The sequence below is a fragment of the Rhinolophus sinicus genome, unplaced genomic scaffold (assembly GCF_057876585.1).
Source record: "Rhinolophus sinicus isolate RSI-liver-muscle unplaced genomic scaffold, RSI-T2T HiC_scaffold_22, whole genome shotgun sequence".
Lineage (NCBI taxonomy): Eukaryota > Metazoa > Chordata > Mammalia > Chiroptera > Rhinolophidae > Rhinolophus > Rhinolophus sinicus.
In genome coordinates, this window is record NW_028290712.1 from 2,756,181 (window position 1) to 3,044,538 (window position 288,358).

Below are 288,358 nucleotides of genomic sequence, written 5' to 3' on the forward strand. Positions count from 1 at the left end.
GAAAATGAAAAAACGACAATCCAAAATCTACGGTATACAGCGAAAGCAGTCCTAAGAGGGAAATTTGTGGTACTGCAGGTCTGCAGGTGTACCTAAAGAAACAAGAAAAATCACTAATAATTTTTTTTTTTTTTTTTTTTTTTTTTATCTTCACACTAAAGGGATCTGGAAAAAGAACAGCAAAATAAGCCTAAAAGAAGTACAAGAAAGGAGATAATAAAGATCGGAGCGGAAAAAAAAAATAATGAAATAGAAACCACAAAAACAATACTACAGGTCAATGAATCCAAGAGTTGGTTTTTAGAGAACATAAACAAAATTGACAAACCTTTAGTCTGACTCCTAAAATAAATAAATAAACAAATAAATAAATAAATAAATAAATAAATAAATGGCAAGAAATTACTATGAGCAACTATATGCCAACGAACTAGACAATCTTGAAGAAATGGACAATTTTCTAGAAGCATACAAATTTCCAAGGCTAACTCAAAAAGAAACGAACACCTGAATGGACTGATTACCACCAGGGTAATTGAGTCAGTAATCAGCAATCTCCCAACAAACAAAAGCCCTGGATCAGATGGCTTTACAGGTGAATTTTACAAAACATTTAAAAAAGAATTATCACCTATTCTCGTCAAGCTATTCCAAAAAATCCAGAAGGAAGGAAGGCTCCAAACACTTTTTATGAGGGAGGCCAGTATCACCCTGACCCTAAATTTAGACAAAGACACTACAAAAACAAACAAACAAACAACAACAAAAAAAAAACTACAGGTCGATATCTCTAACGAACATAGACGTAAAAATTCTCAACAAAATAGTAGCGAACAGAATTTAGCAATTCCCTAAAAAGATCATACACCATGATCACGTGGGATTCATGCCTGGTATGCAAGGGTGGTTCAACACCCACAAATCAATTAATGTAATACACCACATTAACACAATGAAAAAAAAAATCATATGATCATTTCAATAGATGTAGAAAAAGCATTTGACAAACTCCAGCGATGATTTTTGATAAAAACCCTTAAGAAAGTGGGAACACAGGGACCATATCTCAACATAATAAAGGTCATATATGATAAACACACTGCTAACTCATACTCAATGGGGAAAAGCTAAAACCATTCCCCTCAAGATCACGAACAAGGCAAGGTTGCCCACTTTCTCCAGTTTGATTCAACATAGTGCTGGAAGTTCTAGCAACAGCAATCAGACAAGAAAAAGAAATAAAAGGCATCCAAATTCGCAAGGAGGAAGTAAAATCGCCATTATATGCACATGGCATGACACAATATATACAGCATCTTAAAGACTCCTCCATACAAAATTAATATATACAGATAACAAAATATCAGGAGAAAAAACAATCCCATTTATAATTGCTTCAAAGACTATAAAATACTTGGGAATAAATTTCACCAAAGAAGTAAAAGATCTGTACTAAGAAAATTATAAGACCCTGAAGAAAGAAATTAAATAAGATACAAATAGATGGAGACACATACCATACTCATGGATAGGCAGAATTAATATAGTGAAAATGTCCATACTACCTAAGGCAATAAATATACAGATTCAACGCAATTCCTATCAAACTACCAAGGACATTTTTCACAGAAATAGAGCATATAATCCTAAAATATATATGAAATTATAAAAGACATCGGATAGTCTCGGCAACTTTAAGAAATAAGTACAAAGTGGGAGGTATAACGATACCTGACATCAAATTATACTACAAGGCTGCAATAAGCAAAACAACATGGTACTGGCATAAAAACAGACACAGATCAATGGAACAGAATAGAGAGTCCATAAATAAATATCCATACCTATGTGGTCATTTAACCGATGACAATGCAAGAAAGAATTTACGGTATGATAAAAAGACAGTGTATTCAATAAATGGTGCTGGGAGACCCAGACAGACAGAGGCAAAAAAAAAAAAAAAAAAAAAAAAAAAAAAGGAGCTGGTCCACCTCCTTACACCATATACAAGAATAAATTCAAAATGGTTTAAAGCCTTACCTGTAAGATCTGAAACCACAACATTCCTAGCAGAAAAGATAGGATGAAACTACAGACATAACCTGGAGTGAGATTTTTATTGATATATCCCCTTGGGGAAGGGAAGTAAGAGAAAAAACAGATAGACTTCCGGAAAAATGGCAGAGTGAGGTGAGCCTCTGTAAAGCTCCCCTGGAATTTACAAAGAATCGAACAACAAAAACTCCAAAAAGGACTCCCTGCACAGCAGACAGGCAACACGGAGAGGCCCACTACCGACTGAAATCACCTACAGGTGGGAGATTCGCGCGAGTGGAGGGAGGAGGAAAGGGAGAAGTGCGCAGAGACGAAGCCACGGGGGCGCAAGACACAGACCTAGCTCAGTGCGCCGAGCTCGCTGCTTCCCGGAACTACCGCAGCTGCAGGAGATCGGACTGATAGGGCTCCGCCAGGGCTCCACAGGGCTGAGGGGACAGCATATAACACGGATGAACCCAACGCTCACGGCAGAGACCTCGGAGAAAAGACTGAGGGAAAAAGGCTGAAAACGGTGGTTTAAGCCCGCACTGCCGAGCAGAGAATGGAGCCTTAGGCACTGAGACTAGCCGCCCCCTCACTCCCCTCCCAGAGCTCGCCCCGTCCCCACCTGCCCGTTGCTAGAAGCGAAACAGTAGCAGTGTCAGATCAAAACAACACAAAATTTGCTGTTTTGAGATCTGTGGACCACAAACACAAATTCACAGCTCAACTAGTGCCAGCAAAGGGGAGAGAGCTGTGGAAGCAGGACCGGCTGTGGTGGTGGTCGCCGCCATTGCTCTGGGCCACCTCTCACAACTCACCCCGCTCCTGACCCCACCTATCTGGGCGGATCCCTGCAGGAGTAAACAGAACTGCTGAAATATATGGGCTCTGAATCAGCAGCTGGAAGAGCTTTCGAACATCAAAAGCTCTCCGCATACCCACCGGGACACTGCGCCCTGTGACATAGACGAACTATTAACAGAGGAGAAGCCCGTCTCCCAGGGAATCCCCCCATTGCGTGAGAAGTTGGAATAGTGCAGAGAAAACATAGCACTACTGTGTGGGAGAAGAATAAAAAGTTGCAGTTGGAGAAATAATAAAACATTCTACCAACAAGTACTGGCAAACAAAAGAAAGACTGCTTTCTATCAACCTGTTGCAGAAGTCACTCCTGTAGATGTCTAGGAAGAGAAATAGTAAACCAGTAATCGCCATGAATAACCAAGGCAACAGGTATGTGACTTAAATGACAGAGAATTCAAGATTGCAGTTCTGAAAAAACTCAACGAGATACAAGAAAACACAGATAGGCAGTTAAAGGAACTCAGAAACTCAATCAAAGAACAGCATGAGCATTTTACGAAAGAGACTGAAATCTTAAAAAAGAACCAAATAGAATTTCTGGAGATTAGGAACTCAATAGAAGAAATTAAGAATGAAATAACCAGCTTAGGTAGTAATGTTGACCAGATGGAGGAAAGAATCAGTGACATCGAAGATAGAAACCTGGAAATGACACAAATTGAAGAAGAAAGAGACTTGAGTCTTAAAAGAAATGAAAGAACTCTACAAGAACTTTCTGACTCCATCAGAAAGAACAATATAAGAATAATGGGCATACCAGAAGGAGAAGAAAGAGAGAAGGGAACAGAGAATATATTCAAACAAATTGTTGATGAGAACTTCCCAAATTTGTGGACAGAACTGAACCCTCGAATCCAAGAAGCAAATAGAACACCTAGTTACCTCAATCCCAACAGACCTTCTCCAAGGCACATTGTATTGAAGCTGTCTAAAATCAACGACAAAGAAAGAATCCTCATGGCAGTCAGGGAAAGAAGACGGTAACTTACAAAGGAAAGCCCATTAGATTATCATCAGATTTTTTGGCAGAAACTCTAAAAGCCAGGAGGGAGTGGAACCAAATATTCAAAGTATTGAAAGAGAGAAATCATGAGCCAAGAATAATATATCCAGCAAAGATATCCTTTAGATATGAAGGAGGAATAAAGACCTTTCCAGACATACAGAATCTGAGGGAATTTTCTAATACACGACCTGCACTACAAGAAATACTAAAGGGGGCCATCGACAGGGACAATTTGTGGCAACCAAAACTCAAAAAGGGGAGAGTAAAGGCCTGAACAGGAATATGGGAATGGAGAAAGTAAGCGTGCTGAAGATAATGGAATACTCTAAATATCAAACTTCCTTTTACATAAACTTAAGGGTAACCACTCAAAATAAATACAGAATTGAAATATATACTGAAATAAAAGAAGAAACAGAAGGAAACATCATAGAATACCACCACACAGAAATAATAGACAACAACAAAAAGGCAAAGAAATAATGGAGACACAACATTACCAGAAAACTAAAGATAGAATGACAGGAAATCCTCACATATCAATAATCACCCTAAATGTAAATGGACTGAACTCACCAATAAAAAGGCACAGAGTAGCAGATTGGATCAAAAAACTAAACCCAACCATATGCTGTCTCCAAGAGACACATCTCAGCTACAAGGACAAGCATAGACTCAAAGTGAAAAGGTGGAAATTGACACTCCAAGCAAATGGTACCCAGAGAAAATCAGGTGTAGCCATAATTATATCAGATGAAACAGACTTCAGGTGAAAAAGTTAACAAGAGACAAAGATGGACATTTCATAATGGTGAAGGGGACTGTACAACAAGAAGACACAACAGTCATCAATATTTATGCCCCCAATCAGGGATCACCGAAATACACCAAGCAACTACTAACAGAAAAAAAAGGAGAAATTGACCAAAACACAATTATCCTAGGGGACTTAAATACATCATTGACAACTATGGATAGATCATCCAAACAGAAAATAAATAACGAAATAGTAGCCCTAAATGACACATTAGATGAAATGGACATAATCAACATTTATAGAGCATTTCATCCTAAAACATCAGACGATACATTCTTTTCTAGTGTACATGGATCATTCTCAAGGATAGACCATATATTGGGACATAAAATCAGCCTCAGCAAATTTAAAAAGATTGAAACCATACCAAGCATATTCTCTGATCACAAGACTTTGAAATTGGATATCAACTGTAAAAAGAAAGCGGGTAAAAACACAAATACATGGAGACTAAATAACATGCTTTTAAACAAGGACTGGGTCAAAGAAGAAATTAGAAGAGAGATCGAAAGATACATAGAAACAAATGACAATGAAAATAAATCCTACCAAAATTTTTGGGATGCAGCGAAAGCAGTTTTAAGTGGGAAATTTATCTCATTACAGGCCTATCTCAAGAAACAAGAAAACTCCCAAATAAATAACCTCATGTTACACCTTAAAGAACTAGAAAAAGAAGAACAAGTAAAACCCAAGGTCAGCAGAAGAAAGGAAATAACAAAAATTAGAGCAGAACTAAATGAAATAGAGAACAAAAAGACAATAGAAAAAAATAATATGACAAAGAGCTGGTTCTTTGAAAAGATTAACAAAATTGACAGACCCTTGGCTAGACTTACTAAGATAAAAAGAGAGAAGTCACTGATTAACAAAATCAGAAACGTAAAAGGGGAAGTTATCACGGACACCGCAGAATACAAAGGATCATCCAAGAATACTATGAAGGACTATATGCCACCAAATTCAACAACCTAGAAGAAATGGACAAGTTCTTAGAAACATATAGCCTTCCAAGGCTGAACCATGAAGAACTGGAAAATCTAAACAGACCGATCACCAGTAACGAAATTGAATCAGTCATCCAAAACCTTCCAAAGAGCAAAAGTCCGGGACCAGATGGCTTCACTAGTGAATTCTACCAAACCTTCAAAGAGGATCTAATACCAATTCTGCACAAACTCTTCCAAAAAATTGAAGAAGAGACAGTACTCCCTAACTCTTTTTATGAGGCCAACATTAACCTGATACCAAAACCTGGTAAGGACAGCACAAACAAAGAAAACTACAGACCAATATCTCTGATGAATACCAATGCAAAAATCCTAAATAAAATTCGAGCAAATCTAATACAACAATGCATTAAAAAGATTATTCATTACGACCAAGTGAGGTTCATCCCCGGGGCACAAGGATGTTTCAACATACGCAAATCCATCAATGTGATACATCACATAAACAAAATAAAGGACAACAATCATATGATTATATCAATTGATGCAGAAAAAGCATTTGACAAGATACAACATCAATTTATGATTAAAACACTTAATAAAATGGGTATAGAAGGAAAATACCTTAACATAATAAAGGCCATATATGACAAACCCTCTGCTAATCTCATAATTAATGGAGAAAAACCAAAGCCCTTTGCTCTAAGTTCAGGAACACCACAGGGATGTCCCCTATCACCTCTGCTTTTCAACATAGTGTTGGAAGTCCTTGCCAGAACAATCAGGCAAGAGAAAGAAATAAAAGGCATCCAAATTGGGAATGAATTAGTTAAATTATCACTCTTTGCAGATGATATGATGCTATATATGGAAAACCCTAAAGACTCCACCAAAAAGCTATTAGAAACAATCAATGAATACAGTAAAGTTGCTGGCTACAAAATCAATGTACAAAAGTCCTTTGCTTTCCCATATACTAACAATGAAATCTCAAAAAAAGAAATACAAAAAACAATTCTTTTTACTATTGCAGCAAAAAGAATAAAATACCTAGGGATAAACTTAACCAAGATGTGAAAGACCTATATGCTGAAAACATTATAATATTTTTGAAAGAAATTGAAGAAGACACAAAGAAAGGGAAAGACATTCCATGCTCATGAACTGCAAAAATCAACATAGTTAAAATGGCCATATAACCCGAAGCAATATACAGATTCAATGCAATCCCCATCAAAATCCCAATGGTATTTTTTAAAGAAATAGAACAAAAATCATCAGATTTGTTTAGAACCACAAAAGACCACAAACAGCCAAAGGAAACTTAAAAAAAAAGATCAATAATGGAGGTATCACACTTCCTGAATTTGGCTTGTACTACAGGCCTACAATAATCAAACAGCATGGTATTGGCAGAAAAACAGACACATAGACCAATGGAATAGAATTGAAAACCCAGAAATAAAACCACATAAATATGGACAGATAGTTTTTGACAAAGAAGCTAAAAACATAAAATGGAGCAAAACAGCCTCTTCAATAAATGGTGCTGGGAGAATTGGATAGCCACGTGCAAAAGAATGAAACTGGACTGCTATTTGTCACCATGTACCAAAGTTAATTCAAAATGGTCAAAGACTTAAGCATAAGACCTGACACAATAAACTGCATAGAAGAAAACATAGGTACTAAACTTATGGACCTTGGGTTCAAAGAGCATTTTATGAATTCGACTCCTAAGGCAATGGAAATAAAAGGTAAAATAAACGATGGGAGTATATGAAACTTAAAAGCTTCTGCCCATCAAAAGAAACCATCGACAAAATAAAAAGGCAACCAACAGAATGGGTGAAGATTTTTACAAATAGTGCCTCCGATAAGGGCCCAATATCCAAAGTAATGAAACTTCCACTTCCCTTCCTTGCTTCCACACACCTTGCTCCCTGGCAAACTCTGACCTGCCATCTTTCCCTATGAATTTGACATTGTTTTTCTGTTACCTTAATTGACAGTCAGCATATATGGCCTTTGGATTGTAGCTTCTTTCTTGCCAATTTACCAAGATACTTTTTGCTGTGGCCAGTATCAGGACTTCTGTCTCTTTATCACTGTGCCTTCTTTAATTTTATGTGTATACCACCTTCATTAATTCATTCATCAGTTGACCTGATATTATGTTTCTACATTTTGCCGTTACCTATAGTGCAGTTCTGAATTCTGTTTAGGAGTTTCTGGGCATTTGTTTTATACACAATTGTGTACATATCAACAGTCACGTGATATATTCATTCTCAACATACTGGACAAATAGCGAACTGTTTTCCCTGCTAGCTATATTATTCTATGTATCAACCAGAGACATGTTAGTTTTCCAGTTCTTCCTCATCACATTGTCAATACATACATGATCTTTTCTTTTTGGTTGATCACAGCATTCTTGAAGGAGGAGTATATTGTTTCATTGTCCTTTCTATATTCCCTACCTGACTGATAAAATGTCCAATTTTGATAGCAAAATGTTATAAAGTGTGTGTCTTCAATAGCATAAGTGTATTTCTCACCATCCTGAAAGGCTAAGATGAAGGCTCCAGAACATTGTTTTCTCATGTGGGTCTGTCAATGCGAAACTGCTCAGCAGAATCTGAAGCTGAGGGCATCAGGAGGAAGGAACGGCCCGAAAAGAGCAACAGAAGACACTCTCCTTACAGACTCACACTCTGTAGTCTGTCCAGCACTGGAGCTTTAGTCCATTCATAACAACCGCCTGGCCAATAACATGTCAGTATCCTCATATGTCACAAAATGATAACTGCAACATCATCATTTCCTCTCCAGAGAAAGAGGTGCTTTGGACCATTTTCTGCCCAGAGATTTATCCAGCACAGTAGTTCAAATTTGATTCCAGAGTGTGACTTCATCACGCTCTGTCCTCCATTGAACCATCTTTTTCATACTGGAGAGAATCTTGGCCCCAGCAAAAATGATGTGCAAGGAATAATCTTTCCACTTCAAAGAGAAGCAAGAACTTATATGCATTTGTTGTTCACTGTCTCCAAAAGGTGTCCCATCAAAGAGTGATCCCAGATGAATGGGAACTCCAGAAGGAAGCAGAATTGGTTTTCTAGACTCTGATGGTGAATTTCAACCAGAACCACTTGTCACATTTCCCAAGTTTTGTCATCAGATTATTGATTGTCTTCATCATGTGCAGAATTGTGTCAAGGTAGTATTGGAACATACAGAGGAAGGATACATATTTGTATGTGGCTCTGTCAGTTCTGACAATCAGGATGGGCTCCATGGGTCTCCCATCTGAATTCCCTGATACTTGCCTATCAACCAGCTGATTTCAGATGGTTGGATGTAATTCAGTAGAGGTCAGGTTCACCAGCAATTATCTGAGGTAGAACGGAATGTCTACTTTCTTTGTGTGTGCGCTTAGAAGCAAGCTCAGTATATACTGTAGTTCTCCATATTCTACCTCTCAAAGACACAGAATTTCTCCATGGAGTCACTCTCTGCCATCCCTTAGCAGGTGATGTAACACAGAATTGACACAATAGAACCTCTGACCACACATGGAGACCCACATGCAAAATGTGCACACTCCTTGTATGTAAGTGTGAAAATTAGGAATGTTTACTCAATTACCAAGATCAGAGTATTAAAGAAAAGCACATAATACACCCAAAATGTAAAAGTTTAAACAGATAGTCATTCAGTAGGAGGCCCTTACTAACAAGGAAGAGAATAGGAGAGGCACAGAAGATGCACAGAAATCCATGTTTTAGCCTGATTTAAACTCCAGGTCCATCAGGATCACCAAGGCTTGAACCCTGCAAGAAACCACAGCCATTGCCCCAGTCTATGACCAATCCTGCCTTTCCACTCTAAGGAAATATCTACGCTCACAGGTGAGGAGGCCCATCACAATTTATTTCAGAGCCTTATTTAAATGTGTAATGATTCTTTGACTTTCAGTTCACAGTGAATGAAATTCCTGAAATCTCCTCTCCAAAATCAGTGTTCTCTGTAAAACGGAAAGATTCTCTGTAAAACAGCCTATATGCACCCAAACACTTATTTCTAGCAAGGGAACTAATCCCATTGGAACCTAAATTTCACTGGCAGTGTTTGCTTTTAGAACTGAGGAGCTTTCTCCTGTAACCCAAAGGGTGTCGTAGGCAGGGCCATTACAATATTAGAGAGTTGTGGTTTATGAGAGGTGCCCTACAGGGAATAACCATTACATTGTTTTGGTAAAATTCACACCAGCAGTTTGTCATTGGAACCTTTAAAAATCCAATTGAGTTTTGTAATCTGCCAACACATTGTGCTTTCCTCAATCCTTGCTGTCTTAAACCATTTACCCGATTACAACTAATCAATAGAAACTCAAGCTATGCAACTTTCACTTCCCATCCACGCTTCTCCACACCTTGCACCCTGGCAAACACTAACTGGCCTTCTTTCCCTATAAATTTGACATTGTCTGTCTGTTATCTGAATGGATAGACAGCATATTGGGTTTCGGGATGCTAGCTTCTTTCTCTTTTCAACTTCTCAACATACTTTCTTCTGGAATCGGGACTTCTCTCCCCTTTATGACTGAATCTAGTGTCACTTTATACATATGCCACCTTGGTACTGCATTCATCTGTTGACCTCATAGTGTTTTTCTACATTGGTGCTATTATCTACAGCGGAGTTCTGAATTCTGCATACCAGTTTTCAGGCATCCGTTTTAAACACTATTGTGTGTATTTCAATGGTCACATGATACTTTCATTCTCAACATACTGGAAAAGTCACAAACTCTTTTCCAATGTAGTTATTTCATTCAATGTATCCAGGAGAGACATGTGAGCATTCCAGTTCATCCATATCGCATTGTCAAGGCACATGTGATATTTTCACATTGGTTGATAACAACATTTATGAAGGAGTAGCATACTGTCTCATTTTGCTTTCAATTTTCCATTCCTGACTGATAAAGTGTCTTATTTTCATAACAAAATGTTATTGACTATCTGGCTTTTTTGTGAGAAGTATATTCTCAACATCCTGAAAGTCCAAGATGAACGTGCTAGAACGTTGCTTTCCCAACAGGGTCTGTCAACAGGAAACTGCTCTGCAAGATATGATGCTGAGGGCATCAAGAGGAAGGAACAACCTGAGTAGAGCCACAAAACTCGGTCTCCTCACAGACTCACACTCTGTTATGTGCCCAGCAATGGAGATGTAATCCATGCCCAGCACCCTCATGGTCAGTCATATATCAGTATACACATGTGTCACAAAAAGACCACTGTGACATCATTATCCCCTATCCAAGAGACCATAGCCACAGAGGTGCCTTGGACTATTTGTTGCCCAGAGACTTATCTCAGACAGTCCTTCCAATTTGAGCTGTGAGTGTGACTTCAGCATTCTGTCTGCTCCATAGATACATCTTTCTCATACTACATTGGCCTTTGGTCCCAGCCATAATAGCTTGCCAGGAATAACTTTGCCACGTCCATGAGGATCAAGAAGTTCTATGCAGTTGGTGTGAAGGGTGGTTCAAAAAGTGCTCCATCAAAGAGTGTTCCCAGATGAATATTATCTGCAGATCAAACATGATTGAGTCTTCTAGTCTATGATGGTGATTATCAACCAGAACAATTGATCATACCTAGCAAATTTAAGCATCACGTTCTTGATTGTCCACATCATGAGCTGAGTAGAGTCAAGGGAATGTTGTTACATGGAGAAGAAAGATACATATTTGTATGATGCTCTGTGAGTTGTGACAGGAAGGATGGGCCCATGGGTCTGCCATCTGAATTCCCTGATACATGTCTATCAACCAGCTGATGTCAGGGGGTTGAATGTAATTCATTAGAGGTCAGGTTCACCAGGAATTACCTGAGAAAGAAACAAATTTCCACTTTCTTTGTGTGTTGGCTTACAAGCAAGCTCAGTATACACTGTAGTTCTCCATATTCTACATTTCCAAGACATTGAATTTCTCCATGGAAGTCACTCTGTGCCACGCCTTAGCAGTTGGTATAACACAGAATTGGAAGTAACAATAGATTCTCTGACCTCACATGGAGGCCCACATGCAAAATGTACGCACTCTCTGAGTAAAATAATGAAATTTTGCAATATTTACTCATATAAAGATCAGAGTATTAAAGAAACACACATATAATGCGCAAAATATAAAAGTGAATCAGATAGCCATGGTGTAGGAGGCCCTCAGTACCATGGAAGAGAATGGCAGAGGCACAGCAGATCTGCAGCAATCCGAGTTTTAGCCTGATATAGAGTCCAGGTACTTCAGAATAGCCAAGGTTGGACCCCACAAGAGAACAGAGCCATTGCCCAGCCTTCTGACCAATCCTTTCCACTCAAAGGAAATATCTACAATCAGAGGTGAGGAGGCCCATCACGTGTTGTTTTACAGACTTCTTTCAATATGTAATGATTCTCAGCCTTTTACTTCACAGTGAATGAAATCTGTGAAAACTCTTTTCCAAAATCAGTGTTCTCACTGTAAAAGGGCAAGCTACTCCATCTGGCCTATATCCACCAACCCGCTTATTTCTAACAAGGTTACTTCTCCCATTGGGACCTAAATTTCACTGGCAGTGTTTGATATTAGAATTAAGGAGCTTTTTCATATACCCCAAAATGTCTAGGAAACAGGGCCATCACAACATTAGAGGACTTGTGCTTTATGAGATGTACCCTACTGGGAAAATCCCTTACACTGTTGTGGTAAAATTCACACCACCAGTTTGCCACTGGAAACTTTAAAAAATACAATTCAATTTTTTAAATATGTCAACACGTCGTGCTTTCCTCAATCCATGCTGTCTTATACCATTTTTGTGATTACATGCAACCAAGAAAAACCCAAGCCATCTAACTTTCACTTCCCATCCACCTTGACCCACACCTTGCGCCCTGTAAAACACTAACCTGTCTTCTTTCCCTACAAATTTGACATTGTTGGTCAGCTATCTGAATGGATATACAGCATTTTTGGATTTGGGAGGCTAGGTTCTGAATTCTGTTTAGGAGTTTCTGCCATCTGTTTTAAACACTATTGGGTATATGTCAATGGACAGGTGATATTTTCATTCTCAACATCCTGGACAAATAACAAACTGTTTTCCAAGGTACCTATATCATTCTATGTATCCAGCAGAGACAACTGGGTACTCCAGTTCTTCCACATCGCATTGTCAACACACATGTGATGTTTTCTCTCTGGTTGATGACGACATTCTTGAAGGAGCAGCATATTGTTTCATTGTGCTTTTGATTTTACCACCCTGACTGATAAGCTTTCTGATTTTCATAGAAAAATTTTATAGACTGTGTGGCTTCAATAAGACAAGTGTATTCCTTACTGTCCTGAAATTCCAAGATGGAAGTACCAGAACTTTGCTTTCTCAGGAGGGTCTGTAAACAGGAAACTGCTGAGCAGGGTCTGATGCTGAGGATGTAAGGAGGAAGCAACAGACTGAGCAGAGTCACAGAAATCGCTCGGAACACAGAATCACACTCTGAGGTCTGCACAGCAATAGAGCTGAAATCTGTGTCCAGAAGCCACCTTGCCAATCACATATCTGTATCCTCATGTGTCACAAAAAGACAAATGTGACATCATCATCCCCTTTCCAGGAGGCTGCAGTCACAGATTTGTCTTGAACCTTTTGTTGCCCAGGAATTTATCCAGGACCGTCCTTCCACTTTGAGACCTGAGTGTGACTTCATCATTCTCTGTGCTCCCTAGAGTCTTCTTTATCATAATACATAGGCCCTTTGGTGCAGCCATGATGACTTGACAGCTATCATCTTGCCACTTCTAAGAGGAGCAAGAACTGACATGCAGTTGGTGTAAGCGCTGAGTCCAAAAACTGATCCATCATAGAGTGCTACCGGATGAATTTGAGCTCCAGATAGAAGCAGATCGGGTTTTCTAGTCTCTGATAATGATTTTTAATGTGACTCATTTATCACACCTCTCAAGTCAGGGCATCAGGATCTTGATTGTCCTCATCATTTGCTGAGTACTTTCAAGGGAATATTGATACACGGAGAGAAAGGATGCACATTTTTATGGTGCTCTGTCAGTTCTGACAGGCAGGATAGGCTCCATGGATCTGCCATCTGAATTCCAAGATAAGTGCCTGTCAACCGGATGATTTCAGAACGTGAGATTTTATTCAGTAGAAGTCAGGTTCTCCTGGAATTACCTAAGAAAGAAAGGAAGGTCCACTTTCTTTGTGAGTAGGCTCAATAGCTGGCTCAGTATATACTGTAGTTCTCCATACTCTATGTGTCAAAGATACAGAAGTTCTCTGTAAATGCACTCTCTGCCACCAGTGAACATGTGACGTAATAAAGAATTGGAAGTCACGACAGATTCACTGACCATACATGGAGTCCAACAAGCAAAATATACAGACTCTATGAGTAAAAGTTTCGAAATCGGGAATATTTCCTCAATCACGAAATACAGAGTATTAAAGTAATGCACACAGATGCAGAAAATGTAAAAGATGAAACAGATAGGCTTGCCATAAGAGACCCTCAGTAACATAGAAGAGAATGGGAGAGTCACAGCCAATCCACAGCAATCCGAGCCTGATAAAACATCAGCTCCTTCATGATAGTCCAGGCTTGAACACCACAGGAAACCACAGCTGTTGGCCTGGCCCTCTGACCAATCCTTCCTTTTCACTGGAAGGAAATATATATGCTGACTGGTGGGGGGGCCCAACACATTTAATTTCAGGGACTTCTTTAAATGGGTAATGATTCTCTCCCTTTCAATTCACAGTGAATGAAATCTGTGAAAACTCCTTTCCAACAACAGTGTTCTCTCTGCAATATGGTAAACTACTCCATCAGGCGTATGTTCACAACACTTATTTCTAGATAGGGCACCTATTACATTGGGACCTAATGTTCACAGGCAGTCTTTGCTTTTAGAAGTGAGGAGCTTTCTTATGTAACCCAAAGGGTATAGGAGGCAGGGCCATCACAACATTAGAAGACTTGTGGCTTAGGAGAGGTGCCCTACTGAGAACATCCCTTACATTGTTCTGGTGAAATTCACAACGCCAGTTTGCCATTGGAACCTTTAAAAAATATAATTCAGTTTTGTAATATGTGAACAGCATTGTGCTTTCCTCAATCCTTGCTGTCTAATACCATTTTCTGACTACAAGCAATCAATAGAACCCAAGACATGTAACTTTCACTACCTAGCCACGCTACCAGACACCTTGTGCCATGGCAAACAGGACCTGGCTTTTTTTCCTGTGAATTAGACATTGTCCGACTGTTATCTTAATGGTGAGACGGCATATGTGGCCTTGGGATACCAGCTTCTTTGTCTTGCCAACTTATCAAGATACATTCCAGCTGTGGCCAGTATCAGGACTTCTGTCACTTATATGATTCTATTTTGTATAATTTTATACATATACCACCTTCGCTAATGAATTCATCATTTGACCTGATATTTTTGTCTCTACATTGTTGCCATCCTCTACAATGCAGTTCAGAACCTGCTTTTTTTCTTTTTTTAGTTTCTGGGCATCCGTTTTAAACATTATTATCTATATATCACAGATTACATGATTTTTTCATTCTCAACATTCTGGACAAATTACAAACTGTTTTTCACATTAGCTTTACCATTCTATGCATCCACCAGAGACATGTTAGCATTCCAGTTCTTCCACATCGCATTGTCAAAGCACATGTGATATTTTCTATTTGGTTGATCACAGCATTCTTGAAGCAGTAGCATATTGTCTAATTGTGTTTTTTATTTTCCTTCCCTGACTCATAGTGTTGATTTTCATATCAAAATGTTATAGACATTGACTTCAACAAGAGAAATGTATTTCTCACTGTCCAAAAGTCCAAGATGAAGGTGCCAGAACATTGCTTTCGCAGGAGGGTCTGTCAACAGGAAACTGCTCAGAAGGGACTGATGCTGAGGGCGTCCACAATAAGGAACAGCCTGAGCCTAACCACAGAAGTCACTCTCTCCACAAACTCACACCCTGTTGTCTGCCCAGCACAGGAGCTTTAACCTGTGCCCTGCAGTCACCTCGCCAATCACATATCAGTGTCCTCAGGTGTCACAGATAGACACCTCCCCTCAATAGAAACCCAAGACATGAAACTTTCACTTCCCATCTACGAAGCCTCACATCTTGTGCCCTGGGAAACACTGATCTGACTTCTTTCCCTATGAATTTGAAATTGTCGTTCTCTTAATGGAGAGACAGCGGATGGGGCCTTGGGTTGCTAGCTTCTTTCTCTTCCTGATTTCTCAAGACACTCTCTTGCTGTGTACAGTATCATGACTTCTGTCCTCTTTATGACTGTATCTTGTTTTATTTTATACATATACCACCTTTGCTACCGCATTCGTCAGTTGACCTGATATTATGTCTCTACATGTTTGCCATTATCTACAGTGCAGTTCTGAATTCTGTTTAGGAGTTTCTGGGCATCCATTTTAAACACTATTGTGTATATATCAATGATCACTTGATATTTTCATTCTCAGCATACTGGACAAATAGCGAACTGTTTTCCACTGTAGCTATATCATTCTATGTATCCAGCAGACATATGTCAGTGATCCATTTCTTCCACATCATATTGTCAATGCACTTGTGATCTTCGCTCCTTGGTTGATCAAATCATTCTTGAAAGAGTAGCATATTGTCTCATTGTGCTTTCAATTTTGCCTCCCTGACTGATAAAGTGTCTGATTTTCCTAGCAAAATGTTACAGGCTTTTTGGCTTCAATAACAGAAGTGTATTTCTCACTGTCCTGAAAGTCCAAGATGAAGGTGCCAGAATGTTGTTTCTTAGGTGGGTCTGTCAACAGGAAATGGCCTAGTAGTGTCTCACCATGCGGGCATCAGGAGAAGAAACAGTCGGAGTAGAGCCACAGAAGTCGCTCACTCACAGACTCATACTATATTGTCTGCCCAGCACTAGAGATGTAATCGGTGCCCATCAACAGCCTGGCCAATCACATGTCAGTATCCTCATGTGTCACAAAATAACTACTGAGACATCATCATCCACTCTCCAGGATGCAGCAGCCACAGACATTCCTTGGACCATTTGCTGCCCAGCGATTTATCCAAGACAGTCCTTCCACTTTGAAGCCTGAGTGTGACTTCACCATTCTCTGTACTCCGAAGAGACTTCTTTCTGATATTACCAGGACCCTTGGGCACAGCCATAATGACTTTCCAGGAATCACCTTTCCACTACAAAAAGGAGCAAGAATTGACATGCAGTTGGTGGGACTGCACACTCCAAAAATATCCCCATCAAAGTGTGTTACCAGATGAGAATGAGCTCCAGATAGAAGCAGATTGGGTGTTCAGGTCTCTGGTGGTGATTTTATACAAGAACCAATTATCATACCTAGCAAATTTGGGCATCAGGTTCTCGATTGTACTCATCATCTGTTAAGTAGTGTCAAGGGTGTATTGATACCGGGAGAAGAAGGATACACAATTGTATGGGGCCATGTCAGTTATGAAAGGCAAGATGGGCTCCATGGGTCTGCCACCTGAATTCCCCAATAAGTTCCTATAAACTGGCTGATTTAAGAGTGTTAGGTATATTTCAGTAGAGGCCATGTTCTCAAGGAATTACCTAAGAAATAATGGAAGGTCCACTTTCTTTGTGTGTATGCGTGTAGCTGACTCAGTATATACTGTAGTTTCCGATACTGTACTTTTCAGAGATTCTGAATTTCTCGAGAACACAATCTCTCCCACCCCTTAGCAGGTAACATAACAAAGAACTGGAAGGCATGATAGATTCTCTGATGACATGGAGTCCCACATGCAAAATGTACAGACTCTTTGAGTAAAAGGATGACAAATTTGGAATGTTTCCTCAATCACGAAGATCACAGTATTAATGTAACACACACAACTTGCGCAAAATGTAAATGATGAAACAGATAAGCATGCCATAGGAGGCCCTCAGTAAAAAGGAAGAGAATGGGAGAGGCATAGCAGATCCGCAGCAATCGGATTTTAGCCTGATTTAGACTCCATCTCCTTCAGGATAGCTCAGGATTAAATTCCCAAAGAGATCACTGCCACTACCCCGGTTCTCTGACCAATCCTTCCTTTCCATTCAAAGGAAATATCTGTGCTCATAGGTGCAGAAGCCCATCACATTTTGTTCCAGATACTTCTTTCAATGGGTAATGATTCTTTCCCTTTCAATTCACAGTGAATGAAATCTGTGAAACTGCTTTCCAAAATAAGTGCCCTGTCTGAAAAACACCCGCTACACCATCAGGCAAATACTGACCACCACACTTATTTCTATCAAGTGCCCTTCTCCCATTGGGAGTTAAATTTCATGAGCAGTGTTTCCTTTTAGAACTGAGGAGCTTTATTATTTAACTCAAAAGTTCTAGGAGCAAGGGCCATTACAACATTGGAAGACATGTGGTTCAGAAGAGGTGCCCTACTGGGAAAATGCCTTCCTTTTGTTGGTAAAATTCACACCAACAGTTTGCCATTGGAACCTTTAAAAAAATACAATTCAGTTTGGTAATATGCCAAGAGCATGGTTCTTTCCTCAATGTTTGCTGTATAATACAAATTTTCTGATTACAAACAATCAACAGAAACCCAAACCAGGCAACTTTCACTTCACATCCACACTGCACTATGTCTTCTGCCCTGGCAAACAGTGACGTGTCTTCTTTCCCTATTAGTTTGACATTGTTGTTCTGTTAACTTAAAGGATAAACAGCATATTTGGCCTAGAGACGCTAGCTTCTTTCTCTTGCCAATTTCTCAAGATTCTTTCTGCTGTGGCCAGCATCAGGAATTCTGTCACCTTTATGACTATATTGTGTTTCATTTTATGCATATACAACCTCACTAATGCAGTCATCAGTTGACATGATGTGTTTCAACATGTTTTCCCATTATCTACAGTGAAGTTCTGAATTATGTTTAGGAGTTTGAGGCATCCTCTTTAAACAGTGTTGTGTGTATATCGATGGTCACATGATATTTCATTCTCAATATTCTGGACACATAGTAAACTGTTTCTGCAGTAGCTATATCATTCTATGTATACAGCAGAGACATCTCAGCATTCCTGTTCTTCCACATCACATTGTCAATGCACAGGTGATCTTTTCTCTTTGGATGATCACAGCATTCTTGAAGGCGTAGCATTTTGTCTCATTGTGCTTTTGATTGTCCTTCCCTGTCCTCCCTATTAAAAAAGTGTCTGATTTTAATAGCAAAATGTTATAGACTGTATGGCTTTAATAATAAATTGTATTTCTCACCATCCTGAAAGTCCAAGATGAAGGTGACAAAATGTTGCTTTCTCAGGATGGTCTGTCAACAGGAAACTGCTCTGAAAGGTATGATGCTGAGAGTGCCAGGAGGAAGGTACAGTCTGAGTGGAGCCGCAGAAGTCATTCTCTTCAGAGACTCACACACTTTTCTATGCCCAGGACTGGACTGTAATCTGTGTACAGTAGCAACCTGGCCAATCACATATCAGTATTCTCATGTGTGACAAAAAGACAACTGGGATATCATCACACCTATCCAGGAGGCCTACAGACACAGAGTTATCTTTATCCATTTGCTGCACATTTACATACACAGGACAGTCCTTCCACTTTGTGCTCTGAGTGTGACTTCTTCATTCTCTGTGTTCCATAGAGCTTTCTTTCTTTGTCATACTACAGCGACCCTTCATCCCACACATAATTACTTGCTAGGAATCACCTTGCCACTTCAAAGAGGTAGAAGAAGTGACATGCAGTTGGTGTGAGCAATGGCTCTAAAAAGTGCACCATCAAAGAGTGTTAATGGATGGATGTGATGTCCAGATAGAAGCAGATCTGGTCTTCTAATCTCTGATGGTAATTTTCAACAAGAACCACTTATTATACCTAGCAAGTTGGGGGATCAGGTTCTTGATTGTCTCCATCATTTGCTGAGTAGTGTCAAGGGAGTGCTGGTACATGGAGAAAAAGGATACACATTCATATGGTGCTCTGTCATTTCTGACAGGCAGGATGGGCTCATGGGTCTGCCATCTGAATTCCCCAATGTGTGCCTATATATCGGCTGATATCAGAGAGTTGAATGTAACTCAGCGCAGGTCAGGTTTGCCCAGAATTACGTAAGAAAGGAAGGTCCACTTGCTTTGTGTGTGGGCTCAGTAACTGGCTCATTATATACTGTATTTCCCCATATTCTATTTGTCAAAGACACTGAATTTCTGCAGTGAAGACATTCTGTGTCACCCCTAGCAAGTGATGTAACAAAGAACTAGAAGCCATGATAGATTCTCTGACCACACCTGGAGTCAGACATGCAAAATGTACAGACTTGTGAATAAAAGTGTGAAATTGGGAATATGTCTGCAGTTATGAAGATCAGAGTATTAAAGTAACACATACAACATTTGCAAATGTAAAAGATGTATCCGATAGGCATTCCACAGGAGTCCCTCAGTAACATGGAAGAGAATGGGAGAGGTATAGCAGATCTACAGAAATCTGAGTTTTAGCCTAATTTAGATTCCAGATCCTTCAGGTTACCCCAGGCTTGAAACATGGAGACCACAGCTGTCGTCCCGCCTGGCTGACCAATCCTTACTTTCCACTCGAAGGAAATATACATGCTCACAAGTGAGGAAGCCCATTATCTTTTGTTTCACAGACTTCTTTCCATGTGTAATTATTCTCTTCCTTTCAATTCACAGTGAATGTAATCTGTGAAACTTTACAAAATCAATGCTCTCTGTAAACTGTATTCTGCTCCATCAGGCAAATATCCGCCACCAAACTTATGTTAGCAAGGGCACATCTCCCATTGGGACTTAAATTTCACTGGCAGTGTTTGTGTTTATAATTGAAGAGCTTTCTCATGTAGCCCAAAGGATCTAAGAGGCAGGACCATCATGACATTAGAGGACTTGTGGTTAGGAGAGGTGCCCTATTGGGACTATCTCTTACATTGTCTTGGTGAAATTCACACCACCATTTGCCATTAGAACCTTTAAACAATGTAATTCAGTTTTGTAATATGCCAACAGCATTGTGTTTTCCTCAATCCTTGCTGTCTAATACCATTTGTCTGATTACAAGCAATCAATAGAAAGCCAAGCCATGCAACTTTCATTTCCCATCTATGCTGTCCATACCTTGCGCCCTGTTAAACATGGACCTGCCATCTCTCCCTATGAATTTGACATTGCTGATCTGTTATATTAATGGAGAGACAGCATATGTGGCATTAGGTTGCTAGCTTCCTTCTCTTGCCGATTACTCAAGACATTTTCTTGCAGGTGCTACCATCAGGACTTCTGTCCTTTGTGACTATACCTTGTTTCATTGTATACATATAACAACCTCGCTAGTGCATTCATCAGTTGACCTGATATTGTGTCACCACATTTTTCCATTATCTGCTTTGCAGTTGTGAATTCTGTTTAGGAGTTTATGGGCATCCCTTTTTTAAAGACTATTATGTATATATCAATGTTCATGTGAATTTTTCATTCTCAAATTACATGACAAATAGAGAAAGGTATACCATGGTAGCTATTACATTCCATGGATCCACCAGAGTCCTGTGAGCTTTCCAGTTCTTTCATATCTCATTGTCAAGGCATATGTGATCTTTTCTCTTTGTTTGAGCATTCTTGAAAAAAGTAGCATATTGTCTCATTGTGCTTTCCATTTTCCCTCCTTGAACGATAAAGTGTCCAATTTTCATAGCAAAATGTTATGCACTGTGTGGCTTCAATAGCAGAAGTGTATTTCTCACCATCCTAAAATTCCAAGACAAGGGTGCCAGAACAATGTTTCTGAGGAGGTCTGTCAACAGGAAACTGCTCAGCAAGGTCTGATGCTGAGGGCTGCGGAAGTAAGGAACAGCCCAAGCAGAGCCACAGAAGTCCCTCGCTTCACAGACTCACACTTGGTGTTCTGCCAGGCACTGGATCTATAATCCGTGCCCAGCATCTGCCTGGCCAATCACATATCAGTATCCACATGTCTCACAAAAAGACAACTGTGACATCATCATCCACTCTCCAGGATAACGCAACCATAGAGTTGCCTTGGACCATTTGCGACCAGAGAATTATCCAGGACAGTCCTTTCACTTTGAGGCCTGAGTGTGACTTTACAATTCCCTGTGCTCTGTAGAAGCTTCAATATCATACTACATTAACCCTTGGTCCTAGCCTTAATGTTTTGCCCGGAATCACCTTGCTACTTCAAAGAGGAGCAAGAACTGAGATGTATTTGTTTTGAGCACTGTTTCCAAAAAGTGGCTCATCAAACAATATTCCTGGATGAATGAGAGCTCAAGATAGAAGCATATTGGTTGTCCTAGTCTCTGATGTTTATTTTCAACCAGAAACACTTATCATACATAGCAAGTTTTGGCATCAGGTTCTTGGTAGTAGTCATTATGTGTTGTGTATTGTCAAGGGAGTGTTGGTACACACAGAGGAAGGAAACACATTTGTAGGGAGCTCTGTCAGTTTTGAAATGCAGGATAGGCTCCATGGATCTGCCAAGTGTATTCCCCAAAACGTGTCTATCAAGCGGCTGATTTCAGAGGGTTCGATGTAATTCAGTTGAGGTCAGGTTCGCCAGGAATTACCTAAGAAAGAAAGGAAGGTCCACTTTCACATCGCCAGTTTGACATTGGAACCTTTAAAAAATACAGTTCAGTTTTGTAATATTCCAGAAGCATTGTGCTTTCCTCAACCCTTGATGTCTAATACCATTTTTCTGATTACAAGCAATCAGTAGAAACACAAGCTGTGCAACTTTTGCTTCCCATCCATACTACTCCACACCTTGTGCTCTGGCAAGACTGACCTGCAATCTTTACCTATGAATTTGACATTGTCAATCTGTTATCTTAACAGAGAGACAGCATATGTGTCCTTGGGATGCTAGTTCCTTCAATTGCCAATTTCTCAAGATACTTTTTGGGTGGTCAGCATCAGGACTTCAGTCACCTTTATGTTTGTATAAATGTCTTGTTTCATTTTATACATGTACTACCATGGCTAATGCATTCATAAGTTGTCCTGATATTGTGTCTCTCCAATTTTGACATACGCACAGTGCAGTTCTGAATTCTGTTTAGGAGTTTCTGGGCATCCGTTGTAAACACTACTGTGTATATATCAATGGTTACATGATATTTTCATTCTCAACATCCTGTAGAAATATCGAACTGTTTTCCACGGTATCTATATCATTCTATGTACCCAGGAGAGACATGTGAGCCTTCGATTTATTTCATATCAGATTATCTATACACATGTGATGTTTCCTCTTGGTTGATCACAGCATTCTTGAAGGAGTAGCATATGATCTCTTTGTGCTTTCAATTTTCCTCCCTGACTGATAAATTTTTTCAAACCAAAATGTTATAGATTGTGTGGTTTAAATAAGATAAGTTTATTTTTCAACATCCTGAAATTCCCCTCTGAAGGTGCCAGAATGTTGCTTTCGCAGGAGTGTCTGTCAACAGGAAACTGCTAAGTGGGCTCTCACCCTGAGGATGTAAGGAAGAAGATACTGCTCGAGCAGAAAAACAGAAGTTGCCCTCCTCAAAGACTCACACTCTGTTGTCTGCTCAGCACTGGAGATATTTATCCATGGCCAGCAGCTGCCTGGACAATCACAAATCAATATCCTCATGTGTCACAAAAAGACAACTGTGATATCATCATCCCGTCTGCAGGAATCCGCAGCCACAGAATTGCCTTCGACCATTTGCGCCCAGAGAGTTATCTAGGACAGTCCTTCCACTTTGAGGACTGAGCATGACTTTACCATTATCTGTGTTACATAGATTGATCTTTTACATACTAGAGAGGTCCTCGGGCCCAGCAAAAATGACACACCAGGAATCACCTTGACATTTCAAAGACAAGGAAGAACTGACATGCAGTTGTTGTGTGCACTCGCTCCAAAAAGTGCCCCATCAATGAGTATTCCTGGTGAGCTCCAGATAGAAGCAGATCAGTCTCCTAGTCTCTGATGGTGATTTTCCACCAGAACACCTTGTAAAACCCAACAACTTTGGGCATCAGGTTCTTGATTGTGCTTATCATGTGCCGAGAAGTATCGAGGGAGTGTTGGCACACGGAGAAGAAAGATAAACATTTGCATGTTGCTCTGTCAGTTCGGACAGTTAGGATGGGGTCCTTGGGTCTGCCATCTGAATTGCCTGATTTGTTCCTATCAACCAGCTGATTTCAAAGGGTTGGATGGAATTCAGTAGAGGTCAGGTTCACCAGGAATTACCTTACAAAGAAAGGAAGGTCCACTTTCTTGGTGTTTGGGCTCAGTAGATGGCTCAGTATATATTGCAGTTCTCCCTGTTATACTTGTCAAAGACAGTGAATTTCTCTGGGGAAGACACCCTAGCATCCCTAAGCAGGTGATGTAACAAAGAATTGAAGGTCACAATAGATTCACTGACCACACATGTAGTCCCACATGCAAATTATACACACTATTGGTGTAAAAAGGTGAAAATTGAGAATGTTTCCTCAATTATGAAGATCAGAGCATTAAAGTAATGCACACAACATGTGCAAAATGTAAAAGAAAAAACAGATAGTCATGTCTTAGTAGACCTTCAGTAAAATGGAATCGATTGGGAGAGGCAAAGCTGATCCACAGCAATCCGAGTTTTATAGTGATTTATACTTGGGTCAAGACCACAGCCATTACTCCAACTCTCTGACAAATCAATCTTTCCACTCAATGGAAATATCTACGCTCACAGGTCAGGATGCCCATCACGTATTGTTTCAGAGACTTCTTTCAATGTGTAATGATTCTCTCCCTATCATTTCACAGTGAATAAAATCTATGAAATCTCCTTTCCAAAATCAGAGCTCTCCCTGGAAAACGGTAATCTACTTCATCAGGCAAATATCCACCACCACACTTATTTCTAGCAAGGGCTCTTCTTCCATTGGGACCTAATTTCACTGGCAGTCTTTGTATTTAGAACTGAGGAGCTTTCACATGTAGCCCAAATACTCTGGGAGGCAGGGGCATCAACAATTAGAGGACTTGTGGTTTATGCAACATGCACTACTGGGAATATCCCTTACATTGCTTTGTTAAAATTCAAAATATCAGTTTGTCATTGGAACCTTAAAAATACAATTCAGTTGTGTTATATACCAACAGCATTGTGGTTTCCTCAATCCGTAGTTTCTAGTATGATTTTTCTTATTACAAGCAATCAATTGAAATCCAAGCCATGCAACATTCACTTCCCATCCACGTGGCCCCACACCTTGCATCCTGATTAACACTGACCTGCCTTCTTTCCCTATAATTTGACGTTGTCTGTCTGTTATCTTCATGGAGAGACAGCGTATGTTGCCTAGGTTTCCACCTTCCTTCTCTTACAAATTTCTCATGATAGATTCTTGCAGTAGCCAGCATAATTACTTCTGTCACCTTCAAAACTTTATCTTGTTTCATTTTAAATATATACCACCTTCATTAATGCATTAATCACTTGACCTGAGATTGGGTTTCTATATTTTTCCATTACTACACTGTAGTTCTGAATTCTGTTTTTGAATTTATGGGCATCTCTTTTAAATACTAATGTGTACAAATCAATAGTTATGTGACATTTTCATTCTCACCATACTGGACAAATAGTGAACTGCTTTCTATGGTAGTTATATCATTCTATGTATCCACAAGAGGCATGTGAGCATTCCAGTTCTTCCACATCACATTGATCATGCACATGTAATCTTGTCTCTTTAGTTGATCACACCACTCTTGTAGGTGTAGCATATAGTCTCATTGTACTTTCAATTATCCCTCCCTGACCAAAAAAGTGTCTGATTTGCATAGCAAAATATTATAGACTGTGTGGCTTCAATAACAGAAGTGTATTTCTCACCACCCAGAAAGTCTAATATGAAGGTGCCAGAACATTGCTTTCTTAGGAAGGTCTGTCAGCAGGAAACTGCTAAGCAGGGTATGATGCTGAGAGCTTCAGGAAGAAAGAACAGCCCAAGCAGAATCACAGAAGACACAATCCTCACAGAGTCAAACTCTGTTATCTGCCAAGCACTGGTTCTTTAATTAGTGCCCAGCAGTCGCCTGGCAAATCACATATGAGTATCATCATGGGTCACAAAAAGACAACTGTGACATCATCGTGCCCTCTCAAAGAGGCCACAGCCAGAGAGCTTCATTGGACCATTTGCTGCCAGTGACTTATCCAGGACTGCCCTTCCCTTTGAGTCTTGAGTGTGACTTCACCATTCTCGGTGCTCTGTAGAACCATCTTCTCATACTATGGAGGACCTTGGGCTCAGCCAAAATGAATTGCCAGGAATCACCTTGTCACTTCAAAGATTAGCAAGAAGTGACATGAAGTTAGTGTGAGCGATGGCTAAAAAAGTGCACAAAGAGTATTACCTGATGAACGTGAGCTCCAGATATCATCAGATCAGGTCTTCTAGTCTCTGATGGTGATTTTCAACAAGAACCACTTATCATACCTAGCAAGTTTGGACATCAGGTTCTTGATTGCCATCATCATGCGCTGAATAGTTTCAAGGGAGTATTGGTACATGGAGAGGAAGGATACACATCTGTATGATGCTCTGTCACTTCTGACCAGCTAGATGAACTCCATGGGTCTGATATCTAAATTCCTCGATACTGCCTATGAACTGACTGATTTCAGAGGGTTGGATGTAATTCAGTAGAATTCACGTTCATCAAGAATTACCTAAGAAAGAAAACAAGGTCCACTTTATTTGTGTGTGGCTCAGCATATACTGTAGTTCTCCATCTTCTACTTGTCAAAGGCACTGAATTTATCTGGGAAAATTGCTCTCTGCCAACACTTAGCGGGCAATGTAACATGGAATTGGAAGTCACAATAGATTCTCTGACCACACATGGAGTCCCACAGACAAAATGTACAGACTGTGTGAGTAAATGGGTGAAAATTGGGAATGTATCCTCAATTATGAAGATCAGGGTATGAAAAAACAAAACAAACACATAACATGAGCAAAACGTAAAACATGAATCTGAAAGACATTCCATAGGAGGCCCTCATTAACATGGAACAGAATGAGAAGGCACAGCAGACACGCAGCAATCCAAGTTTTTGCCTGATTTAGAGTCCAGGTTCTTCAGGATAGCCAAGGCTTAAACCATGCAAGAGACCTCAGCCATTGCCTTGGCTCTCTAACCAATCCTTCCTTTCCACTCTACGGAAATATCTACGCTCACAGGTTTGGAGGCCCATCACGCTTTGTTTCACAGTTTTTTTTCTTTTCTTTTTTTAATTTATTGGGGTGACAATTTTTAGCAAAATTACATAGATTTCAGTTGTACAATTCTGTATTACATCCTCTATAAATCCCATTGTGTGTTCACCACCCAGAGTCAGTTCTCCTTCCATCACCATAATTTGATCCCCCTTACCCTCATCTCCCACTCCCCACCCCCGTTACCCTCTGGTAACTAATAACCTATTGACTGTGTCTATGAGTTTCTTTTTCTCATTTGTTTGTCTTGTTCTTTTGTTGTTTTTGGTTTAAATTCCACATATCAGTGTAATCACATGGTTCTCTGCTTTGTCTGTCTGACTTATTTCTCTCAGCATTACACTCTCAAATCCATAGTCTTTTTCAATGTGTAATGATGATTTCCCTTTCAATTCACAATGAATGAAATCTTTGAAAACTCCTTTCCAAAATCAGTGCTCTCTCTTTTAAAAGGCCAGCTACTCTATCAGGAAAATATCTACCACCACACAAATTCTAGCAAGGGCACTTCTCCCATTGGGACCTAAATTTCACTGGCAGTGTTTGTGTTTAGAACTGAGGAGCTTTCTCATGAAGCCCAAAGGGTCTAGGAGGCATGGCCATCACAACAGTAGAGGACTTGTGGTTGATGATAGGTGACCTACTGGGACCATCCGCTATGTTGTTTTGGTAAAATTCACATGACCAGTTTGCCATTGGAACCTTTAAAAGATACAATTCAGTTTTGTAATATGCCAATAACATTGTGCTTTGCTAAATCCTTGATGTCTAATACCATTTTCAGATTACAAGGATAGAAATAGAAACCGAATCCATGCAACCCTCCCTTCCCATCCATGATGCCCCACACCTTGCACGCTGGCAAACACTGACCTGCCTTCTTCCCTATGAATTTGACACTGCCGGTCTGTTACCTTAATTGAGAGACAGTGTACGTGGCCTAGGTTGGCAGCTTGTGTCTCTTGCCAATTTCTTAAGATAATTTATTGCTGTGGCCAGTATCAGGACATCTGTCACATTTATGACTGTATCTTGTTTCATTTTATAAATACACCACCTTCGATAATGCATTCATCAGTTGACCTGATATTGTGTCTCTACATTTCTGCCATTATCTACAGTGCACTGCTGAATTCTGTTTAGGAGTTTCTCGGCATCCATTTTAAACACTACTGTGTATATATTCATGGTCATGTGATATGTTCATTCTTAACATACTGGAGAAATAGTGAACTGTTTCCCGCAGCAGCTATAACTTTCTATGTATCCAGCAGAGATGTGTGAGTGTTCCAAATCTTCCACATTGCATTGACAACACACAAGAGATCTTTTCTCTTTGGTAGATAATGGCCTTCTTGGAGTAGTAGCATATTTTCTCATGGTGCTTTTCATTTTCCCACATTGATAGATAAAATGTCTGATTTTCATAGCAAAAAGCTGTAAACTGTATGGCTTCAATAACAGAAGTATATTTCTCACCTCCTGAAAGCCCAAGAGGAAGGTGCCAGGACATTGCTTTCTCAGGAGCCTCTGTCAACAGGCACCTGCTCAGCAAGGTCTGACGCTGAGTGTGTCCAGAGGAAGGAAGAGTCCGAGCAGAGCCACAGTGGTCGCTCTCCTCCCAGACTCACACTCCGTTGTTTGCCCAGCACTGGAGCTAGAATCCGTGCCCAGGAGCTGCCCGGTCAATAACATACCATTATCCTCATTGTCACAAAAAGACAAGCGTGACATCCTTATCCCCTCTTCAGGAGGACGCAGTCTCAGAGGTGCCTTGAACCTTTTGTTACACAGAGACTTATCAGGACTGTCCATCCACTTTGAGCCTTGAGTGTGACTTCACCATTATCTGTGCTCCATAGAGCCATCTTTCTCATACTACAGAGGTACTCTGGACCAACCGAAATGACTTGCCAGGAATCACCGTACCACTTTAAAGAGGAGCAAGAACTGACATACAGTTGGTGTGAGTGCTTGCTCTAAAAAGTGACCCATCAATGAGTGTTACCAGATGAATGTCAGCTCCAGATAGAAGAAGATCTGGTCTTCTTGTCTCTGATAGTGATTGTCAACCAGAAACACTTCTCATAGCTAGCAAGCTTGGCCATCAAGTTCTTTATTGTCCTCAGTATATGCTGAGTAGTGTCAAGAAAGTGTTGTTACATGGAGTGGAAGGATATACATTTGTATGGTGCTCTGTCAATTCTGACAGGCAGGTTGGGCTCCTTGGGTCTGCCATCTGAATTCCCTGAGACGTGCCTATCAATTGGCTGATTTTAGAGGGTTGGATGTAATTAAGTAGAGGTCAAGTTCACCAGGAATTACCGAAGAAAGAAACAAAGATCCACTTTTATTGGGTGTGGGTTCAGTAGCTGGCTTAGTATATAAGGTAGGTCTCCATAATCTACTTGTCAACGACCCCAAATTTCTCCGGGAAAGAACTCTCTGCCACCTGTTAGCAGGTGATATAACAAAGAATTGCAAGTCACAATAGGTTATCTGACCAAACATGGAGTACCACATGCAAAATGTACAGACTCTCTGAGTTAAAGGGTGAAACTTATGAATGTTTCCTCAATTATGAAGAACACAGTATTAAAGAAACACACATAACATTCTCAAAATGTAAAAGATGGAACAGATGGGCAACCTGTAGGAGGCTCTCAGTAACATGGAAGAGAATGGGAGAGGCACAGCAGACATTATAATCACAGCATCTGAGTTTTCACCTCATTTAGAATCTAGGTCCTTCAGGAAAGTGCAGGCTTGAACTCCGCAAGAGACCACAGTCATTACCTGGTTCTCTGACCAATTCTTCCTTTCCACTCAAAGGAAATATCTACATTCACAGGTAAGGAGTCATCATGTTTTGTTTCTGATGTTTCTTTCAATGTAATGATTCTCTCCCTTTCAATTCACAGTGAATGAAATCTGTGGAATCTTCTTTCCAAAATCAGTGTTCTCTCTGTAAAATGGTAATGTAATCCATCAGGCAAATATCCACCAACACTCTTATTACTAGCAAAGGCACTTCTCCCATTGGGACCTAAATTTCACTGACACTTTGGGTTTAGAACTGAGGCACTTTCTCATGTAGCCCAAATGGTCTAGGAGGCAGGGCAATCACAACATTAAATGACTTGTGGTTTAGTAGAGGTGCCTACTTGGACTATCCTTTACAATGTTTTGGTAAAATGCACATCAACAGTTTCCCTTTTGATCCTTTAAAACTGCAATACAGTTTTGTAATATGACAACAGCATTGTGCTTTCCTCAAACCATGTTGTATAATACCATTTATCTGATTGGAAGCAATCAATAGAACCCAAAGCAATGCAACTTCTGCTTCCAATCCATCCTTCCCCACACCGTGCACCTTGGCAAACACTGAGCTGTCTTCTTTCCCTGTGAATTTGACATTTTTGGTCTGTCATCTCAATGGAAAGACACTATAGCCATAGGCCCACTTTTCTGACCTGTCCTTCCTTTCCACTCGAAGGAAATATCTATGCTCACAGGTGAGGAGGCCCATCACGTTTTATATTCAGAGATTTCTTTCAATGTGTAATGATTCTCTCCCTTTCAATTCACAGTGAATGAAATCAGTGAAAACTTCTTTACAAAATCAGAGCTCTCTGTAATCTACTCCATCAGGCAACTATACAGCACCACACTTAATTCTAGCAAGGACACTTCTCCCATTGGCACCTAAATTTCACTGGCAGAGTTTGTCTTTACACCTTAGGTGTTTTCTCATGTAGACCAAAAGATGTAGGAGGCAGGGTCATTTGAGCATTAGAGGACTTGCAGTGCATCAGAGGTTCACTATGGATTTTCCCTTACATTGTTTTGGTAAAATTCACACCACCAGTTCATCATTAGAATGTTTAAAAAATGAACTTCAGTTTTGTAATATGTCAGCAGCATTGCGCTTTCCTCAATCATTGCTGTCTAAATCCATATTTCTGATTACAAGCAATCAATAGAAACACAAGCCATTCAACTTTCACTTCCTATTAGTGATTCCTCAACCTTGCACCCTAGCAAACACTGACCTGCCTTCTTTCACTATGAATGTGACATTGTTGTTAAGTTTTCTTAATGGAGTGACAGCATATGTTGCCTTGGGTTTGTAGCTTCTTCTTGCCAACTTCACAAGATACTTTCTTTCAGTGGCCAGCATCAGGACTTCTGTCACCTTTATGACTGTGTCTTCTTTCATTTTATACATATACCACCTCCGCTAATGCATTCATCAGTTGACCTGATATTGGGTTTCTACATTTTTGCCATTATCTACAGTGCAGTTCTTGATTCTGTTTGGAGTTTACCAGCATCCATTTTAAATACTATTGTGTATATATCAATGGTCCCGTGATATTTCATTCTCAACATTCTGGACAAATAGAGAATGGCTATGCAGGGTAGCTGTACCATTCTGTTTCCAGCAGAGACATGTGAATATTCCAGTTCTTCCACATCGCATTTTCAATGCACATGTGCTCTCTCCTCTTTGGTTGATCACAGCATTCTTGTAGGAGTAGCATATTGTCTCATTGTGCTTTCAAATTTCCCTCTCTGACTGATAAAGTGTGCAGTTTTCATAACAAATGTTACAGACTGCGTGGCTTCCATAACAGAAGTGTATTTCTCACCGTCCTTAAAGTCCAAGATTAAAGTGCTTGAACATTTCTTTCTCTGAAGGATCTGTCAACAGGAAACTGCTCAGCAGTGTCTGAGCTCAGGGCTACAGGACGAAGGAATCAGCCAGAGCAGAGCCACAGAATTCGCTCTCCTCACAAAATCACACTCTGGTTTCTGCCCAGCACTGGAGCTGTAATCTGTGCCCAGCAGCAGCCTGGCCAATTACATGTCAGTATCTTCATATGTGACAAAAGACAACTGTTAACACTCCAGGAGGCCTCAGCCACAGAGGTGGCTTGGAGCCCCTGCTGCCCAGAGAATTGTGCAGGACAGTCCTTCCACCTTTGGCCCTGAGTGTGACTTCACCAGTCGCTGTGCTCCATGGAGACGTCTATCTCATAATACAGAGTTTGTTGGGCACAGCCATAATGACTTGACAGGAATCACCTTGCCACTTCAAAGAGGAGTAAGAACTGACATTAAGTTAGTGTGAGCGCTGGCTCTAAATAGTGCCCAATCAAAGAGTATTACCAGAAGATTGTGAGCTCCACGTAGAAGCATATCAGGTTTTCTAGGCTCTAATGGTGATTTTCAACAAGAACCACTTATCACACCTAGCATATCGGGGCATCAGGTTCTTGATTGTCCTCATCATTTGCTGAGTAGTGTGAAAAGAGTGTTGGTACATGGAGAGGAAGGATGCAGATTTGTATGTTGCTCTGTCAGTTCTGACAGGCAGGATGGGCTCCATGTTTCGGCGATCTGAATTTCAAGATGCATGCCTCTCTATCGGATGATTTCAGAGGGTTGGATGTAATTCTGTAGAGGTCAGTTTCACCAGGAATTACCTAAGAAAGAAAGGAAGGTCCACTTTCATTATGTGTTGGATCAGTAGCTGACTCAGTATATGTTGTAGTTCTCCATATTGTACTTGTCAAATAGAGTGAATTTATCTGTGGGAAAACACTGTATGCCACCCCTTAGCAGATGATGTAAGAAAGAATTGGAAGTCACGATAGATTCCATGAAAACACAGCAGTTTCCCATATGCAAAATGTATAGACTCTATTAGTAAAAGGGTGAATATTTGGAATGTCTCCTCCATTATGAAAATCAGAGTATTAAAATAACACACACAACATGCACAAAATGTAAAAGATGAAACAGATAGGCATATCGTAGGTGGCCGTCAGTAACATGGAAGAGAATGGGAGAGGAACAGCAGATCTGCAGCAATCTGAGTTTCAGCTTGACTTAGAGCCAGGTCCTTCAGAATAGCCCAGGAAAGAGAATCACAGCAATTCCACGGCTCTCTGAGCAATCCTTCCTTTCCTCTTTAAGGAAATATCTATGGTAACAGGTGAGGAGGCACATAACCTTTTTTTTCCTTCTTTCAATGTGTAATGATTCTCTCCCTTTCAATTCACAGAGAATGAAATCTGTGGCAACTCCTTTCCAAAATCAGTGCTCTCTCTCTGTAAAATGGTAATATACTCCATCAGGCAAATATCCACCAACACACTTATTCCTATCAAGGGAATTTCTCCAATTGAGATGAAATTTCATGGCCAGTATTTGTTTTTAGAACAGAGGAGCTTTCTTACGTAGGCCGAAGGGTTTAAGTCACAGGTCCATCACAACATTAGAGGACTTGTAGTGCATGATAGGTGCCCTGCTGGGATTATCCCTTACATTGTTTTGGTAAGATTCACAACACCAGGTTGCCATTGGAACCTTTAAGAAATAAAATTCAGTTTAGTAATATGCCAACAGCATTGGGCTTTCCTCGCTACTTGCTGTCTAACACCATTTTCTGATTACAATCAATCAATAGGAACCCAAGCCATGCAACTTTCACTTCCCATCCACGCTGCCCCACACCTTGCATACTGGCAAACACTGCCCTGCCTTCTATCACTATGAATTTGTCATTGTCTTACTGTTATATTAATGAAGAGACAGCTTACGTAGCCTTGGGATGCTAGCCTTTTTCTCTTGCCAAATTCTCAAGACACTTTCTTGCAGTGGCCAGCATCAGAACTTCTCTCACATTTATGACTGTATCTTGTTTTATTTTATACATATATTAGCCTTGCTAATGCATTCATTCATCAATTGACCTGACATTGTGTTTCTACATTTTTTCCGTTATCTGCCGTGCAGTTCTGAATTTCGTTTAGGAGTTTTTGGTCATTCATTTTAAACATTACTGTGTATATATCAATGGTGATGTGATAATTTCATTCTCAACATCCTGCATAAATTGCAAACTGTTTTCTATGGTATGCTTATCGTTATATGTATCCAAGAGAGTCAGGTCAACATCCAGTCATTCCACATTGCATTGTCAATGTATATGTGATCTTTTCTCTTCGGTTGATCAGAGCATTCTTGAATGAATAGCATATTGTCTCATTGTGCTTTCGTTGTTCCTTCTCTGACAGATAAAGTGTCTGATTTTCATAGCAAAATGTTATAGACAGTGTGGTTTCAATAAAAGAACTCTTTTCCTCACCATCTTGAAAGTTCAAAATGAAGGTGTCATAACGCTGCTTTTCCAGGAGGGTCTGTCAACAGTCAACAGCTCAGCAATGTCTGATGCTGAGGGTTTCAGGAAGAAGGAACAGCCAAGCAGAGCCATAGAAGTCTCTCTTCTCACAGATTCACACTCTGTTGTCTGCCCAGCACTGGAGCTCTAATCTATGCCTAGCAGCCACCTGGCCAATCACATATCAGTATACTCATGTGTCACAGAAAGACAACTGTGACATCGTCATCCCCTCTCCAGGAGACATACCCTCAGAGGTACCTTGTAACTTTTGCTACACAGAGATTATCCGGGACAATCCTTCAACTTTGAGTCCTGAGAGTGACTTCAACATTCTCTGTGCTCCATAGAGACTTCTTCTCATAGTACAGAGGCCCTTGTGCCGAGCAACACTGACTACCCAGGAATCACCTTGAAACATCTAAGAAGAGGAAGAACTGACATGAAGTTGGTGTGAGCTCTGGCTCCAAAAATTTCCCAATCAATATTGTTTCCAGAGACAGAGAGGAGGAAAAATGGCGGAGTGAGGTGAGCCTCTTTAAAGCTCCCCTAAAATTTACAACTAATCGAACAATAAAATCTCCACAAAGGACTCCCTGCACAGCAGACAGGCAAGATGAAAAGGCTGACTACCGAAGTCACCTACTGGTGGGCGAATCATGTGAGCAGGGTAGGAGGAAAGGGAGAAGTGTGGAGACGGAGCCGTGAAGGCACAGGACGTAGACCTAGCTCAGTGCACCAAGCTCGCTGCTTCCTGAAACTACTGCAGCTGTGGGAGAGGGAAGAACTCAGATTGCTAGGTCTCTGCTTATGGCCCACAGGGCTGAGGGAGCACATATAACACGGCTGAACCCAACGCTCACGGCAGACCTCAGAGCAAAGATTGAGGGAAGAAGGCTGAAAATGGTGGTTTAAGCCGTCACTGCTGAGCAGAGAACAGAAGCCTTAGGCACTGAGACTAGCCACCCTCAACCTACCCTCCCAGAGATCGCCCCACCCCCACCTGCCCAGTGTTAGAAACAGAACAGTAGCATTGTCAGATCAAAATAAAATAATATTTGCTGTTCTGAAAACTGTGGACTACAGACATAAATTCACAGCCTAACTAGTTCTGGCAAAGGGGAGGGAGCTGTGGAAGCAGGACCGGCTGTGGTGCTGGTCGCTGATATTCCTCTGTACCACCTCTCACAACTCAACCTGCCCATGACCACACCTAACTGGGCGGATCCCTGCAGCAGTAATAAGAACTGCTGAAACATATGGCTGGCAGAGCTTTGGAACATCAAAAGCTCTCCACATACCAACTGGGATACTGGGCCCTGTGACCTAGATGAACTATTAACAGAGGAGAAGCCCGTCTCACAGGGAACCCCGTATTGTGTGAGAAGCTGGAATACTGAAGACAAAGCATAGCACTACCGTATGGGAGAAGAAAAATAAGCTGAAGATGGAGAAAAAATAAAACATTCTACCAGCAAGTACTGCAAAACAAAAGAAAGACCACTTCCTATCATAGTATAGGAGAAGCCACTCCTGTAGATGTCTAAGAAGAGAAATAGGAAACCAGTAATTGCCATGAATAAGCAAGGCAACAAGATAGCTCAGAAGGAAAGTGAAAAATCTCCAGAAAAGGCACTTAAAGATACAGAAACATGTGAGTTAAATGACAGAGAATTCAAGATTGCAGTTCTAAAAAAACTCAACGAGATGCAAGAAAACACAGATAGGCAGTTAAATGAACTCAGAAACACAATCAAAGAACAGCATGTGCATTTTACGAAAGAGATTGAAATTTAAAAAAGAACCAAAAGAATGTCTGGAGATTAAGATCTCAATAGAGTAAATTAAGAAAGAAATAACCAGCTTAGGTAGTAGAGTTGACCAGATGGAGGAAAGAATCTGTGACATCGAAAATAGAAACCTGGAAATTACACAGATGGAGGAAGAAAGAGACTTGAGACTTAAAAGAAATGAAAGCACTCTACAAGAACTTTCTGACTCCATTCAGAAAGAGCAATATAAGAATAATGGGCATACCAGAAGGAGAAGAAAGAGAGAAGGGAACAGAGAATATATTCAAACAAATTGTTGATGAGAACTTCCCAAACTTGTGGACAGAACTGGTCCCTCGAATCCAAGAAGCAAATAGAACACATAATTACCTCAATCCCAAAAGGCCTTCTAAAAGGCACATTGTACTGAAGCTGTCTAAAATCAACGACAAAGAAAGAATCCTCAAGGCAGCCAGGGAAAAGAAGACGGTAACTTACAAAGGAAAGCCCAATAGATTATCATCAGATTTTTCAGCAGAAATTCTACAAGCCAGGAGAGAGAGGAACCGAATATTCAAACTATTGAAAGCGAGACATTATGAGCCAAGAATAATATATCCAGCAAACATATCCTTTAGATATGAAGAAGGAATAAAGACCTTTCCAGACATACAGAAGCTGAGGGAATTTTCTACTACATGACCTGCAGTACAAGAAATAATAAGGAGGCTTTTCAACTACCATCAACAGGGACAATTTGTGGCAACCAAAACATAAAAAAGGGGAGAGTAAAGGCCTGAACAGGAATATGGGAATGGAGAAAGTAAGCATACTGAAGAAAACGGAATACTCTAAACATCAAACTTTCTTTTACATAAATTTAAGGGTAACCACTCAAAAAAACAAAATCCAGAACTGAAATATATACTGTAATAAGAGAAGAAACTGAGGGAAACATCACAGAATACCACCGCACAGAAATAATAGACAACAACAAAAAGGCAAAGAAACAATGGAGACACAGCCTTACCAGTAAACTAAAGATAGAATGACAGGAAATCCACACATATCAATAATCACCCTGAATGTAAATTGACTGAACTCACCAATAAAAAGGCACAGTGTAGCAGACTGGATCAAAAAACAAAACCCAACCATATGCTGACTCCAAGAGATATATCTCAGGTACAAGGACAAGCATAGACTCAAAGAGACAGGGTAGAAATTGACACTCCAAGTAAATGATATCCAGAGAAAATCAGGTATAGCCATAATGATATCAGATGAAACAGACTTTAAGGTGAAAAAGATAACAAGAGACAAAGATGGACATTTCATAAGGTGAAGGGGGTTGTAAAACAAGAAGACATAACAGTCATCAATATTTATGCCCCCAATAAGGGAGCACCGAAATATACCAGGCAACTACCAACAGAACAAAAGGGAGAAATTGACCAAAACACGATTATACTAGGGGACATATATACATCATTGACAGCTATGGATAGATCATCCAAACAGAAAATAAATAATGAAATAGTAGCCCTAAATGACACATAAGATGAAATGGACATAATTGACATTTATAGAGCACTTCATCCTAAAACATCAGACTATACATTCTTTTCTTGTGTACATGGAATATTCTTTTTTTTTTTTTTTTAAGGATACACCATATATTGGGACATAAAATCAGCCTCAGCAAATTTAAGAAGATTGAAATCATACCAAGCATATTCTCTGATCACAAGGCTTTGAAATTGGATATCAACTGCAAAAAAAAGAGGGGATAAACACAAATACAGGGAGATTAAACAGCATACTTTTAAGAATGACTGGGTAAAAGAAAAAGTTAGGGGAGAGATCAAAAGATATATAGAAACAAATGACAATGAAAATACATCCTTCCAAAATTTTTGGGATGCAGGGAAAGCAGTTTTAAGAGGGAAATATATCTCACTACAGGCCTATCTCAAGAAACAAGAACAATCTCAAATATATAAAATCATTTTACACCATAAAGAACTAGAAAAAGAAAAACAAGTGAAAAACAAGGTCAGCAGAAGAAAGGAAATAACAAAAAATAGAACAGAACTAAATGAAATAGAGAACAAAAAGACAATAGAAAAATTAATGTGACAGAGATCTGGTTCTTTGAAATATTTACAAAATTGTCAAACCCTTTGGCTAGACTCACTGAGATAAAAAGAGAGAAGACACTAATTAACCAAATCATAAACGAAAAAGGGGAAGTTATCACGGAGACCACAGAAATACAAAGGATCATCCAAGAAAACTGTGAAGGACTATATTCCACCACATTCAATAATCAAGAAAAATGGACAAGTTCTTAGAAACATAGAGCCTTCCAAGACTGAACCATAAAGCACTGGAAAATCTAAACAGGACAATCACCAGTAACGAAATTGAATCAGTCATCCAAAACCTTCCCAAAAGTAAAAGTCCGGGACCAGATGGCTTCACTAGTGAATTCTACCAAACCTTCAAAGAGGATCTAATACCAATCCTGCTCAAACTCTTCCAAAAAATTGAAGAAGAGACAGTACTCCCTAGCTCATTTTATGAGGCCAACATTACCCTGATACCAAAAGCTGGTAAGGACAGCAGAAAAAAAGAAAACTACAGTCCAAAATCTCTGATGAATACTGATACAAAAATCCTAAATAAAATTCTAGCAAATCAAATATAACAATGCATTAAAAAGATTACTCATCACGACCAAGGGGTGTTCATCCCCGGGGCACAAGGATGCTACAACATCTGCAAATCCATCAATGTGAAACATCACACACAAAAAATAACGGACAAAAGTCATATGGTTATATTGATTGATGCAGAAAAAGCATTTGACAAGATAAAATATCCATTTATGATTAAACACTTGATAAAATAGGTATAGAAGCAAAATACCTTAACATAATAAATGTCATATATGACAAGCCTTCTGCTCATCTCATAATTATTGGTGAAAACTGAAGCCCTTTGCTCCACGTTCAGGAACACGACAGGGCTGTCCTCTATCACCTCTGCTTTTCAACATAGTGTTGGAAGTCTTTGCCAGAGTGATCAGGCAAGAGAAAGAAATAAAAGGCATCCAATTTGGGAATGAAGAAGTTAAATTATCACTCTTGCAGATGACATGATGCTATATATAGAAAACCCTAAAGACTCCACCAAAAAGCTATTAGAAATAATCAACAGATACAGTAATGTTGCTGGCCACAAAATCAATGTACAAAACTCTATTGCTTTTCTACATACTAACAACAAAATCTCAGAAAAAGAAATACAAAAAGAAAAAAAAAATTCCTTTTGCAATTGCAGCAAAAATAATAAAATACCTAGGAATAAACTTAACCAAGGATGTGAAAGACCTATATGCTGTAAACCATAAGACATTTTTGAAAGAAATTGAAGAAGACACCAAGAAATGGAAAGACATTCCGTGCTCATGGATTGGAAGAATCAACATCGTTAAAATAGCCATATTACCCAAAGCAATATACAGAATCAATGCAATCCCCATCAAAATCCCAATGGCATATTTTAAAGAAATAGAACAAAAAATCATCAGATTTGTTTGGAACCACAAAAGACCAAGAACAGCCAAAGCAATCTTAAGAAAAAAGAACAACGCTGGAGGTATCACACACCCTGAGTTTAGCTTGTACTACAGGGCCACAATAATCAAAACAGCATGGTATTGGCAGAAATACAGACACTTAGACCAATGGAATACAATTGAGAACCCAGAAATAAAACCACATAAATATGGACAGAAAATTTTTGATAGTCAAGCAAAAGCATGCAATGCAGCAAAGACAGCCTCTTCAATAAATGGTGCTGGGAGAATTGGATAACCACGTGCAAAAGATGAAACTGGATTGCTATTTGTTACCATGTACCAAAATTAACACAAAATGAATCAAAGACTTAAGCATAAGACCTGACACAATAAATTGCATAGAAGAAAACATAGGTACTAAACTTATGGACCTTGGATTCGAAGAGCATTTTGTGAATTTGATTCCAAAGGCAATGGAAGTAAAAGCTAAAATAAACGAATGGGACTATATGAAACTTAAAAGCTTCTGCACAGCAAAAGAAACCATCGACAAAATAAAGAGGCAATCAACTGAATGGGAGAAGATTTTTGCAAACAGTGCCTCCGATGAGGGACTAATATCCAAAATATACAAGGAACTCATGCAACTCAACATCAAAAAAAACAAACAACCCAATTGAAAAATGGGCAGAGGACCTGAAGAGACATTTCTCCAAAAAGGACATACAAATGGCAAAGAGACATAGGAAAAAATGCTCATCATCACTAATCATCAGAAATGCAAATCAAAACCACAATGAGATATCACCTCACCCCAGTCAGAATGGCTATCATCAACAAGACAAATAGTAATAAGTGTTGGAGAGGCTGTGGAGAAAAAGGAACCCTCATAAACTGTTGGTAGGAATGCAGACTGGTGCAGCCGTTAGGGAAGGCAGTGTGGAGGTTCCTCAAAAAATTATGAATAGAATTACCATATCACCCAGGAATCCCTCCCCTGGGTATCTATCAAAAAAATCTGGAAACATTTATACATAAAGACATGTGTGCTCCAATGTTCCCTGCAGCTTTGTTTACGATGGCCATGACATGGAAACAACCAAAATGTCCTTTGATAGATGAATGGATAAAGAAGTTGTGGTATATATACACAATGGGATACTATTCGGCAGTAAGAAAAGATGATATAGGAAGATTTGTGACAACATGGATGGATCTAGAGAGTGCAATGCGGAGCGAAATTAGTCAGACAGAAAAAGCAGAGAACCATGTGATTCCACTGATATGTGGCATATAAACCAAAAATAACAAAAGAACAAGACAAACAAAAACTCATAGACACAGAAAATAATTTAGTGATTACCAGAGGGTAAGGGGGGTGGGGGGTTGGAGACGAGGTTTAGGGGGATCAAATATATGGAGATGGAAGGAGAACTGATTCTGGGTGGTGAACACATAAGGGGATTTATAGATGATGTAATACAGAATTGTACACCTGAAATCTATGTAATTTTTCTAATAATTGTCACCCAACAAATTAAAAAAATAAAGTAAAATAAATAAATAAATAAATAAAATATATAAGTAAGTAAGTAAATACCTAAATACGTAAATATTCCTTAACATTGCACTGAGAGTTACTCCATTCCATCTTGTTTTGGCCTTTTTTTTTCAAACCTATCCCAATATGTCTAATGGTTACTTTATTCACTAAGCTATCCCCGGTATTTCATACTGTTATTTTAAGCCTTTTTTGGGGATTAAGATTGACTCTTTTGTGTGTCAAACTCATAAATGAACAAAAACAGTCTCCATTAAATGCTGAGGTTGCACATTTGCTCCATTAAAAAAAGTATCTTCTCCATATTATACTGCAGATAATATCATTTTATATCCAATATAACATACATTAAGTTGTTCCTTGTTAAATCACATTTAGCAATTTTTTAAGTTCTTGCGTAGTGTGGAATACATGTGTTAACTGTTTTTTTGTTTAGTTGGTTTTTAGTACATTTCAGGCACTCAGTACATATTGACCCTTTTACTTTATGTTGATATTTTATATATTATGTAGTACGTGAATGTTGGATTTGGTTTATGATTTTTTGTTAGTACAGTAGAGATAGATACATTTGGCTTGAGAAGAATAATTGATGGTTATTCTTAGTGTTCCTCATTTTTAAGCAGAATATGTAGTTTGAGTAGACATTCTCTCTACATTTGTTACCTCAACATTTTGTTTTCTATTTACTGTGTGCCAGTTGGAGATGTAGAAAGTGAATAATGCTTGTGAATCAGAAAAAAGGCCTGATTTTCCCAGGCCTTGTATTCTAGGTAAATGATGACATGTATACATATATATGTAAAAGTAAATAAATACAATTAATTTATCATTCACAGTCTATGTTAAAATGAGGCAGTAGGAGATTTAGTTAGACCTTGTAGAGAGAAGGGGTAGTGCTTTTATTCATAAAGATCAAGAGATGTTAGCTGAATCATCATGGGTGGTAGGGAATCAGCCATGCTTGAATATGGAAAATATTTGGACCCAGAAACAGCAAATGGGTCTCTAAGGTGAGACCTGGCTGTTATGACTGTTGCTATTGGTTGGAGCCCATATGCACCAGAAGTCTTGGTGGAAAGTAGGATTTAAGATTCCTTTACAAAAAGTATGACAAAACAATCAAAGTTGCTTTTTTTAAATTTTTAATTCAAATTTTTATTTGTTTACATTTAGGTACTTTGTTTTTTGTATTAAAAAGGAATTTCAGCATTATTTTTAACATATTATGGTAAAAAAAAGTTTATGTGACAAATAATTACAAAACACAAGAGCAGATACAAGGTACAAGAAATTTTATGTACCCGTAACAAATTTACAATATTTATGTATCATAAAAGGCCAAAGACTCTTCTTTGTTGCATGTTCATCATAAGTTCAACAAAACTGATTATTATATTCCAGGGTATTATTTTGCTTATGGATTGTTACTGATTTCTAGAGTTACACTTTTAACTCATACGCATAAATAAAGCATTAAAAACATTTATATAGTTATAGAATTAGTACTACCCATGGTACTGTGCATCCTTATTTTTTCCTCACAAATTTGGACAAAGAAATGCACATTATACGTGGCAAAATATGGTATGCCTACAGCCTCACTTACCACTTGGCTGAGATGCCATTCTGGGAATAGGCTAAGACTTTCATGCATCTCTTTCCTTTCAGTGCAGGAAGACCAGGTCAGGCCACAAAACTTAACCTTCTTTCACACCTTGTCCAGTATACATCAGTCATGCCGGGCCAACTGTTTGATTCCCAGCAAAGGACACAGGTGGGCTCAAGCTGGGGCCCCTGTAACACATTAAAAGAAATATGCACAAGTGCATCTTAAAATTTCCCCTAAGCTGCTATCTTATAAAATTTGCAATATAAATATGATAATTATCCCAGCAGTCTCACTTTCTAGAGTTTGTTCCTTTGACCAACTGTCGCAACCCAAATAAAGACATCCAATAAGGCTAGAACCAGTGTTTTACTTTCCCAGAATGTTTCCTCATTATATATTATTTTCAATTTTCTTTAGCCAAAGATTCCTGTAATGATATTTGTCTTTACAAGGATTCTCAAACAAATTTTCTTCAGGGGATTGATATTTGAGTTGAGTAGAATTCCTATTTCTACTAAAATGGTTTCATGTCTCCTTCTATTTGAAGAGCAAGTCAATTTTTTAAATTTATTTTTTAAATTTATTGGGGTGACAATTGTTAGTAAAATTACATAGATTTCAGGTGTACACTTCTGTATTACATCATCTATAAATCCCATTGTGTGTTCACCACCCAGAGTCAGTTGTCCTTCCATCCCCATATATTTGATCCCCCTTACCCTCATCTCCCACCCCCCACACCCCTTACCCTCTGGTAACCACTAAACTATTGTCTGTGTCTATGAGTTTCTGTTTCTCATTTGTTTGTCTTGTTCTATTGTGTTTTTGGTTTATATACCACATATCATGTAGAACAATTTTTATGATCCGCTGTGTCTACAAAAATTATTTTAACCTCTGTTAAAGACAAACTGAACGGCACATATAGACATTGGTATATTACAGAAATGTCCACTTGAATCAATTTACCAGCTAATGTCACCCAAAGAAATTTAATTTTAAAAAAGATAAAATGTTGTGAATTTATTGGGAGATTAAGAAATTTAAGCATTTATGAGAAATCAGAGCAGAAGTCCTATTTTTAAAAACAATTTTTAGTGAAGTAAATTTTTATTAAAGTAACACTTTTGAATAAAACAATTCGGTATGGTTAAAATGTGAAAGATTCTGGAATGTTCCCATTTAAAGAGAGAAAAATGAAGAAAATTATTAGATCTACCATAAATATAGGGCTGAGAAAGAGTGGGGCATTGTATTTTAATTTTTAATGACAAATACTAAAAATAATATGGAATGTTAACATAATAATTTTGTATGAATATCTAAACAATTTATTTTCTAAAATGATACACATTTTAGATACTCTTGGCACGCTGAACCATTTGAACAAAATGGTGGAAGTACAAAGATGATGTGAGATGAACATTAGAGAAAGTAAATGTATATATATGCTCCTAGTGTGTGAGAGGTATTGTCGTGCGAAGACCCTGCTCGCTCCCCATTTGTCAGGCGGGGTGGCCTGCGGGGTCTCTGGTCCCGCTACCCACATAAGACCGCAGGCTATAGTGAGGCCAAAAAGGAACACCAACGGAGCCATAGGTAGGGGATCCATACCACTATGGTCTCACTGGAGGTTGGGCCCACCAGACGCGTGACCTGCCATCTGCCTTTCCGCCAACCGTCTGACGAGTCTCCTCCACTCTCTCGACTCTGTTCCTCTCTCTCGGCTCTCCTCTTCCGCTCTCCTCGGGTCTCCTCTTCCGCTCTCTTCAGTTCTGCTCAGCTCTGCTCGGCTCCTCGGCAATCCTCCGCAATCCTTTGTAGCCACAGCAGTTATACCGGCAGCCAATCGGCTAACCGGCCACAGCCGACAGCCAATCAGCCACAGCCGACGGCCATCCACCACCCGAGCCAGCACCCTTCCACGTGAGGCTGAGAGCCTGTAAACTACTCTCTGGGGCTCTGTCCCCACAAGTATCAATCATGTTTAACTACTAGAGGACATGTAATATAATTTTTACAAACTTTCCATACACTTTTGTACTGGAAGGCAGTCACGAATTAATTGTCTCACCTGTTTAGCATGGTGAAAGACCCAAACTTTCAGAAGAAAATACTTGCTCTTTTGAAAAAAGCAGACAGAACATTGACCTCAATCTTGATTTTAGTTGGAAGCAATAAGTAGGTTTGTAAAAAATTGTTCGCTTAAGTTAAAATTGACATAACATTATTAATATCATACTCCATATTTTTAGTTTTTGTATGGTAAAGCGATTAAAGGGGAGGAAGATAACAAACCTTCTTTTGTAAGTGATGGTAGACGGAGGCCACCACTTCCTTCAAGAAACAGAGACAGTCCGCGAATTCTGAGATCTGGAAGAATAAGTGGAGAAGAGAGAGGGAGTCCTTCACGTGGAGGACACATGGGTAACATTTTAAAATATAAGGATGCAATTATAGGATTGAAAACAGTATCTTTGAACGTATGGAAGTGTCTCAAACTTTGTATGCATACAAAGGGTGTATGATGAGGAATTAAATTTGATAGTCTAAATTATTTCTAAGAGGAAATAATTCTTATACTTCTAAAAATGATTGAAACAGTTGATGTGGAAAACCATCTGAATCACATTACAGCGAAATGACATAAATTTCAAACTAATTTGACCATGTTTGACCATTGTTACTAGTTTCCCTGTTTTAATACAGAACTCATTTCTATTGATCCTATGTTCAAATTTTCTACTTGGGGCCAAGAACTTCAAATGCATTGAATGTGGTGACTCATACATAATAAAGTACAACACTACAGCTATTTTTTCTTATATTCTAAATATTACCTCATTGCATAATATAAATTTAGGGAATCTTGAAACTGAGCAATATAAATAAAGATCATACTCAGTATGCATAATTCAGGGTTAAAAACTTCCTATTTTAGGACTGATTTTAAAATATTTGTTTCCTGTTAATACATGGGCAAACAAATCTCTGTCACTGATAGGGTTTTTCTGTCTGGGTCTGTTGTAATGAACTTTGCTTTTCAGGAAATATCTACAACTTGATTTAGATTATTGAAGGTATCTCTGGATCAGGAAAAGACTAAAAACCTGTGCTTGACTACATGCATGCCCCTTTCTTGGTTGTGGTTGTTGGAAGAAAATGAGTTATTGAAAGAGATGTTTATGAACTATTGTCAGGGAAGTCTTTCTTTTAAACAGAATGGCATGAAGGAACTTTTCATTTCATAATATCTGTGTATCAGAACTAATTTTTTTATGTGTTAACCAGTGTTACTAAATAAAACATTGATCTTTTATTTTTGACAGATGTGTGATTTTTTTTTTTTTTTTTTGAAATTTTCCCAACACTGCAGTTACTGTCTTTGTCACACTTTACGATAGGTGTATTTTGTTTTCTTCACTATGATCTTGGACAAATTTACCAATACAGAATCTGTATTGTGCCATAAACACAGATATTCATTTTTTTTTCTTATTGAGGGATTGGCATACACATATACTTTGAGTATACCCAAAGATTTTTCTAGTTAGAAAGGTAAAAGTTCAGTTTTCATTAATCCAGTATGAAAATCTTAAATACCATTCAAGTTCGACAGAGAATAGTCTTTTCATTAACAATTAGGAGTATTTTGTAAGTGAAATGTAAGTACTGTACTTTAACATCATCTTTAGGTAATACATTTTTTCTGATGAACATTTTGGTTTTTAGTATTTTAATTTATGCCTGTGATGTTACATTTTCATCCTATATGGAAAAACACCATTTCTGTCTGTAGGGACAGCGCCACAGAAGTAGTTTACAGGCTCTCAGCCTCACGTGGGAGGGTGCTGGCTCAGGTGGTGGATGGCCGTCGGCTGTGGCTGGTTGGCCATTGGCTGTGGCCGGTTGGCTGATTGGCCACTAGTATAACTGCTGCGGCTATGGAGGAGAGCCGAGGAGAGCCGAGGATTGCTGAGGAGAGCGGAAGAGAGCAGAGGAACAGAGCTGAGGAGAGTGGAGGAGAGTCGTCGGTCGGTTGGCAGAAAGTCGGATGGCAGGTCACGCGTCCGGTGGGCCCAGCCTCCAGTGAGACCATAGTGGTATGACTCCCCTACCTATGGCTCTGTGGGTGTTCCTTTTTGGCCACACCATATCCTGCATTCTTATGTGGCGAGTGGGACCAGAGACCCCGCAGGCCGCCCCACACGACAAATGACGCAGCGAGCAGGGTACGGTGCCGGCCAAAACCTACCGAAGCATGGTGGAGCTCATTGTGCGTGTGAGAGCCCAGGTTTGGAAGTCCCATGAGGAGTGACACCGGGAACAGGAGGTGCGGTCTGCCTCGGAGACTCAAGCCTCCAGCTGGCACACCACCTTCTTGGCCATAGAAGGCGTTGTCCTCCTTTTGTTGATCTGCTGCGGCCTTAGGATCTGAGGGTGGTGGACATCTTACAAGGAGGCCTCCACCCACTCAGACACCTGGCACGGTGAGCAAGATTCCTACCAGGTAGGAATGGCGTCTGACTCTGGGCAGGAGGATGTGTGGCCCCACACAGTGTGTGGCACCTGGTGGCTACTGTTCTCAGGAGTTGGACCCCCAAGGAAAGGTGGGAGGACATGGACGGCTCTCCAGCCAGTGTGGAGAGGGCCCTGCAGGCTCTGGCTGAGCAGTTGCTGGAGGAGGAGAAGGATACAGCTGGCCGCGTGGTCTGGATGTTCCTCACGACCTTGAGTCTCAACGCGGAAAATGGGCTTAATGAAATGGCTCAGGTGCCGAACCAGGTGTCCCGGTTGGAAGCGCTGGAAGCCCGGGTCCGCCTGTTAGAACAGGGGCCCAAGGTGGAGACTCTGAGGAAGAGGTGGAGGAAGCAAGTGGAGACAATGTAGCTCCCAAACTCCAAGCCCGGCCAATTTTGAATCAAAGGGTAAAATGTGAGCAAATTTTGGGCCCTGGAGCTGCCGGCAACCCAGCTGTGACTGAGTTCACGACCTACACCCCATACACTCCCACTGAGTTGCAGGAGCTAGGGAGGTGGTACAGACAGCGCCCTGGAGAGCCAGTCTCGGCTTGGCTATTATGTTTATGGGATGAGGGAGCAGACAGCATTCTCTGCTCCCCAGGCGAGATGGAAAAGCTAACCTTCGTGAGAGCATATCCATCCCTGCAACAAAGGTTACAAAACTGCCATAGACTGGCCAACAACCAGGGCAACCATTCTCTAATGCAGTGGCTCACTGCTGCGGTACGCACAGTATGGGGACAGGCTGGCGAGCTGCCAGACACTGTGAGTCAATGGCAGTCATATACAGAACTTACACAAATAATCCGTGAAATGGGTATGAGACATGCTATTTTTAACCTCAACATGCAGGGCCCAGATGACGAGCTTTTTACTGCCAGCATGAGAGATCTGGTTTTGGATACTGCACCTGCGAGTACTTTCGGATCCTTGGTTGCTATTCTTACACCGTATGTAGGGAGACGGATCCATGAAGTTTCAACTGCCATGGCCACCCTAAGGGATGTTGAAAGCCAGAGGTGAAGGAAGTTAAGACAGGAGGTCCGCACAGTTGAGACCTGGAAGCCCAAACCAAAGGTAAAGGGGCAAGGTCGCGGGCCTCAGAGAATAACACGCGCACAGATGTGGCATGATCTCGTGGCAGCAGGGGTTGATCGGGAGAAAATAGACCGACAACCCAATGCACTCCTGCTGGAACTTTGGAAACAGTTGCATCTGGAACAACAATTCCGGAGAAGCATAAAGGAGGAGTCTGGGAAAGCGCGACCCATGTCCCTCCAGAACTTCATGCAGCTGCTTGAGGCCAACTCCTTTCAGCTTGATTAGTGGTGGGGCCAAGGTACCCGGTCAGATCGGACGAGCAAGGACCAGAGGCCTCACGTGGAACTGTCCATACATTGGTCCCCTTTTAATGTACAGAGGGTTTTGGTTCTAGTAGACACTGGCGCCAACTGCAGTCTCGTTTATGGGAATCCAGAACTGTTCCCTGGACCAGCAATCTGCATTGATGGCTATGGGGGAAAATCAGTGACTGTGAAAGCCGTTTCCTTACCACTGGGTATACAAAGGCTTCCTCCTCGTACCTACAAGGTTTATGTCTCCTCCGTTCCGGAGTATATTCTAGGGGTTGATGTGCTACATGGCCTCAGCTTACAGACGTCGGTAGGGAGAGTTCCATCTCTGGATCCTGTTGGTGAAAGGAGTGACACGCGGGCATGCTCACCACCTTCCTCAAGTGTTGCCACAGCCCTGGCGCATGGTTACAGTGTGACAGTACCGCCTGCCGGGAGGACAGGAGGAGATTGGTCATACAATATTGGAATTGGAAAAGGCACATATTGTGAGGCCAACGCACAGTCCCTTTAACTCCCCAGTATGGCCTGTCAAGAATCCAGATGGGACCTGGCGAATGACTGTGGACTATAGGGAGTTAAATAAGGTGACACCACCCTTGCATGCTGCAGTGACTTCAATTCATGATTTAATGGATCGTCTGATTGTCCGCCTGGGGACATATCACTATGTAGTGGACTTGGCCCTGGCAGGTCAAAAGCCCCCACTGTCAATGGTTGGGCCTGATAGCCCCTTGGGGGGCCGGTTTGACTCATGATTTGACGTGACGCCAGGGGTGGTGGCTGAGCAGCCACCGCAAGTGACTGTAGTATGCAGAGATTTCGATACTGGGATGATTTTGCGAGGAAACTATGTGCTCTCACTAAGGCCTATTATCGGGTCCCTTGTTCTGTTACATGTTGAAAGTATGCAAGGGACCCCAAGCACTGCCATAAAGGTCTGGTACCACAAACCGGGAAAGGTGTCAGTGGCAGCGACTCTCTTTCCCAGGACAAAAAGCTAGCATGTATCCACCCAGATGGAAGGGAATTGCCACTGTTGGTTCCTAAGACTACCATTTCTTTTCGTCCGTAGGTGTCAGTAGGCTAATATCGTACAGGGACCCTGGCAGAAGACGCTTGTCACGTAGATTGTGAGGCGAGACACTGTTGGGGTGGAGTGTGGGGAAAGAGCCCCAGAAAGTAGTTTACAGGCTTTCGGCCTCATGTGGAAGGGTGCTGGCTTGTGTGGTGGATGGCCATTGGCTGTGGCTGGTTGGCCATCGTCTGTGGCCGGTTGGCTGATTGGCCGCTAGTATAACTGCTGTGGCTACAGAGAAGAGCCGAGGAGAGCCGAGGATTGCCGAGGAGAGCGGAAGAGAGCAGAGGAACAGAGCTGAGGAGAGCAGAAGAGAGCAGAGGAACAGAGCCGAAGAGAGCAGAGGAACAGAGCCGAGGAGAGTGGAAGAGAGTTGTCGGTCGGTTGGTGGAAAGTCGGACGGCAGGTTGCGCGTCCGGTGGGCCCAGCCTCCAGTGAGACCATAGTGGTATGACTCCCCTACCTATGGCTCCGTGGGTGTTCCTTTTTGGCCTCACCATATCCTGCGTTCTTATGTGGGGAGCGGGACCAGAGACCCCGAAGGCTGCCCCGCACAACACTGTCCTATATGTAAAAAGTGTACTTTTACATTTAATTACACCAGATTTCTGTACCCCACCAGTTCTTCCCAAATCTGTTTCTTCCACTAATATAAAATGCTTCTTGGGAGGCTGTTTTATTAGTTTAGACTAATATGAGTGCCTGAGAGAACAATGCTGTTTAGTGAATGAAATATTACAAAGAATTACCAAAATCTGACCATTTAAAGAATGCTGACTCTACTTAACTAGAAAATATGATTTTTAAACCCAGATGATGGTGGATATTTTCTTAATCTCAACATGAGTTCTTCCAATGCACCCTATCCAGTGAAAAGGGTCCATCATCAAGAAGTGGAAGTGCTCCTCCGAAAATATCTGCCCATTCTGTTGCAGGGTGGAGCAATAGTGGGATGGGAAGATAAGGTAAGGCAAAAACAATCATATTTTTATTAATGAAAATGAGCTATCTTAAACTGAATGCTTAACTTTAAAATCAACAAGCAAAATGGAGAGTGGGAAGCGCATGGGAATATTCACTGATCACATGGTTATTAATTGAGTCACAGTAAGAAAATAACGTTCAGCTTGTAGTTATGGATGCAATAGATAATTAACACTACAGTGGGAAAAACAGCTCCTCTGAGTCCCTGTTTAATGTAGGATCCTTCCTAATTTTTAAAGTTTCTGCTAATAACCTTTGATTAGTAGACTTATTTTTCGCATGGTTCAAGATGAAACTTTTTGTGAACTCTGTAAAGGCCTCTGAGACAATATTCTGATCAATGATGTAATTAGGCTGTGTGTTTTGACCAACTGGACAAAAGGAAAAACAAAAAGTAAGACTTACCATTTTAATCTATTTTCCTTTCTTTGTTTGGATCATGATGGCACTTGACAGATTTTTTTTTAAAATATAATGTTGATGGATACATTCTTAATCTCAATGATCCTTGCTAACGGTTCCCCGACCTAAACATTATTTAAAAAGTTCAGTTAAAGGATCATTATAGTGTTTATGTGCAGGGTATCATTTTTGGTTGTGTGAAAACACTAAGATATATATACAAATACACATGGGATACATTTTCTGATTTTAAGACTCATTTCATTGAGAAGGAAATAACAAGAAAAAGTAATGATGCCTTAACAAATAGAATATAAGTATTTTGTCACGTAGCTTGAAGGGAGATCTTTGGGGTAGGTGGCATTTTAAAATAAAATTAAGACTTGAAAAGCAAGTCTAAGTATCCAGACATCTTAGGTTGGGAGGAAATAATAGAAGTGCATAAAATTGTGAAATATATGGAGGACATAAGTTAGTCTCTGTGAATGGTTGGTGCAGAGATGTTTTAAACTGTAACATAATGGACTAACATAATAATTTGAAATTGTTTGAGAAATTATTTAAAGCAGCAAAGCAGGGGATGAAGTGTAGAATGAAATATAAGAAGATATAATAAATTTGAAAGGGAGGTGTCCCATCTCAGATTGAAGAGAGAAGGAAGCAAGAGGCTTTAGAAACAACGCTTAGTAAGGCTTTAGAAATAACTATTAGTAATCCATATAACAACATGTCTTCTTTTTTACTGAAGTTTAAAAGACAACTTTAGCTCCATTACCATTTTATATTTTCTCTTTGACCCTTGATATTGTAGGAACTTGAAAAATCACTGAATTGGAAGATATATTATACTTCCTTACTAAGCATTCTTCTAAAACGTCTTGCTTCTCAGTTCAATCTGATTTCATTTATCATGTGGAATCCAAAGAAACAAATAAGTGAGCAAAACAGAAACAGACTCAGATACAGAGAAGAAACTGATGGTTGCCTGATGCAAATGGGATTGATAGGCTTGCTGAAACAGTGGTGGGATTACAAAGTACACAATGGAAGTTACAACATAATTGTGGAGATATAATTTCAGCATAGGGGATACAGTCAATAATACTATATTAATGTATGTACAGTGCCAGATGGGTATTATACTAATCTGGGGGATCAATTTGTAAGTTACAGAAATGACTATCCACTGTGCTGTACACCTGAAACCAATATAAAACAATATGGAATGTCAACTGAAATTGAAAGCAAATTTAAAAGAAAATTACATTTCATATGCAGAAGATTGCTAAATCTAAGTAAGTACAGTATGGCTATCAACTTCAAAATACACAAGATGCCTATACATCCCTATTAGTGTATGAGCTAGTGAACGAACACAAATAAGTGAAAGGATGACCTCTAGGAGCTGGGAGTAAAAATTAGCACATAAAGAGAATATTACTGATCAAAAACAGTCATATTTTAAATGAGATACAATGCTCTTAAAGTGATCCTTTAAATAGTACTGCAGATATGCAGTAGAACTCTATGTTGTCATCATTGCAGTGTCTAAGCTTATACATTGAAATTTAGGAGCATTAGGATAGAGTCAACCAGTTGGCGATAAATTGTAAAATATACATAAAGAATTAGACATGAAGTAGCTCAATAAAAATATTGATAAGCCCAAAGATAATTGACAGTGTAATAATACATAAAAGTAGCAGGTAAGAAGATGGAGTATCCTGAGACCTGAAAAGAATAGCATGAAAGACTAGTAAGTGAGTAATAAGATCTTGAAACTTATTTGTGATAATTTGTTGTCTGGGTGGGTCGAGTGTCAGAGTAAGGTACGTGTGACTCGGGGAGCTGGAAGAAGACGTGTAGAGCCGAAGGCAAAGTAGACATATTTTATTTAGGCTTCATAAGGAGACACAATCAGCCCCGTTGTGGATACAACCAGCAGCTCTTTTCATATCTCAGCCGCCCCCTTAGTGAAAAATCCGGACACTTTTATACCACACAGAGACAAAGGTGGCGTATAGTGAGGGTGCTTACATAAGAGTACATATGTAAGATGGATGGCGCCAGTATTGTGTATTATCAGGTCACCTGGTCAGGGTTAGTACTGTATAGCATCTCCCTGGACCAGCATGTCACCGGGTCAGGGCCAGCAGCTGGTCGGGGAGTGAGACTGACAAAGGTTATTTTTCCTACACCTTATCCCTTCAGGGTGTCTTACCTGCCAGCTAGTTGTGTCTGCCTTGGGCCTTCACTGTAGATCTTTTTGTCAGCAGGGCAGAGCCCTGTACACAGAGGGTGCAACAGCAATACGAAGAATAGCAGAAGGCCACTAGGACACAAGCCCCTCTTTTCAACAGAGCAAAAGCTCATCTCCAAGAGGAGAAGCTAGGCACACTGTTCTTGTCAGGGATCTTCTGTCCGGCACTGAGCGCCACTAATTTCTCCTGTCAGGGTAGACAGTGCTTGGCATACATTTGTCTTATTATCAGTAATGCATAAAAAGTAGTCAACATGTACAATGGCACAGGTACCTCCCTGGGCAATAGTTAAAATGACCAAAGCCATTTGATTTTGGAGGACTATCTTTTTCCTCGGTCAACTTTCTCCATCAGGGAGTGCAAGGACTGGTGGGTTTGGTTAAATGCTCGGGAAATGTGCTCAGCAAGTACAGTTATTTATGTTTCCAGCACAATAGAACTAGCTTGTGGACTGCAAATAACCAAGGGATAAAACCATGTGGGTGTCGTCTTGACAAAGTGATGTCTTGCTGTAAAGGGCTCCCAATTTTGGGGGTCGATTTTCTAGTGTGGGTCGCACACGGGCTGGATGGTATGGCCATCCCCATGTATAATTCCCCATCTGCTGGATAGGGATTTAGGGCCAGCCATAAAACCCACAGGCACCCATTGGGGTAAAAATTGGTGGGGTCCAACCCCTGTTGCCCTTTCACCATATATGACCCTCGCTGACTTGGGTTGTGTTCTGACATAGGGTCGCAGGTAACCAACCCATGTCTCTGATGTCAGTCTGTCAATCGCAAAAAAGAGCGATGACCTTGGTAAGTTCTACATCTTTATTCGTGAGATACCTGACCCGTCCTACACTGCATGAACCAGCCACTCCATGGTGTGGTTTCTTTGCACCCTCATGCGGGAGAGGACGTGTCGCCAGGTGAAGTTCCAGCCTACCTGTCGAGGGTTCCATCCTTGCAACCAAATTCAGTTCTCTGCACTGGCTGCATAGATACACCATGGAAACCCCACTGCGGTGCTGGCTGGAAACTCTGTGTAAATCCAACACTGCAGATGTTGGCCACTCTGGCGTAGGTTTGGGCCCAGCCTACCATCATATTGACCTACAGGCATCTATGAGCTGAAAGAAACAGTAGACATAGGAAAGAGCAATGGCCGATCTCTCCCATCTGGGAGGATACACGCTAGCTCTTTGTCCTGAGAGAGGAGAGTTTCTGTTCCAAGCACCTTTCCCATGTTTGGAGCATTGTTGGGAATACCTTGTGTGATTTCAACATGTAAACAATAAGGAACCCTATGACAGGTCACAGTGAGAGCACAGAAGGCCCCGCATGATGGTCCCAGTGCCTAGACCTCCATAGACCACAGTCACCTGTGGTGGCCACTTGGCCAGAACCCCCGGAGTCACTTGTCAATTGTGGGTCACACCAGCTCCTCATGGGGCTAGCATGCCCTACTAATGACAGTGGGGACTTTGACCTGCCAGTGCCAAGTCTGTTGTAGTCGTTTTTGTGCTTCCAAGCATGTGGGTGTTGGTAACAGGATGTTTTTATGTTTGCCATATCCTGGCTACAGTAGGGTCTTACTGGTAGTGACTTGTAGTTGTACGGGCGTGGCCATCCAATGTAGCAGAATCTCTACTGGTGAGGGCGCACCCTTTCTAGGCTTCTTGTGCAAATTCTCAGAACCTTCCACAGACAGGAGGCCCAGTCAGGCATCATGGAAGGGTGTTACGACACCTGAAGGCCTTGTTTCAATAGGCTGTTATAATGCTCAATTATGCCAGGTATCTGTGGATTGTATGGGGTGGGAAGAGCCATTGTATTCCATGCTGGCAGCCAATCATTGCACTTTGTATCCCGTAACGTGAGTACTCCTGTTGTTTTCAATGACATGTGGGTGCCCACAGAGGGCATACAGCAATGCTAAAGTATGTCACTAGTGTGCAAACAGACATGGCCAAGCAATCAATAACCCTGTAGCAGTGTCTACTGCTATGAACATGTAAGTGCCATTCTGGGCTTTAGACGGGGTCCTAGATAATCTGCTTGTCAGTAAGTGAGGGGCACCCTCCCTCGCATGATTTGTTGTGCCTCCCTCGGTAGTTTTTGCTGTTGGGGACTGTCCTGGACACAAAAGAAACAGTCATGGCAGGCACCCGCCATCTCCTTCGTTTCAAGGACATCCCCCAGAATCTGCAAAAACTTGCCACATGGTTTTGTTTTTCCGTGCTGCAACTTTCTATGCAGCCAGTGGGCCACATCAGTGGCAGGGGACCGTTCTAACCACTGGATCTATGCTAAGGCATCTGCGTCATAATTACCTGGGGCGTTAAAGGGGAAGATCCATAAAGTGCATCAGGGTTACCTCTTTTTCCTGCCCTCAATCACAGAAGTCTTGACACATGTCTTGAGTCCACAGTGGATGGTGTCATATCTACATTTTTGGTGCTTCCACATGGGGAGGCACAACATCAGGTGCCGAAACACCCCCGAGCTGTCTGTACAAATCACCAGGAGACCAGGTTTGTGGCTGATGATGATCTAAACAGACCTTAGTTCAGCCCACAGACTACTCTTACCCACCCCAGCATCACACCAAATGGTGTCTATTTTGGACTGCACACCAAAAGCCTTCCAAATGGCAGCGGCTCCCCGATGAGCAATTAGTATATGGGGCATCTTCAGGTACTGTGTGGCTGTCCTTGTCTGTAAGTTGAGGGTTATAAATCCCCTCACTAGCTAGATCACCAGGCATGGCCTAAGCTACAAGATGCATTAGGCCATAGGACCTGCTGTAATTGTGCTCAAAGGGCTTGATCTGAGGGTACTACATTGCTCTAAGTAGGCACACCACTTGGCATGGCTGGTGGGTGTGCCACCCGGTGTTGGGTCTCTGGGTCCACAATAACCATGTCGTGTCTCAGATGGCGTCTGTAGCCACCAAAGCTGTGTACACAGTGGTCATTTGTTTCCATCAGGGAGTAGCAGAATTCCGCTCCTTTACACAGTTTGGAGCAGAACCACACTGGCAACCGAGATGCTCCTGCTGTTGCCAGAGGCCCCAACCGTAGAGTTCATGGGTTACATGAACATGGAGTTCAAATGGGAAACCTTGGTTGACTCTTTGTAGTACCTGTGTCTGTTGACCTGCCCATTAGTGGCAACACATGTCTGTGGTATAGCTTCTGTCCAATCCCATGAGACATCCTTCTTCACCATGGCACATAAGGGCCTTACCATCTGTGCTAAATGGGTTATACACCCACTAATGCCCCAACAGACCCAACTACGTTTGTAGTTGGGAGACCTTGGTTGGTCGGGGAAATACCGGTATTTTACAATAACAATTTCTGGTATAACTTTTGCCTTACCTGACCACACAACACCCAAAAACTTGACAGATAAGTGAAGGCCCTGGAACTTTCCCTCGTTCACCACCCAGCCACATGACTTCAAGTGGCAGAGGAGAGAGGGAGCTGCTGCTCTAAATCTGAAAGAGAATCAGATGTTAGTAATATATCATCAACATATTGAAGCAGAGCCACAGAGGTTAGCTGTTTCCACCGTGCCAAATATTGGGCTCAAGCCTATGGCCAATAGTGGGACTATGTAAATATCACTGTTGGAGGGCTTCAGAGGTCCACTGATGTCCGTCCCAAGTGATGGCAAATTGTTCTTGACTCTCAGGTTCAATGTCAATAGAGAATATCTCAAGATCCACTACATAGCGATATGTTCCCAAGTTTATAGTGAAGCGGTCCATAAAATCAGGAACTGAAGGCACTGCAGCATGCAGAGGTGGTGTCACCTTATTAATTTCCTGTAGTCTATAGTCATTCAACAACTCCCACCCGGTTTCTTCACTGCCATACCAGAGAGTTAAAGGGATTATGCATTTATCTCAACAATGTGTGCTTTCTCCAGTTCTACAATTGTGCGGCCAATCCTCATACCACATCTGGCAGTGGATACTGTCACACTGTAACCATGTGATAGAGCCTCAGCAATACACAAGAGGGGGGGTAGTGAGCATGTCCGTATCACCATTTTCATTACATGGATTCAGAGGCAGAACTCTACGACCAAAGTCTATAACCTGAGGCCATGCAGGTTATCTACCCTTAAGTATATTCCCGTCTGGGGGAGACATACACCGTGTAGGTACAGGTGGGAAGACTTCCTATACCCAGTGGTAAGCAAATGACTTTCACCTTCAAAGTCTCCCCCCTCCCATAGCCATCAATGTAGATTGCTAGTCTGAGAAACAGTTCTGTGTTTCCACAGAGAAGGCTGCAGTTTGCGCCGGTGCCAACCTCATACCAAACCCTCTGTACATTAGAAGGGGATAAATGTATGGACAGTTCTAGGTGGGGCCTCTGATCCCCGCTCATTCTCTGTGACCGGGTACCTTGCCATGCCCCATACCAGTTCAACTTGAGGGAGATAGCCTCCTGTGGTAGCATGAACTCCCAGAGGGACGTGCATCACACTTTCTCAGACTTCTCCTTCGGGTTTTGCCAGAATTGCTGTTCTTGACGTAACTGTTTCCACAGTCTCAACAAGACCACATCGGGTTTTCAGTCTACTTTTTCCTTGATCAACCTCCGCTGCTAAGAGATCTTTTCACATGTGCATGTGCATCACCCTTTGGGGCCGTCTGGTTTGCCCTCCCATACTTCCATTTTGGATTTCTTGTCTTAACCTCTAAGACCTTGTGCCCTAATTTCTCCTGCCGCCATCCCTCCATATCTCCCAGGGTGGCCATGGCTGTTGTGAATTTAAGACTCCGCCATCCCGTATAGGGTTCAAGGAGAGCAACCCAGGACCCAAGGACATTTGCAGGAACAGTACCCAAATTCAATCTCTCATGTTCATCATAAAATGCTCATCACCTGGCCCATGTGTGTTAGAGACAAACAGCATGTGTCTCTACCCATTTCACCAATGCTTTGCACAAGTTTAGTGTATACTTGCCATTTGTTCACAGTTTGAGGCAGCTTGCCTACATTTCCCCCACTGTGTGCACCACAGCAGTGAGCCACCCCATTAAGGATTGGTTGCCCTGGCCTTGAACTAGCCTGCAGCAATTTGCAGCCATTGCCGTAGAGATGGGTGCACCATCATGGAGGCCAGGTTTCCCATTTTAGAGAGAATACTGTCTGCTCCTTTGTCCCACAAGTGCAGCTGCCAAGCCTCGAGTCGCTCACCGGGGCATTGTAACCACGGTTTTATCAACTCTCACAACTCCGTGGGAGTATAAGGTGTATAATTTGTGAGCTCAGTCACTGCTGTGTTGCCAGCATCAACGCCCCTGGGTCCCAAAGTTTGTTCATGTTTTACCTCTTGTTGTACAGTGGGCCAAATGCAGGGGTGTGGGACATCTTAAGCTTCCCCAGCGTCCTCTGTCGGGAACTCCAGGGTGGTATCTGCTTCACCACCCCCCACTGCAGAGTTCCTCCTCGAGCTGATGGAGTCAGGCCTCCAGCAGGTCCTCCAGAGACTGTAGGTCCCACACTCTGGCCACTTCAGCAAGCACTTCCTCTTCAATGCATGTCCGCACAGCACATTGAGGCACATCCAGCCCACACAGCTGGCAGCACCTCTGGCTTCTTCCAGCAACTGCTCAGTTAAAACCTGCAAGGCTTTATCTGTGCTGGCCTGAGAACCATCCACGTCTTCCTACCCCTCCAAGGATGCCCAGCTCCTCAGAGTATCGGCCACCGGGTACCACAAACCGTATGAAGGCACACGTTCTGCCCAGGGGCGTAGAGATCTCTTACCTGACCTAGATCCTGCTCGCTTCACTAGGTTTCCTGGTAGGTTGAATCTCAGGAGTAATGTGTGTGCACCTCAAGGAGCTGGAAGAAGATACGTGGAGCTGAAGGCAAAGTAGACATACTTTATTCAGGCTTAGGGGGAATACTCAACCCCTACACTGGATACAGGCAGCAGCCTTTTCATGTCTCAGCCACCAACCTCATGAAACAGTCGGACAACTTTATACCATACAGAGACAAAGCTGACGTAGAGCAAAGATGCTGACATAAGAGTATATCTTTCAAATGGACGGTACCTGCACTTTGTTCCTTTATGTCGGACCAGCAGGTCGCCGGGTCAGGGCTAGCATTGCTACTATGTCTCAGACCAGCACATCCTGGGGAAGAGCTAGCCACTGGTCGGGGAGAGAGCCTGACCAAGGCTCTTTTCCCTTCACTTGGGTTAATATTGTGGTCTCTCAGGAAAAACTGGGAGAGTGGTAATAGTACCAGACGGGGGTATTGAAAAGACTAACTAGTTGTAATGGGACCATTATAAGGAGTAGTACATTAAGTAGTAAGACTGAAGGCAAGACAGAGACTTGTAAATAATTGAGGCAAGAGATGGATGAAGTAAGACAATGACAAATAGAAAAGGAGAATTGCTTACAGATAAAAGATTTTAGAAGACATATGTAAGATTGAATATGTGAAAGTAGTTTTCAAAATTATATTTTGCTCAGATTTTTGAGGTTTTGCTTATTGAAGGTAATGTAAAGATTATGCAAAATGTATACAGGTAGGGGAGATGTCTCAGAGGATAAAACCATTATTCAAGTATAACACTTTAATGGGCAGAAAAAATGAGCATGAATGGAATCTTAGACTAATTATTGAACATCAATTTTGAAAGAGGAAATAACTCGAGGTTCTTAATGTTTCTTTTTCTTTGAAACACTACACTCAATTCTGAGATACTTAGGTATTTTTAAATTGCAGGACCAGTATTGTGTGGGAAAGAAAAATAGGGAGGGCCTCCACACCGAGAGCTAGTCTCTTCCAGGAGAAAATAGTGTATGACACTGAGGGATGGCGGTTATTCTACTAAACATAGGTAAAGGACAATAAAATATGTGAACTGTTATATCATAGTTGATATGTTTTGTTCAGGTGAAATTAATTCATCTACCATAAAATTAAATATTTTCAGAGTGAACGATTCGATAACATTCACAGTGTTTTGCAGTCACGACCTCTGTCTGGTTACAAAATATTTTCATTACCCGCAAGTAAAATGATGTAACATTTAAGCAATCACTCCCAATTTATTCCCCTGCCCCAGGCACTAGCAAGCACTTATATGTGTTCTGTCTATATCAACATTCCTATTCGAGATGAATCATTTTATTGGAATCAAAAAATAGGTGACCTTTTTTTATCTGGCTTTTTTTCATTAGCATGACAGTTTTTGAGGATCATCAGTCTTGTAGCATGAATCAGTACATCACACCCTCAAGACTGATTAAATAAATAGTCCATTGTAGGTGTCGTTAATTAACCGAGCTTGTTCATCCATTTGTCTGTTTGGGTTATTTCCACCATACTGCTGTTGTGAATATTCATGTACAAGTATTTGGGTATAGAATACCTAAGTATCCTATTATTTGGGTATGTACTGAGGGAATGGCACTCCTGGTCGTATCGTAACTCTGTTTAATTTTTAAGGAACCACCCATCTTTCCAACAGCACCTGCACCGTTTGACATCTCTATCATCAGTGTACGTAGGATTCCAATTTTTGTACATCTTCATCAACTCTAGATACTTTCCTTTTTCTGTTTTATTTTTTCCTTTATTAAACTTTATTGGCGTGAAAATGGTTAGTAAAATTTAATAGATGTCAAGTGTACAATTCTGCAATACATCACCTACATAGCACTCGGTGTTCACTACCCAGAGTGAGGAGAACTTTCATTTAAAAACAAATTATATAGGCAACTTATGAGTAAAGTAGTATCTAATATTGGTTTTGATTTGCATTTCTCTAATGACTAATTATATCGAACATGTTTTCACGTGCCCATTGGCTGTATATCTTTTTGGAGACAAGCGTGTTCAGGTCCTTTGTTCTTTTTAAATACTTTGTCTTTTCAATGTCAGAGCTTTTAATATATTTTCCTGCATATCAGAAGGTACATTTTAAAACATTTGCTACTTTACTTGTTTAAGTTATGTAAGTAAAGATAATCACAGGTCCAAAGACTACAAGGATTACATTGTAAAAACACAACCTAGAGGCTACCGTGATTATAGCCATTCACATCCTCAGGATGAAGATTTCTCTAGGAGACATAGGTAATATTAATTTTTCTCCTTCTTATCAAACTGCACTTCTCAATTTGGACATTGGTTCATACTCTGTGTTGATTTTTTTTAAATTTTGTGATCGTGATGACTGTGATGGGGTCATGATATAGATTAATCTGAACATACAGGAGAGGCTCTTACAGAGATTCACGTGGGAGTAATGGTAAGAGTCCAGATCTGACTTGTGAATCATACAGTTAGTCTTAACAGGACAGTGTTGTTTTGTTTTACTTCTAATTCCACGAAGGGAAAACACCGCTATGGACTTTTGATGAGGTTGAAGGTCTTGGAATGATTATCTTAATAACACTTTTAAACAAATAGAATGCTTTTTAGGGTAAACTGGTAGTCTCATCTTTTTTTTCTCATTAAATAAAACTCATTTTAACATTTTAAAGTAACAGGTGTTTAACAGTATGAAGCAAAGGAACAATGTTAAAGTCAGAATCTCAGCTCAATTTCAGAAACTGTGAATAGGACATTTGTTTTAAAAAATTGACTTAGGCTACAGATATTACTCTTACAATTTCTTTTAAAGGAACATGAGATCCTTTGACCACTGCAGCGTCATTATTACCTTATGAGCACAGGAAAATGGAGGCACATTTCCAGATATTTAGTTAGCATTTTATAGTGTCATGGTGTCATGATACCAGAATATTTTGTAATGTAGTTTACGTTTTGTCCTTTGATCATTGACTTTACAGGAAACTGTCAGGGAATACAACCAGCATGAGGCCCCCTCTGACTTATGATGGAAGTTGTCATTATGATGAGTATAACACACGAGAAGGATATGGTAGATGACATGAAAAATACTCAAGCAGCCAAAGTGGTACATCTCTAAGTGGTCATGATTGTGGTAACAGACAGGAATGATTGGTTTTCACCATCTATTGATAGGGGTGTACTCTATTCCTCATGAATCATATAGTAGCTCAAGTTACAGGATTTCCAGAGGAGTTTGTGGGGGAAGCAAACCTGAAAATTCAGGCTGAAACAGGTACTAAAAAACACTGTTATGTACTAAATTTTCTGTGAGAAGAGAAAATTTAAATGCCATGTTTCTGTTAGTTGAGTACTACAAAAGAAAAAATGTGTTTGTTTGGGTAGATGTGTATATTATTGTTCCATCCATAAATTTTTTGATAAGATGAAAAAGTGGAAATTCTCAAAGTAATTTCATAGTTGTTCGTTTTAATTGAGATATGATACTTTAACAGTTTAAATTTCACGTCTCTTTTGCTATAATTTGCAGAGTCAAATTTCCACAAAATACTATTTTATGTCTAATTTTACTCCTGACTAAAACAACCATAAAAGCAATGTGGAAGTGACTTGCTCTTTTCCTGTAAAATTTCCCTTTATGTCTTTGAACATAAAAAGGCATACAAAATTAAGCAGCCCCTGTTACATTACCACCAGGAAACTGTACCTGTTTGCCAGCTTGAAGGGCTAAAGAAATCATATATTCCTCTTTGAAAAACTAAATGAATAAAAGAAAAGGTTTGAACATTCTCCAACAAGACTGCAAAACAATTTTTGCCTCATAAGTGTGAAATTTTGTGTGTGTTTATATCCCTTTAAGATATGGTATACGTGAAGAGAAAAATTGAACATATGGAATGATACAAAGGTTTTAAGGATGTAAAATTAAGCATCCATTTGCTTATCCATTCTACTGCAGCAGATGGCCCAAGTGTCAATAATGGTAAGTTAATCCATTTTCTCCACTAAAACAAAATTGATCCAGTTAGTCTGATGCCTACCCTTTACATCATAAATTAATAGTGAATATCAACTATAACGGAAAAATGAAACTGAGCCAGTTAACTTCCCTGAGTATGTATCTTAATGAAATGAAAGTAAGTGTGCTTAAGTGTGTGTGTGTGTTTCTGTGTGTGTGTGTGTGTGTGTGTGTACATATATATGTATGCATATAATGGGGGTTCCAGAAAATGTATACACATGACTTGTATTCATTTTTTATTGCCGATATATATTGAGTATTGCAAATTTAACACAGGTTTTCCTTTCTTGAAATGTGTATACAATTTTTGACACTCTCAGTATTGTGTGTATGTGTGTGTGCCTATGTAAATATATGTAATGTGTGTAGTGTGCATATGTAAATACATACATACACATATTTACAAATATATGTAAATGGTGGAAACAAAGCATTGTTTTTAAGGAAGCACTCATTAACTATACCTTGGAATATTGAAAATCAGTGTAAATCCAAAGGTTTAATACTGTATGCTCTTACAAATATGGAAGGATCTGCCAGTCTTAGGATATTTATCAGTAAATGTAGGCAAAGATCATTAATAAGAATACTTTTAAAAAACTCATGCATTCTTGGAAGTTTGAGTTTATAAAGTTTTATTAAGTCCGTCAAACGGAGTTTGCAAATTAGCATGTATCTTTGAGTATTCTTAAAAGTATTCCTTTAAAGGAACAGTGCAAGTGAAGTTTAGCTTGTGGAACATTAAGGGGTAAAAACGTTACAAACTTCCATATCAGATTGAAGCATCAAACGGATATCATAACGTTCTTTATCCACTCATCCGTGGCGGGGCATTTGTATTGCTTCCATAGCTTGATATTGTAAGGGAACACACGAACATACACTGTCGGTGGAATCGCAAACTGATGCAGCCAATGTGGAACACAGTTTGGAGTTTTCTTAGGAAACCGAAAAGAGAATTTCCTAATGACTCAGTAATTCCACTTATAGGAGACTGAAGAAATCGAAATGACTAATTAAACAGATACGTATTCATCACAACACTATTTGCAATACCCAAGTGGAAGCACAGCAAAGACCAATAGATAAATGTTAGTTAAAGCTCCTGCCATGCATTACACATGCGCAAGACTGGCGTGCGTCCCTGGTTACTGGATCATCTGTCACTGCCTGCTACCTGACAATCCCTAGTCTGCACTTCACTTGTGTGTGCCAGTGCAGGAAAGGCACTGCTTAGGTCTGCGGATGATCTCTCCTGTGTCCACGTTGTCTGAGGAGTGTGTTGGTCCCTAAAGGCTGTATCCACACACAGCCCCTCAAGAAACCTGTGTGCAGAAGGGGCTTCCTGGTTGTGTTTGGAGCTCTGCCAGACTCACAGCTTGAAAAGTCTGTATATGTGTGTGGGGAAGCAGGCTGTGGGGAAGCATCAGCCCACCAAATCCACTACGACCTGCTGGTCACCTCCTCCTGTTCCATTAACAAAACTTGAACATGTCCTCTACAAGTAACACTGCCTCCTGATGCCACTCCAGGGCCTCCTTCCTGCTCCACCTCCACACCGAGGATGGAGGCCTCTGCCACCCTCCCACCTGCTGAGGCAGGCAAGGTCTCCAGGAGTCCCACTGCCCGGGAGACCCTCGGCTTGAGCCGCTGCCCCTTCTAGGCACAATCCCACAGCTAAATCATCTGAGGATGCCAGATCACTGGACCCGCCCGGACCCAGACTCACTCGCCATGGGCCCCGCCCTGAGAAGTGCAGCGGAGAAGATGCAGAAGGCAGTAGCACATGTGTCATGTTGAAGGGACATTTGTCATCTGCAATCCTAGGACCCTAGAGCTGGGCTTCTACGTTTGGCTGCCAGTCTCCGATAGGAAGGGCGCATGCGGAATGTGGCCGCCCACCCTGCACTGAATCTGCTGGAAGGATGCCAGAGCCATGCTCAGTCAGCTGACCCGTCTCCACCAACCAGAAAGAGGATCTGGCGACTCAAGATCATGGCACTTCCTGTCTAAGGCCCACCTATCCACCTTGTCCCATCCCACCAGCTTCTTGGCCAGGCTACTTCCTCACCACCCTTCCCAACGTGCAGTCCCTCCCTCTACAAGGACCACTCTGTAGAAAGTCTACTGAAGCTGGCATCTGGTGTTTTGCTGGACCTGGGCGCCAGCTGCTGGGACCATGAGCGCTAGGCAGGGCTTCCTACTACAAAATCACATTTTTGTTGCACTTGTACAGCTGATCCATAGGGAGCTCTCAGGAAATACCCCTGGGAATAGGACCTGGCCAGTGCAGTATATCCCTGGAATATACATATCTGAGAACCCAAATGCAGATACTGCCACGGACACTACACGTGGGGAGCTGTGGCCTTAATATTTGCAGAGTTGACCTCCTGTACTCAGGGGATATAAGCCCTTTATTGAACAACTCATGATGTCGGACTGTTTCTCTCTCCCTCTCTCCTGCCCACCGTCCTTCCTCCCTCCCTGCCTAACTGCCTACCTCCTTCTCTCTTCCACTGTCTCTCTTTCGTACCCTCTTTCTATCCTTATGTCCTTCTCTTTTGATTCCCTGTGTCTATGTCTCTCATTCCCCCACGTTCTTAATCTGGGGTTTTCTGTGAGGTCCAGCAAGATGGAGGTTTTGCAAATAAAGTATATACTAGAGTGTCTTGGGTGACCACCATTCAATTGCCCTAAAAGAACCTGAGTTTCTGTGTGGTTACACCTTTGTAAACTCCTTCCATTTTGGGTCGTGCTAGAATACCTGCCTTCCTTTCACCAACAGATTCTAGGAACATTGACAAACATCCCTCTAACTTGGCCTTGTCACTGCACTAGTCTTAGAGGGTGGGAGACAGACGGGATCTCCTCCTTGTCTCGGTGAACACAGAGACCATTGCTTGGCAGAGCACCCGGGATGAATTCTTCTGCTGCCTGGTCAGCAGCTCAGGCAGATGTAAACCTTCACTGTGCCAGTGACAGTAGATCGACTTGTCCCACGATACGATTTCTAAGGCAAGTGGTTCCTGCTGTTGGGCAGCATAGACGACAGAATGCTTTCCATCTGACTCTGTAATTCCAGCCAGTTTGCCATCACAGAGAGCAAGGCCAAGGATGGTGTTTCTATAAGGGTGACCTTCCAAAGTTTTGATGGAAGAAAGTACAGTTTTATTCTCCTGGAGCACAAGTCAGCCACCCTAACATTACCTCAACACGTTTTTCTCATCTATTGGTCACCTCAGGGGAAAGATTTCTCATTAGCTTGACAAGAACATAAGGATATGTGGTTGATTTGAGGTTTCTTTCTCTCCTGCATATGCTGTTTACGACCATTTATTCAACTGTGTCTATGGCATTGTTCTGTCAACACCATAAAGGTGATATTTAAATGTTAAGTTAAAGAGAACATATATGAAATTTGAAAGAAGGAAAATAAAGCAACTGTGATGGTAGGGGGAGTAAGTGCAAAATGCTTATAAATTTAGAAATCAATCATATGTTTAAAAGTTTGTTTTATTTTTTTAATAAATGGAATGAAAAAAAAAAAAAAGATCTGAGTCTTAAAGTAACACACACGACATGCGCAAAATGTAAAGATGAAACAGAGAGGCATGCCATAGGAGGCCTTCAGTAACATGGAAGAGAAAGGGAGAGGCAGAGCAGATCAGCAGAATTCTGACTTTTAGCCTGATTTAGACTCCAGGTCCCTCAGGAGACCCCAGCTTGAATCCCGCAAGAGATCAAAGCTGTTGCTCCAGCTCTCTGACCAATCCTTCCTTTCCACTCGATGGAAATAAATATGTTCAAAGGTGAGGAGGCCCATCACGTTTTGTTTCAGAGACTTCTTTCAATGTTTAATTATTCTCTCCCTTTCAATTCACAGTGAATGAAATCTGTGAAAACTTCTTTCTAAAATCAGTGCGCTTTCTGTAAATTGGTTATCTGCTCCATTAGGCCAATATCCACCACCACACTTATTTCTAGCAAGGAAACTTCTCCCATTCGGACCTAAATTTCACTGGCAGTATTTGGAGTTAGAACTGATGAGCTTTCTCATGTAGCCCAAACTGTCTAGCAGGCAGGGCCATCACAACATTGAGGAGTTCTGGTGTATGAGAGGTGCCCTACTCTGAATATCCCTTACATTTTTTTGGTAAAATTCACACCTTTATGACTGTATCTTGTTTCATTTTATACATACATCACCTTCTCTAATGCATTCATCAGTTACCCTGTTATTGCATGTCTACATTTTTTGCATTATCTACAGAGCAGATCTGATCCTGTTTAGAAGTTTCTGGGCATCTGTTTTAAAGACTATTGTGTATATATGAATGGTCACATGATATTTTCATTCTCAACATCTTGAACAAATAGCGAACTGTTTTCCTCGATAGCTATATCATTCTATGTATCCAGCAGAGACCTGTGAAAATTCCAGGTCTCCCACATCGCATTGTCAAAGCAGACATTATATTTTCTCTTTGGTTGATCACAGCATTCTTGAAGGAGTAACATATTGTCTCATTGTGCTTTTGATTTTCCCTCCCTGACTGGTAAATTGTCCGATTTTCATAGCAAAATGTTATTGACTGTGTGGCTTCAATAAGAGATGTGTATTGCTCACAGTCCTAAAAGTCCAAGGTGAATGTGCCAGAATGTTGTTTCTCAGGAAGGTCGGTCAACAGGAAGCTGCTCAACAGTGTCTGAAACTGAGGGCGTCAGCAGGAAGGAATAGACCAAGCAGAGCCACAGAAGTTGCTCTCCACAGACTCACACTCTGTTGTCTGCCCAGCAGTAGACCTGGAATCTCTGCCCATCAGCCACTTGGCCAATCACATGTCAGTATCCTCATGTGTCACAAAAGACAACCATGACATCATCATCCCCTCTCCAGGAGGCCGCAGCCACAAAGGTGCCTTGGACCATTTGCTGCACAGCCACATATCCAGGACAGTGCTTCAACTTTGAGGCCTGAATGAGACTTCACCATTCTCTGTGATCCATAGAGCCATCTTCTCATAATACAGAGTGGGAAGTGAAAGTTGCATGTCATGAAGTTTCTATTGATTGCTTGGAATAAGATAAATGGTATTAGATAGCATCTGTTGACGATAGCGCAAATTTATTGGCATATTAGCATGCCTGATTTTTCTTTTAATTGTTCCAATGGGATACTGGTTGTAGGCACCTTTCCAAACCAATATAAGGACTATTCTTACCAGGGCACCACTGATAAACCATATGTGCTCTCTTAGTCTAATGCCCCTGCCCCTTGACCCTTCCAGGTACACGAGAAAGCTTCTCAGTTATAAAATCATTACACATTGCCACTGAAATTTTGGTCCACATGTGAGAAGTGCCCTTGTTAGAAAGAAGTGTGGTGGTGGATATTTGGCTGATGGAGTAGACTACAGTTTTAAAGAGAGAGCACTGATTTAGGAAAGGATTTTTCACTGATTACGTTCCCTGTGAATTGAAAGTGACAGAACCATTACACATGGAAAGAAGTCTCTATGACATAAGTTGATTTGCCCCCTCACCTGTGAGCATAGACATTTCTTCAGATTGGAGACAAGGATTGAACAGAGACCCAGCACAGAGGCTCTTGTCTCTTCCAAGGTTCAGGCCTGAGCTATACAGAACGACCTGCCATCATTACTAGGCCAAAACTGAGATTGTTGATGGTCTACTGTGTTCTCCCATTTTATTCTATATACTCTAGTGTCTCCTATGCTGGGCTCAAGGGTCTCTGTATTATGTGTAAACTTTCTCTATGGACCACAGAGGATGGTGCAGGTCGATACCAGGTCTAGAAGGTGAAAGATTTTCGTGGGTATGTCTCTGGGCAGGAATTGTGCCAGGGTACTTCTGTGACTGCGGCCACCTGGAGATGGGATGATGAGGTCACATTTGCATGATTGTGACACACATGGATCCTGAGATGGGACTGCCCAGGAGGTCGCTGGATGGGATATAAGCTGCAGTGTCAGGCGTACAACAGAGAGTGGGTTTGTGAGGGGAGCGACCTCTGTGGTTCTTTTCAGCCCGGGCCTTCCTGCTGAAAACCTCAGCTTGAGACCCGGATGAGCAGTATCCTATTACAAGAGCCTCATGAGAATGCAATGCTCATGTCACCACTATCTTGTACTTTAGGGACCGTGAGCTATACAATTCTGTTATTGAAGCCCAACAGTCTACAACACTTTGCTAGGAAAATCTGAATACATTAAGACTTTACCTGTTGGGGAAGGGGAAAGTGATAGCACAGTGAGATAATCTGTTACACCCTAAAGAATGGTGTGATGAAGCAGAAGAGAAAAGATCCCATGTGGTTGACAACGTGATTTGGAAGAAATGGGATATTAACATGTTCTGGTGGAAACATAGAGGGATATAGTTACTGTAAAAATAGTTTGCTGTTTGTCCAGTGTGCTGACAATAAAATATCATCTACTTTGATAAGTAGAATATAAAGAACTACAGTATATACTGGGCCAGCTACTGAGCCCACAAACAAGAAGGTGGACCTTCCTTTCTGTCTTAGGTAATTCCTGGCAAACCTGACCCCTATTGAATTACATCCAATCCTGTGAAAACAGCTGCTTGATAGGCACTCATCAGGGAATTCAGATGGCAGACACATGGAGCTCATGATGCCTCTCAGAACTGACAGAGTGCCATACAAATGTTTATCTTTCCTTTCTATGTACCAACACTCTCTTGACACTATAGGAAATGTTGAGGACAATCGAGAAACTGATGCCCTAACTTGTTAGGTATGGTAAGTGGTTCTTATTAATAATCACCATCAGGGACTAGAAGACCTGATCTGCTTATATCTGGAGCTGATATTCGTCCAGAAAATATCTTTGATGGGGAACTTTTTGGAATCAGTGTTCATACCAACTGCATGTCAATTCTAATTCCTCTTAGAAGTGGCAAGGTGATTCCTGGCAAGTCATTGTGGCTGTGCCCAATGGACATTGTAGTATGAGAAAGAAGGCTCTACAGAGTACAGAGAATGGTGAAGTCACACTCAGGGCTCAAAGTGGAAGCACTGTCCTGGATAAGTTTCTGAGCAGCAAAGATCCAGGTCACCTCTGTGGCTGAGACCTCCTGGAGAGGTGATGATGATGTCCCAGTTGTCTTTTTGTGATTCTTCCACATTGGTCCTCTCCAAGACACCACCGGAAACATCAAATTGATTGTGCAGAGCTTTTTTTGTGCCCACCTCTCTCTCTTCATTCAGTCTCACAGACCTTCCACTACCACCACTGATCTGCCTAGCCAGGCCTTCACAACCTATTTTCCTATGTACACACTCTGGTTCTGTACTGGGACCTTATACCTTGTCACACACGTCTAAAGTGCCCAGCAGGATTCAGCTTCAGGAAGATAATATTGCCCTGTAGAGGCAGAAGACCAAATAAAAACCTCCCTGTAAATGTTTGTTACAGCGTTCAGCACAAAGAGTAGATCCTGCTTATCTTGACCTACCCCTTTCTGTTCGGATAATGCAAGTACCATTTAAGTTTCACATACACCCAGGAGGCCCTCAAAACTATGCCCATGATTCTGCCAATGGCAACGGATGTCTGCATCTCTGTATTTAAAACCCTGGGTATAAATGCAATGCGATTTCAAGGGCAAGGTGCTCCGCCCACTGAGCCAATCAGTGGGTCCATCACATGGTCGCACATTGATTACATGGATTTACTCATGTTGGTGTGTGCCTGCTTGTCGTGTGTATGTGTTGGGGGCACTATAGATCCTGAGAGGAAGAGGGCAGATCATGAAATTTAGCAAGCTGAACAATGGCTACAAGTGTCTGCCAATGGGAGAGATGTCACAATGGGTCCACTTGGTTCTTTTGCACATAACAGATATGTGGAATGGAACTCCTGTGGAAGTTTCAGAAGTTTGTACCAGCTATCTGGAGTGACACTGAAGGAGGCATAAGGAAGCTGAGAAGTGCTGCCATCTGTGTGTTATGTGTATGATAGATTACGTGGGGTTAATGAGCAGACCACCTCCTGTGGTGGGATAGGATCTGTAGCCTGTGGGATGTGCTGTGTAGGGGACAGAGGCAGGCTACTGGAAGTGGAGACGAGAGTACAACAGGAAGTGCAATTCCTGAGAGGCCGTGGTTCTTTCTAACAGGCTATAGTCTGTGGAGTTGGGGTTAGGAGAAGAAAGGATGCTTTAATGATGAAGACTTGTCCTGCATGAAGGTGTCAGACACAGGTCGCGGTCCCGATGAGCAGGGCCTATAGTAACCTGTGACCCCCACTCTCCCCAGTCCCTGTGGCTTAGGCAGCTTCATATATACCCTTTCTCTTGGATGGTGGCCACACACAGACACAAGACAAGTGACTTTCTGAGATAGGCGTCACTAGCCCTAAGAGTGGTGATGGGAATGTTGACAGTTTGCTGGCACTCCTGACTCTGCACAAGGGAGCGGCATTTAAGGCAGTGTGTGGGAAGTGTAGCTGTGCAGTGTGATGTTACCCTTGTACCACGCTGCCAGGGCCTCCTCCTATCATCCTGGAGGGACTGTGGGACAGGGAATGAGAGAGTATCCTGCGTTGGGTCAGTGGTAATATCGCTGGTCGGCTTGCTCCAGTAACTGGGCAAAAGGAGACAAGCCAGGGGCAGGTCACTTCCCTGCAGAAGGAATCGCCTGATGTGAAATCTTTGGGTGCCCATGGTCTCACCTGTGCTGGTGAAATGCAAATGGGCAAAGTCAAGTAGAGTGGAGTCAGCCTGAAATGCTTTTGCCAAGCTGTGCCCCATGAGTGTTTCTTCCACAGTGGCCTGTATGTAGGGAATGGCGTTACTCAGACTATAGCATGGATAGGATAAGTACTTCTGCCCTTGCCTAGGGACTTCTGGAGTGTACCAGCAATTAGTGTGAGTGGTGCCTCAGAGGAGGGCATCTCTCCTCAGGAGACACTGCATTGAGGCTAAAGGGTAGCCATACTGAGGTTCTTTCACCTCCGCAGGACCCTTTCATTTTCAGTGGGTTCCTCGCATTTTTAGGTGCCTCAGGTTACAGGAGGGCCGAAGCCCTGGAGTGGGTAGAGCAGGGGTGCAGTAGATTGAGGGGAGGGGGTGCAGGCAGGAGGGATTTGGTGGCAAGCACCTAGCCTACTCCTTCCAGAGTGGACAGTGGTGGTGAAGAAAGTTCTGTAATTCATGTGAGCGGATAGGGACTTACTGCCGCAGCTGGGCTCCAAGGTTTATCAGTGTGCCTGCGGAGTCTTTTGCTGTTGAGGATAAATTGGATCCTGCATGAGGCTATCTGTGCCTGCCATACTGTCTGATGTCCCTCATGCTGTCTGATCACCCTGGGTACACTAAAGGATTCACTATCGAACAGCCTGTCTCAGAACAGGGAGGCTCTGAGAGCCACTTTCACCAGTCTCTGTGCTAACCTGCAAGGAAATCTGTATATGACCAGCTGCTTGTCAGGGTACAGCCTCAGAGGGTGTATGACCCATGTAAATGTAGAGGGTGTGATGAGGCCTTCACAATGGACAGGATGGATGGTCCACCTCTGCCTGATGCTCACACTGAAGCAAAGGAAACCTGTCTTTCCAGCACCAAATTTTATACTAGGGTTACTCCTGGCACTTCTCATATTGAGTCTCTAAAATCTGTCTGCTGGCAAAAGGTAAAGGCTTTCCAGTGACCCTAGGATAGGGTTGTCTTGGTACACCAGTCCGGGACATGGTGGACTCCAGTAGTAGCCCCATAGATGTTCTTTAACAGCCTTTACTCTCTGCTCTCCACGATTGCGAAGGACACACAAAGAGTTAATGATGTGGTTTTGTGTAGGATGGGCATGCCCACTATCCTTTCCTGAATAGACAATGGCTCATAAACACCAGGGTTGGGCGTAGATTTGGCCTGGCCTTGGATGATGGGGGGACTCAATTTCATTCATGAGTCCAGCTGGGAAGGAAGCCTGAGACTGTTATATGTAGAAATGTGTGCCTTTGATCAGTCTTTGATCCAGCCCTCAGAACGTGGGTGTTGGCTCTGTGCTTTGGGAACACAGTTGTGCACAGGTGGAACCCTGTGAGAGCAGTTGAAAAACTTCTCATGTGGTGAAATTCTTAAATGTTATTCCAAGTAAAAGGCCACACACTGAAAATTCCCAATAATTGCACACAGATACTGGGCTGCATGTCAGGACAGGATGTGATCTTGTTTTGACTATCAGGACATGGTGACCCAACCACAGAGTTCCTAGTCCTTGCAGGTAGCAGGCTCTCCCTGCAAGCATGAGCATGTACAAGCAAGTAGGCTTCATTTCTCTAAAGGGAATGACTGTGGTGGGTGGTCACTGTCTTTCTCTTACAAAATAATGCTTAAGATATCCATATGTAACCCTGCATCTGAGCATGTGAATGGCATATATATATATATATATATATATATATATATATATATATATATATATATATATATGTCATATAGTATTCATATATTAATATAATATATATATATATATATATATATATATATATATATATATATATATATGTTATTCACATGCTCAGATGCAGGGTTATATATGGACATTTTAGATATTATTTAAGTGTGTATATAGACATCTCTTGTGTGTGTATTCACCTATGTATGTGTATGCGTGCACTGAAATGTTATATCTCTCATAAAAAAGCATCTGAACTTAAGGAAATTGAGAACAGATATATGAATAAGAGTGTCCCTGATGCATTGACATTTGAAGGCAAACACAATGAAGGAGTGTTTTTGCACTCCTTGGGATAGAACAAAGAGAAAGAAACACCTGTGTCGACAGAACAATGCCATAGACACAGTTGAATAAATGGTCGTAAACAGCATATGCAGGAGAGAAAGAAACCTCAAATCAACCACATATCCTTATGTTCTTGTCAAGCTAATGAGAAATCTTTCCCCTGAGGTGACCAATAGATGAGAAAAACGTGTTGAGGTAATGTTAGGGTGGCTGACTTGTGCTCCAGGAGAATAAAACTGTACATTCTTCCATCAAAACTTTGGAAGGTCACCCTTATAGAAACACCATCCTTGGCCTTGCTCTCTGTGATGGCAAACTGGCTGGAATTACAGAGTCAGATGGAAAGCATTCTGTCGTCTATGCTGCCCAACAGCAGGAACCACTTGCCTTAGAAATCGTATCGTGGGACAAGTCGATCTACTGTCACTGGCACAGTGAAGGTTTACATCTGCCTGAGCTGCTGACCAGGCAGCAGAAGAATTCATCCCGGGTGCTCTGCCAAGCAATGGTCTCTGTGTTCACCGAGACAAGGAGGAGATCCCGTCTGTCTCCCACCCTCTAAGACTAGTGCAGTGACAAGGCCAAGTTAGAGGGATGTTTGTCAATGTTCCTAGAATCTGTTGGTGAAAGGAAGGCAGGTATTCTAGCACGACCCAAAATGGAAGGAGTTTACAAAGGTGTAACCACACAGAAACTCAGGTTCTTTTAGGGCAATTGAATGGTGGTCACCCAAGACACTCTAGTATATACTTTATTTGCAAAACCTCCATCTTGCTGGACCTCACAGAAAACCCCAGATTAAGAACGTGGGGGAATGAGAGACATAGACACAGGGAATCAAAAGAGAAGGACATAAGGATAGAAAGAGGGTACGAAAGAGAGACAGTGGAAGAGAGAAGGAGGTAGGCAGTTAGGCAGGGAGGGAGGAAGGACGGTGGGCAGGAGAGAGGGAGAGAGAAACAGTCCGACATCATGAGTTGTTCAATAAAGGGCTTATATCCCCTGAGTACAGGAGGTCAACTCTGCAAATATTAAGGCCACAGCTCCCCACGTGTAGTGTCCGTGGCAGTATCTGCATTTGGGTTCTCAGATATGTATATTCCAGGGATATACTGCACTGGCCAGGTCCTATTCCCAGGGGTATTTCCTGAGAGCTCCCTATGGATCAGCTGTACAAGTGCAACAAAAATGTGATTTTGTAGTAGGAAGCCCTGCCTAGCGCTCATGGTCCCAGCAGCTGGCGCCCAGGTCCAGCAAAACACCAGATGCCAGCTTCAGTAGACTTTCTACAGAGTGGTCCTTGTAGAGGGAGGGACTGCACGTTGGGAAGGGTGGTGAGGAAGTAGCCTGGCCAAGAAGCTGGTGGGATGGGACAAGGTGGATAGGTGGGCCTTAGACAGGAAGTGCCATGATCTTGAGTCGCCAGATCCTCTTTCTGGTTGGTGGAGACGGGTCAGCTGACTGAGCATGGCTCTGGCATCCTTCCAGCAGATTCAGTGCAGGGTGGGCGGCCACATTCCGCATGCGCCCTTCCTATCGGAGACTGGCAGCCAAACGTAGAAGCCCAGCTCTAGGGTCCTAGGATTGCAGATGACAAATGTCCCTTCAACATGACACATGTGCTACTGCCTTCTGCATCTTCTCCGCTGCACTTCTCAGGGCGGGGCCCATGGCGAGTGAGTCTGGGTCCGGGCGGGTCCAGTGATCTGGCATCCTCAGATGATTTAGCTGTGGGATTGTGCCTAGAAGGGGCAGCGGCTCAAGCCGAGGGTCTCCCGGGCAGTGGGACTCCTGGAGACCTTGCCTGCCTCAGCAGGTGGGAGGGTGGCAGAGGCCTCCATCCTCGGTGTGGAGGTGGAGCAGGAAGGAGGCCCTGGAGTGGCATCAGGAGGCAGTGTTACTTGTAGAGGACATGTTCAAGTTTTGTTAATGGAACAGGAGGAGGTGACCAGCAGGTCGTAGTGGATTTGGTGGGCTGATGCTTCCCCACAGCCTGCTTCCCCACACACATATACAGACTTTTCAAGCTGTGAGTCTGGCAGAGCTCCAAACACAACCAGGAAGCCCCTTCTGCACACAGGTTTCTTGAGGGGCTGTGTGTGGATACAGCCTTTAGGGACCAACACACTCCTCAGACAACGTGGACACAGGAGAGATCATCCGCAGACCTAAGCAGTGCCTTTCCTGCACTGGCACACACAAGTGAAGTGCAGACTAGGGATTGTCAGGTAGCAGGCAGTGACAGATGATCCAGTAACCAGGGACGCACGCCAGTCTTGCGCATGTGTAATGCATGGCAGGAGCTTTAACTAACATTTATCTATTGGTCTTTGCTGTGCTTCCACTTGGGTATTGCAAATAGTGTTGTGATGAATACGTATCTGTTTAATTAGTCATTTCGATTTCTTCAGTCTCCTATAAGTGGAATTACTGAGTCATTAGGAAATTCTCTTTTCGGTTTCCTAAGAAAACTCCAAACTGTGTTCCACATTGGCTGCATCAGTTTGCGATTCCACCGACAGTGTATGTTCGTGTGTTCCCTTACAATATCAAGCTATGGAAGCAATACAAATGCCCCGCCACGGATGAGTGGATAAAGAACGTTATGATATCCGTTTGATGCTTCAATCTGATATGGAAGTTTGTAACGTTTTTACCCCTTAATGTTCCACAAGCTAAACTTCACTTGCACTGTTCCTTTAAAGGAATACTTTTAAGAATACTCAAAGATACATGCTAATTTGCAAACTCCGTTTGACGGACTTAATAAAACTTTATAAACTCAAACTTCCAAGAATGCATGAGTTTTTTAAAAGTATTCTTATTAATGATCTTTGCCTACATTTACTGATAAATATCCTAAGACTGGCAGATCCTTCCATATTTGTAAGAGCATACAGTATTAAACCTTTGGATTTACACTGATTTTCAATATTCCAAGGTATAGTTAATGAGTGCTTCCTTAAAAACAATGCTTTGTTTCCACCATTTACATATATTTGTAAATATGTGTATGTATGTATTTACATATGCACACTACACACATTACATATATTTACATAGGCACACACACATACACACAATACTGAGAGTGTCAAAAATTGTATACACATTTCAAGAAAGGAAAACCTGTGTTAAATTTGCAATACTCAATATATATCGGCAATAAAAAATGAATACAAGTCATGTGTATACATTTTCTGGAACCCCCATTATATGCATACATATATATGTACACACACACACACACACACACACAGAAACACACACACACACTTAAGCACACTTACTTTCATTTCATTAAGATACATACTCAGGGAAGTTAACTGGCTCAGTTTCATTTTTCCGTTATAGTTGATATTCACTATTAATTTATGATGTAAAGGGTAGGCATCAGACTAACTGGATCAATTTTGTTTTAGTGGAGAAAATGGATTAACTTACCATTATTGACACTTGGGCCATCTGCTGCAGTAGAATGGATAAGCAAATGGATGCTTAATTTTACATCCTTAAAACCTTTGTATCATTCCATATGTTCAATTTTTCTCTTCACGTATACCATATCTTAAAGGGATATAAACACACACAAAATTTCACACTTATGAGGCAAAAATTGTTTTGCAGTCTTGTTGGAGAATGTTCAAACCTTTTCTTTTATTCATTTAGTTTTTCAAAGAGGAATATATGATTTCTTTAGCCCTTCAAGCTGGCAAACAGGTACAGTTTCCTGGTGGTAATGTAACAGGGGCTGCTTAATTTTGTATGCCTTTTTATGTTCAAAGACATAAAGGGAAATTTTACAGGAAAAGAGCAAGTCACTTCCACATTGCTTTTATGGTTGTTTTAGTCAGGAGTAAAATTAGACATAAAATAGTATTTTGTGGAAATTTGACTCTGCAAATTATAGCAAAAGAGACGTGAAATTTAAACTGTTAAAGTATCATATCTCAATTAAAACGAACAACTATGAAATTACTTTGAGAATTTCCACTTTTTCATCTTATCAAAAAATTTATGGATGGAACAATAATATACACATCTACCCAAACAAACACATTTTTTCTTTTGTAGTACTCAACTAACAGAAACATGGCATTTAAATTTTCTCTTCTCACAGAAAATTTAGTACATAACAGTGTTTTTTAGTACCTGTTTCAGCCTGAATTTTCAGGTTTGCTTCCCCCACAAACTCCTCTGGAAATCCTGTAACTTGAGCTACTATATGATTCATGAGGAATAGAGTACACCCCTATCAATAGATGGTGAAAACCAATCATTCCTGTCTGTTACCACAATCATGACCACTTAGAGATGTACCACTTTGGCTGCTTGAGTATTTTTCATGTCATCTACCATATCCTTCTCGTGTGTTATACTCATCATAATGACAACTTCCATCATAAGTCAGAGGGGGCCTCATGCTGGTTGTATTCCCTGACAGTTTCCTGTAAAGTCAATGATCAAAGGACAAAACGTAAACTACATTACAAAATATTCTGGTATCATGACACCATGACACTATAAAATGCTAACTAAATATCTGGAAATGTGCCTCCATTTTCCTGTGCTCATAAGGTAATAATGACGCTGCAGTGGTCAAAGGATCTCATGTTCCTTTAAAAGAAATTGTAAGAGTAATATCTGTAGCCTAAGTCAATTTTTTAAAACAAATGTCCTATTCACAGTTTCTGAAATTGAGCTGAGATTCTGACTTTAACATTGTTCCTTTGCTTCATACTGTTAAACACCTGTTACTTTAAAATGTTAAAATGAGTTTTATTTAATGAGAAAAAAAAGATGAGACTACCAGTTTACCCTAAAAAGCATTCTATTTGTTTAAAAGTGTTATTAAGATAATCATTCCAAGACCTTCAACCTCATCAAAAGTCCATAGCGGTGTTTTCCCTTCGTGGAATTAGAAGTAAAACAAAACAACACTGTCCTGTTAAGACTAACTGTATGATTCACAAGTCAGATCTGGACTCTTACCATTACTCCCACGTGAATCTCTGTAAGAGCCTCTCCTGTATGTTCAGATTAATCTATATCATGACCCCATCACAGTCATCACGATCACAAAATTTAAAAAAAATCAACACAGAGTATGAACCAATGTCCAAATTGAGAAGTGCAGTTTGATAAGAAGGAGAAAAATTAATATTACCTATGTCTCCTAGAGAAATCTTCATCCTGAGGATGTGAATGGCTATAATCACGGTAGCCTCTAGGTTGTGTTTTTACAATGTAATCCTTGTAGTCTTTGGACCTGTGATTATCTTTACTTACATAACTTAAACAAGTAAAGTAGCAAATGTTTTAAAATGTACCTTCTGATATGCAGGAAAATATATTAAAAGCTCTGACATTGAAAAGACAAAGTATTTAAAAAGAACAAAGGACCTGAACACGCTTGTCTCCAAAAAGATATACAGCCAATGGGCACGTGAAAACATGTTCGATATAATTAGTCATTAGAGAAATGCAAATCAAAACCAATATTAGATACTACTTTACTCATAAGTTGCCTATATAATTTGTTTTTAAATGAAAGTTCTCCTCACTCTGGGTAGTGAACACCGAGTGCTATGTAGGTGATGTATTGCAGAATTGTACACTTGACATCTATTAAATTTTACTAACCATTTTCACGCCAATAAAGTTTAATAAAGGAAAAAATAAAACAGAAAAAGGAAAGTATCTAGAGTTGATGAAGATGTACAAAAATTGGAATCCTACGTACACTGATGATAGAGATGTCAAACGGTGCAGGTGCTGTTGGAAAGATGGGTGGTTCCTTAAAAATTAAACAGAGTTACGATACGACCAGGAGTGCCATTCCCTCAGTACATACCCAAATAATAGGATACTTAGGTATTCTATACCCAAATACTTGTACATGAATATTCACAACAGCAGTATGGTGGAAATAACCCAAACAGACAAATGGATGAACAAGCTCGGTTAATTAACGACACCTACAATGGACTATTTATTTAATCAGTCTTGAGGGTGTGATGTACTGATTCATGCTACAAGACTGATGATCCTCAAAAACTGTCATGCTAATGAAAAAAAGCCAGATAAAAAAAGGTCACCTATTTTTTGATTCCAATAAAATGATTCATCTCGAATAGGAATGTTGATATAGACAGAACACATATAAGTGCTTGCTAGTGCCTGGGGCAGGGGAATAAATTGGGAGTGATTGCTTAAATGTTACATCATTTTACTTGCGGGTAATGAAAATATTTTGTAACCAGACAGAGGTCGTGACTGCAAAACACTGTGAATGTTATCGAATCGTTCACTCTGAAAATATTTAATTTTATGGTAGATGAATTAATTTCACCTGAACAAAACATATCAACTATGATATAACAGTTCACATATTTTATTGTCCTTTACCTATGTTTAGTAGAATAACCGCCATCCCTCAGTGTCATACACTATTTTCTCCTGGAAGAGACTAGCTCTCGGTGTGGAGGCCCTCCCTATTTTTCTTTCCCACACAATACTGGTCCTGCAATTTAAAAATACCTAAGTATCTCAGAATTGAGTGTAGTGTTTCAAAGAAAAAGAAACATTAAGAACCTCGAGTTATTTCCTCTTTCAAAATTGATGTTCAATAATTAGTCTAAGATTCCATTCATGCTCATTTTTTCTGCCCATTAAAGTGTTATACTTGAATAATGGTTTTATCCTCTGAGACATCTCCCCTACCTGTATACATTTTGCATAATCTTTACATTACCTTCAATAAGCAAAACCTCAAAAATCTGAGCAAAATATAATTTTGAAAACTACTTTCACATATTCAATCTTACATATGTCTTCTAAAATCTTTTATCTGTAAGCAATTCTCCTTTTCTATTTGTCATTGTCTTACTTCATCCATCTCTTGCCTCAATTATTTACAAGTCTCTGTCTTGCCTTCAGTCTTACTACTTAATGTACTACTCCTTATAATGGTCCCATTACAACTAGTTAGTCTTTTCAATACCCCCGTCTGGTACTATTACCACTCTCCCAGTTTTTCCTGAGAGACCACAATATTAACCCAAGTGAAGGGAAAAGAGCCTTGGTCAGGCTCTCTCCCCGACCAGTGGCTAGCTCTTCCCCAGGATGTGCTGGTCTGAGACATAGTAGCAATGCTAGCCCTGACCCGGCGACCTGCTGGTCCGACATAAAGGAACAAAGTGCAGGTACCGTCCATTTGAAAGATATACTCTTATGTCAGCATCTTTGCTCTACGTCAGCTTTGTCTCTGTATGGTATAAAGTTGTCCGACTGTTTCATGAGGTTGGTGGCTGAGACATGAAAAGGCTGCTGCCTGTATCCAGTGTAGGGGTTGAGTATTCCCCCTAAGCCTGAATAAAGTATGTCTACTTTGCCTTCAGCTCCACGTATCTTCTTCCAGCTCCTTGAGGTGCACACACATTACTCCTGAGATTCAACCTACCAGGAAACCTAGTGAAGCGAGCAGGATCTAGGTCAGGTAAGAGATCTCTACGCCCCTGGGCAGAACGTGTGCCTTCATACGGTTTGTGGTACCCGGTGGCCGATACTCTGAGGAGCTGGGCATCCTTGGAGGGGTAGGAAGACGTGGATGGTTCTCAGGCCAGCACAGATAAAGCCTTGCAGGTTTTAACTGAGCAGTTGCTGGAAGAAGCCAGAGGTGCTGCCAGCTGTGTGGGCTGGATGTGCCTCAATGTGCTGTGCGGACATGCATTGAAGAGGAAGTGCTTGCTGAAGTGGCCAGAGTGTGGGACCTACAGTCTCTGGAGGACCTGCTGGAGGCCTGACTCCATCAGCTCGAGGAGGAACTCTGCAGTGGGGGGTGGTGAAGCAGATACCACCCTGGAGTTCCCGACAGAGGACGCTGGGGAAGCTTAAGATGTCCCACACCCCTGCATTTGGCCCACTGTACAACAAGAGGTAAAACATGAACAAACTTTGGGACCCAGGGGCGTTGATGCTGGCAACACAGCAGTGACTGAGCTCACAAATTATACACCTTATACTCCCACGGAGTTGTGAGAGTTGATAAAACCGTGGTTACAATGCCCCGGTGAGCGACTCGAGGCTTGGCAGCTGCACTTGTGGGACAAAGGAGCAGACAGTATTCTCTCTAAAATGGGAAACCTGGCCTCCATGATGGTGCACCCATCTCTACGGCAATGGCTGCAAATTGCTGCAGGCTAGTTCAAGGCCAGGGCAACCAATCCTTAATGGGGTGGCTCACTGCTGTGGTGCACACAGTGGGGGAAATGTAGGCAAGCTGCCTCAAACTGTGAACAAATGGCAAGTATACACTAAACTTGTGCAAAGCATTGGTGAAATGGGTAGAGACACATGCTGTTTGTCTCTAACACACATGGGCCAGGTGATGAGCATTTTATGATGAACATGAGAGATTGAATTTGGGTACTGTTCCTGCAAATGTCCTTGGGTCCTGGGTTGCTCTCCTTGAACCCTATACGGGATGGCGGAGTCTTAAATTCACAACAGCCATGGCCACCCTGGGAGATATGGAGGGATGGCGGCAGGAGAAATTAGGGCACAAGGTCTTAGAGGTTAAGACAAGAAATCCAAAATGGAAGTATGGGAGGGCAAACCAGACGGCCCCAAAGGGTGATGCACATGCACATGTGAAAAGATCTCTTAGCAGCGGAGGTTGATCAAGGAAAAAGTAGACTGAAAACCCGATGTGGTCTTGTTGAGACTGTGGAAACAGTTACGTCAAGAACAGCAATTCTGGCAAAACCCGAAGGAGAAGTCTGAGAAAGTGTGATGCACGTCCCTCTGGGAGTTCATGCTACCACAGGAGGCTATCTCCCTCAAGTTGAACTGGTATGGGGCATGGCAAGGTACCCGGTCACAGAGAATGAGCGGGGATCAGAGGCCCCACCTAGAACTGTCCATACATTTATCCCCTTCTAATGTACAGAGGGTTTGGTATGAGGTTGGCACCGGCGCAAACTGCAGCCTTCTCTGTGGAAACACAGAACTGTTTCTCAGACTAGCAATCTACATTGATGGCTATGGGAGGGGGGAGACTTTGAAGGTGAAAGTCATTTGCTTACCACTGGGTATAGGAAGTCTTCCCACCTGTACCTACACGGTGTATGTCTCCCCCAGACGGGAATATACTTAAGGGTAGATAACCTGCATGGCCTCAGGTTATAGACTTTGGTCGTAGAGTTCTGCCTCTGAATCCATGTAATGAAAATGGTGATACGGACATGCTCACTACCCCCCCTCTTGTGTATTGCTGAGGCTCTATCACATGGTTACAGTGTGACAGTATCCACTGCCAGATGTGGTATGAGGATTGGCCGCACAATTGTAGAACTGGAGAAAGCACACATTGTTGAGATAAATGCATAATCCCTTTAACTCTCTGGTATGGCAGTGAAGAAACCGGGTGGGAGTTGTTGAATGACTATAGACTACAGGAAATTAATAAGGTGACACCACCTCTGCATGCTGCAGTGCCTTCAGTTCCTGATTTTATGGACCGCTTCACTATAAACTTGGGAACATATCGCTATGTAGTGGATCTTGAGATATTCTCTATTGACATTGAACCTGAGAGTCAAGAACAATTTGCCATCACTTGGGACGGACATCAGTGGACCTCTGAAGCCCTCCAACAGTGATATTTACATAGTCCCACTATTGGCCATAGGCTTGAGCCCAATATTTGGCACGGTGGAAACAGCTAACCTCTGTGGCTCTGCTTCAATATGTTGATGATATATTACTAACATCTGATTCTCTTTCAGATTTAGAGCAGCAGCTCCCTCTCTCCTCTGCCACTTGAAGTCATGTGGCTGGGTGGTGAACGAGGGAAAGTTCCAGGGCCTTCACTTATCTGTCAAGTTTTTGGGTGTTGTGTGGTCAGGTAAGGCAAAAGTTATACCAGAAATTGTTATTGTAAAATACCGGTATTTCCCCGACCAACCAAGGTCTCCCAACTACAAACGTAGTTGGGTCTGTTGGGGCATTAGTGGGTGTATAACCCATTTAGCACAGATGGTAAGGCCCTTATGTGCCATGGTGAAGAAGGATGTCTCATGGGATTGGACAGAAGCTATACCACAGACATGTGTTGCCACTAATGGGCAGGTCAACAGACACAGGTACTACAAAGAGTCAACCAAGGTTTCCCATTTGAACTCCATGTTCATGTAACCCATGAACTCTACGGTTGGGGCCTCTGGCAACAGCAGGAGCATCTCGGTTGCCAGTGTGGTTCTGCTCCAAACTGTGTAAAGGAGCGGAATTCTGCTACTCCCTGATGGAAACAAATGACCACTGTGTACACAGCTTTGGTGGCTACAGACGCCATCTGAGACACGACATGGTTATTGTGGACCCAGAGACCCAACACCGGGTGGCACACCCACCAGCCATGCCAAGTGGTGTGCCTACTTAGAGCAATGTAGTACCCTCAGATCAAGCCCTTTGAGCACAATTACAGCAGGTCCTATGGCCTAATGCATCTTGTAGCTTAGGCCATGCCTGGTGATCTAGCTAGTGAGGGGATTTATAACCCTCAACTTACAGACAAGGACAGCCACACAGTACCTGAAGATGCCCCATATACTAATTGCTCATCGGGGAGCCGCTGCCATTTGGAAGGCTTTTGGTGTGCAGTCCAAAATAGACACCATTTGGTGTGATGCTGGGGTGGGTAAGAGTAGTCTGTGGGCTGAACTAAGGTCTGTTTAGATCATCATCAGCCACAAACCTGGTCTCCTGGTGATTTGTACAGACAGCTCGGGGGTGTTTCGGCACCTGATGTTGTGCCTCCCCATGTGGAAGCACCAAAAATGTAGATATGACACCATCCACTGTGGACTCAAGACATGTGTCAAGACTTCTGTGATTGAGGGCAGGAAAAAGAGGTAACCCTGATGCACTTTATGGATCTTCCCCTTTAACGCCCCAGGTAATTATGACGCAGATGCCTTAGCATAGATCCAGTGGTTAGAACGGTCCCCTGCCACTGATGTGGCCCACTGGCTGCATAGAAAGTTGCAGCACGGAAAAACAAAACCATGTGGCAAGTTTTTGCAGATTCTGGGGGATGTCCTTGAAACGAAGGAGATGGCGGGTGCCTGCCATGACTGTTTCTTTTGTGTCCAGGACAGTCCCCAACAGCAAAAACTACCGAGGGAGGCACAACAAATCATGCGAGGGAGGGTGCCCCTCACTTACTGACAAGCAGATTATCTAGGACCCCGTCTAAAGCCCAGAATGGCACTTACATGTTCATAGCAGTAGACACTGCTACAGGGTTATTGATTGCTTGGCCATGTCTGTTTGCACACTAGTGACATACTTTAGCATTGCTGTATGCCCTCTGTGGGCACCCACATGTCATTGAAAACAACAGGAGTACTCACGTTACGGGATACAAAGTGCAATGATTGGCTGCCAGCATGGAATACAATGGCTCTTCCCACCCCATACAATCCACAGATACCTGGCATAATTGAGCATTATAACAGCCTATTGAAACAAGGCCTTCAGGTGTCGTAACACCCTTCCATGATGCCTGACTGGGCCTCCTGTCTGTGGAAGGTTCTGAGAATTTGCACAAGAAGCCTAGAAAGGGTGCGCCCTCACCAGTAGAGATTCTGCTACATTGGATGGCCACGCCCGTACAACTACAAGTCACTACCAGTAAGACCCTACTGTAGCCAGGATATGGCAAACATAAAAACATCCTGTTACCAACACCCACATGCTTGGAAGCACAAAAACGACTACAACAGACTTGGCACTGGCAGGTCAAAGTCCCCACTGTCATTAGTAGGGCATGCTAGCCCCATGAGGAGCTGGTGTGACCCACAATTGACAAGTGACTCCGGGGGTTCTGGCCAAGTGGCCACCACAGGTGACTGTGGTCTATGGAGGTCTAGGCACTGGGACCATCATGCGGGGCCTTCTGTGCTCTCACTGTGACCTGTCATAGGGTTCCTTATTGTTTACATGTTGAAATCACACAAGGTATTCCCAACAATGCTCCAAACATGGGAAAGGTGCTTGGAACAGAAACTCTCCTCTCTCAGGACAAAGAGCTAGCGTGTATCCTCCCAGATGGGAGAGATCGGCCATTGCTCTTTCCTATGTCTACTGTTTCTTTCAGCTCATAGATGCCTGTAGGTCAATATGATGGTAGGCTGGGCCCAAACCTACGCCAGAGTGGCCAACATCTGCAGTGTTGGATTTACACAGAGTTTCCAGCCAGCACCGCAGTGGGGTTTCCATGGTGTATCTATGCAGCCAGTGCAGAGAACTGAATTTGGTTGCAAGGATGGAACCCTCGACAGGTAGGCTGGAACTTCACCTGGCGACACGTCCTCTCCCGCATGAGGGTGCAAAGAAACCACACCATGGAGTGGCTGGTTCATGCAGTGTAGGACGGGTCAGGTATCTCACGAATAAAGATGTAGAACTTACCAAGGTCATCGCTCTTTTTTGCGATTGACAGACTGACATCAGAGACATGGGTTGGTTACCTGCGACCCTATGTCAGAACACAACCCAAGTCAGCGAGGGTCATATATGGTGAAAGGGCAACAGGGGTTGGACCCCACCAATTTTTACCCCAATGGGTGCCTGTGGGTTTTATGGCTGGCCCTAAATCCCTATCCAGCAGATGGGGAATTATACATGGGGATGGCCATACCATCCAGCCCGTGTGCGACCCACACTAGAAAATCGACCCCCAAAATTGGGAGCCCTTTACAGCAAGACATCACTTTGTCAAGACGACACCCACATGGTTTTATCCCTTGGTTATTTGCAGTCCACAAGCTAGTTCTATTGTGCTGGAAACATAAATAACTGTACTTGCTGAGCACATTTCCCGAGCATTTAACCAAACCCACCAGTCCTTGCACTCCCTGATGGAGAAAGTTGACCGAGGAAAAAGATAGTCCTCCAAAATCAAGTGGCTTTGGTCATTTTAACTATTGCCCAGGGAGGTACCTGTGCCATTGTACATGTTGACTACTTTTTATGCATTACTGATAATAAGACAAATGTATGCCAAGCACTGTCTACCCTGACAGGAGAAATTAGTGGCGCTCAGTGCCGGACAGAAGATCCCTGACAAGAACAGTGTGCCTAGCTTCTCCTCTTGGAGATGAGCTTTTGCTCTGTTGAAAAGAGGGGCTTGTGTCCTAGTGGCCTTCTGCTATTCTTCGTATTGCTGTTGCACCCTCTGTGTACAGGGCTCTGCCCTGCTGACAAAAAGATCTACAGTGAAGGCCCAAGGCAGACACAACTAGCTGGCAGGTAAGACACCCTGAAGGGATAAGGTGTAGGAAAAATAACCTTTGTCAGTCTCACTCCCCGACCAGCTGCTGGCCCTGACCCGGTGACATGCTGGTCCAGGGAGATGCTATACAGTACTAACCCTGACCAGGTGACCTGATAATACACAATACTGGCGCCATCCATCTTACATATGTACTCTTATGTAAGCACCCTCACTATACGCCACCTTTGTCTCTGTGTGGTATAAAAGTGTCCGGATTTTTCACTAAGGGGGCGGCTGAGATATGAAAAGAGCTGCTGGTTGTATCCACAACGGGGCTGATTGTGTCTCCTTATGAAGCCTAAATAAAATATGTCTACTTTGCCTTCGGCTCTACACGTCTTCTTCCAGCTCCCCGAGTCACACGTACCTTACTCTGACACTCGACCCACCCAGACAACAAATTATCACAAATAAGTTTCAAGATCTTATTACTCACTTACTAGTCTTTCATGCTATTCTTTTCAGGTCTCAGGATACTCCATCTTCTTACCTGCTACTTTTATGTATTATTACACTGTCAATTATCTTTGGGCTTATCAATATTTTTATTGAGCTACTTCATGTCTAATTCTTTATGTATATTTTACAATTTATCGCCAACTGGTTGACTCTATCCTAATGCTCCTAAATTTCAATGTATAAGCTTAGACACTGCAATGATGACAACATAGAGTTCTACTGCATATCTGCAGTACTATTTAAAGGATCACTTTAAGAGCATTGTATCTCATTTAAAATATGACTGTTTTTGATCAGTAATATTCTCTTTATGTGCTAATTTTTACTCCCAGCTCCTAGAGGTCATCCTTTCACTTATTTGTGTTCGTTCACTAGCTCATACACTAATAGGGATGTATAGGCATCTTGTGTATTTTGAAGTTGATAGCCATACTGTACTTACTTAGATTTAGCAATCTTCTGCATATGAAATGTAATTTTCTTTTAAATTTGCTTTCAATTTCAGTTGACATTCCATATTGTTTTATATTGGTTTCAGGTGTACAGCACAGTGGATAGTCATTTCTGTAACTTACAAATTGATCCCCCAGATTAGTATAATACCCATCTGGCACTGTACATACATTAATATAGTATTATTGACTGTATCCCCTATGCTGAAATTATATCTCCACAATTATGTTGTAACTTCCATTGTGTACTTTGTAATCCCACCACTGTTTCAGCAAGCCTATCAATCCCATTTGCATCAGGCAACCATCAGTTTCTTCTCTGTATCTGAGTCTGTTTCTGTTTTGCTCACTTATTTGTTTCTTTGGATTCCACATGATAAATGAAATCAGATTGAACTGAGAAGCAAGACGTTTTAGAAGAATGCTTAGTAAGGAAGTATAATATATCTTCCAATTCAGTGATTTTTCAAGTTCCTACAATATCAAGGGTCAAAGAGAAAATATAAAATGGTAATGGAGCTAAAGTTGTCTTTTAAACTTCAGTAAAAAAGAAGACATGTTGTTATATGGATTACTAATAGTTATTTCTAAAGCCTTACTAAGCGTTGTTTCTAAAGCCTCTTGCTTCCTTCTCTCTTCAATCTGAGATGGGACACCTCCCTTTCAAATTTATTATATCTTCTTATATTTCATTCTACACTTCATCCCCTGCTTTGCTGCTTTAAATAATTTCTCAAACAATTTCAAATTATTATGTTAGTCCATTATGTTACAGTTTAAAACATCTCTGCACCAACCATTCACAGAGACTAACTTATGTCCTCCATATATTTCACAATTTTATGCACTTCTATTATTTCCTCCCAACCTAAGATGTCTGGATACTTAGACTTGCTTTTCAAGTCTTAATTTTATTTTAAAATGCCACCTACCCCAAAGATCTCCCTTCAAGCTACGTGACAAAATACTTATATTCTATTTGTTAAGGCATCATTACTTTTTCTTGTTATTTCCTTCTCAATGAAATGAGTCTTAAAATCAGAAAATGTATCCCATGTGTATTTGTATATATATCTTAGTGTTTTCACACAACCAAAAATGATACCCTGCACATAAACACTATAATGATCCTTTAACTGAACTTTTTAAATAATGTTTAGGTCGGGGAACCGTTAGCAAGGATCATTGAGATTAAGAATGTATCCATCAACATTATATTTTAAAAAAAAATCTGTCAAGTGCCATCATGATCCAAACAAAGAAAGGAAAATAGATTAAAATGGTAAGTCTTACTTTTTGTTTTTCCTTTTGTCCAGTTGGTCAAAACACACAGCCTAATTACATCATTGATCAGAATATTGTCTCAGAGGCCTTTACAGAGTTCACAAAAAGTTTCATCTTGAACCATGCGAAAAATAAGTCTACTAATCAAAGGTTATTAGCAGAAACTTTAAAAATTAGGAAGGATCCTACATTAAACAGGGACTCAGAGGAGCTGTTTTTCCCACTGTAGTGTTAATTATCTATTGCATCCATAACTACAAGCTGAACGTTATTTTCTTACTGTGACTCAATTAATAACCATGTGATCAGTGAATATTCCCATGCGCTTCCCACTCTCCATTTTGCTTGTTGATTTTAAAGTTAAGCATTCAGTTTAAGATAGCTCATTTTCATTAATAAAAATATGATTGTTTTTGCCTTACCTTATCTTCCCATCCCACTATTGCTCCACCCTGCAACAGAATGGGCAGATATTTTCGGAGGAGCACTTCCACTTCTTGATGATGGACCCTTTTCACTGGATAGGGTGCATTGGAAGAACTCATGTTGAGATTAAGAAAATATCCACCATCATCTGGGTTTAAAAATCATATTTTCTAGTTAAGTAGAGTCAGCATTCTTTAAATGGTCAGATTTTGGTAATTCTTTGTAATATTTCATTCACTAAACAGCATTGTTCTCTCAGGCACTCATATTAGTCTAAACTAATAAAACAGCCTCCCAAGAAGCATTTTATATTAGTGGAAGAAACAGATTTGGGAAGAACTGGTGGGGTACAGAAATCTGGTGTAATTAAATGTAAAAGTACACTTTTTACATATAGGACAGTGTTGTGCGGGGCAGCCTTCGGGGTCTCTGGTCCCGCTCCCCACATAAGAACGCAGGATATGGTGAGGCCAAAAAGGAACACCCACGGAGCCATAGGTAGGGGAGTCATACCACTATGGTCTCACTGGAGGCTGGGCCCACCGGACGCGCAACCTGCCGTCCGACTTTCCACCAACCGACCGACAACTCTCTTCCACTCTCCTCGGCTCTGTTCCTCTGCTCTCTTCGGCTCTGTTCCTCTGCTCTCTTCTGCTCTCCTCAGCTCTGTTCCTCTGCTCTCTTCCGCTCTCCTCGGCAATCCTCGGCTCTCCTCGGCTCTTCTCTGTAGCCACAGCAGTTATACTAGCGGCCAATCAGCCAACCGGCCACAGACGATGGCCAACCAGCCACAGCCAATGGCCATCCACCACACAAGCCAGCACCCTTCCACATGAGGCCGAAAGCCTGTAAACTACTTTCTGGGGCTCTTTCCCCACACTCCACCCCAACAGTGTCTCGCCTCACAATCTACGTGACAAGCGTCTTCTGCCAGGGTCCCTGTACGATATTAGCCTACTGACACCTACGGACGAAAAGAAATGGTAGTCTTAGGAACCAACAGTGGCAATTCCCTTCCATCTGGGTGGATACATGCTAGCTTTTTGTCCTGGGAAAGAGAGTCGCTGCCACTGACACCTTTCCCGGTTTGTGGTACCAGACCTTTATGGCAGTGCTTGGGGTCCCTTGCATACTTTCAACATGTAACAGAACAAGGGACCCGATAATAGGCCTTAGTGAGAGCACATAGTTTCCTCGCAAAATCATCCCAGTATCGAAATCTCTGCATACTACAGTCACTTGCGGTGGCTGCTCAGCCACCACCCCTGGCGTCACGTCAAATCATGAGTCAAACCGGCCCCCCAAGGGGCTATCAGGCCCAACCATTGACAGTGGGGGCTTTTGACCTGCCAGGGCCAAGTCCACTACATAGTGATATGTCCCCAGGCGGACAATCAGACGATCCATTAAATCATGAATTGAAGTCACTGCAGCATGCAAGGGTGGTGTCACCTTATTTAACTCCCTATAGTCCACAGTCATTCGCCAGGTCCCATCTGGATTCTTGACAGGCCATACTGGGGAGTTAAAGGGACTGTGCGTTGGCCTCACAATATGTGCCTTTTCCAATTCCAATATTGTATGACCAATCTCCTCCTGTCCTCCCGGCAGGCGGTACTGTCACACTGTAACCATGCGCCAGGGCTGTGGCAACACTTGAGGAAGGTGGTGAGCATGCCCGCGTGTCACTCCTTTCACCAACAGGATCCAGAGATGGAACTCTCCCTACCGACGTCTGTAAGCTGAGGCCATGTAGCACATCAACCCCTAGAATATACTCCGGAACGGAGGAGACATAAACCTTGTAGGTACGAGGAGGAAGCCTTTGTATACCCAGTGGTAAGGAAACGGCTTTCACAGTCACTGATTTTCCCCCATAGCCATCAATGCAGATTGCTGGTCCAGGGAACAGTTCTGGATTCCCATAAACGAGACTGCAGTTGGCGCCAGTGTCTACTAGAACCAAAACCCTCTGTACATTAAAAGGGGACCAATGTATGGACAGTTCCACGTGAGGCCTCTGGTCCTTGCTCGTCCGATCTGACCGGGTACCTTGGCCCCACCACTAATCAAGCTGAAAGGAGTTGGCCTCAAGCAGCTGCATGAAGTTCTGGAGGGACATGGGTCGCGCTTTCCCAGACTCCTCCTTTATGCTTCTCCGGAATTGTTGTTCCAGATGCAACTGTTTCCAAAGTTCCAGCAGGAGTGCATTGGGTTGTCGGTCTATTTTCTCCCGATCAACCCCTGCTGCCACGAGATCATGCCACATCTGTGCGCGTGTTATTCTCTGAGGCCCGCGACCTTGCCCCTTTACCTTTGGTTTGGGCTTCCAGGTCTCAACTGTGCGGACCTCCTGTCTTAACTTCCTTCACCTCTGGCTTTCAACATCCCTTAGGGTGGCCATGGCAGTTGAAACTTCATGGATCCGTCTCCCTACATACGGTGTAAGAATAGCAACCAAGGATCCGAAAGTACTCGCAGGTGCAGTATCCAAAACCAGATCTCTCATGCTGGCAGTAAAAAGCTCGTCATCTGGGCCCTGCATGTTGAGGTTAAAAATAGCATGTCTCATACCCATTTCACGGATTATTTGTGTAAGTTCTGTATATGACTGCCATTGACTCACAGTGTCTGGCAGCTCGCCAGCCTGTCCCCATACTGTGCGTACCGCAGCAGTGAGCCACTGCATTAGAGAATGGTTGCCCTGGTTGTTGGCCAGTCTATGGCAGTTTTGTAACCTTTGTTGCAGGGATGGATATGCTCTCACGAAGGTTAGCTTTTCCATCTCGCCTGGGGAGCAGAGAATGCTGTCTGCTCCCTCATCCCATAAACATAATAGCCAAGCCGAGACTGGCTCTCCAGGGCGCTGTCTGTACCACCTCCCTAGCTCCTGCAACTCAGTGGGAGTGTATGGGGTGTAGGTCGTGAACTCAGTCACAGCTGGGTTGCCGGCAGCTCCAGGGCCCAAAATTTGCTCACATTTTACCCTTTGATTCAAAATTGGCCGGGCTTGGAGTTTGGGAGCTACATTGTCTCCACTTGCTTCCTCCACCTCTTCCTCAGAGTCTCCACCTTGGGCCCCTGTTCTAACAGGCGGACCCGGGCTTCCAGCGCTTCCAACCGGGACACCTGGTTCGGCACCTGAGCCATTTCATTAAGCCCATTTTCCGCGTTGAGACTCAAGGTCGTGAGGAACATCCAGACCACGCGGCCAGCTGTATCCTTCTCCTCCTCCAGCAACTGCTCAGCCAGAGCCTGCAGGGCCCTCTCCACACTGGCTGGAGAGCCGTCCATGTCCTCCCACCTTTCCTTGGGGGTCCAACTCCTGAGAACAGTAGCCACCAGGTGCCACACACTGTGTGGGGCCACACATCCTCCTGCCCAGAGTCAGACGCCATTCCTACCTGGTAGGAATCTTGCTCACCGTGCCAGGTGTCTGAGTGGGTGGAGGCCTCCTTGTAAGATGTCCACCACCCTCAGATCCTAAGGCCGCAGCAGATCAACAAAAGGAGGACAACGCCTTCTATGGCCAAGAAGGTGGTGTGCCAGCTGGAGGCTTGAGTCTCCGAGGCAGACCGCACCTCCTGTTCCCGGTGTCACTCCTCATGGGACTTCCAAACCTGGGCTCTCACACGCACAATGAGCTCCACCATGCTTCGGTAGGTTTTGGCCGGCACCGTACCCTGCTCGCTGCGTCATTTGTCGTGTGGGGCGGCCTGCGGGGTCTCTGGTCCCACTCGCCACATAAGAATGCAGGATATGGTGTGGCCAAAAAGGAACACCCACAGAGCCATAGGTAGGGGAGTCATACCACTATGGTCTCACTGGAGGCTGGGCCCACCGGACGCGTGACCTGCCATCCGACTTTCTGCCAACCGACCGACGACTCTCCTCCACTCTCCTCAGCTCTGTTCCTCTGCTCTCTTCCGCTCTCCTCAGCAATCCTCGGCTCTCCTCGGCTCTCCTCCATAGCCGCAGCAGTTATACTAGTGGCCAATCAGCCAACCGGCCACAGCCAATGGCCAACCAGCCACAGCCGACGGCCATCCACCACCTGAGCCAGCACCCTCCCACGTGAGGCTAAGAGCCTGTAAACTACTTCTGTGGCGCTGTCCCTACAGACAGAAATGGTGTTTTTCCATATAGGATGAAAATGTAACATCACAGGCATAAATTAAAATACTAAAAACCAAAATGTTCATCAGAAAAAATGTATTACCTAAAGATGATGTTAAAGTACAGTACTTACATTTCACTTACAAAATACTCCTAATTGTTAATGAAAAGACTATTCTCTGTCGAACTTGAATGGTATTTAAGATTTTCATACTGGATTAATGAAAACTGAACTTTTACCTTTCTAACTAGAAAAATCTTTGGGTATACTCAAAGTATATGTGTATGCCAATCCCTCAATAAGAAAAAAAAATGAATATCTGTGTTTATGGCACAATACAGATTCTGTATTGGTAAATTTGTCCAAGATCATAGTGAAGAAAACAAAATACACCTATCGTAAAGTGTGACAAAGACAGTAACTGCAGTGTTGGGAAAATTTCAAAAAAAAAAAAAAAAAAATCACACATCTGTCAAAAATAAAAGATCAATGTTTTATTTAGTAACACTGGTTAACACATAAAAAAATTAGTTCTGATACACAGATATTATGAAATGAAAAGTTCCTTCATGCCATTCTGTTTAAAAGAAAGACTTCCCTGACAATAGTTCATAAACATCTCTTTCAATAACTCATTTTCTTCCAACAACCACAACCAAGAAAGGGGCATGCATGTAGTCAAGCACAGGTTTTTAGTCTTTTCCTGATCCAGAGATACCTTCAATAATCTAAATCAAGTTGTAGATATTTCCTGAAAAGCAAAGTTCATTACAACAGACCCAGACAGAAAAACCCTATCAGTGACAGAGATTTGTTTGCCCATGTATTAACAGGAAACAAATATTTTAAAATCAATCCTAAAATAGGAAGTTTTTAACCCTGAATTATGCATACTGAGTATGATCTTTATTTATATTGCTCAGTTTCAAGATTCCCTAAATTTATATTATGCAATGAGGTAATATTTAGAATATAAGAAAAAATAGCTGTAGTGTTGTACTTTATTATGTATGAGTCACCACATTCAATGCATTTGAAGTTCTTGGCCCCAAGTAGAAAATTTGAACATAGGATCAATAGAAATGAGTTCTGTATTAAAACAGGGAAACTAGTAACAATGGTCAAACATGGTCAAATTAGTTTGAAATTTATGTCATTTCGCTGTAATGTGATTCAGATGGTTTTCCACATCAACTGTTTCAATCATTTTTAGAAGTATAAGAATTATTTCCTCTTAGAAATAATTTAGACTATCAAATTTAATTCCTCATCATACACCCTTTGTATGCATACAAAGTTTGAGACACTTCCATACGTTCAAAGATACTGTTTTCAATCCTATAATTGCATCCTTATATTTTAAAATGTTACCCATGTGTCCTCCACGTGAAGGACTCCCTCTCTCTTCTCCACTTATTCTTCCAGATCTCAGAATTCGCGGACTGTCTCTGTTTCTTGAAGGAAGTGGTGGCCTCCGTCTACCATCACTTACAAAAGAAGGTTTGTTATCTTCCTCCCCTTTAATCGCTTTACCATACAAAAACTAAAAATATGGAGTATGATATTAATAATGTTATGTCAATTTTAACTTAAACGAACAATTTTTTACAAACCTACTTATTGCTTCCAACTAAAATCAAGATTGAGGTCAATGTTCTGTCTGCTTTTTTCAAAAGAGCAAGTATTTTCTTCTGAAAGTTTGGGTCTTTCACCATGCTAAACAGGTGAGACAATTAATTCGTGACTGCCTTCCAGTACAAAAGTGTATGGAAAGTTTGTAAAAATTATATTACATGTCCTCTAGTAGTTAAACATGATTGATACTTGTGGGGACAGAGCCCCAGAGAGTAGTTTACAGGCTCTCAGCCTCACGTGGAAGGGTGCTGGCTCGGGTGGTGGATGGCCGTCGGCTGTGGCTGATTGGCTGTCGGCTGTGGCCGGTTAGCCGATTGGCTGCCGGTATAACTGCTGTGGCTACAAAGGATTGCGGAGGATTGCCGAGGAGCCGAGCAGAGCTGAGCAGAACTGAAGAGAGCGGAAGAGGAGACCCGAGGAGAGCGGAAGAGGAGAGCCGAGAGAGAGGAACAGAGTCGAGAGAGTGGAGGAGACTCGTCAGACGGTTGGCGGAAAGGCAGATGGCAGGTCACGCGTCTGGTGGGCCCAACCTCCAGTGAGACCATAGTGGTATGGATCCCCTACCTATGGCTCCGTTGGTGTTCCTTTTTGGCCTCACTATAGCCTGCGGTCTTATGTGGGTAGCGGGACCAGAGACCCCGCAGGCCACCCCGCCTGACAAATGGGGAGCGAGCAGGGTCTTCGCACGACAATACCTCTCACACACTAGGAGCATATATATACATTTACTTTCTCTAATGTTCATCTCACATCATCTTTGTACTTCCACCATTTTGTTCAAATGGTTCAGCGTGCCAAGAGTATCTAAAATGTGTATCATTTTAGAAAATAAATTGTTTAGATATTCATACAAAATTATTATGTTAACATTCCATATTATTTTTAGTATTTGTCATTAAAAATTAAAATACAATGCCCCACTCTTTCTCAGCCCTATATTTATGGTAGATCTAATAATTTTCTTCATTTTTCTCTCTTTAAATGGGAACATTCCAGAATCTTTCACATTTTAACCATACCGAATTGTTTTATTCAAAAGTGTTACTTTAATAAAAATTTACTTCACTAAAAATTGTTTTTAAAAATAGGACTTCTGCTCTGATTTCTCATAAATGCTTAAATTTCTTAATCTCCCAATAAATTCACAACATTTTATCTTTTTTAAAATTAAATTTCTTTGGGTGACATTAGCTGGTAAATTGATTCAAGTGGACATTTCTGTAATATACCAATGTCTATATGTGCCGTTCAGTTTGTCTTTAACAGAGGTTAAAATAATTTTTGTAGACACAGCGGATCATAAAAATTGTTCTACATGATATGTGGTATATAAACCAAAAACACAATAGAACAAGACAAACAAATGAGAAACAGAAACTCATAGACACAGACAATAGTTTAGTGGTTACCAGAGGGTAAGGGGTGTGGGGGGTGGGAGATGAGGGTAAGGGGGATCAAATATATGGGGATGGAAGGACAACTGACTCTGGGTGGTGAACACACAATGGGATTTATAGATGATGTAATACAGAAGTGTACACCTGAAATCTATGTAATTTTACTAACAATTGTCACCCCAATAAATTTAAAAAATAAATTTAAAAAATTGACTTGCTCTTCAAATAGAAGGAGACATGAAACCATTTTAGTAGAAATAGGAATTCTACTCAACTCAAATATCAATCCCCTGAAGAAAATTTGTTTGAGAATCCTTGTAAAGACAAATATCATTACAGGAATCTTTGGCTAAAGAAAATTGAAAATAATATATAATGAGGAAACATTCTGGGAAAGTAAAACACTGGTTCTAGCCTTATTGGATGTCTTTATTTGGGTTGCGACAGTTGGTCAAAGGAACAAACTCTAGAAAGTGAGACTGCTGGGATAATTATCATATTTATATTGCAAATTTTATAAGATAGCAGCTTAGGGGAAATTTTAAGATGCACTTGTGCATATTTCTTTTAATGTGTTACAGGGGCCCCAGCTTGAGCCCACCTGTGTCCTTTGCTGGGAATCAAACAGTTGGCCCGGCATGACTGATGTATACTGGACAAGGTGTGAAAGAAGGTTAAGTTTTGTGGCCTGACCTGGTCTTCCTGCACTGAAAGGAAAGAGATGCATGAAAGTCTTAGCCTATTCCCAGAATGGCATCTCAGCCAAGTGGTAAGTGAGGCTGTAGGCATACCATATTTTGCCACGTATAATGTGCATTTCTTTGTCCAAATTTGTGAGGAAAAAATAAGGATGCACAGTACCATGGGTAGTACTAATTCTATAACTATATAAATGTTTTTAATGCTTTATTTATGCGTATGAGTTAAAAGTGTAACTCTAGAAATCAGTAACAATCCATAAGCAAAATAATACCCTGGAATATAATAATCAGTTTTGTTGAACTTATGATGAACATGCAACAAAGAAGAGTCTTTGGCCTTTTATGATACATAAATATTGTAAATTTGTTACGGGTACATAAAATTTCTTGTACCTTGTATCTGCTCTTGTGTTTTGTAATTATTTGTCACATAAACTTTTTTTTACCATAATATGTTAAAAATAATGCTGAAATTCCTTTTTAATACAAAAAACAAAGTACCTAAATGTAAACAAATAAAAATTTGAATTAAAAATTTAAAAAAAGCAACTTTGATTGTTTTGTCATACTTTTTGTAAAGGAATCTTAAATCCTACTTTCCACCAAGACTTCTGGTGCATATGGGCTCCAACCAATAGCAACAGTCATAACAGCCAGGTCTCACCTTAGAGACCCATTTGCTGTTTCTGGGTCCAAATATTTTCCATATTCAAGCATGGCTGATTCCCTACCACCCATGATGATTCAGCTAACATCTCTTGATCTTTATGAATAAAAGCACTACCCCTTCTCTCTACAAGGTCTAACTAAATCTCCTACTGCCTCATTTTAACATAGACTGTGAATGATAAATTAATTGTATTTATTTACTTTTATATACATATGTATATATGTCATCATTTACCTAGAATACAAGGCCTGGGAAAATCAGGCCTTTTTTCTGATTCACAAGCATTATTCACTTTCTACATCTCCAACTGGCACACAGTAAATAGAAAACAAAATGTTGAGGTAACAAATGTAGAGAGAATGTCTACTCAAACTACATATTTTGTTTAAAAATGAGGAACACTAAGAATAACCATCAATTATTCTTCTCAAGCCAAATATATCTATCTCTACTGTACTAACAAAAAATCATGAACCAAATCCAACATTCACGTACTACATAATATATAAAATATCAACATAAAGTAAAAGGTTCAATATGTACTGAGTACCTGAAATGTACTAAAAACCAACTAAACAAAAAAACAGTTAACACATGTATTCCACACTACGCAAGAACTTAAAAAATTGCTAAATGTGATTTAACAAGGAACAACTTAATGTATGTTATATTGGATATAAAATGATATTATCTGCAGTATAATATGGGAAAGATACTTTTTTTTAATGGAGCAAATGTGCAACCTCAGCATTTGATGGAGACTGTTTTTATTCATTCATGAGTTTGACACACGAAAGAGTCAATCTTGATCTACAAAAAAGGATTAAAATAACAGTATGAAATACTGGGGATAGCTTAGTGAATAAAGTAACCATGAGACATATTTGGATAGCTTTGAAAAAATAAAGCCCAAAACAAGATGGCATGGAGTGACTCTCAGTGCAGTGTTCAGGAATATTTATTTATTTATTTATTTATTTATTTATTTATTTATTTATTTAATTTTATATTTTTAATTTATTGGGTGACAATTGTTAGTAAAATTACAGGGATTTCAGGTGTACAATTCTGTATTACATCATCTATAAATCCAATTATGTGTTCACCAGAATCAGTTCTCCTTAAATCTCCATATATTTGATCCCTCTAACCCTCATCTCCCACCCCCACCCACCTAACCCTCTGGTAATCACTAAACTATTTTCTGTGTCTATGAGTTTTTGTTTCTTTTTTGTTTGTCTTGTTCTTTTGTTGTTTTTGGTTTACATGCCACATATCAGTGAAATCACATGGTTCTCTGCTTTTTCTGTCTGACTTATTTCCTTCAGCATTGCACTCTCAAGATCCATCCATGTTGTCACAGATCTTCCTATATCATCTTTCCTTACTACCGAATGGTATTCCATTGTGTATATATACCACAACTTCTTTATCCATTCATCTATCAAAGGACATTTTGGTTGTTTCCATGTCATGGCCACCGTAAACAAAGCTGCAGGGAACATTGGAGCACACGTGTCTTTATGTATAAATGTTTCCAGATTTTTTTTGATAGATACCCAGGGGAGGGATCCCTGGGTCACATGGTAATTCTATTCATAATTTTTTGAGGAACTTCCACACTGCCTTCCCTAACAGCGCACCAGTCTGCATTCCTACCAACACCCTATGAGGGTTCCTTTTTCTCCACAGCCTGTCCTCCACTTGTTACTATTTGTATTGTTGATGATAGCCATTCTGACTGGGGTGAGGTGATATCTCATTGTGGTTTTGATTTGCATTCCTGATGATTAGTGTTGTTGAGCATTTTTTCCTATGTGTATTTTTCATTTGTATGTCCTTTTTGGAGAAATGTCTCTTCAGGTTCTCTGCCCATTTTTCAATTGGTTTGTTTGTTTTTTTGTTGTTGAGTTGCATGAGTTCCTTGTATATTTTGGATATTAGCCCCTTACTGGAGGCACTGTTTGCAAAAATCTTCTCCCACTCAGTTGGTTGCATCTTTATTTTGTCGATGGTTTCTTTTGCTGTGCAGAAGCTTTTAAGTTTCATATAGTCCCATTCGTTTATTTTAGCTTTTACTTCTATTGCCTTTGGAGTCAAATTCACAAAATGCTCTTTGAATCCAAGGTCCATAAGTTTAGTACCTATGTTTTCTTCTATGCAGTTTATTGTGTCAGGTCTTATGCTTAAGTATTAAGTATTTAAGTATTATGATCCATTTTGTATTAATTTTGGTACATGGTAACAAATAGCAATCCAGTTTCAATCTTTTGCACGTGGTTATCCAATTCTTCCAGCATCATTAATTGAAGAGGCTGTCTTTGCTCCATTGCATGTTTTTGCTTGAATATCAAAAATTTTCTGTCCATATTTATGTGGTTTTATTTCTGGGTTCTCAATTCTATTCCATTGGTCTATGTGTCTGTTTTTCTGCCAATAACATGCTGTTTTCATTATTGTAGCCCTGTAGTACAAGCTAAAGTCAGGGACTGTGATACCTCCAGCGTTGTTCATTTTTTTTTTTTTTTTTTAATTAAATTTATTGGGGTGACAATTGTTAGTAAAATTACATAGATTTCGGGTGTGTTCATTTTTCTTAAGATTGCTTTGGCTGTTCTTGGTCTTTTGTGGTTCCAAACAAATCTGATGATTTTTTGTTCTATTTCTTTAAAATATGCCATTGGGATTTTGATGGGGATTGCATTGAATCTGTATATTGTTTCGGGTAATATGGCCATTTTAACTATGTTGATTCTTCCAATCCATGAGCACGGAATGTCTTTCCATTTCTTGGTGTCTTTTTCAATTTCCTCCAAAAATGTCTTATGGTTTTCAGCATATAGGTCTTTCACATCGTTGGTTAAGTTTATTCCTAGGTATTTTATTCTTTTTGCTGGAATTGCAAAAGGAATTGTTTTTTGTTTTGTTTTTTTTTTTTTGTTGTTTTTTTTTTTTTTTTTGGATTTCTTTTTCTGAGATTTTATTTTTAGTACATAGGAAAGCAATAGAGTTTTGTGCATTGATTTTGTAGCCAGCAACATTACTACATCCGTTGATTATTTCTAATAGCTTTTTCGTGGAGTATTTAGTGTTTTCTATATATAGCATCATGTCATCTGCAAAGAGTGATAATTTAACTTCTTCATTCCCAATTTGGATGCCTTTGATTCCTTTCTCTTGTCTGATTGCTCTGGCAAGGACTTCCAACACGATGTTGAAAAGCAGAGGTCATAGGGGACATCCCTGTCGTGTTCCTGAACGTAGAGCAAAGGGCTTCAGTTTTCTCCATTAATTATGAGATTAGCAAAGGGCTTGTTTATATATGACCTTTATTATGCTAAGGTATTTTCCTTCTATACATATTTTATTAAGTGTTTTAATCATAAATGGAGGTTGTATCTTGTCAAATGCTTTGTCTGCATCAATTAATATAATCATATGACTTTTGTCCTTTATTTTTTTTGTGTGATGTTTCACATTGATGGATTTGCAGATGTTGAAGTATCCTTGTGCCCCGGGGATGAACCCACTTGGTCGTGATGAGTCATCTTTTTAATGCATTGTTGTATTCGATTTGCTAGAATTTTATTTAGGATTTTCGTTTCAATATTCATCAGAGATATTGGACTGTATTTTTCTTTTTTCTGCTGTCCTTACCAGGTTTTGGTATCACTGTAATGTTGACCTCATAAAATGAGTTAGGGAGTACTGTCTCTTCTTCAATTTTTTGGAAGATTTTGAGCAGGATTGGTATTAGATCCTCTTTGAAGGTTTGGTAGAATTCTCTAGTGAAGCCATCTGGTCCCGGACTTTTACTTTTGGGAAGGTTTTGGGTGACTGATTCAATTTCCTTACTGGTGATCGGTCTGTTTAGATTTTCCAGTGCTTTATGGTTCAGTCTTGGAAGGCTCTATGTTTCTAGGAACTTGTCCATTTTTCTAGATTATTGAATGTGGTGACATATAGTCCTTCATAGTATTCTTGGATGATCCTTTGTATTTCTGTGGTGTCCGTGATAACTTCCCCTTTTTCGTTTATGATTTGATTAATTAGTGACTTGTCTCTTTTTATCTCAGTGAGTCTAGCCAAAGGGTTTGTCAATTTTGTTAATATTTCAAAGAACCAGATCTCTGCCACATTAATTTTTTCTATTGTCTTTTTTTTCTCTATTTCATTTAGTTCTACTCTGATTTTTGTTATTTCCTTTCTTCTGCTGACCTTGGCTTTCACTTGTTCTTCTTTTTCTAGTTCTTTAATGTGTAAAATGATTTTATTTATTTGGGATTTTTCTTGTTCTTGAGATAGGCCTGTAATGAGATAACTTTCCCTCTTAAAACTGCTTTCGCTGCATCCCAAAAATTTTGGAAGGATGTATTTTCATTGTCTATTGTTTCTATGTATCTTTTGATCTCTCCTCTAACTTCTTCTTTGACCCAGTCATTCTTTAAAAGTATGGTATTTAATCTCCCTGTATTTGTGTTTTTCCCCTCTTTTTTTGCACTTTATATCCAATTTCAAAGCCTTGTGATCAGAGAATATGCTTGGTATGATTTCAATTTTCTTAAATTTGCTTATGCTCATTTTATGTACCAATATATGGTCTTTCCTTGAGAATGTTCCATGTGCACAAAAAAGAATGTATAGTCTGATGTTTTAGGATGAAATGCTCTATAAATGTCAATTATGTCCATTTCATCTAATGTGTTATTTAGGGCTACTATTTCGTTATTTATTTTCTGTTTGGATGATCTATCCATAGCTGTCAATGATGTATTTAAGTCCCCAAGTATAATTGTGTTTTGGTCAATTTCTCCCTTTAGTTCTGTTAGTAGTTGCTTGGTGTATTTCGGTGCTCCCTGATTGGGGGCATAAATATTGATGACTGTTATGTCTTCTTGTTTTAAAAGCCCCTTCAACTTATGAAATGTCCATCTTTGTCTCTTGTTATCTTTTTCACCTTGAAGATTGTTTCATCTGATATCATTATGGCTACACCTGATTTTCTTTGGGTACCATTTGCTTGGAGTGTCAATTTCCACCCTGTCTCTTTGAGTCTATGCTTGTCCTTGTAGCTGAGATGTATCTCTTGGAGACAGCATATGGTTGGGTTTTGTTTTTTGATCCAGTCTGCTACTCTTTGACTTTATATTGGTGAGTTCAGTCAATTTACATTCATGGTGATTATTGATATGTGTGGATTTCCTGTCATTCTATCTTTAGTTTACTGGTAAGACTGTGTTTTCATTGTTTCTTTGCCTTTTTATTGTTGTCTATTATTTCTCTACGGTGGTATTCTATGATGTTTCCCTCAGTTTCTTCTCTTATTACAGTATATATTTCAGTTCTGGATTTTTTTTTGAGTGGTTACCCTTAAGTTTATGTAAAAGAAAGTTTGATGTTTAGAGTATTTCGTTTTCTTCAGCACGCTTACTTTCTCCATTACCGTATTCCGGTTCAGGCCTTTACGCTCCCTTTTTTTATGTTTTGGTTGCCACAAATAGTCCCTGTTGATGGTAGTTGAATAGCCTCCATTAGTATTTCTTGTACTGCAGGTCGTGTAGTAGAAAATTCCCTCAGCTTCTGTATGTCTGGAAAGGTCTTTATTCCTTCTTCATATCTAAAGGATATGTTTGCTGGATATATTATTCATGGCTCATAATTTCTCGCTTTCAATAGTTTGAATATTTGGTTCCTCTCTCTCCTGGCTTGTGGAGTTTCTGCTGAAAAATCTGATGATAATTTAATGAGCTTTCCTTTGTAAGTTACCGTCTTCTCTTCCCTGGCTGCTTTGAGGATCTTTCTTTGTCATTGAGTTTATACACCTTCAGTACAATGTGCCTTTTAGAAGGCCTTTTGGGATTGAGGTAATTAGATATTCTATTTGCTTTTTGGATTCGAGGGACCAGTTCTTTCCACAAGTTTGGGAAGATCTCATCGACGAATAGTTTGAATATATTCTCTGTTCCCTTCTCTCTTTCTTCTCCTTCTGGTATGCCCATTATTCTTATATTGCTCTTTCTGATGGAGTCAGAAAGTTCTTGTAGAGTGCTTTCATTTCTTTTAAGTCTCACGTCTCTTTCTTCTTCCATCTGTGTCATTTCCAGGTTTCTATCTTCGATGTCACAGATTCTTTCATCCATCTGGTCAACTCTACTACCTAAGCTGGTTATTTCTTTCTTAATTTATTCCATTGAGATCTTAATCTCCAGACATTCTTTTAGTTCCTTTTTAAATTTCAATCTCTTTCTTAAAATGCATATGCTGATCTTTCATTGTGTTTTTGTGGTTATTTAACCGCCTATCTGTGTTTTCTTGCATCTTGTTGAGTTTTTTTAGAACTGCAATCTTGAATTCTCTGTCATTTAAACCACATATTTCTGTATCTTTAAGTGCCTTTTCTGGAGATTTTCACTTTCCTTCTGAGCTATCTTGTTGCCTTGCTTATTCATGGCAATTACTGGTTTACTATTTCTCTTCTTAAACATCTACAGGAGTGGCTTCTGCTATACTATGATAGGAAGTGGTCTTTCTTTTGTTTTGCAGTACTTGTTGGTAGAATGTTTTATTTTTTCTCCATCTTCAGCTTATTTTTCTTCTCCCATGTGGTAGTGCTATGTTTTGTCTTCAGTATTCCAGCTTCTCACACAATACGGGGTTCCCTGTGAGACGGGCTTCTCCTCTGTTAATAGTTAATCTAGGTCACAGGGCCCAGTATCCCAGTGGGTATGCGGAGAGCTTTTGATGTTCCAAAGCTCTGCCAGCCATATGTTTCAGCAGTTCTTATTACTGCTGCAGGGATCTGCCCAGTTAGGTGGGGTCATGGGCAGGTTGAGTTGTGAGAGGTGGATCAGAGGAATATCAGCGACCAGCACCACAGCCGGTCCTGCTTCCACAGCTCCCTCCCCTTTGCCAGAACTAGTTAGGCTGTGAATTTGTGTCTGCGGTCCACAGTTTTCAGAACAGCAAATATTATTTTATTTTGATCTCACACTGCTACTGTTCTGTTTCTAACACTGGGCAGGTGGGGGCGGGGCGATCTCTGGGAGGGTGGGTGAGGGTGGCTATTCTCATTGCCTAACGCTTCCGTTCTCTGCTCAGCAGTGAGGGCTTAAACCACCGTTTTCAGCCTTCTTCCCTCAATCTTTGCTCTGAGATCTCTGCCGTGAGCGTTGGGTTCAGCCGTGCTATACATGCCCCCTGAGCCCTGTGGGCCATAAGCAGAGTCCTAGCAATCTGAGTTATACCCTCTCCCACAGCTGCAGTAGTTTCAGGAAGCAGCGAGCTTGGAGTACTGAGCTAGGTCTATGTCCTGTGCCTTCACGGCTCCATCTCGACATTTCTCCATTTCCTCCTCTCCTGCTCACACGATTCGCCCAACTGTAGGTGACTTCGGTAGTCGGCCTCTTTGTCTTGCCTGTCTGCTGTGTAGGGAGTACTTTGTGGAGTTTTTATTGTTCGATTAGTTGTAAAATTTAGGGGAGCTTTGAAGAGGCTCACCTCACTCCGCCATTTTTCCTCCTCTCTGTCTCTGGAAACAATCTTGATTGGGAAATTTTTGGAGCCAGCGCTCACACCAACTTCATGTCAGTTCTTCCTCTTCTTAGATGTTTCAAGGTGATTCCTGGGTAGTCAGTGTTGCTCGGCGCAAGGGCCTCTGTACTATGAGAAGAAGTCTCTATGGAGCACAGAGTATGTTGAAGTCACTCTCAGGACTCAAAGTTGAAACACTGTCCTGGATAATCTCTGTGTAGCAAAAGTTTCAAGACATCTCTGAGGGTATGTCTCCTGGAGATGGGATGACGATGTCACAGTTGTCTTTCTGTGACACATGAGTATACTGATATGTGATTGGCCAGGTTGCTGCTAGTTACAGATTAGAGCTCCAGTACTGGGCAGACAACAGAGTGTGAATCTGTGAGGAGAGAGACTTCTATGGCTCTGCTTGGCTGTTCCTTCTTCCTGAGACCCTCTGCATCAGAACTTGCTGAGCAGTTGACTGTTGACAGACCCTCCTGGGAAAGCAGCGTTCTGACACCTTCATTTTGAACTTTCAGGATGGTGAGGAAAACAGTTTTTTTATTGAAACCACACTGTCTATAACATTTTGCTACGAAAATCAGACACTTTATCTGTCAGAGAAGGAACAACGAAAGCACAATGAGACAATATGCTATTCATTCAAGAATGCTGTGATCAACCAAAGAGAAAAGATCACATATGCTTATACAATGCAATGTGATAGGACTAGATGTTGACATGACTCTCTTGGATACATATAACGATAAGCATACCATAGAAAACAGTTTGCAATTTATGCAGGATGTTGAGAATGAAATTATCATGTAACCATTGATACATACACAGTAATGTTTAAAATGAATGACCAAAAACTCCTAAACGAAATTCAGAACTGCACGGCAGATAACGGAAAAAATGTAGAAACACAATGTCAGGTCAATTGATGAATGAATGCATTATCAAGGCTAATATATGTATAAAATGAAACAAGATACAGTCATAAATATTACAGAAGTCCTGATGCTGGCCACTGCAAGAAAGTGTCTTGAGAAATTGGCAAGAGAAAGAAGCTAGCATCCCAAGGCTAGGTAAGCTGTCTCTTCATTAATATAACAGTAAGACAATGACAAATTCATAGTGATAGAAGGCAGGGCAGTGTTTGCCAGTATGCAAGGTGTGGGGCAGCATGGATGGGAAGTGAAAGTTGCATGGCTTGGGTTCCTATTGATTGATTGTATTCAGAAAATGGTATTAGACAGCAAGGATTGAGGAAAGCACAATGCTGTTCACATATTATAAAACTCAATTATATTGTTTAAAGGTTCCAATGGTAAACTGGTGTTGTGAATTTCACCAGAACAATGTAAGGGATGTTCTCAGTAGGGCACCTCTCCTAAGCCACAAGTCTTCTAATGTTGTGATGGCCCTGCCTCCTATACTGCCTGTGAACATTAGGTCCCAATGTAATAGGTGCCCTATCTAGAAATAAATGTATTGAACATATGCCTGATGGAGTAGTTTACCATATTGCAGAGAGAGCACTGATGTTGGAAAGGAGATTTCACAGATTCCATTCACTGTGAATTGAAAGGGAGAGAATCATTACCCATTTAAAGAAGTCCCTGAAATTAAATGTGTTGGGCCCCCCACCAGTCAGCATATATATTTCCTTCCAGTGAAAAGAAAGGATTGGTCAGAGAGCCAGGCCAACATTTGTGGTTTCCTGTGGGGTTCAAGCCTGGACTATCATGAAGGAGCTGACGATTTATCAGGCTAACACTCGGATTGCTGCAGGTTGGCTGTGATTCTCCAATTCTCTTCTATGTTACTGAGGGTCTCTTATGGCAAGCCTATCTGTTTCATCTTTTGCATTTTCTGCATGTGTGTGCATTACTTTAATACTCTGTATTTCGTGATTGAGAAAATTTTCCCGATTTTGACCCTTTGTCACATAGAGTCTGTATATTTTGCTTGTTGGACTCCATGTATGGTCAGTGAATCTGTCGTGACTTCCAATTCTTTATTACATCACATGCTCACTGATGGCAGAGAGTGCATTTCCAGAGAACTTCTGTATCTTTGACACATAGAGTATGGAGAACTACAGTATATACTGAGCCAGCTATTGAGCCTACCCACAAAGAAAGTGGACCTTCCTTTCTTTCTTAGGTAATTCCAGGACAACCTGACCTCTACTGAATAAAATCTAACGTTCTGAAATCATCTGGTTGACAGGCACTCATCTTGGAATTCAGATGGCAGATCCATGGAGCCTATCCTGCCTGTCAGAACTGACAGAGCACCATAAACATGTGCATCCTTTCTCTCCATGTATCAATATTCCCTTGAAACTACTCAGCAAATGATGAGGACAATCAAGATCCTGATGCCCTGACATGAGAGGTGTGATAAATGAGTCACATTAAAAATCACTATCAGAGACTAGAAAACCCAATCTGCTTCTATCTGGAGCTCAAATTCATCCGGTAGCACTCTATGATGGGTCAGTTTTTGGACTCAGCGCTCACACCAACTGCATATCAGTTCTTGCTCCTCTTAGAAGTGGCAAGGTGATAGCTGTCAAATCATCATGGCTGCACCAAAGGGCCTCTGTATTATGATAAAGAAGACTCTAGGGAGAACAGAGAATGATGAAGTCACACTCAGGTCTCAAAGTGGAAGGACGGTCCTGGATAAATTCCTGGGCAACAAAAGGTTCAAGACAAATTTGTGACTGCAGCCTCCTGGAAAGGGGATGATGATGTCACATTTGTCTTTTTGTGACACATGAGGATACAGATATGTGATTGGCAAGGTGGCTTCTGGACACAGATTTCAGCTCTATTGCTGTGTAAACCTCAGAGTGTGAGTCTGTGTTCAGAGCGATTTCTGTGACTCTGCTCAGTCTGTTCCTTCCTCCTTACATCATCAGCATCAGACCCTGCTCAGCAGTTTCCTGTTTACAGACCCTTCTGAGAAAGCAAAGTTATGGCACTTCCATCTTGGACTTTCAGGACAGAAAGAAATACACTTGTCTTATTGAAGCCACACAGTCTATAAAATTTTTCTATGAAAATCAGAAAGCTTATCAGTCAGGGTAGTAAAATCAAAAGCACAATGAAACAATATGCTGCTCCTTCAAGAATGTCGTCATCAACCAGAGAGAAAACATCAAATGTGTGTTGACAATGCGATGTGGAATAACTGGAGTACCCAGTTGTCTCTGCTGGATACATAGAATGATATAGGTACCTTGGAAAACAGTTTGTTATTTGTCCAGGATGTTGAGAATGAAAATATCACCTGTCCATTGACATATACCCAATAGTGTTTAAAACAGATGGCAGAAACTCCTAAACAGAATTCAGAACCACACTGTAGTTCATAGCAAAAATGTAGAAACACAGTATCAGGTCAACTCATGAATGCATTAGAGAAGGTGGTATATGTATAAAATGAAACAAGGTAGAGTCATAAAGGAGACAGAAGTCCCTATGCCACAAGAAAGTATCTTGAGAAATTGGAAAGAGAAGTAAGCTAGCCTCCCAAATCCAAAAATGCTGTCTATCCATTCAGATAGCTGACCAACAATGTCAAATTTGTAGGGAAAGAAGACAGGTTAGTGTTTTACAGGGTGCAAGGTGTGGGTCAACGTGGATGGGAAGTGAAAGTTAGATGGCTTGGGTTTTTCTTGATTGCTTGTAATCACAAAAATGGTATAAGACGGCATGGATTGAGGAAACACGACATGTTGACATATTTAAAGAATTGAATTGTATTTTTTAAAGTTTCCAGTGGCAAACTGGTGGTGTGAATTTTACCAAAACAGTGTAAGGGATTTTCCCAGTAGGGTACATCTCATAAAGCACAAGTCCTCTATTGTTGTGATGGCCCTGTTTCCTAGACATTTTGGGGTATATGAAAAAGCTCCTTAATTCTAATATCAAACACTGCCAGTGAAATTTAGGTCCCAATGGGAGAAGTAACCTTGTTAGAAATAAGCGGGTTGGTGGATATAGGCCAGATGGAGTAGCTTGCCCTTTTACAGTGAGAACACTGATTTTGGAAAAGAGTTTTCACAGATTTCATTCACTGTGAAGTAAAAGGCTGAGAATCATTACATATTGAAAGAAGTCTGTAAAACAACACGTGATGGGCCTCCTCACCTCTGATTGTAGATATTTCCTTTGAGTGGAAAGGATTGGTCAGAAGGCTGGGCAATGGCTCTGTTCTCTTGTGGGGTCCAACCTTGGCTATTCTGAAATAACTGGACTCTATATCAGGCTAAAACTCGGATTGCTGCAGATCTGCTGTGCCTCAGCCATTCTCTTCCATGGTACTGAGGGCCTCCTACACCATGGCTATCTGTTTCACTTTTATATTTTGCGCATTATATGTGTGTTTCTTTAATACTCTGATATTTATAATTGAGTAAATATTCCAAAATTTCACTATTTTACTCAGAGAGTGCATATATTTTGCATGTGGGCCTCCATGTGAGGTCAGAGAATCTATTGTTACTTCCAATTCTGTGTTATACCAACTGCTAAGGCGTGGCACAGAGTGACTTCCATGGAGAAATTCAATGTCTTGGAAATGTAGAATATGGAGAACTACAGTGTATACTGAGCTTGCTTGTAAGCCAACACACAAAGAAAGTGGAAATTTGTTTCTTTCTCAGGTAATTCCTGGTGAACCTGACCTCTACTGAATTACATTCAACCCCCTGACATCAGCTGGTTGATAGACGTATATCAGGGAATTCAGATGGCAGACCCATGGGCCCATCCTTCCTGTCACAACTGACAGAGCATCATACAAATATGTATCTTTCTTCTCCATGTAACAACATTCCCTTGACCCTACTCAGCTCATGATGTGGACAATCAAGAATGTGATGCTTAAATTTGCTAAGTATGATCAATTGTTCTGGTTGATAATCACCATCATAGACTAGAAGACCCAATCATATTCTATCTGGCGATCATATTCATCTGGGAACACTCTTTGATGGAGCACTTTTTGAACCACCCTTCACACCAACTGCATAGAACTCTTGCTCCTCTTGGACGTGGCAAAGTTATTCCTGGCAAGCCATTATGGCTGGGCCCAAAGGCCAATGTAGTATGAGAAAGATGTATCTATGGACCAGACAGAATGGTGAAGTCACACTCACAGCTCAAATTGGAAGGACTGTCTGAGATAAGTCTCTGGGCAACAAATAGTCCAAGGCACCTCTGTGGCTATGGTCTCCTGGATAGGGGATGATGATGTCACAGTGGTCTTTTTGTGACACATGTGTATACTGATATATGACTGACCATGAGGGTGCTGGGCATGGATTACATCTCCATTGCTGGGCACATAACAGAGTGTGAGTCTGTGAGGAGACCGAGTTTTGTGGCTCTACTCAGGTTGTTCCTTCCTCTTGATGTCCTCAGCATCATATCTTGCAGAGCAGTTTCCTGTTGACAGACCCTGTTGGGAAAGCAACGTTCTGGCATGTTCATCTTGGACTTTTAGGATGTTGAGAATACACTTCTCACAAAAAAGCCAGATAGTCAATAACATTTTGCTATGAAAATAAGACACTTTATCAGTCAGGGACGGAAAATTGAAAGCAAAGTGAGACAGTATGCTACTCCTTCATAAATGTTGGTATCAACCGAAGTGAAAATATCACATGTGCCTTGACAATGCGATGTGGATGAACTGGAATGCTCATATGTCTCTCTTGGATACATTGAATGAAATAGCTACATTGGAAAAGAGTTTGTGACTTTTCCAGTATGTTGAGAATGAAAGTATCATGTGACCATTGATATACACACAATAGTGTTTAAAACGAATGCCCGAAAACTGGTATGCAGAATTCAGAATTCTGCTGTAGATAATAGCACAAATGTAGAAACACACTATCAGGTCAACAGATGAATGCAGTAACAAAGGTGGCATATGTATAAAATGACACTAGATTCAGTCATAAAGGGGAGAGAAGTCCCGATTCCACAAGAAAGTATGTTGAGAAGTTGAAAAGAGAAAGAAGCTAGCATCCCGAAACACAATATGCTGTCTATACATTCAGGTAACAGACAGACAATGTCAAATTCATAGGGAAAGAAGGCCAGTTAGTGTTTGCCAGGGTGCAAGTTGTGGAGAAGCGTGGATGGGAAGTGAAAGTTGCATAGCTTGGGTTTCTATTGATTAGTTGTAATCGGGTAAATGGTTTAAGACAGCAAGGATTGAGGAAAGCACAATGTGTTGGCAGATTACAAAACTCAATTGGATTTTTAAAGGTTCCAATGACAAACTGCTGGTGTGAATTTTACCAAAACAATGTAAGGGTATTTCCCTGTAGGGCACCTCTCATAAACCACAACTCTCTAATATTGTAATGGCCCTGCCTACGACACCCTTTGGGTTACGTGAGAAAGCTCCTCAGTTCTAAAAGCAAACACTGCCAGTGAAATTTAGGTTCCAATGGGATTAGTTCCCTTGCTAGAAATAAGTGTGTGGGTGCATATAGGCTGTTTTACAGAGAATCTTTCCGTTTTACAGAGAACACTGATTTTGGAAAGGAGATTTCACGGATTTCATTCACTGTGAACTGAAAGTCAAAGAATCATTACACATTTAAATAAGGCTCTGAAATAAATTGTGATGGGCCTCCTCACCCATGAGCATAGATATTTCCTTAGAGTGGAAAGGCAGGATTGGTCATAGACTGGGGCCATGGCTGTGGTTTCTTGCAGGGTTCAAGCCTTGGTGATCCTGATGGACCTGGAGTTTAAATCAGGCTAAAACATGGATTTCTGTGGATCTTCTGTGCCTCTCCTATTCTCTTCCTTGTTAGTAAGGGCCTCCTACTGAATGACTATCTGTTTAAACTTTTACATTTTGTGTGTATTATGTGCTTTTCTTTAATACTCTGATCTTGGTAATTGAGTAAACATTCCCAATTTTCACACTTACATGCAGGGAGTGTGCACATTTTGCATGTGGGACTCCATGTGTGGTCAGAGGTTCTATTGTGTCAATTCTGTGTTACATCACCTGCTAAGGGATGGCAGAGAGTGACTCCATGGAGCAATTCTGTGTCTTTGACAGGTAGTATATGGAGAACTACAGTATATACTGAGCTTGCTTCTAAGCGCACACACAAAGAAAGTAGACATTCCGTTCTACCTCAGATAATTGCTGGTGAACCTGACCTCTACTGAATTACATCCAACCATCTGAAATCAGCTGGTTGATAGGCAAGTATCAGGGAATTCAGATTGGAGACCCATGGAGCCCATCCTGATTGTCAGAACTGACAAAGCAACATACTAATATGTATCCTTCCTCTGTATGTTCCAATACTACCTTGACACAATTCTGCACATGATGAAGACAATCAATAATCTGATGACAAAACTTGGGAAATATGACAAGTGGTTCTGGTTGAAATTCACCATCAGAGTCTAGAAGACCAATTCTGCTTCCTTCTGGAGTTCCCATTCATCTGGGATCACTCTTTGATGGGACACTTTTTGGAGACAGTGAACAACAAATGCATATAAGTTCTTGCTTCTCTTTGAAGTGGAAAGATTATTCCTTGCACATCATTTTTGCTGGGGCCGAGATTCTCTCCAGTATGAAAAAGATGGTTCAATGGAGGACAGAGCATGATATAGTCACACTCTGGAATCAAGTTTGAACTACTGTGCTGGATAAATCTCTGGGCAGAAAATGGTCCAAAGCACCTCTTTCTCTGGAGAGGAAATGATGATGTTGCAGTTTATCATTTTGTGATATATGAGGATACTGATATGTGATTGGCCAGGTGGTTGTTGGGAATGGACGAAAGCTCCAGTGCTGGACAGACTACAGAGTGTGAGTCTGTAAGGAGAGTGTCTTCTGTTGCTCTTTTTGGACTGTTTCTTCCTCCTGATGCCCTCAGCTTCAGATTCTGCTGAGCAGTTTCGCATTGACAGACCCACATGAGAAAACAATGTTCTGGAGCCTTCATCTTAGCCTTTCAGGATGGTGAGAAATACACTTATGCTATTGAAGACACACACTTTATAACATTTTGCTATCGAAATCGGACACTTTATCAGTCAGATAGGAAATATCAAAAGCACAATGAAACAATATACTCCTCCTTCAAGAATGCTGTGTTCAACCAAAGAGAAAAGAGTGTATGTGTATTGACAATGTGATGAGGAAGAACTGGAAAACTAACATGTCTCTGGTTGATACATAGAATGATATAGCTCTCAAGGAAAATAGTTCGCTATTTGTCCAGTATGTTGAGAATGAATATATTACGTGACCGTTATATGTACACAATTGTGTATAAAACAAATGCCTAGAAACTCCTATACAGAATTCAGAACTGCACTATAGATAACGGCAAAATGTAGAAATATAATATCAGGTCAACTGATGAATGCATTAATGAAGGTGGTATACACATAAAATTAAAGAAGGCACAGTGATAAAGAGACAGAAGTCCTGATACTGGCCACCACAAAAAAGTATCTTGGGAAATTGGAAAGAAAGAAGCTACAATCCAAAGGCCATATATGCTGACAAACAATTAAGGTAACAGAACAACAATGTCAAATTCATAGGGAAACATGGCAGGTTAGTGTTTGTCAGGGAGCAAAGTGTGTGGAAGAAAGGAAGGGAAGTGGAAGTTTCATGACTTTGGATTCTATCGACTGTTTTTTGTTTGTTTGTTTGTTTGTTTTTAAATTTATTTTTTAAATTTATTGGGGTGACAATTGTTAGTAAAATTACATAGATTTCAGGTGTACAATTCTGTATAACATCATCTATAAATCCTATTGTGTGTTCACCATCCAGAGTCAGTTCTTCCATCACCATATATTTGATCCCCCTTACCCTCATCTCCCACCCACCACCTCCCACCCCCCACCCACCTTACCCTCTGGTAACGACTAAACTATTGTCTGTGTCTATGAGTTTCTGTTTCTCATTTGTTTGTCTTGTTCTTTTGTTGTTTTTGGTTTGTATAACACATATCAGTGAAATCACATGGTTCTCTACTTTTCCTGTCTGACTTATTTCGCTCAGCATTACACTCTCAAGATCCATCCATGTTGTCAGAAATGTTCCTATATCATCTTTTCTTACCGCCGAATAATATTCTATTGTGTACGTATACCACAATTTCTTTATCCATTCATCTATCGAAGGACATTTTTGTTGTTTCCATGTTTGGCCACCGTAAACAAAGATGCAGTGAATATTGGAGCACACGTGTCTTTATGTATAAATGTTTTCAGATTCTTTGGGTAGATACCTAGGAGTGGGATTCCTGGGTCATATGGTAATTCTATTCGTAATTTTTTGAGGAACCTCCACACCGCCTTCCATAGCGGCTGCATCAGTCTGCATTCCCACCAACAGTGTATGAGGGTTCCTTTTTCTCAACAACCTCTCCAACACTCATTACTTTTTGTCTTGTTGATGAAAGCCATTCTGACTGGGGTGAGGTGATATCTCATTGTGGTATTGATTTGCATTTTTCTGTTGATTAGTGATGTTGAGATTTTTTTTTTTAATTTTATTAAATTTATTGGGGTGACAATTGTTAGTAAAATTACATAGATTTCAGGTGTAGAATTCTGTATTACATCATCTATAAATCCCATTGTGTGTCCTTCACCCAGAGTCAGTTCTCCTTCCATCACCATATATTTGATCCCCCTTACCCTCATCTCCCACCCCCCACCCCACACTCCCCCTTACCCTCTGGCAACCACCAAACCATTTTCTGTGTCTATGAGTTTCTGTTTCTCCTTTGGTTGTCTTGTTCTTTTGTTGCTTTTGGTTTATATTCCACATATCAGTGAAATCACATGGTTCTCTGCTTTTTCTGTCTGACTTATTTCGCTCAGCAATACACTCTCAAGATCCATCCATGTTGTCACAGATGTCTATTTGCCATTTGTATGTCCTCTTTGGAGAAATGTCTCTTCAGTTCCTCTGCCCATTTTTCAATTGGGTATTTGTTATTTTTGTTGTTGAGTTTCATGAGTTCCTTGTATATTCTGGATATTGTGCCCTTATCGGAGGCACTATTTGTAAAAATCTTCACCCATTCTGTTGGTTGCCTTTTTATTTTGTTGATGGTTTCTTTTGCTGTGCAGAAGCTTTTAAGTTTCATATAGTCCCATTGTTTATTTTACCTTTTATTTCCATTGCCTTTGGAGTCAAATTAATAAAATGCTCTTTGAACCCAAGGTCCATAAATTTAGTACCTATGTTTTCTTCTATGCAGTTTATTGTGTCAGGTCTTATGCTTAAGTCTTTGATCCATTTTGAATTAACTTTGGTGCATGGTGACAAATAGCAGTCCAGTGTCATTTTTTTGCACGTGTTTATCCAATTTTCCCAGCACAATTTAATTAAGAGGATGTCTTTCTTCCATTTTATGTTTTTAGCTTCTTTGTTAAAAACTATCTGTCCATATTTATGTGGTTTTATTTGTGCGTTCTCAATTCTATTCCATTGGTCTATGTGTCAGTTTTTCTGCCAATACCATGCTGTTTTGATTATTGTAGCCCTGTAGTACAAGCCAAAGTCAGGAAGTGTGATACCTCAATTATTGTTCTTTTTTTTTTTAAATTTGCTTTAGCTGTTCGGGGTCTTTTGTGGTTCCAAAAAAATCTGATGATTTTTTGTTCTATTTCTTTAAAAAATGCCATTGGGATTTGATGGGGATTGCATTGAATCTGTATATTGCTTTCGGTAATATGGCCATTTTAACGATGTTGATTCTTCCAGTCCATGAGCACGGAATATCTTTCGCTTTCTTTGTGTCTTCTTCAATTTCTTTCAAAAATTTTATAATGTTTTCAGCATATAGGTCTTTCACATCTTGGTTAATTTTATCCCTAGGTGTTTTATTCTTTTTGCTGCAATAGTAAAAGGAATTGTTTTCTGTATTTCTTTTTTTGAGATTTCATTGTTAGTATATGGGAAAGCAATGGACTTTTGTACATTGGTTTTGTAGCCTGCAACTTTACTGTACTCGTTGATTGCTTCTAATAGCTTTTTGGTGGAGTCTTTAGTGTTTTCTATATATAACACCATGTCGTCTGCAAAGAGTGATAATTTAACTACTTCATTCCCAATTTGGATGCCTTTTATTTCTTCCTTGCCTGATTGCTCTGGCAAGGAATCCAACACTATGTTGAAAAGCAGAGGTGATAGGGGAGAGCTCTGTCCATTCCGGAAGGTAGAGCAAAGGGCTTCAGTTTTTCACTATTAATTATGAGGTTAGCAGAGGATTTGTTATATATGGCCTTTATTATGTTAAGGTATTTTCTTTCTATACCTATTTTATTAAGTGTTTTAATCATAAACGGATGTTGTATCTTGTCAAATGCTTTTTCTGCATCAATTGATATAATCATATGATTTTTGTCTTTATTTTGTTTATGTGATGTATCACATTGATGGATTTGCGTATGTTGAACCATCCTTGTGCCCCGGGGATGAACCCCACTTGGTCGTGATGAGTAATCTTTTTAATGCATTGTTGTATTCGATTTGCTAGAATTTTATTTAGGATTTTTGCATCAGTATTCATCAGAGATATTGGTCTGTAGTTTTCCTTTTTTATGCTGTCCTTACCAGGTTTTGATATGAGGGTAATGTTGGCCTCATAAAGTGACTTAGGGAGTACTGTCTCTTCTTCAAATTTTTGGAAGAGTTTGAGCAGGATTGGTATTAGATCCTCTTGAAGGATTGGTAGAATTCACTAGTGAAGCCATGTGGTCCTGGACTTTAGCTTTTCATAAAGTTTTGAATGACAGATTCAATTTCGTTACTGGTGATCAGTCTGTTTAGAGTTTCCAGTTCTTCATGGTTCAGCCTTGGAAGGATATATGTTTCTGAGAACTTGTCCATTTCTTCTAGGTTGTTGAATTTGGTGGCATATAGTCCATCATAGTATTCTTGGATGATCCTTTGTGTTTCTGTGGTGTCCGTGATAACTTCCCCTTTTTCCTTTCTGATTTTGTTAATTAGTTTCTTCTCTCTTTTTATCTTAGTGAGTCTAGCCAAGGGTTTGTCAATTTTGTTAATCTTTTCAAAGAACCAGCTCTTTGTCACGTTAATTTTTTCCATTGTCTTTTTGTACTCTATTTCATTTAGTTCTGCTCTAATTTTTGTTATTTCCTTTCTTCTGCTGACCTTGAGTTTCACTTGTTCTTCTTTTTGTAGTTCTTTAAGGTGTAACATGAGGCTATTTATTTGGGATTTTTCTTGTTCTTGAGATAGGCCTGTAATGAGATCAATGTCTATCCTAAAAGTGCTTTTGCTGAATCCCCAAAATTTTGATAAGATATATTTTCATTGTCATTTGTTTCTATATATCTTTTGATCTCTCCTCTAACTTCTTCTTTGACCCAGTCATTCTTTAAAAGTATGTTGTTTAATCTCCATGTATTTGTGTTTTTCTTGCTTTATTTTTGCAGTTGATATCCAATTCCAAAGCCTTGTGATCAGAGAATATGCTTGGTATGGTTTCAATCTTTTTAAATTTGCTGAGGCTGATTTTATGTCCCAATATATGGTTTATCCTTGAGAATGATCTGCGTACACTAGAAAAGAATTTATCATCTGATATTTTAGGATGAAATGCTCTATAAATGTCAATTATGTCCATTTCATTTAATGTGTCATTCATGGCTGCTTTTTCGCTATTTATTTTCTATTTGGATGATCTATCCATAGCTGTCAATGATGTATTTAAGTACCCTAGTATAATTCTGTTTTGGTCAATTTCTCCCTTTAGTTTTGTTAGTAGTTCCTTGGTATACTTCAGTGTTCCCTGTTTTGGCGGCATAAATATCGATGACTGTTATGTCTTCTTGTTGTATATTCTCGTTAACCATTATGAAATGTCCATCTTTGTCTCTTGTTATCTTTTTCAACATGAAGTCTGTTTCATCTGATATCATTATGGCTACACCTGATTTTCTCTGGGTACTGTTTGCTTGGAGTGTCAATTTCCACCCTTTCACTTTGAGTCTATGCTTGTCCTTGTAGCTGAGATGTGTCTCTTGGAGACAACATAAGGTTGGTTTTAATTTTTTGATCCAATCTGCTACTCTGTGCCTTTTTATTGGTGAGTTCAGTCCACTTACATTTAGGGTGATTATTGATATGTGAGGATTTCCTGTCATTCTATCTTTAGTTTTCTGGTAAGGCTGTGTCTCCATTGTTTCTTTTCCTATTTGTTGTTTTCTATTATTTCCGTGTGGTGGTATTCTATGATGTTTCCCTCTGTTTCTTCTTTTATTACAGAATATATTTCAGTTCTGCATTTTTTTTTTTTTGAGTGGTTACTCTTAAGTTTATGTAAAAGAAAGTTTGATATTTAGAGTATTCCATTTTCTTCAGCATGCTTACTTTCTCCATTCCCATATTCGGGTTCAGGCCTTTACTCTCCCCCTTTTTGAATTTTGGTTGCCACAAATTGTCCCTGTTGATGGTGGGCGAATAGCCTCCTTGAGTATTTCTTGTAGTGCAAGTCATGTATTAGAAAATTCCCTCAGCTTCTGTATGTCTGGAAGTGTCTTTATTCCTCCTTCATATCTAAAGGATATCTTTGCTGGATATATTATTGTTGGCTCATGATTTCTCTCTTTCAATAGTTTGAATATTTGGTTCCACTCCCTCCTGGCTTGTAGAGTTTCTGAATATAATCTAATGGGTTTTCTTTTGTAAGTTACCATCTTCTTTTCCCTGGCTGCGTTGAGGATTTCTTCTTTGTTGTTGATTTTAGCCAACTTCAATACTATGTGCCTTGGAGAAGGCCTGATTGGATTGAGGTAACTAGGTATTCTATTTGCTTCTTGAATTTGAGGGTCCAGTTCTGTCCACAAGTTTAGGAAGTTCTCATCGACAATTTGTTTGAATATATTCTCTGTTCCCTCTCTCTTTCTTCTCCTTCTGGTATGCCCATTGTTCTTACCTTGCACTTTCTGATGGAGTCTGAAAGTTCTTGTAGAGTTCTTTCATTTCTTTTAAGTATCAACTCTCTTTCTTCTTCCATCTGTGTCATTTCCAGGTTTCTATCTTCGGTGTCACTGATTCTTTCCTCCATCTGGTCAACTCTACTACCTAAGCTGGTTATTTCATTCTTAATTTCTTCTATTGAGGTTAATCTCCAGAAATTCTCTTTGGTTCTTTTTTAAAATTTCAATCTCTTTCATAAAATGTTCATGCTGTTCTTTGATTGTGTTTCTGAGTTCATTTAACTGCCTATCTGTTTTTTGTTGCATCTCGTTGAGTTTTTTCAGAACTGCAATCCTGAATTCTCTGTCATTTAAGTCACATATTTCTGTATCTTTAAGTGCCTTTTCTGTAGATTTTTCACTTTCTTTCTGAGCTATCTTGTTGCCTTGGTTATTCATGGCGATTACTGGTTTACTATTTCTCTTCCTAGACAACTACAGGTGTGTCTTCTGCAACAGGTTGATAGGAAGCGGTCTTTTTGTTTTCCAGTAATTGTTGGTAGAATGTTTTATTTTTTCTCCAACTGCAGCTTATTTTTCTTCTCCCACATGGTAGTGCTATGTTCTCTGTGCACTATTCCAGCTTCTCACACAATGGGGGGATTCTCTGGGAGGCGGGCTACTCCTCCATTAATAGTTCGTCTAGGTCACAGGGTGCAGTGTCCCGGTGGGTATGTGGAGATCTTTTGAGGTTCCAAAGCTATTGCAGATCCTGATTCAGAGCCCATATGTTTCAGCATTTCTGTTTACTCCTGCAGGGATCTGCCCAGATAGGTGGGACCAGGGGCGGGGTTAGTTGTGAGAGATGGCCCAGAGCAATGGCGGAGACCACCACCACATCCGGTCCTGCTTCCACAGTTCCCTCCCCTTTGCCGGAACTAGTTGGGCTGCAAATTTATGGCTGTGGTCCACAGTTCTCAAAACAGCAAATATTCTGTTCTTTTGCTCTGACACTGCTACTGTTCCATTTCTAGCACTGGGCAGGTGGGGATGGAGACAGCTCTGTCAGGGTAGGGTGGGGGCGGCTATTCTCAGTGCTTAAGGCTCTGTTCTCTATTCGGCAGTGAGGGCTTAAACCACCATTTTCAGCCTTCTTCCCTCAGTCTTTTCTCCGAGGTCTATGCTGTGAGCGTTGGGTTCAGCCGTGTTATATGCTGCCCCCTCAGCCCTGTGGGCCATAAGCAGAGCCTTAGCAGTCCGAGTTCTTCTCTCTCTCGCAGCTGCGGTAGTTCCGGGAAGCAGCGAGCTCGGAGCACTGAGCTAGGTCTGGGCCCTGCACCCACGCGTCTCCGTCTCCGCACTTCTCCCTTCCCTCCCCTCCCACAGCTCGCGCAAATCTCCCACCTGTAGGTAATTTTGGTAATGGGCCTCTTCGTCTTGCGTGTCTGCTGTGCAGGGAGTCCTTTGTGGAGTTTTTGTTGTTCGATTCATTGTAAATTCCATGGGAGCTTAACAGAGGCTCACCTCATGCAGCCATTTTCCCGGGAACCCCTGATCACACCATTCTTGAAGAAGTAGTATATTGTCTAATTGTGTTTTCAATTTTCCCTACCTGACTGAAAAAGTGTTAGATTTTCATAGCAAAACGTTATAGACTGTGTGGCTTCAATAACATAAGTGTTTTTCTCACTGTCTTGGAAGTACAACATGAAGGTGCCAGAACGTTGCTTTCTTAGGAGGGTTTGTCCACAGGAAATTGAATAGCAATTTCTGATTCTGAGGGCTACAATTGAAAGGAACAGCCTGAGCAGAGCCACATAATTTGGTCTCCTCACAGAATCACACACTCTTGTCTTCCCTGCACTGGAGCTTTATTCCATTTCCAGCAGCCGCATGGCCAATCACATATCAGTATACTCATTTGTCACAGAAAGACAACTGTGAAATCATCATCCCCTTTCCAGGAGGCCACAGCCACTGAGGTGCCTTCAAAATGGAAAAACTGTCCCTGTATAAGTCTATGGAGAGCAAATGGTCAAAGGCACCTCTGTGCCTGCAGCCCTCTGGAGAGGGGATGCTGATGTCACAATTGTCTTTTTGTGACACATGAGGATACTGATACATGATTGGCCAGGTGTCTGCTGGGCATGGAATAAATTTCTAGTCCAGGACACACAACAGAGTGTGAGTCTATGAAGAGAGAAAATTCTGGGGCTCTTCTCAGGATTTTCCTTCATACTGACTCCTCAGCATCAGACCCTGCTGAGCAGTGTCCTGTTGACAGAACCTGCTGAGAAACAATGTTCTGTCACCATCATCTTGGACTTTCAGGACGGTGAGAAATACACTTCTGTTATTGTAGCCCCCCAGTCTATAACATTTTGCTATTAAAATTGGGCAATTTATCGGTCAGGCATGGAAAATCAAAAGACCAATGAGACAATATGCTACTCCTTCAAGAATGTTGTGATCTACCAAAGGGAAAAGATTACATGTGCATTCAAATTGTGATCCAGAAGAATTGGAATGTTCACATCACTGGTAGAGACATAGAACAGAATAGTTACCATGGAAAACATGTGAAAAATTGCTACCATGGAAAACAGTTCGCTATTTGTGCAGAAAGTTGAGAATGAAAATATCATGTGACCTTTGATATATATACAAAAGTGTTTAAAGTGCATGCCCCAAACTCATAAACAGAATTCACAAGTGCAATGCAGATAATGGCAAAAAGGTGGACACAGAATGTTAGGTCAACTGATGAATGCATTACCGAAGGTGGTATATGTATAAAATGAAACAGATACAGTCATAAAGGTGATAGAAGTCCTGATACTGGCCACAGCAAGAAAAATATCTTGAGAAATTTGCAAGAGAAAGAAGCAAGCACCTCGAGGCCACATAGGCTGTCTCTCCATTCAGGTAACAGAACAACAATTTGTAATTCATAGGGAAATAAGGTAGGTCTGTGTTTGTCAGAGCGCAAGGTGTGGCACATCATGGAAGGGAAGTGAAACTTGCATGGCTTGGGTTTCTATTGATTTCTTGTAATCAGAAAAATGGTATTACACTGCAAGTATTGAGGAAACAACAATGCTGTTGGCATATTTCAAAACTGAATGTATTTTTAACAGTTCCAAAGGCAAACTGGTGATGTGTTAATTTTATCCAAACAATATAAGGGATATTTCCAGTAAGTGGACCACTCATAAACCGCCAGTCCTCTCATGTTGTGATGGTCCTGCCTCATATACCCTTTGGGCTACATGAGAAAGCTCCTCAGTTCTGAAAACAAACACTGCCAGTGAAATTTAGGACCCAATGGGAGAAGTGCCCTTGCTAAACCTAAGTGTGTTGGTGGATATTTGCCTGAGGGAGTAGCTTGCTGTTTTACAGAGACAAAACTGATTTTAGATAGGAATTTTCACAGATTTCATTCACTATGAATAGAAAGGGAGAGAATCATTACAAATTCAAAGAAGTCCATGAAACAAAACATGATGGACCTCCTCACCATTGAGTGCAGATACTTCCTTCAAGTGGAAAAGAAGGATTGCTCAGAGAGTCGTGGCAAGAGCAGTGGTCTCTTCTAGGGTTCAAGCCTGGGCTACCCTGACGGACCTGGAGTCTAAATCATCTAAACTTTGGATTGATGCGGATGGGCTCTGCCTCTCCCATGTTCTTCCATTTTAATTAGTGCCTCCTATGACAAGCCTATATGTTTCATCTTAAGTTTTATGCATGTTGTGTGCATTTCTTTAATACTCTGACTGTCACAATTGAGGAAACATTCCCAATTTTCACCCTTTTTACTCATGGAGTCTATACATTTTGCATATAACACTCCATGTGTGGTCGGAGAATCTATCATAACTTAAAGATCTTTGTTACATCACTCGCTAAGGGGTGGCAGAGAGTGTCTTACCTTGAGAAATGCAGTGTCTTTGACAAGTAGAATATGGAGAACTGCAGTATATACTGAGCCAGCCTCTGAGCCCACACAAAAAGAAAGTGAAGCTTTCTTTCTTTCTCAGATAATTCCTGGCCAACCTGACTTCTACTGAATTACATCCAACCCTCTGAAATCAGCCAGTTGATAGACCAATATCAGGGAACTCAGATGGCAGAACCATGGATCCAATCCTGCCTGTCAGACCTGACAGAGCACCATAAAAATGTGCATCCTTTTCTCCATGTACCAGCACTCCCTTGGCACTACTCAGCAAATGATGAGGACAATCTAGAACATGATGCCCAGACTTGATAGTTATGATAAGTGGTTCTTGTTGAAAATCACCATCAGAGACTAGCAGACCTGTTCTTCTTCTAGCTGGAGCTCATATTCATTCAGTAACACTCTTTGAGGGGGCACTTTTCGGAGTCAGCACTCACACCAACTGTATGTCAGTTCTTGCTCCTCTTTGAAGAGACAAGGTGATTTCTGGCAAATCATTTTTGCTGGGCCCAAGGTGGTATATGTGTATAATGCAACAAAATGCATTCATAAAAGTGCCAGTAGTCCTGCTGCTGTACATCACAATAAAATTATGTAAGAAACTGGCTAGTGAAAGAAGCTAGCATCCAAAGGTCTCATACACTGTCTCTAATAAGATTACAGAACAACAATGTCAAATTCATGGGGATAGAAGGCAGGCCAGTGTTGCCAGAGCACAAGGTGTAGGGCAGCATGGATGGGAATTGAAATTTGCTTGGCTTGGGTTTCTGTTGAATGCTTGTAATCAGAAAAATGGTATTAGGCAGAAAGTATTGAGGAAAGCACAATGCTGCTGTCATATTACTAAATTGAATTGTGTTGTTTAAAGGATACAAAAACAAACTGGTGGTATGAATATTACCAAAACAATGTAAAGGATAGTCCCAGTAAGGCACCTCTCCTAAACCACCAGTTCTCTAATGCTGTGATGGCCATATCTCCTAGACATTTTAGGCTACATGAGAAAGTTCCTCAGTTCTAAAAAACTAACCCTGACAGTGAAATTTAGGTCGCAATGGAAAAAGTACCCTTGCTAGAATTAAGAGTGTTGGTGGACACTTGCCTGGTGGAGTAGATTACCATTTTACAGAGATAACTGATTTTGGAAAGGAGTTTTCACAAATTTCATTCACTGTGAATTGAAAGGGAGAGAATCCTTACCCATTGAAAGAAGTGTCTGAAACAAAATGTGATTGGACTCCTCATCTGAGGTAAGGAGCATAGGTATTACATCAGAGATTTGCATGTAATTCAGGTGAGCATAGATATTTCCTTTGAGTGGAAAATAGGGATTGGTCAGAGAGCAGGGGAAACAGCTGTGGTCACTTTCGGGTTATAGCCTGGACTCTCCTGAAGGACATGGAGTCTAAATCAGACTAAAACTCAGATCACTGTGGATTTACTGCTGCTGCCTCTCACATTCTCTTCCATGTACTGAGGGCCTCCTATGGCATGCCTATCAATTCATCTTTTACATTTTCAGCATGTTATGTGCATTTATTTACTACTTTTATCCTCATAATTAATTGAGGGAACATTCACAGTATTCATGCTTTAACTCAGAGTCTGTCATTTTGCATGTGGGACTCTATGTGTGGTCAGGGAATCTGTCATGACTTCCCGTTCTTTGTTATATCACCTGCTAAGGGGTGGCAGATGTTGTCTTCCCCAGTGTATTTGACAAGTGGAATATGGAGAACTACAGTATATACTGAGCCGGCTTCAAAGCTCTCACACAAATAAAATGGACCTTCCTTTCTTTCTTAGGTAATTCCTGATGAACCTGACCTCTACTGAATTACATCCAACCCTCTGATATTTCCTGGTTGATAGGCACGTCTCAGGGAATTCAGATGGCAGACCCATGGAGCCCATTCTGCCTGTCAGAATACACAGAGCACCATACGGATGTCTATCCTTCCTTTCCATGTACCAAAACTCCCTTGACACTACTCAGCAAATGATGAAGTCAATCAAGAACCTGATGCTCTAACTTGTGAGGTATGATAAGTGGTTCATGTTGAAAATCACCATCAGAGACTAGAAGACCCAATCTGCTTCTATCTGGAGCTCAAATTCATCCAGTAACACTATTTGATGGGACACTTTTCGAGGCAGTGCTCACACCAACTACATGTTAGTCTTCCTCCTCTTTGAAGTTGAAAGGTGATTCCTGGCCAGTCATTATTGCTGGGCATTAGGGCCTCAGTAATATGAGAAAGAAGGTTCAATGGAGCACAGAAAATGATGAAGTGATGATGTCACAGTGTTGACTCTAAGTGGAAGGTCTGTCCAGGAAAAGTCTCTGGACAGCAAATGGTGTAAGGCACCTCTGTGGCTGGGGTCCCCAGGAAAGGGAATGATGATGTTACAGATGTCTTTTTGTGACACATGAGGATACTGATTACATGTCATAAGGCAGGTGGCAGCTGGGCACAGATTACACCTCCAGTGCTGGGCATACAACAGAGTGTGAGACTGTGAGGAGATCGACATCTGTGGCTCTGCTTGGGCTGTTCCTTCCTCCAAATGCCCTCATTGTCAGACCCTGCTGAGCAGCTTCCTGTTGACAGAACCTCCTGAGAAATCCATGTTCTGGTGCCTTCATCTTGGACTTTCAGGACGGTGCGAAACACAATTCTGTTATTGAAGCCACGTGGTCTATAACATTTTGCTCTGAAAATCTGAGACTTTATCAGTCAGGAGGGAAAATTGAAAGCTCAATGAGATGATATGCTACTCCTTCCAGAATGGAGTTGTGAACCAAAGAGAAAAGATCACATATGGTTGATAGTGCAAGTTAGAAGAAATGGAAAGCTCACATGTCTCTGCCTGATACATAAAATGATATAGCCACTATGGAAACAGTTCACTATTTGTCCAGAATATTCAAGATGAAGATATCACCTTGCCATTGATACACAGTATTTCAAACAGATACCATAGTATTTCAAACGGATACCAAGAAACTCCAAAACAGAATTCAGAACTACACTGTGGAAAAGGCAAAAAGGTGAAATACAATGTCAGGTCAATTAATGAAAGCATTTGTGAAGGTTGTATGGGTATAAGAGAAACAAGATGAAATAAGATACAGTAATAAGGTGACAGATGTCCTGATACTGGCCACTGCATGAAAGTATCTTGTGAAATTGGCAAGAGAATGAAGCTAGCATCGCAAGGCCACATACGCTGTCTCTCAATTAAGATAACAGACTGGCAATGGCAAATTCATAGGAAATGAAGGAAGGTCAGGGTTTGCCAGGCCGCATGGTGTGGTGTACCATGCATGGGAAGTGAAAGTTGCATATCTTGGGGTTCTATTGATTGCTTGTAATCAAAAAATTATATTAGATAGCAAGGATTGAGGAAGGCACAATGCTGCTGGTATATTACAAAACTGAATTGTATTATTTAAAGGTTCCCATGGAAAACTATTGGCTTGAATTTTACAAAAACAATGTAAGGGATATTGCTTGTAGGTCACCTCTCCTAAACCACAAGGACTCTAATTTGTGATTGCCCTATCTCCTAGACACTTTTGGGCTACATGAGAAATATCCTCAGTTGTAAAAACAAACACTGCCAATGAAATTTAAGTCCCAATGGGAGAAGGTCCCTTGCTTAAAATAAGAGTGCTGGTGGATATTTGCCTGATGGAGTACATTACCATTTTACAGAGAAAGCAGTGATTTTGGAAAGGAGTTTTCACAGATTTCAATCCCTGTGAATTGAAAATGAGAGAATTGTTACCCATTGAAAGAAATCTCTGAAAAAAAGATGATTGGCTTCCTCCACCTTCGAGTGGAATGAAAGTGTTGGGTGGAGAGCCAGGGCAACAGTTTTGGTCTCTTGCGGAATTCAAGCCAGAGCTATCATGAAGGAACTGGAGTCTTTATCAGGCTAAAACTCGGATTGCTGCGGATCTGCTATGTCTCTCCCATTCTCTTCCATGTTAATGAAGACCTCATGCGGCATGCCTTTCTGTTTCATCTTTTACATTTAGTTCATGTTGTGTGCATTACTTTAATACTCTGAAACTCTTAATTAAGGAAACGTTCCCAGTTTTCAGTCTTTTACTCACACAGTCTGTACATTTTGCATGTGGGATCCATGTGCAGTAATGAATCTATCGTGACTTCCAAATCTGTGTTACATCATCTCCTAAGGGGTCTTAGAGAATGTCTTCCCTAGTTAAATTCAGTGTCTTTGACAAGCAGTATATGGAGAAGTACATTATATACTGAGCCAGCTACTGAGCCCAAACCAAAAGAAAGTGGACCTTCGTTTATTTCTTAGGTAATTCCTGGTGAACCTGACCTCTACTGAATTACATCAGCACTCTGAACTTAGCCAGTTGATAGGCACACATTGGAGAATTCAGATGGCAGACCCATGGAGCCCATAATGCCTGTCAAAACTGACAGGGTACCATAGAAGTGTGTATTTTTCCATTATGTGTACCAATGCTCCCTTGACACTACTCAGTAAGTGATGAGGACTATCAAAAAACTGATGCCCCGACTTACTAGATAGGATAAGTGATTCTTGTTGCTAAACAACATCAGAGACTAGAAGACCCAATCTGATTCTATGTAGAGCTCAGATTCATCCAGGACACTCTTTGATGGGTGACTTTTTGAAGCCAGCAATCACACCAACTTCATATCAGTTCTTGCTCCTCTTTGAAATGGCAAAGTGATTCCTGGCAAGTCATTAAGGCTGGGCCCAACAGCCAATTTAGTATGAGAAAGATGCCTCTAAGGAGCACAGAGAATGATGAAGTCACACACAGGGCTGAAAATGGAAGGAATGTCCTGGATAGTCTCTCGGCAGAAAATGGTCCAAGGCACCTCTGTGGCTGTTGCCTCCTGGAAAGGAGATGATGATATCACTGTTGTATTTTGTGATGCATAAGTATACTAATATATAATTGGCCAGATATGTGTTGTGCATGGATTTCAGCTCCAGTACAGGGCAGACAAGTGAGTGTGAGTTTGTGAGGAGAGAGAATTCTGTGGCTCTGTTTGGACTGTTCCTTCCTCCTGATGCCCTCAGCATCAAACCTTGCTGAACAGTTTCCTGTTGACAGAGCATCCTGACAAAAAACATTCTGACACCTTTATCATGGACTTTACGACGGTGAGAAATACACTTCTGTTATGAAGCCACAAAATCTATAAAATTTTGCTATGAAAATTGGACATTTTATCGGTCAGTGAAGGAAAATCAAATGCACAATGAGACAATATGCTACTCCTTCAAGAACGCTATGATCAACTCAATATTTAAGATCACTTGTGCATTGACAATGCAATGTGAAAGAACTGGAACACTCATTTGTCTCTGGTGGAAACATAGAATATCGCTCCCTTGGGAAAAAGTTTGGTATTTGTCCAGGACGTTGAGAATGAAATTGTCACGTGACCTTTGATATAGTCACAATAGTCATTAAAATGGATGTCTAGAAACTCCTAAAGAGAATTCAGAACTGCACTGTAGATAATGGCAAAAATGTACAGACACAATATCAGGTCAACTGATGAATGCATTAGCAAATGTGGTACATGTATGAAATAAAATAATATACAGTCGTAAAGATGAATGAAGTCCTGATAATCACACAGCAAGATAGTGTCTTCAGAAATTGGAAAGAGAGAAGCTACTGTCCCAAGGCCACATACGTTGTCTCTGCATTAAGATAACAGAACGACAGTGTCAAAATCATAGAGAAATGAGGGAGGTCAGTGTTTGCCAGGATGCAAGGTGTGGGGAGGCATGGATGGAAAGTGAAACTTGAAAGGTTTGGTTTTCTATAATTTGCATGTAATCCGAAAATGGTATTATATAGCAAGGACTGAGGAAAACACAATGCTGTTGTCATATTACAAAACTGAATTGTGCTATATAAAGGTTCCAACTGCAACCTGGTGGTGTAAAATTTACAAAAACATGTAAGGGATATTCCCTGTAGGTCCCCTCTGCGAAACCACATGTCCTCTAATGTTGTGATGGCCCTGCCTCCTGGACACTTTGGGCTTCATGAGAAAGCTCCTCATTTCTAAAAATAAACACTGCCAGTGAAATTTAAGCCCCAATGTGAGAAGTACCCTTGCTAGAAATAATTGTGTTGGTGGATAATTGCCTGATGGAGTACATTACCATTTTGCAGAGAAAACACTGATTTTGGAAAGGAGTTTTCACAGATTTCATTCAATGTGAATTTAAAGGAGATGATAATTACCCATTGAAAGAAATCTCTGAAAAAAATATGTGATGGGCCTCCTCACCTGTGAGTATAGATATTTCCTTCTAGTGGAAAGGAAGGATTGGTCTGAGAGCTGGCGCCATGGCTGTGGTCTATTGCCTAGTTAAAACCTGGGCTATCTTAAAGTACCTGGAGTCTAAATCAGGCTGAATCTCGGATTGCTGTGGATCTGGTGTGCCTCTGCCAATCTCTTCCATGTTACTGAGGGCCTCATTAGTCATGCCACTGTGTTTCATCTTTACATTTTGCCCATGTTATGTGTGTTCTTTAAAACTCTGATCTTGATGATTGAGGAAACATCCCAATTTTCACACTTTTCTCGTACAGTCTGTACATTTTACATGTGGGACTCCATGTGTGGTCAGAGAATCTATTGTGTCTTCCAATTCCTTATTATATCACCTGATAAGGGGTGGCAGAGAGTGTCTTCCCAGAGAAATTCAGTGTCTTTGACAAGTAGAATATGGAGAACTATATATACTGCTATAGCTACTGAAGGCAAACACAAAGAAAGTGGACCATCCTTTCTTTCTTAGGTAGTTCCTTGCTATCCTGACCTCTACTGAATTACATTGAACCCTGAAATCAGCTGGTACATAGGACTGTATCAGGGAATTCAGATGGCAGACCCATGGAGCCCATCCTATCAGTCACAACTGACACAGCTCCATACAAATGTTCATCCTAACTCTCCATGCATGAACAATCCCTTGACACTTCTCAGCATATGATGAGAATAAGGAAGAACCTGATACCCAAGCTTGTGAGCTATGATAAATGGTTCTTGTTGAAAAACACCATCAGAAGTAAATAACTGATCTGCTTATATCTGGAGCTCACATTCATCTGGGAACACTCTTTGATGGGGCATTTTTTAGCCAGCGCTCACACCAACTGCATGTCAGTTCTTGCTCCTCTTTAAAGGGGCAAGGTGATTCCTGGCAAGTCATTTTCCCTTTCCCAAGGGCTTCTGTAGTATGAGAAGATGGATCTACAAGCTTAGAGAATGGTGAAGTCACACACAAGGCTCAAAGTGGAAGGACAGTCTTGCATAAGTCTCTGGGCAGCAAATTTTCCAAGGCACCTCTGAGGCTTTGGCCTCCTGGAGAGTGGATGATGATGTCACAGTTGTCTTTTTGTGACCCATGATGATACTAATATATGATTGACCAGGCAGCTGCTGGGCAGTGTTTAAAGAACCAGTGCTAGGCAGACAACAGAGTTTGACTCTGTGAGTAGAGCAACTTTGGTGGCTCTGCTCAGGCTGTTCCTACCTCCTGATGCACTCAATGTCAGACCCTGCTGAGCAATTTCCTGTTGACAGAAACTCCTGAGAAAGCAACGTTCAGGCAACTTTGTCTTGTACTTTCAGGATGGTGAGAAATATACTTATGTTATTGAAGCCACACAGTCTACAAAATTTTGCTATGAATATCGGTCACTATATCAGTCAGGGTGGGAAAATCAACAGCACAATGAGGAAATATGCTACTCCATCAGGAATGCCATTATCAACCAAACAGAAAAGATCCCATGTGCATCGGCAATGTGATGTGGAAGAACTGGAATGCTCACATGTCTCTGCTGGATACATAAAATGGTATACCTACCCAGGAAAACAGGTCGCCATTTGTCCAGGATGTTGAGAATGAAAATATCACCTGACCATTCATATACAGACAGTAGTATTTAAAACGGATATGCAGAGCCTCCTAAGTAGAATGAGAACCGCCCTGAAGATAATGTCAAACATGTAGAAATACAGTATCAGGTAAACTGATCAATGCATTAGCAACGACGGTATACATATAAAATGAAACAGGATACAGTCATAAAGGTGACAGAAGTCCTGATGCTGGCCAATGGAAGAAAGTGTCTAGAGAAACTGGCAAGAGAAAGAAGCTAGCATCCCAAGGCCACACATGCTTTCTCTCCATGAAGATAACAGAACCACTATGTCAAATACGTAGGGAAAGAGGGCAGAGCAGTGTTTACCAAGGTGCAAGGTGTGGGGAAGGTTGGATGGGAATTCAAAGTTGAATGGCTTGGGTTTCTATTGATTGTTTGTAAACAGAAAAAAATGGTATTAGAGAGCAAGGATTGAGGACAGTACAATGCTGTTGGTATATTACAAAACTGAATTCTATTTTTGAAAGATTACAATGGCAAACTAGTTGTGTGAATTTTACCAAAACGATGTAAGGGATGTTGCCAGTAGGGCACTCCTCCTATCTACATATCCCCTAACGTTGTGATGGCCCTGTCTCCTAGGCACATTTGGCCTACATGAGAAAGGGTCTCAGTTCTAAATACAAACACTGCAAGTGAAATTTAGGGACCAATGGCAGAGATGTTCTTGCTAGAAATAAGTGTAGTGGTCGATATTGGCCTGATGGATTAGATAACCATTTTACACTGATTTTGGAAAGGAGTTTTCTCAGATTTCATTCACTGTGAATTGAAAGGGGGAGAATCATTACACATTGAAAGAAGTCTCTGAAACTAAACGTCATTGCCTCCTCACCTGTGAGTGTAGATATTTCCTTCCAGTGGAAAGGAGGATTGGTCAGAGTGCAGGGCAACAACTCTGGTCTCTTGCAGGGTTCAAGCGTGGATTAACCTGAAGGATCTAGAGTCTCAGGCAGGCTAAAACTTGGATTACTGCCGATCTGCTGTGCCTCTCCCATTCTCTTCAATGCTGAGGGCCTCCTATGGCATGACTATCTGTTTCATCTTTTACATTTTGCGTATGTTATGTATGTCTCTTTAGTATTCTGACCTTCATGATTGAGGAAACATTCCTAATTTTAACACTTTTACTCAGAGAATCTTCACATTTGGCATATGGGCCTGCATGTGTGGTCAGAGATTTTATCGTGATTTCCAATTGTTTCTTACATCATTGTTAAGGGTTGGCAGAGAATGTCTTCCCCAGAGAAATTCAGTCTTTCACAAGTAGAATATGAAAAACTACAGTATATACTGAGCCATCTAATGAGCCCACTCACAAGAAAGTGGATCTTCTGTTCTTTCTTAGGTAATTCCTGGCGAACCTGACCTCTACTGAATAACATCCATCTCTCTGAAATAATCCGGTTTGTATGCACTTACCGGGGAATTCAGATGGCTGCACCAAGGAGACCATTCTGCCTGTCATAACTGACAACCACCATACAAATGTGATTCCTTCCTCTCCGTTTACCAACACTCCCTTGACAATACTCAGCACATGATGAGGACTATCAAAAACCGGATGCCCCAACTTGCTAGATAGGATAAGCGGTTGTTGTTGAAAATCTCCATCAGAGATTAGAAAACCCGATATGCTTCTATGTAGAGCTCACAGTCATCCAGGACACTCTTTGATGGGGGACTTTTTGGAGCCAGCGCTCACACCAACTGCATATCACTTCTTGCTCCTCTTTGAAATGGCAATGTGATTTCTGGCAAGTCATTAAAGCTGAGCCCAACAGCCACAGAGAAAGAGAAAGATGGCTCTAAGGAGCACAGAGAATGAAGAAATCACACACAGGGCTCAAAAAGGAAGGACTGTGCTTGATAGTTTCTCGGCAGCAAATGATCCAGAACACCTCTGTGGCTGTGGCCTCCAGGAGAGGAGATGATGATGTCACAGTTGTCTTTCTGTGACACATGGGGATACTGATATATGATTGGCAATGCTGTTGCTAGTCATGGATTAAAAGTCCAATGCTGGGTAGACAACAGAGTGTGAGTCTGTGAGTAGAGTGACTTCTGTGGCTCTTCTCAGGGTGTTCCTTCCTCCTGACACCTTCAGGGTCAGATACTGCTGAGCAGTTTCCTATTGCCAGACCTCCTGAGAAAGCAACATACTGGCACCTTCATCGTGGAATTTCAGTAAGGTGAGAAATACACTCTTCTTATTGAAGCCACACCGTCTATAACATTTTGCTCTGAAAATCGGATGATTTATCAGTCAGAAAGGGAAAATTGAAAGCACAATGAGACAATATGCTACTCCTTCAAGAATGCTGTGATCAACCAAAGAGAAAAGATCACATGTGCATTGACAATGCAATGAGGAAGAACTGGAACCCTCACATTTATCTGCTAAATACATAGAATAATATAGTAAACATGGAAAGCAGTTCTTTATTTGTCCAGTATGTTGAGAATGAAAGTGTCACGTGAAGGTTTATATATATACAATAGTTTTTAAGATGGGTGCACAGAAACTCCTAAATATTATTCAGAACTGCTCTGCAGATAATGGCACAAATGTAGAAATGCAACATCAGGTCAACTGAATAATGCATTAGCGAAGGTGTTATATGTATAAAAAGAAACAAGACACAGTAACAAAGGTGACAGAAGTCCTACAACTGGCCACCACAAGAAAGTATGTTGATACAATGGCAAGAGAAAGAAGCTACCATCCCAAGGTCACTTACACTGTCTCTCGATTAAGATAACAGAACCAGAATGTCAAATTCATAGGGAAAGAATGCAGGTCAGTGTTTGTCAAGGCGCAAGGTTTGGGCCTTCGTGGATGGAAAGTGAAACTGGCATCTCTTGGGTTTCTATTGATTGCTTGTAATCAGAAAATTGTATTAGACAGCAAGGATTGTGGATAGCACAATTTTGGTGGCATATTGCAAAACTGAATTGTATTTTTTAAAGGTTCAAATGGCAAACCGTGGTGTATATTTTACCAAAATAATGTAAGGGATATTCCCAGTAGGGCTCCTCTCATAAACCACAAGTCCTATGTTTTGATGGCCCTGCCTCCTAGACCCTTTGAGCTCCAAGAGAAAGCTCCTCAGTTCTGAAACCAGTAACTCTCAGTGAATTTTAGGGCTGAATGGGAGAAATGCCCTTGCTAGAAATAAGTCTGTAGGTGGATATTTGCCTGATATAGTAGATTACAATTTTACAGAGAGAGGACTGATTTTGTTAAGGAGTTTCTACAGATTTCATTCACTGTGGATTTAAAGGGATAGAATCATTACACATTGAAATAAGTCTCTGAAACAAAATGTGATGGGCCTCATCACCTGTGAGAGTGGATATTGGATATTTCCTTTGAGTGGAAAGGAAGGATTGATCAGAGAGCCAGGGAATAGGCTGTGGTCTCTTGCAGGGTTGAAGCCTGGGCTATCCTGCTTGTTCTGCAATCTAATTCAGGATAATTTTCGGACTGATGCGGATCTGATGTGCCACCCACATTCTTTTCCATGTTAGTAGGGGTCTACTATGTCATGCCCATCAGTTTCAGTTTTACATTTTACTCATGTTATGTGCATTTCTTTAATACTCAGACCTTCATAATTGAGGAAACATTCCTAACTTTAACTCTTTTACTCAGAGAATCTTCACATTTAGCATATGGGCCTGCATGTGTGGTCAGGGAATCTATTGTGATTTCTAAGTATTTGTTACGTCATTGCTAAGGGTTGGCAGAGAGTGTCCTCCCGGAGAAATTCATTGTCTTTCACAATTAGAATATGAGGAACTACAGTATATACTGAGTTATCTAATGAGCCTACTCACAAGAAAGTGGAACTTCCTTTCTTATATTTTTTTATTTTTATTTTTTATTTTTTGAATTTATTGGGGTGACAATTCTTAGTAAAATTACATATATTTCAGGTGTACAATTCTGTATTACATCATCTATAAATCCCATTGTGTGTTCACCACCCAGAGTCAGTTCTCCTTCCATCACCATATATTTGATCCCCCTTACCCTCATCTCCCAAGCCCCCAACCCCCTTACCCTCTGGTAACCACTAAACTATTGTCTGTGTCTATGAGTTTCTGTTTCTCATTTGTTTGTCTTGTTCTTTTGTTGTTTTTGGTTTATATACCACATATCAGTGAAATCACAGGGTTCTCTGCTTTTTCTGTATGACTTATTTCGCTCAGCATTACACTCTCAAGATCCATCCATGTTTCTTTCTTAGGTAATTCCTGAGATCCTGACCTCTAATGAATTACATCAGCTCTCTGAACTTAGCCGGGAGATAGGCACACATTGGGGAATTCAGATGGCAGACCCATGGAGTCCATAATGCCTGTCAAAACTGACAGGATACCATAAAAGTGTGTATCCTTCCTCTACATGTACCAATGCTCCCTTGACACTACTCAGCAAGTGATGAGGACTATCAAAAACATGATGCCCCAACTTACTAGATAGGATAAGCAGTTCTTGTTGATAATCACCATCAGAGACCAGAAGAACCAATCTGATTCTATGTGGAGCTCAGATTCTTCCAGGACACTCTTTGATGGGTGACTTTTTGTAGCCAACACTCACACCAACTGCATATCAACTCTGCTCCTCTTTGAAATGGCAAGATCATTACTGACAAGTCATTAAGGCTGGGCCCAACAGCCAATGTAGTATGAGAAAGAAGGGTCTAACTAGCACAGAGAATGATGAAGTCACACACAGGGCTCAAAATAGAAGGACTGTCCTTGATAGCCTCTGGGCAGCAAATTGTCCAAATCACCTCTGTTGCTGCGGCCTCCAGGAGTTCGGATGATGATGTCACCATTTTTGTGACACATGAAGACACTGATTTGTGATTTGCCAGACAGCTGCTTGGCATGGATTACATCTACAGTGCTGCACAGAAAACAGAGTGTGAGTCTGTGAGGAGAGCAACTTCTATGGCTCTGCTCGGCTATTCCTTCCTAATGAAGTCCTCAGTGTCAGACCTTGTTGAGCAGTTTCCTGTTGACAGGCCCTCCTGAGAAAGAAACATTCTGGCACCTTCATCTTGCACTTTCTGGATGTAGAGAAATACTTTTATCTTATTGAATACACACAGTCTATAACATTTGTCTATGAATATCGGACACTTTATCAATCAGAGATGGAAAATCAAAAGCATAATGAGACAATATGCTACTCCTTCAAGAATGCTATGATCAACCAAAGAGAAAAGATCACATGTTCTTTGACATTGTGATATGGAAGAACTGGAAGGCTCACATGTCTCTCCTAAATGCATAGAATGATACAGCTACATTAGAAAACACTTTGCTATTTGTCCAGGATGTAGAGAATGAAAATATATCATGAGCATTGATTTATATACAATAGTGTTTTAAAATGGATGCTCAGAAACTCCTAAACAGAATTCAGAACTGCAGTGCAGATAATGGCACAAATGTAGTAACACAATATCAGGTCAACTGATGAATGCATTAGTGAAGGTTGTATATGTATAAAATGAAACAAGATACAGTCATAAAGGTGACAGTAGTCCTGATGCTAGACACTGCAGGAAAGTTACTTGAGAAATTTGAATGGAAAGATGCTAGCATGCCAAAATATCATAAGCTATCTCTGGATTAAGATAACAGAGACAATGTCAAATTCATGGTGAAAAAGGCAGGTCAGTGTTTGCCAGGGCAAAAGTTGTAGGGCACTGTGGATGGGAAGTGAAAGTTGCATGGCTTTGGTTTCTGTTGATTGCTTGTAATCAGAAAAATGGTGTTAGACAGCATGGATTGAGGAGAGCACAATGCTATTGGCATATTACAAAACTCAGTTGCATTTTTTAATTATTTTTAATGAAGCTATTTTATTCATTGGGGTGGCAACTGTTTGTAAAATTACATACATTTCAGGTGTACAATTCTGGATTACATCATCTATAAATCCTGCTGTTGTTCACCACCCAGAATCAGTTCTCCTTCCATTAGCATATAATTGATCCCACTTACCGTCATCTCCCAACTCTCACCCAACTAAGCCCTGGTAACAAGTAAATGATTTTCTATGTCTATTAGTTTTTGTTTCTCATTTGTTTGTCTTGTTGCTTGTAGTTTTGGTTTTATATACCACATATCAATGAAATCATTCCAAATTGTCACAAATGTTTCTATATCATCTTTTCTTACCACCAAATAGTATTCTATTGTGTATATATACCACGATTTCTTTATCCATTCATCTATCGAAGGACATTTTGGTTGTTTCCATGTCTTGGCCACCGTAAACAGAGCTGCAAGGACATTAGAGCACAGATGTCTTTATGTAAAAATGTTTTGAGATTTTTTGGGTAGATACCCAGGAGACGGTTTGCTGGGTCATGTGGTAATTCTGTTCGTAATTTTTTGGGGAACCTCCATGCTGCCTTCCATAATGGCTGCACCAGTCTGCATTCCCACAAACAGTGTATGAAAGTTCCTTTTTCTTCACAGCTACTCCAACACTTGTTACTATATGTCTTGTTGATGACAGCCATTCTGACGGGAGTGCGGTGATATCTCATTGTGATTTTTATTTGCATTTCTCTGATGATTAGTTATGTTGATCATTTTTTATGTACATCTATTTGCCATTTGTGTGTCCTCTGTGGAGTAATGTCTCTTCAGGTCATCTGCCCATTTATCAATTGCGTTCTTTCTTTTTTTGTTGTTGAGTTTCATGAGTTCCTTTTATATATTTTATATTGGCCCCTTATCAGAGGCACTATTTGCAAACATCTTCTCCCATTCAGTTGGTAGCCTCTTTATTTTGTCAATGGTTTATTTTGCTGTACAGAAGCTTTTAAGTTTCATATAGTATCATTTATTTATTTTAGTTTTTACTTCCCTTGCCTTTGGAGTCAAATTCATAAAATGCTCTTTGAACCAATGGTCCATAAGTTTAGTACCTATGTTTTCTTCTATGCAGTTTATTGTTTCATGTCTTATGCTTAAGTATTTGATTCATTTTTAATTAATTTAGGTACATGCCGACAGATCAGTCCCATTACATCTTTTTGCTGTAGCTATCCAATTTTCCCAGCACCATTTATTGAAGAGGCTGTCTTTTTTCCATTGTATGTTTTTTGCCTCTTTGTCAAAAAATAACTGTCCATATCTATGTGGTTTAATTTCTGGATTCTCAATTATATTCCATCGGTTTATGTGTCTGTTTTTCTGCCAACACCATGCTGTTTTGATTATTGTATCCCTGTAGTACAAGCTAAAGTCAGGGAGTGTGATACCTTCAGTATAGTTCTTTTTTCTTAAGATTGTTTTGGCTATACGGGGTCTTTTGTGGTTCCCAGAAAATCTGATGATTTTTTGTTCTATTTCTTTAAAAAAAAATGCCATTGGGATTTTGATGGGGATTGCATTAAATCTGTATGTTGCTTTTGGTAATAGAGCCATTTTAACTATGTTGATTCTACCAATCCATAAGCATGGAAATTCTTTCCATTTCTTTGTGTCTTCTTCAATTTCTCTCAAAAATGTATTACAGTTTTCAGTATATAGATCTTCACATCCTTTGTTAAGTTTATTCCTGGGTATTTTATTCATTTGGTTGCAATTGCAAAATGAATTGTTTTTTGTATCTCTTTTTTGAGATTTCATTGTTAGTATATAGGAATACAACGGAATTTTGTACATTGATTTTGTAGCCACAAACTTCACTATATTCGTTGATTATGGCTAATAGTTTTTTGGTGTTGTCTTTAGGGTTTTCTATATATAGCAACATGTTATCTGCAAAGAGTGACAATTTAACTTCCTCATTCCCAATTTGATGCCTTTTATTTTCTTCTCTTGCCTGATTGCTCTGGCAAGGACTTCCAACACTACGTTGAAAATCAGAGGTTATTGGGAACAGCCGTGTCGTGTTCCTAAACGTAGAGCAAAGGGCTTCAGTGTTTCACCATTAATTATGAGATTAGCTGAGGGTTTTTCATATATATGGCCTTTATTATGTTAAGGTCTTTTGCTTCTATACCTATTTTAATAAGTGTTTGAATCATAAATGGATGTTGTATCTTGTCAAATGCTCTTTCTGCATCATCTGATATAATCATATGATTTTTGTCTTTTATTTGGTTTATGTGATGTATCACCTTGATGCATTTGTGGATGTTGAACCATACTTGTGTCATGGGGATGAATCCCACTTGGTCGTGATGAATAATCTTTTTAATGCATTGTTGTTTTCAATGGCTAGAATTTTGTTTATGATTTTGCGTCTGTATTTGTCAGAGATATTGGTGTGTAGTTCTCTTTTTTGTGTTGTCCTTATCAAGTTTTGGTATCACGCTAATGGCCTCATAAAATGAGTTATGGAGTACTGTCTCTTCTTCAAATTTTGGAAGAGTTTGAGCAGGATTGGTATTAGATCTTCTTTGAAGGTTTGGTAGAATTCACAAGTGAAGCCATCTCGTCCAGGCCTTTTGGTTTTGGGAAGGTTTAGGATGACTGATTCAATTTCCTTACTGGTGATCAGTCTGTTTAGATTTTTCAGTTCTTCATGGTTCAGCATTGGAAGGCTATACTTATCAAAGAACTTATCCATTTCTGCTAGGTTATGGAATTTGTTGGCATATAGTCCTTTGTAGTATTCTAGGATGATCCTTTTTATTTCTGTGGTGTCCCTGATAACTTCCCCTTTTTCATTATGATTTTGTTAATTAGTGTCTTTTCTGTTTTTATCATAGTGAATCTAGCCAACAGCTTATCAATTTTGTTAATCTTTTCATAGAACCAGGTATTTTTCATGTTAATTTTTTCTAATTTTTTTTGTTCCCTATTTCATTTGCTCTGCTCTGATTTTTATTATTTCCTTTCTTCTGCTGACCTTGGGTTTTATTTGTTCTTCTTTTTCTAGTTCTTTAAGTTGTAAAATGAAGTTATTTATTTTGGATTTTTCTTGTTCCTTGAGATAGGCCTCTTGAGCTAGGCCTGAAATAATGACATACATTTCCCTCTTATAACAGCTTTTGCTGTATCTCTAAAATTGTGGTAGGATGTATTTTCATTGTCATTTGTTTCTATGTGTCTTTTGATCGCTCCCCTAATTTCTTTTTTGACCCGGTCATTCTTTAAAAGTATGTTGGTTAATCTCCATGTGTTTGTGTATTTCTCCTGCTTTGTTTCGCAGTTGACATCCAATTTCAAAGTCTTGTGATCAGCGAACATACTAAGTATTATTTCAATCTTCTTAAATTTGTTGAGGTTGATTTTATGTCCAAATATATGGCCTATCTTTGAGAATATTCCATGTGCACTAGAAAAAAAAATGTATCATCTGATATTTTAGGGTGAATTGCTCTATATATGTGAATTATGTCAATTTCATCCAATGTGTCATTTAAGGCTGATATTTCTTTCTTTATTTATTGTTGGGATGATGTATCCATAGCTGTCAATGATGTATTTAAGTCCCCTATTATAATCGTGTTTTGGTCAATTTATCCCATTAGTTCTGTTAGTAGTTGCTTGAAATATTTTGATGTTCCCTGATTGAGGGGATAAATATTGATGACTGTTATGTCTTCTTGTTGTATCATCCCGTTTACAACTATATAATGTCCATCTTTGTCTCTTTTTACCTTCTTCACCCTGACATCTGTTTCATCTGATATCAGTATGGCTACACCTGAATTTCTCTGGATACCATTGCTTGTTGTGTCAATTTCTACCCTTTCACTTTGAGTCTGTGCTTGTCTTTGTAGCTGAAATGTGTCTCCTGGAGACAGCATATGGTTGAGTTTAGTTTTTTGATCTAATCTACTACTCTGTTCCTTTTTATTGGTGAGTTCAGTCCATTTACATTTTGGATTATTATTGATATCTGAGTGTTTCCTGTCATTGTATCTTTAGTTTTCTGGTAACTCTGTGTCTACATTGTTTCTTTGCCATTTTGTTGTTGCCTATTATTTGTGAGGTGGTATTCTATGCTGTTTCCCTCTGTTGTTTTTGTTTGTTTGTTTATTTTATAATTATTATAGTATATATTTCATTCCTGGATTTTTTTTGAGTGGTTACCCTTAAGTTTATGTAAAATAAATATGATATTTAGAGTATACCATATTATTTAGCACACTTACTTTCTCCATTCCCATATTCTGGTTCAGGCCTAGACTCTCCTCTATTTTATTTTTCTGTTGCCACAAATTATCCCTGTTGTTGGTGGTCGAATAGCCTCCTTTAGTATTTATTGTAGTGCAGGTCGTGTATTGGAAAATTCCCTGAGCTTCTTTATGTCTGGAAAGGTCTTCATTCCTCCTTCATAGCTAAAGGATATCTTTGCTGGATATATTATTCTTGGCTCATAATTTCTCTCTTTCAATTGTTTGAATATTTGGTTCCACTCACTCTTGGCTTGTAGAGTTTCTGTTAATCTAATGGGCTTTCCTTTGTAGGTTATCATCTGCTTTTCCCTGTCTGCCTTGAGGATTTTTACTTTGTCATTGATTTTAGACAGCTTCAATGCAATGTGCCTTGGAGAAGACCTGCTGGGATTGAGTTAATCAGGTGTTCTATTTCCTTCTTGGCTTCGAGGTTCCAGTTCTGTCCACAAGTTTGGTAAGTTCTCATCGACAATATTTTTGAATATATTCTCTGTTCCCTTCTCTCTTTCTTCTCCTTCTGGTATGCCCGTTATTCTTATATTGCTCTTTCTGATGGAGTCAGAAAGTTATTGTAGAGTTCTTTCAATTCTTTTAAGTCTCAAGTCTCTTTTCTCTTCCATCCGTGACCTTTCTATGTTTTTATCGTCAATGTCACTTATTCTTTCCTCCATCTGGTCAACTCGACTACCTAAGCTGGCTATTTCTTTCTTAATTTCTTCTACTGAGTTCTTAATCTCCAGAAATTCTGTTTCACTCTATTTTAAAATTTCAATCTCTTTCATAAAATGCTCATATTGTTATATAATTGTCTTTCTGAGTTCATTAAACTGCCTTTCTGTGTTTTCTTGCATCTCATTGGATTTTTTTGGAACTACCATCTTGAATTCTCTGTCATTTAATTCACACATTTCCATATCTTTAAGTTCCTTTTCTGGAGACTTTTCACTGTCTTTCTGAGCAGTCTTGTTGCCTTGGTTATTCATGGAAATTACTGATTTACTATTTCTCTTCCTTGACATCTACAGTAGTGGCTTCTGCAACATGTTGGTAGGAAGAGGTCTTTCCTTTGTTTTCCAGTTCTTTTTGCTAGAATCTTTTAGTTTCTCTCCTACTGCTGCTGTGTTTTCTCTCTATCACTGTCATGCTATGTTTTCTCTGCACTTTTCCAGCTTCTCACAGAATGGGAGGATTCACTGGGAGATGGGCTTCTCCTCTGTTAAGAGTTCACATGGGTCACAGGGCGCAGTGTCCGTGTGGGTATGCAGAGATATTTTCAAGTTCCAAATCTCTTAATGCATCAGATTCAGAGCCCATATGTTTCAGCAGTTCTGTTTACTCTTTCAGGGATCCTCCCAGATAGATGGGGACAGGGGTGGGGTGAGTTTTGAGAGGTGGCCCAGAGCAATGTTGGTGACCACCACCACAGCCGGTCCCGCTTCCACAGCGCCCTCCCTTTTGCCCAAAAATGTTGGGCAAATCTGTGTCTGTGGTCCACAGTTCTCAGAAGAGCAACTATTCTGTTCTTTCGATCTGACAGTGCTACTGTTCTGCTTCTATCACCAGGTAGGTGGTGGCAGGGCAAGCTGTGGGATGGTAGGGAGGGGACAGCTAGCCTTAGTGCCTAATGATTCGGTTCTCTGTTTCGCAGTGAGGGCATAAACCACCATATTCAGCCATCTTCCCTCAGTCTTTTCTCCGAGGTCTCTGCCGTGATCTTTGGGTCAGTGGTGTTATGTGCTGTCTCCTCAGACCTGTGGGCCATAAACAGAGCCTTAGCATTTGGAGTTCTCAATCACCTGCATCTTCATTAGTTCCTGGATGCAGCAAGCTCGGACCACTGAGCTAGGTCTGTGTACTGTGCCCACACTCCCCCGTCTCTGCACTTGTCCTTTCCCTTTGCCCCCAGTTGCTCAATTCACCCACCTTTAGGTGAATTCTGTAGTGGGCCTCTTCATCTTGCCTGCCTGCTGTGCAGGGAGTCCTTTGTTGTGGTGTAGTTGTTCGATTAGTTTTAAATTCCAGGGGAGATTTACAGAGGCTCACCTCGTGCCACCATTTTGATGATGTCAATCTGAGTTGCATTTCTTAAAGGTTCCCATGGCAAACCGGTGGTGTGAATTGTACCAATACAATGTAAGGGATGTTCCCCCTAGGTAAACTCTCCTAAACCACAAGTCCTATAATGTTGTGATGGCCATGCCTCCTTGACCTTTTGGGATACATGAGAAAGCTCCTCAGTTCTAAAACAAACACGTTCAGTGAAATTTAAGTTCCAATGGGAAAATTGCCCTTGCTAGAGATAATTGTGGTGGTGTACATTTGCATGAAGGAGTAGATTACCGTTTTACAGAGAGAGCACTGCTTTTAGAAAGGAATGTTGACTAATTTCTTTCACTGTGAATGTTAAGGGAGACAATCATTACATACTGAAAGAAGTCTCTGCAACAAAACGTGATGGGAGTCCTCACCTGTGAGCATAGATATTGTCTTGAAGTGGAACGGAAAGATTGGTCAGAGAGCCAGAGCAATGGCTGTGGTCCCATTCAAGATTCAAGCCTGGGTTTTCTGATTGTCCTGGAGTCTAATCAGCCTGAAAGTCGGATTGTTGTGGATCTTTGTGCCTCTCCCATTCTCATCCATGTTACCGAGGGCCTCCTATGACATGCCTATCTCTTTTCTATTTTACATTTTCCACATGTTCTGTGCATTACTTTCATGCTCTGATTTTCATAATTGAGGAAATCTTCCCAAATTTCACACTTTTACTCATAGAGTCTGTACGTTTTGCAAGTAGGACTCCATCTGTGGTCAGAGAATATATTGTGATTTAAATATCTTTGCTATTTTACCTACTAAGGGGTGGCAGAAGGTGACTTCCCTGGAGAAATTCACTGATTTTGAGAAGTAGTATATGGAGAAGTACAGTACACACTGAGGCAGCTATTGACCCCACACACAAGGAAAGTGGACCTTCCTTTCTTTCTAAGAACATTCTTGGCAAATCTTACATCTACCAAAAAACATCCAACACTTTGACATCAGCCAGTTGATAAACATGAATTGGGGAATTCAGTTGGCATACTCATGGAGCCCTTCGTGCCTATCAGAAGAGACAGAGCACTATACAAATGTGCATACTTTCTCTCCATGTACCAAAACACTTTTCACACTACACAGCACATAATGAGGACAATAAAGAACCTGATGCCGAAAATTGCTGGGTATGATAAGTGGTTCTTGTTGAAAACCAACAGCAGAGACTAGAAGACGCAAGCTGGTTATCTCTGGAGCTCACATTCACCTGGTAACACTCATTGATGGGACACTTTTTGGATCCAGTGAACACACCAACTGCATGTCAGTTCTTGCTCCTCTTTGAAGTGTCAAGGTGATTCCTGGCAAGTCATTAGGGTTGGGCCAAAGGGCCTCCGTACAATGAGAAAGAAGGCTCTACAGAGCACAGAGAAAGGTGAAGTCACATTCAGGGTGGAAAGCGGAAGGACTGTCCTGGATAGCTCTCTGGGCGCAAATGGTCCTAGGCTCCGCTATGGCTGGGGTCTCCTGGAGATGGGAAGATGATGTCACAGTTGTCTTTTTGTGACACAGGAGACTCTGATATATGATTGGGCAGGTGGCTGCTGGGCACGAATTACAGCTCCAGTGTTCTGCAGACAACAGAGTATGAGTCTGGAGGAGAGTGAATTCTGTGGCTCTGCTCAGGCTCTTCCTTCCTCCTGACACCCTCAGTGCCAGACTTTGCAGAGCAGTTTCCTGTTGACAGACCATCCTGAGAAAACAACCTTCTGGCACCTACATTTTAGACTTTCAGGACAGTGAGAAATACTTTCTGTTAGTGAAGCCACACAGTCTATAACATTTTGCTATGATAATCGTACTTTTCATCAGTCAGTGGGTGAAAATGGAAAGCACAATGATACACTATGCTACTCCTTCAAGAATGCTGTGATCAAACAGAAAAGATCACATGTGCGTTGACATTCCCATGTGGAAGAACCAGAACGCTCACATGTCTCTCCTGGATAAATAGAATGACATAGCTACCATGGAGAACAGTTTGATAATTGTCCAGGATGTCGAGAATGAAAATATCATGGGACCATTGATATATACACAATCACGTTTACAGCATTTGCCCAGAATCTCCTAAACAGAATTCACAACTGCACTCTATACAATGGCAATAATGTAGAGACACAATATCATGTCAACTGATGAATGTATTAGGGAGGTGGTATATATGTAAAATGAAACAAGATTCAGTCCTAAAGGAGACAGAAGTCCTGGTACTGGACACAATAAGAAAGTGTCTTGAGAAATTGGAAAGAGATAGAAGCTGCATCCCAAGGCCACATTCACTGTCCCTCCATTAAGATAACAGTCTGACAATGTCATAATCATACGGAAAGAAGGCAGATCAGTGTTTGCCAGAATGAAAGTTATTGGGCAGCATGGATGGCAAGTGAAAGTTCCATGCCTTGGGATTCTATTGATTGCTTCTAATCAGAAATATGGCATTAGACAGAAAGGTGTGAGGAAAGCACAATACAGTTGGCAGATTACAAAATTGAATTGTGTATCTTTTAAAGGTTCTAATGGCAAACTGGACTTGTGAATTTTACCAGAACGATGTAAGGCATATTCCTAGTAGGGGACCTCTCATAAACCACAAGTCCTATAATGGTGTGATGGCCCTACCTCTTGGATCCTTTTGGCTAGAGGAGAAAGCTCCTTACTTCTACAAACAAACATTGCTACTGAACTTTATGTCCATATTGAAGAAGTGCCCTTTCCAGAAATAAGTGTGGTGGTGGATATTTGCCTGATGAAGTAGCTTTCCCTTTCACAGAGGAGCACTGATTTTGGAAAGGAGTTTTCACAGATTTCATTCACTGTGAATTTCAAGGGAGAGAATCATTCCACATTAAAAAAGTCTGATACAAAACATGATATGCCTCCTCTCCTGTGAGATATTTCTTAGATATTTCTTTCGAGTGGAAATGAAGGATTGGTCAGAGAGCTGGGGCAATGACTGTAGTCTCTTGCTACATTGAAGCCAAGGCTATCCTGAAAGACCAGGACTTTAAAACAGGCTAAAACTCGTATTGCTGTGGATGGCTTTGCATCTCTCATTCTCTTCCATGTTACTCAGGTTCTCCCATGGTATGACTTTGTGTTTCCTCTTTTACATTTTGTGCTATTGTGTGTTTTACTTTAATACTCTGATCTTCATAATTGAGGAAACATTCCCAGTGTTTACTCTTTTACTCATAGAGTCTGTACATATTGCATGTGGGAATCCCTGTGATGTCATTGTGTCTATCCTGACTTCCAATTGTTTGTTATGTCACCTGTAAAGGGGTGGCAGAGAGTTCTTCCCTGGAGAAATTCAGTGTCTTTCACAAGTACAACATGGAGAACTACAGTATATGCTGAGCCTGCTACTGAGCCCACACACAGATAAAGTGGACCTTCCTTTATTTCTTAGGTAATTCCTGGTGAACCAGACCTCTACTGAATTACATCCAACACTCTGAAAGCAACAATTGATAGGCACTCATTAGGTGATTCAGAAGGCAGACCCATGGATCCCATCCTACCTGTCAGAACTCTGAGAGCACCATACAAATGTGTATCCTTCCTCTCCGTGTACCAACACTTCCTTGACATTTCTTAGCATATGAGGAGGACAATCAAGAACCTGATGCTCTGACTTACTAGGTAGGATAAGTGGTTTTTGTTGAAAATCACCATCAGAGAATAGAAGACCAGATCTGCTTCTATGTGGAGCTCACTTTCATTTGGAAGCACACTTTGATGGGACACATTTTGGAGCCAGTGCTCGCAATAACTTCGTATGAGTTCTTGCTCCACTTTGAAGTGGCAAAGTGATTCCTGGCAAGTCATTTTGGCTGGCCCCAAGAGCCTCTGCAGTATGAGAAAGATTGCTATATGGAGCACAGAGAATGGTGAAGTCACACTCAGGGCTCAAAGTTGAAGGACTTTGCTGGATAATTCTCTGGGCAGCAAATGTTCCAAATCACCTCTGTGGCCGAGGAATCCTGGAAAGGGGATGATGATGTCATTCTTGTCTTTTTGTGACACATGAGGATACTGATATTTGATTAGCCAGGTGGCTGCTGGGCATGGATTACAGCTCCTGTGCTGGGCAGAAAACAGAGTGTGAGTCTGTGAGGAGAGCGATTTCTGTGGCTCTGCTTGGTCTGTTCTTTCATCCTGAAGCCCTCAGCTTCACAACCTGCAGAACAGTGTCTTGTTGGCAGACCCTCCTGAGAAAGGAACGTTCTGGGTGCCTTCATCTTGGACTTTGAGGATGGAGAGAAATACACTACTTTTATTGAAGTCACACAGTCTATAAAATTTTGATTTAAAAATCAGACAATTTATCATTTAGGGAGGGAAATCGAAAGCATAATGCTACAATATGCTACCCCTTCAAAAATGCAGTGATCAACCAAAAAGAAAAGATCACATGTGCATTGAAAATGTGATGTTAAAGAACCTGAATGCTCACTTGTCTCTTCTGGATACATAAAATAATATACCTCCCTTGGAAAAACAGTTTGCTCTTTGTCCAGGATATTGAGAATAAAAACATTGCGTGGCCTTTGATATATACACAATAGTGTTTAAAATAGATGCCCAGAAACTCCTACAGAGAATTCAGAACTGCACTGTGAATAATGGCAAAAACGTAGAGACAGACATCAGGTCAAATGATGAATGCATTAGTGAAGGAGGTATAATTATAAAATGAAACGAGACGCAGCCATAGAGGTCTCAGAAGTTTTGATACTCCCCACAGCAAGAAAGTATCTTCAGTAATCGGCAAGAGAGGGAATCTAGCATCCCTAGACCACAAACACTGTCTCTCCATTGAGACAACAGACCAAAAATGTCAAATTCATAGGGAAAGAAAGCAGGTCGTGTTTGACAGCCTTCAAGGTTGTGGGATAGTTTGGATGGGAATTCAAAGTTACATGGCATGGATTTCTATTCATTGCTTGTAATTACAAAAATGGTACTTGAGAGCAAGGATAGAGGAAAGCAAAATGCTGTTGGCATAATACAAGACTGAATTGTATTTTTGAAAGGTTACAATGGCAAACTATTTGTGTGAATTTTACCAAAAGAATGTAAGGGATATTCCCAGTTGGGCACCCCTCAAACCCCACAAGTCCTCTATGTTGTGATTGCCCTGCCTCCTAGACACGTTGGGCTACATGAGAAGCAACTCATTTCTAAATACAAACACTGCCAGTGAAATTTAGGACCCAATGGGAAAAGTGTCCTTGTTAAACATAAATGTGATAGTTGATATTGTCCTGATGGATTAGATAGCCATTTTACAGAGAGAGCACTGATTTTCGAAAGGCGATTTCACTCACTGTGAATTTTCGCTCACTGTGAATCATTCCACATTGAAAGAAGTCTCTGAAACAAACCATGATGGGCCTCTTCACCTGTGAGCGTAGATATTTCCTTAGAGTGTAAAGTAAGGATTGACCAGAGAGCTGCAGCAACAGCTATGGTCTCTTGAGAGATTCAAACCTTTTCTATACTTAAGGACCTGAAGTCTAAATCAGGCTAAAGCTCAGTTTGCTGTGCAAATGCTGTGCCTCTACCATTCTCTTCCATATTACTGAGGGCCTCCTATGGCATTCCAATCTCTTTCATCTTTCACATTTTGTGCATGTTGTGAGCGTTATTTTTATGATCTTCATGATTGAGGAAACATTCTCAATTTTCACTGCTTTTATCATAGAGTCTGTAAGTTTTGCATTTGGGACTCCATGTGTGGTCAATGAATTTATCCTGACTTCCAATTCTTTGTTACATGACCTGCTAAGCGGTGGCAGAGAGTGCCTTACTCGCAGAAATTCAGTGTTTTTCAAAAGTATAATATGGAGAACAACAATATATGCTGAGCCAGCAACTGAACCCACACAGAAATAACGTTGACCTTTCTTTCTTTCTTAGGTTACTCCTGGCAAACCTGACCTCTAAAGAATCACATCCAACCCTTTCAAACCAGCCGGTTGATAGGCATGCAATGGGAATTCATATGGCAGACCCATTGAGCCCATCTTGCCTGTCAGAACTGACAGAGCAACACACAAAAGTGTATCCTTCCTCTCAGTGTAACAAAACTCCCTTGACACTAATCAGCAAATGATAAGGACAATCTAGAACCTGATGCCAAAACTTGTAGCTATATTAAATGTTTCTTGTTGAAAATCACCATCAGAGACTAAAAGACTTGATCTGCTTCTTTCTGGAGCTCACATTCATCCTGTAACACTCTTTGATGGGGCACTTGTTGGAGCAAGTGCTCACAACAACTGCATGTCTCTTCTTGCTTCTTTTTGAAGTGGCAAGGTCATTCCTGGTAAGTCATTATGGCTGGGCCCAAGGGCCTCTGTAGTATGAGAAAGAATGTTCTACGGAGGACAGAGAATGGTGAAGTCACACTCTGGGCTCAAAGTGGTTGGACATTCCTGGATAAGTCTTTGGACAGGAAATGGTCCAAGGTACAATTGTGGATGTGGTCTCCTGGATAGGAGATAATGATGTCATTGTCTTTGCGTGATACGTGAGGATACTGATATGTGATTGTCCAGTCAGATGCTGGCCATGGATTACATCTCCAGTGCCAGGCAGACATCAGAGTGTGAGCCTTGAGGAAAGCAACAACTGTGGCTCTGCTCAGGTTGTTCCGTCCTACTGACGCCCTCAGTGTCAGATCCTGCTGATCAGTTTCCTGTTGACAGACTCTCCTGAGAAAGAAACGTTCTGGCACCTTCATCTTGGACTTTCAGGACGCTGAGAAATACACTTCGGTTATTGAAGCCACACAGTCTATAGAATTTTGCTCTGAACAGTGGACACTTTATCAGTCAGGGAGGTAAAATCAAAAACACAATGAGACAATATGCTACTCCTTCATGAATGCTGTGATCAACCAAATAGAAAAGATCACATGTGTGTTCACAATGTGATGTGGAAGAACTGGAAAACTCACATGGCTCTTCTGGATACATAGAATGATATGGCTACAGTTGAAAACAGTTTGCTATTGGTCCATGAGGTTGAGAATGAAAATGTCACATGACCACTGACAAATACACAATATTTTTTAAAAAGGACGCCCAAAAACTCCTAAACAGAATTCAGAACTGCTCTGTAGATAAAGGCAAAAATGTAGAAACACAATATCAGGTAAAATGATGAATGCATTAGCGAAGGTGGAATATGTATAAAATGAAACAAGATACAGTCATAAAGATGACAGAGTCCTGATGCTGGCCACCGCAAGAAAGTATCTTGAGAGATTGGCAAAAGAATGAAGCTATCATCCCAAGTCCAAATAGGCTCTCTCTTCATTAAGATAACAGAAAAACAGTGTCACATTCTTCGGGAAAGGATGCAGCTCAGTGTTTGCCAAGGCACAAGGCATGGGGTAGCCTGGATGGGAATTGAAAGTTGCACAGCTTATGTATCTAGTCATTGCTTGTAGTCAGAAAAAATGGTACTAGACAGCAAAAATTGAGGTAAGCACAATGCTGTTGGTATATTACAAAACTGAATTGTATTTTTTAAAGGTTTCAATGACAAACTGGTGATGAGAATTTTACCAAAACAATGTAAGGTATATTCACAGTAGGACACCTCTTATAAACCACAAGTCCTCTAATGTTGTAATATCCCTGAAATCTAGACCCTTTAGGATACATGAGAAAGCTCCTCAGTTCTAAAAACACACTGCCAGTGAAATTTAGGTCCCAGTGGGAGAATTGCTCTTGCTTGACATAAGTTTGGTGGCAGATATTTACCTGATGGAGTAGATTGCCAGTTTACAAGGTGAGCACTGATTTTGGAAAGGAGTTTTCACAGATTTCATACACTGTGCTTTGAAAGGGAAGGAATCATTACTCATTGAAAGAAGTCTCTGAAACAAAACGTGATGGGACGCTTCACCTGTGATCATACATATTTCCTTCAAGTGCAAAGGAACGATTAGTCAGAGAGCCATGGGAATGGCTGAGGTGTCTTGTGGCATTCAAGCCAAGGCTATCCTGAAGGACCTGGAGTCTAAATCATGCTAAAATGCAGATTGCTGCGGATCTGCTGTGCCTCTCCCATTCTCTTCCATGTTACTGAGAGCCTCCAATGGCATGCCTTTCTGTTTCATCTTTTACAGTTTTAGTTTGTATTTGCATTACTTTAATACTCTGATCCTCATAATTGAAACATTCCCAATTTTCACCCTTTTACTCTTCGAGTCTGGATATTTTGCAAGTGAGACTTCATGTGTGGTCAGTGAATCAACTGTGTTTTTAATTCTTAGTTATGTCACCTGCTAAGTGGTGACAGACAGTGTCTTCCTGGAGAAATTCTGTGATTTTGAAGTAGAATAAGGAGAACTACAGTAGATACAGGACCAGCTACTGATCCCACACACAAAGAAAGTGGACATTCCATTCTTTGTTAGGTAATTCCAGCAGAACCTGACCTCTACTGAATTACATCCAACCTCTGAAATCATCAGGTGGATAGGCAAGAAATGGGGAATTCAGATGGCAGACACATGGAGACCATCCTGCCTGTCAGAAATGACAGAGCACCATAGAATTGTGCATCCTTCCTCTTCATGTACCAACACTCCATTGACCATACTCAGCAAATGATGAGGACAATGAAAAAACTGGTATTCCATCTTGCTAGGTATAATAAGTGGTTCTTGTGGAAAATCACCTTCAGAAACTAGAAGACCTGACCTGCTTCCTTCTGGAGTTCACATTCATCTGGGAACACTCTTTAATAGGGCACTCTTTCGAACCAGCGCTCACACCAACTGCATGTCAGTTCTTGCTCCTCTTTGAAGTGGCCAGGTGATTCTTGGCAAGTCATTATGGCTGGGACCAAGGGACTCTGTAGTATGAGAAAGAAGGCTCTATGGAGGACAGAGAATGGTGAAGTCTCATTCAGGACTCAAGTGGTAGGACTGTCCTCGATAACACTTTGGGTGCGAATGATCCAAGGCACCTCTGTGGCTGGGCAGTGGATGATGATGTCACAGTTGTCATTTTCTGATGCATGAGGACACTGATATGTGATTGGCTCAAAAGTTGTTGGGCAGTGATTATAGCTCCAGTGCTGGGCAGACAATAGAGTGGGAGTCTGTAAGCAGAGCAACTTCTGTGGCTCTGCTCGGACTCTTGCTTCCTCCTGATGCCCTCAACATCAGCCCATGCTGGAAAGTTTAATTTTGACAGAACCTCCTGAGTAAGCAACATTTTGTTACCTTCCTCTTGGCCTTTCAAGATGGTGAGAAATGGACTTCTTGTACTGAAGCCACACAGTCAATAATATTTTGCTATGAAAATCAGACAACTTATCAGTCAGGGAGGGAAAATCAAAATCTCAATGACACAATATGCTACTCCTTCAAGAATGCTTTGATCAGCCAAAGAGTAAAAATCACATATGCATTGACATTCTGATATGGAAGAACTGGAATGCTCATGTGTATCTCCTGTATACACAGAATGATATAGGTACAAAGGAAAACAGTTTGCTATTTGTCCAGTATGTTGAGAATGAAAATTTATGACCATTGACATGTATACAATAGTGTTTAAGCCAGATAACCAGAAGCTCCTAAACAGAATTCAGAATTGCCCTGTACATATTGGCAAAAATGTAGAAACACAATATCAGCTCAACTGATGATTGCATAGCGAAGGTGGCATATGTATAGTATGAAATAATATACAGTCATAAAGGTGACAGTAGTCCTGATGCTGAACACAGCAAGAAAGTATCTTGAGAATTTGGCAAGTGAGGTAAGCTAGGATCCAACAGCCACATATAGTGTCTCTCCATTAAGAAAACAGACTGAGAATGTCATATTAATATGGAAAGAAGGCAGGTCAATGTTTGCCAGAGCACAAGGTGTGGTGCAGCATGGATGGTAAATGAAAGTTGCATGGCTTGGGTTTCTATTGATTGCTGGTAAAAATAAAAATGGTATTAGAGAGCAAGGATTGAGGAAAACACAATGCTGTTGGCATATTACAAAACTGAATTGTATTCTGAAAGGTTCCAAAGGCAAACTGGTGGAGTGAATTTTACCAATACAATGTTAGGGATATTCACTGTAGGTCACCTCTCCTAAACCATGAGCTTTCTAATGCTGTGATGGCACTCCCTCCTACACCCTTTGGGCTTAATGGGAAAGCTCCTCAGTTCTAAAAACAAACACTGCCAGTAAAATTTAGGACCCGAGGGGAGAAATCCCTTTGCTAGAAATAAGAGAGTTGGTGGTAATTTGTCTAATGGAGTACATTACCATTTTACAGACAGCACTGATTTTGGAAAGGAGTTTTCAAGATTTAATTCACTGTGAATTGAAAGGGAGAGAATGTTTACACATTGAAAGAAGTCTGAAACAAAATATGATGGGCATACTCAACCTGTGAGCATAGATATTTCCATTGGGTTGAAAGAAATGATTGGTCAGAGAGTCGGGGCAATGGCTGAGGTCTCTTGCAGAGTTCTAACCTGGGCTATGTTGAAGGACCTGGAATCCAAATCAGGCTATAACTCGGATTGCTGCAGACCTGCTCTGCATCTCCCTTTCTCTTCCATGTTTCTGAGGGCTTCCTTCGGCATGCCAATTTGTTTCATCTTTTACATTTTGTGCATGTTGTGATTGTTAATTTAATACTCTGATCTTCATAATGGAGGAAACATTCCCAATTTTGACCCTTTTACTCATAGAGTCTGTACATTTTGTATGTGGGACTCCATGTGTGGTCAGTGTATCTATCGTGACTTCCAATTCTGTGTTACATCACCTGCTAAGGTGTGGCAGAGAGTGATTTCCACCGAGAAATTCAGGGTTTTTGACAAGAAAAATATGGAGAAATACATTATATACTGAGCCTGCTTGCAAGTCCACACAAAAAGAAAGTGGACCTTCCTTTCTTTCTCAGGTAATTCCTGGTGAAACAGACTCTACTGAATTGCATCCAACACTCTGAAATCAGGAGGTTGATAGGCACATATTGGGGAACTCAGAGGCAGACCCATGGAGCCCATCCTGCCTGTCAAAACTGACACAGCAACTTTTAATTGTGTATCCTTCTTCTCTGAGTACCTACACTCCTTAACACAACTCAGCACATGATGAGGACAATCGAGAACCTGATGCCCAAACTTGCTAGGTATGATAAATTGTTCTGGTTGAAAATCACCATCAGAGTTGAGAAGACACGTTCTGTTTCCATTGGGAGCTCACATTCATCTGGGAACACTCTTTGATGGGGCACTTTTTAGAGCCAGCGCTCAAACCAATTTCATATAATTTCTTGCTGTTCTGTGAAGTGGCAAGGTGATTCCAGGCAAGTCATTTTGTTTGGTACAAAAGGCCTCTCTTGTATGAGAAAAATTGCTTTATATAGCACAGAGTAATTATGATGGCAACACAGGGCTCAAAGTGGAGGGACTTTCCTAAAAATTTATCTGGGCAACACATTGTCCAAGACAGCTCTGTGGCTGAGGCCTCCTGGAGAGGGGATGGTAATGTCACAGTAGTTTTTGTTAGACATGAGGATAATGTTATGTGATTGACCAAGCAACTGCTGGGCACAGATTAAAATCCCATTGCTGGGCAGACAACAGAGTGTGAGTCTGTGAGAAGAGCAACTTGCATGGCTCTGTTTGGGCTGTTCCTTCCTACTGAAGTCTTCAGCTTCACACCCTGCTGAACAGTTTGCTGTTGACAGACCTGCCTGAGAAAACAACGTTCAGGCACCTTCATTCTGGACTTTCAGTATGGTGAGAAATATACTTCTGTTATTGAAGTCACACAGTCTATAACAATTTGCGATGAAAATAGGACACATTTACAGTCAGGGAGGGAAAATCGAAAGCACAATGACAAAATACGCTACTCCTTCAAGAATGCTGTGAGCAACCAAAGAAAAAAGATCACATGTGCATTGACAATGTGATATGGAAGAACTGGAATTGGCACATGTCTCTGGTGGATGCATAGAATTATGTAGCTAACATGGAAACAGTTGGCTATTCATCGAATATGTTGAGAATGAAAATATCACGTGACCATTGATATATACACAATAGTGCTTAAAACGGTTGCCCGTTTAAACACCCTTTTTGGGATTTAAACATAAACCGCTAAACAGAATTCAGAACTGCGCTGTAGTTAATGGCAAAAATCTAGAAACACAATATCTGGTCAACTGATGAATGTGTTAGTGAAAGTGGTATATGTGTACAATGACAGAAGACACAGTCATAAAGTTGATAGAAGTCCTGATACTGGCCACTGCAAGAAAGTTTCTTGAGAAATTGACAAGAGAAAAAAGCCAGAATCCTAAGGTCACATATGCTGTGTGTTCATTAAGATAACAAAATGACAATGACAAATTAAAGGGGAAAGAAGTCAGGTCAGTGTTTACCAGGATGCAAGGTGTGGGGTAACGTGGATTGGGAGTTGAAGATGCATGGTTTGGGTTTCTATTGATTGCTTGTAATCAGAAAAATTGTATTAGGCAGCAAGGATTGAGGAAAGCACAATGCTATTGGCATATTACAATACTGAATTGTATTTTTCAAAGATTACACTGGCAAACTGGTGGTATGAATTTTACCAAAATAATGTAAGGGGTATTCCCAGTAGGGCACGCCTCATAAACCACAAGTACTCTAATGTTGTGATGGCCCTGCTTCCTAGACCCTTTAGGCTACATAAGAAAGCTCCTCAGTTCTAAAAACAAACACTGCCAGTGAATGTTAGGCCCCAAAGGGAGAAGTGCCCTTGCTAGAAATAAGTGTGGTGGTCAATATTTGTCTGATGAAGTAGTTTGACATTTTACAGATAAAGCACTGGTTTTTGAAAGGAGTTTTCACAGATTTCATACACTGTGAACTAAAAAGGAGACATCCATAACAATTTGAAAGATGTCTCTGAAACAAAATGTGATGGGCCTCCTCAACTGTGAGCATAAATATTTCCTTCGTGAGTAAAGGAACGATTATTCAGACAGGTGGGCAATGGTGGTGGTCTCTTGGGGGTTAAAGCCTAGGCTATCATGAAGGACCTAGAATGTCTGTCAGGATAAAACTCATATTGCTGCAAATCTGCTGTGCCTGTCCCATTCTCTTCCGTGTTAGTGAGGGCTTCCTACGACATGCCTATCTGTTTCATCTTTTATATTTTGCAACTGTTTTTCACATTTCTTTAATACTCTGATATTCATAATTGTGGAAACATTCTCAATTATCACACTTTTATTCATAGAGTCTGTACATTTTGCATGTGGGACTCCAAGTGTGGTCAGAGGATCTAGCGTGACTTCCAATGCTTTGCTACATCAGCTGCTAAGAGATTGCCCAGTGTGTCCTCCCCGGAGAAATTTTCTGTCTTTGAAAAGTAGAATATGGAGAACTACAGTATATATTTAGCCAGCTACTGAGATCACACAAAATGAGAGTTGACCCTTTTTTTCTTTCTGAGGTAATTGCTGAAGAAGATGACCTCTACTGAATTACATCAAACCCTTTGAAATCAGCCAGTTGATAGGCTTGCATCGGAGAATTCAGAAGGCAGATCCATGGAGCCCATGCTGCCTGTCAGAACTGACTGAACACCATACAAATGTGTGTCCTTCCTCTCTATGTATCCTACCAAGACTCCTTTGACAATACTCAGCAAATAATTAAGACAATCAATAACATGATATCCCAACTTGCTAAGTATGATAAGTGTTTGTTTTTTTTGTCTAAAATCACAATCAGAGACTAGAAGACCTGATCTGCTTCTATAAGGAGCTCACATTGATCTGACAACACTCTTTGATGGGGTATTTTTCAGAGCCATTGCTCACACCAACTGCAGGTCAGTTCTAGCTCCTCTTTGTAGTTGCAAGGTGATTACTGGCAAGTCATTATGGCTAAGCCCAAGAGCCTCTGTAGTATGAAAAATATGTCTCTACAGAGCACAGAGAATCTGAGGTCACACTCAGGTCTCAAATTGAAGGACTGTCCTGGATAAGTCTCTGGGCAGTAAATGGTCCACGGCACCTCTGGCAGTGGTCTCTTTGGAGGGGATGATAATGTCATAGTTGTCTTTTTTGACACTTGAGGATACTGATATGTGATTCCCCAGGCGACTGTGGGGCACAGATTACAGCTCCAGTGCTGGCAGACAACAGAAAGCGAGTCTGGGAGAAGACCAACTTCTGTGGCTCTGCTCTGGCTGTTCCTTCCTACTGATGTCCTCCACTTTGGACACCACGAGCAGTTTCCTCATGACAGAACCTCCGGAAAAAGCAATGTTCTGTTACCTTCATCTTGGATTTTCAGGATGGTGAGAAATAATCTTCTGTTATTGAATCCACATGGTCTATAACATTTTGGTATGAAAATCGGACACTGTATCAATCATAGAGGGAAAATCAGAAGCACAAAGAGACTATACATTACTCCTTCAAGAATGCTGTGATCTACAAAAGAAAAAGATCACATGTGCATTGACAATGTGATGTGGAAGCACTGGAATGCTCACACATCTCTGGTTGATACAGATAATGATATAGCTAATGAGGAAAATGGTTTGCTATTTGTACATATGTTGAGAATGAAAATTTCATATGACAATTGGTACACACACCATAGTGTTTAAAACGAGTGCCCAGAAACTCCTAAACAGAATTCAGAATTGCACTGTGGATAATTTCCAAAATGTAGAATTACAATAGCAGTCAACTGATGACAGCATTAGCGAAGGTGGTATATGTATAATATCAAACAAGATACAGTCATAAAGGTGAGAGAAATCCTGATACTGGCTACAGCAAAAACTATCTTTAGAAATTGGCAAGAGAAAGAAGCTAGCCTCCCAAGGCCGCATATACTATCTCTCCATTAAGATAACAGAATGACAATTACATATTAAAAGGGAAAGATAGCAGGTCAGTGTTTGCCGGGGTGCATGTTTTGGGGATACAAGGATGGAAAGTCAAAGTTGCATGGCTTGGGTTTCTATTGATTGCTTGTAATGAGATAAATAGTATGAGACAGCAAGGATTGAGGGATGCACAATGCTGTTGGCATAATACAAAACTGAACTGAATCTTTCAAAGATTCCAATGGCAAATTGGTGGTGTGAATTTTACCAAAACAATGTAAGGACTAATCCCATTAGGGCACCTCTCATGCACACAAGTCTTCTAATGTTGTGATTGCCCTGCCCCCTAGTCCCTTTGAGCTACATGAGAATGCACCTCAGTTCTGAAAACAAACACTGCCAGTGAAATTTAGGTCTCAATGGGAGAAGTGCCCTTGCTAGAATTAATCTGGTGGTGGATATTTGCCTGATGAATTAGATTACAATTTTACAGAGAGCACTGATTATGTAAAGGAGTTTTCCCAGATTTAATTCACTATGAATTGAAAGATCTCTGAAACAAAATGTGAAGGGCCTCCTCACCTGTGAGCATAGATACTTCCATTGAGTGGAAAGGAATTTTTGGTCACAGGGCCAGTGAAATGGCTGTGGTCTCTTGTGGGGTTCAATGATAGTCTATCCTGAACGACCTGGAGTCTAAATCAGGCTAAAACTCAGATTGCTGTGGATATGCTGTGCGTCTCCCATGTTTCTGAGAGGCTCCTATGGCATGCCTATCTGTTGCATCTTTTACATTTTGCACATGCTATGTGCATTACATTAATACTCTGATCTTCATAATTGAGGAAACATACCCAATTTTTTCCCTTTTATGCATAGAGTCTGTACATTTTGCATGTGGGACTCCATGTGTCATCAGATAATCTATTGTGACTTCCAATTCTTTGTTACATCATCTGCTGAGGGGTGGCAGAGAGTGTCTTCCCCCAAAAAATTCAGTGCCTTTAACAAGTAGAATAAGGAGAACTACAGTATGTAAACAGCCAGTTACTGAGCCAACACACAATGAAAGTGGACTTTCCTTTCTTTCTTAGGTAATTTTTGGTGAACGTGACCTCTACTGAGTTACATCCAACCCTCTGAAATCAGTTGTTTGATAGGCACGCATGGGCGAATCAGAGGGCAGAACCATTTACCTCCTCCTTCCTGTCAGAAGCAACAGAGCACCATAAAATGTGTATCCTTCCACTCTGAATTCCAAAACTCTCTTGACACTACTCAACAAATGATGAGAACAATCAAGAACTTGATACCCCAACTTGTTGAGTATGGTAAGTGGCTTTGTTGAAAATCACCATCAGAGACTAGAAGACAGGATCTGCCTATATCTGGAGTTCACAATCATCCAGGAACTCTCTTTGATGGGGACTTTTTAAAGCCAGCAACACACCAACTGCATGTCAGTTCTAGCTCCTCTTTGAAGAGGCAAGTTGATTCCTGGCAAGTCATTAGGGCTGGGCCCAAGGGCCTCTCTAGTATGAGAAAGAAGGCTCTACGGAGGACAGAGAATGGTGAAGTCACACTCATGGAACAAAGTGGAAGGACATTCCTGGATAAGTCTCTGGGTAGCAAATAGTCAAAGGCTGAGGCTCCTGGAGAGTGGATGATGATATAACAATGGTCTTTTTGTGACATACGAGGATACTGATATGTGAAAAGTCAGGCAGCTGCTGTGCATGCATTACAGCTCCAGGGCTAGGCAGACAACAGAGTGTGAGTCTGTGAGGTGAGCGATCAGTGTCTCTGCTTGCGTTGTTCCTTCCTCCTGACAACCTCAGCATCAGATCCTGCTGAGCAGTTTCCAGTTGACAGACCCTCCTGAGAAAGCAACATTCTGTCACCTTCCTCTAGTAATTTCAGGACAGTGAGAAATACAACTCTTTTATTGAAGCCACACAGGCTATAATATTTTGCTACAATATCTGACATTTTATCAGTTAGGGAGGGAAAATCTAAAGCACAATGAGACAGTAGCATACTCCCTCAAGAATTCTGTGATCAACAAAAAAGAAAATATAACATGTGCATTGAGAATGTGATGTGAAAGAACTCTAACGCTCACATGTCTCTGCTGGATATATAGAATCATATAGCTAGGTGGAAAACAGTTCGCTATTTATTCCGGATGTTGAGAATGAAAATATCACATGAACATTGATAAATACTCGATAGTGTTTAAAACAGATGCCCAGAAACTCCTAAACAGAATTCAGAACTGCACTGTAGATATTGGCAAAAATGTAGACACATAATATCAGGACAACTGATGAATGCATTAGCGATGGTGGTATGTGTATAAAATGAAACAAGATACAGTCATGAAAGTGACAGAAGTACTGATGAGGGCCACAGCAAGAACGTGCCATGAGAAATTGGCCAGAGAAAGAAGCTAGCATCCCAAGACCACATACGGTGTCTCTCGATTAAGGTAACAGAACGCAATTTCAAATTCATAGGGAAAGATGGCAGGTCAGTGTTTGTCATGGTGCAAGGTGTTGGGCAGCGTGGATGGTAAGTGAAATTTGCATGGCTTGGGTTTTGATTGATTTCTTGTATTCAGAAAAATGTTATTAGAAAAAAGGATTGAGGAAAGCACAATGCTTTTGGTATATTACAAAATTTAATTGTATTTTTTAAAGAATCCAATGCAAACTGGTGGTGTGAATTTTAGCAAAACATTGTAAGGGACATTCCCAGCAGGGCATCTCACTTACATCACAAGTCCTCTAAAGTTGTGATGGCCCTGCTTCTAGACCATTTGGGCTAAATGAGAAAGCTCCTCAGTTCTAAAAAGCAAACACTGCCAGTGCAATTTAGGATCCAATGGGAGAAGTGCCCTTTCTTGAAATAAGTGGGGTGGTGGATATTTGACTGGTGGACTAGATTACCTTTTTACAGAGAGAGCACTGGATTTGGAAATGAGTTTTCACAGATTTCATTCACTGTGAATTGAAAGGGAGAGAATCATTACACACTGAAAGAAGTCTCTGAAAGAAAATGTGATGGTACTCCTCACCTGTGATCATAGATATTTTTTTTTTTTTATTGGAAAGGAAAGATTGATCAGAGAGCCAGGTTAACTGATGTGGTCTCTTGCAGGGTTTAAGGATGGGCTTTCCTGAAGGAACTGGTGTCTAAATCAGTCTAAAACTCAGATTGCTGTGGATTTGCTGTGCCTCTCCCTTATCTTACATGTTACTGAGGGACTCATACAGCATGCCTATCTGTTTCATCTTTTACATTTTGCATGTGTTATGTGAATTTTTTTTAAAATACTCTGACCTTTAAGATTGAGGAAACACTCCCAATTTTCACAGTTTTACTCAGACAGTCAGTATATTCTGCATGTGGGACTCCATGTGTGGTAAGAGAATCTATTTTGCCTTCTCATTCTTTCTTACATCACCTGCTAAGCAGTGGCACAGAGTGACTTCCCCGGAGAAATTTAGTGTGTTTGACAAGTAGATTCAGGACCTACCTTATATACTGAGCCAACTAATTAACACAAACACAAAGAAAGTTGAACTTCCTTTCTTTCTTCGGTAATTTCTGGAAAACTTGACCTCTACTCAATTACATGCAACCCTCTGATGTCAGCCGAAGATAGGCACATATCGGGGAATTCAGATGGCAGACCATGGAGCCAATCTGGACTGTCAGAAATGATAGAGCAAACTACAAATATATGTCCTTCTTCTCTATGTACCAACACTCCCTTGACAGTACTCAGGATATGATGAGGACCATCAAGAACCTGATGCCCAAGCTTGCTAGCTATGATAAGTTGCTCTTGTTGAAAATCACAATCAGCGACAAGAAGACCTGATCTGTTTCTATCTGGAGGTCACATTCATCCAGTAAAACTCTTTGATGGGGCACTTTTTGGAGTTAGCGCTCACACACCAACTTCATGTCAGTTCTTGTTCTGATTGAAGTGACAATGTAATTCCTGGCATGTCATTTAGGCTGGGCCAAGTGTATCTCTAATAAGACAAAGATAGCTCTATGGAGCACAGAGAATGGTGAAGTCACATTCATGGCTTAAAGTACAAGGAATGTCTTGGTTACGTCTGTGTGTAACAAATGTTATAAGGCATCTCTGTGGCAGCAGCGTCCACGAGATTGTATCATGATGTAACAGTTGTCTATTTATGACACATGAGGATACAGATATGTGAATGGCCAGGAGGCTGCTGGGCATGGATTAAAGCTCAAATGCTGGGCAGACAACAGAGTGTCAGTCTGTGAGCAGTTTCCTGTTGACAGACTCTCCTGAGAAAGCAACCTTCTGGAAACAACATCTTGGAATTGCAGGAAGGGGAGAAATACCCTTCTGTTATTAAAGCCACACAGCCTATAACAATTTCCTAAGAAAATTGTATGCTTTATCGGTCAGAAAGGGAAAATCAAAAGCAAAATGAGACAATATTCTACTCCTTCAAGAATGCTGTGATCAACCAAAGAGACAAGATCACATGTGCAATGACAATGTGATGTGTATGAACTGGAATGTTCACTTGTCTCTGGTGGATACATAGAATGATATAGCTACCATGTAAAACAGTTTGCTATTTGTCCAGTATGTTGAGAATGAAAATATCGTGACCATTGATATAACACAATAGTGTTTAAAACAGATGCCCAGAAACTCCTATACAGTATTCAGAAGTGAACTGTAGAAAATGGCAAAAATGTAGAGACACAATATTATGTCAACAGATCAATGCATTAGTGAAGGTGGTATATGTATAAAATGAAACAAGATACCGTGATAAATGTGACAGAAGTCCTGATACTGGACACAACAAGAAAGTATCTTGAAAAATTGTCAAGAGAAAGAAGCTAACATCCTAAGGCCACATACACTGTCTCTCCATTCTGATAACAGAAGGACAATGACACATTCACAGGTAAGGAAGGAATGTCAGTGTTTGCCAGGGTGCAAAGTGTGCAGCAGCATGGATGGGAAGTGAAAGATGCATGGCTTAGGTTTCTATTGATTGCTTGTAACCAGAAAAATGGTCTTAGTCAGCAATGATATGTGGGGAGCCATGGTTATAGAATGGCTCAGTTTATGCTTAACCTGTTTACTCCCCTGAGGCATTGTCTCTGCCTGCACCTGGAGGGAGCTTGCAGGCTGCTGAGGAATGTGGGAGCGGCCAGTCCCCGGACACAGAAGACTGATGGCTATTCAGGGTAATTGATAGGATAATTACTTTTGGGAGTTTCAGTGATTTTGTATCCTCTAGGTAAAAGTTAAAAATTTACGTTTGCTTGATATAGGAACATTTGTGACAACATGGATGGATCTTGAGAGAGTAATGCTGAGCGAAACAAGTCAGACAGAAAAAGTAGAGAACCATGTGATTTCACTGATATGTGGTATATAAACCAAAAACAACAAAAGAACAAGACAAACAAATGAGAAACAGAAACTCATAGACACAGACAATAGTTTATTGGTTAACAGAGGGTAAGGGGGCCGGGAGGTGGGGGGTGGGAGATGAGGGTAAGGGGGATTGAATATATGGTGATGGAAGGAGAACTGACTCTGTGTGATGAACACACAATGGGATTTATAGATGATGTAATACAGAATTGTACACCTGAAATCTATGTAATCTTACTAACAATTGTCACCCCAATAAATTTAATAAAAAATTTTAAAAAAAAAATTTACATTTGCTAAGGTAATGCATACTTTCTTTGTTAAGTTGCACGTACTCAAACTGCATATGTTGGTGAAAAAGAATAAACTCGAGGCTTCAGCATCACTGAAGACCTGCAGCATTAGCATTTGTGTGAGTGTCTTTTATTTCATTCCCACTCCCCCATTTAGGTTCTGATCGACTTGTGGCAGCTGGCTCGCCACACTTGGCGCCCGAACAGGGACCTGAATACGGGGGTAACAGTGAGGAACACTGCATGGCAAGGGTCCGGCTCGAAGAGGAGCTTATTTCAGTGGATGCGCGGTGAGTAGAACACAGATGTTTTGGGATAAATTTAGATGTAATATTACCCCTCTGTCGAATGAATGTGTGAATGAGTGATAGTTCCACGACTTCTTGTCACGGAGCTTGCTTGGGCCCTAATCTGCGGTTTCGTTTCTATCATACGGCATAACGGCGACTGGACTTCGGTCCACCAGTTCGGGGACTTATACCGAAGCGGCTTAGCCAAGAAAGATTTAGTCCCGGGAAGGGCACGGCCAGACGGGCATCTGACTCTTTCCTTTGTTGACTGAAGGGCTGAAAAGGGGAAAAATGGGTCACACAAGCAGCAAAGACCTGTATGTCAGAGGACTTTAGAAATTGCTTGCCGCCCGTGGCAGTCGGGTGAGCAGAGAACAGTTAGATAAGTTTTTAGAATTTGTAAAAAAAGTCTGTCCATGGTTTCCAGAAGAAGGCACTGTCAGTTTGGCAACTTGGGAGAAAGTGGGAGATCAGTTACAAGATTATTATGCTGCCCATGGACCTCAGCGGGTCCTTGTAGAAACATTCGGGTTATGGACTTTAATCAGGGATGGCTTAGATGTTAAACGTGAGAGCTGTAAGCTAGAGAAAGTAAAACAAGCTGGAAATGAGGAAATTCTTCCATCTGCCGCTTCTCTGGCGGAGTGAGAGGAGGGGGAGGGAGCCAAACACACAGAAGGACTTTCTAAGATTAACAAAGAGCCTGTTTATCAGGAACCTCCGGTCGAGCACTGGGACGATTTAGACCCTCAGGATCAGAAAGAATTAGAGGATAAGGCAGCCAAATATGATAGGGATAAATACCCTCCTTTGGTGGCTATGGCTCAAGGAAACGAGCAGCCTGCAGGCACTGCACTTTCTTTTGCAGATCAGCTAAAGAAGATTCAGGGACAGTTGATAGAACTTAAAGTTGCTGTGGCTGGAGGAAATTGTCCTCGGGGTCCCCAGATTCCTTTTAGAGATCAATGAAATCCTCGGGGTAAAGACCCCCCCATAGTTAATCCCTCTGCACCACCTCCTGAGGAGCCCTGTATGCGGGGTCCTCCGCTGCAGTCTTCGGTTTGGGACGTGCCTAATAAGCCTCCGCCAGATTATGTTAATCCAAGGTCGGACTCTGTTGTGTGCTCCCCTCTTCAAATGGCTTGTGAAGAAGCTCACAAGCAAGGGGAGTCCACAGAGCAATTTGGAGTATATCCTATCTTTGACAGGCTTGACCAGGCAGGGAACAGGTTTAGAGAATGGAGGCCATTTCAATGGAAACAATTAAAGAAATTAAAGGAAGCTTGCACACAATATGGTCCTATTGCCCCTTTCACCATGGCAATTTTGGATGCCCTGTCTAGTGAAGCTACCCCTGCAGAGGATTGGAAGCATATTGCTCATGCTTGCCTTTCTGGGGGCGACTATCTCTTATGAAAATCAGAGTTTTTAAAAATTGCAAAAAGAAAGCTAATCAAAATGCCCAAAGGCTAATTCCTATTACTTTTGACATGCTAGCAGGAGAAGGCATATATGCTGAATTAAGAAACCAGATGGGCTTTGCAGCGGGAGTTTACGCTCAAACCACTGCAGTGGCAAAAGACGCTTGGCGAATGTTGCCTGATACTTCCTGCAAGGAGGAACATGTTTCTCAGATAAGGCAGGGAGCAGATGAGCCTTTTCAGGAATTTGTGTCTCGCCTCAATACAGCCGCAGGGCGGATTTTTGGGCCATCGGCTGCCACTCAGTCTTTTATAATGTAGCTTGCTTATGAGAATGCTAATTCTGCTTGTCAAGCGGTTATTAGACCATTTAGAAAAAAAGAAACATTATCTGACTATATTCGCTTGTGTGCTGATGTGGGATCATCTTTTACCCAAGGCATAGCCATAGCGGCAGCTATAAAAGGGAAGCCTATGAAAAAAATATTGTATCAACAGACAAGACTCAATACAGGGAGTCGCTATGGGGCTTGTTTTACTTGTGCAAAATTGGGACATCGAGCTGCCCAATGCCCTCGTAAAGGAGAGTCTGAGAATTCGACCGCTCCTACAAAAAAACCTCCAGATATATGTCCTAAATGTAGGAGAGGAAAACATTGGGCCAATGAATGCAAATCCAAGACAGATAAAGATGGGAAACCCATCCAGGGAAACTGGGTGAGGGGCCAGCCACTGGCCCCAAATCAACAATGTTATGGGGCACTGCAGATCCCAATGCAGATGCAGGGACAGAAAGTGAACGAGCCTCTGAGAGGAAATACATCACGATTTATTCCGGGCCACATCAGGCAGCGCAGGATTGGACCTGTGTTCCACTACCGACATCGTATTAACTCCTGAGATGGGAATGCAAGCATTGCCCACAGGGATCTTTGGGCTACTACCACTAAAAACTGTAGGTTTATTATTAGGAAGAAGTAGTTCCACTATGAAAGGGATTCAGGTTTCCCCGGGAGTTATTGATGAGGACTTTACTGGAGAAATTAAAATTATGACTCACTCACCTTTAAATATTTCAGTTATACCTGCTGGGACTCACATACCTCAGCTAATTATTTTACCTTGTGTAAAAATAGGAAAAAATAGACAAAGTCAAAAACGTGGAGACCAAGGATTCGGTTCCTCTGATGCTTATTGGGTTCAGGAAATAAAAAGAGATTGACCTGTTTTACAGCTTAAAATTAATGGAAAGAGTTTTCAAGAAATTTTGGATACTAGAGCTGATGTATCCTGTATAGCTGTTGAGCATTGGCCATCCAGTTGGCCTATGCGATGCACTAATACAAACTTACAGGACATAGGTCAGTCTCATTCCCCTAAGCAAAACAGTAATTTATTGTCATGGCAAGATGAGGAAGGACATCAGGGGACTTTTCAGCCATATATTGTCCCCGGTTTGCCCGTTAACCTATGGGGACGGGACATTATGAGCAATATGGGACTTTATCTTTTTAGCCCAGGCACTCAAGTAACTCAGCAGATGTTTGATCAAGGGCTCCTCCCAGGACAAGGCTTAGGCACTGAGGGACAAGGACGTCAGGAACCTGTTTCGCCTACCCCTAATTTACAAAAAAACAGGCCTGGGATATTTTCCCCAGGGGTCATAGATCTACCTGTACTCCACCAGAAAACTACAGAAGCAATAACTTGAAAATCTGATATGCCTGTGTGGATAGATCAATGGCCCCTTACTCAAGAAAAAATATTAGCCACTCAAGCGCTAGTACAGGAGCAGCTTGATAAGGGCCATGTAATTGAATCTACGTCGCCCTGGAATTCACCCATTTTTGTAATTAAGAAAAAATCGGGGAAATGGAGATTGTTACAGGATTTGAGAAAAGTAAATGAAACTATGGAAGTTATGGGTGCTCTCCAGCCAGGATTACCTCATCCTTCTGCTATTCCAAAGGATACCTATAAAATAGTGCTAGATCTGAAAGACTGCTTTTATACTATAATACTCCATCCCCAAGATTGTAAGAGATTTGCTTTTAGTATTCCTAGCCTGAACGTCCAGGAGCCTATGAAAAGATATCAATGGCAAGTCCTTCCCCAAGGTATGGCTAATAGCCCCACCTTGTGTCAGAAGTTTGTTAGTGAAGCAATTGATAACACCAGAAAACAGTTCCCTTCTGTGTATATCATTCATTATATGGATGACATCTTATTGGCTTGTAAGAAAGAAGGAATGTTGTTAGCTTGCTTTGTAGATATGAAAAAGAATCTTCTGGCCTCGGGTCTTAGTTTTGCACCTGAGAAAGTACAGAGAAGTGAGCCTTATTCTTACTTGGGATTTCAGTTGTTTGCTCAGTATTTCACTCCACAAAAAATAGAGCTTAGGAAAGATCATCTTAAATCTCTTAATGATTTTCAGAAACTGTTGGGAGATATTAATTGGCTGCGCCCTTCTTTGGGACTAACTACTGGAGATCTTAAACCACTGTTTGAAATTTTAAAAGGAGATTCTGATCCGACCTCGCCCAGGTCTCTTACTGAGCCTGCACGGAAGGCTCTTTCTAAGGTTGAGGAAGCCATTCAGCAACAGCATGTTTTCTTTTTAGATTATTCTAAACCTCTATATGTGTATGTTTTGGACACCAAACATACACCCACAGCTGTGTTATGGCAAGAAGGGCCACATAGATGGATACACCTCCATGTGGCTGCTCAAAAGAATCTTACTCCTTATTATGAATTTGTGGCCAGTTTAATTCAGGAGAGCCGCTTGGAAGCTCGAAAATATTATGGAAAGGAGCCAGATTCTATTGTTATCCCTTTTCCAAAAACACAGATTCAATTCCTGATGCAGTTTACAAACAGTTTTCCTGTCGCATTGGCTAATTTTGTGGGGACTTTGGATAATCATTATCCCAAGCATAAATTGCTTCAATTTTTTTCAACATCATGATCCAATTTTCCCTTCAATAGTATCACATGCTCCTCTTCCTGCTGTACCTAATGTTTTTACTGATGGATCCAACAATGGTGTAGCTGTCTATGCGCTCAATAAAAAGGTCACCAAGAGAGTACAGACACCTCCAGCCTCAGCTCAGATAGTTCAGCTTCGAACAGTTCATATAGTATTGCTTGACTTTGCTTCCCAGTCTTTTAATTTATTCTCTGACAGCCATTATGTGGTTCGTGCCATCAAAAATTTAAAAACGGTACCTTTTATTAGCACTAGTAATCCTGTTATTCAGAACCTGTTTCTTCAGATACAGCAGGCCATTCAGCTGCGCTGTAAAAAATTTTACGTTGGCCATATTAGAGCTCACTCTAATCTTCCAGGCCCTTTAACCTCAGAAAATCAAATTGCAGACTCTGCCACTCAGCTCATTGCCTTGACTCAAATAAAAAAGGCACAAAAGGCTCATAGCCTCCACTATCAAAATAGCCAGAGCTTGAGACTACAGTATAATATAACCAAAAAAACAACATGTCACATAGTGAAACACTGTCCGGATTGTTCACATCTCCAACCTGTGCCTCATTATGGAGTCAACCCTCGAGGCCTGCATCCTAGTGACTTATGGCAAATGGATGTGACTCATATACCTGAATTTGAAAAATTAAAATATGTTCATGTTTCCATTGATACCTTTTTAGTGTTTGTTGTGGCGACAGCTCAGACTGGTGAGGCTACATCCCATGATATTAGGCATTGTCTTGCTGCTTTCGCCATGATTGGAACTCCTAAAAAACTTAAAACAGACAATGGCTCAGGTTATACCAGCAATTTTTTTTTTCTATTTTGCAAACAATTTTCGATCAATCATGTTACTGGCATTCCTTACAATCCCCAAGGACAAGGGTTTGTTGAGCGCACCCATGGTACATTGAAAGTTAATTTGCATAAAATAAAAAAGGGGGAGTTATATCCCCTAACGCCTCATAATTATCTGTCTCATTCTCTCTTTATTCAAAATTTTTTGACCTTGGATGCCCATGCAAGAGTGCTGCGGAGCGCTTTTGGCATCCTTCTAGTGCCCCTCAGGCTTTGGTCAAATGGAAAGACCCACTTACGGGCCTTTGGCAAGGCCCAGATCCAATCCTCATATGGGGACGAGGACATGTATGTGTTTTTCCACAGGATGCAGAAGGCCCCCGGTGGCTGCCAGAACGATTGGTGCGACATGTGGACCCTCTACCTATTGATGGCGTGATAGCCCTCAGCAATGCAGGAGAGGACCAGACGTATTGGGCCTATGTACCTGATCCACCAATCCTCCACCCCGCTGTGTGGGATGGTCCTGAGATTCCAGTCTATGTTAATGATACTGATGCCTTAGGACTGCCCTCTGATGGGCACATGAAACAGCAACTGCAGAAGAATTTTACTTATAATGGTATAGGAACTGGTTTGCCTATTTGTATTCCAAAAAATATGTCAACATCTGGGTGGTTGCGGGGTTCTCCTGTCACTATGCACATTAATGACTCTTTAGTTGGATGGACTGTTCGTCTTAATATGCTAGGCGATTGGTCCAGAGGACGCAAGATAAATCTGCCCGTCCCTCCATCACGTCCATCTTGCAATAAAAGATTGAAATTAAATATTGAGACTGTACCATGGAGAGACTGTCCTGGCAATGATCCTGTTCGTTATGACATCCCTGGAACAGGTAGATACATCGTTGACTGGTCAAGAAGTAACCGGTCCGGATGGGCCCGAGAACTGACTTCTGGACTTTGGAATTCTGACACACAATATCAGCAAAATTCATTATGGAGACTTATGGGAGTAATGGATGAGGTTGTTCAAATAGTTGAGTTCTGTAAATCAGGCACTCCCTGCAGTCATGTGAGTTTCTTGAAAGATGGGACTAGAGATTGGACTACTGTTGCTAAGACTGTTAACATAGCTGCTTGTGTTCCTTCCCCTTATGCACTTTTGATTGGAAATGTTAATGTACACTTTATAGGAAATCAATTTAATGTATCCTGTAGTAATTGTTCTTTAGCAAATTGTATTTCTTGGGTACCATTAGGAACTCATGTTATGATACTTAAACAACCATCTTTTGTTATGCTTCCTGTTAATATTTCTGGGCCTTGGTATGCTGAAAGAAGTTTGCAGATTTTTAAAGAAATCGGATATGCTTTGAGTAGACAAAAGCGGTTTATTGGACTTCTACTTGCAGGAATTATGGCTTTGGTTACTATAATCGCAACTGCTGCTACAGCAGCTGTGGCTCTTTCTCAGACTATTCAAAATGCTCATTATGTTAATACTCTTTCAAAAATTGTTACTTTGGCTTTAGGGACCCAAGAAGCTTAATGAGAAATTAGAGCAAAAAGTGAATGCCCTTTATGATACAGTTCAGTATATGGGAGATGTGATTCAGGTTATGAAAGTTAAATCTCATTTAAAATGTCATTCAGAATATCATTGGATATGTGTTACTTCTAAAAAATATAATAATAGTCAATATGATTGGAATTGGGTTCGTTTACATCTTCAAGGAATTTGGCATGATGCTAACCTATCTTTGGATATGCTTCAGCTTCACGTAAAATCCAAAGTATGAGAGAAGCTGAACCCTTAAAATTTGATGCAGCTCAGGTTGCTTCTGAGTTTGTTGATGTTCTTAGGAATATTTTGCCCTCTATGCCTTGTATTACCCATTCTGTTATGATATTTCTTTTTTTTTTTAATTAAATTTATTGGGGTGACAATTGTTAGTAAAATTACATAGATTTCAAGTGTACATTTCTGTATTACATCATCTATATTTCTTACATTGGGCATCTGTGTCTGTTTGGTTCTGTGCCTACTCCCCATCCTCATTAGATGTTTCATCAGCAGGGTGTTAGACTTACGAGCTGACATCCATCAGCTTGAGCTTAAGGCAAAGCCTTAAGCCTCTCACCCATGTGCATTTAGTTCGACGGGTTAGTCAACGACGGGTGAATACTTGGGAGCTGCTTCAACACCTAAGACAGGGCTTGTATGATGAAATATGAGTACCAAAGACGGGTAAGTTGAGGCAGGCGTCCTGGGACACCTAAGACAGGCACTGTCACCTCGCCATTCTGGTCAGATGGATTTTGTTCCTATAAAATAAAAAAGGGGGAGATGTGGGGAGCCATGGTTATAGAATGGCTCGGTTTATGCTTAACCTGCTTCCTCCCCTGAGGCATTGTCTCTGCCTGCACCTGGGGGGAGCTTGCAGGCTCCTGAGGAATGTGGGAGTGGCCAGTTCCCAGACACAGAAGACTGATGGCTATTCAGGGTAATTGATAGGATAATTACTTTTCGGAGTTTCAGTGATTTTGTATCCTCTAGGTAAAAGTTAAAAATTTACATTTGCTAAGGTAATGCATACTTTCTTTGTTAAGTTGCACGTACTCAAACTGCATATATTGGTGAAAAAGAATAAACTCGAGGCTTCAGCATCACTGAAGACCTGCAGCATTAGCATTTGTGTGAGTGTCTTTTATTTCATTCCCACTCCACCATTTAGGTTCTGATCGACTTGTGGCGGCTGGCTCGCCACAATGATTGAGGAAAGCAAAATGTTGTTGGCATATTACAAAACTGAATTGTATTTTTTAAAGGTTCCAATGGCAAAGTGGTAGTGTGAATTTCAGCAAAACAATGTAAGGAATATTCCCAATAGGGCACCTCTCATAAACCACAAGTCCTCTAATGTTGTGATGGATCCACCTCCTAGACACTTTGGTCTACATAAGAAAGCTCCTCAGTTCTAAAAACAAACACTGCCAGTGAAATTTAAGTCCTAATGTGAAAAGTGCCCTTGCTAGAAATAACTGTGGTGGTGGATATTTGTCTGATGGAGTAGCATGCCGTTTTACAGAGAAAGCACTTATATTGGAAAGCAGTTTTCACAGACTTCATTCACTGTGAATTGAAAGGGAGAGAAACACTACACATTGAAAGAAGTGTCTGAAACAAAATATGATGGGCCTCCTCATCTATGAGCATAGATATTTCCTTTGAGTGGAAAGGAAGTATTGGTCAGAGAACTGGGGAAACAGCTATGGTCTCTTGTGGTGTTCAAGCCTGGGCTATCCTGAAGACCTTGGAGTCTAAATCAGGCTAAAACTCGTAATGGCTCAGTTTTCAGTGCCTCTACCACTCTCTTCCATGTTACTGAGAGCCCCTTATGGCATGCCTATCTGTTACATCTTTTACATTTGTCTCCTGTTATGTGTGTTTCTTTATACTTTGATCTTCATAATTGAGGAAACACTCCAAATTTTCACACTTTTACTCAGAAACTGTACATTTTGCATCTGGGACTCCATGAGTGGTTAGAGACTCAGTTGTGACTTCCAATTCTTTGTTATGTCACGTGCTAAGGGTTGGCAGATTGTCTTCCCTGAAGAAATTCAGTGTCTTTGAAGTGTAAAACATTTAGATCTGCATTATTACTGATCCAGCTTCTGAGCCCACACACAGATCAATTGGACATTCCTTTCTTTTAGGTAATTCCTGGTGAACATGACCTCTACTCAATTACATCCAACCATGTGAAATCAACTGGTTGATAGTTTCACATCGGGGGATTCAGTTTGTAGACTGATGGAGCCCATCCTGCCAGTCAGAAATGAGAGAGCACCATACAAATGTTTATTTTTCCTCTCTGTGTACCAACACTCCCTTGACACTTCTCAGCAAATGATAACAACAATCAAGAACCTGTTGCCCAAACTTACTAAGTATGATACGTGGTTGATGTTGAAAATCACCATGAAAGATTAGAAGATCCTGTCTGCGTCTATCTGGAGTTCATATTCAGCCTGTAACACTCTTTGATGGGGCTCTTTTTGTAGCCAGCACAAACTCCAACTGCATGCCAGTTCTTAATCCTCTTTGAGGTGGCAAGGTGATTCCTGCGAAGACACTGTGGCTGGGTCCAAGGGCCTCTGTATTATGAGAAAGATTGCTCTATGGAGCACAGAGAGTGTTCAAATCACACTCAGGACTCAAAGGGGAAGGATTGTCCATGATAAGTCTCTGGGCAGAAAATATTGCAAGGTTCCTCTGTGGCTTTGGCCTCCTGGAAGTGGATAATGATGTCACAATTTTCCTTTTGTGACAAGTGAGGATACTGAAATATGATTGACCAGGCGTCTGCTTGGCATGGATTTTAGCTCCAGTGCTGGGCAGACAGCAGAGAGTGAGTCTGTGAGGAGAGTGACTTTTATGACTCTGCTTTGGCTGTTCCTTCCTACTGACAATCTCAGTGTCAGATCATGCAGAGCAGTTTCCTGTTGACAGACACTCCTGAGAAAGCAACATTCAGGTACCTTCATCTTGGACTTTCAGGACAGTGAGAAATACAGTTCTATTATTGAAGCCTCACTAGCTATAGTATTTTGCTATGAAAATGAGACAATTTATCAGTCAGGGATGGAAAATCAAAAGCACAATGAGACAATGTGCTACTCCTTCAAGAATGCTGTGATCAGTCAAAGGAAAACATCACATGTGTGTTGAAAATGTGATGTGGAAGAACTTGAATGTTAACATGTCTCTGCTAGATACACAGAATAATATAGTTACCATGGAAAATAGTTCACTATTTTTCAGTGTGTTGAAATAGAAATATCATGTGACCATTGATATATTCACAATAGTGTTTAAAACAGATGTCCAGAAACTCCTAAACAGAATTCAGAACTGCACCATAGTTAATGGCAAGAATGTAGAAACACAGTATCAGGTCAACTGATGAATGCATTAGAGAAGGTGTTACATGTATAAAGTGAAAGAACACACAGTCATAAGGGTGACAGAAGTCCTGATGCAGGCCATTGTAAGAAACTACCTTGAGAAATAGGAAGAGAAAAAGCTAGCATCCCAAGGCCACATACACTGCCTCTCAATTTAGATAACAGAATGACAAAGTCAAATACATTGGGAAAAAAGGCTCGCCATGTTTGCCAGTGTGCAAAATGTGGCGCAGCCTGGATGGAAACTTAAAATTGCATGGCTTGGGTTTCTATTGATTGCTGGTAGTCAAAAATATGGTATAGATAGGAAGGATTGAGGTAAACAAAATGCTGTTGGTATATTAGAAAAATGAATTGTATTTTTTAAAAGTTCCAATGGCATACTAGCGGAGTGAATTTTAAAAATCAATGTAAGTGATATCCCCAGTAGGGGTCACTCCTAAACCAGAAGTCCTGTAATATTGTGATGGCCGGGTCTCCTAGACTTTTTGGACTTCATTACAAAGCTCCTCAGTTCTAAAAACAAAACAAAACTAAAAAATGATAGGTAAATTTGGACCCGATGGTACAAGTGCCCTTGCTAGAAATAAGTGTGGTGGTGGATATATGCCTGATGGAGTACATTGCCATTTTAGTGAGAGACCAATGATTTTGGAAAGGTGTTTTCACAGATTTCATTCACTGTGAATTGAAAGAAAGAGAATCATTTCCCATTGAAATACGTCTCTGAAACAAAATGTCATGACCTCCTCATCTGTGAGAATATATATTTCCTTCAAGTGGAAAGGAAGGATTGCACAGAGCCAGGGCTATGGCTGTGGTCTCTTGCAGGGTTCAAGGCTAGGCTATCTGGAAAGACCTGGAGTCTAAATCAGGCTAAACCTTGGATTGCTGCAGATCTGCTCTGCCTCTCCCATTCTCTTCATAATTTACTGGGGGCTTCCTATGACAATCCTACCTGTATCATCTTTAGTATGTTGCACACTTTGTGTTTGTTACTTTAATACTCTGATCGGCCCAATTTAAGAAACATTCTTAATTTTCACCCTATTACTCATAGAGTCTGTACATTTTGCATGGGGATTCCATATTTGCTCATAGGATCTCTCATAACTTCCAATTCTTTGTTACGTCACCTGCCAAGGGGTGGCACAGAGGGTCTTCCCCAGAGAAATGCAGTGTCTTTGTCAAGTAGAATATGCAGAACTACAGCATATACTAAGCAAGGTACTGAGCCCACACACAAAGAAAGTGGACCTTCCTTTCTTTCTTAGGTAATTCCTGCAAAACTGACCTCTACTGGATTGCAACCAACCCTCTGAAATCAACCGTTTCATAGGCACATATTGGGGAATTCATGGCAGAACCATGGAGCCCATCCTTCCTGTCAGAACTGACAGAGCAACATAGAAATATGTATCATTCCTCTCCATGTACCAACACTCCCTTGTCACTACTCAGCACATGATGAGGTCCATAAAGTACCTGAATAACCAAACTTGCTAAGTATGATAAGTGGTTCTGGTTGAATATCACCATCAGAGAGTAGAAGACCCAATCTGCTTCTCTCTGGAGGTCACAGTCATCAGGTAACACTCTTTGATGTGGCAATTTTTGGAGCCAGTGCTCACACCAACTGCATGTGTGTTTTTTCTCCTTTTTGAGGTGGCAAGGTGATTCTTGGCAAGTCATTATGGTGGGGCCAAGGACCTCTGTACTATGAGAAAGAAGAATCTACAGATTACAAAGATGGTGAAGTCACACTCAGGGCTCAAAGTGGAGGGCTATCCAGCATAAGCATATGGGAAACAAATGGTCCAAGGCACCTCTGTGGCTGCCGACTCCTAGAGAGGGGAAGATGATGTTTCAGTTCTCTTTTGTGACACATGAGCATACAGATAAGTGAGTGGCCAGGCAGATGCTGGGCACGGAATACAGCTCCAGTGCTGGGCAGAGAATAGAGTGTGTGTCTGTGAGTAAAGCAACTTCTGTGACTCTGCTCAGGCTGTTCCTTCTGACACCCTCAGGGTAAGACCCTGCTGTGCAGTTTCCTGTTAACAGACCTCCTGAGAAAGCAACATACTGGCACTTTCATCTTGGACTTTCAGGATGGTGAGAAATACACTTCTGTTATTGAAACCACAAAGGCCATAACATTTTGCTGTGAAAATTGGAAACTTTATCAGTTAGGGTGGAAAATCAAAAGTACAATGAGAAAAGATACTACTCCTTCAAGAATTCTGTGATCAACTAAATAAAAAGATCATATGTGCATTGGCAATGCGATGTGGAAGAAATGGAACACTCACATGTCTCTGCTGGATCATAGAATGGTATAGCTACCATAGAAAACAGTTCACTATTTTTCCAGTATGTTGAGAATGAATGTATCACATGACCATTGATATATACACATTAGTGTTTAAAAACGAATGCCCAGAAACTCCTAAACAGAAATCAGAACTGCACTGTACTTAATGGCAAACATGTAGAAACACAATATCATGTCAACTGATAAATGCATCTGTGAAGTTGGTGTATGTATAAAATGAAACAAAATACAGTCATATATGTGACAGAAGCCCTAATACAGCCACAGCAGGAAAGTGTCTTGAGAACTTGGCAAGAGAAAGAAGCTAGCATCGATTAAGATAACAGAACAAAAATGTGAAATTCATAGGGAAAGAGGGCAGGTCAGTGTTTCCCAGGGCACAAGGTGTGGGGCATCGTGGATGCGAAGTGAAAGTTGCATGGCTTCAGTAACTATTGATTGCATGTAATCAGAAAAGTGATATTACACAGCAAAGACTGAGGAAATCACAAAGCTGTTGGCATATTACAAAACTGTATTGTATTTCTGAAAGTTTCCAAGGCAAATTGGTGATATGAATTTTAATAAACAATGTAAGAGATATTCCCAATAGATCATCTGTCCTAAACCACAAGTCCTCTAATGTTGTGATGCCTCTGCCTTGTAGACATTTTGGGCTACATGAGAAAGCTCCTCAGTTCTAAAAACAATCACAACCAATGAAATTTAGGTACCAATGGGATAAGTGTCCTTGCTAGAAACAGTGTGATGGTGGGTATTTGCCTGATAGACTAGATTGATGTTTTCCAGAAAGAGTATTGATTTTGGAAAGAAATATTCACAGATTTCATTCCCTTTGAATTGAAATGGATATAATCATTACACATTGAAATAAGTCTCTGAAACAAAATGTGATGTACTCCTCACATGTGAGCTTAGTCATTTCTTTCATGTGGAAAAGAATGATTGGTTAGAGAGACTGGGCAATGGCTATGATCTCTTGTGGTGTTCAAACCTGGGCTCTCATGAAGGACCTTGTTTCTAAATTAGTCTAAAACTCTGATTGCTTCGGATCTGCTGTGACTCTCCCATTCTCTTCCATGTTACTTAGGGTGTCCTACGTCATGGTTATCTGTTTCATCTTTTATATTTTGTGCATGTTGTTGGCGTTACTTTAATACTCTGATCTTCATAATTGAGGAAACATACCCCACTTTCATGGTTTTACACAGAGAGTCTGTAAATTTTGCATGTGGGACTCCATGTGTGGACAGAGAATCTATCATGACTTCCAATCCTTTGTTATGTCACCTGCTAAGGGGTGGCACAGAGTGTCTTCCTCGGAGATATTCAGTGTGTTTGACATGAAGAATGTGGAGAACTACAGTCTATACTGAGCCTACTTCTAAGAAAATACACTAAGAAAGTGAACCTTACATTCTTTCTTAGGTAATTGCTGGCAAACCTGACCTCTACTGAAATACATCCAACCCTCTGAAATCAGCTGGTTGGTAGGCACAAATCATGGAATTTAGACAGCAGACCCATGGATCTCATCCTGCCTGTGAGAACTAACAGAGCAACATACAAATCTCTATCCCTCCTCTCCATGTACCAACACTCCCTTGACACTACTCAACAAATGATGAAGACAATCAAGAACCTGAATCTCGCGAGGTATAATAAGTGGTTCATGTTGAAAATCACCATCAGAGACTAGAAGATCCAATCTACTTCTATCTGGAGCTCACATTTATCCGCTAACACTCTTTGATGGGGCAGTTTTTGGAGCCAGCACTCACACCAACTGCATGGCAGTTGTCCTACTCTTTGAGTAGGCAAGGTGATTCCTGGAAATCATTATATCTGGGCCCATGTGCCTCTGTAGTATGAGAAATGAGGTTCTACGGAGCACAGAGAATGGTGAAGTCACACTCAGGGCTCATAGTGGAAAGACTGTGGTGGATAAATCTCTGAGCAGGAAATGTTCCAAGTTACCTCTGTGGCTGTGGTTTCCTGGAGAGGTGATGATTCTGTCACAGTTTTCTCTATGTGACATTGGAAGATACTGATAAATGATTAGCCAGGCGATTCCTGTGCATGCTTTACATCTCCAGTGCTGCGAATACATCAGAATGTAAGTTTGTGAGGAGAATGAATTCTGTGGCTCTGCTCGGGGTGTTCCTTCCTCCTGATGACCTCAGCATCAGACCCCGCAAAGCAGTTTCCTGTTGACAGACCCTCCTAAGAAAGTAACATTCTGTCACCCTCATGTTAGACTTTCAGGACGGTGAGTAATACACTTCTGTTATTGAAGCCACACAGCCTATCACATTGTGCTATGAACATCAGTCACTTTTTCAATCAAGGAGAGAAAATAGCAAGCACAATGAGACTTTAGGCTACTCCATCAAGAATGGTGTGATTATTCTGTTCCTTCATTTCTATTCTGTTCCGCTGTAAAAATAAATAAATTCTGACTCAACAACCCACTATCAGACTGTATCACAAGAAGGGTGAGAATCATTTTATAAAACTTTTACACCAGGGTGTGCATATATGTGTGTGTGGGTGTGTGGAGGTGTGTTGGTGTGTACTAAATGGCTACATAAAATGTATTTTTTATATTGAAAAAAAATTATAAATTTAGAGTGTAGACCTGCCCTGTAGCCTTCTCTCATTAAACGGGATGGATAGAGGTTGTTTACAACTAAGAATACACCTAAAAGTTATGTTTTTGGTGGTTTGCTTGCTTTGTTTGTGTTTTATATTTTACACATATATCCCTTTGTTGAATCATCCACATAAATATAAATCAGTAACTCTGGCTTTTAAGATCTCTGAGAAAAGACACTAGGCTTTTTCCATGACCTAAGAATGAACTTTCCATAAAAAGAATCTTGAAATGTTCCAAGATCTCTTGTACTCCATTTCCTCATCTCCTAAAAAATAAATCAGTTTGCCCTTGTGGAAAAAAAAAAAAAAAAAAAAAAAAAAAAAGGTGTGATTAACGAAAGATAAAAGATCACATGTGCTTTGACAATGCTAGGTGGAAAAACTGGAACACTCACATGTCTCTGCTGGAAACAGACAATGATACACTTACCACGGAAAACAGGCCGCTATTTGACCAGGACGTTGATAATGAAAATATTATGTGACAAATTGATATATACATAATAATGTTTAAAACGGATGCACAGAAACTCCTAAACAGAATTCAGATATTCCCTTCGAGTGGAAAGGAAGGATTAGTAGAGAGCCAGAGAAATGGCTGTCCTCTCTTGCGGGGTTCAAGCCTGGGCTTTCAGACTTGGAGTCTGATTCACACTAAATATCGGATTGCTGCAGATCTGCTGTACCTCTCCCATTCTCTTCCATGTTACTGAGTGCCTACTGCGGCATGCCTATTTTGTTTTATCTTCTACAGGTTGTGTCCATTACTTTAATACTCTGATCTTCATAATTCAGCGAACATTTCAATGTTCACCCTTTTACTCATAGAGTGTGTACATTTTCCTTTTGAGACTTCATGTGCGGTCAATGAATCTATTGTGAATTCAAATACTTTGTTACGTCACCTGCTAAGGGGTCTCAGAGAGTCTCCCCCAAAGAAATTAAGTGTCTTTGACAAGAAGAATATGGAGAACTACAGTATACACTGAGCCAGCTATTGAGCCCACTCACCAAGAAAGTGGACATTCCTTTCTTTCTTAGGTAATTCCTGGGGAACCTGACCTCTACTGAATTATATCCAACCCTGTGACATCATCCAGTTGATAGGCATGCACTAGGGGATTCAGATGGTAGACCCATGGTGTCCAGCCTGCCTGTCAGAACTGAAAGAGAACCATACAAATATGTATCCTTCCATTCCATGCTCCAACACTCCCTTGACACTACTCAGCAAATCACGAGGACAATCAAAAACTGATGACCCATCTACTAGATTTTCTTCTTTTTTTTTTTTAAATTTATTTTTTAAATTTATTGGGGTAACAATTTTTTTTAATTAAATTTATTGGGTGACAATTGTTAGTAAAATTACATAGATTTCAGGTGTACAATTCTGTATTACATCATCTATAAATCCCATTGTGTGTTCATCACCCAGAGTCAGTTCTCCTTCCATCACCATATATTCGATCCCCCTTACCCTCATCTCCCACTCCCCACCCCTCACCCCCCTTACCCTCTGACAACTACTAAACTATTTTCTGTGTCTCTGAGTTTCTGTTTCTCATTTGTTTGTCTTGTTCTATTGTTGTTTTGGTTTATATACCACATATCAGTGAAATCACATGGTTCTCTGCTTTTACTGTCTGACTTATTTCGCTCAGCATTACTCTCTCAAGATCCATGCATGTTGTCACAAATGTTCCTATATCATCTTTTCTTACCACCGAATAGTTGACATTTATAGAGCACTTCATCGTAAAACATCAGGCTACACATTCTTTTCTAGTGTACATGGAACGTTCTCAAGATTAGACCATATATTGGGACATAAAATCAGTCTCAACAAATTTAAGAAGATTGAAATCATACCATGCATATTCTCTGATCACAAGACTTTGAAATTGGATATCAACTGTTAAAAAAAAGTGGGAAAAAACACAAACACATGGAGATTAAACAACATACTTTTAAAGAAGGACTGGGTCAAAGAAGAAGTTAGAGGAGATATCAAAAGATACATAGAAACAAATGACAATGGGGTGACAATTGTTAATCAAATTACATAGATTTCAGGTGTACAATTCTGTATTACATCATCTATAAATCCCATTGTGTGTTCACCACCCAGAGTCAGTTCTCTTTCCATCACCATATATTTGATCCCCCTTACCCTCATCTCCCACCCTCCATGCCCCTTACCCTCTGGTAACCACTAAACTATTGTCTGTGTCTATGAGTTTCTGTTTCTCATTTGTTTGTCTTGTTCTTTTGTTGTTTTTGGTTTACATACCACATATCAGTGAAATCACATGGTTCTCTGCTTTTTCTGTCTGACTTATTTGGCTCAGCATTACACTCTCAAGATCCATCCATGTTGTCACAAATGTTCCTATATCATCTTTTCTTACCGCCGAATAGTATTCCATTGTGTACATATACCACAACTTTTTTATCCATTCATTTATCGAAGGACATTTTGGTTGTTTCCATGTCTTGGCCACCGTAAACAAAGCTGCAGTGAACATTGTAGCACACGTGTCTTGATGTATAAATGCTTTCAGATTTTTTGGGTAAATACCCAGGAGGGGGATTGCTGGGTCATATGGCAATTCTATTCATAATTATTTGAGGAACATCCACACTGCCTTCCATAATGGCGGCACCAGTCTGCTTTCACACCAACACTGTATGTGGGTACCTTTTTCTCCACAGCCTCTCCTATGCTTGATACTATTTGTCTTGTTGATGATAGCCATTCTGACTGGGGTGAGGTGATATCTCATTGTGATTTTGATTTGCATTTCTCTGATGATTAGTGATGTTGAGCATTTTTTCACATGTCTATTTGCCATTTGTATGTCCTCTTTGGAGAAATGTCTCTTCAAGTCCTCCGCCCATTTTTCAATTGGGTTGTTTGCTCTTTTGTTGTTGAGTTGCACGTGTTCCTTGTATATTCTGGATTTTCGCCACTTATCGGAGGCACTATTTGCAAAAATCTTCTCCCATTCAGTTGGTGGCCTCTTTATTTTGTCAATGGTTTATTTTGCTGTGCAGAAGCTTTTAAGTTTCATATAGTCCCATTCGTTTATTTTAGCTTTTACTTCCCTTGCCTTTGGAGTCAAATTCATAAAATGCTTTTTGTACCCAAGATCCATAAGTTTAGTACCTATGTTTTCTTCTATGCAGTTTATTATGTCAGGTCTTATGCTTAAGTCTTTGACCATTTTGAATTAACTTTGGTACATGGTGACAAATAGCAGTCCAGTTTCATTCTTTTGCACGTGGCTATCCAATTCTCCCAGCACCATTTATTGAAGAGGCTGTCTTTCCTCCATTGCATGTTTTTAGATTCTTTGTCAAAAATTGTCTGTCCATATTGATGTGGTTTTATTTCTGGGTTCTCAATTCTATTCCATTGGTCTATGTGTCTGTTTTTCTGCCAATACCATGCTGTTTTGATTATTGTAGCCCTGTAGTACAAGCCAAAGATAGGAAGTGTGGTACCTCCATAATTGTTCTTTTTTCTTAAGATTGCTTTTGCTATTCGGGGTCTTTTGTGGTTCCAAACAAATCTGATGAATATTTGCTCTATTTCTGTAAAATATGCCATTGGGATTTTGATGGGGATTGCAATGAATCTGTGTATTGCTTTGGGTAATATGGCCATTTTAACTATGTGGATTCTTCCAATCCATGAGCACGGAATGTCTTTCCATTTCTTTGTGTCTTCTTCAATTTCTTTCAAAAATGTCTTATAGTTTTCAGCATATAGGTCTTTCACATCCTTGGATAAGTTTATTCCTAGGTATTTTATTCTTTTTTCTGCAAATGCAAAAGGAATTGTTTTTTGTATTTCTTTTTCTGAGATTTCATTGTTAGTATATAGGAAAGTGATGGACTTTTGTATGTTGATTGTGTAGCCAGCAACTTTACCGTATTTGTTGAATGTTTCTAATAGCTTTTTGGTGGAGTCTTTAGGTTTTTCTATATATAGCATCATGTCATCTGCATAGAGTGATAATTTAACTTCTTCATTCCCAATTTGGATGCCTTTTATTTCTTTTTCTTGCCTGATTTCTTTTTCATGTCATCTGCATAGATTGATAATTTAACTTCTTCATTCCCAATTTGGATGCCTTTTATTTCTTTTTCTTGCCTGATTGCTCTGGCAAGGACCTCCAACACTATTTTGAAAAGCAGAGGTGATAGGGGACAGCCCCGTCGTGTTCCTGAACGTAGAGCAAAGGACCTCAATTTTTCACCATTAATTATGAGATTAGCAGAGGGCTTGTCATATATGGCCTTTATTATGCTATTTTCCTTCTATACCTATTTTATTAAGTGTTTTCATCATAAATGGATGTTGTATCTTGTCAAATGCTTTTCTGCATCAATTGATATATTCATATGATTTTTGTCCTTTATTTTGTTTATGTGGTGTATCACATTGATGGATTTGTGGAGGTTGAACCATCCTTGTGCCCAGGGGATGAACCCCACTTGGTCGTGATGAATAATCTCTTCAATGCATTGTTGTTTTCGATTTGCTAGAATTTTATTTAGGAATTTTGCATCGGCATTTATCAGAGATATTGGTCTGCAGTTTTCCTTTTTGTGCTGTCCTTACCAGGTTTTGGTATCTGGGTAATGTTGACCTCATAAAATGTGTTAGGGAGTACTGTCTCTTCTTCTATTTTTTGGTAGAGTTTGAGAAGGATTGGTATTAGATCCTCTTTGAAGGTTTGGTAGTATTCACTAGTGAAGCCATCTGGTCCCGGACTTTTACTTTCGGGAAGGTTTTGATGACTGATTCAATTTCATTACCTATGATAAGTTTGTTTAGATTTTCCAGTTCTTCATGGTTCAGCCTTGGAAGGCTATATGTTTCTAAGAACTTGTCCATTTCTTCTAGGTTATTGAATTTGGTGGCACATAGTCCTTCATATTATTCTTGGATGATCCTTTGTATTTCTGTGATATCTGTCATAACTTCCCCTTTTTCGTATCTGATTTTGTTAATTAGTGTCTTCTCTCTTTTTATTGCAGTGAGTCTAGCCAAGGGTTTGTCAATTTTGTTAATCTTTTCAAAGAACCAGCTCTTTGTCACATTAATTTTTTCCATTGTCTTTTTGATCTCTATGTCATTTACTTCTGTTTTAATTTTGTTATTTCCTTTCTTCTGCTGATCTTGGGTTTTACTTGTTCTTTTTTTTCTAGTTCTTTAAGGTATAACATGAGGTTATTTGGGAGTTTTCTTTTTTCTTGGTATAAGCCTGTAATAAGATAAATTTCCCTTTTTAGACTGCATTCACTGCATCCCAAAAATTTTGGCAGGATGTATTTTCATTGTCATTTATTTCTATGTATCTTTTGATCTCTCCTCTAACATCTTCTTTGACCCAGTTGTTCTTTAAAAGTATCTTGATTAATCTCTATGTATTTGTGTTTTTCCCCACTTTCTTTTTGCAGTTGATATCCTGTTTCAAAGCCTTGTGATCACAGAGTATGCTTGGTATGATTTCAGTCTTCTTAAATTTGCTGAGACTGATTTTATTTCCAAATATATGGTTTATCCTTGAGAATATTCGGTGTACACTAGAAATAATGTATAGTCTTATGTTTTAGGATGAAGTGCTCTATAAATGTCAGTTATCTCCATTTCATCTAATGTGTCATTTAGGGCTGCTATTCTGTTATATATTTTCTGTTTGCATGATCTATCCATAGCTGTCAATGATGTATTTAAGTCCCGTAGTATAATTGTGTTTTGGTCAATTTCTACCTTTAGTTCTGTTAGTAGTTGCTTGGTATATTTCAGTGCTCCCTGATTGGGGACATAAATATTGATGACTGTTATGTCTTCTTGTTTTATAGTCTCCTTCTCTATTATGAAATGTCCATCTTTGTGTCTTGTTATCTTTTTCAACTTGAGGTTTGTTTCATCTGATATCATTATGGCTACACCTGATATTCTCTGGGTACCATTTGCTTGGCTTGTCAAATTCCACCATTTCCCTTTGAGTCTATGCTTGTCCTTGTTGCTGAAATGTGTCTCTTGGAGACAGCATACGGTTGGGTTTAGTTTTTTGATCCAATCTGCTACTCTGTGCCTTTTTATTGGTGAGTTTTGTCCATTTACATTTAGGGTGATTATTGATATGTAAGGATTTCCTGAAATTCTATCTTTAGTTTTCTGGTAAGGCTGTGTCTCCAATGTTTCTTTGCCTTTTTGTTGTTTTCCATTATTTCTGTGTGGTGGTATTCTATGATGTATTCTCTGTTTCTTCTTTTATTACAGTATATATTTCAGTTCTGGATTTTTTTTTGAGTGGTTACCCTTAAGTATATATAAAAGAAAGTTTGATATTTAGGGTACTCCAGTTTCTTCTGCACGCTTACTTTCTCCATTCCCATATTCCGGTTCAGGTCTTTACTCTACCACTTTTTGAGGTTTGGTTGCTACAAATTGTCCCTGTTGATGGTGGTTGAATAGCCTCCTTTAGTATTTCTTGCAGTGCAGGTCGTGTATTAGAAAATTCTCTCAGCTTCTTTATGTCTGGAAAGGTCTTTATTCCTCCTTCATATCTAAAGGATATTTTTGCTGGATATATTATTCCTGGCTCATGATTTCTCTTTTCAATAGTTTGAATATTTGGTTCCACTCCCTCCTGGCTTGTAGAGTTTCTGCTGAAAAATCTGATGATAATCTAATGGGCTTTCCTTTGTAAGTTACCATTTTCTTTTCCCTGCCTGCTTTGAGGATTCTTTCTTTGTCGTTGATTTTAGACAGCTTCAATACAATGTGCCTTGGAGAGGGTCTGTTGGGTTTGAGGTAAATAGGTATTCTATTTGCTTCTTGGATTCGTGGGTCCAGTTCTTTTCACAAGTTTTGGAAGTTCTCGTTGACAATTTGAATATATTCTCTGTTCCCTTCTCTCTTTCTTCTCCTTCTGGTATGCCCATTATTCTTATATTGCTCTTTCTGATGGAGTCAGAAAGTTCTTGTAGATTTCTTTCATTTCTCTTAAGTCTCAAGTCTCTTTCTTCTTCCATCTTCTATCTTTGATGTCACTGATTCTTTCCTCCATCTGGTCAACTCTACTACCTAAGCTGGTTATTTCATTCTTTATTTCTTCTATTGAGTTCTTAACCTTCAGAAATTATGTTTGGTTCTTTTCTAAAATTTCAATTTCTTTAGAAAATGCTCATGCTCTTCTTCGATTGTGATTCTGAGTTCATTTAACTGCCTATCTGTATTTTCTTGGATCTTGTTGAGTTTTGTCAGAACTGCAATCTTGAATTCTCTGTCATTTAAGTCACATATTTCTGTATCTTTAAGTTCCATTTCTGGAGATTTTTCACTTTCTTTCTTAGCTATCTTGTTGCCTTGGTTATTCATAGCGATTACTGGTTTACTATTTCTCTTCCTAGATCTACAGGAGTGGCTTCTGCAACAGATTGATAGGAAGTGGTCTTTCTTTTGTTTTGCAGTACTTGTTGGTAGAATGTTTTATTTTTTCTCCAAGTGCAGCTTGGTTTTCTTCTCCCACACGGTAATGCTATGTTTTCTCTGCACTATTCCAGCTTCTCACACAAAGGTGTGATTACCTGGGAGACGGGCTTCTCCTCTGTTAATTTTTCATCTAGGTCACAGGGTGCAATGTCCCAATGGGTATGCGGAGAGCTTTTGATGTTCTAGAGCTCTTCCAGCTCCAGATTCAGAGCCCGTATGTTTCAGCAGTTCTGTTTACTCCTGCAGGGATCCACCCAGGTAGGTGGGGTCACGGGCACGGTGAGTTGTGAGAGGTGGGCCAGAGCAAATGCGGCGACCACCACCACAGCAGGTACTGCTTCCATAGCTCCCTTACCTTTGCCGGAATTAGTTGGGCTGCGAATCTCTGTCTGCTGTCCACAGTTCTCCGAACAGCAAATATTCTGTTCTTTTGATCTGACACTGTTACTGTTCTGTTTCTAGCACCAGGCAGGTGTGGGCGGGGCGAGGTCTGGGAGGGTAGGAAAGGGGCGGCTAGTCTCAATGCCTAAGGCTTCCATTCTCTGCTTGGCAGTGAGGGCTTAAACCACCGTTTTCAGCATTCTTCCTTCAGTTTTTTCTCTGAGGTCTCTGCCGTGAGCGTTGGGTTTAGCTGAGTTATATGCTGCCCGCTCAGCCCTGTGGGAAGCAGAGCCCTAGCAGTCCAAGTTCTTCCCTCTTCCACAGCTGCGGTAGTTCCGGGGTGCAGCGAGCTCGGAGAACTGAGCTAGGTCTGTGTCCTGCGCTAGCTCGGCTCCGTCTCCGTACATCTCCCTTTCCTCCTCCCCCCCACTCATGCAAATCTCCCACCTGTAGGTGATTTCGGTAGTGGGCCTTTTTGTCTTGCCTGTCTGCTGTGCAGGGAGTTCTTTGTGGAGTTTTTGTTGTTCGATTTGTTGTAAATTCCAAGAAGCTTATAGAGGCTCACCTCACGCAGCCATTTTTCCTCGCAATCTCTACTAGTTTTAATAAGTGGATCTTGTTGAAAATCATCATCAGAGAATAGAAGACTCAGTCTACTTCTATCTGGAGCTTACATTCATCCATCAACCTTCTGTGTTGGGCACTTTTTGTACTCAGAGCTCACACCAATTGTATGTCAATTCTTCCTTCTCTTTGAAGTGACAAGTGATTCCTGGCAATTAATTATGGCTTCACCTAGGGACCTCTCTAATATGAGAAAGAAGGCTCTGCAGAACACAGAGAATGGTGAAGTCATACTGAGGGCTCAAAGTGGATGGTGTATTCTTGGTAATTCTGTGGGCTGCAAATTGTCCAGGGCTCCTCAGTGGCTGTGGCCTCCTAGAGGGGATGATGATGTAACAGTTGTGTTTTCAAATATATGTGAATACTGATATATGATTTGCCAGGTGGCTACTGGGCACAGATTAAGCTCCAGTGTTGGGCACACAACAGAGTGTGAGTCTGAGGAGAACAACTACTGTGGCTCTGCTCAGGCTCTTCCTTCCTCCTGAAACCATCCACGTGATTTCCTTCTGAGCAGTTTACTGTTGACTGACCCTCCTGAGAAAGCGACGTTGTTGAATCTTCATCTTGGTCTTTCAGGATAGTAGAAATACACTTCTGTTATTCATTCCACACATTCTTTAACATTTTGCTATGAAAATCATGCAATTTATTGGTAAGGGATGGAAAATCAAAAGCACAATGAGACACTATGCTACTCATTCAAAAATACTGTGATCAACCAATGAGAAAAGATCACATGTGCTTTGACAATGTGATGTGGAAGAACTGGAAGGCTAACATGTCTCTAATGGATACATATAAAGATATAGTTACATTATATAGAAAACAGTTCGCTATTTGTCAGAATGTTGAGAATGAAAAATTCACGTGACTATGATATATACACAATAGTGTTTCATATGGAAGCCCAGAAAGTCCTAAGTAGAATTCAGAACTGCACTATAGATAAGGGCAACAATGTAGAGACACAATATTAGGTCAACTAATGAATGCATTAGCAAAGGTGTTATATTTATAATATTAAACAAGATACTGTAATAAAGGTTAAAGAAGTCCTGATAATGGTCACAGCGAGACAGTGTCTTGAGAAATTGGCAAGAGAAAGAAACTAGCATCCCAAGATCACACACGACTGTCTCTCCATTAAGATAACAGACCAACAATGTCAAATTCATAGAGAAAGAAGGCAGGCCAGTGTTTGCCGCAGTGCAAGGTGTGGGGAAGCATGGAAGAGAAGTGAAAGTTCTATGGCTTGAGTTTCTATTGACTGTTTGTAATCAGAAAAATGGTATTAGACATGAAGGATTGAGGAAAGCACAATGCTGTAGGCATATTACAAAACTGAATTGTATTTTTCAAAGGTTCCAATGTCAAACCGGAGGTGTGAACTTTACCAAAACAATGTAAGGGAAATTCCCAATTGGGCACCTCTCATAAATCAGAAGTCTCGTAATGTTGTGATGGCCCTACATCCTAGACCCTTGGGCTACATGATAAAGCTCCTCAGTTCTAAAAACAAATTCTGCCAGTGTAATTTAGGTCCCAATGGTAGAAGTGCCTTTGTTGGAAATAAGTGTGCTGAATGACATTTAACTGTGGGAGTAGATTACCGTTTTCAGAGACAGCATTGATTTTGAAAGGGGTTTTCACAGATTTCATTCACTGTGAATTCAAAGGGAGAAAAATGTTACACATTGAAAGAAGTCTCATTGTCCTCTAAATGGCGGTGTGAGGTGAGCCTCTGTAAATCACCCCTGCAATTTACAACTAATTGAGCAACTATAACTCCAATAAGGACACCCTGCACAGCAGACAGGCAACATGAAGAGGATCACTACTGAATTCATCTAAATGTGGGTAAATCATGTGATAGGGGGAGAAGGGAATGGAAAAGTGGGGACATGGAGCTGGGCGGGGGCAGTACACAGACTTAGCTCAGTGCTCTGAACCCGCTGCATCCCTCAACTACAACAGCTGTGGGAGAGGGAAGAACTTGGACTGCTAGGGCTTCGCTTATGACTGACAGGGCTGAGGGTACAGCATCAAACACGGCTGAACCCAACGCTCATGGCAGAGACCTCGGAGAAAAGACTAAGGGAAGAAGTCTGAAAATGGTGGTTTAAGCCATCGCTGCTGCAGAGAACAGAGGCTTTAGGCACTGAGATAGGTTGCCCCCTCCCTAGCCTCCCACATCATGCTCCACCTCTACTGCCAGGTGCTAGAAGCAGAACAGGAGCAGTGTCACATCAAAAGAGCAGAATATTTACTATTCTGAGAACTGTGGACTGCAGACACAGATTCGCAGTACAACTAGTTCCAGCAAAGGGGAGGGAGCTGAGGAAGCAGGACCTGCGGTGGTGGTGGTAGCTGCCATTGCTCTGGAGCACTTCTCACAATTCAGCCTGCCCCTGGCCCCACCTATATGGGAGGATCCCTGCAGGAGTACACTGAACTTTTGAAACACAGGGGCCCTGAATCTGGGGCAGAAAGAGCTTCGGAACTTCAAAAGCTCTCCACATACCCGCACAGACACTGCGGCCTGTAACCCAGACGAACTATTATCAGAGGAGAAGCCCATTGCCCAGGGAATACCCCCATTGTGTCAGAAGCTGGAATAGTGCAGAGAAAATCTAGCACTGCATGTGAGAGAGAAAAAAGGCTGCAGTAGGAGATAAAATAAACTTTCTACCAACAAGTACTGGAAAACAGAACAAAACACTCTTCTTATCAACCTGTTGCAGAAGCTGCTCCTGTGATATCTAGGAAGAAAAATAATAAATCAGTAATTGCCTTGAATGACCAAGGCAACAGGACAGCTCAGAAAGAAAGTGAAAAGTCAACAGAATAAGAACTTAAAGATATGGAAAGTTGAGACTTAGATGACAGAGATATCAAGATTGCAGTTGTGAAAAACTCAACGAGATGCAAAAAAACACAGAAAGGCAGTTTAATGAATCAGGAAACACAATAAAAAACAACACGAGCATTTTACGAAAGAGATTAAAATTTTAAAAAAGAACAAAATAGAATTTCTGGAGATTAGTAACTCAATAGAAGAAATTAAAAATGAAATAGCCAGCTTATGTAGTAGAGTTGAACAGATGGAGGAAAGAATCAGTGACGTAGAAGATAGAAACCTGGAAATGACATGACTGGAAGAAGAAAGAGACTTGAGACATAAAAGAAATGAAAGAACTATACAAGAATTTTCTGACTCTATCAGAAAGAGCAATACAGAAGATTTTCTGTTTCTCATTTGTTTGTCTTGTTCTTTTGTTGTTTTTGGTTTATATACCACATATCAGTGAAATCACATGGTTCTCTGCTTTTTCTGTCTGACTTATTTCTGTCTGACTTATTTCGCTCAGCATTACTCTCTCAAGATCCATCCATGTTGTCACAAATGTTCCTATATCATCTTTTCTTACCGCCGAGTAGTATTCCATTGTGTATATATATCACAACTTCTTTATCCATTCATCTATCGAAGGACATTTTGGTTGTTTCCATGTCTTGGCCACTGTAAACAAAGCTGCAATGAATATTGGAGACACAGATAATAGTTTAGTGGTTGCCAGAGGGTAAGGGGGGTGGTTGGTGGGCGGTGGGAGATGAGTGTAAGGGGGATCGAATATATGGTGATGGAAGGAGAACTGACTCTGGGTGAGGAACACACAATGGGATTTATAGATGTTGTAATACAGAATTGTACACCTGAAATCTATGTAATTTTACTAACAATTGTCACCCCAATAAATTTAATAAAAAAAAAGAGAAAGAAAAAAAAGAAAGAGCCATATAAGAATAATGGGCATACCAGAAGGAAAAGAAAGAGAGAAGGGAACAGAGAGTACATTCAAACAAATTCTCAATGAGAACCTCCCAAACTTGTGTACAGAACTGGATCCTCGAATCCCAGAAGCAAATAGAACCCCTAATTACCTCAATCCCAACAGGCCTTCTCCAAGGCATATTGTATTGAAGCTGTCTAAAATCAACGACAAAGAAAGAATGCTCAACAGCCAGGGAAAAGAAGACGGTAACGTAGAAAGAAAAGCTCATTAGATTTTCATCAAGTTTTTCAGCAGAAACTCTACAATCAAGGAGGGTGGAACCAAATATTCAAACTAGTGAAAGAGAGAAATCATGAGCCTAGAATAATATATCCAGCAAAGATATACTTTCAATATGAAGGAGGAAAAAAGACCTTTCCAGGCATACAGAAGCTGAGGCAATTTTATAATACATGATCTCAACTACAAAAAAAAAAAAAAAAAAATTATAACAGGCTATATGACTACCATCAACAGGAGCAAATTGTGGCAACCAAATCATAAAAAGGGGGACAGTGAAGGCCTGAACCAGAATATAGGAATGGAGAAAGTAAGTGTGCTGAAGAAAATGGAATACTCTAAATATCAAATTATCTTTTACATAAACTTAAGGGTAACCGCTCAAAAAACAAAAAAAATTCAGAACTGAAATACATACTGTAATAAAAGAAGAAACATAGGGAAACATCATAGAATACCACCACACTGAAATAAGAGACAAAAACAAAAAGGCAAAGAAATAATAGAGACATAGCCTTACTAGAAAACCAAAGGTAGAATGACAGGAAATCCTCACATATCAGTAATCACTGTAAATGTAAACAGACTGAACTCATCAATAAAAAGTCACAGAGTAGCAGATTGGATCAAAAATCTAAACCCAAACATATGCTGTCTCCAAGAGACACACTGCAGCTACACGGACAAACATATACTCAAAGTGAAAAGGTGCAACTTGACACACCAAGCATGGTATCCAGAGAAAATCAGATGTAGCCATAATGATGTCAGATTAAACAGACTTCAGGGTGAAAAGGTAAGAAGAGAAAAAGATGGACATTTCATAATGGTAAAGGGGACTATACAACAAGAAGACATAAGAGTCATCAATATTATGCCCCCAATCAGGAAGCACCGAAACATACCAAGCAACTAATAACAGAACTGAAGGGAGAAATTGACCAAAACACAATTATACTAGGGGACTTAAATATATCATTGAGAGCTGTGGATAGATCATTCAAACAGAAAATAAATAACACTATTGCAGCCCTAAAAGACACATGAGATGAAATGGACATATTTGACATATATAGAGCACCTCATACTAAAACATCAGACTATACATTTTTTTTTCTGGTGTACATGGAACATTCTCAAGGATAGACCATATATTGGGACATAAAGTCATCCTTAGCTAATTTAAGAAGATTGAAATCATACCAAGCACATTCTCTGACCACAGGGCTTTGAAAGTGGACATCTACTGCAAAAAAAAACCAGGAAAAACCACAAATACATGGAAATTAAAAAACATATTTTAAAGAACAAACAGGTCAAAGAAAAATTAGTGGAGAGATCAAAAGATACATAGAATCAAATGACATTGAAAATACATCCTACCAAAATGTTTGGAATTTAATGAAAGCAGTTTTAAGAGGGAAATTTATATCATTACAAGCCAATCTCAACAAACAAGAAAACTCCCAAATAAATAACCTTATGACATGCCTTAAAGAACTTAAAAAATAAGAACAAATGAAACCCAAGGTCAGCAGAAAAAAGGAAATAATAAAAATCAAAGCTGAACTGAATGAAATAGAAAACAAAAAGACAATAGAAACAATTAATGTGACAAAGAGCTGGTTCTTTGAAACATGATCAAAATTGACAAACCCTTGGCTAGACTCACTAAGATAAAAAAGAGAGAAGACATTAATTCACAAAATCAGAAATGAAAAAGTGGAAGTAATCCCAGACACCAGAGAAATACAAAGATCATTCAAGAAAGCAATGAAGGACTATATGCCATCAAATTCAATAACCTAGAAGAAATGGACAAGTACTTAGAAACATATAGCCTTCCTAGGCTGAACCATGAAGAATTGGAAAATCTAAGCAGACTGATCACCAGTAACAAAATTGAATCAGTCATCCAGTTATTGCTCCTCTTTGAAGTATCAATGTGATTCCTGGCAAGTCATTTTTGCTGGTCAAAAGGACCTCTGTAGTATGAGAAGATGGGTCTATGTAACACAGAGAATGGTGAAGACACACTCAGGGCTCAAACTGTCCCGGATAACTCTCTGGGCAGCAAACCATCCAAAGCAATTCTGAGGCTGCAGCCTCCTGTAGAGGGGAAGATGATGCCATAGTTGTCATTTTGTGACACTTGAGGATACTGATATATAATTGGCCATGTGGCTGCTGGCAGACAAAAGAGTCTGAGTCTGAGAGGAGAGTATCTTCTGTAGCTCTGCTTGATTGTTTCTTGCTCCTGACGCCCTCAGTGTCAGACCCTGCTGAGCAGTTTCCTGTTGACAGATAATCCTGAGAAAGCAACATTCTGGCACCTTTATCTTGGACTTTAAGGATGGTGAGAGATACACCTCTGTTATTGAAGTCACACACTCTATAATATTTTGCAATGCAAATCAGACACTTTGTCAGTCATGGAGGGAAAATCAAAGCACAATGAGACAATATGCTACTCCTTCAAGAATGCTGTCATCAAACAAAGAGAAAAGATTACTTGTGTTTTGCCAATGCGATGTGGAAGAACTGGAACACTCACATGTCTCTGCTGGATACATAGAATGATATAGCTACATTGTAAAAGAGTTCGCTATTTGTCCAGATGGTTGAAAATAAATTACATGTGACCATTGATATACACAATAGTTTTTATAATGGACACCCAGAAACTCCTAAACTTAATTCAGAACTGTACTGTAGATAATGGCAAAAATGTAGAAACACAACATCAGGTCTGATGAATGCATTAGTGAAGGTAGTATATGTATAAAATGAAACAAATACTGTTATAAAGGTGACAGAACTCCTGATGTTGGCCACTGCAAGAAGTATCTTGAGATATTGGCAAGAGAAAGAAGCTAGCATCACAAGGCTACAGATGCTGTCTCTCCATTAAGATACAGAATAACATGACAAATTCATAGGGAAAGAAGGCAGGTAGTGTTTTGCTTTGGTGCAAGGGTGACAGACAGCACGGATGGAAGTGAAAGTTTCATATCTTGGGTTTCTATTGATTGCTTGTAATCAGGCAAATTGTATTTGACAGCAATGATTGAGGAAAGCACAATGCTGTTGGCGTATTACAAAATTCTATTGTACTTTTTAAAGGTTCCAATGGCAAACTGGTTATGTGAGTTTCACCAAAACAATGTAGGGATATTCCCAGTAGGGCACCTCTCATAAACCACAAGCATTCTAATATGATGGCGCTGCCTCCTACACACTTTGTGCTGCATGAGAAAGATCCTCAGTTCTAAAAGCAAACACTGCCAGTGAATTTTAGTCCTGAAAAGGAGAAGAACCCTTGCTAGAAATAAGTGTGGTGGTGGATATATCCCTCATAGCCTGGCTTCCATTTTACCAAGAGAGCACTGATTTTTGGAAAGGAGTTTTCACAAAATTTATTCACTGTCTTCTAGTCTTGGATGGTGATTTTCAAAAAGAACTACTTACCATACCTAGGAAGTTGGGGCATCAGGTTCTTGATTGTTCTCATCATTTGTTGATTACTTTCAAGGCAGTGTTGTTAGACGGAGAGGAAGGATACACATTTATATGTTGCTCTGTCAGTTCTGACAGGCTGCATGAATGCTATGGGTCTGATATCTTAATTCCCCTATATGTGTCTATGACCCAGCTGATTTTAGAGGGTTGGATATAATTCAGTAGAGGTCAGGTTCACCAAGAATTACCTAAGAAAGAAAGGAAGGTCCACTCTCTTTGTGTGTGGACTCAGTAGCTAACTCAGTACATACTGTAGTTCTCCATATTCTACACAGGTGAGGAGGCCCATAACATTTGTGTTATGAGACTTCTTCAAATGTGTAATGATTCTCTCCCTTTCAATTCACAGTGAATTAAATCTGTGAAAACTCCTTTAAAATCAGTGCTCTCTATAAAATGCTAATCTTCTCCATGAGGCAAATATCCAACCCCACACTTAATACTAGCAGGGGCACTTCTCCCATTGTTACCTAAATTGTACTAGCAGTGTTTGTTTCTAGAACTGAGGTGCTTTCTCATGTAGCTCAAAGGGTCTAGGAGGCAGGCCCATACATTAGACCTTGTGATACATTATAGGTGCCCTACTGTGTTTATTCTTTGCAGTGTTTTGGTAAAATCCACACAACCAGGTTGCCTTTGGAAACTTAAAAACTACAAAACTGTTTTGTAATATGCCAACTGCATTGTGCTTTCCTCAATCCTTGCTGTCTAATACCATTTTTTTCTGATTATAAGCAATCAATAGAAACTCAAGACCTGCAACTTCCACTTCCCATCCATGCTAACCCACAACTTGTCCCTGGCAAACCGACATGCATTCTTTCAATATGAATTTGACATTGTCATTCTTTTATCTTAATGCAGAGACAGCATATATGGCCTTGGGATGCTAGCTTCATTCTCTTGCCAATTCCTCGAGACACTTTCTTGTGGTGGCCAGTATCGGGACTTCTGTCACATTTATGACTGTATTATTTTTTTTTTCCATTTTATATGTATACCACCTTCGCTAATGAATTCATCAATTGACCTGATATTGTGTTTCTACATTTTTGCCATTATCTACACTGAAGTTCTGAATTCTGTTTAGGAGTTTCTGGGCCGCCTTTTTATACACTATTGTGTATATAACAATGGTCATGTGGTATTTTCATTCTCAACATACTGGACAAATAGCAAACAGTTTTCCACTGTAGCTATATCATTCTATGTATCCAGCAGAGACATATGAGTATTCCACTTCTTCCACATCTTATGGACAATGCACATGTGTTCTTTTCTCTTTGGTGATCACAGCACTCTTGAAGGAGTAGCATATTGTCTTATTTTCTCTCGAGTTTCCCTCCAAGACTGACAAAGTGTCCTATTTTCATAGCAAAATATTTTATACTGTGTGGCTTCAATAATGGAAATGTATTTCTTACCATCCTGAAATTCCAAGATGTGCTTTCTCAGGAGGGTCTGGCAACAGGAAACTGCTCAGCAGGATCTGACAATAATTGCTTCAGGAGGAAGGAACATCTCAAGCAGAGCCTCAGAACCTACTCTTCTACCAGACACACACTCCGTTGTCTGTCCAGCACTGGAGCTGTAATCAGTGGGGAGCAGCCCCCTGGCCAATCACATATCTGTAATCTTGTATGTCACAAAAAGACAATTGTTGCATCATAATGTTCTCTCGGGGAGGTCTCAGACAATGAGGTGCCTTGGACCATTTGCTGCCCAGAGACTTATCCATGACATTCCTTCTCCTTTGAGCTCTGAGTCTAACTTCACTATTCTCTGTGCTCCATAAAGCCTTCTATCTCATACTCCAGAGGCCCTTGTGCCCAGACATAATGACTTGCCAAAAATCACCTTGCCACTTCAAAGAGAAGCGAGAACTGACATGCAGTTGGTTTGAGTGCTGGCTCCAAAAAGCGCTCCATCAAAGGTTATTTCTTAATGATTGTGAGCTCCTGCTAGAAGCAGATTGGATTTTCTAGTCTCTGATGTTAATTTTCACACAAGACCCACTAATCATACTAAGCAAGTGGGGGCATCAGCTTCTTGACAGTTCTCATCATTTGCTGAGTAGAATCAACAGAGTGTTCATACATGGAGAGGAAGGATACATATTTATATGGTGTTCTGTTAATTCTGACAGGCAGGATGAGCTCCATGAGTCTGCCATCTTATTCCCCCATGTTTGCCTATCAAATGGCTGATTCCAGAGCATTGGATGTAATTCAGTAGAGGTCAGGTTCACTAGGATTACCTAAGTAAGAAAGGAAGTTGCAGTCTCTTTGTTTGTTTGCTCTGTAGCTGGCTCTGTATATACTGTAGTTCTCCATATTCTACTTGTCAGAGATACTGAATTTATCCAGTGGATGCCACTCTCTGCCACCCCTCAGCTGGTGATGTAACAGAGAATTGGAAGACAAGATAGATTTTCTGACCACACGTGGAGTCCACATGCAAAATGTACAGTCTGCATGAGTAAAAGGGGGAAATATTCGTACTGTCTCCTTGATTACGAAGATCAGAGCATTAATGTAATGCACACAACATGTGCAAAGTGTAAAAGATGAAACAGATTGGCATGTCATAGGACACCCTCAGTAGCATGGAAGAAAATGGGAGAGGCACAGCAGATCCACAGCAATATGTGTTTTATCCTTATTTAGACTCCAGGTCCTTCAGGATAGCCCATGCTTGAACCCTGCAAGAGACCACAGACGTTGTTCCAGCTCTCTGACCATCCTTCCTTTCCACTCGAAGGACATATCCATGCTCACAGGTGAGGAGGCCCTGTGAGGAGGTTTACTTTCAGAGACATTGTTCAATGTATAATGATTCTCTCTCTTTCAATTCACAGTGAATGAAATCTGTGAAAACTCTACAAAAATCAGTGCCCTCTGTAAAACTGTAATCTAATCTATCAGGCAAATATCCACCACTTAATCTAGCTAGAACATTTCTCCCATTGGGACCTAAATTTCACTGGCATTGTTTGTTTTTAGATCTGAGGTGTTTTCTCATGTAGCCCAAAGGGTCTAGGAGGCAGGGCCATCACAACATTTGAGGACTGGGAGTGCATGAGAAGTGTCCTATTGGGATTATTCCTTACAATTTTTGGTAAAATTCACACCACCAGGTTGCCATTGGAACCTTTACAAAACAAAATTCAGTTTTGTAATTGCAATCAGCATTGTGCTTTCCTCAATCCTCACTGACTAGTACCCTTTTTCTTACTAAATCGATCAATCGAATCAAGGTCATGCAAGGTCCACTTCCCATCCACGCTGCCCCACACCCTGCAACTTGGCAAACATAGACCTGCCTTCCTTTCCTATGAATTTGACATTGTCAACTATTATCTTAATGGAGACATTGTATGTGGCCTTGGGATGCTAGCATCTTTCTCTTTCCAATTTCTCAAGACACTTTCTTATGATGACCAGTATTAGGATCTGTCACCTTTATGACTGTGCTTTCATTTTATACATATACCACATTCGCAAATGCATTCATCAGTTGACCTGACATTGTATATCTACATTTTTGCCATTATCTACTTCACAGTTCTGCAGTCTGTTTGGGCGTCCTGGCATCCGTTTTAAACACTACTTTGTATATATCAATGGTCACGTGGTATTTTCATTCTCAACATACTGGACAAATAACGAAATGTTTTCCACGGTATATATATCATTCTATGTTTCCAGCAGAGACATGTGAGAAGTCCACTTCTTCCACATCACATTGTAAACGTACATGTGATATTTTCTCTTCGGTTTATCACAGCATTCTTGAAGGAGTAGCACATTGTCTCATTATGGTTTCTATTTTCTGTCCCTGACTGAAAAATTCCGATTTTCATAGCAAAATGTATAGACTGTGTCGCTTCAATGACAGAAATGTATTTATTCGTCCTGAAAGTCAAAGATGATGTTGACTGAACGATGCTTTCTGTGTAAGGTCTGTCAACAGGAAACTCCTCAGTAGGGTCTGACCCTGAAGGCATCTGGAGGAAGGAACACCCCGAGCAGAGCCACTGAAGTCGATCTCCACACAGAATCTAACTCTGTTCTCTGCCTACCACTGGAAATTTAAACTGGGCCTAGCAGTCCCATGGCCAATCACAAATCAGTATCCTCATGTGTCACAAAAAGTTAACTGAGACATCATCCTCCCCTCTCTGGGATGCCACAGACACAGAGGTGCCTTCGACCATTTGTTGCCCAGAGGAATATTCAACAGTCCTTCCACTTTGTGCCATGTGTGTCTCCCCATTCCCTGTGCTCCTCAGAACCTTGTTTCTCATAGTACAGAGGCCCTTGGGTCCAGCCATAATGACCTGCCAGGGTTCACCTTACCACTTCAAAGAGGATGCAGAACTGACATGCAGTTGCTGTGAGGGCTGACTCTAAAATTTGTCCCATCAAAGAGTGCTACCAGATGAAGGTAATCTCCAGATAGAAGCAGATCTCATCTTTTACTTTCTGCTGCTGATTTTCAACAAGAACCACTTATCAGGCATACCTAGTCGGACCATCAGGTTCTTGATTGTCCTCATCATTTGCTGAGTAGGGTCAAGAGAGTGTTGGTACACGGAGATGAAGGGTGCACATTGCTATGGTACTCTGTCAGTTCTGACAGGCAGGATGGGATCCATGGCTCTGTAATCTGAATTCCTCAATCTGTGACTATCAACCACATGATTTCAGAGGATTGGAAATAATTCAGTAGAGGTCAGGTTCACCAGGAATTACCTGAGAAAGAAAGGTCCACTTTTGCATGTGGGCTTAGTTGCAGGCTCAGCATACACTGTAATTCTACATATTTTACTTGTCAAAAACACAGAATTTCTCTGTAAAGACACTCACTGCCCCCCCTCAGCAGGTGATATACAAAATAATTGGAAGTCACTATAGATTCATTGGCCATACAAGGAGACAAGGAGTCCCACCTGCAAAATGTACAGACTCTATGAGTAAAAGTGTAAATATTGCAAATATTTCCTCAATTATGAAGATCAGAGTATTAAGGTAACACACAACATGCACAAAGTGTATAAGATGAAACAGACAGGCATGTCATAGGAGGCCCTCAGTAACATGATAGAGAATGGGAGAGGTACAGCAGATCCACAGCAATCATACTTCTAGCCTGATATAAACTCCAGGTCCTTAACAATACCTCAGGTTGAACCCCACAAGAGACCACAGCCATTGCCACGGCTCTCTGACCAATCCTTCCTTTCCACTCGAAGGAAATATCTATCCTCACAGGTGAGGAGTCCCTTCTGGTTTTGTTTCAGAGACCTCTTTCAATGTGTAACGATTTTCTCACTTTCAATTCACAGTGAATGAACTCTGTGAAAACTGCATTCCAAAATCAGTTCTCTCTGTGTAAAATGGTAATCTGTAATCTACTACATCAGACAAATATCCACCACCACACTGAGTTCTAGCAAAGGCATTTCTCCCATTGGAAAGTGAATTTCATTGATTGTGTTTGTTTTTAGAACTGAGGACCTTTCTCATGTAGGTCAAAGGCTCTAGGAAGTTGGTCCATCAGAACATTAGAGGACATGTGGTTTAGGAGTGGTACCTTACTGGGAATATCCCTTACAATATTTTGCTAAAATTCACACCACCATTTTATCAATGGAACCTTTAAAAAATACAATTCAGTTTTGTAATATGCCAATAACATTGTGCTTTCCTCAATCCTTGCTCTCTAATACCACTTTTTCTGATTACAACTAAACCAAGCTATGAAACGTTCACTTCCCATCCACGCTACCCCACAGCTTGTTCCCTGCAAACACTGACCTGCCTTCTTTCCCTATGAATTTGACATTTTAAGTCTGTTATCTGATTGGAGAGACAGCGTCAGTGGCCTCGGGATGCCAGCTTCTTTCTCTTGCCAATTTCTCAAGTTACGTTCTTGCTGTGGCCAGTATCAGGACTTCTGTCATGTTAATGGCTATGTCTTTTTTCATTTTATACATATACCACCTTTATTAATGCTTTCCTCACTTGACCTGACATTGTGTTTCTACATTCCTGCCATTATCTCCAAGGCAGTTCTGATTCTGTTTAGGAGTTTCTGTGCATCAATATTAAAGACTATTTTGTATATATAAATGGTCACGTAACATTTCATTCTCAACATCCTAGACAAATAGCGAATAATTTTCCACGGTAGCCTTATCATTCTATTTATCCAGCAGAGTCATGTGAGCATTCCAATTCTTCCACATCGCCTTGTCAAAGCACATGTGATGTTTTCTTTTTGGTTGATCGCAGCATTCTTGCAGGAGTAGCATATTGTCTCATTGTGCTTTCAATTTACCCTGCCTGACTGATAAAGTATCCGATTTTCATAGCAAAACATTTAGACTGTGAAGCTCCAATAAGAAAATTGTATTTCTCAGCATCCTGAAAGGCCAAGAAAAAGGTGCCAGCACGTTGCTTTCTCAGGAGAGTCTGTCAACAGGAAACTCTCAGCTGGGTCTGATGCTGAAGGCATCTGGAGGAAGGAACAGGTGGAGCAGAGCCACAGAATTCGCTCTCCTCACAGCCTCACAAACTGTTGTCTTCCCAGCACTGGAGCTGTAATCCATGCCCAGAAGCCGCCTGGCCAATCTCACATCAGTGTCCTCATGTGTCACAAAAAGACAACTGTGACATCATTATCCCTTCTCCAGGAGGCCACAGCCACAGAGGTTCAGTGAACCATTTCCTTCCCAAAGACTTATCCAGATCAGTCCTTCCACTTAAAGTAGTGAGTGTGATTTCAACATTCTCTTTTTTCAATGGAGCCCACTTCTCATGTTACAGAGGCCTTAGGCTCATTGAAAATGACTTGCCAGTAATCACCTTGCCACTTCAAAGAGGAACAAGAACTGCCATGCAGTTGGTGAGAGTTGTGGCTGCAAAAAGATCCTCATTAAAGAGTGTTACCTGGTGAATATGAGCTCCACATACAAGCAGATTGTGTCTTCTAGTCTCTGATGGTGACTTTCATCAAGAACCACTTATCATACAGAGTAAGTCAGGTGATCAGTTTCTTGATTTCCTCATCATTTACTGAGTAGTATAAATGGAGTGTTGGTATATGGAGAAGAAGTATACTCAATTGTATGTTGCTCTCGCAGTTTTACAGGCAGGATGGGCTCCATGGGACTGCCATCTGAATTGCCGAGTCTTGCCTATCAATCACCTGATTTCAGAGGGTTGGAAGTAATTCAGTAGAGGTCAGGTGTGCCAGGTATTATGTGAGAATGAAAGGAAGGTCCATTTTCTTTGTGTGTGGGTTAAGCAGGCTCAGTATATAGTGTAGTTCTCCAGATTTTACTTGTAAAAGACACTGAATTTCTCCATCGAAGTCTCTCTCTGCCACCCCTTAGCAGGTGACGTAACAGAGAATTGGAAGGCACGATAGATTCTCTGATCACACATGTAGTACCACATGCAAAATGTACAGACTCTCTGAGGAAAAGGATGAAAATAGGGAATGTTTCCTCAATTATGAAAATCAGAGTATTAAAGAAACACACATATCATGCACAAAATGTAAAAGAAGAAACAGAAAATCATGCCATAGGAGGCCCTCAGTAACAGGACAGAGGAGGGGAGAGGCACTGCAGATCCACTGCTATCCAAGTAATAGCCTGATTTAGACTCCATGTCCTTCAGGATAGACTTAGCTTTAATGAAGCAAGAGACCACAGTCATTGCCATGGCTCTCTGACCAACTCTTCCTTTACATTCAAAGGAAATATCTATGCTCAAAGGTGAGAATGCCCATCCCTTTTTGTTTCAGAGACTGCTTTCAATGTGTAATGATTCTCTCCATTTCAATTCAGAGTGAATGAAATCTGTGAAAACTCCTTTCCAAAATCAGTGCTCTCTCTGTAAAACAGCAATCTACTCCATCAGGACAATATTCACCACCACACTCTTATTTCTAGCAATGGCTCTTCTCCCATTGGGACATAAATTTCACTGGCAGTGTTTGTTTTTAGAACTGAGGAGCTTTGTAATGAAGTCCAAAGGGTCTAGGGGGCAGGGCAATCACAACATTTGAGGACTTGTTGTTTAGGAAGGGTCTCCTGCTGGGAGTATCCCTTGCATTGTTTTGGATGCTCTATGGAGCACAGAGAATGGTGAAGTCACACTCAGGACTCAAAATGGAAGGACTGACCTGGATAAGTCTCTGGGAAGCAAATGGTCTCTGGAAAGCACCTCTGTGGCTGAGTCATACTGGATAGGGGATGTTTATGTCACAGTTGTCTTTTTCTGACATATGAGGATTTTGATATTTGATTGGCTATACAGCTGCCGGGCACGGATTACAGCTCGGTTGCTCAGTAGACAACAGAGTTTGAGTCTGGGAGGGGAGTGAGTTCTGTGACTCTGCTAGGGCTGTTCCTTCCTCTTGAAGCCCTGAGTGTCAGACATGCTGAGCAGTTCCCTGTTGACAGATGCTCTGGAGAATGCAAAGTTCTGGCACCTTCATCTTGGACTCTCAGGACCATGAGAAATATACTTCCTTTATTGTAGCTATATTGTGTAAAATTTCACTATGTAAATCGGACATTTCATTCAGTCATCGAGGGAAAATCGAAAGCACAATGAGAGAATATGCTACTCATTCAAGAATACTGTGAGAAACAAAAGACAAAAGATCACATGTGCATTGACAATGTGATGTGGAAGACCCGGAATGCTCACATGTCTCTGCTGCATGCATCGAATGATGTAGCTATTAAGGAAAATAGTTCACTATTTGTCCAAGACGTTGAGAATGAAAATATCAGCTAATCATTGATTCATACATAATAGTGTTTAAAACAGATGCCCAGAAACTCCTTAATAGAATCAGAAATGCACTGTAGATAATGGCAAAAATGTAGAAACACCATATCAGGTCAACAGATAAATGCATTAGCTAATGTGACATATGCATAAAATGAAACAAGATACAATCATAATGGGGACAGAAGTCCTGATACTGACCATGACAAGAAAGTATCTTGAGAAATTGGCAAGGGAAAGAAGCTAGGCTCCCAAGGCCGCATACATTGTCTCTCTATTAAAATAACAGAACAGCAATGTCAAATTCATAGGGAAAGAAGGTATATCAGTGTTTGCCAGAGAGTAAGGTGTGTAGCAGCGTGGATGAGAAATGAAAGTTGCATGCTTTGGGTTTCTATTGATTACTTGTCATTGTAGAAATCATTAGACAGCAAGGATTAAGGAAAGCACAATGCTATTGCATTACAAAACTGAGTTCTATTTTTTAAAGTTTCCAATGGCAAAATGGTTGTGTGAATTTCACCAAAACATTGTAAGAGGTATTCCCAGTAGGGCACCTCTCCTAAACCAGAAGTCTTCTAATGTAATTGTCCTACTCCTAGACCCTTTGGCCTACATGAGAAAGCTCCTCAGTTCTGAAAACAAACACTGCCAGTGAAATTTAGGTCCCAATGATAGAAATGCCCTTGCTAGAAATTACTGTGTTGGTGAATATAGGCCTTTTGGAGTTGCTGGCTGTATTACACAGAGAGCATATTTTGGAAAGAAGTTATTACAGATCTCATTCACTGTGAATTGAAAGGGAGAGAATCATTACCCATTGAAAGCAGTTTCTGAAACAAAACGTGATGGGCATCCTCACATGTGAGTATAGATATTTCTTTCAAAGGGAAAATAAGTATTGTTAGGAAAGCTGAAGGAACTGCTGTGGTCTCTTGTGGGGTTCAACCCTGGTCTGTCTTGCAGGACCTTGAGTCTAAATAAGGCTAAAACTCGCATTGCTGTGAATCTGAAATGCCTCTCCTGTTCTCTTTCAGGTTACTGATGGCCTCCTGCACATGCCTATCTGTTTCATCCTTTATATTTTGTGCATGTTGTGTGCAGAACTTTAATACATTCATCTTCATAATAGAGGAAACATTCCCAATTTTCATCCTTTTACTCACAGAGTCTGTACATTTTGTATGTGGGACTCCATGTGCAGTCAGTAAATCATCGTGACTTCCAATTCTTTGTTACATAACCTGCTAAGGGTTGGCAGACTGTGTCTTCCCTAGAGAAATTCAGTGTCTTTGACAAGTAGAATATGGAGAACTACAGTATGTACTCAGCCAGCTCCTGAGCCCACACACAAAGAAAGTTGACTTTCCTTTCTTTCTTAGGTAATTTGGCAAACCTGACGTCTATTGAATTACATCAAGCCCTCTGATATCAACCACTTTATAGGCACTCATGGGGGAATCAGATGGCAGACCTACAGAGCCCCTCCTGCCTGTCAAAACTGACAGAGCACCATACAAATTGGTATCCTTCCTCCATGTACCAACACTCCCTTGACACTACTCATCAAATGATGAGGACAATCTAGAACCTGATGTCCAAACTTGCTAGGTATCATAAGTGGTTCTGGTTGAGTATCACCATCAGAGACTAGAAGACCGAATCTACTGCTACCTGGAGCTCACATTCATCTGCCAACAGTCTTTGATGGGGCACTTTATGGAGCCAACATTCATACCAACTGCATGTCGGTTCTACCTCTTCTTTGAAGTGTCAAGGTGACTCCAAGCACGTCATTAGGGCTGGGCCCAAGGGCTCTTTAGTATGAGAAAGAAGGCTCTACGAAGCACAGAGAATGGTCCAGTCACACTCAGGGCCCAAAGTGGATGGACTGTCCAGCATAACTCTCTGGGTAGCAAATGGCCCAAGGCACATCTTACGCTGAGGCCGCCTGGAAAGGGGATGATGATGTCATGGTTGTCTTTTTGTGAAACATGAGGACACTGACATGTGATAGACCATGCAGCTGCTGGCACAGATTTCCGCAGCAGTGCTGGAAGACAACAGTGTATGAGTCTCTGAGGACAGCGAGTTTTGTGGCTCTGCTGTGGCTGTTCCTTCCTCCTGATGCCCTCGGCGTCAGACCCTGCTGAGCAGTTTCCTATTGACAGACCCTCCTGAGAAAGCAATATTCTGGAACCTTCATCTTGGACTTTCATGATGGTGAGAAATACACTTATCTTATTGAAGCCACACAGTCTGTAACGTTTTGCTATGAAAATTGGATACTTTGTCACTCAGTGAAGGACAATCGAAAGCCCAGAGAGACAATATGCTACTGCTTCAAGAATCCTGTGATCAACCAAAGAGAGAAGATCACATGTGTGTTACAGTGTCATTTGGAAGAACTGGAACATTCACATTTCTCCTCTGGATACATAGAATAATATAGCTACATTGGAAAACAGTTCGCTATTTGTCCAGGATGTTGTGAATGAAAATATCACATGACCATTGATATATACACAATATTGTTTAAAACAGATGCCCAGAAACTCCTAAACAGAATTCAGCACTGCAGTGTAGATAATGGTACAAATGTGGAAACACAATATCAGATCAGCTGATGAATGCAGTAGTGAAGGTGTATATGTATTAAATGAAACAAGATATAGACAGAAAAGTGACAGTACTCCTGATGCTGGCTACCACAAGGAAGTTACTTGAGAAAGGGGGAAGAGAACAATACTATCATCACAAGGTATCATACGTTCTCTCTCGATTCAGATAACAGACTGACAATGTCAAATTCAAAGGGAAAAAGGCAGGTCAATTTTTTCCTATACGCATGGTGTGGGGAAGTGTGGTTGGGAAGTGGAAGTTGCATGGCTTGGGTTTCTATTGATTGCTTGTTATCAGAAAAAAGGTATTACACAGCAAAGATTGAGGATAGCACAATGTTGTTGACATATTACAAAACTGAATTGTATTTATAAAGGTTCCAAAAGGAAACTGGTGATGTGTTAATTATATCAAAAGAATGTAAAGGATATTCCCAGTAGGGCACCTCTCCTAAATGACAAGTCCTCTAATGTTTTCATGTCTCTGTCTCCTAGTCACTTTGCGATACATGAGAAATCTCCACAGTTCTAAAAACAAACACACCAGTGAAATTTAGGTCCAAAGGGAGGAGTGCCCTTGCTAGAAATAAGTGTGTTGGTGGATATTTGCCTGATGGAGTAGCTTGCTGCTTTACAGAGACAATACTGATTTTGGAAAGGAGTTTTCACAGATTTCATTCATTGTGAATAGAAATGGAGAGAATCATTACAAATTCAAATAAGTCTATGAAACAAAATGTGATGTGTCTCCTCATCTTTGAGCACAGCTATTTTTATTTTTTTCGAGTAGAAAGGAAGTGTTTGTCAGAAAGCCATGGCAATGGCTATGGTTCTTGTGGGTTCAACTCAGAGCTACCCTGAAGGACACGAAGTCTTAATCAGACTAAACTTTGGATTGCTGCAAATGTGTTTTGCCTCTCCCATGTTTCTGAGTGCATCTAATGGCATGCCTATCCTTTCATCTTTTAAGTTTTGCACATGTTATGTGTGTTTCTTTAATACTGTGACATTCATAATTGTGGCAACATTCCCAATTATCACCCTTTTACTCATAGAGTCTGTATATTTTGCATGTGGAAATCCATGTGTGGTCAGTGAATCTATCATGACTTCAAATTCTGTGTTACATCACCTGCTAAGGGGTGGAAGTGTGACTTCTATAGAGAAATTCAGTGTCTTTGATAAGTATAATATGGAGAACTACAGTATAAACTGAGCCTCATTCTAAGCCTACACCCACAGCAAGTGGACCTTCCTTTCTTTCTCAGGTAATTCCTGGTGAACCTGACTTCTACTGAATTACATCCAACCTTCTGAAATCAACTGGTTGATAGACATGCATCAGGGAATTCAGATGGGAGACCCATGTAGCCAATCCTGCCTGTCAGGATTGAATATCCTTCTCCATGTACCAAAACACCCTTGGCACTACTCAGCATGTGATGAGGACAATCAAGAAACTGATGCCCAAACCTGCTAGCAATGATACGTGGTTCTTTTTGAAAATCATCATCAGAGACTAGAAGACCTGATCTTCTTCTATCTGGAGCTCACATTCATCCAGTAAAGTTCTTTGATGGGGACTTTTTGGAGCCAGCGCTCACACCAACTGCATATCAGTTCTTGCTCCTCTTTGATCAAGCACGATGATTCCTGGCATGGCATTATGGCGGGGTCCAAGGGCATCTGCAGTATGAGAAAGAAGGCTGTATGGAGCACAGAGAATGATGATGTCACACTCAGAGCTCAAAGTAGAAGGACTGTCCTGGATAAGTCTCTGGACAGCAAATGGTCCAAGGCACCAAAGGGATGATGATGTCACAGTTGTCTTTTGTGACACATGAGGATACTGATATGTGATTGGTCAAGGGTCTCCTGGGCACAGATGACAGCTCCAGTGCTGGGCAGACAACACAGTGTGAGTCTGTGAGGAGAGCAACTATTGTGACGCTGCTCAGGCTGTTACATCCTCCTGATGCTCACATTGTCAGACTTGCTGTGCAGTTTCCTGTTGACAGACCCTTCTAGCAAAGCAACATTCTGGCACCTTTACTTTGGACTTTCAGGATGGTGAGAAATGCACTTCTGTTATTGAAGCGACACAATCTATAACATTTTGCTATGAAAATGGGACACTATAACAATCATGGAGGAAAAATCAAAAGCACAATGAGAAAATATGTTTCTCTTTGAATAATGCCATGATCAACCAAAGAGAAAAGATCAAAAGTGTGTTGACAATGTGATGTGGAAGTACTGGAACACTCACATGTCTCTGGTAGATATATAGAATGATATAGCTACCATGCTGAATGGTTCGCTATTTTTCCATGATGTTTAGAATGAAAATATCATGCGACCATTGATATGTACAAAATAGTGCTTAAAACAGATGCCCTGAAACTCCTAAACAGAATTCAGATCTTCACTGTAGGAAATGGCAAAAATGTAGAGGCACAATATCAGCTCAACTAATGATTGAGCTGATGAACTCATTAGTGATGGTGGTATCTGTATAAAATGAAACAGGATACAGTTATAAGGGTGAACGAAGTCCTGATACTGGCCAGAGCATGAAAGTGTCTTGAGGAATTGGAAAGAGTGGGAAGCTATCATCCCAAGGCCACACACGCTGACTCTCAATTAAGACAACAGATTGAGGATGTCAAGTTCAGAGGGAAAGAAGGCAGGTCAGTGTTTGCCAGGTCCCAATGTGTTGGGCAGCGTGGATGGGTTGTGAAAGTTGCATGGCTTGGGTTTCAATTGATTGCTGGTAATCAGAAAAATGATACTAGATAGCAAGGATTGAGGGAAGCACAATGCTGGGGACATCTTACCAAACAGTATTGTATTTTTTAAAGACTCTAATGGCAACCTGGTGGTGTGTATTTTAACAAAACAATGTAAGGGATATTCCCAGTAGGGCATGCCTCATAAACCACAAGGCCTATAATGGTACAGTGGCTCTGCCTCCTCAATCATTTGGCTATATGTGAAATCTCCTGAGTTCTAAAAACAAACACTGCCAGTGAAATATAGATCCCAATGGGAGAAGTGCCCTTGCTAATAGTAAGAGTGTTGGTGGATATTTGCCTGATGGAGTAGCATGCCATTTTACAGAGAGAGCACAGATATTGTAATGGAGTTTTCAAAGATTTCAATCACTGTGAATTGAAAGGGAGAGAATCATTACACATTGACAGAAATCTCGGAGGAAAAAAAATGGCGGTGTGAGGTGAGCCTCTGTAAAGCTCCCCTGGAATTTACAAAGAATCAAACAACAAAAACTCCACAAAGGACTCCCTGCACAGGCAAGACCAAGAGGCCCGCTACAGACTGAAATCACCTTTAGGTGGGAGATTCCTGCGAGTGGGGGGAGGAGGAAACAGAGAAGTTCGCACAGACGGAGTCGCGCAGGCAGAGGACACAGACCGAGCTGCTTCCCGGAACTACCGCAGCTGCGGGAGAGGCAAGAACTCGGACTACTAGGGCTCTGCCAGGGCTCCACTGGGCTGAGGGGACAGCATATAACATGGCTGAACCCAACGCACACGGCAGAGACCTCGGAGAAAAGACTGAGGGAGAAAGACTGAAAACGGTGGTTTAAGCCCGCACTGCTGAGCAGAGAACAGAGCCTTAGGCACTGAGACTAGCCGCCCCCTCCCTCCCCTCCCAGAGCTTGCCCCGCCCTCACCTGCCTGGTGCTAGAAGCAAAACAGTAGCAGAGTCAGATCAAAACAACAGAAAATTTGCTGTTTTGAAAACTATGGACTGCAGACACAATTTCACAGCCCAAAAAGTTCCGGCAAAGGGAGGGAGGTGTGGAAGCAGGACCGGCTCTGGTGGTGGTCGCCGCCATTGCTCTGGGCCACCTCTCACAACTGAGCCGCCCCTGGCCACACCTATCTTGGCAGATCCGTGCAGGAGTAAACAGAACTGCTGAAAAATACCGGCTCTGAATCAGGAGCTGGTAGAGCTTTGGAACATCAAAAGCTCTCCTCATACCCACCGGGACACTGCACCCTGAGACCTAGACGAACTAATAACAGAGGAGAACCCATCTCCCAGGGAATCCCCACATTGTGTGAGAAGCGGGAATAGTGCAGAGAAAACATAGCACTACCGTGTGAGAGAGAAAAAAATGCCTGCTGTCGGAGAAAAAGTAAAACATTCTAGCAACAAGTACCGGAAAACAAAAGAAAGACCGCTTCCTATTAACCTGTTGCAGAAGTCACTCCTGTAGATGTCTAGGAAGAGAAATAGTAAACCAGTAATTGCCATGAATAACCAAGGCAACAAGATAGCTCAGAAAGAAAGTGAAAAATCTCCAGAAATGGCACTTAAAGATACAGAAATACGTGACTTAAATGACAGAGAATTCAAGATTGCAGTTCTGAAAAAACTCAACGAGATACAAGAAAACACAGATAGGCAGTTAAATGAACTCAGAAATGCAATCAAAGAACAGCATGAGCATTTTATGAAAGAGATTGAAATTATAAAAAAGAACCAAATAGAATTTTTGGAAATTAAGAAATTGAAATTTTAGAAAAGAACCAAACAGAATTTCTGAAGGTTAAGAACTCAATAGACCCTCTCCAAGGCACATTGAATTGAAGCTGTCTAAAATCAACGACAAAGAAAGAATCCTCAAGGCAGCCAGGGAAAAGAAGATGGTAACTTACAAAGGAAAGCCCATTAGATTATCATAAGATTTTTCAGCAGAAACTCTACAAGCGAGGAGCGAGTGGAACCAAATATTCAAACTATTGAAAGAGAGAAATCATGAGCCAAGAATAATATATCCAGCAAAGATATCCTTTAGATATAAAGGAGGAATAAAGACTTTCCAGACATAAGGAAGCATTGGGAATTTTCTAATACACGACCTGCACTACAAGAAATACTAAAGGAGGCTATTCGACCACCATCAATAAGGACAATTTGTGGCAACCAAAACTCAAAAAGGGGAGAGTAAAGTAATGAACCGGAATATGGGAATGGAAAATTAAGCCTGCAAAAGAAAATGGAATACTCTAAATATCAAACTTTCTTTTACATAAACTTAAGGGTAAACACTCAAAAAAAAATTCAGAACTGAAATATATACTGAAATAAAAGAAGAAACAGAGGGAAACATTATAGAATACCACCACACAGAAATAATAGTCAACAACAAAAAAGCAAAGAAACAATGGAGACACAGCCTTACCAGAAAAGTAAAGATAGAATGAAATGAAATCCTTACATATCAATAATCACCTTAAATTTAAATAGATTGAACTCACCAATAAAAAGGCACAGAGGAGCAGATTGAATCAAAAAACTAAACCCAACCATGTGCTGTATACAAGAGACGCATCTCAGCTACAAGGACAAGCATAGACTCAAAGAGAAAGGATGGAAATTGACACTCCAAGTGAATGGTACCCAGAGAAAATCAGGTGTGGCCATAATGATATCAGATGAAACAGACTTCAAGGTGAAAAAGATAACAAGAGACAAAGATGGAAATTTCATAATGATGAAGGGGAATATAAAACAAGAAGACATAATAGTCATCAATATTTATGCCCCAAATCAGGGAGCACCAAAATATACGAAGCAACTACTAACAGAACTAAAGGAAGAAATTGACCAAAACACAATTATACCAGGGGACTTAAATACATCGTTGACAACTATGGATAGATCATTTAAACAGAAAATAAATAATGAAATAGCAGCCCTAAATGACACATTAGATGAAATGGACATAATTGACATTCATAGAGCAATTCATCCTAAAACATCAGACTATACATTCTTTTTAACAAAATCAGAAACGAAAGAGGGGAAGCTATCATGAACACCATGGAAGTACAAAGGATCATCCAAGAATAAAATGAAGGAATATATGCCACCAAATGCAACAACCTAGAAGAAATTCACAAGTTCTTAGAAACATATTTCCTTCCAAGATTGAACCTTGAAGAACTGGAAAATTTAAACATGCCAATCACCAGTAACGAAATTGAATCAGTCATCCAAACCCTTTCCAAAAGCAAATTCCGGGATCAGATGTCTTCACTAGTGAATTCTACCAAACCTTCAAAGAGGATCTAATACCAATCCTGCACAAACTCTTCCAAAAAAATTGAAGAGACAGTACTCTCTAACTCATTTTATAAGGCCAACATTACCCTGATACCAAAACCTGGTAAGTACAGCACAAAAAAAGAAAACTACAGACCAATATCTCTGATGAATAACAATGCAAAAATCCTAAATAAAATTCGAGCAAATCGAATACAACAATGCATTAAAAAGATTATCCATCACGGGAGACTTCCGGAAAAATGGCGGCATGAGGTGAGCCTCTGTAAAGCTCCCATGGAATTTACAACAAATCGAACAACAAAAACTCCACAAAGGACTCCCTGCACAGCAGACAGGCAAGACGAAGAGGACCACTACCGACTGAAATCACCTACAGGTGGGAGATTCGCGCGAGTGGAGGGAGGAGGAAAGGGAGAAGTGCGCGGAGACGGAGCCTTGCGGGCGCAGGACGCAGACCTCGCTCAGTGCGCCGAGCTCGCTGCTTCCCGGAACTACCACAGCTGCGGGAGAGGGAAGACCTCGGACTGCTAGGGCTCCGCTTGTGGCCCACAGGGCTGAGGGGACAGCATATAACACGGCTGAACCCAATGCTCACGGCAGAGACCTCGGAGAAAAGACTGAGGGAAAAAGGCTGAAAACTGTGGTTTAAGTCCGCACTGCCGAGCAGAGAACGGAGCCTTAGGCACTGAGACTAGCTGCCCCCTCCCTCCCCTCCCAGATCTCGCCCCGCCCCCACCTGCACGGTGCTAGAAGCGAAACAGTAGCAGTGTCAGATCAAAACAACAGAAAATTTGCTGTTTTGAGAACTGTGGACTGCAAACACAAATTCACAGCCCAACTAGTTCCAACAAAGGGGAGAGGCCTGTGGAAGCAGGACCGGCTGTGGTGGTGGTCGCCGCCATTGCTCTGGGCCACCTCTCACAACTCACCCCGCCCCTGTCCCCACCTATCTGGGCAGATCCCTGCAGGAGTAAACAGAACTGCTGAAACAAACGGGCTCTGAATCAGGAGCGGGAAGAGCTTTAGAACATCAAAAGCTCTCCGCATACCCACCGGGACACTGCGCCCTGTGACCTAGACGAACTATTAACAGAGGAGAAGCCCGTCTCCCAGGGAATCCCCCTATTGTGTGAGAAGTTGGAATAGTGCAGAGAAAACATAGCACTATCGTGTGGGAGAAGAAAAATAAGTTGCAGTTGGAGAAATAATAAAACATTCTACCAACAAGTACTGGCAAACAAAAGAAAGACCGCTTTCTATCAACCTGTTGCAGAAGTCACTCCTGTAGATGTCTAGGAAGAGAAATAGTAAACCAGTAATCGCCATGAATAACCAAGGCAACAAGATAGCTCAGAAAGAAAGTGAAAAATCTCCAGAGAAGGCACTTAAAGATATAGAAATAGGTGACTTAAATGACAGAGAATTCAAGATTGCAGTTCTGAAAAAACTCAACGAGATACAAGAAAACACAGATAGACAGTTAAAGGAACTCAGAAACTCAATCAAAGAACAGCATGAGCATTTTACGAAAGAGATTGAAATCTTAAAAAAGAACCAAATAGAATTTCTGGAGATTAAGAACTCAATAGAAGAAATTAAGAATTAAATAACTAGCTTAGGTAGTAGAGTTGACCAGATGGAGCAAAGAATCAGTGACATCGAAGATAGAAACCTGGAAATGACACAAATAGAAGAAGAAAGAGACTTGAGACTTAAAAGAAATGAAAGAACTCTACAAGACCTTTCTGACTCCATCAGAAAGAGCAATATAAGAATAATGGGCATACCAGAAGGAGAAGAAAGAGGGAAGGGAACAGAGAATATATTCAAACAAATTGTCGATGAGAACTTCCCAAATTTGTGGACAGAACTGGACCCTCGAATCCAAGAAGCAAATAGAACACCTAGGTACCTCAATCCCAACAGATCTTCTCCAAGGCACATTGTATTGAAGCTGTCTAAAATCAACGACAAAGAAAGAATCCTCAAGGCAGCCAGGGAAAAGAAGACGGTAACTTACAAAGAAAAGCCCATTAGATTATCATCAGATTTTTCAGCACAAACCCTACAAGCCAGGAGGGAGTGGAAACAAATATTCAAACTATTGAAAGAGAGAAACCATGAGCCAAGACTAATATATCCAGCAAAGACATAATTTAGATATGAAGGAAGAATAAAGACCTTTCCAGACATACAGAAGCTGAGGGAATTTTCTAATACATGACCTGCACTACAAGAAATACTAAAGGAGGCTATTCGACCACCATCAACAGGGACAATTTGTGGCAACCACAACTCAAAAAGGGGGAGAGTAAAGGCCTGAACCGGAATATGGGAATGGAGAAAGTAAGCGTGCTGAAGAAAATGGAATACTCTAAATATCAAAATTTCTTTCACATAAACTTAAGGGTAACCACTCAAAATAAATCCAGAATTGAAATATATACTGAAATAAAAGAAGAAACAGAGGGAAACATCATAGAATACCACCACACAGAAATAATAGACAACAACAAAAAGGCAAAGAAACAATGGAGACACAGCCTTACCAGAAAAGTAAAGATAGAATGACAGGAAATCCTCACATATCAATAATCACCTTAAATGTAAATGGACTGAACTCACCAATAAAAAGGCAGAGAGTAGCAGATTGGATCAAGAAACTAAACCCAACTACATGCTGTCTCCAAGAGACATATCTCAGCAACAAGGACAAGCCTAGACTCAAAGTGAAAGGGTGGAAATTGACACTCCAAGCAAATGGTGCCCAGAGAAAATCAGGTGTAGCCATAATGATATCAGATGAAACAACTTCAAGGTGAAAAAGATAACAAGAGACAAAGATGGACATTTCATAATGGTGAAGGGGACTGTACAACAAGAAGACATAACAGTCATCAATATTTATGCCCCCAATCAGGGAGCACTGAAATACACCAAGCAACTACTAACAGAACTAAAGGGAGAAAATGACCAAAATACAATTATACTAGGGAACTTAAATACATCATTGACAGCTATGGATAGATCATCCAAACAGAAAATAAATAACGAAATAGTAGCCCTAAATGACACATTAGATGAAATTGACATAATTGACATTTATAAAGCACTTCATCCTAAAACATCAGACTATACATTCTTTTCTGGTGTACATGGAACATTCTCAAGGATAGACCATATATTGGGACATAAAATCAGTCTCAACAAATTTAAGAAGATTGAAATCATACCATGCATATTCTCTGATCACAAGGCTTTGAAATTGGATATCAACTGTAAAAAGAAAGCGGGAAAAAACACAAATACATGGAGACTAAACAACATACTTTTAAAGAAGGACTGGGTCAAAGAAGAAATTAGAGGGGAGATCAAAAGATACATAGAAACAATTGACAATGAAAATCCATCCTACCAAAATTTTTGGGATGCAGCGAAAGCAGTTTTAAGAGGGAAATTTATCTCAATACAGGCCTATCTCAAGAAACAAGAAAACTCCCAAATAAATAACCTCATGTTACACCTTAAAGAACTAGAAAAAGAAGAACAAGTAAAACCCAAGGTCAGTAGAAGAACGGAAATAACAAAAATTAGAGCAGAACTAAATGAAATAGAGAACAAAAAGACAATAGAAAAAATTAATGTGACAAAGAGCTGGTTCTTTGAAAGGATTAACAAAATTGACAAACCCTTGGCTAGACTTACTAAGATAAAAGGAGAGAAGACACTGATTAACAAAATCAGAAACGTAAAAGGGGAAGTTATCACGGACACCACAGAAATACAAAGGATCATCCAAGAATACTATGAAGGACTATATGCCACCAAATTCAACAACCTTGAAGGAATGGACAAGTTCTTAGAAACATATAGCCTTCCAAGGCTGAACCATGAAGAACTGGAAAATCTAAACAGAACAATCACCAGTAAAGAAATTGAATCAGTCATCCTAAACCTTCCCAAAAGCAAAAGTCCGGGACCAGATGGCTTCACTAGTGAATTCTACCAAACCTTCAAAGAGGATCTAATACCAATTCTGCACAAACTCTTCCAAAAAATTGAAGAAGAGACAGTACTCCCTAACTCATTTTATGAGGCCAACATTACCCTGATACCAAAACCTGGTAAGGACAGCACAAAAAGAGAAAACTACAGACCAATATCCATGATGAATACCGATGCAAAAATCCTAAATTAAATTCTAGCAAATTGAATACAACAATGCATTAAAAAGATTATTCATCACGACCAAGTGGGGTTCATCCCCGGAGCACAAGGATGTTTCAACATACGCAAATCCATCAATGTGATACATCACATAAACAAAATAAAGGACAAAAAACATGATTATATCAATTGATGCAGAAAAAGCGTTTGACAAGATACAACATCCATTTATGATTAAAACAATTAATAAAATGGGTATAGAAGGAAAATACCTTAACATAATAAAGGCCATATATGACAAGCCCTCTGCTAATCTCATAATTAATGGAGAAAAACTGAAAACCTTTGCTCTACGTTCAGGAACACGACAGGGATGTCCCCTATCACCTCTGCTTTTCAACATAGTGTTGGAAGTCCTTGCCAGAGCAATCAGGCAAGAGAAAAAAATAAAAGGCATCCAAATTGGGAATGAAGAAGTTAAATTATCACTCTTTGCAGATGACATGATGCTATATATAGAAAACCCTGAAGACTCCACCAAAAAGCTATTAGAAACAATCAACGAATACAGTAAAGTTGCTGGCTACAAAATCAACGCACAAAAGTCCATTGCCTTCCTATATACCAACAATGAAATCTCAGAAAAAGAAATACTAAAAACAATTCCTTTTGCAATTGCAGAAAAAAGAATAAAATACCTAGGAATAAACTTAACCAAGGATGTGAAAGACCTACATGCTGAAAACTATAAGACATTTTTGAAAGAAATTGAAGAAGACACAAAGAAATGGAAAGACATTCCGTGCTCATGGATTGGAAGAATCAACATAGTTAAAATGGCCATATTACCCAAAGCAATATTACCCAATGCAATCCCCATCAAAATCCCAATGGCATATTTTAAAGAAATAGAACAAAAAATCATCAGATTTGTTTGGAACCACAAAAGACCCCGAATAGCAAAAGCAATCTTAAGGAAAAAGAACAATAATGGAGGTATCACACTTCCAGACTTTGGCTTGTACTACAGGGTTACAATAATCAAAACAGCATGGTATTGGCATAAAAACAGACACATAGACCAATGGAATAGAATTGAGAACCCAGAAATAAAACCACATAAATATGGACAGATAATTTTTGACAAAGAAGCTAAAAACATACAATGGAGCAAAGACAGCCTGTTCAATAAATGGTGCTGGGAGAATTGGATAGCCACGTGCAAAAGAATGAAAATGGACTGCTATTTGTCACCATGTACCAAAGTTAATTCAAAATGGATCAAAGACTTAAGCATAAGACCTGACACAATAAACTGCATAGAAGAAAATATAGGTACTAAACTTATGGACCTTGGGTTCAAAAAGCATTTTATGAACTTGACTCCAAAGGCAATGGAAGTAAAAGCTAAAATAAACGAATGGGACTATATGAAACTTAAAATATTCTGCACAGCAAAAGAAACCATTGACAAAATAAAGAGGCCACCAACTGAATGGGAGAAGATTTTTGCAAACAGTGCCTCTGATAAGGGGCTTGTATCCAGAATATACAAGGAACCCATGCAACTCAACAACAAAAAAACAAACGACCCAATTGAAAATGGGCAGAGGACTTGAAGAGACATTTCTCCAAAGAGGACATACAAATGGCAAATAGACATATGAAAAAATGCTCAACATCACTAATCATCAGAGAAATGCAAATCAAAACCACAATGAGATATCACCTCACCCCAGTCAGAATGGCTATCATCAACAAGACAAATAATAACAAATGTTGGAGAGGCTGTGGAGAAAAAGGAACCCTCATACACTGTTGGTGGGAATGCAGACTGGTGCAGCCGTTATGGAAGGCAGTGTGGAGGTTCCTCAGAGAATTACGAATAGAATTGCCATATGACCCAGCAATCCCTCTCCTGGGTATCTACCCAAAAAATCTGAAAACATTTAGAGATAAAGACACGTGTGCTCCAATGTTCATTGCAGCTTTGTTTACGGTGGCCAAGACATGGAAACAACCAAAATGTCCTTCGATAGATGAATGGATAAAGAAGTTGTGGTATATATACACAATATAATACTATTCGGCAGTAAGAAAAGATGATATAGGAACATTTGTGACAACATGGATGGATCTTGAGAGAGTAATGCTGAGCGAAACAAGTCAGACAGAAAAAGCAGAGAACCATGTGATTTCACTGATATGTGGTATATAAACCAAAAACAACAAAAGAACAAGACAAACTAATGAGAAACAGAAACTCGTAGACACAGACAATAATTTAGTGGTTGCCAGAGGGTAAAGGGGGTGGGGGGTGGGGGGTGGGAGATGAGGGTAAGGGGGATCGAATATATGGTGATGGAAGGAGAACTGACTCTGGGTGATGAACACACAATGGGATTTATAGATGATGTAATACAGAATTGTACACCTGAAATCTATGTAATTTTACTAACAATTGTCACCCCAATAAATTTAATAAAATAAAATTAAAAAAAAGAAAAAAAAGAAAAAAAAAAAAAGATTATCCATCACGACCAAGTGGGGTTAATCCCCGGGGCCCAAGGATGGTTCAACATCCAGAAATCCATCAATGTGATACATCACATAAACAAAATAAAGGACAAAAATCATATGATTATATCAATTGATGCAGATAAAGCATTTGACAAGATACAACATCCATTTATGATTAAAACACTTAATAAAATAGGTATAGAAGGAAAATACCTTAACATAATAAAGGCATGTATGACACGCCCTCTGCTAATCTCATAATTAATGGAGAAAAACTGAAGCCCTTTGCTCTTCGTTCAGGAACACGACATAGCTGTCCCCTATCACCTCTGCTTTTAATCATAGTGTTGGAAGACCTTGCCAGAGCAATCAGGCATGAGAAAGAAATAAAAGGCATCCAAATTGGGAATGAAGAAGTTAAAATATCACTTTTTGCAGACACATGATGCTATATATAGAAAACCCTAAAGACTCCACCAAAAAGCTATTAGAAACAATCAATAAATACAGTAAAGTTGCTGGCTACAAAATCAATGCACAAAAGTTCATTGCCTTCCTATACACTAACAATGAAATCTCAGAAAAAGAAATACAAAAAACAATTCATTTTGCAATTGCAACAAAAAGAATAAAATACCTAGGAATGAACTTAACCAAGGATGTGAAAGACCTATATGCTGAAAACTATAAGACATTTTTGAAAGAAATTGAAAAAGACACAAAGAAATTGAAGACATTCTGTGCTCGTGGTTTGGAAGAATCAACATAGTTAAAATGGCCATATTACCCAAAGCAATATACAGATTCAATGCAATCCCCATCAAAAAATCCCAATGGCATATTTTACAGAAATAGAGCAAAAAATCATCAGATTTGTTTGGAACCACAAAAGACCCCGAATAGCCAAAGCAATCTTAAGAAAAAAGAACTATAATGGAGGTATCACACTTCCTGACTTTGGCTTGTACTACAGGGATACAATAATCAAAACAGCATGGTATTGGCAGAAAAATAGACACGTAGACCAATGGAATATAATTGAGAACCCAGAAATAAAACTCCATAAATATGGATAGATAATTTTTGACAAAGAATCTAAAAACATACAATGGAGCAAAGACAGCCTCTTCAATAAATGGTGCTGGGAGAATTGGATAGCCACGTGCAAAAGAATGAAACTGGACTGCTATCTGTCACCATGTACCAAAGTTAATTCAAAATGGATCAAAGACTTAAGCATAAGACCTGAGACAATAAACTTCATAGAAGAAAACATAGGTACTAAACTTATGGACCTTGGGTTCAAAGAGCATTTCATGAATTTGACTCCAAAGGCAATGGAAGTAAAAGCTAAAATAAACGAATGGGACTATATGAAACTTAAAAGCTTCTGCACAGCAAAAGAAACCATTGACAAAATAAAGAGGCCATCAACTGAATGGGAGAAGATTTTTGCAAACAGTGCCTCCGATAAGGGGCTAATATCCAGAATATACAAGGAACTCATGCAACTCAACAACAAAAAAACAAACAACCCAATTGAAAAATGGGCAGACGACCTGGAGAGACATTTCTCTAAAGAGGACATACAAATGGCAAATAGACATATGAAAAAATGCTCAACATCACAAATCATCAGATAAATGCAAATCAATACCACAATGAGATATCACCTTACCCAAGTCAGAATGGCTATCATCAACAGGACAAATGTAACAAGTGTTGAAGAGGCTGTGGAGAGAAAGGAACCCTCATACACTGTTGGTGGGATTGCAGACTGGTGCAGCCGTTATGGAAGGCAGTTTGGAGGTTCCACAAAAAATTACGAATAGAATTGCCATATGACCCAGCAATCCCTCTCCTGGGTATCTACCCAAAAAATCTGAAAACATTTAGAGATAAAGACGTGTGTTCTCCAATGTTCATTGCAGCTTTGTTTACGGTGGCCAATACATGGAAACAACCAAAATGTCCTTTGATAGATGAATGGATAAAGAAGTTATGGTATATATACACAATGGAATAGTATTCGGCGGTAAGAAAAGATGATATAGGAACATTTGTGACAACATAGATCAATCTTGAGAGTGTAATGCTGAGCGAAATAAGTCAGACAGAAAAAGCAGAGAACGATGTGATTTCACTGATATGTGGTATATAAACCAAAAGCAACAAAAGAACAAGACAAACAAATGAGAAACAGAAACTCATAGACACAGACAATGGTTTGGTGGTTGGCAGAGGGTAAACGGGGTGGGGGTGGGGGGTGTGAGATGAGGGTAAGGGGGATCGAATATATGGTGATAGAAGGAGAACTGACTCTGGGTGATGAACACACAATGGGATTTATAGATGATGTAATACAGAACTGTACACCTGAAATCTATGTAATTGTACTGACAATTGTCATCCCAATAAATTTAATCAAATAAAATGAAAAAAAATCTCAGGAAAAAACAAACAAACACGTGATGGGCCTCCTCACCTCTGAGTGTAGATATTAACTTCTAGTGGAAAGCAAGGATTTGTCAGAGACCCGCGGTAATGGCTGTGGTCTCTTGCGGAATTCAAGCCAAGACTATTCTTAAGGACCTGCAGTCTAAATCAGGCAAAAACTCGGATTGCTGCAGATCTGCTGTGCCTCTCCCATTCTCTTACATGTTACTGAGAGCCTCCTATGGCATGATTTTCTGTTTCATCTTTTACATTTTGGACCTGTTTTTTTCTGTTTCTGTAGTACTCTGATCTTCATAAATGAGGAAACATTCCATTTTTCACACTTTTACTGCTGAACAGTTTCGGATTGACAGACCCTCCTGAGAAAGCCATGTTCAGGGATATTCATTTTGGATTTTCAGGATGGTGAGAAATGCACTTCTGTTATTGAAGCCACACAGTCTATAACAATTTGCTATGAAAATGGGATATATTTTCAGTCAGGAGGGAATATCGAAAGCAAAATGAGACAATATTCTACTCCTTCAAGAATGCTGTGATCACCCAAAGAGAAAAGATCACATGTGTGTTGAAAATGTGATATGGAAGAACTGGAATGCTCACATGTCTCTGGTGGATACATAGAATGATATAGCGAACATGGAAACAGTTCGCTTTTTGTCAAATATGTTGAGAATGAAAATATCATGTGACCATTGATATATAAATAATAGTATTTAAAATGGATGCCCAGAAACTCCTAAACAGAATTTTTTTGCGCATGTTGTGTGCATTTCTTAAATACTTTGTTCTTCATAATTGAGGAAACACTTCCAATTTTCACCCTTTTACTCTTAGAATCTGTACATTTTGCCTGTGATGTCTATCGTGACTTCCAATTCTTTGTTACATCACCTGCTAAGAGGTGGCACAGTTTGTCTTCCTTGGAGAAATTCAGTGTCTTTGATAAGCAGAATATGGAGAGCTACAGTATATACTAAGCCATGTACTGAGCCCACACACAAAGAGAATGGACCTTCCTTTCTTTCTTAGCAAACCTGACCTCTACTGAATTACATCCAACCGTCTGAAAGCAGCCAGTTGATAGGCATGCATCAGGGAATTCAGATGGCAGACGCATGGAGCCCATCCTGTCTTTCAGCACTGACGGAGCACCACACAAATGTATATCCTTCCTCTCCATGTACCAACACGCCTTGACACTACTCAGCAAATGATGAGTATAATCAGGAACCTGACGCCGCAACTTGCTATGTTTGTTAAATAGCTCATGTTGAAAATCACCATCAGAGACTAGAAGACTCGATCTGCCTCCAGCTGGAGCTCATATTCATCTGGTAACCCTCATGATGGGGAATTTTGGAGACAGAGCTCACACCAACAGAATGTCAGTTCTTGATTCTCTTTGAAGTAACAAGGTGATTCCTGGAAGTCATGATTCCTGGAAGTTGGACCCAATGGCCTCTGTAGTGTGAAGAGAACACTCAACGGAGCCCAGAGAATGGTGAAGTCACACTCAGGGCTCAAGGTGGAAGGAGTGTCTTGGATAAGTCTGTGTGTTGCAAATGGTCCAAGGCACCTCTGTGGCTGTGGCCTCCTGAAGAGGGGATGATGATGTCACCGTTGTCTTATTGTGACACATGGGGATACTGATAGGTATTGGTCAGGAGGCTGCTGGGCACAGATTAAAACTCAGATGCTGGTCAGAAAACAGAGTGTGAGTCTATGAGGAGAATGAGTTTTGTGGGTCTGCTCTGGGTCTTCCTTCTTCCTGACACCCTCAGCATCAGACCCTTCTGAGCAGTTGCCGGTTGACAGACACTCCTGAGAAAGCAACCTTCTGGTACCTTCATCGTGGACTTTCTGGACGGTGAGAAATGCACTTCTGTTATAGAAGTCACACATTCTATAACATTTAGCTATGAGATTCAGACACTTTATCAATCAGGGAGGGAAAATTGAAAGCATAGAAGGACAATATGCTACTCATTCAAGATTGCTGTGATCAACCAAAGAGAAAAGATCACATGTGTGTTGACAATGCAATGTGGAAGAACTGCAATGCTCACATGTTTCTCTGGATACATAGAATGATATAGTTATCTTGGGAAACAGTTCTCTATTTGTATACTATGTTGAGAAGGAAAATACCACATGACCCTGATATATACACAATAGTGTTTAAAATCGTGGCCCAGTAACTCCTAAACAGAATTCAGAACTGCACTGTAGATAATGGTAAAAATGTATAAACACAATATGAGTTCAAGTGTTGAATGCATCAGTGAAGGTTGTATAGGTATAAAAGGAAACAAGATACAGTCATAAAAGTGACAGAGTCCTGATACTGGCCACAGCAAGAAAGTGTCTTGAAAAATTGGCAAGAGGAAAAAAACTATCATCGCAGGCCACATATGCTCTCTCTAGATTAAGTTAACAGAACGACAATGTCAAAGCAATAGGGAAAGAAGACAGGTCAATGTTCACCATGGCGCAATGTGTGGAGCACAGTGGATGGGAAGTGAAACTTGCATGGCTTGGGTTTCTGTTGATTGCATGTATTTATAAAAATGGTAAAAGACAGCAAGGATTGAGGAAAGCACACTGTGTTGGCATATTACAAAACTGAATCATATTTTTTAAAGATTCCAATGGCAATCTGGTGGTATGAATTTTACCAAAACAATGCAAGGCTATTCAGAGTAGGGTACCTCTCTTTATCAGAATTCCTATAATGTTGTAATGGTTCTGCATACTAGACACTTTGGGCTACACGAGACAGCTCCTCAATTCTGAAAACAAATACGGCCAGTGAAATATAGGTCCCAATGGAAGAAGTGCCCTTGCTAGAAATAAGTTTGGTGATGGATATTTGCCTGATGAAGAGGCTCACCATTTTACAGAGAAAGCACTCATTTTGGAATGAGGTTTTCCCAGATTTTGTTCACAGTGAACTAGATAGCAGAGAATCATTCTGCATTGAAAGAAGTCTTTGAAACAAAAACTTGATGGACCTCCTAACCTGTGAACATAGATATTACTTTTGAGTGGAATGGAAGGATTGGTCAGAGAGACAGGGAAAAGGCTGTGGTCTTTTGTTGGGTTCAAGCCTGGGCTATCCTGAAGAACCTGAGTTTAATCAGCCCAAAACTCAGATTGTTGTGGATCTGCTGTGCCTCTTCCATTCTATTCCATGTTACTGAGGGCCTCCTATGGCATGTCTATCTGCTTCATCTTTTACATTTTGCGTATGTTATGTGCTTTCCTTTAATACTCTGATCTTGATAATTGAGTAAACATTCCGAATTTTCACACTTTTACTCAGAGAGTGTTTACATTTTGCATGGGGAAATCCATGTGTGGTCAGAGAATCTATCGTAATTTCCAATTCTGTGTTACATCACCTGCTAAGGGGTGGCAGAGAGTGAACTCCTGGGAGAAATTAAGTGTCTTTGACAAGCAGTATATGGAGAACTACATTATATACTGAGCCAGATACTGAGCCCACTCACAAAGAAAGTGGACTTTCCTTTCATTCTCAGGTAGTTCCTGCTGAACCGGACCTCGACTGAATTACATCCAAACCTCTGAAATCAGCTTGTTCATAGGCAGGTATCAAGAAATTCCAATGGCAGACTCATGGAGCTCATCATGCCAGTCAGAATTGCCAGAGGAACATACAAATGTGTATCATTCTTCTCCATGTACCAACACCCCTTGAGACTACTCAGCACATGATGAGGACAGTCAAGAACCTGATGCACAAACAGGCTAGGTATCATAGTGTTTCTCTTTGAAAATCACCATCAGAGACTAGAAGACCCAATGTGCTTCTATCTGGAGCTCACATTCATCAGGGAACACTCATTGTTCAGTTATTTTTGGAGTCAGCATTCAAACCAAATGCATAGAAGTTCTTGCTCCTCTGAAGTGGCAAGGTTATTTCTGGTAAGTCATTATTGCTATTCCCCAGGGTCTCTGTTTTATAAGAAACATGGCTCTGCAGAACACAGCGAATAGTGAAGTCACAGTAAGGGCTAAAATTGGAAGGACTGTAATGGATGGGTCACTGTGCAGCAAATGGTCCAAGGCAACTCTGTGCTGCAACCTCCTGGATAGGGGAAATGATGTCACAGTTGTGTTTTTGTGACACATCAGGATACAGAGATGTGATTGGCCAGGCAGTTGCGGGACACAGATTACAGCTCTGGTGCTGGGCAGACAACAGTGGGTGAGTCTGTGAGGAGAGAGAATTCTGTGCCTCGACTCGGACTGTTCCTTCCTCCTGACACCCTCCACATCAGACCATGATGAGCAGTTTCCTGTTGCCAGACCGTCATGAGAAAGCAACATTATGGCACCTTCATCTTGGACTCTCAGTATGGTAGATATACATTTCAGTTATTGAAGCCAAACAGGCTATAACATTTTGCTATGAAAACCGGACACTTTATCTCTCAGGGAGGGAAACTAGAAAGCACAATGAGACAGTATGCTACTTCTTCATGAATGCTGTGATCAACCAAAGAGAAAAGATCACATGTGCTTTCACAATGCAATATGGAAGAAGTGGAACGCTCACATGTCTTTTCTGGATACATAGAATGATACAGCTAGGAAGGAAACAGTTCACAATTTCTCCAGGATGTTGACAATGAAAATATCATGTGACCATTGATATATACACAATAGTATTTAAAATAGATGCCCAGAAACTCTTAAACAGAAATCAGAACTGCACTGTAGAGAATGCAAAAATTTAGAAACACAAAGTCAGGTCACTGATGAAAGCACTAGCAACAGTGGTATATGTATGAAATGAAACAAGATACAGTCATGAAGGTGACAGAAGTCCTGATGATGGCCACAGCAAGAAAGTATCTTGAGAAATTGGTAAGAGAAAGTAGCTAGCATCCCGAGGCACAAGCACTGTCTCTCCGTTAGGGTAACACAATGACAATGTCAAATTCATAGGGAAGGAAGGCAGGTCAGTGTTTGCCATAGCTCAAAGTGTGGGGCAGTGTGGATGGAAGTGAAAGGTGCATGGCTTTTTTGTTCTATTAATTGCTTGTAATCAGAAAAATGGTATTAGACAGCAAGGATAGAGGAAAGCACAATGCTGTTGACATATTAGAAAACTGAACTGTTTTTTAAAATGTTCCAATGGCAAACTGGTGGTGTGAATTTCATCAAAATATGTGAATGATATTTCCAATATTACACTCTCATAAATTACAACTCCTCTAATGTTCTGATGGCCTTGCCTCCTAGACCCTCTGGGCTACATGAGAAAGCAACTCAGTTCTAAAAACAAACACTGCCAGTGAAATTTATGTCCCAATGGGGGTAGTCCCCTTGTTAAAAATAAGTGTGGTGGTGGATATTTGCCTGATGGAGTAGATTACCATTTTACAGAGAACACTGATATTTGAAAGTAGTTTTCACATATTTCATTCACTGTGAATAGAAACTGAGAGAACCATTACTCATTGAAACAAGTCTCCGAAACAAAGCGTGATGGGCTTCCTCACCTGTCAGCGTAGATATTTCCTTCGAATGGAAAGGAAAGATTGGTCAGAGAGGCAGGGCTATGGCTGTGGTCTCTGCATTGTTGAAGTCTGTCTATTGTTAAAGACCTGGAATCAAAAGCAGGATCTGCTGTGCCTCACCCATTCTCTTCCATGTTACCAAGGGCTTCTTATGAAAGGCCTTTCCGTTTCTTCTTTCACATTTTGCTCATGATTTGTGGTTTTGTTTAATTCTCTGATCTTCATAATTGAGGATACATTCCCAATTTTCACCCTTTTACTCATAGAGTCTATACATTTTACATGTGACAATCCATGAGTGGTCAGAGAATCTTTTATGACTTCCAGTTCTTTGTTATGTCACCTGCTAATAGATGGTACAGAGTGTCTTCCCTCAGTGAAATTCATTGTCTTTGACCATTAGAAAATGGAGAACTACAGTATATACTGAGCAAGGTACTGAATCGACACACAAAGAAAGTGGATCTTCCTTTCTTTCTCAGGTAATTCCTGGTGAACCTGACATCTACTGAATTACATCCAACCCTCTGAAATCAGTTGGTTCATAGACATATATCTGGGAATACAGATATCAGACCCATGGAGTTCATCCTGCCTATCAGAACTGATAGAGCACCATACAAATGTGTATCTTCTCCGTGTATCTACATTCCCTTGACCCTACTCAACACATGATGAGGACAATCAAGAACCTATATCCAAACTTGCTATGTATAAGTGTTTCTTCTAGAAAATCATCATCAGAGACTAGAAGACCCTATTTTATGATATTTGGAGTTCATTCCTCAGGGAGCACTCTTTGATGGGGCACTTTTTGGAGACAACACTCACAACAACTGTGTACCAGTTCTTGCTCCTCTTTGAAGTGACAAGGTGATTCCTGGCAAGTCATTATGGTTGGGCTCAAGGGCCTCTGTAGTATGAGAAACATGGCTCTATGGATCACAGGGAATGGTGAAGTGACACTCAGGGCTGAAAGTGGAAGGACAGTCCTATATAAGTCTCTGGACTGCAAGTGGTCCGAGACATTTCTTAGGCTGTCACCTGCTGGGGAGGGGATGATGATATCACAGTTGAATTTTTTTCTGACACATGATGATACTGATATGTGATTGGGCATGGATTACAGCTCCACTGCTGGGCAGACAACAGAATGCGAGTCTGTGAGGAGAGCAACTTCTGTGGCTCTGCTCAGGCTGTTCCTTCCTGCTGAAGCCATCAGTGTCAAATCCTGTTGAACATTTCCTGTACACAGATCCTCCTGATAAAGCAATGTTTTGGCACCTTCACCTTGGACTTTCAAGATGGTGAGAAATACACTTCTCTTATTGAAGCCACACAGTCTATAACATTTTGCTATGAAAATAGGACTCTTAATCGGTCAGGGATGGAACATTGAAAACACAATGAGACAATATGCTATTCCTTCAAGAATGCTGTGATCAACCAAAGAGAAAAGATAACATGTGTGTTGACAATGCGATGTGGAAGAATTGGAATGCTCAATTTTCTCTGCTGGATACATAGTATGATGTAGTCACCATGGTAAACACTTCACTATTTGTACAGTATGTTGGGAATGAAAACACCATGTGACCATAGATATATACAAACTAGTATTAAAATAGCATGCCCAGAAACTCCTAAACAGAATCAGAACTACACCTTAGATAATGGCCAAAATGTAGAAACACAATATCAGGTCAACTGATCAATGCATTAGCGAAGATGCTACATGCATAAAATGAAATAAGACAGAGTCATAAGGTAACAGAAGTCCTAATACCGGTGACCACAAGAAAGTATTTTGTGAAATTGTCAAGAGAAAGTAGCTAGCATCCCGAGGCACAAGAACTGTCTCTCCATTAGGATAACACAATGACAATGTCAAATTCACAGGGAAGGAAGGCAAGTCAGTGTTTGCCATAGCTCAAAGTGTGGGGCAGCATGGATGGAAGTGAAAGGTGCATGGCTTTTTTGTTCTATTGATTGCTTGTAATTAGAAAAATGGTATTACACAGCAAGGAATGAGGAATCCACAATGCTGTTGGCATATTACAAAACTGAATTGTATTTTTTAAAGGTTCTGATGGCAAACTAGGGGTGTGAATTTTACCAAAAGAACATAAGGGATATTCCCAGGGGGCCACCTCTGATACACCACAGGTCCTCTATGTTGTGATGGCCCTGCCTCCTAGATACTTTTGGCTACATGAGAAAGCTTCTCAGTTCTAAAAACGAACTCTGCCAGTGATATTTATGTTCCAAAGGGAGAACTGCCCTTGCAAGAAATAAGGGTGTTTGTGGATATTTGCCCTATGTAGTAGCTTGCTGTTTTACAGAGAAAGCACTGATAATGGAAAAAGTTTTCACATATTTTATTCACTGTTAATTGAAAGGGAGAAAATCATTATGCATTCAAAGAGGTCCCTGAAACAACAACTGATGTACCTCCTCACCTGTGAGAGTAAGTATTTCCTTCCAGGGAAAGGAAGGATTGGTCAGAGAGCTGGAAAAATGTCTGTGGTCTCTTGCAGGATTCAAGCATGGGCAATCCTGAAGGACCTGGAGTCTAAATCAGGCTAAAACTCAGATTGCTGTGGATCTGCAGTGCCTCTCCCTTTCTCTTCCATGTTACTGAGGGCCTCCTACAGCATGCCTATCTATTTCATCTTTTACATTTTGTGCATGCTGTGTGCATTACATTAATACTCTGATCTTCATAATTGAGGAAACACTCCCAATATTTCCCCCTTTTATTCATACTGTTGTATACATTTTGCATGTGGGACTCCATGTGTGGTCAGAGAATCTATTGTGACTTCCAATTCTTTGTTACATCACCTGCTAAGGGGTGGCAGAGAGTGTCATCCCCCAGAGTAATTCAGTGTCTCTGACAAGTAGAATATGGAGAACTATAGTATATTCTGAGCCAGCTACTGAGCCTGCACAGAAACAGAGTGGACCTTCCTTTCTTTCTTAGGAAATTCCTAACAAACCTGACCTCTACTGAATTACATCAAATCCTCTGAAATCAGCTGCTTGATAGGCACACATGGGGGAAACAGATGCAGACACGTGGAGCTCATCCTGCCTGTCAGAATTGACAGAAGAGCGTACAAATATGTATCCTTCCTCTCCATGAACAAACTCTCTTTGACTGTACTCAGAAAAAGGTGAGGAAAATCAAGAATCTGATTCCCCAACTTGCTTTGTACGATAAGTTATTCTTGTTAAATTACCATCAGAGACTCGAAGACCAATTCTGCTTCTATCTGGAGCTCACATTCATCCGGAAATTGCCTTTGATGGGACACTTTTGGGAGGTGGCACTCACACCATCTGCATGTCAGTTCTTGCTCCTCTTTGAAGTGGCAAGGTGATTCATGGCAAATCATTATGTCAAGGCCCAGGACCTCCGCAGTATGAGAAAGAAGGATCTATGCAACACAGAGAATGGTAAAGTCACACTCAGAGCTCAAAGTGGAACAATTCTCCTGAATAAGTTTCTGGACAGCAAATGGTAAAAGGAACTTCTGTTTTGCAGACTCCTGGAGAGGGGATGTTGTTGTCACAGTTGTCTTTTTGTCACTCATGAGGATACTGATATTCACAGCAGGGCACCTCTCCTAAACCACAAATCCTCTAATGTTGTGATGGTCCTGATTCCTAGACACTTTGGGCAACATAACAAAGCTCCTCACTTCTAAAAACAAACATGATGGTGAAATTTTGGTCCCAATGTGAGAAGTGCCCTTTCTAGAAATAAGTGTGTTAGTGGATATTTGCCTGATGGAGTAGATTGTCATTTTACAGAGAGAACACTTCTGGAAAGGAGTTTTCACAGATTTCCTTCACTGTGTATTGAAAGGGAGAGAATCATTACACATTGAAAGAACTCTCTGAAAAAAAAAAAAAAACAAAAAAAAAAAAACGTGATGGACATCCTCACCTGTGAGCATAGATATTTTCTTCATGTGGAAAGGAAGGATTCTTAAGGAGAGCCACAGCAATGTATGTGGTCTCTTGCTGTATTTAAGCCAAGGCTACCCTGGAAGACCTGGAGTCTAAATCAGGCTAATACTTGGATTGCGGACGATCTGCTGTGCCTTTCCCATTCACGTCCATGTTACTGAGGGTCTCCTATGTCATGATTTTCTGTTTCTTCTTTTACATTTTGGGCATATCATGTGAGTTTTTTTAATACTCTGATCATCATAATTGAGGAAACATTCGCTATTTTCACACTTTTACCCAGAGAGTCTGTATATTTTGCATGTGGGTCTCCATGTGTGGTCAGAGAATCTATGGTGACTTCCAATTCTCTGTTACATCACCTGCTAAGGGGCATCAGATAGTGACTTCCACATAGAAATTCAGTGTCTTTGACATGTGTAATATGAAGAACTACAGTATATACTGAGCTTGCTCAAGCCCACACACAAAGAAAGTTGACATTCCTTTCATTCTCAAGTTAGTCCTGATGAACATGACCTTTACTGAATTACTTACAACCTTCTGAAATGATCCGTTTGATAAGCACACATTGGGTAATTCAGATGTCAGACTCATGGAGCCCATCTGCCTGTCAGAACTTAGAGAGCCCCATACAAATATGTATCCTTCCTCTCCATGTACCAACACTCCATTGACCCTACTCTTCAAATGATGAGGAAATCAAGAAACTGATGACCTGACTTTCTCTATATAATAAGTAGTTCTTGTTAAAAATTAACATCAGAGACTAGAAGATCCGATCTGCATCTAGGTGGAGCTCACATTCATCTGGCAACACTCTTTGATGGCGCATTTTTTGGAGCCACCGCTGTCACCAACTGCATATCAGTTCTTGTTCCTCTTTGAAGTGGCAAGGTGATTCCTGGCAAGTCATTATCGCTGGGCCCAAGGGCCTCTGTAGTATGAGAAAGAAGCATCTACGCAGCACAGAGAATGGCAAAGTCACTCTAGGGCTTTATGTGGAAGACTGAACTGGACAAGTCTCTGGGAAGGAAATGTTCCAACGGACTTCAGTAGCTGTGACTTGCTGGCAAGGGGATAATGATGTCACAGTTGTCTTTTTGTGATACATGATTACACAGGTATGTTATTGGCCAGGTAGCTGCTTGGCATGGATTACAGCTCCAGTGCTGGGCAGACAACAGTGTGTGAGTCTGTGAGGAGAGTGACTTCTGTGGCTCTGCTCCAGCTGTTTCTTCCTCCTGATTCCCTCAGCATCAATGCCTGCCTAGCAGTCTCCTGTTGACAGACCATCCTGAGAAATCAACGGTCTGGCACCTTCATCTTGGACTTTCAGGATGCTGAGAAATATACTTATCTTATTGAAGCCATACAGTCTAAAATGCCTTGCAATGAAAATCAGACCCTTTATCATTCAGGCAGGGAAAATCGAAAGCACAATGAGAGAATATGCTACTGCTTCAAGAATGCTGTGATCAGTCAAAGAGAAAGATTCACATGTGCATTGACAGTGCGATTTGGAAGAACTGGAATGCTCAGATATCTCTGCTGGATACATAGAATGATATAGCTACATTGGGAAACAGTTTGTTATTTGTCCCAGGATTTTGAGAACGAAAAGATCACATGTGCATTGATATATTCACAATAGTGTTTAAAATGTATGCCCAGAAACTCTTAAGCAGAATTCAGAACTACAGTGTAGATAATGCCACAAATGTAGAAACACAATATCAGGTCATCTGATGAATGCATTAGCGAAGGTGGTATATGTACAAAATGAAACAAGATACAGCCATAAAGGTGACAGTACTCCTGATTCTGGCCACAACAATAAATTTACATAAAAAATTGGCAAGGTAAAGACGCTAGCATCCTAAGGTATCGTACACTGTATCTCAATTAAGATAACAGACTGACAATATCAAATTCATAGAGAAAGATGGCAGGTCTGTATTTTCCAGGGTGCAAGGTGTGGGGCAGCGTGATGGGAAGTGAAAGTTGCATGGCTTGTTTTTCTATTGATTGCTTCTACTCTGGAAAATTGTATTAGACATCAAGGATTCAGGAGGGCACAATGCCGTTGGCATATTACAAAACTGAATTGCATTTTTTATAGGTTCCAATGGCAAACTGGTGGTGTTAATTTACCAAAACAATGTGAGGGATATTCCTAGTAGGGCACATCTCATAAACCACAAGGCCTGTAATGTTGTGATGGCCGTGCCTCCTAGACGCTTTGGGCTACATGAGAAAATTCCTCAGTTATAAAAACAAACACTGCCAGTGAAATTTAGGTCTCAATGAGAGAAGTCCCCTTGCTAGAAATAAGTGTTTTTGTGGGTATATGCCTGATGGAGTACCTTGCTATTCTACAGAGAGTGCACTTATTTTGGAAAAGAGTTTTCACAGGTTTCATTCACTGTGAACTGAAAGGCAGAGAATCATTACATACTGAAATAAGTATCTGAAACAAAACGTGATTGGCCTTCTCACCTGTGAGCATAGATATTTCCTTCCAGTGGAAACAAAAGATTGGTCAGAGAGGGAGGGCAACAGCTGTAGTCTCTTAAGGGGTTCAAGTCTTGTCTATCCTGAAGGATCTGGAATCTAAATCAAGCTAAAACTTGGATTGCTGAGGATCGGCTGTACCGCTCTCTTTCTCTTCCATGTTTCTGAGGACCTCCTACAGCATGCCTGTCTGTTTCATCTTTAAAATTTGTGCATGTTGTGTGCATTACTTTAATACTCTGATCTTCATAATTGAGAAAACATTCCCAATTTTGACCCTTTTACTCATAGATTCTGTACATTTTGCATACGAGACTTAATGTGTGGTCAGATAATCTTTTGTGACTTACAATTCTTTGTTACATCACCTGCTAAGGGGGAGCAGAGTGTGATTTCCCCAGAGGATTCAGTCTCTTGGAGAAATAGAATATTGAAAACTATAGTGTATACTGAGCCAGCTACTGAACCCACACAAAAAGAGTGGCCCTTCCTGTCTTTGTAATTCCCGGCGAAACTGACCTGTACTGAATTACATGCAACCCTCTTAAATCAGTGGGTGGATATGCATGCAATGGGGAATTCAGATGGAAGACCAATGGAGCCCATTCTAATTCTCAGAACAGACAGAGGATGATACAAGTTTGTACCCTTCCTCTCTGTGTACCATCACTCCCCTGACAACACTCAGCACATAATTAGGACAATCAAGAACCTGAAGCCCAAACGTTATATGTATGATAAGCAGTTCTTGCTGAAAATCACCATCAGAGACTAGGCGAGCTGCTCTGCTGCTCTCTGGAGCTCACATTCATCAGGGAACAGTCTTGATGGCTCACTTGTTGGAGACAGCATTCACACCAACTGCATGTCAGTTCTTCTTCGTCTTTGAAGTGGCAAGGTGATTCTTTGCAAGTCATTTTGGCTCAGCTTGAGGGCCTCTGTAGTATGAGAAAGATGGATCTACAGAGCAAAGAAAATGGTGAAGTTCCCTACTGGACTCAAGGTTGAAGGACTTTCCTGGATAAGTTTTGGGCAGCAAATGATCCAAGGCACCTCTCTGGGTGTGGCCTCCTGAAGAGGGGATTATGATGTCACAGTTGTCTTTGTGTGTCACATAAGGACACTGATGTGTGATTGGCCTGTTGACTGCTGGTCATAGATTACAGCTCCAGTGCTGGGCAGACAACAGACTATGAGTCTGTGAGGAGAGTGACTTCTGTGTCTTTGCTTGGGCTGTTCATTCCTCATGATTCCTTGGGCGTAAGACCCTGTAGAGCAGTTTTCAGTTGACAAACTCTCCTGATAAAACAATGGTCACCTTCAACAAGGAATTTCAGGATGGTGAGAAATACACTTATCTTATTGAAGCCACAAAGTCTATAGCGTTTTGCTATGAAAATCGGACACCTTATCAGTTCAGGGAGGGAAAATCAAAAGCACAATGAGAGAATATGCTACTCCGTCATGAATACTGTGATCAACCAAAGAGAAAAGATCACATGTAAGTTGACAGTGCAATTTGGAAGAACTGGACCTTCACATGTCTCTTCTGGATTCATAGAATGTTATAACTACATTGGAAATCAGTTCACAATTTGTCCAGGATGTCGAGAATGAAAATATCACATTACCTTTGGTATATACACAATAGTGTTTAAAACGGATGCCCAGAAACTCCTAAGCAGAATTTAGAACTGCAGTGTAGATAATGGCAAAAAAAGTAGAAACACAATATAAGGTCAAATGATGAATGCATTAGCGGATGTGTTATATGTATAAAATGAAACAAGATACATTCATAAAGGTGACAGTAAACCTGATGCTGGCCACCACAAGAAAGTTAATTGAGAAATCGGCAAGAGAAAGACACTAGCATCCCAAGGTATCATAACATGTCTCTCGATTAAGATAACAGACATTGTCAAATTCATAGGGAACGAAGGCACGTCAGGTTTTCCCCGGGTGCAAGGTGTGGGGCAGCATGGATGGGAATTTGCATGGCTTTGGGTTCTATTGATTGCTTGTAATCAGAAAAATTGTATTAGACATCAAGGATTGAGGAAACCACAATGCTGTTCGCATACTAACAAATTGAATTGTATCTTTTAAAGGTTCCAATGGCAGCCTGCTGGTGTTAATTTTATCAAAACAATGTAAGGTTATTCCCAGTAGGGATTCTCTCCTAAACCACAAGTCCTCAAATTTTGTGATGGCCCTGCCTCATATACCCATTGGCCAACATGGGAAGATCCTCTGTTCCAAGACAAACACTGCCAGTGAAATTTAGGTCCCAATGGGAGAAGTGGCCTTGCTAGAAATAAGTGTGGTGGTGGATATTAGCCTGATGAAGCAGATTATCTGTTTACACAGAAAGCATTGACTTCAGAAAGTACTTTTCACAGATTTCATTCACTGTGAATTGAAAGGGAGAGAATCATTACACATTGAAAGTAGTTTCTGAAAAAAACGTGATAAGCCTCCTCACCTGTGATCGTAAATATTTTCTTCAAGTTGAAAGGACGGATTGGTCAGAGAGCTGGAGCAACAGCTGTGGTCTCTTGCAGGTTTCATTCTTGGGCCTTCCTGAGGGCCATGGAGTCTAAATCAGGCTAAACTTTGGATTGCTGTGTAGCTGCTGTGCCACTGCCATTCTCTTCCATGTTACTGAGGGCCTACTATGGCATGCCTGTCTGTTTCATCTTTTGAATTTTGCGCATGTAGTGTGTGCGTGTTTAATACTCTGATCTTCATAACTGAGGAAACATACCCATTTTTCACCCATTTACTCATAGAGTTTGTATATTTTGCACGTGGTTCTCCCTGTGTGGTCAGTGAATTTATCGTGACTTCCATTTCTGTGTTACATCACCTGCTAAGGGGTGGCAGACAGTGATTTTCCCATATAAATTCAGTGTCTTTGACAAGTAGAATATGGAGAACTACAGTATGTGCTGAGCAGCTTCTAAGCCCACACATAAAGAAAGTAGACATTCCTTTATTTCTTAGGTAATTCCTGGTGAACCTGAACTCTACTGAAGGACATCCAACTCTCTGAAATCAGCCAGTTGATAGGTGTGCATCAGGGAATTCAGATGGCAGATCAATGGAGCACATCGTGCCTTAGAGAACTGACAGAGTAAAATAGAATTGTGTATCTTTTCATTCTGTGTACCAACAGTCCCTTGAAACTAATCAGCAAATGATGAAGACAATCAATAACCTGATGCCCCAATATGCTAGGTGTGATAAGTGGTTCTTGTTGAAGAGCAACATCAGAGACTAGAAGACCCGATCTGCTTCTATGTGAAGGACACTCTTTGATGGGGGAATTTTTGGAGCTAGTGCTCACACCAATGGCATGTCAGTTCTTGCTCCTCTTTTAAGTCCAAGGTGATTTCTGGCAAGTCATTATGTTTTGAACAGGGGCCTCAGTAGTATAAGAAAGAAGGCTCTGTGAAGCACAGAGAATGGTGAAATTACACTCAGGTCTCAAAGTGGAAGGACTGATCTGGATAAGTCTCCGGGCAGCAAATGGTCCAATGCACCTCTGTGTCTGTGGCCTCCTGGAGAGGGGATGATGATGTCACTGCTGTCTTTTTGTGATAGATGTGGGCACTGATATGTGATTGGCCAGGCAACTTCTGGTCACGGAATATAGCTCCATGCCTGGCAGACAACAGAGTGCAAATCTCTGAGTAGATCGAATTCTGTGGTTGTGTTCAGGCTGTTCCTTCCTCCTGATGCCCTGAGCATCAGTCCCTGTTGAGTAGTTTCCTGTTGACAGAGCCTCCTGAAAAAGCAACATAAAGTAACCTTCATTTTGGACTTTCAGGATGGTGAGAAATACACTTCTCTTATTGAAGCAACACATTGTATAATATTTTGGTCTGAAAATCAGACACTTTATCAGTCAGGGAGGAAAAAGCAAAAGCACAATGAGACAATATGCTACTTTTTCAAAAATGCCATGATCAACCTAAGAGAACAGATCACAGGTGTGTTGACAATGTGATGTGGAAGAACTGGAATGCTCACATGTCTCTGTTGGATACATAGAATGATACAGCTACCATGGAAAACAATTCTCTATTTGTCAAGGATGTTGAGAATGAAAATATCACGTGCCCATTGATACATACACAGTAGTGTTTAAAATGGATGCCCAGAGACTCCTAAACATAATTCAGAACTGCACTGTAGATAATGACAAAACTGTAGAAACACAATATCAGATCAGCTGATGAATTCATTAGTGAAGTTGTTATATGTATAAAGTGGAAAGAGATACAGTCATAAAGGTGACAGAAGTCCTGAAGCTGGCCACTGATAGAAAATATCTTGAAAAATCTTAATTTCTAATTTTATTGATTTCCATTGTTCTCTTAAATTTATCAATAATTTAAAAAAAAAAAAATTGGCAAGAAAATGAAGCTAGCATCCCAAGGCCACAAAGGCTGTCTCTTCATTAAGATAAGAAACGACAATGCCAAATTCAAAGGGAAGCAGGCATGTCAGTGTTTGCCAGGACACAAGCTGTGGGGTAGCGTGGATGGGAAGTGAAAGGTGCATACCTTGGATATCTATTGATTGCTTATAATCAGAAAAATAGCATTAGACTGTAAAGATTGAGAAGATCACAAAACTGTTGGCATATTACAAATCTGAATTGTATTTTTTAAAGGTTTTGATGGCAAACTGGTGGTGTGAATTTTACCAAGCAATGTAAGGGATATTCCCTGTAGGTCACCTCTCCTAAACCACAAGTCCTCTAATGTTGTCAGGTTGCTGCCTTCTAGACCATTGTGGATCCATGAGAAAGCTCCACATTTCTAAAAACAAACACTGCCAGTGAAATTTAGGTCCCAATGGGAAAGGTGCCTTTGCTAGAAATAAGTTCCTTGGTGGATATTTGACTGATGGAATAGATTACGGTTTTAGAGAGAGAGCAAGGATTTTTGTAAGGAGTATTCACAAATTTCATTCACTGAGAATTGAAAATGAGAGAATCATTACAATTTGAAATAAGTCTCTGAAACCAAATATTACGGGCCTCCTCACCTGAGAACATAGATATTTCCTTAGAGTGGAAAGGAAGGATTGGTCAGAGAGCCAGGGCAATGGCTGTGGTCTCTTGCTGGGTTAAAGCCTGGGCTATCCTGAAGGACCTGGAGACTAAATCAGGCTAAAACTCAGATTGCTGCAGATCTGCAGTGCCTCTCCCATTCTCTTCCAGGTTACTGAGGGCATCCTGTGCCATGCCTACCTGTTTTATCTTTTACATGATGTGCAAGTTGTGTGCATTACTTTAATTCTCTGATCTTCATAATTGATGAAACATACCCAATTTTCAAACTTTCACTCATAGCGCCTGTGCATTTTGCATGTGGTACTCCATGTGTGTTCAGAATATCTATCGTGACTTCCATTTCGTTGTTATATCACCTGCTAGGTTGTGGCAGGGAATGTCTTTCCCCAGAGAAATTCACTTTCTTTGACAAGTAGAAAATGGATAACTACAGTATCTACTGAACCAGCTACTATGCCCACACACAAAGAATGTGGACCTTCCTTTCTTTCTTAGGTAATTCCTGGAGAAACTGACCTGTACCAAATTACTTCCAACACTCTGAAATCAGCCGCTTTTTAGTCATGCAATGGGAAATTCAGATGGCAGATCCATGGAGCTCATACTTCGAGTCAGAAATGACAGAGCACCATGCAAATGTATATCCTTCCTCTCTGTGTACCAACACTCTCTGGACACTGCTCAGGAAATGATGAGGACAATCAAGAACCTGATGCTCCCACTTGCAAGGTATGATAAGTGGTTCTTGTTGAAAATCACCATCAGAGACTAGAAGACCCGATCTGATTCTCTAGGGAGCTCACATTCATCTGGTAATACTCTTTGATGGGGCTCTTTTTTGAGCAAGGACTCATTCTAACTGCATGTCTATTCTTGCTTCTCATTGATGAGGCAAGGTGATTCCTCGTAAGTCATTATGGCTGGGCTCAAGGAGCTCGGTAGTATGAGAAAGAAGGCTCTACGGAGTAAAGAGAATGGAGAAGTCACAATTAGGGCTCAAAGTAGAAAGACTGTCCTGTATAAGTCTTGGCAGCAAATGGTCCTGGGCACCTCTGTGGCTTAGGACTCCTGGAGAGGGGCTGATGATGTCAGAGTTGTATTTTTTTGACACATGAGCATACTGATATGTGATAGGCCTGTTGGCTATTGGGCATGGATTACAGCTCCAGTGCTGGTCAGACAACTGAGTGTGAGTTTGTGAGGAGAGTGTCTTCCGTGACTTTCCTTGGTCTGTTCATTCCTCCTGACACCCTCAGCCTCAGACCATGTTGTGCAGTTTCCTCTTGACATACACTCCTGAGAAAGAAATGTTCTCTCACCTTCATTTGGACTTAAAGACAGTCAGAAAGATGCTTCTGTTATTGAAGCCACACACTCTATAACATTTTGCTATGAAAATCAGACAGTTTATCACTCAGGGAATGAAACTTGAAACCACAATGAGACAGTATACTACTCCTTCAAGCATGCTGTGATCAACTAAAGAGAAAAGATCACATGTGCATTGACAATGCGATGTGGAAGAACTGGAATGCTCATATGTCTCTGATAGATATATAGAATTATATACATACTGTGGAAAAGAGTTCGCTATTTGTGCAGTATTTTGAGAATGAAAAAAAAAACACAAGTGACCATTCATATATACAAACTAGTGTTTAAAAGCCATGGCTAGAAACTACTAAACAGAATTCAGAACTGAACTTTAGCTAATGAACAAAATGGAAGCAACACAGTATCAGTTCAACTGATGAATGCATCAGTGAAGGTGGTATATGTATAAAATTAAATAAGATACAGTCACAAATGTGCATAAAATGAAAGAAGACTCTGTTATAATGTTTACAGAAGTCCTGATACGGGCCACACAAGAAAGTATCTTGTGAAACTTGCACAAGAAACAAGCTGACATCCCAAGGACACATGTGCTTCTTCTCCATTAAGATAACAGAAACAATTGAAATGCATAGGGAAAGAAGGCAGGTGAGTGTTTGCCAGGGCGCATTGTGTGGGGCAGAATAGATGGGAAGTGAAAGTTGCATGGCTTGGGTTTCTATTGATTGCTTGTAATCAGAAAAATGATATTAGACAACGAGTTTTGACTAAAGCACAACGATGTTTTCATATTACTAAATGAATTGTATTTTTTAAAGTTTCAAGAGGCAAACTGTGATGTGAATTTTAACAAAACAATGTAAGGGATATTCCCAGTAGGCCATCTCTACTAAAATACAAGTCCTCTAATGTTATGATTGCCTGCCTCCTAAACCCTTTAGGCTACATGAGAAAGCCCCTCAGTTCTAATAACAACACTGCCCGTGAAATTTAGGTCCCAAAGGGAGTAGTTCCTTTGCTAGAAATAAGTATTGGGGTGGATATTTGCCTGATGGAATAGGTTACTGTTTTGCAAAAGTAGCACTGATTTTGGAAAGGAGTTTTCACAGATTTCATTCACTGTGAAATGAAAAGGAGAGAATCATTACACATTGAAAGTGGTCTCTGAAACAAACCTAAATGACATCCTCACTGTGAGCATGGAAATTTCTTTTGATTAGAAAATAAAAATTGGTCAGACAGATGTTGCAAGAGCTGTGGTTTCTTGTGGGATTCAAGCCTGGACTATCCTCAAGGAACAGGAATCTAAATCAAGATAAAACTCGGATTGCTGTGGATGCGCTGTGCCCCTCCCATTGTCTTCCATGTTACTGAGGGCCTCCTACGGCATGCCTATCTGTTTCATCTTTTGGGTTTTCTCATGTTATGTGAGTTTTTTTAATATTCTAACCTTCATGTTTGAGGAAACATTCCCAGTTTTCACACTTTTACTAATAAATTCTGTACATTTTGCATGTGGGACTCCATGTGTGGTCAGTGACTCAATCCTGCCTTCCAATTCATGTTATGTCACCTGCTAAGGGGTGGCAGAGAGTGTCTTCCCCAGGACAAATCAGTGTCTTTGACAAATAGAATATGGGTACTTACAGTATATACAGACCCAGCTACTGAACGCACACAAAAAGAATGTGGGCCTTCCTTTCTTTCTTAGGTAATTCTTGGTGAACCTGACACCTACAGGATTATATCCAACAATCTGAAATCAGCCGATAGATAGGCAAGAATCGGGGAATTCAGAAGGCAGACCTATGGAGTCCATCCTGCCTGTCAGTACCGACAGTGCAACATACAAATATGTATCCTTCCTCACAGTGTAGCAAAACTTTCTTGACACTACTCAGCAAATGATGTGGACATTCAAGAATCTGATGCCCAAACTTGCTAGGTATGGTAAGTGGTTCTTGATGAAAATCACCATCAGAGTTATAAAGGCTGATCTGTTTCTGTCTGGAGCTCACATTCATCCAGTAATAGTCTTTAATAGGGACCTTTTTGGATACAGCATTCAAAACAAGGGCATGTCCATTCTTGTTCCTCTTTGAAGTGGCAAGGTGATTCCTAGCAAGTCGTTATGGCTGGGCCCAAAGGCTAATATAGTGTGAGAAACATGGCTCTACAGAATACAGAGAATGGTGAAGTCACATTCAGGGTTCATAGTGGAAGGACTGTCCTGGATAAGTCTCTGGGCAACAAATGGTCCAAAGCACCACTGTGGCTGTGGAATCCTTGGAGAGGTGATGATATTGTCAGAGTTCTCTTTTTGTGACACCAGTGGATACATATCTGTGATTGGCCACACGGCTGCTGGGCACAGACTAAAGCACCAGCACTGTGCGGACAACAGAGTGTGAATCTGAGGAGAGTGATTTTGTTGCTCTGCTCAGGCTGTTCTTTCCCCCTGACACCCTCTTCATACACCCTCTGCATAATACACGACCTGCACTACAAGAAATACTAAAGGAGGCTATTCGACCACCATCTGCAGGGACAATTTGTGACAATCAAAACATAAAATTGGGGAGAGTAAAGGCATGAACTTGAGTATGGGAATGGAGAAAGTAAGCATGCTGAAGAAAATGGAATACTCCAAATACCAAACTTTCTTTTACACAAACTGAACTGTAACCACTCAACATAATCTAGAACTGAAATATATACTGTAATGAAAGAAGAAACAGAGGGAAACATCATAGAATGCCACCACACAGAAATAACAGACCACAATAAACAGTCAAAGAAACAATGGAGACACAGCATTACCAGATAAATAAATATAGAATGACAGGAAATCCTTATATACCACTAATGACCCTGCATGTAAATGGACTGAACTCACCAATATAAAGGCACAGAATAGCAGATTTGATCAAAAAGCTAAACCCAAACATATGCTGTCTCCAAGAGACACATCTCAGCTACAAAGACAAGGATAGTCTCAAAGTAAAAGGATAGAAATGGACACTCCAAACAAATGGTATCCAGAGAAATTCAGACTAGCCATACTGATATCAGATGAAACAGACTTCAGTGTGAAAATGGTAACAAGAGAAAAAGAGGGCATTTCATAATGGTAAAGGGGAATATACAACAACAACACATAGCAGTTCTCAATATTTATGCCCCCATCAGTGAGCATGAAAATATACCAAGCAACAGAAAACAGAACTAAAGGGAGAAATTGACCAAAACACAATTATACTTGGGGACTTGAATACATCACCAATGGCAATGGATAGATCATCCAAACAGGAAATAAATAATGAAATAGCAGCCCAAAATGACACATTAGAGGAAATTGACATAATTGACATTTATAGAGCACTTCATCCTAAAACATCAGACTATACATTTTTTTTCTCGTGTACATGGAACATTCTCAAAGATAAACCATAAATTGGGACAAAAAATCAGCCTCAGAAAATTTAAGAAGATTGAAATCATAACTAGCATATTCTCTGACACAGAGAAAATGGATATCAACTGCAAAAAGAAATCAGAAAAAAACACAAATACATGGAGATTAAACAACATACTTTTATAGAAAGACCAGGTTAAAGAAGAAATTAGAGGAGAGATCAAAATATACATAGAAATAAATGAAAATGAAAATACATCTTACCAAAATATTAGGATGCAGCAGAAGCAGTTTTAAGAGAGAAATTTATATCATTATATGCCTCTCTCAAGAAAAAAGAACAATCCCAAATAAATAAGCTCACGTTACACCTTAAAGAACTAGAAAAGGAAGAACAAATGACACCCAAGTTCAGCAGATAAAAGAAATGACAAAAGTCACAGCAGAACTAAATGAAATAAAGAACAAAAAGAAATTTTAAAAAATTAATGTGAAAAAGAGCTCGTTCTTTGAAAGATTAACAAAATTGAAAACCCTTGACTAGCCTCACTAAGATAAATAGAATGAAGACACTAATTAACAAAATCAGAAATGAAAAAGTGGAAGTTATCATGGACACCACAGAAATAAAAAGGATCTTCCAAGAATACTATGAAAGACTACGTGCCACCAAATACAATAACCTAGAAGAAATGGACAAGTTCTTAAAATATAGCCTTCATATGCAGAACCATGAAGAACTGGAAAAACTAAACAGACATATCACCAGTAACGAAATTGTATCAGTCATCCAAAACCTTCCTAAAAGCAAAAGCCCGGGGCCAGATGGTTTCACTAGTGAATTCTACCAAACCTTCAAAGAGGACCTAATACCAATACTGTTCAAACTCTTCCAAAGAAGAGACACTACTCCCCAACTCATTCTTTGAGGTGAACATTACCCTGATACCAAAACCTGGTAAGGCCAACACACACACACACAAAATTACACACCAATATAGCTGACGAATACAAATGCAAAAATCCTAAACAAAATTCCAGCAAATCAAACACAACAATGCATTAAAAAGATTATGTGTCGTGACCAAATGGGATTCATCCCAGGGGGACAAGGATGGTTCAACATCTGCAAATCCATCACTGTGATACATCACATAAACAAAATAAAGGACAAAAATCATATGATTATATCAATATATGGAGAAAAAGTATTTGACAAGATACAACATCCATTTATGATTAAAACACTTAATGAAATTGGTATAAAAGTAAATACCTTAACATAATAAAGGGCATATGTGACAAGCCCTCAGCAAATCTCATAATTAATGGTGAAAAACTGAAGTCCTTTGCTGTATGTTCAGGAACACGACAGGGCTGTCCCCTATCACCTCTGCTTTTCAAAATAGTGTTGGAGGTCCTTGCCAGAGCAATCAGGCAAGAGAAAAAATAAAATGGTTCCATATTAGGAATGAAGAAGTAAAATTGTCACTATTTGCAAATGACATGATGTTATAGATAGAATACCCTAAAGACCCCACCAAAAAGCTATTAGAAAAAGTCAACGAATACAGTAAAGCTGCTGGCTACAAAATCAACTTACAAAATTCCATTGCATTCCTATATACTAACAATGAAATCTCAGAAAAAAAAACACAAAACACTATTTTGCAATTGCATCAAAAATAATAACATAAATAGGAATAACCTTAATCAAATATGTGAAATACCTTTTGCTAAAAACTATTAGAACTTTTTAAAAGAAATTGAAGACAACACAATGAAATGAAAAGACATTTCGTGTTCATGGATTGGAAGAATCAACATAGTTAAAATGGCCATATTACCCAAAGCAATATACAAATTTAATGAAATCACCATAAAAATCCCAATGACATTTTTAAAGGAAATATAACAAAAAAACATCAGATTTGTTTAGAACCACAAAATTCCCTGAATAGCCAAAGCAATCTTAAGAAAAAAGAACAATACTGGAGGTATCCCACTCCCTGACTTTAGCTTGTACTATAGGTCTACAATAATAATAACAGAATGGTATTGGCTGAAAAACAGACACATAGACCAGTGGAATAGAATTGAGAATGCAGAAATAAAACCACATAAATATGGACAGATAATTTTTGACAAAGAACAAGAAACATACAATGGAGAAAAGACAGCGTCTTCAATAAAATGTGATGGGAGAATTGGATAGCCCAATACCAAAGAATGAAAGTGGACTACTATCTTTCACCGTGTTCCAAAATTAATACAAAATGGATCAACAACTTAAGCATAAGACATGACACAATAAACGGCATAGAATAAAACAAACTTAATAAACTGATGGACCTTGCATTCAAAGAGCATTTTATGAATTTGACTCCAAAGGTAAGGGAAGTAAAAGCTAAAATAAATGAATGGGACTATATGAAACTTAAAAGCTTCTGCAGAACCAAAGAAACCATAGACAAAGAGGCAATCAAATTAATGTGAGAAGATTTTTGCAAACAGTGTCTCCGATAAGGGGCTAATATCCAAAATATACATGGAACACATGGAACTCAACAGCAAAAAAAAACAAACAACCCAATTGAAAAATGGGCAGAGGACCTGAAGAGACATTTCTCCAAAGAGGACCCACAAATGGCAAATAGTTATAGGAAAAAATGCTCAACATCACTAATCATCAGAGAAATGCAAATAAAAACCACCAGGAGATATCACCTCACTGCAGTCAGAATGGCAATCCTCAACAAGACAAATAGTAACAAGTGTTAGAGGAGCTGTGGGAAAAAAGGAACCCTCATACACTGTTGGTGGGAATGCAGACTGGTGCAGCCATTATGGAAGGCAGTATGGATGTTCCAAAAAATTTGTGAATAGAATTACCGTATGACCCAGAAATCCCTCTCCTGGGTATCTACCCAAAAAATCTGAAAACATTTATACATAAAGACACGTGTGCTCCAATGTTCACTGCAGCTTTGTTTATGGTGGCCATGACATGGAAACAACCAAAATGTCCTTTGATAGATGAATGGATAAAGAAGTTGTGATATATATATATAAAATGGAATACTATTTGGGGGTAAAATTAGATGAATTAGATGATATAGGAACACTTGTGACAACATGGATGGATCTTGAGAGTATACTGCTAAGTGAAATAAGTCAGACAGAAAAAGCAGAGACCCATATGATTTCACTGATATGTTGTATATAAACCCAAAAAAAACAAAAAAACAAAAGAAAAAGACAAACAAATGAGTAACAGAAAATCATAGACACAGACAATAGTTTAGTGGTTAACAGAGGGTAGGGGGAATGGGGGTTGGGAGAGATGGGTAAGGGGGATCAAATATATGATGATGGAAGCAGAACTGAATCTGGGTGGTGAACACACAATTGGAATTATAAATTATGTAATACAGAATTGTACACCTGAAATTCTATGTAATTTTACTAATGATGGTCACCAAATAAATTTGAAAAAAAAAGATGAAACATACATCAACTATTCAAAAAAAACAAAGGAAGTAAAATGAGACAATATGCTACTCCTGGAAGAATGCTCTGATCAACCAAAGAGAAAAGATCATATGTGCATTGACAGTGTGATGTGGAAGAACTGGAACGTTCACATCTCTCTGGTGGTTATATAGAATAATATAGCTACCATGGAAAACACTTCACTGTTTTCCAGTATGTTGATAATGGTGATATCATGTGACAATTGATATGTACACGATGGTGTTTAAAACAGATTCCCAGAAAATCCTAAACATAATTCAAAACTGCACTGTAGATAATGACAAAAATGTAGAAACACAATATCAGTTCAACTGATGAATGTATTACCGAAGTGATATATGTATAAAATGAAACAAGATACAGTCATAAAGTAGAAAAGAAGTCCTGATGCTGGCCACCACAAGACAGTAACTTGAGCAATTAGCAAGAGAAAGAGATAGCATCCGAAGGCCACATACACTGTCTCGCGATTAAGATATCAGAACAACAAAATCAACTTCATAGGGAATGAAGGCTTGTCAGTGTTTGCCAGGGAGCAAGTTGTGGGGCAATGTGGATGGGAAGTGAAAGTTTCAAATCTTGGGTTTTCTATTGATTGCTTGTAATCAGAAAATTGCATTAGACAGCAAGGACTGAGGAAACCACAATGCTTTTGGACTATTACAAAGATGAATCGTATATTTTAAAGGTTCCATTGGCAAACTGGTCATGTGAATATACCAAAATAATGTAAGGCATATTCCCTGTAAGTCACCTCACCTAAACCATAAGTCTTCTAATGCTGTTGTGGCCCTGACTCCTAGAAGATTTGGGCTACATGAGAAACTTCACAGTTCTAAAAGAAAGAATGGCAGGGAAGTAATGTCCGAATGGGAGAAGTGCCCTTGCTAGAAATAAGTGTGGTGGTGAATATTTCCCTGATGGAGTAGATTACCATTTCACAGAGAAAGCACTGATTTTGGAAAGAAGTTTTCACAGATTTCATTCACTGTGAATTGAAAGGGAGAGAATCATTAGGCATTGAAGAAGTCTCTGAAACAAAACATGATGGGCCTCCTCACCTTTGAGCATAGATATTTTCTTCGAGTGGAAATGAAGGATTGAGAGAGAGTCAGGGCAATGGCAGTGGTCTCTTGCAGGGATCAACCCAGGGTTATCCTAAAGGACCTGGAGTCTAAATCAGGCTACAACTCGTATTCCTTTGGATATGCTGAGCCTGTCCCTTTCTCTTCCATGTTTATGAAGGTCTGCTATTGTATGCCTATCTGTTTCATCTTTTACATTTTGCACATGTTGTGTGTGTCACTTTCATATTCTGTTCTTCATGATTGAGGAAACAATCCCAATTTTCACACTTTCACTCAAAGAATCTGTACATTTTGCATGTGGCCCGTCATGTGTGGTCAGTGAATCTATTGTGACTTCCAATTCTTTAAGTCATCTGCTAAGGGGTGGTAGAGAGTGTCTTTCCTAGAGAAATTCAGTGTCTTGGACAAGTAGAATATGGAGAATTACAGTGTATACCAAAACAATTACTGAGCCCACACACAAAGAAAATGGACCTTCCTTCCTTTCTTAGGTAATTCCTGGTGAATCTGACCTCTACTTATTAGATCCATCCCTCTGAAATCAGCTGGTTGATAGGCATACGATGGGAAATTCAGATGACAGATCAATGGAGCCTATCCTGCCTGTCAGATCTGACAGAGCACCATTCAAATGTGTATTCTTCCTTATCCATGTACCAATACTCCCTTGACACTACTAAGCAAATGATGAGGACAATCAAGGTACTGATGCCCAAACTTGCTAGGTATGATAAGTGGTTCTTGTTGAAAATCACCATCCGAGACTAGAAGACCCATTCTTCGATCTGGAGCTCACATTCATGCGGTAACACTCTTTGATGGGGCACTTTTTGGAGCCAGCGCTCACACCAACTGCACATCAGTTCTTACTCCTCTTTGAAGTCCAAGGTGATTCCTGGCAAGTCATTAGGGCTGGGCCCAGGCACCTCTGTAGTATGACTAAGAAGGCTCTACAGAGCACAGAGAATGGTGTAGTCACACTCAGGGCTCAAAGTAGAAGGACTGTCCTGGATAACTCTCTGGGCACAATTTGTCTAAACACCTCAGTGGCTGAGGCCTCCTGGAGAGTGTATGATGATGTCACAGTTGACTTTTTGTAACACATGAGGAAACTTATATTTGATTGGCCAGGCACCTCTGGGCATGGATTACAGCTCCAGTACTGGGCAGGCAACAGAGTGCGAGTCTGTGAGGAGAGCAACTTCTGTGGCTCTGCTCAGGCTGTTCTTTCCTCTTGATACCCTCAGCGTCAGACCCTGCTGAGCAGTTTCCATTTGACAGAGACTCCTGAGAAAACAACTTTCTGGCTCCTCCATCTTGGACTTTCAGGATTGTTAAAAATACACTTATCTTATTGAAGCCACACAGTGAATAATGTTTTGTTATGAAATCCGGACACTTTCTCAGTCAGGGACGGAAAATCGAAAGTACAATGAGACAATATGCTTCTCCTTCAATAATGTGATCAACCAAGTAGAAAAGATTACATGTGTTGACAGTGTGATTTGGAAGAACTGAATGCTCACATGTCTCTTCTGGATACAAAGAATGATATAGCTACATTGGAAAACAGTTCTCTATTTGTCCAGGATGTTGAGAATGAAAATGTCACATGGCCATTGACATATACATAATAGTGTTTAAAAACGGATGCCCAGAAACTCCTAAACAGAATTCATAACTGCAGTGTAGATAATGGCACAAATGGAGAGACACAGTATCATGTCAACTGATGAATGCATTAGCGACGGTGGTACATGTATCAAAGAAAACAGGATACAGTCAAAATGTGACAGTAGTTCTGTTGTTGGAAACCGCAAGAAAGTCACTTGAGAAATTGGCAACAGAAAGTCACTAGCATCCCAAGATATCAAAAGCTTTCTCTCGATGAAGATAACAGACCAACAATATCAAATTCTTGGGGAAAGAAGGCAGGTCAGTGTTTTCCAGGGTGCAAGGTATGGGTCAGCGTGGATGGGAAGTGAAATTTGCATGGCTTGGATTTCTGTTGATATATTGTAATCAGAAAAATGGTATTTGACAGCATGAATTGAGGAAAGCACAATGCTGTTGGCATATTACAAAACTATGGCATTTTTTAAAAAATGATTGTTTTTTTTTGTTTTTTGTTTTAATTAAATTAATTGGGGTGACAATTGTTAGTAAAATTGCATAGATTTCAGGTGTACAATTCTGTATCACATCATCTATATATCCCATTGTGTGTTCACCATCCAGAGTCAGTTCTCCTTCCATCACCATATATTTGATCCCCCTTACTCTCATCTCCCACCCCCAACCCCCCTTTCCCTCTGGTAACCACTAAACTATTGTCTGTGTCTATGAGTTTCTGTTTCTCATTTGTTAGTCTTGTTCTTTTCTTGCTTGCTTTTTTATACAACATATCAGTGAAATCATATGGTTCTCTGCTTTTTCTGTCTGACTTATTTTGCTTAGCATTATATGCTCAAGATGCAACCATGTTGTCACAAATCTTCCTACATATTCTTTTTTTTTTTTACCACAGAATAGTATTCCATTGTGTATATACATCACAACTTCTTTATCCATTCATCTATCAAAGGATAGTTTTGTTTGTTTGTTTACTTTTTTTAATTTATTGGGGTGACATCTGTTAGTAAAATTACATAGATTTCAGGTGTACTATTATGTATTATATCATCTATAAATCCCATTGTGTGTTCACCACCCAGAGTCAGTTCTTCCATCACCATATATTTGATGCCCCTTACCCTCATCTCCCACCCCCAACACCCCATAACCTCTGGTAACCACTAAACTATTGTCTGTGTCTATGAGTTTCTGTTTCTCATTGGTTTGTCTTGTTCTTTTGTTGTTTTTGGTTTACCACATATCAGTGAAATCACGTGGTTCTCTGCTTTTTCTGTCTGACTTATTTCGCTCAGCATTACACTCTCAAGATCCTTCCATGTTGTCACAAATGTTCCTATATCATCTTTTCTTACCACCGAATAGTATTCCATTGTGTACATATACCACAACTTCTTTATCCATTCATCTATCGAAGGACATTTTGATTGTTTCCATGTCTTGGCCACTGTAAACACAGCGGCAATGAACATTGGCACAAACGTGCCAATAACAAATACATAGAGATTAAACAACACACTTTTAAAGAACGACTGGGTCAAAGAAGAAGTTAGAGGAGAGATCAAAAGATTCATGGAAACAAATGACAATGGAAATACATCCTACCAAAATTTTTGGGATGCAGCGAAAGCAGTTTTAAGAGGGAAATTTATCTCATTACAGGCCTATCTCAAGAAACAAGAAAAGTCTCAAATAAATAGCCTCATGTACACGTTAAAGAACTAGAAAAAGAAGAACAAGTGAACCCAAGGTCAGCAGAAGAAAGGAATTAACAAAAATTAGAGCAGAAGTAAATGAAATAGAGAACAAAAAGACAATAGAAAAAAATAATGTGACAAAGAGCTTGTTCTTTGAAAAGATTAACAAAATTCACAAACCCTTGGCTAGACTCACTAAGATAAAAAGAGAGAAGACTCTTATAACAAAATCAGAAATGAAAATGGGGAAGAAATACAAAGGATCATCCAAGAATACTATGAAGGACTATATGCCACGAAATTCAATACCTGGTTCTTTGAAAAGATTAACAAAATTGACAAACGCTTGGCTAGATTCACTAAGATAGAAAGAGAGACAACACTAATTAACAAAATCAGAAATGAAAAAGGGGAAGTTATCACGGACACCACAGAAATACAAAGGATCATCCAAGAATAATATGAAGGACTATATGCCACCAAATTCAACAACCTAGAAGAAATGGACAAGTTCTAGAAACATATAGCCTTCCTAGGCTGAAATATTAAGAACTGGAAAATCTAAACAGACTGATCATCAGTAACGAAATTGAATCAGTCATCCAAAACCTTCCCAAAAGCAAAAGTCCGGGACCAGATGGCTTCACTAGTGAATTCTACAAAACCTTCAAAGAGGATCTAATACCAATTCTGCTCAAGTTCTTCCAAAAAATTCGAGACACTACTCCCCAACTCATTTTATGAGGCACACATTACCCTGATGTCAAAACCTAGTAAGGCCAACAAGAAAAAAGAAAAATACAGACCAATATCTCTGATGAATACAGATGCAAAAATCCTAAACTAAATTCCCGCAAATCAAATACAACATACATTAAAAGATTATTTGTCACATCCCTAAAGACTCCACCAAAAAGCTTTTAGATACAATCCACAAATGCATAAAGTTGCTGGTTCAAAATCAACATACAAAAGTCCATTCCATTCCTATATACTAACAATGAAATCTCAGAAAAAGAAATACAAAAAACAATTCCTTTTGCAATTCCAGCAAAAAGAATAAAATACCTAGGAATCAACTTAACCAAGGATGTGAAAAACATATATGCTGAAAACTACACGACATTTTAAAGAGAAATTGAAGAAGTCACAAAGAAATTGAAAGACATTCTGTCCCATGGATTGCAAGAATCAACATAGTTAAAATGGCCATATTACCCAAAGCAATATACAGATTTAATGCAACCCCCATCAAAATCCCAATGGCATTTTTTAAAGAAATAGAACAACAACAAAAAAAAAATCATCAGATTTGTGTGGAACCACAAAAGACCCCAAATAGCCTAAGGAATCTTAAGAAAAATGAACAATACTGGAGGTATCCCATTTCCTGACTTTGGCTTGTACTACAGGGCTACAATAATCAAAACAGCATGGTATTGGCAGAAAAAGCAGACACATAGACCAACGGAATAGAATTGAGAACTCTGAAATGAAACCACGTAAATATGGACAGATAATTTTTGACAAAGAACAAAAAACTTACAATGGAGAAAAGACATCCTCTTCAATAAATGGTGCTGGGAGAATTGGATAGCCACATGCAAAATTATGAAATTAGACTGCTGTTTGTCACCATGTTTCACCATGTTCCAAAGTTAATTCAAAATGGATCAAAGACTTAAGCATTAACCTGACACAATAAACATACGTATTAAACTTACGGACCTTGAGTTCCAAGAGAATTTTATGAATTTGACTCCAAAGGCAATGGAAGTAAAAGCTAAAATAAATGAAAGGGACTATATGAAACTTAAAAACTTCTGCACAGAAAAAGAAACAATCAACCCAATAAAGAGGCAACCACTGAATGGGAGAAGACTTTTGCAAATGGTGCTTCCTTAAGGGCCTAATATCCAAAATATACAAGGAACTCATGAAACTCAACAACAAAAAACAAACAAAATAATTGAAATATGGGCAGAGGAACTGAAGAGACATTTCTTCAAAGAGGACATACAAATGGCAAATAGACATATGAAAAAAAGCTCAACATCACTAATAATCAGAGAAATGCAAATAAAACCTGTAATGAGCTACCACCTCACCACAGTCAGAATGGGTATCACCAACAATACAAATAGTAACAAGTGTTGGAGAGGCTGTGTAGAGAAAGGAACCCTCATACAGTGTTGGTGGGAATACAGACTGGTGCAGCCGTTATGGAAGACAGTGTGGAGATTCCTCAAAAGATTAGCAATAGTATTACCATATGATCCAGCAACCCCTCTCCTTGGTATCTACCCAAAAAATCTGAAAACATTTATATATAAAGACATGGATAGGGAGTTCCGGAAAAATGGCGGGGTGAGGTGAGCCTCTATAAAGCTCCCCTGGAATTTACAAAGAATCAAACAACAAAAACTCCACAAAGGACTCCGTGCACAGCAGACAGGCAAGACGAAGAGGCCCACTACTGACTGAAATCACCTACAGGTGGGAGATTCGCGCGAATGGGGGGAGGAGAAAGGGAGAAGTGCGCGGAGACGGAGCCGCGGGGGTGCAGGACTCAGACCCAGCTCAGTGCGCCCAGCTTGCTGCTTCCTGGAACTACCACAGCTGCGGGAGATCGGACTGCTAGGGCTCCGCCAGGGCATCACAGAGCTGAGGGGACAGAATATAACAAGGCTGAACCCAACACTCATGGCAGAGACCTCGGAGAAAAAACAGAGGGAAAAAAGGCTGAAAATGGTGGTTTAAGCCCGCACTGCCGAGGAGAGAATGGAACCAAATAGAATATCTGGTGATTAAGAACTCAATAGAAGAAATTAAGACTGAAATAACCAGCTTATGTAGTAGAGTTGACCAGATGAGGAAAGAATCAGTGACATCAAAGATAGAAACCTGGAAATGACACAGATATAAGAAGAAAGAGACTTGAGACTTCAAATAAATGAAAGAACTCTACAAGAACTTTCAGACTCCATCAGAAAGAGCTATATAAGAATAATGGGCATACCAGAAGGAGAAGAAAGAGAAGGGAACAGAGAATATATTCAAACTAATTGTCGATGAGAACTTCCCAAACTTGTGGACAGAACTGGACCCTCGAATCCAAGAAGCAAATAGAACACCTAATTACCTCAATCCCAAAATGCCGTCTCCAAGGCACATTGTATTGAAGCTGTCTTAAATCAACGGCAAAGAAAGAATCCCCATGGCAGCCAGGGAAAAGAAGATGGTAACTTACAAAGGAAAGCCCATTAGATTATCACCAGATTTTTCAGCAGAAACTCTACAAGCCAGGAGGGAGTGGAACCAAACATTCAAACCATTGAAAGACAGAAATCATGACCCAAGTATAATATATCCAGCAAAGATATCCTTTAGATATGAAGGAGGAATAAAGACCTTTCCAGACATACAGAAGCTGAGGGAATTTTCTAATACACGACCTGCACTACAAGAAATACTAAAGGAGGCTATTCGACCACCATCAACAGGGACAGTTTGTGGCAACCAAAACTCAAAAAGGGGGAGAGTAAAGGCCTGAACCCGAATATGGGAATGGAGAAAGTAAGCGTGCTGAAGATAATGGAATACTCTAAATATCAAACTTACTTTTACATATACTTAAGGGTAACCACTCAAAAAAATCCAGAACTGAAATATATACTGAAATAAAAGAAGAAACAGAGGGAAACATTATAGAATACCACCACACAGAAAATCAGGTGTAGCCATAATGATATCAGATGAAACAGACTTCAAGGTGAAAAAGATAACAAGAGACAAAGATGGACATTTCATAATGGTGAAGGGGACTGTACAACAAGAAGACATAACAGTCATCAATATTTATGCCCCCAATCAGGGAGCACCGAAATACACCAAGCAACTACTAACAGAACTAAAGGGAGAAATTGACCAAAACACAATTATACCAAGGGTCTTAAATACATCATTGACAGCTATGAATATATCATCCAAACAGAAAATTAATAACAAAATAGCAGCCCTAAATGACACATTAGATGAAATGGACATAACTGACATATACAGAGCATTTCATCCTAAAACATCTGAATATACAATTTTTTTATGGTAAATGGAACATTCTCAAGGATAGATCATATATTGGGACATAAAATCAGCCTCAGCAAATTTAAGAAGATTGATATCATACCAAGCTTATTCTCTGATCACAAGGCTTTGAAATTGGATATCAACTGCAAAAAGACAGCGGGAAAAAACACAAATACATGGAGATTAAACAACATACTTTTAAACAATGACTGGGTCAAAGAAGAAATTAGAGGAGAGATCAAAAGATACATAGAAACAAATGATGATGAAAATACATGCTACCAAATTTTTGGGATGTATCGAAAGCAGTTTTAAGAGGGAAATTTATGTAATTACAGGCCTATCTCAAGAAACAAGAAATATCCCAAGTAAATAACATTATGTCACAACTTAGAAAACTAGGAAAAGAAGAACAAATGAAACCAAGGTCAGCAGAGGAAAGAAAATAATGAATATCAGAGCAGAACTAAATGAAATAGAGAACAAAAACACAATAGAAAAAATTAATGCCCCAAAGAGCTGGTTCTTTCAAAAGATTAACAAAATTGACAAAACCTTGACTAGACTCACTAAGATAAAAAGAGACATGACACTAATTAACAAATCCAGAAATGAAAAATTGGAAGTTATCACGGACACGTCAGAAATACAAAGGATCATCCAAGAATATTATGAAGGACAGTATGCCACCAAATTCAGTCACCTAGAAAAAATTGACAACTTCTTAGAAACATTGCCTTCCTAGGCTGAAGCATGAAGAACTGGAAAATCTAGAGACCGATCACCAGTAACAAAATTGAATCAGTCATACAAATCCTTCCCAAAAGCAAAAGTTTGGGACCAGATGGCTTCACTAGTGAATCCTAGCAAACCTTCAAAGAAGATCTATTAACAATCCTGCTCAAATCTTCCAAAAATTGAAGAAGAGACAGTACTCCTTAGCTCATTTTATGAGGCCAACATTACCCTGAAACCAAAACCTGGTAAGGAAAACACACACGAAAAAGAAAAATACACACCAACATGTCTGATTAATATAGATGCAAAAATTGTAAAGTAAATTATAGCAAATCGAATAGAACAATGCATTGAAAAGATTATTCATCACGACCAAGTGGGGTTCATCCTCGTGGCACAAGGATGGTTCAACATTAGCCAATTCATCAATGTGATATATCACATAAACAAAATAAAGGAAAAAAATCATATGATTATATCAATTGATGCAGAAAAAGCATTTCACAAGACACATCATTCATTTATGATTAAAACACTTAATGAAGTAGGTATAAAAAATACTATAATATAATAAATGCTATATATCACAAACCCTCAACTAATCTCACAATTTATGGTGAAAAACTGAAGCCCTTTGCTCTATGTACAGGAACACGACAGGGCTGTCCCCTATCTACTCTGCTTTTCAACATAGTGTTGGAAGCCCTTGACAGAGCAATTAGGCAAGATAAATAAATAAAAGGCATCCAAATTGGGAATGAAGAAGTTAAATTGTCACTGTTCACATATGACATGTTGATATATATATTGAAAACCCTAAAGACGGCACCATAAAGCTATTAGAAACAATCAACGAATACAGTAAAGTTGGTGGCTACAAACTCAACGTACAAAAATCCGTTGCATTCCTATATACTAACAATGAAATCTCAAAAAAGAAATACAGAAAAACAATTCATTTTGCAATTGCAAAATGAATAAAATAACCAGGAATAAACTTAACGAAGGATGTGAAAGATCTATATGTTGAAAAGTATGATATTAAAAAAAAAAAAAATGAAGTCACAAAGAAATTGAAAGACATTCTGTACTCATGGATTGGAAGAATCAACATAGGTAAAATGGCCATATTACGCAAAGCAATATACAGATTTAATGCAATCCTCATCAAAATCCCAGTGGCATTGTTTAAAGAAATAGAATAAAAAATCATCAGATTTGTTTGGAACCACAAAAGACAATGAATAGCAAAAGGTATCTCGAGAAAAAGAACAATGCTGGATGCATCACACTCCCTGACTTTAGCTTGAACTACAGGGCTACAATAATCAAAACAGCATGGTATTGGCAGAAAAACAGACACATAGACCAGTGGAATAGAATTGAAAACCCAGAAATAAAACCACATAAATATGGACAGATAACTTTTCATAAAAAAGTATAAAAAATACAATGAAGAAAAGACAGCCTCTTCAATAAATGGTGCTGGAAGAATTGGATAGCCACGTGCAAAAGAATGAAACGAGATTGCTATCTGTCACTATGAATCAAAATTAATCCAAAATTGATCATAGACTTAAACATAAGACCTGAAACAATAAACTGCATAGAACAAAACATAGGTACTAAATTTATGGACCTTGGATTCAAAGAGCATTTTATGAATTTTACTCATCAGCAAGGGGAGTAAACTAAAATAAGTGAATGGGACTATATGAAAATTAAAAGCTTCTACACAGCAAACTAACCATTGACAAAATAAAGAGGCAACCAACTGAATGGGGAAAGTTTTTTGCAAACAGTGCCTCCGATGAAGGGCTGATATCCAAAATGTACAAGGAACTCATGAAACTCAACAACAAAAAACAAACAAATACAAAATTGAAAAATAGACAGATGACTTGAAGAAACATTTCTCCACAGAGGACACACAAATGGCAAATAGACATGAAAAAATGCTCAACATCACTAATCATCAGAGAAATGCAAATAAAAACCACAATGAGATATCAATTCACCCCAGTCAGAATGGCTAATATCAGCAAGACAAATAGTAACATGTGTTTGAAAGGCCATAGTATAACTGTGTTTTGGTCAACTTCTCCATTTAGTTATCTTAGTAGTTGCTGGTATATTTTGGTTCTTCTGATTGGGGACATAAATACTGATGACTGTTATGTCTTCTTGTTATATAGTCCCCTTTAGCATTATGAAATGTCCATCTGTGTCTCTTGTTACCTTTTTCACCCTGAAGTCTGTTTCATCTGATGTCAGTATTGCTACACCCGATTTTCACCGGATACCATTTGCTTGGAGTGTCAATTTCCGCCCTTTCACTTTGACCCTATGCTTGTCCTTGTAGCTGAGATGTGTCTGTTGGAGACAATATATGTTTGAGTTTAGTTTTTTTTTTTTAAATCCAATCTGCTACTCTGTGCTTTTTTATTGGTGAGTTCAGTCAATTTAATTTAGGGTGATTATTGATATGTGAGGATTTCCTGTCATTCTATCTTTAGCTTTCTGGTAAGGCTGTGTCTCCATTGTTTCTTTACCATTTTGTTGTTGTCTATTATTGCTGTGTGGTGGTATTCTATGGTGTTTCACTCTGTTTCTTCTTTTATTACACTACATATTTCAGCTCTGGATTTTTCTTTTTTTTTGAGTGGTTACTCTTAAGTTTATATAGAAGACATTTTGATAATTAGAATTGAGGTAATTAGGCGTTCTGTTTTCTTCTTAGAGTCGAGGATCCATTCTGTCCACAAGTTTGATAAGTTCTCATTGACAATTTGTTTGAATATATTCTCTGTTCCCTTCTCTCTTTCTTCTTCTTCTAGCAGGCCCATTATTTTTGTATAGCTCTTTCTGATGCAGTCAGAAAGTTCTTGTAGAGTTCTGTCATTTCTTTTAAGTCTCAAGTCTCTTTCCTCTTCCATCCGTGTCTTTTCCAGGTTTCTGTCTTCAATGTCACTGATTCTTTCTTCCATCTGGTCAACTCTACTACCTAAGCTGGCTATTTCTTTCTTCATTTTGTCTATTGAGTTCTTAATCTATTAGGTTCTTTCTACAATTTCAATCTCTTTCCTAAAATGCTCATGTTGTTCTTTGATTGCCTTTTTAGTTCATAAATATGTCTATCTGTGTTTGTTGCATTAAGTCACATATTTCCATATCTTCAAGTTCCTTTTCTGGAGACTTTTCACTCCTTCTGAGAGATCTTGTTGCCTTGGTTATTTTTGGTGATTACTGATTAATTATTTCACTTCCTCGACATCTATTGGTAGTGGCTTCTGCAACACGTTGATAGGCAGATATCTTTTTTTGGTTTTCCAGTACTTATTGGTAGAATGTTATATATTCTCTCCAACTGCGGCCTTTTTTTTCTCTCTTACATGTTAGAACTAGGTTTTCTCTGCAATATTCCAGCTTCTCAAACTATGGGGGTATTCCCTGGGAGACAGGCTTCTCCTCTGTTAATAGATCATCTGGGTCACAGGGTGCTATGTTTGTGGGGGTATGCAGAGAGCTTCTGAAGTTCCAAAGCTCTTCCTGCACCATATTCAGAGCAAATATTTTTCAGCAGTTCTGTTTACTCCCGCAGGTATTCCCCCAGATAAATGGGGCCAGTTGTGGGGTGAGTTGTGAGAGGTGGCCCAGAGCAATGGCAGTGACCACCACCACAGCTGGTCCTGCTTCCAGAGTTCCTTCCCCTCTTCCAGAACTAGTTGGGCTGTGAATCTGTGTCTGTGGGCCACAGATCTCAGAATAGCAAATATTCTGTTATTTGATTTGACACCACTGCTGTTCCTCTTCTTGCACTGGGCTGGTGGTGGAGGGGTTAGCTTTGGTGGCTAGTCTCAGTACCTAAGACTTTGGTTCTCTGCTGTGCAGTGAGGGCTTAAACCACCGTTTTCAGCCTTCTTCACTCACTATTTTCTCTGAGGTCTCTGCCATGAACTTTGGGATCAACCATGTAATATGCTTTCCTCTCAGCCCTGCATGCCATACTCGGAGACCTAACAGTCTGAGTTCTTCCTTCTACTGCAGGTGAAGTAGTTCATGGATGCAGCGACATCAGAGCACTGAACTATTACTGTGTCCTGTGCCCGTGTGGCTCAATATCTGCACTTCTCAACTCCCTTGTACTCTGCTCACTTGATTTGCCCACCTTAGGTGAATTCAGTAGTGGGCCTCTATATCTTGCCTGTCTGCTGTGCAGGGAGTCCTTTGTTGTGGTATAGTTGTTTGATTAGTTGTAAATTCCAGGGGAGATTTACAGAGGCTCACCTCAAGCCACCATTTTGATTATGTCAATCTGAGTTGCATTTCTTAAAGGTTCCAATGGCATACTGGTGGTGTGCATTTTACTAAAACAGTGTAAGGGATACTCTCAGTAGGGAACCTCTCCTAAAGCACAAATCCTCTAATGTTGATGGCCCAGACACCTAGACCATTTGGGATACATAAGAAAGCTCCTCACTTCTAAAACAAACACTGCCAGTGAAATTTATGAACCCAATGGGAAAAGTACCCTTGCTAGAAATAGTGTGGGGGTGGATATGTGCCTGAAGGAGTACTTGCTCTTTTACAGAGACAGCACTGATTTTGGAACGGAGTTTTCACTGATTTCATTCACTGGGAATTGAAAGTGAGAGAATCATTACCCATTCAAAGAAGTCTCTCTAACAAAACATTATGGTCCCCCTCACTTGTGAGCATAGATATATCCTTCGAGTGGAAAGGAAGCATTGGTGAGAGAGCCGGGACAATGGCTGTTGTATCTTGCAGGGTTCAAATCTGGGTTATCCTGAAGTCCCAGGAGTCTAAACGAGGTTAAAATTCAGATTCCTGCGGATTTACTCTGCCTCTCCCATTCTCTTCCAAGTTTTGAGGGCCTCCTATGGCATGCCAAACTCTTTCATATTTTACACTTTGTACATGTTGTGTACATTACTTTAGTTCTCTGATCTTCATAATTGAGGACACATTCCCAATTTTCTCCCTTTTACTCATAGTGTCTGTACATTTTGGAAGTGAGCTCCATGTATTGTTAGAGAATCTATCATGACTTCAAGTTCTTTGTTACATCACCTGCTAAGGGGTAACTGAGTGTGTCTTCCTCAGAGAAATTCATTGTCTTTGACAAGTAGGATATGGAGAAATACTGTATATAGTGAGCCAGCTACTGATCCAACATACAAAGAGAGTGTAGCTTACTTTCTTTCTTAGGTAATTCCTGGAGAACCTGACCTCTACTGGATTACAGCCAACTCTCTGAAATCAGCTATTTGATAGGCCAGCATCGGGAAATTCAGATCGTAGACCCATGGAGCCCATGCTGCCTGTCAGAACAGAGAGACCAAATTATATATGTGTATCCTTCCTCCGTGTTCCAACACTCCCTTGACAATACTTAGCAGATGATGAGGACAATCAAGAACCTGATGCCCCAAGTAGCTAGGTATGATAAGTGGTTCTTGTTGAAAATCACCACCAAAGAATAAAAGACCCGATCTGCTTCTATCTGGAGCTCACATTCATCTGGTAACACTTTTTGATTGGGCACTATTTGGAACTAAAACTCACACCACCTGCATGTCATTTCTTGGTGCTCTTTGAAGTTTCAAGGTGATTCCTGGCAAGTCAGTAGGGCTGGGCCCAAGGGACTCTGTAATATGAGAAAGAAAGCTCTACAGAGCACAGAGAAATGTGAAGTCACACTCTGGTTGCAAGTGGAGGGACTGTCCTGGATAAGTCTGTGGACAGCAAATGTTTCAGAGAACCTCTGTGGCTGTGGCCTTCTGGAGAGGGGATGATGATGATGTCACTGTCGGCTTTTTGTGACAGATGAGGATACTGATTTATGATTGTCCAGGTAGCGCGTGGTAACAGATTATAGCTCCAGTTCTGGGAAGACACATAGTGTAGGTCTATGAGGAGAGCAACTTCTGTGGCTGTGCTCATGGTGTTCCTTCCTCCTAACACCCTCAACTTCAGACATTGCTGAGCAGTTTCCTGTTGACAGACACTCCTGTGAATGCAAGGTTCGGGCACATTCTACGTGGAATTTTAAGACAGTGAGATATACAATTCTGTTATTAGAGCCACACAGTCTATAACATTTTGCTATGAAAATTGGACACTTTATCAGTCAGGGAGGGAAAATTGAAAGCACAATGAGACAATATGCCACTGCTTCAGGAGTGCTATAATCAACCAAAGAGAAAAGATCACAGGTATGGTGAAATGGATACCAAGAAACCCCTAAACCAAATTCAGAACTGCACTGTAGGTAATGACAAAAATGTGGAGACACAATATCAGGTCAACTGATGAATGAATGAGCAAAGGTGGTGTATGTATAAAAAGAAAAAAGTTAAAGTCACAAAAGTGACAGAAGTCCTGATATTGGCCACAGAATGAAAGTATCTTGAGAAATTGTCAAGAGAATGAAGCTGGCATCCCAAGGCCACGAACATTGTCTCTCCATTAAGATAACAGAATAAAGATGTCAAATTCCTACGGAAAGAAGACAGGTCAGTGTGTGCCATGCTGCAAGGTGTGGGACAGCGTGGATGGGGAGTAAAAGTTGCATGGCTTGAATTTCTATTTATTCCCTGTAATCAGAGAAATGATATTAGACAGCAAGACTTGAGAAAGCACAATGCTGTTGTCATATAACAAAACTGAATTGTATTTTTTTTAAGGTTTCAATGGCAAATTGAGGTGTGAATTTTACCAAAACAATGTAAAGGATATACCCAGTAGGGCAACTCTCCTAAACCACTAGTCTTCTAATATAATGGCCCTGCCTCCAAGACCTTTTGGGCTACATGAGAAAGCTCCTCAGATATAAAAACAAACACTGCCAGTGAAATTAGCACCCAATCAGAGAAGTGTCCTTGCTACAAATAAGTGTGGTGTTGGATATTTGCCTGATGGAGTAGAACACCATTTTATTGAGAGTTCACAGGTTTTGTAAATGAGTTTTCACAGATTTTGTTCACTGTGAAGTGAAAGGGAGAGAATCTATTCACATTGAAAGAAGTCTCTGAAACAAAACATTATGGGCTCCCTCACCTGTGACCATAGATATTTACGTTGAGTGTAAAGGAATGATTGGTCAGAGAGCTGGGGCAAAGGCTGTGGTCTTAATTGTAGTTCAAGGCTGAGGTATCCTGAACGACCTGGTGTTCAAATCAGCTAAAACTTGGATTACTGCAGATCTGCTGTGCCTCTCTCATTCTCTTCAGTGTTACTGAGGGCACCCTATGGCATGCCTATCTCTTTCTCTTTTACAGTTTGCATGTGTAGTGTATGTTACATTAATACTCTGGTCTTCATGATTAAGGAAACATTCTGAATTTTCACACTTTTACTCATATATTCTGTACATTTTGCATGTGGCACACCATGTGTGGTCAGAGAATCTATTATGACTTCCAATTCATGTTATGGCCCCTGCTAAGGGGTGGCAGAGAGTGTCTTCCCCAGAGAAATTCAGTGTTTTTGACAAGTAGAATATGGAGAACTGCAGTATATACGGAGCCAGCTACTGAGCCCGCACAAAGAAAGTGGACCTTCCTTTCTTTCTTAGGTAATCCCTGGTGAACGTGACCTCTACTGAATAAAATCCAACACCCTAAAATCAGCCGCTTGATGGGCATGCATCAGGGAATTCAGATGGCCGATCCATGGAGCCCATCCTGCCTGTCAGAACTGACGAAGCACCATGAAAATGTGAATCCTTCCTCTTCGTGTGCCAAAACTCCATAGACACTACTCAGCAAATGATGAGGACAATGTTGAACTGATGCCCAATTTGCTATGTGTGATAAGTGGCTCTTGTTGAAAGTTGCCATCAGGCTAGAAGACCCGATCTGCTTCAATCTGGAGCTCACATTCATCACATATACATTTGAAGGTGCACTTTTTGGAGCCAGTGCTCACACAAACTGAATGTCAGTTCTTGCTCCTCTTTCAGGTCGTAGGTGATTCCAGGCAAATCATTATTGTTGGGCCCAAGGATCTTTGCAGTATGAGAAAGAAGACTCTACAGAGCACAGAGAATGCTGAAGTCACACTCTGGGCTCAAAGCAGAAGGACTGTCCTGGATGTGTCTCTGGGCAGTAAATGGTCAGAGGTACCTTTGGGACTGTGGCCTCCTGCTGAGGGTATGATGATGTCACAGTTGTCTCTTTGTGACACATGAGCATACTGATATGTGATTGGCCAGGTGGCTGCTGGACACAAATTACATCTACAGTGCTTGGCAGACAACAGAGAGTGAGTCTGTGAGGAGAGCAACGTCTGTGGCTCTGCTCAGGCTGTTCCTTCCTCCTGTAGCCCTCAGAATCAGAACCTAATGACCAGTTTCCTTTTGACAGACCATGTTGTGAAAGCAATGTTCTGGCACCTTCATCTTGAAATTTTTGAACGGTGAGAAACACACGTCTTTTATAGAAGCCACACAATCTATAAAATTTTCCTATGAAAATCAGACATTTTAAAAGTCGGGGTGGGAAAATTGAAAGCACGGTGAGACAATATGCTGCTCCTTCAAGATTGCTGTGACCAACAAAAGAGAAAAGATCACCTGTACACTGACAATGTGAATCCGAAGATCTGGACACTCACATGTTTCTGGAGGATACGTAGAATAATATAGCAAGTATGTAAAATTGTTTGCAATTTGTCCAGTATTTTGAGAATAAAAATTACATGTGACCATTGATATATACACAATAGTGTTTAAAACAGATACCCAGAAATTCCTAAGCAGAATTGAAAACTGCACTATAGATAATGGCAAAAATGCAGAAACACAATGCCAGTTGAAGTGATGAATGTATTAGCGAAAGTGGTATATGTATAAAATGCAACAAGATACAGTCATAAATGTGACAGAAGTCCTGATAATAGCCACAGCAAGAAATATCTGGCAAAATTGGGAAGAGAAAGAAGCTAGCATCTCAAGGCCACATACTCTGTCTCTCCATTATGATAACAGACCAACAAGGTAAAATTCATAGGGAAAGACGGCAAGTCAGTGTTTGCAAGGTCGCAAGGGGTAGGGCAGCCTAGATGGGAAGTGAAAGTTGTGTGGCTCTGGTTTCTATTGATTCTTTGTAATCAGAAAAATGGTATTAGACAGCAAGGATTGAGGAGGCACAATGCTGGTTGTATATTACTTTTGAATTGTATTCTTAAAAATTCTAATGGCTAAACGTTGCTGTGAATTTTACCAAAACAATGTAAGGGATATGCCCCTAGGGCACCTCTCATGAACATCAAGTTCTCTAATGTTGTGATGACCCTGCTTCCTAGACCCTTTGGGCTACATAAGAAAGCTCCTCATGCAGGACCTGGAGTCTAAATCATGCTAAACCTCAGAATGCTGTGGATCGGCTGTGCCCCTCCCTTTCTTTTCCATATTAGTGAGGGCCTCCTGTGGCATATCTGTTTCATCTTTTACATTTTATGAATGCTATGTGTGTTTCATTAATACTCTGATTCTTCATAATTGAGGAAACATTCCAAAACTCCACACTTTTACTCATAGTCTGTACATTTTGCATGTGGGACTCCATTTGTGGTCAGAGAATCTATCATGACTTCTACTTCTCTGTTATGTCACCTGCTAAGTGGTGGCAGAGAATTTCTTCCCCGGACAAATTCAGTGTCTTTGTCTGGTAGAATATGGACAACTACAGCATATAGTGATCCAACTACTGAGCCCACACACAAAGAAAGTGGACCCTACTTTCTTTCTTAGAAAATTCCTGGCGAATGTCACCTCTACTGAATTATATCCAAATCTCTGAAATCAGCCGGTCAATAGGCACACTTTGGAGAATTCAGATGGTGGACCCGTGGAGCTCACCCTGCCTGTCAGAACTGACAGGGCACCACACAAATGAGTATCCTTCCTCTCTGTGTACCAACACTCCCTTGACACTACTCAGCATATGATATTGACAATCATGATGCACAATCTGTCCAAGTATAAAAAGTGGTTCTTTTTTAAAATCAGCATCAGAGACTAGATCACATTCACTTCTATCTGGAGTCTACATCCGATAACTCTCTTTGATGGGGAACTTTTGGAGTGAGCGCTCACACCAACTGCATGTTACTTCTTGCTACTCTTTGAAGTGCCAAGGTGATTCCTAGGAAGTCATTATGTCTGGTCCCAAGGAACTCTGTAGTATGAAAAAGACAGTTCTATGGAGCACGGAGAATGGTAAAGTCAAACTCAGAGCTGGAAGTGGAAGGACTGTCCTGGATAAGTTTCTGGGCAGCAAATTTTCCAAGGCACATCTCTGGCTGTGGCCTCCTGGAAAGAAGATGATGATGTGACACTTTCCTGTATGTGAGACATGAAGACACTGATACTTGATTAGGAAGGTGGCTCCTTGGCTCAGATTACAGCTCCATTGCTGGGCAGAAAACATTTGTGAGTCTGTGAGGCACAGTGAATTCTGTGGCTCTGCTCTGGGTGTTCCTTCCTTCTGAAGCCCTTTGCGTCGCACCCTGCTGAGCAGTTTCCTGTTGACAGAACCTTCTGCAAAAGGAACGTTTTGTAACCTTCATGTTGGACTTTCAGGACAGTGAGAAGTACACTTCTGTTATAGAAGCCACACATCCTACAACATTTTGCTATGAAAATCAGACAATTTATAACACAAGGAGGGAAAATCCCAAGCACAATGAAACTTATACTACTCCCTCTAGAATGCTGTGATCAACAAAAAGAGTAACGATCACATGTGTCTTGAAAATGTGATGTGGAAAAACTGGAAGCCTCACATGTCTCTGCTGGATACATAGAATGATATAACTACCATGTGAAACATTTCACTTTTGTCCAGTGTTCTGAGAATGAAAATATAACATGAACATCTGTAAATACACAATAGTATTTAAAACGGATACCCAGAAACTCCTAAACAGATTTCACAATTGCAGTGTAGATAAAGGCAGAAATTTAGAAACACAATATCAGGTCGACTAATGAATGCATTAGTGAATGTGTTATATGTATAAAATGAAACAAGATACAGTAATAAAGGTGACAGAAGTCCTGATGCTCTGCCACTACAAGATACTATCTTGAGAAACTGGAAAGAGAAAGAAGCAAGCATCCCAAGGCCACATACATTGTTTCTTGATTAAGATAACAGAATAATAAAGTCAAAATCACAGGGAATGAAGGCAGGTCAGTGTTCTCCAGGGAGCAAGTTGTTGGGCAGCGTCGATTGGAAATGAAAGTTGTGTGTCTTGGGTTTCCACCGATTGCTTGTAATCAGAAAAATGTTATTGGACAGCAAGCATTGAGAAAAGAACAATGCTGTTGGCATATTACAAAACTGAATTGTATTTCTTAAATGTTCCAAAGGCAAATTGGTAGTGTGAATTTTACCAAAGCAATGTAAGGGATATTCCCAGTAGGACACCTCTCCTAAACCACAAGTCCTCTAAAGTTGTGATGATCCTGCCACCTAGACACTTGGACTGCATGAGAAAAATCCTCAGTTCTAAAAACAAGCACTGCCAGGGAAATTTAGGTCCCAAAGGGAGAAGTGTCCATGCTATAAATCAGTGTGGTGGTGGATACTTGCCTGATGGAGTAGATTACCATTTTACAGAGAGAGCGCTGATATTGAAAAGGAGTTTTCACAGATTTCGTGCACTGTGAATTGAAAGTGAGATAATCATTTCACATTGAAAGAGTCTCTGAAACAAATCGTGATGCGCCTCCTCACCTCTGATTGTAGATATTTCCTTCAAGTAGAAAGGAATGATTGCTCAGAGAGCCCCGGCAATGGATGTGGTATCTTCTGGGTTTTAAGCAGGGGTATCCTGGATGAACTGGAATTTAAATCAGGGTAATGTTCGAATTGCTGTGAATTTGCTGTGCCTTTCTTTTTCTTCTCCTTGTTACTGAGGGCATCCTATGGCATGTCTATCTGTTTCATCTATTACATTGTTGTGTGTTTTACTTTAATACTCTGATCTTCATAATTGAGGAAACATTGCCAATTTTCACTCTTTTCCTCATAGAGTCTGTACATTTTGCATGTGGGACTCCGTGTGTGATCAGAGAATGTATTGTGACTTCCAGTTCTTTGTTAAGTCAACTGCTAAGCTTGGCAGAGACTGTCTTCCTCCAGAGAAATTCAGTGTTCTGACAAGTAGAATATGGAGAAATACAGTATATATTGAGCTAGCTTCTGCGACCACAAAAAAGAAAGTGGACATTCATTTTTTCTTTGGTAATTTTTCACGAATCTGACCTCTACTGAATTACATCAAACCCACTGAAATCAGCCATTGATAGACATGCATAGGAGTATTCAGATGACAGACCCATGAAGTCCATCCTGCCTTTCAGAACTGAAAGAGCACCGTACAGTTTGTCTCCTTCCTCTCCATGTACTAAAACTCCTTTGACTCTAATCATCAAATGATGAGGACAATCAAGAACCTGATGCAGAAACTTGATAGGTATGAAAAGTCAATCATATTGAGAATCACCATCCAAGACTAGAAGACCCGATCTGCTTCTATCTGGAGGACATATTCATCCGGTAACACTCTTTGATGGGGGACTTTTTGGAGCTAGCACTCACACTATCGGCATGTCAGTTCTTGCTCCTCTTTGAAGTGGCAAGGTGATTCATGACAAGTGATTATGGCTGGGCACACGGGACTGTGTAGTATGAGGAAGAAGTCTCTATGAATCACACCGAATGGTGAAGTCACACTCAGGTCTCAAAGTGGAACTGTCCTGCATAAGTCCCCGTGTAGCAAAGGTTCCAAGTTACCTTTGTGACTGCAGCTTTCTGGAGAGGGGATGATGATGTCACAATTGTCGTTTTGTGACATATGAGTATACTGATATGTGATTGCCCAGGCAGCTGCTGAGCATGGATTACAGCTCCACATCTGGGCAGACAACAGTGTGAGTGTGTGAGGAGAGTGATTTTTGTGGTTCTTCTCAGGCTGTTCATTCCTTCTGATGCTTTAAGTGTCAGACCTGCTGAGCAGTTTTCTGTTGACAGACCCTCCTGAGAAAGCAACATTCTGGTACATTCATCGTGGACTTTTGGACGGTGAGAAATACAATTGTGTAATTTAAGCCACACAATCTACAACATTTTGCTATTAAAATAGGATATTTTATCCATCAGCGACGGAAAATCAACAGCATAAAAACAAAAATGCTACTCCTTCAAGAATGTAGTGATCAATCAACAAGAAAGGAGCACATGTGCTATTTTCGTGTGATGTGGCAGAACTGGAAAGCTCACATGTCTGTGGTGGATACATAGAATGATATAGCTAACGAGAAAAACAGTTCGCTATTTTCCACGATGTTGAAAATGAAAATATCACATGAGCATTAATATGTACGCAATAGTGTTTAAAACATATGGCAAGAAACTCCTAAACAGAATTCAGAACTTCACTGTAGATAATGGCAAAAATGTAGAAACACAATATCAGGTCAACTGATTAATGCATTAGTGACGGTGGTATATGTATAAACTGAAAAAAAAAAATACTGTAATGAAGGTGACAGAAGTCCTGATGATGGCTACAGCAAGAAAGTACATAGAGAAAGTGGCAAGAGAAGTAAGCTAGCATCCCAAGGCCACATACGCTGTTCTCCATTAGGGTAACAGATGAGAATGTCAAATGCTTAGGGAAAGAAGGCAGGTCAGTGTTTGCCAGGGCACAGTTGTGGGGCAGCTTGGAAGGGAAGTGAAAGTTGCATGGCTTGTGTTTCTTTCTGTTCATTGCCTGTAATCAGAAAACTGGTATAAGACAGCATGGATTGAGGAAAGCACAATGTGTTTGCATATTACACAACAGAATTGTATTTTTTAAAGATTCCAATGGAAAACTGGTTGTGTGAATTTCACCAAAACAATGGAAGGGATATACCCAGTATGACATCCTCTCATAAACCACAAGTCCTCTAATGTTGTAATGGCCGTGCCTCCTAAACTCTTCGGGCTGTATGAGGAAGCTCCTCAGTTCTAAAAATATTTGCTTCCAGTGAAATTTAGGTCCCAAAGGCAGAAATACCCTTGTTATAAATAAGTGTGTTGGTTGATATTTGCCTTATTGTGTAGCTTTCAATTCTACAGAGAGAGTACTGATTTTGGAAACAAGTTTTCACAGATTTCATTCACTGTGAACTGAAATGCAGAGAATCTTTCCACATTGAAAGAAGACTCTGCAGCAAAACCTGATTGGCCTCCTCACATATGACCATAGAAATTTCCTTTGAGTGGAAAGGAAGAATTGGTCAGAGAGCTGGGACACCAGCTGTACTCTATGCAGGGTTCCAACCGTGGCTATCCTGATGGACCTAGAGTCTAAATCAGGCTAAAACTTGGATTGCTGCAGATCTGCCGTGCCTCTCCCACTCGCTTCCATGTTACTGAGGGCCTCTTTATGGTATGCCTATCTGTTTCATCTTTTACATTTTGCATATGTTATGCGGTTTTCTTTTATACCCTGATCTTGATAATTGAATAAACATTCCCAATTTTCACACTTTTACTGAGTGTGTAGTTTTGCACATGGGACTCCACGTGTGGTCAGAGAATCTATCGTGATTTCAAATTCTGTGTTACATCACTTGCTAAGGGGTTGCCAAGTGTGACTTCCATGGAGAAATTCAGTGTCTTTGCCAAGTGGAATATGGATAACTACAGTATAAATTTAGCCTTCTTCTAAGCCCATATACAAAGAAAGTGGACCTTTCTTTCTTTCCCAGGTAATCCCTGGTGAACCTGACCTCTACTGGGTTACATCTAACCCTCTGAAATCAGCTCGTGGATAGGTAGGTATCAGGGAATTGAGAAAGTAAACTCATGGAGCACATCCTGCCTGTCAGAACTTACAGAGCACCTTACAAATGTGTATCCTTCTTCTCCATGTACCTACACTCTCTTGATACTACTCAGCCCATGATGGGGACAATCATGTACCTGATGTCCAAACTTGGTAGGTGTGAAATTTGGTTCTGTTTGAAAATCAGCATCAGATACTAGAAGACCTGATCTCCTTCTATCTGGAGCTCACATTCATCCGGGAACACTGTTTGTTCAGTTCATTTGGAATCAACATTAACACCAACTGCAAGTCTGTTGTTGCTTCTCTTTGACGTGTCAAGGTTATTCCTGGCAAGTCATTTATGCTGTGGCCAAGGGCCTCTCTAGTATGAGGAAGATGACTCTATGGAGCACAAAAATGAGGATGTCACAGTCAGGGCTCCAAATGGAAAGACTGTCCTGGTTTGCAAATTGTTGAAGGCACATCTGTGGCTGTGGCTTCCTGGATAGGGTATGATGATGTCACAGTTGTCTTTCTATGACACATGATTACACTGGTATGTGATTGGCTAGCCATCTTCTGGGCCTGGATTAAGGCTCCAATGCTGGGCAGACAGAGTGTGAGTCTGTGAGTAGACCTAATTCTGTGTCTCTGCTTGGGCTGTTCCTTTATACTGAAGCACTCAGCATCAGAACTTGCTTTGCCATTGAATATTGACAAACCCCCCTGCGAAAGCAACATTCTGGCACCTTCATCTTGGACTTTCAGGAGAGTGAGAAATTCAAGTCTGTTATTGAAACCAAACAGTGTATAACATTTTGCTATGATAATCGCACAATTTATTGGTCAGGAAGGGAACATCAAAGGCACAATGAGACAATATGCTATCTCTTCAAGAATTATGTGATCAACCAAAGATAAAAGAGCACATGTCTGTTGACAGTGTGATGTGGAAGAACAGGAATGCTGGACTGTCTCTGCTGGATACATAGAAGGATATAGCTACCATGGAAAACAGTTTGCTATTTGTGCAGGACGTTGCCAATGAAAATGTCACCTGACAATTGATATATACACAATAGTGTTTAAAACGGATGACAGAAACTCTTAAACAGAATTCAGAACAGCTCTGTAGTTAATGGCAAAAATGTAGAAACACAGTATCAGGTCAACTGATGAATGTATTAGAGAAGGTTGTTAATGTATAAAATGAAACAAGATACAGTCATGAAAGTGACAGAAGTCCTGATGTAGGCCACAGCAAGACAGTAACTTGAGAAATTGGCAAGAGAAAAAGCTAGCTTCCCAAGGACACATAGGCTGTCTCTCCATTAAGATAAAGAATGAAGATGTCAAATTCATAGGGAAAGAATGCAGGTCAGTGTTTGTCAGGGCACAAGGTTTGGGCCAGCATGTATGGGAAGTGAAAGTTGCATGACTCGGGTTTCTATGATTGCTTGTAATTAGAAAATGTATCAGAAAGCAAGGATTGAGGAAAGCACAATACTGCTGGCATATTACAAAAACTGAATTGTGCTTTATAAAGGTTCTAATGGCAAACTGGTGGTGTGAATTTTACCAAAAAATGTAAGGGATTTTTCCAGTAGGGCACATCTACGATACCACAAGTTCTCTAATGTTGTGATGGCCTATATCATAGACCCTGTGGGTGATATGTGAAAGGTCCTCAGTTGTAAAACAAACACTGCCAGTGAAAGTTAGGTCCCAATTGGTGATGTGCCCTTGATAGAAATAAGTGTCATGGTAGATGTGTGTCTTATGGAGTAGATCATCTTTTTACAGAGAAAGCAGTGATTTTGGAAAGGAGATTCCACAGATGTCATTCACTGTGGCTTGAAAGGGAGAGAACAATTCCTCATTCAAAGAAGCTCTGAAAGAAAACATGATGGGCCTCCTCACCTTTGAGCATAGATATTTTCCACAACTTGAAAGAAAGGAGTGGTCAGAAAAGTGGAACAACCTCTGTCGTTTCTTACGGAGTTCAACACTGGGCTATCCTGAAGTACAGGGATTCTAAATCAGGCTAAAACTCGGATTGCTGCGGCTCTGTTCTGCCTCTCCAATTCTCTTTCGTGTTCACTGAGGGTCTCCTATGGCATGCCTCTCTATTTCAATTTTTATATTTTGCCCTTGTTTTGTGCATTACTTTAATACTCTGATCTTCATGACTGAGGAAACATGCCCAATTTTCATCCTTTTACTTCAAGAGTCTGTACATTTTGCATGTGGGTCTCCATGTGTGGTCAGACATTCTTTCATGATTTCCAGTCTTTGTTATGTCACCTGCTAAAGGGTGGCAGAGTGTGTCTTTCCCGGAGAAATTCAGTGTCTTTGACAAGTAGAACATGCAGAACTACAGCATATAGAGAACCAGCTAATGAAATCACACACAAAGAAAGTGGACCTTCCTTTCTTTCTTAGGTAATTCCTTGCGAAACTGATCTCTACTAAATTAGATCTGACTATCTGAAATCAGCTGGTTGATAGGAATGCTTCAGGGAATTCAGATTGGAGACCCATGGAGCACATCCTGTCTGTCAGAAGTGACAGAGTGTCATACAATTATGCATTCTTCCTCTGCATGTACCAACACTCCCTTGATACTACTCAGCACATGATGAGGACAAAAAATTCCTGATGGTGCAACTTGCTAGGTATGATAAGTTGTTCTCTTTGAAAATCCCCTTCAGAGACGAGAATACCAAATCTGCTTCTATCTGGAGCTCAAATTCATCAGGGAAAACTCTTTAATAGGGCACTTTTTGAATCCTGCGCTCACACCAACTACATGTCAGATCTTGCTCCGCCTTGAAGTGGCTAAGTGATTCCCGACAAGTCATTTTGCCTGAACCCAAGATCCTCTGCAGTATGAGAATTATGGCTCTATGGCACACAGAGAATGGTGAAGTCAAAATTAGGGCTCAAAATAGAAGCATTTTCCTGGATAAATCTGTGGGCAACAAATGGTCTAAGGCATTTCTGTGGCTGAGAACTTCTAGAGAGGGGATGATGATGTCAAATTTGTCTTTTTGTGACACATGAGGATACTGATATGTGATTGGCCAGGCGGTTGCCAGGCACCGATTCCAGCTCCAGTGCATGGCAGACAACAGAGTGAGAGTCTGTGAGGAGAGTGACTTCTGTGGCTCTTCTTGGGCTGTTACTTCCTCCTGACACTTTGTCAGTCCTTGCAAAGCAATTTCCTCTTGTTGGACCCTCCTGAGAAAGTGAGTTTCTATCACCTTAATCTGGGACTTTCATGACACTGAGAGATACACTTCTGTTATTGGAGACACAGACTATAACATTTTGCTATGAAAACAGGAGATGTTATCAGTCAGGGAGTGAAAATGGAAAGCACAATGTGACATCATGCTATTTGTTCAAGAATGCTGTGAGCAACCAAAGAGAAAATATCACATGTGTGTTGACAATGTGATGTGGAAGAACTGGAACACTTACATGTCTCTGCTGGATACATAGAATGATATAGCTACCATGAAAATCGCTATTTGTCCACGATGTTGAGAATGAAAATATCATGTGACCATTGATATATATGCAATAGTGTTTGAAACGGATGCCCTGAAACTTCTAAACAAAATCATAACTGTACTGTAGTTAATGACAAAAATATACAAAACAATGTCACGTCAACTGGTAAATATATTAGCGAAGGTGGTATATGTTTAAAATGAAACAAGATAGTGTCATGAAGGTGACAGAAGTCCTTATGCGGGCTGCAGCAAGAAAGTAACTTGAGAAATTGGAAAGAGAAAAAGCTAACATCCCAAGGCCACATATTCTGCCTCTAGATTAAGATAACAGAACAACAATTTCAAATTCAGTGGGAAAGAAGGCAGGTCATTGTTTGCCAGGGCACAAGGTGTAGGGCAGCGTGGATGGAAAGTGAAAGATGCATGGCTTGTGTTTCTACTGATTGCTTGAAGTCAGAATAATGGTATTAGACAGTAAGGATTGAGGAAAGCACGATGCTCTTGGCATATTGCAAAATGAATTGTATTTTTTTTTAATTAAATTTATTGGGGTGACAATTGTTAGTAAAATTACATAGATTTCAGGTGTACAATTCTGTATTACATCATCAATAAATCCCATTGTGTGTTCACCACCCAGAGTCAGTTCTCCTTCCATCACCATATATTCGATCCCCCTTACCCTCATCTCCCACCCCCCACCCCCCGCCCCCGTTACCCTCTGGCAACCACTAAACTATTGTCTGTGTCTATGAGTTTCTGTTTCTCATTTGTTTGTCTTGTTCTTTTGTTGTTTTTGGTTTATATACCACATATCAGTGAAATCACATGGTTCTCTGCTTTTTCTGTCTGACTTGTTTCGCTCAGCATTACTCTCTCAAGATCCATCCATGTTGTCACAAATGTTCCTATATCATCTTTTCTTACTGCCGAATAGTATTCCATTGTGTAAATATACCACAACTTCTTTATCCATTCATCTATCGAAGGACATTTTGGTTGTTTCCATGTCTTGGCCACCGTAAACAAAGCTGCAATGAACATTGGAGCACACGTGTCTTTATCTCTAAATGTTTTCAGATTTTTTGGGTAGATACCCAGGAGAGGGATTGCTGGGTCATATGGCAATTCTATTCGTAATTCTTTGAGAAACCTCCACACTGCCTTCCATAATGGCTGCACCAGTCTGCATTCCCACCAACAGTGTATGAGGGTTCCTTTTTCTCCACAGCCTCTCCAACATTTGTTATTGTTTGTCTTGTTGATGATAGCCATTCTGACTGGGGTGAGGTGATATCTCATTGTGATTTTGATTTGCATTTCTCTGATGATTAGTGATGTTGAGCATTTTTTCATATGTCTATTTGCCATTTGTATGTCCTCTTTGGAGAAATGTCTCTTCAGTTCCTCTGCCCATATTTCAATTATTTTGTTTGTTTTTTGTTGTTGAGTTTCATGAGTTCCTTGTATATTCTGGATGCCTTATCGGAGGCACTGTTTGCAAAAATCTTCTCCCATACAGTTGGTGGCCTCTTTATTTTGTCAATGGTTTATTTTGCTGTGCAGAAGCTTTTAAGTTTCATATAGTCCCATTTGTTTATTTTAGCTTGTACTTCCATTGCCTTTGGAGTCAAGTTCATAAAATGCTCTTTGAACCCAAGGTCCATAAGTTTAGTATCTATGTTTCTTCTATGCAGTTTATTGTGTCAGGTCTTATGCTTAAGTCTTTGATCCATTTTGATTTAACTTTGGTACATGGTGACAAATAGCAGTCCAGTTTCATTCTTTTGCACGTGGCTATCCAATTCTCCCAGCACCATTTATTGAAGAGGCTGTCTTTGCTCCATTTTATGTTTTTAGCTTATTTGTCAAAAATTATCTGTCCATATTTATGTGGTTTTATTTCTGGTTTCTCAATTCTATTCCATTGGTCTATGTGTCTGTTTTTCTGCCAATACCATGCTGTTTTGATTATTGTAGCCCTGTAGTACAAGCCAAAGTCAGGAAGTGTGATACCTCCATTATTATTCTTTTTTCTTAAGATTGCTTTGGCTATTCAGGGTCTTTTGTGGTTCCAAACAAATCTGATGATTTTTTGTTCTATTTCTTTAAAATATACCATTGGGATTTTGATGGGGATTGCATTGAATCTGTATATTGCTTTGGGTAATATGGCCATTTTAACTATGTTGATTCTTCCAATCCATGAGCACGGAATGTCTTTCCATTTCTTTGTGTCTTCTTCAATTTCTTTCAAAAATGTCTTATAGTTTTCAGCACATAGGTCTTTCACATCCTTGGTTAAGTTTATTCCTAGGTATTTTATTCTTTTTGCTGCAATTGCAAAAGGAATTGTTTTTTGTATTTCTTTTTCTGAGATTTCATTGTTAGGATATAGGAAGGCAATGGACTTTTGTGCGTTGATTTTGTAGCCGGCAACTTTACTGTATTCGTTGATTGTTTCTAATAGCTTTTTGGTGGAGTCTTTAGGGTTTTCTATATATAACATCATGTCATCTGCAAAGAGTGATAATTTAACTTCTTCATTCCCAATTTGGATGCCTTTTATTTCTTTCTCTTGCCTGATTGCTCTGGCAAGGACTTCCAACACTATGTTGAAAAGCAGAGGTGATAGGGGACATCCCTGTCGTGTTCCTGAACGTAGAGCAAAGGGCTTCAGTTTTTCTCAATTAATTATGAGATTAGCAGAGGGTTTGTCATATATGGCCTTTATTATGTTAAGGTATTTTCCTTCTATACCCATTTTATTAAGTGTTTTAATCATAAATGGATGTTGTATCTTGTCAAATGCTTTTTCTGCATCAATTGATATATTCATATGATTTTTGTCCTTTATTTTGTTTATGCGATGTATCACATTGATGGATTTGAGTATGTTGAACCATCCTTGTGCCCCGGGGATGAACCCCACTTGGTCGTGATGAATAATCTTTTTAATGCATTGTTGTATTCGATTTGCTAGAATTTTATTTAGGATTTTTGCATCGGTATTCATTAGAGATATTGGTCTGTAGTTTTCTTTTTTTGTGCTGTCCTTACCAGGTTTTGGTATCAGGGTAATGTTGGCCTCATAAAATGAGTTAGGGAGTACTGTCTCTTCTTCAATTTTTTTGAAGAGTTTGTGCAGAATTGGTATTAGATCCTCTTTGAAGGTTTGGTAGAATTCACTAGTGAAGCCATCTGGTCCCGGACTTTTGCTTTTGGGAATGTTTTGGATGACTGATTCAATTTCGTTACTGGTGATCGGTCTGTTTAGATTTTCCAGTTCTTCATGGTTCAGCCTTGGAAGGCTATATGTTTCTAAGAACTTGTCCATTTCTTCTAGGTTGTTGAATTTGGTGGCATATAGTCCTTCATAGTATTCTTGGATGATCCTTTGTATTTCTGTGGTGTCCGTGATAACTTCCCCTTTTACGTTTCTGATTTTGTTAATCAGTGTCTTCTCTCTTTTTATCTTAGTAAGTCTAGCCAAGGGTTTGTCAATTTTGTTAATGTTTTCAAAGAACCAGCTCTTTGTCATATTAATTTTTTCTATTGTCTTTTTGTTCTCTATTTCATTTAGTTCTGCTCTAATTTTTGTTATTTCCTTTCTTCTGCTGACCTTGGGTTTTACTTGTTCTTCTTTTTCTAGTTCTTTAAGGTGTAACATGAGGTTATTTATTTGGGAGTTTTCTTGTTTCTTGAGATAGGCCTGTAATGAGATAAATTTCCCTCTTAAAACTGCTATCGCTGCATCCCAAAAATTTTGGTAGGATGTATTTTCATTGTCATTTGTATCAATGTATCTTTTGATCTCTCCTCTAATTTCTTCTTTGACCCAGTCCTTCTTTAAAAGTATGTTGTTTAGTCTCCATGTATTTGTGTTTTTTCCCGCTTTCTTTTTACAGTTGATATCCAATTTCAAAGCCTTGTGATCAGAGAATATGCATGGTATGATTTCAATCTTCTTAAATTTGTTGAGACTGATTTTATGTCCCAATATATGGTCTATCCTTGAGAATGTTCCGTGTACACTAGAAAAGAATGTATAGTCTGATGTTTTAGGATGAAGTGCTCTATAAATGTCAATTATGTCCATTTCATCTAATGTGTCATTTAGGGCTACTATTTCGTTATTTATTTTCTGTTTGGATGATCTATCCATAGCTGTCAATGATGTATTTAAGTCCCCTAGTATAATTGTGTTTTGGTCAATTTCTCCCTTTAGTTCTGTTAGTAGTTGCTGGTGTATTTCGGTGCTCCCTGATTGGGGGCATAAATATTGATGACTGTTATGTCATCTTGTTGTACAGTCCCCTTCACCATTATGAAATGTCCATCTTTGTCTCTTGTTATCTTTTTCACATTGAAGTCTGTTTCATCTGATATCATTATGGCTACACCTGATTTTCTCTGGGTACCATTTGCTTGGAGTGTCAATTTCCACCCTTTCACTTTGAGTCTATGCTTGTCCTTGTAGCTGAGATGTGTCTCTTGGAGACAGCATATGGTTGGGTTTAGTTTTTTGATCCAATCTGCTACTCTGTGCCTTTTTATTGGTGAGTTCAGTCCATTTACATTTAGAGTAATTATTGATATGTGAGGATTTCCTGTCATTCTGTCCTTTGCCTTTTTGTTGTTGTCTATTATTTCTGTGTGGTGGTATTCTATGATGTTTTCCTCTGTTTCTTTTTTTATTTCAGTATGTATTTGAATTCTGGATTTATTTTGAGTGTTTACCCTTAAGTTTATGTAAAAGAAAGTTTGATATTTAGAGTATTCCATTTTCTTCAGCACGCTTACTTTCTCCATTCCCATATTCCGGTTCAGGCCTTTACTCTCCCCCTTTTTGAGTTTTGTTTGCCACAAACTGTCCCTGTTGATGGTGGTCGAATGGCCTCCTTTAGTATTTTTTGTAGTGCAGGTCGTGTATTAGAAAATTCCCTCAGCTTCTGTATGTCTGGAAAGGTCTTTATTCCTCCTTCATATCTAAAGGATATCTTTGCTGGATATATTATTCTTGGCTCATGGTTTCTCTCTTTCAATAGTTTGAATATTTGGTTCCACTCCCTCCTGGCTTGTAGAGTTTCTGCTGAAAAATCTGATGATAATCTAATGGGCTTTCCTTTGTAAGTTACCGTCTTCTTTTCCCTGGCTGCCTTGAGGTTTCTTTCTTTGGCGTTGATTTTAGACATCTTCAATACAATGTGCCTTGGAGAAGGTCTGTTGGGATTGAGGTAACTAGGTGTTCTATTTGCTTCTTGGATTCGAGGGTCCCGTTCTGTCCACAAATTTGGGAAGTTCTCATCGACAATTTGTTTGAATATATTCTCTGTTCCCTTCTCTCTTTCTTCTCCTTCTGGTATGCCCATTATTCTTATATTGCTCTTTCTGATGGAGTCAGAAAGTTCCTGTAGAGTTCTTTCATTTCTTTTAAGTCTCAAGTCTCTTTCTTCTTCAATTTGTGTCATTTCCAGGTTTCTATCTTCGATGTCACTGATTCTTTGCTCCATCTGGTCAACTCTATTACCTAAGCTGGTTATTTCATTCTTAATTTCTTCTATTGAGTTCTTAATCTCCAGAAATTCTATTTGGTTCTTTTTTAAGATTTCAATCTCTTTCGTAAAATGCTCATGCTGTTCTTTGATTGAGTTTCTGAGTTCCTTTAACTGCCTATCTGTGTTTTCTTGTATCTCGTTGAGTTTTTTCAGAACTGCAATCTTGAATTCTCTGTCATTTAAGTCACATATTTCTGTATCTTTAAGTGCCTTCTCTGGAGATTTTTTACTTTCTTTCTGAGCTATCTTGTTGCCTTGGTTATTCATGGCGATTACTGGTTTACTATTTCTCTTCCTAGACATCTACAGGAGTGACTTCTGCAACAGGTTGATAGAAAGCGGTCTTTCTTTTGTTTGCCAGTACTTCTTGGTAGAATGTTTTATTATTTCTCCAACTGCAACTTATTTTTCTTCTCCCACACAGTAGTGCTATGTTTTCTCTGCACTATTCCAACTTCTCACGCAATGGGGGGATTCCCTGGGAGACGGGCTTCTCCTCTGTTAATAGTTCGTCTAGATCACAGGGCGCAGTGTCCCGGTGGGTATGCGGAGAGCTTTTGTTGTTCGAAAGCTCTTCCAGCTGCTGTTTCAGAGCCCGTATATTTCAGCAGTTCTGTTTACTCCTGCAGGGATCCGCCCAGATAGGTGGGGTCAGGGGCGGGGTGAGTTGTGAGAGGTGGTCCAGAGCAATGGCGGCGACCACCACCACAGCTGGTCCTGCTTCCACTGCTCTCTCCCCTTTGCTGTAACTAGTTGGGCTGTAAATTTGTGTCTGCGGTCCACAGATCTCAAAACAGCAAATTTTCTGTTGTTTTGATCTGACACTGCTACTGTTTCGCTTCTAGCATCGGGCAGGTGGGGGCGGGGCGAGCTCTGGGAGGGGAGGGAGGGGGCGGCTAGTCTCAGTGCCTAAGGCTCCATTCTCTGCTCGGCAGTGCGGGCTTAAACCACCGTTTTCAGCCTTTTTCCCTCAGTCTTTTCTCCGAGGTCTCTGCCGTGAGCGTTGGGTTCAGCCGTGTTATATGCTGTCCCCTCAGCCCTGTGGAGCCCTGGCGGAGCCCTAGCAGTCCGATCTCCCGCAGCTGCGGTAGTTCCGGGAAGCAGCGAGCTCGGCGCACTGAGCTAGGTCTGCGTCCTGACCCCGCGCGGTTCCGTCTCCGCGCGCTTCTCCCTTTCCTCCTCCCTCCACTCGCGCGAATCTCCCACCTGTAGGTGATTTCAGTCGGTAGTGGGCCTCTTCGTGTTGCTTGTCTGCTGTGCAGGGAGTCCTTTGTGGAGTTTTTGTTGTTCGATTCTTTGCAAATTCCAGGGGAGCTTTACAGAGGCTCACCTCACTCCGCCATTTTTCCGGAAGTCCCTGAATTGTATTTTTTAAATGTTCCAATGGCAAACTGGTGCAATGGATTTTACCAAAACAATGTAAGGGATATTCACATTAGGGGACCACTCCTAAACCACAAGTCCTGTAATGATGTGATGGCACTGCCTCCTAGACACTTTTGACGTCATTACAAAGCTCCTCAGTTCTAAAAACAAACACTGCTATAGAAATTTAGATCCCAATGGGTGAAGTTTCCTTTTGAGAAATAAGTGTGGTGGTGGATATATGCCTGATGAAGTACATTCCCATTTAAGAGAGAGAGGAATGATTTTGGAGAATTTTCATAGAGTTCATTCACTGAGATTTGAAAGAGTGAGAATCATTACACAGTCAAAGAAAATCTGAAACAAAATGTGATGGGCCTCTTCACCTGTGAGGATAGATATTTCCTTCGAGTGGAAATGATAGATTGGTCAGAGAGCTGTAGCAACATCTGTGTTCTCTGGAGGGGTTCAATCCAGGGCAATCCTGAAGGACTTGGAGTCTAAAACAGGCTAAACCTCGGATTGCTGTGGATCTGCTGTGCTTCTCCCATTCTCTTCCATGTTACTGATGGCCTCCTGTGGCATGCCTATCTATTTCATGTTTTACATTTTGTGTATGTTATGTGTGTTACTTTAATACTCTGATCATCTTATTAGAGGAAACATTCTGAATTTTCACCCTTTTACTCGTAGAGTCTGTACATTTTGCATGTGAGTCTCCATGTGTGGTCAGAGAATCTCTTGTGATTTCCAATTCTTTGTTACATTGCCTGCTAAAGGGTGACAGAGAGTGTTTTCCCCAGAGAAATTCTGTGTCTTTAACAAGTAGAATATGCAGAACTTCAGTGTATAATGATCTAGCTACTGAGCCCACACAAAAAGAAAGTGGACGTTCCTTCCTTTCTTAGGTAAATTCTGGTGAAACTGACCTCTACTGAAATACAACCAAAACTCTAAAATCAGCCAGTTGATAGGCATGATTTGGGGAATTCAGATTGCAGACCCATGGAGCCCATGTTGTCTCTCAAAACTGGCATAGCACCATACAAATGTGTGGTGAGGCAATCCTTCCTCTCCATGTACCAACACTCTCTTGACACTCCTCACACATGATGAAGAGAATCAAGAACCTGATGCCCCAACTTGCAAGGTATGATAAGTGGTTCTTGTTGAAAATCATGATCAGAGACTAGAAGAGCAGATCTGCTTCTCTCTGACTCTCAAATTCATCAGGGAATACTCTTTAATGGGGTGCTTTTTGGAGCCAGTGCTCACAACACCAGTACTTGCTCCACTTTGAAGTGGCAAATTGATTCCTGGCAAGCCATATTGGCTGGACCCAAAAGCCTCTGCAGTATGAGAATTATGGCTCTATGGAGCACGGAGAATGGTGATGTCACAATCAGGGTTCAAAGTGCAAGGACGGTCCTGTATAATTCTATGGGCAGCAAATGGTCCAAGGCAGCTCTGTGGCTGTAGTCTCCTGGAGAGGGGATAATGATGTCACAGTTGTCTTTTTGTGATACAGGTGGATACTGATGGGTGATTGGCCAGGCCACAGTTGGACATGGATTCCAGCTCCAGAGCTGGGCAGACAGCAGAATGTGAGTCTGTGAGGAGAGCAAATTCTATGGCTCTGCTAGGGATGTTCCTTCCTCCTGATTCCCTCAGCGTCAGACCCTGCTAAGCAGTTACCTATTGTTAGACCCTCCTGAGAAAGCAACGTTCCAGCACCATCATCTTGGACTTTCAGGACAGTGAGAAATACACTTCTGATATTGAAGCCACACAGTCTATAATACTTTGCTATGACTATTGGACACATTATCTGTCAGGGAAGGAAATAAAAAATACAAGAGTATATGATACTCCTTCAAGAATGCTGTTGTCAACCAAAGGCAAAAGATCACATGTGCATTGAAAATGTGACGTGGAAGTTCTAAAAACCAAAATGTCTCTGTTGGATACATAGAATGATATAGCTACGTGGAAATGAGTTCATTATTTGTCCATGTTGTTGAGAATAAACATGTCATATGATCAAAGATATGTACACAATAATATTTGAAACAGATACCCAGAAACTCCTAAACAATTCAGAACTGCACTGTAGATAATGGCAAAAATGGAGAAACACAATATCAGGTGAACTGATGAATGCATTAGCAAAGGTGGTATATGTATAAAATGAAAAAAGATACGGTCACCAAAGTTTCAGAAGTTCTGATACTGGCCACAGCAAGAAGTTTCTTGAAAAATTCGCAAGAGAATGAAGCTGGCATCCCAAGGCCACATACACTGTCTCTCCATTAAGATAACAGACAATGTCAAATTCGTAGGGAAAGAAGGCAGGTCAGTGTTTGCCAGGGCACAAGATGTTGGGCCGCATGGATGGGAAGTGAATGTTGCATGGTTTGGGTATCTATGGATGGCTTGTAATCAGAAAAAAAGGTACCAGAAAGCAAGATTGAGGATAACACAATGCTGTTGGCATATTACAAAACTCAATTGTGTTTTTAGCAGATCGAAAGGCAACTTGGTGATGTGTTAATTTTACCAAAACAATGCAAGGCATATTCCCTGTAGGGCACCTCTCCTAAACCACAAGACCTGTAAAGTTGTGATGTCCCTGCCTCCTAAACCTTTTGGGCAACAGAGAAAGCTCTTCCGTTCTAAAAACAAACACTGCCAGTGAAAATCAGATCCAAATGGGTAAGTGTCCTTGCTAGAAATAAGTGTGTTGGTAGATATTTGCCTGATGGAGTAGCTTGCTGTTTACAGAGACAACACTGACTTTGTAATGGAATTTTCACAGATTTCATTCCCTGTGAATTGAAAGGGAGAAAATCACTAAACATTCAAAGAAGTGTCTGAAACAATATGTGATGGGCCTCCTCACCCTTGAGCATAGATATTTCCTTCGAGTGGAAAGGAAGAATTGGTCAGAGAGCTGGGACAATGGCTGTGGTCTCTTCCTGCATTCAATCCAAGGCTATCCTGAAGACCCTGGAGTCTAAATCAGGGTACTACTCGGATTGCAGTGGATCTGCTCTGCCTCTCCCATTCTCTTCCGTGTTACTGGGGGCCTCCTCCAGAATGCCTTTCTGTTTCATCTTTTACATTGTGTGCATTTTATGTGTATTTCTTTAATACTCTGATCTTCTTAATTGAGGCAACATCCTCAATTTTCAAACTTTTACTCACAGAATCTGTACATTTTGCATGTGGGAATCCATGGGTGGTCAGAAAATCTATCATGACTTTGAATTATTTGTTACATCACCTGCTAAGTAGTGGCATATAGGGTCTTCCCCAGATTAATCCAGTGTCTTTGACAGGTAGAACATGGAGAACTACAGTACATACTGAGCCAGCTAATGAGCCAACACATAAAAAAATGGACCTTCCTTTCTTTCTTAGGTAATTTCTGGTGAACCTGACCTCTACTGAATTATACACAACCCTGTGAAATCAGCTGGTTGGTATGCACATATACGGTAATTAAGGTGGCAGATCCATGGAGCCCATCCTGCTTGTCAAAACTGAGGGCCTCTGGAGTATGATAAAGATGTCTCTATGGAGCATAGAGAATGGTGAAGTCATACTCAGGGCTCAAAGTGGAAGATTGTCCTTGATAAGTCTCTGGAACAGCAAATGGTGCAAGGCACCTCTGTGACTGTGGCCTCCTGGACATGGGATGATGATGTCACAGTTGTCTTTTTGGAATACACGAGGATACTGGTATGTGATTGTCTAGGGAGCTACTGGGCATGGATTACAGCTCCAATGTTGGGCAGACAACAGAGTGTGAGTCTGTAATCAGAGCAAATTCTGAGGCTCTGCTCTGGCTATCCTCAGTTCAAAAGAAAACACTACCAGTTAAATTTAGGTCCCGATTAGAGAAGTGCCCTTGCTAGAATTATGTGTGGAGGTGGATATTTCCCTATGGAGTAGATGACACTTTTACAGAGAGAACACTTATTTTGGAAAGAATTTTTACAGATTTCTTGCACTGTGAATAGAAATGAGAGAAAGATGTCTCTGAAAATATCGTGATGAGTGTCCTCACCTGTGAGAATAAATATTTTCTTCGGTGGAAAGGAAGGATAGCTGAGACAGCTGGGGCAACGGATGAGGTTTCTTGTGGGGTAAAAGCAGGGGCTATCCTGAAGGACATGGAGTGTAAATAAGACTAATACTTGGATTGCTTGGCTCTCCTCTACCTCTCCCATTATCCTCCATTTTACTGAGGGCATCCTATGGCATGCCTATGTTTTTCATCTATTACATTTAACACATGTTGAGTGCGTTACTTTAATACTCTGTTTCACAACTGCACTGTATATAAAGGCAAAAATGTAGAAACACATTGTCAGGTCAACTGATGAATGCAATAGCGAAGGTGATATGAGTATAAAATGAAACCAGATACAGTCATCAAGGTATCAGAAGTTCTGATACTGTTCACAGCAAAAAAGTATCTTCAGAACTTGGCAAGAGAAAGAAGCTAACATCCCAAGGCCACATACGCTGCCTCTCAATAAGGATAGCAAACCGATATACCAAACTCATAGTGGAAGAAGACAGGTCATTGTCCCAAGCCTGAAGGTGTGGGACCACGTAGATGGGAAGTGAAATTTGCACGGCTTCGGTTTCATTGATTTCTTGTAATCAAAAAAAATGTATTAGACAGCAAGGATTGAGGAAAGTACAATGCTGGTGGCATATTACAAAACTGAGTGCAGTTTTTAAAGGTTCTAATGGAAAACAGGTGGAGTCAAATTTTCCAAAACAATGTAAGAGATATTCCCAGTCGGGCAAATCTCCTAAACCACAAGTCCTCTAATGTTGTGATGGCCCTGTGTACTAGACCCTTTCGGCTACATGAGAAAGCTCCACAGTTCTTAAAATAAACACTGACAGTGCAACGTAGGACCTAATAGGAGAACTGCCCTTGCTAGAAATCAGAATGTTGGTGGATATTAGCCTGATTGAGTACATTACCATTTTACAAAGAGAACACTGATTTTGAAAATGAGTTTTCACAGACTGTGAATTGAAAGGGAGAGAATCATTACAAATTGAAGGAAGTTTCTGAAACAAAACATAATAGGCATCCTCACGAGTAAACATAGATATTTCCTTTGAGTGGCAAAGAAGGATTGGTCAGAGAGTGAGGGAAATGGTTGAGGTCTCTTGTGAAATTCAAATCTGGGCTATCCTGTAGGACTTGGGGTCTAAATCAGGCTTAAACTCAGATTGCTACAGATCT